The sequence below is a fragment of the Akebia trifoliata genome, chromosome 13 (assembly GCF_017979445.1).
Source record: "Akebia trifoliata isolate Shusen 1 chromosome 13, ASM1797944v1, whole genome shotgun sequence".
NCBI lineage: Eukaryota > Viridiplantae > Streptophyta > Magnoliopsida > Ranunculales > Lardizabalaceae > Akebia > Akebia trifoliata.
In genome coordinates, this window is record NC_141387.1 from 703,101 (window position 1) to 930,389 (window position 227,289).

The 227,289-nt window shown below is 35.4% G+C and overlaps 23 protein-coding genes, 1 long non-coding RNA gene, 2 other non-coding genes and 9 pseudogenes across 44 annotated transcripts; 16 read left to right on the forward strand and 19 right to left on the reverse strand.

The window, feature by feature from the left end:
• Positions 1-383: 383 nt before the first annotated feature.
• On the reverse strand, positions 384-14,396 carry LOC147387085 (microtubule-associated protein 70-5-like). 2 transcript variants are annotated; one of them, XM_086420459.1, is made up of 11 exons: positions 14,285-14,396; positions 3,391-3,476; positions 3,201-3,266; positions 2,942-3,112; positions 2,667-2,837; positions 2,426-2,581; positions 2,155-2,301; positions 1,664-1,735; positions 992-1,567; positions 773-916; positions 384-635 (listed from the first exon to the last, which is right to left on the reverse strand). In XM_086420459.1, exons 1-10 carry the CDS (start codon positions 14,379-14,381, stop codon positions 776-778), a joined length of 1,683 nt encoding a protein of 560 aa, XP_086276585.1. In that variant the 5' UTR covers positions 14,382-14,396; the 3' UTR covers positions 384-635; positions 773-775. The 2 variants fall into 2 exon arrangements, with proteins under 2 accessions (XP_086276585.1, XP_086276584.1); XM_086420458.1 differs by lacking the exon at positions 14,285-14,396 and adding an exon at positions 4,647-4,998.
• LOC147387086 (two-pore potassium channel 1-like) lies at positions 10,094-12,414 on the reverse strand (annotated as a pseudogene). Its single transcript, XR_015171204.1, has 3 exons — positions 12,238-12,414; positions 10,612-11,694; positions 10,094-10,476 (listed from the first exon to the last, which is right to left on the reverse strand). The product of XR_015171204.1 is annotated as a two-pore potassium channel 1-like (transcript).
• Positions 14,397-15,082: 686 nt separating the features above from the next.
• Positions 15,083-17,103, reverse strand: LOC147387087 (two-pore potassium channel 1-like; annotated as a pseudogene). The gene is made up of 3 exons (XR_015171205.1): positions 16,969-17,103; positions 15,586-16,667; positions 15,083-15,443 (listed from the first exon to the last, which is right to left on the reverse strand). The product of XR_015171205.1 is annotated as a two-pore potassium channel 1-like (transcript).
• A 2,257-nt stretch (positions 17,104-19,360) lies between these two features.
• LOC147387088 (putative protein FAR1-RELATED SEQUENCE 10) lies at positions 19,361-22,758 on the forward strand. The gene is made up of 4 exons (XM_086421242.1): positions 19,361-19,475; positions 20,194-21,192; positions 21,281-21,724; positions 21,813-22,758. The coding sequence occupies exons 2-4, from the start codon at positions 20,200-20,202 to the stop codon at positions 22,458-22,460; spliced, it is 2,085 nt and encodes a 694-aa protein (XP_086277368.1). The 5' UTR covers positions 19,361-19,475; positions 20,194-20,199; the 3' UTR covers positions 22,461-22,758.
• Positions 22,759-23,054: 296 nt separating this feature from the next.
• Positions 23,055-24,757, reverse strand: LOC147387089 (pectinesterase QRT1-like; annotated as a pseudogene). Its single transcript, XR_015171363.1, has 5 exons — positions 24,281-24,757; positions 23,938-24,125; positions 23,633-23,836; positions 23,301-23,536; positions 23,055-23,202 (listed from the first exon to the last, which is right to left on the reverse strand). The product of XR_015171363.1 is annotated as a pectinesterase QRT1-like (transcript).
• Positions 24,758-26,415: 1,658 nt separating this feature from the next.
• LOC147387090 (5-epiaristolochene 1,3-dihydroxylase pseudogene) lies at positions 26,416-26,811 on the forward strand (annotated as a pseudogene).
• A 1,228-nt stretch (positions 26,812-28,039) lies between these two features.
• On the reverse strand, positions 28,040-30,224 carry LOC147387091 (Tetratricopeptide repeat (TPR)-like superfamily protein). The gene has a single exon (XM_086421750.1). The coding sequence runs from the start codon at positions 29,756-29,758 to the stop codon at positions 28,172-28,174; it is 1,587 nt and encodes a 528-aa protein (XP_086277876.1). The 5' UTR covers positions 29,759-30,224; the 3' UTR covers positions 28,040-28,171.
• An 8,052-nt stretch (positions 30,225-38,276) lies between these two features.
• LOC147387092 (F-box protein SNE-like) lies at positions 38,277-38,762 on the forward strand. The gene has a single exon (XM_086421490.1). It carries the CDS (start codon positions 38,277-38,279, stop codon positions 38,760-38,762), a length of 486 nt encoding a protein of 161 aa, XP_086277616.1.
• Positions 38,763-40,460: 1,698 nt separating this feature from the next.
• Positions 40,461-50,192, reverse strand: LOC147387093 (histidine kinase 2-like). Its single transcript, XM_086420465.1, has 14 exons — positions 49,065-50,192; positions 47,879-48,154; positions 47,188-47,673; positions 46,694-46,969; positions 45,997-46,166; positions 45,662-45,874; positions 45,383-45,569; positions 45,058-45,109; positions 44,735-44,964; positions 44,504-44,602; positions 43,482-44,143; positions 42,627-43,133; positions 41,787-42,220; positions 40,461-40,790 (listed from the first exon to the last, which is right to left on the reverse strand). The coding sequence occupies exons 1-13, from the start codon at positions 49,449-49,451 to the stop codon at positions 41,968-41,970; spliced, it is 3,798 nt and encodes a 1,265-aa protein (XP_086276591.1). The 5' UTR covers positions 49,452-50,192; the 3' UTR covers positions 40,461-40,790; positions 41,787-41,967.
• A 9,642-nt stretch (positions 50,193-59,834) lies between these two features.
• On the reverse strand, positions 59,835-63,778 carry LOC147387094 (OBERON-like protein; annotated as a pseudogene). Its single transcript, XR_015171291.1, has 3 exons — positions 63,620-63,778; positions 61,131-62,315; positions 59,835-60,560 (listed from the first exon to the last, which is right to left on the reverse strand). The product of XR_015171291.1 is annotated as an OBERON-like protein (transcript).
• Positions 63,779-66,715: 2,937 nt separating this feature from the next.
• Positions 66,716-67,096, reverse strand: LOC147387095 (uncharacterized). Its single transcript, XM_086421492.1, has one exon. It carries the CDS (start codon positions 67,094-67,096, stop codon positions 66,716-66,718), a length of 381 nt encoding a protein of 126 aa, XP_086277618.1.
• Positions 67,097-71,021: 3,925 nt separating this feature from the next.
• LOC147387096 (uncharacterized) lies at positions 71,022-76,622 on the reverse strand. 6 transcript variants are annotated; one of them, XM_086421140.1, is made up of 4 exons: positions 73,524-76,622; positions 73,269-73,371; positions 71,812-72,032; positions 71,022-71,693 (listed from the first exon to the last, which is right to left on the reverse strand). In XM_086421140.1, the coding sequence occupies exon 1, from the start codon at positions 76,472-76,474 to the stop codon at positions 73,715-73,717; it is 2,760 nt and encodes a 919-aa protein (XP_086277266.1). In that variant the 5' UTR covers positions 76,475-76,622; the 3' UTR covers positions 71,022-71,693; positions 71,812-72,032; positions 73,269-73,371; positions 73,524-73,714. The 6 variants fall into 6 exon arrangements, with proteins under 6 accessions (XP_086277266.1, XP_086277265.1, XP_086277264.1 ...); XM_086421139.1 differs by lacking the exons at positions 71,022-71,693; positions 71,812-72,032 and adding exons at positions 72,482-72,822; positions 72,899-72,982; XM_086421138.1 differs by lacking the exons at positions 71,022-71,693; positions 71,812-72,032 and adding exons at positions 72,482-72,822; positions 72,899-73,116.
• A 1,591-nt stretch (positions 76,623-78,213) lies between these two features.
• Positions 78,214-80,474, forward strand: LOC147387097 (pentatricopeptide repeat-containing protein At5g66520 pseudogene; annotated as a pseudogene).
• A 136-nt stretch (positions 80,475-80,610) lies between these two features.
• Positions 80,611-81,469, reverse strand: LOC147387098 (chlorophyll a-b binding protein 4, chloroplastic). The gene has a single exon (XM_086420558.1). It carries the CDS (start codon positions 81,298-81,300, stop codon positions 80,818-80,820), a length of 483 nt encoding a protein of 160 aa, XP_086276684.1. The 5' UTR covers positions 81,301-81,469; the 3' UTR covers positions 80,611-80,817.
• A 2,383-nt stretch (positions 81,470-83,852) lies between these two features.
• LOC147387099 (calcium-transporting ATPase 12, plasma membrane-type-like) lies at positions 83,853-87,701 on the forward strand. The gene is made up of 2 exons (XM_086420557.1): positions 83,853-86,394; positions 86,671-87,701. The coding sequence occupies exons 1-2, from the start codon at positions 84,205-84,207 to the stop codon at positions 87,484-87,486; spliced, it is 3,006 nt and encodes a 1,001-aa protein (XP_086276683.1). The 5' UTR covers positions 83,853-84,204; the 3' UTR covers positions 87,487-87,701.
• Positions 87,702-89,593: 1,892 nt separating this feature from the next.
• On the forward strand, positions 89,594-91,654 carry LOC147387100 (putative calcium-transporting ATPase 13, plasma membrane-type). The gene is made up of 2 exons (XM_086421266.1): positions 89,594-90,342; positions 90,620-91,654. The coding sequence occupies exons 1-2, from the start codon at positions 90,112-90,114 to the stop codon at positions 91,040-91,042; spliced, it is 654 nt and encodes a 217-aa protein (XP_086277392.1). The 5' UTR covers positions 89,594-90,111; the 3' UTR covers positions 91,043-91,654.
• A 2,103-nt stretch (positions 91,655-93,757) lies between these two features.
• LOC147387101 (putative calcium-transporting ATPase 13, plasma membrane-type) lies at positions 93,758-94,978 on the forward strand. Its single transcript, XM_086421493.1, has one exon. The coding sequence runs from the start codon at positions 93,758-93,760 to the stop codon at positions 94,976-94,978; it is 1,221 nt and encodes a 406-aa protein (XP_086277619.1).
• A 62-nt stretch (positions 94,979-95,040) lies between these two features.
• Positions 95,041-97,450, forward strand: LOC147387102 (calcium-transporting ATPase 12, plasma membrane-type-like). Its single transcript, XM_086421815.1, has 2 exons — positions 95,041-96,033; positions 96,544-97,450. The coding sequence occupies exons 1-2, from the start codon at positions 95,047-95,049 to the stop codon at positions 97,351-97,353; spliced, it is 1,797 nt and encodes a 598-aa protein (XP_086277941.1). The 5' UTR covers positions 95,041-95,046; the 3' UTR covers positions 97,354-97,450.
• A 7,487-nt stretch (positions 97,451-104,937) lies between these two features.
• On the forward strand, positions 104,938-110,418 carry LOC147387103 (zinc finger CCCH domain-containing protein 18-like). 3 transcript variants are annotated; one of them, XM_086421254.1, is made up of 9 exons: positions 104,938-105,061; positions 105,169-105,324; positions 106,428-107,421; positions 107,519-107,686; positions 107,793-107,972; positions 108,305-108,381; positions 108,712-108,882; positions 108,988-109,114; positions 109,866-110,415. In XM_086421254.1, the coding sequence occupies exons 3-9, from the start codon at positions 106,442-106,444 to the stop codon at positions 109,936-109,938; spliced, it is 1,776 nt and encodes a 591-aa protein (XP_086277380.1). In that variant the 5' UTR covers positions 104,938-105,061; positions 105,169-105,324; positions 106,428-106,441; the 3' UTR covers positions 109,939-110,415. The 3 variants fall into 3 exon arrangements, with proteins under 3 accessions (XP_086277380.1, XP_086277382.1, XP_086277381.1); XM_086421256.1 differs by having other exon boundaries at positions 104,940-105,061; positions 108,997-109,114; positions 109,866-110,412; XM_086421255.1 differs by lacking the exons at positions 104,938-105,061; positions 105,169-105,324 and having other exon boundaries at positions 109,866-110,418.
• A 1,274-nt stretch (positions 110,419-111,692) lies between these two features.
• Positions 111,693-116,467, forward strand: LOC147387104 (uncharacterized). The gene is made up of 5 exons (XM_086421948.1): positions 111,693-112,187; positions 113,392-113,792; positions 113,945-113,994; positions 116,043-116,124; positions 116,290-116,467. Exons 2-5 carry the CDS (start codon positions 113,552-113,554, stop codon positions 116,334-116,336), a joined length of 420 nt encoding a protein of 139 aa, XP_086278074.1. The 5' UTR covers positions 111,693-112,187; positions 113,392-113,551; the 3' UTR covers positions 116,337-116,467.
• Positions 116,468-121,705: 5,238 nt separating this feature from the next.
• LOC147387105 (scarecrow-like protein 21 pseudogene) lies at positions 121,706-125,999 on the forward strand (annotated as a pseudogene). 3 transcript variants are annotated; one of them, XR_015171326.1, is made up of 2 exons: positions 121,706-121,950; positions 123,936-125,999. The product of XR_015171326.1 is annotated as a scarecrow-like protein 21 pseudogene, transcript variant X2 (transcript). The 3 variants fall into 3 exon arrangements; XR_015171325.1 differs by having other exon boundaries at positions 121,706-121,925; XR_015171327.1 differs by lacking the exon at positions 121,706-121,950 and adding an exon at positions 122,059-122,380.
• Positions 126,000-126,228: 229 nt separating this feature from the next.
• LOC147387106 (uncharacterized) lies at positions 126,229-132,623 on the reverse strand. Its single transcript, XM_086421072.1, has 3 exons — positions 132,366-132,623; positions 132,074-132,268; positions 126,229-126,824 (listed from the first exon to the last, which is right to left on the reverse strand). The coding sequence occupies exons 1-3, from the start codon at positions 132,562-132,564 to the stop codon at positions 126,229-126,231; spliced, it is 990 nt and encodes a 329-aa protein (XP_086277198.1). The 5' UTR covers positions 132,565-132,623.
• Positions 132,624-143,047: 10,424 nt separating this feature from the next.
• On the forward strand, positions 143,048-147,678 carry LOC147387107 (uncharacterized). 3 transcript variants are annotated; one of them, XR_015171413.1, is made up of 6 exons: positions 143,048-143,540; positions 143,646-143,746; positions 145,231-146,185; positions 147,081-147,201; positions 147,302-147,361; positions 147,480-147,678. It is a non-coding gene; the product is annotated as an uncharacterized LOC147387107 (long non-coding RNA). The 3 variants fall into 3 exon arrangements; XR_015171411.1 differs by having other exon boundaries at positions 143,049-143,540; positions 143,623-143,746; XR_015171412.1 differs by having other exon boundaries at positions 143,050-143,540; positions 143,623-143,746; positions 147,302-147,327; positions 147,480-147,677.
• A 5,471-nt stretch (positions 147,679-153,149) lies between these two features.
• On the forward strand, positions 153,150-154,241 carry LOC147387108 (scarecrow-like transcription factor PAT1; annotated as a pseudogene).
• Positions 154,242-154,684: 443 nt separating this feature from the next.
• LOC147387109 (uncharacterized) lies at positions 154,685-155,203 on the reverse strand (annotated as a pseudogene).
• A 3,196-nt stretch (positions 155,204-158,399) lies between these two features.
• Positions 158,400-161,125, reverse strand: LOC147387110 (uncharacterized). Its single transcript, XM_086421549.1, has 3 exons — positions 161,063-161,125; positions 160,664-160,937; positions 158,400-159,531 (listed from the first exon to the last, which is right to left on the reverse strand). The coding sequence occupies exons 2-3, from the start codon at positions 160,860-160,862 to the stop codon at positions 158,924-158,926; spliced, it is 807 nt and encodes a 268-aa protein (XP_086277675.1). The 5' UTR covers positions 160,863-160,937; positions 161,063-161,125; the 3' UTR covers positions 158,400-158,923.
• A 2,833-nt stretch (positions 161,126-163,958) lies between these two features.
• RABA5A (RAB GTPase homolog A5A) lies at positions 163,959-167,236 on the forward strand. Its single transcript, XM_086421662.1, has 4 exons — positions 163,959-164,117; positions 165,849-166,009; positions 166,158-166,604; positions 166,734-167,236. Exons 3-4 carry the CDS (start codon positions 166,265-166,267, stop codon positions 167,072-167,074), a joined length of 681 nt encoding a protein of 226 aa, XP_086277788.1. The 5' UTR covers positions 163,959-164,117; positions 165,849-166,009; positions 166,158-166,264; the 3' UTR covers positions 167,075-167,236.
• Positions 167,237-167,881: 645 nt separating this feature from the next.
• On the reverse strand, positions 167,882-176,097 carry LOC147387112 (uncharacterized). 2 transcript variants are annotated; one of them, XM_086421661.1, is made up of 7 exons: positions 175,801-176,097; positions 170,632-172,102; positions 170,137-170,520; positions 169,375-170,055; positions 169,083-169,242; positions 168,831-168,989; positions 167,882-168,467 (listed from the first exon to the last, which is right to left on the reverse strand). In XM_086421661.1, the coding sequence occupies exons 1-7, from the start codon at positions 175,804-175,806 to the stop codon at positions 168,020-168,022; spliced, it is 3,309 nt and encodes a 1,102-aa protein (XP_086277787.1). In that variant the 5' UTR covers positions 175,807-176,097; the 3' UTR covers positions 167,882-168,019. The 2 variants fall into 2 exon arrangements, with proteins under 2 accessions (XP_086277787.1, XP_086277786.1); XM_086421660.1 differs by having other exon boundaries at positions 169,083-169,251.
• Positions 176,098-177,557: 1,460 nt separating this feature from the next.
• On the reverse strand, positions 177,558-182,830 carry LOC147387113 (WRKY transcription factor SUSIBA2-like). The gene is made up of 6 exons (XM_086421393.1): positions 182,370-182,830; positions 181,064-181,255; positions 179,604-180,150; positions 179,367-179,505; positions 179,117-179,275; positions 177,558-178,351 (listed from the first exon to the last, which is right to left on the reverse strand). The coding sequence occupies exons 1-6, from the start codon at positions 182,706-182,708 to the stop codon at positions 177,841-177,843; spliced, it is 1,887 nt and encodes a 628-aa protein (XP_086277519.1). The 5' UTR covers positions 182,709-182,830; the 3' UTR covers positions 177,558-177,840.
• Positions 182,831-187,430: 4,600 nt separating this feature from the next.
• On the reverse strand, positions 187,431-192,497 carry LOC147387114 (truncated FRIGIDA-like protein 1). Its single transcript, XM_086420850.1, has 3 exons — positions 191,517-192,497; positions 188,868-189,043; positions 187,431-188,764 (listed from the first exon to the last, which is right to left on the reverse strand). Exons 1-3 carry the CDS (start codon positions 192,310-192,312, stop codon positions 188,159-188,161), a joined length of 1,578 nt encoding a protein of 525 aa, XP_086276976.1. The 5' UTR covers positions 192,313-192,497; the 3' UTR covers positions 187,431-188,158.
• LOC147387115 (small nucleolar RNA SNORD96 family) lies at positions 189,595-189,684 on the reverse strand. The gene has a single exon (XR_015171621.1). It is a non-coding gene; the product is annotated as a small nucleolar RNA SNORD96 family (small nucleolar RNA).
• On the reverse strand, positions 189,937-190,026 carry LOC147387116 (small nucleolar RNA SNORD96 family). The gene has a single exon (XR_015171620.1). It is a non-coding gene; the product is annotated as a small nucleolar RNA SNORD96 family (small nucleolar RNA).
• A 3,094-nt stretch (positions 192,498-195,591) lies between the features above and the next one.
• LOC147387117 (putative serine/threonine-protein kinase WNK11) lies at positions 195,592-198,183 on the forward strand. The gene is made up of 2 exons (XM_086421670.1): positions 195,592-196,580; positions 197,511-198,183. The coding sequence occupies exons 1-2, from the start codon at positions 196,077-196,079 to the stop codon at positions 197,892-197,894; spliced, it is 888 nt and encodes a 295-aa protein (XP_086277796.1). The 5' UTR covers positions 195,592-196,076; the 3' UTR covers positions 197,895-198,183.
• Positions 198,184-198,224: 41 nt separating this feature from the next.
• LOC147387118 (pentatricopeptide repeat-containing protein At4g16470-like) lies at positions 198,225-201,648 on the reverse strand. Its single transcript, XM_086421669.1, has one exon. It carries the CDS (start codon positions 201,386-201,388, stop codon positions 200,066-200,068), a length of 1,323 nt encoding a protein of 440 aa, XP_086277795.1. The 5' UTR covers positions 201,389-201,648; the 3' UTR covers positions 198,225-200,065.
• Positions 201,649-208,772: 7,124 nt separating this feature from the next.
• On the forward strand, positions 208,773-211,801 carry LOC147387119 (heterogeneous nuclear ribonucleoprotein 1-like). Its single transcript, XM_086421230.1, has 4 exons — positions 208,773-209,167; positions 209,648-209,873; positions 210,074-211,154; positions 211,388-211,801. The coding sequence occupies exons 2-4, from the start codon at positions 209,652-209,654 to the stop codon at positions 211,399-211,401; spliced, it is 1,317 nt and encodes a 438-aa protein (XP_086277356.1). The 5' UTR covers positions 208,773-209,167; positions 209,648-209,651; the 3' UTR covers positions 211,402-211,801.
• The last annotated feature ends 15,488 nt before the right edge of the window (positions 211,802-227,289 follow it).

Below are 227,289 nucleotides of genomic sequence, written 5' to 3' on the forward strand. Positions count from 1 at the left end.
GTTAAAACAAAAGATGGTTGCTTTCTTTTTTTGTGTCTAAGCAACCCAATCTTTTTTATAATGTTAGATTAATGTTTGTTAAGTCTTGAGAATACATGAGTTACTAGTCATGGAAAATGAATAGGTGTTTCTTTCTTTTTGTGACAAGAAATACCATTTTGTTGTAAAATTCTATAGTTCTTGTGGTGTTTCCACAAGAGGTTCTCTCAATTAAGACGAGTAATGTTTGATAATGGCATATTCCCGAGTTATTTCAAGCATGATGGGTCACCTCACCATTTGATTTGTAGGCCTAAACGGTGGTGGATGGCCAATTGACAAAACAGTACTTGAGTTTCAAGATATAATAGAGACCATGGATGAAAATTTGAAGCACAACTACATAGGATAGATCCAAGCAATGTTTTATTGCCATTAATTTGTCACAGGAAGAAGAAAAGTTGACACCCAATTTGTACAAAATTCTTATTCCCCCTTTTCTCTCCGAGACAAAACAAATTATTCACACAAGACCACAACTCAACCTTCCCCATAAGTACAGATGAAACACCCAAGAAAAGAATGATGAAGCAATTACTTCTGGAATAAACTTCAACTTCTCAGACTCATTTGAGTTTCAAGATGCTTACACAGTCCTACACATCGACAACCATGAAAAAGGTAAGGAATGACAACTTATGTAGTCACGCTCCTTTGAATCGTTAGAAAAGAGATTAACAGGACAACCAAATCTAAATGAAAGAAATAATGGGTTTAAAGAGCAAAACTTTACCTTTTAGATGAGTGTGTTTTTCATCTTTTGTTTGCTATCTTCCACCTTAGCTAATACAACTTCCTTTTCTTTAGCTGCTCTCTTAAGCTTCTTTGATTCTATTTTCACGGCCTTAGTAAGAGCATCCACCTTCCTCACAAGCATCTGCATAGGAATTGAAGCTCATTAACTGAAAAGAAAAACAGATATATAGAAATTACGGATTAGTGTTTCTTTTACCTTCCTTTCCTCATCTTTAGCATTCAAAGTTCCATCTTTCTCCTCAAGCAATTTTCTTAAACTGATGACCTCTCTCTGTAACCTATCGTACAGAAACCCCGAAACTAAGTCTTCACTGCCAACATCTGTACTACTTCCCTTATGTTGAGCATCCACAACGTGGTCGCCCCTGGGCTTTGTTTCTCCCGGAACCGCAGCCTCACTCTCAATATACTCGTAAACATTCACATTAGAGTTTGCCTTCACTTCCGCGTTCTCCTTTCCAGAACTATCAAGCACTTTACTTCTAGATGCCCATAAACTCTTTCTTAGCATATTTTCTCCACCAATATATTTCATTTTCAAGCTACTCACTCGTTTCAGTTGTCTGGCCCCATTGGCTGTTTCAGTCCCCACATTTGGCTGCTGTAGTGGAGAAATTTTATTCATACAAACTGAGCCCCTAGGCTGTGACGTTGATCTCTTTATGAGTCCAGAATTATTTAGGAATCCCAACACATGATTGGACTTGTCAGTTTGTTGGGACACATGCTTTAAGCCTTCTTCCAATGTATTCAGCCTCAATCTCAATTTATCCTGAAGAAATGGCGAGAATTTTACAATAACAAAGGTTGTCTAGTGGTTTGTGGTCAAAGAAGAATGTTATTGGATGATAAATTGTTATATTTATACCTTGAGCTGTGCTTCAGCCTTAGCTGTTCTTTCTGAGACCGCTAGCTTATCCTTCAATCGTTGTATCTCTGTCTACAAATACAAGAGGCATAATTCATATAATAAATGTAATGTGGGTTCATCTTATGATCTCTTATGTCTTTTGGGTTTCTTAAATGGGTTATGATGCAATTGTCGGGTTTACTTGGTTTGAACTTTGAACTATTATTGTAAATATATAATATCTGAAGAATTTCAATGTGTAGCAAATCTTTGGGATAAGACTCTGACGATGAATATGATGATTCTATTGATGTTTTTAAACTTGCATGAAGAGCTGCGTCTTTTGAGTCTTCTTGTTAGAGAAAAATAGTACTGAAAGGAGGTTGTGCCCATGAAATGGTGGGACAAATTAGGTGATATTTTGGCATTTTTTCACATTTTGACATAGAGTATGGACATAGAAAATGCACAACATATGGCTTTCGATATTTCCAAAGAGAGAGAAATACCTGCAAGAACCTCCTTTCTTCAAGCCATTGCTTAACAGGCATTACTTTATCGTTCTCATCTTTCCACTCATTAGCCACCACAGTTGCAACTCGATTTGCTGAAACTTTAGCCCGAGCTAGCTCTCTCTCCAGAATTCTCTTATCCTCCTAGAAAATTGTCGAAGTCTAGGATTAGTAGTGATCAAAAGATTGTGTTCCCGCTCTAGATATTATTAACCTTCTGAGCTAAAATAAACCAATTCAACTAATCAAATAATAACAGAATTCTTACATATAATTCAGAAATCTGACGGCGATAGTCACGTACAGCATTCGCAGCAGCCCCACCTGCTAGAATGGACTCCTCAAGTTCCTGAATGGTTTGGCTAAGTTTCTCAACTTCAATAACTTTTTGCCGGTTAGTTTTGTCAAGGATACGATTCTCTTCCTGCATCGTCATTGGCGGGCTTATTCAAATTGAGCGAACAACAAAAAACATTAACCACAAGAAAACAAGTTGGGAGGAACCATGCCTGGCAGATCTCGATCTGTCTCTTCAACTCTAAGTTCTGGTTTTGAACCTCCTCGACTATTAAAGCCCGTTCCAAAGCACTTCTTAAAATCCGTTCTGCTTCAAGAAGAGCCGACTCTTTTGACTTATTGAGACGTTCCAAAGCCTTCTTATCCTCTTGTAGTGATGCTATCTGAAAAAGGGTAAAAGTAAAAGAGAGCGATTGCTATATGAGCATTCAACCATGATTTTCATCTTATGCAAAGGGTTTTAATGATATTATTTGCTTGATCGCACCTCATGTTTATACATTTTGATGTCAGCCTCAAGAGGTGCAATAACAGCCTCAACAGGAACAAAATCCTCATCCTTTAGATTTGCATGCACCCTTCTAAGTGTTGATTCCGCGGCAAATTGTGCAGCAAATGCCTCTTTCTTCTCATTTGTTAGTTTCTTTACTTCAAGATTCTGTAATAAAATGTACATGGACTACCAAAATCAGTACCTTACTTAAAAAAATGGAGTTTGAAGAATTCTAACTAAGAAAGTAACGCACCTTTTGTTCAAGAAGATCTTCGTTGGTTCTAAGCTTCTTGTCCAACTTATTCAGTTCATTGCTAAGCTGGAAAACAGAAGTAAGATTACAATATTATGTTTGCTTGATTTATGCGTCTAGTAGGATATCAGATGATACAGAGATATGAGTGTGTGTGTGTGCGCGCGCGCTTGTGAATCTACTTCAGTACCTCTTCTACTGCCTTATCTTTCAGAACTTCAGTCACTCTCAAAGCCTTAATTTCACCATGGGCAACTCCAAGCTCACGATCCTTTTCTGGAATTGAAGTTCAAGACAAGATCAAAAAAATTTCATATGAGACACTGAAATGGAAGTTCCAAGCAAACGGACCTTATTATGTCTTGGGTAAACCAAATGAAATATATGAAAACCACAAAGATATGCTCAAATTTTCCTCCACTTCTAATGATTTCCTATTTGATATCTTATTTCCATTAACAAACAAAAATTATATAAATCGAAGTAAAACATAGTCAATTCTATTAAGAAGAAAAAAAAAATAAACCAATAATTCAGTTTAACTTAGAACAAAACTCAACAACTTAATAAACCAAATGAAAAGAAGCCTAGTTTAGTACAAAATAAAAATAAAATCATAATGCAAATAACTTTGAACAAAATTCAGCATCTTGGCAAAACAAAACAATAGAAAGAACCACAAGAAACCCAATATTCCAACAAAACTTAGAGCAATACCCCACATCTTACGTCAAAAGAACCACAAACACAATTAAAATAAAAGCCAGTATGGCACAAAACCATGCAACTAAGGGTCTGTTTGTTACAGATTTCAACTTCTGCTTCAGGATTCTATGTCTAGGAGAAGCAGAAGCTCAGAGTCTGGGAAGCTACTTCCAGGAGAATCTTATTTGTTACAGAAGCTGACGAAAAAGTAGTAGAAAGAAGTCGAATTGCTTCTGTTGTTTAATCGATGAGTTAAGAAGAATGTCGGGTGAAATCGTCATTTCACCCCCATACATTTTTCGGTGTTGGCTTCTATAAGTAGCTCTTTGGCGAAAGCAGCTCCAGAGCAAGGCTTCTCAAAAAAGCAGTTTTGGGTTCCCCGCAAAAGCTGTTGAAGCAGAAGCCGTTACCAACAAACATGCTTTTCTGGCTCAAATCCCAAAAAGCCGTAACAAACAGACCCTAAGTAATTCTACCAAACTTAGAACATTAAAAACCAAAATCAATAAACAGAACCACCAGAAATCCAGTAAACTTCAAAATGATTCCTACTAAATAATCTTACTAAACTTAGAACAAAACTCCAAATCTTAGCAAACTAAACTGGAAAACAAAAGAAACCCATTACGCCTTCTGAAGAAAGCTGAAAACTTTGTACAGAAGATTGCATAAAGAGCTAAGCTAACACTCCAAAAACAACAAAAGAAACAAACAAAAACCATAGAGAAAAAGCATATAAACCTTTAAGCTGGCTCTGCAAGCGATTGAGTTCTAACACAACAGGGTCTGAGGGAGCAAGAAACAGCTCTTCTCCATCTAATTCTTCCAAATCCATCATTGTTTTGTGCTTGAAAATGCAGAGAAAATAAACCCAAAAACCAAAAGATTGATTTTTGGAGGAATATAAGATATGGGTTTTGTGAGAGAGAGTCCATCCTTTAAAGGAATTGACCGCAAAGAGTGGGAGAGCTTTTCCTTGCTGTGAAGCGAAAACGAAAAGCACAGAAGCCGGCGAAGCCGGCTCTGTTTGAAAGTAACCGTTACTCAATTTTCCCTCTCTCTCTCTCTCTCTAAAATCTAAAACAAAATCTTGTAAAAACTAACAATATTATCTTAAAGGGTAGAAATCATTCTTTTTCAACGGCTCTGATCGATTGTGACTTACTTGATTATAAGTAAATTATGCTACTATGCAAGCATTTTATTACGAGTCGTAGTGATAATTTTACGCCCTCCTCTAACATATGCCCCAATCACAGAATTGTAGATCATTTACGTTGAGATACACAAGAAAAATATTCATGATTATGCGTATTTCGAGGGGAATGACCTACAGTTCTATTAGTGGGTATATGTTAGAGGGGGCATAGAAAATCATTTCTCTTTTATTATTGTAAAAAAAATGCTTCTCCATCAATCACGATCGTCCAACTCATTGACTCTTAAAATAACCCTCGGGCATGAATGACTCTTCCCCCACCCCTTCGTTTCAATGGCTTGATTCACAAGGTACGATACTGAGGCCTTGTTATAAGAAGAAATTTTCTTGAAAATGTTTGGAGAGATCAGAGTTAATTCTAGTGATCAAAGACATACGTCATTGAAGCCATGAATGATTACAAGAGCAATAACATGTGCCCATTAAATCATAATTGACCATTTGGAACTATTATAAATGATGTAACATATGATCATAAAAGGAGAACCACGATCGAAGGTAGTGGAGGCCCACCACATTTCTTAATCAACCCCATGATCAACGGGGACATGGATGAAGTCGTAAGAGACACAAATATAAAATTAATAAAAAAATATTAAATTTATTTAAATGTATATATCATCCTGTAAAAAATTCAATAATTTATAAAATTATGATTGACTTAATCGTTAGAGTGTATTTCATAAGGTCATAAGTCACTCACGTGAAGCATTTAGGAAGTAAGAATTGAATAAAAGAAAGAAAAAAAAAAAAAAAAACTTACACAGCCATTGATTGAAAATGATCCGTATGTCAAATTTCCAGACGATATATAGAACGCTACATTCATTTTTTAAAACGAGACGTCTCAAATGTATCGAAAAACTCATCCGAGATAACTCGATATCTGACATGGACGAAACACAAAACAAAGTTTTAAAATTGTGATTTAGATTGATCAACTTGAATTTGGTTATTGCAACTTTCAATAATTTTAAACAGATTTGAACATTCATATTCAATAGATCATATTAATTTGCATTTATCTTTTTATTGGGAAACCTGTTTTTAATTGATTAGTAACTCCATGATAGTGGGGATCGAACTTAGGTCTATGGTGTCATTATCCAAAGGCTTTTACCAAATTTAAGCTAGCTGGCACCATCTAATTTTCCTTCTGTAAATAATCATACTTTTGTATATCAGCCTAGAAAGCTCACCTAATATAAATAACTAACGTTTCTGCAAAAATCTTATTTGTATAAGGTTAACATTGGTATTAAGTATTAATATGAAAATAATAATTTTTTATGTCCCCTCTAGCATACGCCCTAATTACAAAACCGTAGATCATTTGCCTCGGGATAAGTAAAATCATAAATCTTTTTCTTCTGTATCCCGAGACAAATGATCTACGATTCTATGATCGGGGTGTATGTTAGAAGGGGAAGTCAAATTATCACAACTCTTAATAGTATCTGTCACTTTTTTTTTTTGATAACTAGTCATCCTTATAGATAACGGATCCGGCTCGTATTTAGACTTTTCCTAATCCATAGACCATGGTCTTGTCCAAGGATTAGTCTCGGGGTACGTGCAACACTTGCACATCACACGCACCAAGTAAGTGAGAGTATGTCCTCACAGGTAGCCCTCGAGGAATAATTGCTCATACTAGGTATCGAACTCACAGCCAACAAACATTAACGGCCTAATGATCCAAAATTGCCATTGCGCGAACCCCTCAAGATTTTTTAGTTACTATTACAATCTGATAATTTTTAAAAGAAAATTAATTATAGAAATCATGTAAAACTTGAAGAACTCGAGCTTAAAAGCAATTGTTCCAAGGAAATGTTGGGATATCTCTGACTCCCTTGAATGAATCAAAATTTTTTTTTTGACATACTTTTGTGATCAAAGTATCACACCAACCTACTTTGAGTAAAGTTTACGCGCTAAAAATTAATCAAATTGGTAACTTCTAACTGTTAGATTAAATAATTTTTTCCGTCAAATTCAAATATTTGGGATGATACGTTGACGATAATAGATTAAAATAAAATATTTTGTTAGGTGAAAATTAAGAAAAATAAAAGATAATTACAACTTTTGCTCCTGTCATGATCTCTCTGTTGATGAAAACTCTTGTTTAGAAATAATTCAATAGCTTAAACTTTAAACATGCCTTAAACCATGGTTTTATGAAAGTCACTCAAAGAGATCAAAACAAAGAAAGTGGCAGGTAAGGGATTGACAACTATAGAAAAAATAGAACAAAGCGACAAGTCTACATCTTTGCTTGGAAGTCTAGCATAAAAATATTGGAATGTAGACCTCTTCCATGTATATCTCTCTCTTTGAATTCTTGGCCAATTGGCAGAAACTAAGTTATATTGTATTTTGGTAAGGCGACAAAGGGAAGACTCCACCACCTCACCTACACCTCTACTTGAATTTAGACAAAGACCATTACAAAACCCTCAAAACATCAAAAGATTCAAAGGGTTTGTTGATTAAAGTTTGGGCATTGGTCCCTTAATGGGTTTCCCACTAACAAAATTTTGAAAGTGATATAGAACTAAAATCAAGCTTAGGTGTCTTAATTGAATGGTTCTTATTAGCTTGAGTAGGTAAGTTCTGAATTATGAGTTTCTGATTATTAAGTACTAAAATATTCAACCTTAACAATTGTCTAAAACTTGACTATATCATATATGTGTATGAGTCCCATTTAGGAAATATCTTAAGGTTCAATTTAACCTGAATAGACGATCACTGCCTCATCCATGATCAATCTTTTCGACCTTGGTTTCGTTGGAGGAGCAAGTTAGAAAAATTGAGAAATAGAACCATTTGATTTGATTTGATTTGATTTGTTCTCAGTAGTCATGAGATGATCATCTTGTTAAGTGTAGTATTATCCGCCTCTGTTTTTCGGGTGTCACATGCTCACGTACTATGTCCCAATTCAACTTGTAACCCTCTTATTATATTCATAGTTGCACCCTTCCCCATCAGATCAGTCTTTTGGGGTACATGATCGTCAATAGATATCAGAAACTACGTTCGTTTAGATCACGGGTTCAAGTCTCTTTGAAGGAATTTTCCACCTTTATAGGTGAGAGGGAGTGCTTAATATTCATAGTGGCACCTTTCCCCATCAGATCAGTCTTTTGGGGTAAATGGTTGTCAGCGCATCTTAGGGTGATCCCTTTGTCGATGGATGCTCCTATTACAATCATAGTTTTTGAAAGATGAGAATCAACTATGTAGCATCTACTATTGTATATGCTATTAGTCCGATCCTTTGTAGGAACTACCCGTAATAACAAACTTTCAAAATAGATCTATTTATCATAAAGAGAGTCGTTGTTCCTGACCCCGCTTCGCTTTATTGTTATTTGAACAAAAAGATCCCAATAAACTTTTGTAGTTTAAGTTACAGGGTTGCAAATGGATCAGGCAAGCTCAAGGACGGCCATGGGACCCAACAAGTTAGGTTTAACCTATCTTAGCCAATCGCAGGTCTGAAAAATCGTGGTCCATGACATGCCCAAGGACATGTTATAAAGTTACAATATTTTTACATAAATCCAGAAATTTTCTGGGTTTTCTGTGATTATTTGGGCTTGCATGGGACCCCTGTTTTGGAATATCTTGGGTGATCCCACTGGTTGTCAATCAGCAATAGAGAACATATATTTATTTGGGATTCAAAGCTTTATATTGAATGAATCTTTTTAAAGTTGCTATGGCCACACCAACTGTGAGCAAATCTTCGGTGATTTACATAGAAATTAGTGTGGCATTAACAAAAGTTGGTGTGGCAATAGTAGTGTTTTTTTTTTTTTTGTGTGGTCAAACTGATCTTATATGGTTTAATGATTCATTTTTTCTGGTTTTTGCCTGATGAAACTTCAGTCCCACATTGCCTAGCAGAGGAATTCAAGAGAATCTCATATATGGTTATTAAGAGAGAGATTAGTAAAAACTTCTTGAAAAACAAGTCAATGATGTCAGCTCGATTAACACAACCTAACCATTGAGGATCAATTTTTCGGAAAATAAATGAAACGGCCAGGATTACTTCGTTTTTCAGTCCTTAATGATTAAGGCACAGATTTCCAACCAATAGACACAAAAATGATCTACTTAATTTCGAAGTATCAGATTTTGATTCTTCATTCCTCAATTTGAACAGAAATTATTGAATTCCTGATCAACTTAGTTCTATTCTTATACGATAATAATAAAGTGGCCATGGTTTACGACATTGAAGTTTAATCTGCCACGAAATGCGTTCATAAGGTGAATGCAGCAAAAATGAGTACATGAAGATGGATGTGTACATTACAATGTAGACAATGACGATGATCTATCAATCCATCTCTACCCAAGTAAGTTGTAATAGGTACACTAGAGTTCATGTAACGATGATGGTGTGTCCGGTTGTGACTCCCTTAATGAGCACTATCGATATTTTGAGAGGGTGAGTATATGAGCTTATTAGTATGCCAGTATCAGATGGGATTCTGATTCTTGGCATTGTTGTCCAAACCAGATTTCCTACGATGAACACCTTGTTGTGGACCCAAGATATGTGCCTCTGACCTTTGTAGACATATAAGAAGAAAGCTGAGGCCATGTTACCGAGATGATCTCTTTATACTCAAAATGTGACAATGGGGGTTGGATTCTATGATCTCTTTGTAATATTTTTCTATTACTTGTGCTAATACCAGTTTCCCCTTTGTTCTGAATTCTTTGTATAGTATTCGAGGGAACCACTATAACAGTGCTCGCTTCCTCTCTTGCTACACGGCCGATGTCTTGTGCTGTCCAAATTTTTCTTCAACAATTGACTACTCTTTTCGTTTTGTAAATAAGGTAAAAGAAGGATGGAAAATTGTTCCATAAGTAATAAGGCTTAGGTGAAAAACTACAAACTTAATGTAAACATGAAAAGAAAAAGCTAAAGATTGGCAACTATAACAAGAAAGTAGAGCCTTGATAACTATGAGCAAACCAAGTATCCTTGTTTTGTACGGTTTACATGGAATTTATGTGCAAGAGTCCTTGATCCATAGAAGGCATATGGAAATTACTTCTTTTTTTTTTTTCAAGGAAAGTTAATTCTACCAAACGAGTTCGTGGATACATTCATTGTGCAAAGTTACCATTTACTGACCTCTCCAACATGGAGACAATCAGTTCTCCGGTTCAGAGGACTGAGCAAGCATTATATCAGATGCTGACAATGTTCCTGACTGATCAACATCCAGATCCTCAAACTCCTCCATCACAAGTGCAACATCTTCTTGGCTGATCTTCCCCATTTCTTTGAGCTTATATATCACGAATTCAGCAGCGCTGTAGAAATTAAGTCAAATACACGAGCATTAAAGGACTTAATTATGTATAAGAGATTTAAAGACAACACATTCAAACACTAAGGATGGTTTTAGTTTAAGCTTATTTGTTCAAAGCAAAGGAAACGCAACTTACCTCACAGTCCCATCGTCATCAAGATCTGCTGCTTCAAGATCTACGGACGTCATCCTTCGTTTGAGAACCCAATTGACCAGACCTTGTTGTCTCCTCTCAGTGGTCAGCTCAGCAAGGTAGAGAAAAAATTGAGCTAAACAGATTGTACTAGTCAGTATCCAGAAAATAGCAAAGATACGCCCCACTTTGGTCGAGAAGCTCTTATCCCCATAACCCAAAGTTGTGATGGTGGAACAAACACAATAAAAGGCATCAATAAGATCCAAATTCTCAACTCTAAATAAAAAGATTGTTCCGACAATTATAATCATCAAAAGAAGGCCCAACGTCACAATAAATTTGTATTCCACTTTCTTAGCTTTTACTTCCTTGAGAATCTCATTTTCACCAACTTGTTGATTCATGTGTAGGGCTTTAACAAGCAACAATTCTTGCTTTTCTACGAGATAGTCCGCCGACTTACTGAGAATTAACCCAATAAGAGCCATTCCCGTAAAGACAAAAGCACAAGCAAGCAGTTTGGTGGTGACGCTATTGGGAACAAGGTCTCCATATCCAACAGTGGTCATTGTAACTATACAGAAATAAACGGCATCGAGAATCCCATTTGTTTTCTCACCGCTGATTTGATCCGTAACATGGTAGAAACAAAGAGTACCAATGCCAAGGTAGACGACCAAAAACAAGGCTACCGTTTAAAACTAGGATTGAGTTTTGCAAAATGGACTCGGTAGGTGGAGGCAAGGCATCATCCTTCTTTTCTAGGGGAACTAAGTCTATAGGAGCACTTCTACAACGACGAAATCTTCTTTTCTTGAGAGTGTTCTTTTGATTGGATTGAGGGGAAGGAATCAATAACTCAGAAAGCAAGGGTTGTTTTGCATCACCATTATTATGGGCCATTTTATGATTAAAGCTGAGATTTCACTTAGAGGAGAATCCTTGGCTTTACAAGCTTGTAAGTAACAATATATAACATTCTTCAAACTTTAAACAGAAACCCATTTCTTGGAGGAGATTGTTGTCAACTGGGTTATGTTTGTAACCTGGGATCCATAGTTCTTTAATGAAATCTTCTTATATCTATCCAAAAAAAAAAAAACCAACAAGTCAATAACAAAGCCCATATTAAAGCTGAGATTTCACTTAGAGGAGAATCTTTGCCTTTACAATATTGTAAGTAACAATATAGAACATTCTCCAAACTTTAAACAGAAACCCATTTCTTGGAGAAGATTGTTCTTAAATGGGTTATCGTTGTCACCTTGAATCCATTAGTTCTTTAATGAAATCTTCTTAAAAACAATAACAACAAGTCAATAACAAAGCCCATATTTTTTTTATTTATTGTTTTTTGGAAGGTAATCGTGAAGTTGGGTTCTAAAGGGAGTCGAACCTAAGACGTAGGAACACTTTCCACACGACGAAAATAGATAGATTCTGAAAATCAATATTTCAATTGTTTAGTATGTTATAAGTTACCCATTTCAAGAACAATAAAAACCCATTATTTATTCCAAGGTTTTAAAAAAAATTAAAAATTAAAAAAAGATGGTTACAGAGGAGAAGTGGTTGAGGAAAGATTGTAACAGCGGAGAAAGGGCTGAGGAGAGAGTTTTGGATTACCTGAGAATTTTAATTCGTGATTCCACAACTGGTTGTGTTAGGTAATTATGAAGCTTTTTTTTTTAAGAGAATCCTCTCCACTAGAAAACCTGGAAAATCAGATCTGATAGGACCTATTTAGTTTCCCCCTATTGCCACACTGACTATTCCGTATTGCACACCAATCATAGAATCCATTAAAGTAAAATTCGTTAAGGAGAATCTTGTTTGTTATAAAAGTTCACGATTGTTTGTTATAAAAGAAGAAATAGTGGAAAGAGGTCAAATTGATTCTCGTGTTTAATTGACGAGTTAAGAAGAATGAGGGGGTGAAATCATCATTTCATCGTCATATGATCTTCTCAAACTTTTGTTTACCCTTAACTGGTGTAGTCTAATTAATTTTATTTATTTATCTATTATAATTAAAAATTGGTGTGGCTAGGAAAGTTCCCTTCTTCACGGGCATCCGTAGAATTACTAATCATGGGATCCACCATTTTCTCATCAATTATAAGATATCAACATCATTGCTACCAATTTTAATGAGAGTGGATCCTCTGTAGTACTTTTTCTTTGCAGTTTCTTATAACAGATTTCACCGATTGAGGGAGCGCCACAGCATAAAGATGCACACATCCAATTGTTAAACACATTGGAGTTGGGATCGTCGACTTTCAAACCATTGATTAGGTTTAGAAATTTTTATTTTTTATTCCAAATCTGATCTACACCGTGATCCTCACATGTTTGAGGTGTTTATTTTTCTTTTCAACCTTTAATTCTATGGTATTTAAAATTTACTATACGGAACTACTGGAAAGAGTACTACAGAGAATCCACTCCCGACTTTAATACAAATACATCTTGAATATGAGGATGCCGACATGAATTTATTTTATACAGTTACAAGTAGATTGTGACAAATGCCATATCCCTAGCTGAGTTAGTGTTGAGTGGAGGCAAATCAAGTTTCAAGTCATTTGTGTTTCCCAACTCAGTAATTGGGTGATAAAAGTCAACTCATCCATATTAGGATCTAACTCTAATCAAGTAATAAGCAGTCAACCCAATTCCAACTCATTCCAAGGTTGGGCTTCCTAGGTTCATGTTGAGCCCAACTTGACATAGTTACCATTAAACCCAAGTTTATTCATGTAATGTCTTAGATATCCATTATGTATTTTGAGAAATTTTAATTAATGATTAAATTTGATCATTTAAAAATAATTTAAAAAAAATGATTTTTGAAAAAAAAAAAAAAATCTAAGAACATCATTAAATTCGTTCAAAAAATTATGTAAAATATACAATAAATTTGTAAAAATCAGAAACCAGGACATAGACTTTTTAAACGAACTTAAAAAATAATATTTAAAACTTAAGATTATTATAAATACCACCCTTATTAGATATTTACAGACTTTACATTCTATTCTACAAGAACAAACTATAATCCTAACCTCCTTAGAATTAGAAGCATTGATTCGAAAATCATAAAGTGGGATTCAAGACTCGACGAAAGAGAAGAAAATATTCGTTTTGTTGAGGACTTCACGTCGATCCAAGTAGATAGCGTGTTCGTGGGAGAGGAAGACTGGAAAGTGAATAAAGAAGACCTTTGGGACTAGATCTTAGAATTATTGTATCGTAGAAGACGCATTTGAGATAGGAACTCCTCCAATCTATCCTTTACTTACTATTATTTTTGAAAAATTGTTTTACATCAAGAGCTAGATTTGAGTTTCAAATTAAGGCTAACATTCTTCAAAACCATGCATGATTAGATAGTTTAAATTCATTGAACTTGTTTTAGATTTGTAAATCTTCGGAGGATAAAAAATGAGTAGATCTACTAATTATAGTGATCATCAATGGTTTAGAAAACTATAGAAGGATTGTGGATATTTTGGGGCGAAAACAGAGAAGATAAACAACATTGCATAAAAAATAACACCTTATGAAGAATGCAGAAAACTTTGTACAAATGATTGCATAAAAAGCTAAGCCAACACTCCAAAAACAACAAAAGAAACATATAAAACCCATAGAAAAGAAGCAGATAAACCTTTAAGTTGGTTCTGCAACCGATTGAGTTCTAACACAACAGGGTCTGAGGAAGCAAGAAACAACTCTTCTTCATCTAATTCCTCCAAATCCACCATTGTCTCGTGCTTGAAAATACAGAGAACTTAAACCCACAAACCAAAAGATTGATTTTTGGAGGACTATAAGATATGGGTTCTGTGAGAGAGAGTCCATCCTTTAAAGGACTTAATCGCAAAGAGCGGGAGAGGTTTCCCTTGCTGTGAAGTGAAAACGAAAAGCACAACTTAGAAGCTGGCTCTCTATGAAAGTAACAGTTACTCAATTTTCCCTCCTCACTCTCTTTCTCTCTAAATCTATAACAAAATCTTGTAAAAACAAACAAGGTTATCTTAAATGATAGAAATCATTTTTTTCAATGACTGAAAGATGGTTACTTGCTTGATTATCAGTAACTTATGGTACAATGCAAGCATTTTATTACTGTAAAAAATGCTGCTCCATCTATCAGATCATCCAATTCATTGACTCTTAAGATAACCCTCGGGCGTGAAGCATATATAGCCTCTTTCGTCTCAATGGTTTGATGCGATATTGGAGGTTGGATTCTATGATCTCTTTGTAATATTTTTCTATTGATTGTGCTAATACAATTTCCCCTTTGTTCTGAATTCTTTGTATATTATTAGAGGGAACCACTATAACAGTGCTCACTTCCTCTCTTGCTACATGGCACTATGTATTGCAAATTTAATGTATACATGTAAAGAAAAAGCAGAAGATCGGCAACTATAACAAGAAAGTAGAGCATTGACAACTATGAGCAAACCAAATATCATTGTTATGTATGTTTTACGAGGAATTTACATGTAAGAGTCCTTGATCCATAGAAGGCATATAGAAATTACTTCTTTTTTTTTTTTTCTGTCAAGGAAAGTTAATTCTACTAAACGGCTTTGTGGATACATTCATTGTGCAAAGTTACCATTCACTACTAACCTCTCCGACATGGAGACAATCAGTTCTCTGGCTGAGAGGACTGAGCAAGCATTAGATCAGATGCTGACAATGTTCCAGACTGATCAACATCGAGATCCTCAAACTCCTCCATCACAAGTGCAACATCTTCTTGGCTGATCTTCCCCATTTCTTTGAGCTTATATATCACGAATTCAGCAGCACTGTAGAAATTAAGTCAAATACATGAGCATTAAAGGACTTAACTATGCATAAGAGATCTAAAGATGAGAAACAACACTGTCAGACACTAAGGATGGTTTCAGTTTATGTTTTGTTGCTCAAAGCAAAGGAAACACAACTTACCTTACAGTCCCATCATCATCCATATCCGCTGCCTCAAGATCTACGTGTGTAATCCTTCGGTTGAGAACCCATTTGACCAGCTCTTGTTGTCTCAATTCGGTGGTCAGCTCAGCAAGATAAGAAAAAACTGAGCTAAACATACTGTACTGGTCAATATCCAGAAAACAGCAAAGATACGCCCCACTTCAGTTGAGAAGCTCTTATCCCCATAACCCAAAGTTGTGATGGTGGAACAAACACAATAAAAGGCATCAACAAGATCCAAATTCTCAACTCTAGATAAAAAGATTGTTCCGACAATTATAAGCACCGAAAGAAGGCTCAAGGTCACAATAAATTTGTATTTCACTTTCTTCGCTTCTACTTCCTTGAGAATCTCATTTCACCAACTTGTTGATTCACGTGTAGGGCTTTAACAAGCAACAATTCTTGCTTTTCTACTAGATAGTCTGCCGACTTACTGAGAATGAGCCCAATAAGAGCCATTCCCGTAAAAACAAAAGCACAGGCAAGTAGTTTAGCGGCAACGCTATCAGGTACAAGGTCTCCATATCCAACAGTGGTCATTGTAACTATACAGAAATAAACGGCATCGAGAATCCCATTTGTTTTCTCACCCCTAATTTGATCCTTAACAAGGTAGAAACATAGAGTACCAACGCCAAGGTAGACGACCAAAAACAAGGCTACTCGTGTAAAACTAGGATTGAGTTTTGCGAAAATGGATTCAGTAGGTGGAGGTAAAACATCATCCTTCTTTTCTAGGGGAATAAATTCTATAGGGGCACTTCTACAACGACGAAATCTTCTTCTCTTGATAGTGTTCTTTTGGTTGGATTGAGGAGAAGGATCTAATAACCCAGAAAGCAAGGGTACTTTTGCATCACCATTATTATAGGCCATTTTATGATTAAAGCTGAGATTTCACTTACAGGAGAATCTTTGGCTTTACAAGCTAGTAAGTAACAATAGATAACATTCTCCAAACTTTAAACAGAAACCCATTTCTTGGAGGAGATTGTTCTTAAATGGGTCATGGTTGTAATCTTGGATCCATAGTCTCTAATGAAATCTTCTTATATCTATAAAAAATAAAACCAAGAACAGCAACAAAGCCCATATCAATTAGCTTGTATGTCATACATTGAAATAAATTTGTACAAATATAAACTTATAGTTCTGCAAATCTACATGATCATAGAGAGATTCTGAAAATCAATATTTCAATTGGTTTGTATGTTATAATAATTGGAATAAAGAAGAAAATACCCATTTCAAGAACAATAAAAAAACACAATTTGTTTCAAGTGAAAATATTAAAAAAAGAAAAGAAAAATGAAACTGTTGCAGCGGAGAAGGGTTGAAGAGAGAGATTTGGATCACCTGAGAATGCTAATTAGTGATTCCACAGTCGGTTGCGTTAGCAAATTTGGAAGCTTTAGAGAGAATCGCTTAAAGTTCTTTTTCAGACTTCCAGAGACTCCTCCAAGATCTCATCCCATATGACAAGCTCCATGTTATTTATTATTTAAGAGAGATTCTACTTGGCACACCAACTTTTACTTACGACACACCTATCCTTCCCAAACCAAAGATATTTTGGCTTTCCCAAAAGAGACCGACTAGTTGCACACCAACCCTAAAAAATAACATTTTTTATAACATCTATTTCTACCTACTAATTGCAATTCATTATCAATGACGTTAAGATTTAGGAATATTCACCTTCTCGTGACTTCGTCTTTTCTGCTCATGTAAATTGTAAACATACTTGTTATACAGCAAAATATTTCTTACAAAAATTATTGAACTAACAACAATTTATGGGAGCTTGGTTGAAGAAGAAGAAAAATAAACAAAAATCAAAAGAGTGCAATACTTTTATTTTTATTTTGAGTGCAATCATCCAAATAGAGTGCAAGGGGAAAATTTTAAGTACTGGAGTGAAAATACATGTTTTGAGAATTAAAATGAACAATGTACTAGACTTAAAATTTGTCATATTCAACGCACAAAAGTGAGGTTCACCCATTTAACTATCTAAATATAATTTGGTATGTTATAAGGGAAAATTCAAACACAAAGAAGTCTCCCTTCCCCTATTGCCGGATTTACTATTCAGTATTGCACACCAATCGTAGAATTAAGAATAATTATGAGTTGGGTTATGTTGACTCAAGAATGACTCAAAAAATAACAATAATTCGATCCGACGATGTAAGCATAATATCCAATTGTTGGGATTTTTTTATATATCTCATTAACAAATCCCGATAACAATTGTCTGATTTTGTGTTTGCATGGTCAAGATCATGTTTATTTGTTAAAAATAAAAATTGAGATTTGTCAACTCGTGATTTTTTGACTCAAAATTTTCACTCGGTCTACACGCGACTGACATGGCAAGGGCATAGAACATAGATCTTTTTGCTTCAGGACACACAAGGAAAAAAGATCAACAATTATATGCCCTTACCACATCAGCCGAGTAAAGACCGAGAGAAAAATTTCGGGTCAAAAATCATTAGTGCTAATTTGATTAACTGATATGTTATAATAAAGACTTGGTGTGGATATAGAGATTCTCTTCTTCAAGGGTGCATCCATAGAATTAGATCTTCATTCTTATTTGGTCAACCATAAGATATCAACATCATTGGTAGCAACTTTAATAAAAATATATTCCCAATATCATGGTGCCGACATGAATTTATTTGTCCATTTAGATTTAATTTCCTACATCATAGGTGAGTTAGCATTGAGTCAAGGTCTAATCAAACTAACCGAACTGAGTTTCAAGTCAGTTAACTCGATCATATTAGGATCTAAGTCAAACTAAGTTACAAAGCACTCAAACCAAGTCCAACCATCCCAGGGTTGTTCTTTATTGTCTGAACATTAGTTAAAACCCAACCCAAATTCAGGTCTGGGCCAAAATCCCAATCTAAGCCTAACTCAAGTCCAAAATTTACAAGGAAGCCCGAAAAATTGTATTTTGGGTTTGAGTTGGAATACGTCGAAAATCCATGAAGTTCAAAGTCCCAATGGCACGTCAACATATATAAGGACTCATAATCCCCTTCCCCTCTTCCCACTAGGGCTTAAACGGGTTGAGATCAAGTCGGATATGAGTATGTCCATATCCATATTTGAATTTTTTTTTTTTTAATCCAGATTCATATCTGGACCCAAATCTGAATCTTGATTCGGGTCCTACTAGCTTTCGAATTTTATTTTCATTAAATCCATATTCAGATCTGATTTGATCTGATCAAATAATTTATTCAGGTCGAATAATGTTTAATTGTTCAAGATTATTTCAAATAAAATAAAATAAATATGGTTAACTAGTGACTTCAACTCAAGATCTTTCCATTTTAAAGGGAGGTCTTGACCACTATACCTAACCGTTATTGGTCTATAAAAGATAGTTTAAAAAAATATAAAAATACAAATTGCAAAGTAATATGTTATTCTGATATTGACGGCTATAAGGATGGATCTGTATCTGATCCGAATCTAAATCGAGTCAAGAGACATTAACTCATATCCAAACATATTTTAATTCAGATATACTTGAAGGAACCAAACCTGCTAAATTTGGATTCGAATCACTTGGATTTCGGATAAAATCCGTCCCATTTTAAACCCTACTCCCGATCCACTCCTTTGTAGCTGGTTTAGGCCTCATTTTAACTGGGCTTGGGTTAAACCTATGGTCCAATGGACAAACAGTCACAGCCCACGGTCAGGGATTTGGGAAGTGATGTAGTCAGGCGCATTCAAGCAGAACAGAAGCGACTTGAAGTGATATTGCCAGGCCGAAATGTCTGCAAGTGCTGAAACGTGAGAGAAGCTGCGAGAACGAAGAAGAATGGAAAGCTAAAAGGGTGAGCTTCTCTTTTTTTCTCTTCTACCTCTGTAAGATTGGGTGTTTGAGTTTTCATTAATTACGTCATTGAGGTTTCTCTGTTAATTTTTCTCAATTACAAAGCGCAAATGTTAGGGTTCTTGTTTGATTCAATCATCATTTTGGGAAAAATTGAAACTTGGTGGCACAAGTGTTAGGGTTTTTGTTTGAATCAATCAAAATTTTGGGAAAAATTGAAACTTGGTGGCACATATGTTAGGGTTTTTGTTTGAATCAATCAAAATTTTGGGAAAAATTGAAACTTGGTGGCACAAATGTTAGGATTTTTGTTTGAAACTTTGAATCAATTAACATTTTGGGAAAAATTGAAAGTTGGTGGCATAAATGTCAGGGTTTTTGTTTGAATCAATCAACATTTTGGGGGAAAAAATTGAAACTTGGTCGCCTACACATGCTCAATCAAGCTTATTATTGTTCTTGCATCCAAAAAGATCAAACTTGTATAATTGGTGCATATGAAAACCTAGTTTTTTTGCTTGGATTCATCTGTCTGCCCTTTTGTTCAGACAAGTATCCACACTCCCTAAAATGTTTCTAAATCTTCTAGCCAAACACACTTTGAATTTTACTTATTTTTTATTTCCGAATTATTATTCTATCTGATATGAACTTCTATACATTTTTTGGATTTGGGTATTTTTATTTGAAAACTGTTTTTTGGATTTATATGGTTTAAGTTAAAAATGGCAACAACGAAATCGCCAAACGGCATCAACTGCTGGATCCGAAGGCAACAATGCCCGTGTGGAGAGCGCAAATGTTATATTAGATTTGAAGAAGGAAAGAGAGAAGAAGCATTGTTGACAGAATGCACGATTGTTACTTGTGTCGATGCCTCTCCTCCTTACGTAGGACAGACGTTCGAAACCGATGATGAAGCCTTTGAATACTACAGCAACTTTGCTAGGAAGAATGGGTTTGCTATAAGGAGGGAAAGCTCAAGGAGTAACGAGGATCGGGGAGTTTATTCAAGAGTTTTGGTTTGTCATCGTTATGGTCCTGAACGGATTAGAAGAAGACCAGGCAAACCAGAGCGCAAAAGAGATCGAAAAACATCAGTATGTGGATGTGAAGGTAGAATGTACATCCTAAAGAAGTTTGTCGGAGGTGCTATTCGATGGTATGTTAAGCAATTTCATAATGATCATAATCACGAGTTGTTGAAAGACGACCAAGTACGTCTTCTTCCTGCTTATCGTAAGATTCCAGACGCAGACCGAGAACGCATTTTATTACTCTATAAGGCTGGGTGTTCCGTGCGCCATATAATGAAGGTTTTGGAATTAGAGAAGGGAGGCGACCCAGAGCAATTGTCATTTATAGAGAGGGATGTGAGAAACTTTGTTCAGTCTTATAAGAAAGTTGATCGTGAAAATGATGTATCGGAGCTTCTCAACGTTTGCAAGACATTAAAAGAGAGAGACACCGACTTTGTTTATGATTTCACAATGAATGAGAATGCCAAGCTTGAAAACATTGCTTGGTCGTATGGGGACTCTATTCGTGCGTATAAGACTTTTGGTGATGTAGTTTCTTTTGATGCCACATATCGTGAGATCAGTTATGATAGGCTTCTTGGAGTTTGGTTTGGTATAGACAATAAAGGCAAAACCATCTTCTTTGGCTGCGTTCTCTTACGAGATGAAACGTCTCAATCCTTTGCATGGGCTTTACAGGTTGGCGTGCAGTGTCGCATATCTTCATTTTATATGTACACTATTTTTTTTTTTTTGGGGAGGGGCTTATAATATTCTCTTTATACAGGTTTTTCTTCGATTTATGCAAGGAAGAGGTCCGCAGACGATTCTAACTGATCTAGATTTGGGGCTTAGAGATGCTATGACAAGAGTGCTGCCGCATACCAAGCATGTTATTTGTATAGGGCACATTGTTTCGAAACTATCAAGTTGGTTCTCTTTTCCACTTGGATCACGATATGAAGAATTTAGGACCGAGTTCGATAGATTGTATAATTTGGAAACTAGAAAGGATTTCGAGTTTCAGTGGAATCAGATGGTTGCTAGGTTCGGACTTGGTTCAAATAAACACCTCACTTTACTCTTTTCCCACCGTGCATCATGGGCACTACCCTACATAAGAGGTTATTTTCTTGCTCAAATGACGTCAAAAGAATATTTGCAGTCCATAGATGCATTCTTGAAAGGAATCTTGAGTGTGCAAATGAGTTTGGAGAGCTTTTTTGAACAGGTATTTTTAGGTACTTTTTAGGACTTAGATTCTTTTCAGTAAGATTTCCCACATTGTGATTGTAGGATTTGTTTTGGATTCTGTGTAGGTGGGTATTGTTGCCAATTCTAGAAATCAAGCAGGAGATGAAGAAGTGATCAAAGACGTTCATATTAAAACATCCATGCCCATTGAAGAACATGCTTCCAACATTCTTACGCCTTATGCCTTCAATTTGTTACAAAATGAAATTGTGTTATCCGTGCAATGTGCGGCATTTGAAACTGCTGATGGATCATATATTGTGCGACACCACAAGAAGATAGATGGAGGGCATGTTGTGAGTTGGATTCCAAAAGATGAGAAAATATGTTGTTCTTGCAAAGAATTTGAAGTCTCAGGAATATTATGTAGACATTCACTTAGGGTACTTGCTTCGAAGAACTATTTCCACATTCCAGAAAAATATTTGCCTATTCGATGGCGAAGAGAGAGCTCAATGGTTCAAAACAATATTGATGGATGGTCTCAATCATTTCAATCCCTCACTTCAACTTTATTTGCAGAGTCATCAATTACAAAAGAGCGTGTTGATTATGTACATAGAGAACTCACAAGGATCCTTAACCATGTTAGAAACATGGTGGCTAGTGATGGAAATACTTTGAATTTAGAGTCCAGTCCACCAATGGATGCTAGAACGAATGATGTTGCAAATGGTACTGAATGCAACTCCGCATGGAACTCTATTCAATAAAGACTGATGGAAACCCAAAAGAGATGAAGTTTAAAGCTATAATGACGCAGCCCAAAATAAAAAGGTCTTTGGTATCTCTTAGTGACCATCATTTTCTCTTGTACCACATCAAAAGGTTTGTTTAGTGTAGGTGTATATTAATCACTCTTTGCACATTTTCTTTAAGAAGAAGATGGATTTTCTTGTATATTTGGGACTAGCATCTGCTTAAGAGATTGCACGTGGTTGTTGTTTGTCTGTAAATCAGTAAATGTACTCCAAAGATATGCACTGTCAACTAATTTTAGTATGGTCGACACCTAACATGTTAATACTTGATTCCATGAATGAAAGATTCATTACTGATGCTGTTATGCCAATTTTTTCTTAAAACACATATATTTTGGAAACTTGTGAAGACTTGTTTATATCAAATTTGATCGTTGTCAAGGTTTTATCGACACACACACACACACACACACAAAGTCGATCTAATTCTCTAAGACTTGTATTAGATTTTCTGACACATTGATCACTATTTTGAAGTTGGCTTGAATCACAAGACTTTGTCTTTGAATTCTGAAGTTTCAAAAAAAAAACACAAGAAGATAAGAATTAAAGTCGTAACCATTGATCTCCATCTATGAAATTCCTGTCCAGAAAAGGCCTTGCTTCCTCATAGGAGAATGATTTTGCCCATGGTACCCGTTTCGTCGAATCAGCTCCTCTACCCTTACATTGGTATTCCCCAAACCACACAGTCCTGTAGATTCTAAACTTTAAGCTTTATTCCCATTTAATATCCTTCTCAAGAACAACACATGAACAATCTCTTCGAGAACTATGAGAAGAGATTCTTACCTTCTCCTTGACGGGTCTCCCCAATCGCTCCAACCCATAGGATTTATAATACCATCCAAATCACAGTAAGAATAGACCGCTCTTGAATAGTTGCCCCAAGCTCTTCCCAAGTATACCGTCCCAGTCCCATTCACCGTACAGTTTACGAACGAAAACCCAGTATTCTCCCCTGCAGAATTCCTATGTGAAGCCGCAATTGCTCCAGATCTTTTAGCCTTTGAACGAAGAATGCACTCCTGGATCTCATGACACCTTTTAATATCAGAAAATCAAAAAGACTTTAACAAACCAAAGAAAATTTTCTATGTTTCTCTAGATTTATATCTCTTTACCTCATAGAGAGATCTTGCATTACCAAAAATGAAGTCGATAGATCCTTGGATGTAACATTGGTAGAAGTAATGTGTTCCGCTTAGGTCTAAAAGGGTGTCCTGTGAACCGAGAATCTTGACTCTAAAGAACATCGATTTGTCTCCTGCAACTCTCAATGCGACCGCTTGCATCCCTATCCCCCCGGGCACTGCTTCTACTGTGTTCTGCGACCATCACATGAACTTATATAAACAATCTTGACCCAATGACTAATATATTTTAATTTAGCTCTAAATACGAGGAACCCAAACCATCTACGTGTTACCTTAATAGTGATTCCTGCTGCACAGAAGTAATTGGATTCGATGTTGACTGTAGATGTATTGAAGGTCCCTGTCTCCTTCCCATTGGAATCTCTATCAGAAGCTTTGGTATGCCAAGAGATCACTGTTTTGGACTTTTCCTTCAATAAATGAAACATAAGGCTTGGTTATTGGAACAACTACCCTTTCTCTGTCATATAGAGGGACAAAAAAATTATCATTAAAAATGAGAAATATTAGACCAAAAATCATCGAAAACATGAAAGTGGGTGAGAAGTCTTTCTTAATAGTTAACATGAAAATCAGATCGATAGTAAATTAGTTGTCGAATTCAATAATACTGACTTGTAAACACCTGGAAGAATCAAAATCTTAGCCCTCCGTGTGTTATGAAGTGGAACCAAATCGACCCCTCCTTGAACAGTAGTGGAATCTCCCATCCCATCCTTATCTACGATGATAACTCGATTATTACTTTCTGTATCAAACAATATCAACTTCTCGTAGTAGTCCTCCATTCTGATTCCTATATCCTTCCAAGTAATAAAATTCGCCGTCGAAGGTTCTTCTCCTGCATATATGCTCAATTGGGTACTAAGAAAAACAATCAAAATCACCATAAAAAGATGAAACTTTGAAGAATTCATGGCTTTTTTGCTGAATTTCCTTTGTGGGTATTTTGGATTTTGGGGTGTAGATAATAAATGGGGAAGCTTGTTCATCTATTTCAGTTCTCTTGAGGTTTAAAGGGTAGATGAAAGTGTTTTAAAGAGAAGAAGAATTAAAACTGAGAGAGAGAGAGAGAGAGAGAGAGATTGTGTTTGGAGGGGAAAGACCAGTGATGACACGTGTACAAGTTTTATTTGATTTTAATGTGAAGATGGTGGTAGTTATTAAACCACTTAACGGTTATGTTTCAGCTGAAACTGAAGACCCGCCATTTAATTCAAAATGACAAAAAGACCCTTGCCCTTCTCCGAATTAGACAAAACCATACCCCTCTACAATTTGGCGATTATTGATTATTCCCCCCCCTGTATTTTCAAAATGATGATATGCCCCTTGTCCTTGGTCTTAGTTAATAGACTAAGAAAGATTAACGGAAATGCCCTCGCTTCAACTTATAACACTTAAAACCCTTATTTTTCCAATCAAAACAAATCATTTTCAACCTCTTAGGTAAATAAAATTCTTTGTCTGTCCTATTGTTTAACTTAAAGATTTTATCTACTTCACAACCTTCAAAAAAAAATAAAAATATTTACCATCAACATTAACCTTCAAACCTAAAGGGCAAGAAAGGAATTTTGAAGTAAAAGATGATGAAACTTTAGATTAAAAATCAAGGGCTTTTTATGAAGAGTTAGGCCAAGGTTGAAAATGATGTTCAATAGCTCATTCCAAGGATCCAAAATTTTCTTTTTGATGTTAGGACTTGGTTGAAAATTTTGTAAGATTGAAATTGACAAAAATAATGATTATTTTGGTCATTATTTTAAAATTATTTGACATTATTTTTGTAAGAAATATTGAGTTCAAGGGTCATCAATTTTCCATGCGCTAATATCACATATTATTTCATTTATAATGATGGACTTGGAGATCTCTAATTCCATGTTCAGATTGAGAGAAGTAAAAAGGAAAGAAACTCATTAAGAGAAGAGACAAGTAATTCAAATTCTCTCCCTCATGTTTCGATTAACCGGAGAGAAATTGGGATAGCTTGAGAATTTTATAATGTCTTAAAAGAGGTCTAACAGCATAGTTGAAATTATAAAATATTTTAAAAGTATTTCTCTACAATTCTCTCCAAATCTCTCAATTTTTTTTGAGAGAAACAAAACTCACCTCTCCCTCCTTCCCTCCCTCTTTAACAATCCAAAAAAGGGAAATGGAAAGAAACTCATTTATTTTCCTTTCTCTTCTCTCCATTTCTCTCAATCGAAAGGCAGCTTACAAGATCACGATCTAAACTAATCGAATTTTAAACAATTCAATGTCAACTTATGGATGCCTCTGTTATCGTTTATTTTAGAGAGTTGTTATTGCCACACCAACTTTTACTAATGCCGCACCAATTCCTATGTAAATCGCCAAAGAGTTGTACACAATTGGTGTGGTGTTAGTAAAAGTTGGTGTGGCAATAATAACTCTCTTATTTATTTTTATCATCTATTGATTCTGAACTTCTTGTTGTTTTTCATTTCTTTTATTATCCTCAATATCAAATACAATAATCCCATCCTTAATATATTAAAGCTTAGATCACCAAAAACCCAATAAAGAAAATATAAGTTACTTTAAGATTGAAGGAGGCCAATAAGATTCCAAAAACACAAAAAAAAAAAGAAAAAAATACAAATGATCCAAGCTACTGAACTACCATGTCACCATGAGAAATACTCCACATTCAACAGCCGTCCATCCGTCCGATCCTCATCAAAGTGCCCCGCACAGCAAAGAAGCTAAAACAATCTGCAATGGCTTCAACTCAACTCAAGGAGGATCATGGATCAACAACTACTCAAATCTCATGGGTTGCTCTATTTCTTTCCCTACTCTTCTTAATCAAGATTTCTAGATTGAGAAGCAAGAAACAAACATCAGAAAGGATCCCTCCCGGGCCCACTAAACTTCCAATCATTGGAGATATGATCCAGCTGATGGGTCCAGCACCCCATCGCTTGCTCGCTGGTTTAGCACAAAAGCATGGGCCAATCATTCATTTAAAGCTCAGCTCTGTATCAACCATAGTCATCTCCTCTGCTGAACGTGCCAAGGAAATCATGAAGACCCATGATGTCATCTTTGCTAGCCGGCCTAAGGTTGTTGCCGCTAAGCTCTTATGCTATAACTATAACCATTTCACAAGATGAAATTTCTGGCTCCCTTCCTAGTCATTCCAAAGAAAGTCTCTAATTGACTTCTCGAGCCTTGCTTCATGCTTAGAAGCATGAAAAATTGGAATAGGAAGCAAACTGGAATACTTGCTAGGGTACTTTAATCAATGCCAATTTTCCCCCTTTCGATAAACCCTTGGCTTTCCATGAGACCAGTCTCTTCCCGACACTTTCAATGACTGGATCTCATAATTTTACTTTTGTATGTAGCACCAAGAGGAAGGCCTAGGTAAGATGATGGGAATGATCCTACTGACAACAAAAAGACCTCGCAAGTATGTTAAGGTTGGAAACTAGCCTGAATCCAAAGGTTAGAACATGGTGTATCTTACAAACACAAGAACCATGAACTGTGAATCATGAATCATATTCATGCCTTTTGATAGCAAATAATCTTACAATTATAACAACATACGGATTTGAAGAACCATGATGTATGCTTGGTGAAAACACAGACCCCCCATATGTGTATTTTTAGTTCTTTCTAAACCTTAAAGGAAAGATTCTAAGTGCTTTTATCAAGTGTCTAACATCACCGAACAAAAATTACACTATGTCCACCCACTAAAAGACTGCAAAATTGAGAATTAGATTATTAACGAAATATGGGAACTTGATTAATTTCACAATGAAGTAATGCAGCCGAGGCAAGGATCATCCTAAGTTTGCTTCTTAATTGGGAAAAAAAATCCTTTGGTAAGAGAGGGAGGGAGAGACCCCAGTTGGGGAAGGGTGATGTACTCCATTAGTCAACCCATAGCAGAGAGACGGAAAAGAGTCAAACCTTGTGCCAAATTTTTTTTCAAAATATGGGTTAGAAGTTTCGGAATGGGATGATTTTTTGTGAGGATGATCTCTACGGTGAGGAGATCATCATCACAGAAAAGCAGCCCATTCTGAAACTTATATCCCCATCAAAAAATTGGATAACATAGATAAATTTCTTCATCTCAAGGTGTCTAGGTTTTATCCATGACTACTGGTTATACAAAAAATGTATCCATGTTAAATTTCTTGATTGGATAAATCTCTCTCGCTTGATTGGATAACATGGATAAATTTTTTCAGAAAAGAGTAACATAGATAATTTCCTTCATCCAAGGTGTCCAAGGTTTACCTTCTCCACAAGACAAATAATTCACTGAAAGCTAGCCCAGGAGCTAACACAGAGTTTGGAGTCTAATGCACAGGTAAGAACTGGTAATATAGAATGCAAGTGATAAAATTGCTAATAAATTGATGTTTGTAACACTTAACAAAAAAATAATGTGTGAAACAAGTAAACTTCGCAAGCATATGCAACCTTAAAATGCATCATCTCTTTACTTCTCGATTTCTAATTTATTTGTGATAAACTGGCCTTATTGAAACCTTCTGGCAAAAGGCTTCTAGTCTCCATATCCTTGCATAGCTCCGCAGCCAAATCAACTTTTCTGCACCTGCAAAGTCCCTCGAAAAGCTCAACTAAAAGACTTAATTCAGGAGCCATGGATCTCTCCAACATTTCAGTCAAGACTCGGACAGCTCCGTCGAAATCCCCATTCTTGCAAAAAGTAGATATCAACATCTTGAAAGTATCAGCATTTGGATGACACCCACTCTTTTTCATACTTTTGTAGAGCAGAAAGGCACGCTCCGAGTTCTGTCTAACACACTGCCCAGTGATAAGAGCATAATACGTTGAGGAATTTGGGACTAAGTTCTCCTTATCAAGTTCTTTAACCAGATAAGCAGCTTTCTTTGTCTTTCCCTCCTTGCAGAGTCCCAATATCAAGGCATTGTATGTCAAGATATTAGCCTTAACCCCATTAATTAGCATCTCCTCATAAAGCCTACCACCCATCTCACTATTACCAACTTGGCTGTACCCATTTATTAAAGTATTATAAGTTACGGTGTTAGGAGCCACATCTAAGGCTTTCATCTCACTAAAAATTCGATTTGCTTCGTGTAATTTCCCTTCCTTGCAGAGTCCATGTATAAGGGTGTTATAAGTAACAACATCCGGATCACACTGATTCTTCCCCATTGTGTTCTTGAGCTTCATCGCTGAGCTCAGTAGACCTTGATAGCAGTGTCCAGCAATCAATGTGTTGAAAGACGCAACAGTTGGTCTACAACCCACACTCTCCATCTCCCTAAACACTTCCATAGCTTTCTCTAGTTTCCCCGACTTACAAAGAGCACATATAACCATGTTGAGAGTATAAACATTTGGAGAAATCCGACACCGTCTCATTTCCCTATAGAACGCTAAGGCAATATCTGTTCGATGTAAATCAATCAACGAGCTCATATATGCATTGCAAGATTCAACATTGGGGAGGAATCCATAATCCTTCATTCGACAAAAAACATTTGTGGCATTTCTGAACTTCTTCATGTGGGCGTAAGTTTTGAAGAGGCAATCAAAAACACGGGGAGATGAGTTGCAAAGGTGGTACGAGTAAAGTATTGCCTCAAAGAGCATTGAAGAACAATCTAAAGTTTTTGGAATTAGAGAACTCTTTAAAAGAGATTCCGCGCTCTTGAATTTATTTGCCTTGGTGAGAATGTGAAGAATTATGGAATGGGTGTCGAGTGTGTGGGAATTGGGTCTTTGTTGTTCAACCCAATTGGAGAATTCGAGCGAAAGAACATGATCCTTTTGAATCTTCAACAGAATGTGTTTTATTCTAAATGGGGTCAAACCCATTGCCAACCCATTGAGCTTAGTCCAATCTGTGTGCACAAGATGACTATGAGCGATGTTCACGAAGTCGAGATCTTGCCCTTTTGGTTCTGGAATTGTTCGATGGGGTAACGGAAGTAGATTCCAATTCCTTCTTCCCAAAATACCAGAATTTGTGCATTGTGAGGAGTTAGGGTTTTTCTCTGCCAAATGTAGCAAAGTTGAAAATCGGCAAAGTTGCCAATGATTCATACTCCTCTATAGATAACCAATTAGCATTGAAATTTGGGATTTTTGTTCTGTTTTTATTAAAAATTGAAGATTTTTGGAATCATGATCTTCTGCTCCTAAGAACTCAAAGAGATGAATGGGTTTTAATTTATTTTCTCAGACCAATCTATATCATCAAAAGGAGCATCAGAAACATGGATTTGTGAAATGGGTATTAATCAAATCGATCAAATACAAGAATTAACAGATTGGGCATTGTTCATATGGAGATTTGGCAGTAGAAATAGTGAGATTTTGCACCTTTTTTCTACTGGAAGATAAGCAAACACGACACATAAAAGGAAATAAGCTTCACTGACCTTCTTGAAGTGGTTTTGTGATTAAAAAACTAATCTTTTGTTCGATTCTATCCATTTATGTCTTCAGAATTGGAAGATCGTCTCTGAGGAACTAATGGTTCTGTAAATTACGGAAGTGGAGGCAAACTGAAGTCAACTAGTCCTAAAACATCAAAACCAGTTGACTCGGCCGAGTCAATGTGACGGTGGAATCAAGTTCTATTGCCACACCAACGTTTACTTAGAAGACACATTCATTGCTGTGTTATAAGTAAAAGTTGGTGTGTTAATAGCACCTCTCTTTCTCTCTCTCCGGCAAAAATGATAAGTATCATTTAGAATAGAATTAAAAACCTGAATAAACAAAATGAATAGTGATAAACTGACAGTCTTTTTGAGCATTCAGAACCATAAATCTTTGTTCTTATGTATCTCGAAGTAAAAGATCTATAGTTCTGTAAAGAGAGCGTACAAAGAGTGTTAGAATATCACGACTTAAACAGAATATATACAAAAGATTTTTCTTCAAAAGAAAATTATTTCTCACTTATTAATTTTCACTAAAGAATATTTTAGATTTGCCCTTCTCATTCACAAATTTTCACATTCTAAAATGTTCCACACTTGATATCAATGTCGGTGACACTTGTCTCTTTAGACTTTTTCATTGTCGATGCTTTTAGTTTCTCACCACCAATAGAAAAAAAATGAGATCAATATTCTTTCTTAAATTAAAAGAATTGGCTATTCTCACTTTTTTATTTTTATTTTTTTATGATTTAGACCCCCCCCCCCCTTTTTGGTCAATATTAGAGATACGCGCCCGTGTATGCAAATTGATGACATGCCCTCGTTGATCTAGGTCTTCTTCTTTGAGACTAATATGAACGATCTAAATGCTCTCATCTTCAACCTCTACTTGAAATTCCTTTAATTTCTCCCAAAATCAATAATCTTCAACCTACTTCCATCTTTAACTTAAAATTTTTGAAGAAGTGGATTGAAGAAATCAAGAATTTGTACAAGACATTGAAAGACTAAGTTAAATAGGTTAAAAATAATTTACCCTGGAACATATAACAATGAAATTTTGGATAGAAAAATCAAAGGTTTTCTACAAGAAAACAAATATGTTAGTTTGAAGATGGGATCAAATAAGTTAAAATTATTTACATTAGAATTGAAGGGTTTGGTTAGATAGTATTTCTTGGAGAAAAACCTTGGGTTTTTTGGCTAGATATGGAAGACACGGCCGTTTAGATCATTCTATGTGAGTCTCTCAAACAAAATCTAGGTCCATGGGGGCATGCCATCAATTTATCTCTAATTAGGAACTAGGGTGGGTTGTCCTGGGCTCAACCTAGGCTTGATTGTATTGATGGGCGAGCCGAGGCCGAGTAATGTAAAACATGGGGTTAGCCAGAGTTAGAATAATATAACCTGACCTTAATTTGGGTTGAGGGCTTGGGCAGCTCCCATCCCAACCCGAACCAAAGGCTATATAACAATATATAAATATTTAGTGACTCCACTTATGTATAGGGAGTGTTGGTTTAGTGTTTACTTGCAATATAAATATTGTTGGGATCTATTTTTATTTTTTATTTTGTGGGTGTTGTAATCTATTATTAGGGGATGATGGTATTATGCTAGCGATGTTATGTTTCTTGTTTAAGAGTCCAACCTGCCCACAACTACCTAGCTCGGACTAACCCCACATTTTAAAGCACAAGTTCATGCTCAATGCTCTCATTGAGTTGAGCTTGATCTATGGATTCTGCCACTTAAGTTGAACATGGGTCTACCCTCCAACTCGCCGTGGTTGCAACCCTATCTCTAATATAATATTGATCAAAATGTAAAGGGGTATCTCTATTGGAATTAATAAAATATGAGAAACCTAGTGAAGGGGGGATTTTCATTAGTTTTAAAACACACGGGTATATTTGATATTGATCAAATGGTGGAGGGGTATCTGAAAAAAATTCAGGTAGGGCATAACACTAAGTGTAAACTGAAAATTTTGACAAGAAAATTTGACCGATCAAACCCCACAAATTTTAGAAATCAAATTTCGATGGGTCCTGGCTGTTGAAATTTTTTTTGTTCTCCAATTCAATGACTTAGAGTCATCAAATTTCTCCCATCCTCCATTAATTTGATGGTTTTGATCGGTTTAAAAATGAAATTTGACAATAAAAAATTTGATGACTTGCTCAGCCAAGTTTTATGAATTTCGACAGTCCAATGCCATCAAATATAAGTTTATTTCATGTTGCGTATGGCATAAATTGAGTTGTATTTTATCTGAAATTTGAGTGATCCGAATTCAAATTTAGAGGGTGTGGGTCCTTGGAGTAGATCCAAATAAAAAATGGGTTGAATATGATTTGATGTTCTATGATCCGAGCATATATTTCCCTAAATTCGAATTATATATTGCTTTGAAAATTATATTTTTAAGTTTTTCAAAATATCCTTTTCTACTATTTTAATATAACATAATTCTTATAAAATAAAAGATTACAATAGTAAAATAAAATAGTTTAGAAATTAAAAACAAGTATAGAAGAAAAAATGGTGAATGATTCAACGGCCGTTCCGAAATGAATCAAGCAATTCAGCCGTCGGATCCGGATTAAGTAAAATCAAAATGATTAGTATATGTTTTTCTAGTAGGATCCAAGACATATTTGGATCCAATAAAGAAATTCAAATATAAATATGGATATACTCAGATCGGACCCAAATCCGACCCATTTTAAGTCCTAGTGGGGGCACCCTCCCCTCCCTCGACCGAGAGCACTCCATATCTACAAAAGATTCAAACTTGCCTAACTGCCTTCAATTTGCTTTTGTCCTCTTCTGTTTCCAATCTTCTATATGAACTGTTATATTTAAACTTGTTCTTGGTGAGCTTATATATATACAATGGATGATTTGGGGAAGTTTCCACATTAAAACACCAAAGCCCAACAAAACTCTCTCCTTCTCTTACTTCCATACAAGTAAAACGAGACACTTGGCTTGGCTTGGGATGTAGAGACCACTTAAGGGCCAAAGACTCTCTCAAGCAAACACTACAGCCATTTCTAGCTAAATTTTCAAGGAGATTAGACGTATGGATTCCATATGGCCCATCACTCTAAGCTAAGAGAGCAGTTAGGGGGTTGAGGCCCTCCCTTGATGTTAAAAAAAAGTACATTTTATCTACTTGTTTGTTTCTTTGCTTGTTTTGTTGTGTAACTTTATATGATAAGAGAGTAGACTAACAGACCATTCTTCCCTCAGCCTTGGAACATTTTGTTTAATCTCCTTGACTTTTCCCATTGCTTTATTTAACTTTTTCTTTTCTTCTAAGGGGCTGGTTGGTAAGCTTTGAAACTGTTAGTTTTGATTTATAATTGAGAAATATTACACTGTGCTTCAAATGTCGATCGAGATGTATTGCTTGAGTCATCTTGGTATCAGGCATGGATAAGAGGGACGAGATTTAAAACCCCACGAGCATTTTTCTCATTTTTAAACGAGACGTCTCAAATATATCAGAAAACTTGTCCAAGACGACTTGGTTTCTGGCAGGGACAAGATAAGACGTGAAACCAAATTTTAAAACCATGGGTTCATTACACAACATTAATTCCAGACTCAACTTTTGATTGGTCAATCAATTTCTCCATCCTTAAATCCAAGGCAACAAGGCCGATCTTTGACCGTCAAAAATAATAAAATTAAATAATATGATTATTTCTTGGAACAATTTCTTGATAATAATGAAATAATAATGTAAAAGAGTCTGACACCATTGTTTATAACATTGTAAGATTTACAACTACACTCCATTACGGTGGATATATTATCAAGCTTAAGTATTACATCATTAATATTAATAACAAATGAAACATTAGTGAACTACTATTCTCTATTTCTCGTCTTGGAGTTCATTAATCGCGTTAGAGTGACGTGAATACCGAACTATCATTAATATATAAATCCCAAATCATCATTAATGTGTGAGGATTTTCGGAATTCACACCTTGAAATTTGCATCACAAACCATTGGCATCTGCATTTTCTTCCTCATTACTCCAAATCTATTAAAATCTCCTTCCATACCCAATTCTTATTTGTAGGTTTCTCCATCTTTATCTTTTAGCAAATTTTTCTTTCTTTTGGATTCTCGTCAATTAATCTCAATAATGGGTTCACATCGAACTCCATGTTTTTAATATCTTACTCGATTACTTGGTCTCCTTTTATATTAGATTTATTTATGTACTCTGCTAATTGATTTGTCACTTTGGTTCCGATGGGTAAGTGAGAGACCTTTTAGTTGTTATCTTGACCTCTATTAAATTAAAGATGTTTCTATTTTATGATTTTTGGCCATTATTAACTTTCCCTTATCTTGAGATGATACATGTACATTTATTCCCCCCTCCCCCATATATCAAATTTGATTTACTTTTACCGATCTCGATCAATAGGTGTTGGGCTACATCTTTCATCATAGTTCATAGTTTCTTTGGATTAATATCAAATTAGTATAATCGATCTTGATTTTTCAAAAAAATCCGTTTATGTTTCATGTATGTTCTTAAACATTGGGATTGCTCTTTTGAATTTTTAATTTTTTTAGATTTTAAAATCTTTCAAATTAGAAAAATTATAAGTTATTAAATGTTACAAATGATGAAGTACATACCTTACAACTAGAAACTACAAAATAATAGAAATAATAGTGGTGGAGAGAAGTGATTGTAACCTTCCTATTATCAAATTCCTCCATATTGTGGAATCAGGAGCAGTGCATCTTGCATGTGTCCAACACACAAAACAACCTCTCTCCCATAACCTCCTTAGTCCTTACTTCTTACACACACACCCCTCTCTCTCTCTTTTTGCCCAACAACTAACGTCAATTTCAAATCTCTAATATTTTATTGTCGAGGAGGGGTTTTCTTTTCCAAGCCTAAAAATCCAAATCTACAAGACAAAGCTAACTGATCCTACTCATCGTGATCTAGAAGGTCTCTTACTGTCTTGTTGTTTTCTGCATTTTCATAGAAATGTATTTTATTTTATTTCTTTTTAAGATACAAGTAATTTTTTTTTTTTTCAAAAAATTCTTTGATACTCTAATGTTTTGTTTAGTGTTCATCCTTACCCTTTAGGACCAATCACAAGCTTTTTTTTGGATGACTAAGATCATTTAAAGCTCTTCAAAAATAGTGTTTGTCTTGCTTATAGTAATGGGATATTTACGAAAAAGTGATCAACTTTTGACGAATTTACAATTCCGGCTCATTGTTTATTATTTTAATTACCAAAATGTTTACGATAACAAATATGGACGTTTTTAAAGTGACTATTTCCCAAGTTTAAAGGGAACCAATTGGAAATAGTCACTTTAAAACCATCGAATCCTTTATTGTTTTAGAAAAAAAAATTAATGAAAATGTAATCATTTATGTTGGTAATTAAAATGAACAGTTAGCCGGAATCGTAAATAACTCATTTTCAACTCACAAAATGGTAATTCACCCTATAGTAATTAAACATTTTTTAAATCAAACTCTTCTTTCAAGTATGATCGAGCCCTCCTCTAATGGTAGAACCCAATGAACTTAACATACTTCTTTTTTAATAACGGAAGTATCCCAAACCCCTTTTTGGATGAGATTAGTTTCTACAATCAGGTGCCTCAATTTTATATAAGTTTCTCAACCTCTACTAAGTAATTCAAGAGACCACCCAATTTCGAATACACGATTAGATGTAACAAATCATCATTCCTAGTATTACTATTGAAGAACCTCGAGGTAACTTGACATATTTATGAATGTTAATTCTGTTATGAATTTTATTAGTAGGAAACTTAAAAGAATCTTGATAATCTAATGCTTTTTTTTTATATGCTCTCTGATTTGATAATATACAAAATCATAATCTTTGTCTTTGTATATCTTGAAGTAAAGAATTTACGATTCTGTGAAGGGAGTATACAAAGAGTGTCTCAACTTGAAAGTTTTACAAGATTAAGAATTCATTAGAAGGGTTGGTCTCATTTATCCCTAAGGTTTGTTCCCTAACCCCACTATTTCCGACACATGGGATGCTCAAGATCATTTGAAAAATAAGTTGCACTTTGGCTTTATCGAAAATGGAAAATAGACTGAATTTCGGCCATAGGGGGGATCCACTAGGTGTGCGTTCCCATACAATTGCAAGCAAAGTATAAACAGTAGTCCATAGAAGTCTAGAACAACGCTGTCATGACTCATGACTCATGACCATCACACACTTCAAAAATGCCACCTGTCATCCAATCTCAAATGACGTTTGAGACTCTCCTACAAACAAATGGCTGAGATGAAAGATTATTTATAGAGATTTCCATTTTGGAATCCCCAGAAGAGTAGAAGGAAATTAGTGGTCTTTTATCGTGTGAGCCTAGAAAAATGGTTGTTTTATGAATCGTGATAATTTGACTACCTTACGTGACAAACTCAATCGCCTACCCTGCCGTGACAAGTTCGGAGCCATAGATTTGTGCTCCTCATAGTGCATGGCTACACTCCCCCATAGAAAAGTGTATCTCGAGGAATTGTGTATCCTGAGGAGTGCAAAGATATAGTTCCCGAGCTTATTATATCAAATAGTCAATTGAGTTTACCACGTGAGGTTGTGAGATTATCACGACTCTTGTTTTATACTTGATTGTGGTATTGTAGTTCCATATTACAATATTGTAACTACACACTATTATATCGTAGAAACTAATATGAAACGTAATTACACTATTGTGATGATCTATATTAATTTATTTTACACACATGTTCACCCACAATCCCATCATTATGTGAGATCCAATGGTTGAGATTTATCTTAGAGATCTGTAATGTATTATCGAAATACATCTTTTATCCCAACAATTGGGTCTCACATATACACAATCGGCATTGCGTGTGAACATATGAGTTTACTTTTCATGAGCCTATGGATCGATCTTGATATTAATTTAAAAGTTCAAATCTTATATATGTACACACATGACAGAGAGTGGAACCCTCCTCTAACAACTCAAAACATTTTAGAATTTGAGAAATTAATATTCTAAAAACTATCTTATTATTTTCTTATATTCTTAAGTGGCATGTTTTTCTTGTAGCTCCTTGTAACATTTTTTCTATAATCGAAAGAGTCATTTTTTTAAGATCGATAAATCTATTTTTAATAAATTTAGTAACTCAATGCTGAAGGGATTTGGACTGAGGTCTTTGATATCAACACCAAAAGACTTTACCCATTAAACCAGTTGACACCTATTAGAGAGTGTTGCATTTTTTACTTGATCGATAAATCTATTTTTAATAAATTTAATAACTCAATACTAACGAGATTCAGACTCTAATCTATAGTATCAACACTTAAAAGACTTTGCCAATTAAACTAGTTATCACACTGAGTAAATGTGGTCCACTCTCAACAATTAAAAGATACTATAGGACCTCCACACCCTATTTTTTTTTTATTTTAAAAAATTGCTATTGTCACACTAACTTTTGCTACTGCCACCCAAGATATGTGTGTTATTCTTAGGTGGTGTTAGTAAAAGTTGGTGTGGTAATAGAATCTCTCTAAAAAGAAAATTGCCACGTAGAATACAGTCAATCCACTCTCATGAAGATTTTAACTCTGTATATGCGATCTGTACCCATATTTTAAAAATATCACTATGGTACAATTATTTTTGTCTTTTGGCGTTCTTGTACTTCAATGGTCTCTTTATTATATGAATCATTCAAATTTAAATTATTTGATCGAACGGTTAGAGTCATCCTCCTTACATCTTAGATCACAATATCAAAGTGGGTCCCACGTCTCTGTACAATTCAATACCAACGTATCAAAGCCAAATATTTGCTGCTCAAAATATAATAATAACAAAAACATCAAACCATATATCTACTTAACCCAAGAAAACCAAAAATAAATAAATAAAAAATAAAAATAATTAAAAAAAAAAAAAAAAAGCAAAACATCGGTTCCAGTTCTTCTCTTGGACTCTTTTTCTTTGGCTTCTTCTCTCTCTCCATCGATTCCTCTCTCTCTCTCTCAAGTCAAAACCCTTCACTTCTCTCTACAAATATTTGCTTCTCTCCACCCCAAAAAAGAAAAAAAAGAAACTGAACTAAACTATGGTGCAAAATCAAAATGAGAAGAAGTCTAAGTTCTTCATCAATGATCATCAAGATATTCTCCTCGAGATACTTACACGTCTCGACGATCGTTCACTTGGTGTAGCAGCATGTGTGTGTCGTCTATGGTGTTCCATCACCCGACACGACTCACTCTGGGAGAATCTATGTTTTCGCCACGTGTCTCCTCCTCCATCAGATGTTAGACCAGTTGTGGTGGCGTTGGGTGGTTATAGACAACTTTATATGGTTTGTTTACGACCGGTATTGACTCGGCTTTCCAGACGGAATCACGAGTTTGAAGGTGGTGACTCGGAACGAGTCAGAAGAGTGGTTTGGACTCGGAATGAGGTGCAACTATCTCTTTCGTTGTTCTCGATTGATTATTACGAGAGGTTGGGTGGGTCTGGTTCCGGATCCGGGTCTGGGAGGCTCCGAGAAGCAGCGTCCCTCATGTTTCTATGCAGGCCCGTCAATGCAGGATAAGATCGTACTCCCATGCAGCTCATGTTAGACAAGAGTCTACTGGATTGAGTGAGGCGCACGATAGCATCGTTTTTAGTCTTTATTTCAGGAATAATTACACGTGAACTGCACGTGTTCCTTGAATAATGACCATACTTTGTTTTATTTTCATGAAATACGTTTTAATGGATTTTTTTTTTTTTTTTTAAATTAGAGTGTTTGTTTTTTTTTATAAAAGTGATAATAATATAATTTTTATTATAGAGTAAGTGGATATTTGTTCTACTTGTTAATAATCATAAAAGAGTCGTGATAATCTGATGCTCTTTTTTCAGACTCCCCATGTAGGCCCTATCATAGAACCATAGATTTTTTGCTTCGGGATACACAAGAAAAAGGTTTATGGTTTTGTAACTGTCAGGTTAGGGAGCATCTAAAAAAAGAACATCATAGGGTTGATGTGGCACATAGAAAGCTTATGAAATCTTTGATGAAAAAGTCTCTGAGCAAAAAATCTCTCTGTATAAATAAAAAACAAAGAGTCGTGATCCAGAGTGATGTTCTGTTCCTATAACAACATGCAGTGTTTATGTGATACGTTTTGGTCGGAGATTAAACACATCAGACTGCATGCAATGTAGAAAACGGCTTGATTAGGAACACAATACGTTTTAAACTCCTACCAAAACATGCCTTGTAGACACCTTATTATTTTATAGGATCGGGACACCTTACTTGATCCTGATTCATAAACAAAATGCATTTTCGAAACTTAGATTGCTTCATGTATTTGTCCCTTTGGATTAATGAAGGAACTCAAACTTGCATGAATCATGAACTGAGAGAAAAGATTCAAAAAAAGAGGCTATGATCTCTACAACTTCCTACATTGTACTTAGAAGAAAATAAATTATCTAATCATTAAAGGGTAACTTATGTAATAGCCGGGGTGGCTCAATGGCAATTTCAGATCCAATAAATGGTGAGAGTCCGTAGGTTGTGAGTTCGGTACCCAGTATGAGCAGTATTGCCTCGGGGCCTCCCCTTACTTACCAGGTGCGGGTGTTGCATGTGCCCGGGGGAGGGACCCCTATATGTTGGCTCTTCCGGTCCCCCTGTCGGACGTAAGTTCGGACACCCCGTCATAAATAATAATAATAAAGAAATAAATACATGCTGGCCCGGTCCGGTCAGGCTTGGACATTGGCATTTTTATTTAGCCCAGATCCAATCCAGTCATTATATGGGGTGGGTTTGGGTTAGAATTTTGAGGCACTTGACCTTCAACGGCCCAGCCCATTGGCGAACCGAGGAGGGGGTAGGGGTCTGGCGAACCGAGGAGGGGGGTAGGGGTCTTTCGATCAAGGTAAATACCCAATATCAATATCCAAGGTAAGTTTGACAACCGAGATGACTTGGATGATATTTTGAAAATCTTGATCGAAGTCAGTAAAATTCTACCGAGACAACTGAGATTTTATAAGGTTTTATCAAAATAATTAAATTCTTATAATTTAAATGTTTATTATATAAATAAAAATAATTTATCTCACCCGAGACGAGATGACTTGTCCAACTCATTCTATCCCATCAACAAGACCAGAGGTCGAACCGAGATTTAAAACCACTAATACTAATATTTTCATACACCATGAATGGAACATCAGTTCAAGTTTTGAGTATAAATCAGTATTCTATAAGAAGTTCAAGAAATCTGAATTGGGAAAGCTATTATCATATATCAAAAGTTATATATTACAATGTAAGTTTACAAATTGAGCTCAAAATGGTTGTCAAAACTAGACCTTATTAACCTATTACAGACTGATATTCGACAGAAATGCCTTCAAGCTTCCCACTTTACATTCACAGACAACTTGTGTAGATCGGGATGAGCGTCAACTCTTCTACGAAGAAAGATTTCAGAGCCATATATAAACTATACAACATTGAAAGGGTGATAAGAAACCAGTAACCAACTCTTGATTGAGATCCCCAAGCAGCTATGCATTTTTATTTTTTTTTCTTTATGATCATGGAACATGGTATCTGCAAATCAATAACCCAACCACCATAGAATTAAAATATATAAATAATGGGAATGCTAATGTCCAAGCCCTCATGGGGGCATTAGCATTGTCCGACACTTTATTATTATTTTTTTCAATAATACATTTCATCATTTTGTCTTTTAGTAAAAAAAATGAAGTTATGTTAGTCTTTTACACAATAAATACATTTATTATGTCATTAATAAATGTGTTTATCATGTTTTGCTAAAGCATTTACTACAAAAAATAAAAAGATATTTAATTCAAAATACTTAAATACTCGTAGTATTTATCATGTAAACAAGCATTTATTATATAAAAGACCAATACACCCTTGTCTTTTTCACTAAAAGACAAAACATGGAGGAATATTATTGAAAAAAAAAATGTTGGATAACACTAAAGTCCCCATGAAGTATTGGACGTTAACATTCCCATATAAATAAAAAGTAATATGTATATCTGATTCAAAAGGTGAAAGATCGTCTTTATCTTATTACATACTAGAGTTCGTCCGTGCTGAGTTAAAGGGGTAAAAGTGAAAAAAGATAAAGTTAGAGGAGTATTATTCAAAAAAATTGAGGTTAAGGCTATAAAAAATGAAAAATAATAAAATAGGTTAAAGGAGTAAAAAGAGGAAATGTAGTAAAATTAGAGGACGTGAAGAATAAAAACAATAAAGTGAACCCCGCAAAATTATAACTTAATGAGATGTTTGTTTCACACAAAACTATAGCGCCGACACAAGCATCCTCTTTGGGATTAAGAGGGTAAAAGTGGAAAAAAAAATAAAGTTGGGGTATTATTAAAAAAAATTGAGATTAAGGGGTTATATAAAAAAAATAAAAATTATGCAGACGTTTTTTCGCCAAAACGTGAAAAAAAAAAAACTGGAAGTTTAGTCAATGAATGGTGCTACGCCGACGACACATGCAGTTGCATGCACAATGCATGCCATATTCTGACCAACAACAACAGCAGTGGAGAAAATTACCATATCATGAAAGCTCACAAGAACATAACCCAGATTGGGCGATCATGCTGTCCAGTCGCAGATGATACATGCTTGGTTGTTAGACAGATCAGATACCCGACGGCATCAACAACATCCCGACCAATTCATCACTTGGCCCACAAACCCCAACAGAACAGCTTTTAACACTTTTCTTCCCCTCTTATTGGTTAGTCTTGAAGAAATGCATCACTGCTAAGTAAAGTTTCTCTTCTTCAAACGGCTTTGATACGTAACCATCCATCCCACATTTCAAGCATTTCTCATGTGTTGCCAGGATCACATCAGCTGTCATGGCTAGTATTGGAGTGTGCCAGTGTACCACATTCCCAAGCATCTCATTAGATACTTCCCCCAATTTAATCTTCTCATTGATCTCCCTCTCCATGCAGCGGATATGTCTCGTAGCTTCAAACCTGAAAATATATAAAGGAATAGTAAGAATTAAACTTATTCATTAAAGCCCAAAGAGCTGAATAGGGATTAAATAATAAGCAACCCATTGTGAACATGTGTTCGAAGCAATTGAGGAGAGGAAACTTTAGTGGAAAAACCCATCCATCATTATACTTTACAAATTTGAAAAATCATGAAACAGATTTTTACAATTCCTCAAAAATGGGTCACATTTTCAGACAAAAAAAAAAAAAAAAGAAATTCTCAAGCTGGTGGGGAGTTATATAAAACATGGTCACCATTGACAAGGATGGGACCGACCATTTTAAGTGATCACACGACATAGATTTCTTGGGCGAGTGCTTAGAATTTCCCTCAACATTGAAACATAAAAAAGAAATAGAAAGGAAAAATTGGTTAATTTACCCATCCATCTCTGGCATTTGGAGATCCATGAAACAAGCATCGAACTTGTGGGGTGGCCGGAGCAACTCTAAAGAAGCCTTACCACTCTCAACACATGTAACTTTTGCCCCATACTTATTTAATGCACCCGCTGCCACCCTACGGTTGACAACGTTGTCATCCACGACCAAGATTTGCTTTCCATCTAGTAAACTTTGAAGTGCTGAATGTTTTTTTTTGTCTGGGTGCTTCTTGGTCCCAGCACCGAGGGCTTGTTGGAAGAATGTAGTCAACAAACTCAACCGGAGAGGCTTCGTTATTACATCATCTACATAACCAGCTAATTTGAACTCATCGATCTTGCTGAAGCTTATGGAGGTAGCCAAGAGAAATATCTTTGGACAATTTTTGGAATGCTTTCTTCTCCCTATTTGCCGAAGCTCTTTGAGAAAAGAGGGGAGAGCAAGAGTTGTCTCCTCATACCAACCTTCTTTGTCAACAAGCACCATATCTAAACGTGTTGTTGCACTAAACGCATGATGATTAACTATATATTAGCTAAATTAAGCACAAAGTGAAGCATATTAAAATTGAGAAACAATTTTTTCTACCTAAGTTTTTACTTCCACCTTCCCCAAAACTCAGTCAGTAACAAATACTTAAGGCCCTATTTGGATACAAAGTAGAAAGCAATATCCTTTTCACTTTTTAGAAAATTAGATTTTTTTTTACTTTTTGAAGTTAACTCAAACAACCTTTTTAAATTTTAAAAGTAAAAAAAGTTAACCTTTTCAAGTGTACTGAAACGCGCCTTAAACTATCCCTCTTGAATTGAGTATTTTACAACAGATATACAAAGCAACAAGGAAATATTACCTTGTGTTGCAAGCACTTGACACGTAAGAATAAGCAGATTTCAGACTGATAGCGATATCCACTGAAATTCCAAGTCTGTGAAGATGATACCTTGTGACCTCAGCACGAATACTTCTCCCATCAACCACTAACGCTCTTAATCCCGGGAACTCAGAGACTACTGATTCTAACTGTTGCCACTTCATACCGAGAGAACTTGCCCGCCCTTTTGTAAAAGCCGCAGAAAATGTGAAGGTACTACCAATCCTAGGTTCACTCACAAATCCAATTTCCCCACCCATCATGTCCACCAAACACTTACTAATACTCAAACCTATGCCTGTACCACCATATGTTCGTGAAGTGGAACTGTCAGCCTGCATGAAAGGCATAAAGATACGGCCCTGTGCATCTCGAGGTATTCCCACACCAGTATCCTCAATTGTTACAAGCAATCTAATCATTTCAGTTGCTTCTGTCGAATTACAGATGCTTGACATCTTAAAATTCTCCCAACTCTTCCTCCTATCAACTACAGGATACCCACTCAACGTGTTATAAGATGTGTTTGCTCCTTTTGTAACTAATTCAAGCTGTTTCAACACTTCATCCTTAGTTTCCGATGGACTACTCACTTCCTCAGCTAGATGCACTGAGAGAAAAATGTGTCCTTCCTCAGTGAACTACAATAAGGACAAAAATAAAATTAGTGAGCTAAAATCAGAGGCAGGTGATTAAACGGTTGGCAACAAGGAAGAGCAATATGACGGATAAGAGGCATCAAATGATTATAAGATCATCCAAACACATCTTACTTTTCAAGACCATTTACCAAGTTTTTAACACCCAAAAAATGTGTATTGGGATTTCTAGTTCTTAATCAATTCTCCGAGGTGGACCCATATTTCTTTTTGTTTTTCTTTGGAGAGAGAGAGAGAGAGAGAGAGGGGGGGGGGGGGGAGGGTATCCTAAACCCCATACATGCGGCATACAAAGGGAAAACGATAAATAAACTGGTAAAGAAACAAGAAAAGCAAACCAACCTTGATTGAATTTCCCACAAGATTTGTAATTATTTGCCGAAACCGTCCAGGGTCCCCTACGACCACTTCAGGCACCCGATTGGATATATAAACACCAAGCTTCATTCAATGAATAAACAAGTGCAACCAAGTTCTTGTAAGAGAAGATAGCACATAAAAGCAACAACAACAAAAAAGACAAAACCATAAAAGCTATCAAAGAGGTGAAAAATGTGAAAACAAATCTTCTACCTCAATGCCTTTGCCATGCAAATTGCTAGAGAAAAGTGATAACACGTTATCAAGGACCGAGCGCAGATCAAATTGGACAGTCTCGAGTTCAAGCCTGCCTGATTCTATCTTAGCCTGATCAAGGACATCATTTATCAATGATATAAGATCTTTTCCACTAGTAGAAGCAGTCCGTGCATAATCTAGTTGATTTGCATTAAGATCTGTGTCCATCAGCATCTGTAGCATACCTGAAATATAAATATTTCTTTGTTAATTAAGGATTAGGCTTATATACAATAAAAATGCACAAAGTGCAATACATCTTCAAGCAACTCACATACCTAAAACACCGTTCATTGGGGTCCTGATCTCATGCGAAACTGTAGCAAGAAACTAAAAAAGAGAAGAAACAGCCCCATTTAGAGACACCATAACAGAAATGAATAGGAATATGAAGCAGAACCAAAAAAAAAAAACTTAGTGCTTAACTGGTCGATATAAAATATAGAGAACACATTTTTTATATCACAAAAAGATTGGGTGACTATAATTTTTTCACCACTAGATGATATCCAACAAATTAATTTGAACAATTAAATAGAAGCCATATCAATTTTACCATCGAAGTTAGCTAAAAATGTCCATTTGATTGAAAAGAACAAACACCTGGGATTTAGCCACATCGGCAGCTTCAGCTCGGATTTTTAGCTCCATCATCTCGCGATAGTCACCCTCCACTTTTGCAATTCGGTTTATAGCTGCGTGGAAGATATGGCTTACAAGCAACGTTATCACTAAGACCCCTGCTGATGCCATTATTGAGGTCCAAGGTGGGGGAGGTCTCTGCTTAAATCTGCAATGAAAACAAAACTTCAACTATAACAGAAGTTGTGGTCCAAAAATCTAAGTGTCAACGCATACACTCCATGAGTAACAAGAGCTAACCTGCAATGCATCTCATGCCTCCGAATTGGGTCCCCAAAATCGACACTGCTAATGTGCGGCAGACCTGTATCCGTTACATTAGAACCATACATGCTAATGGGTGCAGAACTATTAGTTGTGTCATACACATTCACCATAATAGTTTGTTTGCTGGAAAGTTGGTGCAGAAGCTTCTCCACTAATGATGGGACATCATAGGATGCACCCAGATACCTGTTTGAGAAATAAATCTTGGTAGAGAACTCAAACACTCGATCTTTCTAATGTGAAACATGAAATCAGGTACAAATCAAGAAAAATGAAAACTTTTTAATGCACCAACGTGAATAAATTACCCCTCAGTTGCTTCAATGCGTTGCTCAGGTGTTGCATCTGGGGGAAGGTTGGTGTTATAAACAGCGAATGTGAGTACGACACCCAGATGGTTGGATTTTAATAGCTTGAAAGGAGAGGTTAGGACTCCCTTTCCAGATGATCTTGCTCGCAAGATGTTCTCACGGTCTTCCTACAATGGCAAATGCTGTAAAGAACTTTGAACAGATTTAACCAAACACTCAAACAACAGAACTCAACTGAAAAAGCTATTTTGTCTAGCCTTGTGGCAGAGCACGAAGCGTAGAATTGGAACCTCAATGTAGTACATTGCATAATTTAAGTAGTAGTACCTAATAAGGAACTCCATGAAGCTATCTATGGCTTGGCACCTCTATTATGGATACTCACATACCCCTCACAATGGAAGGCATTTTATGAAAATTAAAAAATATTTAGCTATATGTTGTTAGATCTTTTGAAGACTCTCAATAGGTTGTGAGGCACTATGAAACGTTACACGGATATGTCACCCCTTCATTAATGACAACCCTTCATATATGGAAATGGAACGGATAGTACAACTATGCATACACACACACATGAACACATACTATGTTATTGCATATATGCTCCAGATTTAGATTTCCCCATATATTACCCCTCTTTTAAAATAAGAGTAAAAAAACTAAACAAAACTGCAATGAAAAGAAAGCACACCGTGCCAGACATCATATCAATGGAGACAATATGGGAGACAGTTTCTTGGGAGAATATAACAGGTGCATATTCATATTGGATGGGTGAAGGATCCAACTTCTCAAGAATGTAATCTTGAACTGGGGATTGGTCCCCTGTCTTCATTTTCTTTATCGTCCATCCGTGCTGCTTCTCAAATTGCTCTCTCTCAGAATGCAGAACTTTCAAAGCGTAAGCAACACCACTAGTTAGTGGCCTTTCAAAACCTGTTCTTTCTGTATACGCTGCAAAAGTTTTCTGTGGAAAAGAGAGAAAGTCAAGATCATAATTCCTACAATACAATATTGAAACCAAAGACATGCCAACCTCGATCCCCATCTACGTAACTACATGCAAAGGGCACTACTCGATGCTTCATGACTCTTATCAGTTAATTCTATTGGGTCTCCATGGTTCCTACCTAAAAGATCTGAAAAATGAATGAAACCAAAATTTGGGTTAAAAGATAGAATAACCTGATCCATTGTGGAAGGTTGCTTCCCATGGTGGAAGGTTGAGACGAGAATGGCCAAGGCATGGACATGGTTCATGCTTACATTGAACTGATCTTGCAACATCCGGGCCCTCTCTTCACACATGTTGGCAAGCATCTCTGTCCTCCACAAAATTGTACTCTTGTTCATGAACCAAAATAACCATATAGACCCAATCACCCCAGACAAAAGAAACAGAAATAGTAGTTTTTTCCTCCACTTCCCACTTCCTTTAGAAGAGCTTTGAGACTGTTGTTGCTGCTTCTGCAACGGCTGCAGCTGAGTTTGTGGTTGCTTCTGAACCTGCTTCCATTTTAGATCAATCCACGATCTTTCACGAAAACTAGAGACCTTCCAGCTCACCATCATACCGATTAGGACACACCAACATATCTTCAACAAACAGATTGGGAAACTCACACAATGTTGTTCTTTGCAGTTTCCAAGTGCTCTCATTTGCAAGACATTCTGATAAGAGGAAAAATAACCAAATAGACATTCAAAAAACTGGAATGTTCCACCAAATGTATGCGTGCAAAACACGAAATTATTATAAAAAATTCATAAATTTTAAAGTTTCCCGCGTTAAAGAAAACAAACATGACAGTACACAAAGCAAACCATCCAAAGACAAAGCATAAAAACAAAATACATGGAATAAACACACATTTACCTTTCCACATGTATGCACATCAATTACAGAAGATATGTTATCTTGAGACAAAACAATTGGAAGAAGTTCCTCCATCACGGCTGGTGGGTCAGGTTTCTCGATAATGTTCTCGTCTTGAACCGGACATTGGTCTGAGTCCTCTACGTTTTCTGTTTCCCACCCATGATGCTTTTGAAATTTCTCTCTCTCGGATGACCTTACTTCCAAAGCATAGGCAATTCTATCGTGGTGTGGTATATAGAGTCCTGATCTCTGCATACATTCCAAGGGCACTTTCTGTGAAAAAACGATATGAGATGGTCAGCAAGGATGACAAGAGTACAAAAATAACAACATGATCAATCCAAAACCCTCAAATAATTGATAACAGTGCATCGACACGAGGGATTCGTTAATAATTTGTTTATCTTCTTTCTTGTATGGTGAGTCGAAATTAAACCCATGACCTCAAGGTTCCATTGAAGAGTTTCATCAAGTTGTGTTACAGGTTTAACCCCCACATTTAATAGGTAAGTAAATTTAAACCCTCAACTGTTAACAGAATTTGAACATTTATAATTTTATACAGAAATCTCTTAAATACTACAATAATAGCAAATAACTACAAGAAGACAAATAAAAAATTTGAGCATATAATCTTTTTTTTATAGGTGCACATTTAAGCATGTATGCTACAGTTTCTCTAATCACCCATTTTATTTTAATCTTGGATCAGAGTCAAATTCGACACCATTTAAGTAATTTATTTGGAAAGTCTCTTCCTATGTTTATGCCCGAATGCTCGATGATGGATTGAAACAATCAATTAAAAAAGATCAGAACATTTTAACAAACTCTTAATCAGAACTTGAGATCTACAAGTTGAGGGGGGAAATTTTACTCCTCAAATCTTCAAAGGCCCAAAAGACTTATAGGAAAACAGCTTAAGTTCCTAATTCAAATTCAAGTTGAAAAACCACATTTTCACTCTAAGTTTTTTGTAATTTTCTGCATTTCCGGTTCAACATTGACTCTTATCCAATTTCTTGTCTTTGAAAGCTGATTAATTCACAGAAATAAAATAAAATAAAATCTCAATCACAAACTTGTATTATCATGGAAACCGGGATCAGGAAACTATAAAGAACTACAATCAAAGATCAATAAAGAACAAATGGTAAGAAAATGAACTAAAAAAGACAAGTACCTGATCTGATTTTTCCAAAATAGAGGCCATGGCATGACGTTGGCTCTTGCTGAAATTAAAATGTTCTTGCAAAATTCGAGCTTTCTCTTCCCACAAGTCTGATATCTCCTCCTTCCTCATCAAAACTCCATTATACTTTAAACCTGAGAATACCCACATAGACACAACAACACAACCCAAAACCCACAAAAGAAGAAGTCGTCTCCTCCACTTCCAACCACCACTTGAGCCCTTCAAATGGTCCTTTGGTTTTGAATTAGCTAGTAATCTGCCTTTAGAGCTAGAAAGCTTGCAACTTGAAGCCATCCTAACCAAAACCCACCGACATATCTTCAAAACCCACCTAGGAAGCTTGAGAAAAACCCCAGCAATGACTGAAAAACTCATCAAACCCAGTGTGCTCAAGAAGCCCACTAAAGAACTTTCACCTACAATTAACTTCTTAGCAAACTAGAACCATATTTACTCTTCAAAGAGAAGAAGAGACAAGTTTCTTCAGCCTTTCCTTTCTCTTCCACCTAACTCTGTCAACTCCTAAACCCCATCAAACCCATACCTTTTTGGAAGTTGGATGAAACTCAGACGCTACTTATGCTTTTTTCCCCCTTGTTTTGTAGTTGTTTTCATTTTTCAAATCCTGGGTACCTCAAAAACTCATCAAGATCACACCTTTTTTGTGAGAAAAAAACAACCCACTTGAGAAAACCTTCAAGAACATAAATTGGATGAAACCCAGTTGGTTTTTCTGCAAATCCAACTGGAATCAATGATCAAAGTAAGATAATAAAAGAAAGGAGTTTGTTTTTTTTTTCCTCTTTAGTAACTCTCTCTCTCTCTCTCTCTCTCTCTCTCTCTCTCTAACTAGAGTTTGGTGTCTCGAGCATTTGTCGATGAGGTTGGCTACATCATTATCTCATCATCTCTTTGGGTGAAGGTTAAGGAAAAGAAAACAAAAACGAAGATCAAGATTCAAGAGCACCCAAAAAAAAATCTCATTTTTTTATAAAGTTTCTTATTCTCTCTCTTCGTCTTTTGCTTTTGTGAAGGACGAATGAGACTGCATTCGAGTTTAAATATGGAGGGTTCTTTGGCCTGTCTGTCTCAAAGTGCAGAAATACGGAGAGAGAGAGAGAAGAGAGAGAGTTTTCGGTTCAGGGTTCAGTGAAGCGAAGTGGGTCCCGAACTGTAGAAAAGGATAGCCTAGAGCCTATAACATCGCCAATTAATCGTAAACGGCTTTATGCCAACATGCGCTTTGGGAGTTAAAGAGGCTTAACCGAAGAACTATACTGGTCTTGTTAACGTGCGCCCCTAGGGCACACGTTAAAGTGCAATAAATACACTCTGAGAATAACCAACCACAGGGGGGTATTTTGGTAAGAAAATAATATTTTGAGGGCATTTTTTATATAAAATTCAATTTCCCAAAGTGTGGTTAACGCACTTTAACCTATACCCTTAGGGCACATGTTAACAAAACCCTAGTTTAAAAAGTTTAAACAAAGGGTGATGATGAAGCTTGTTGCTTAACAACCAAATAAAATACTAGAATCAAAAGCATAAGCAATGTGGACTTGGTTTAAAAAAAAATACTAAATTATGTTTTTTTATTGATTAAGGGATTTAATTTTATGATTAGTTGAATATAAATGATGACGACATCATAATCTATAAAATTATTATCTAAATCATGGTTGCCCCAATTTATTATATTTTACATAATTGAAAACAAAAACATATGTTTTCACAATATTTTTATTTGTATTTTGTCAATAAATAAACCAATAATAAAAAGGAGAGAACTCTAGCCTAACTAATTTGTTAGGCTTCTACTCATTGAGTGCCACATGAATTCAATAGTTGGGGATGAACGTTCGGCTCGTATAGTCATTATCAATGTCATCCACGGATTGCTCGCCTAATAAATTTGGAAAAGATAAGAGCATTTTAGGAGGATATATATTATAGTTACTTCACATGATGCATAGAGAAGTATCAATCAAGTTTGGGAGCCTAACTCAATAAGGACGTATGAAAAGGATTGTCATGAATTAGACAGATTGGCTCCACAGCTCGACCAATATAAAAAAAACAAGGGTTAGGATCTTGATCTTGAACTTACAAAGTAAAGTCAAACTCAAAATTCTCCAACTTAGGGGTGGAGCTAATAAGGAGCCGGTAGGGACAATTGTCCCCACAGAATTTTGAGACACCCCTATATTTTCAACTAATTACATGCCCCATTTGTGCCCACTCCCTCACCTTTCTCCAATTTTTGCCCCCACACCCTCACCTCCCTCAAATTGTATTTTTCAGCACAAATAATTTTCCCATCATACAAGTTCTTCAGCTATACAACTAACCATAGATTGCCCCCGCTACAAGAAAATCTTGGCTCTGCCCTTGCTCCAACCTAAAACTTTTGGGTTGGATTGTTGCTAAGTAGGTTGTAGTCAACCTAAACATATATATACACATATGCCTCATTCTTTGCTTCTTCTTTTCCCTTATGAGTAAGTTGGATTTGAATATAAGACCTCAAAGTTGTATCTTGTTTATACGTTCATATCCTTAGTAACTAAAACGTGGAACAGGTGCGAGTGCACGAGCGAGAACAAAAACATGAATGTAGAAAATTCAAGTTCAAAATATGTTTTGGTGTGGAGGCAAAGCTTTATATAAATAAATACTCAAATATCAATCTTATTTTTGTATGCTTCCTTTGCTTACTTATTCCATCACCAATTACTCTCTGTTGCGAAAAAAAATAATTCTTTTACAATTTATGATTGAATTTTTTTAAGAAAAGAAGCAAATTTTTTTCAATAAATTTCATATTGAAAAGTACAATAATGGGTATACCATTGTCTATAGCTATTATTTTTTCACACGCGCCTTCATGTACTGGTTGTATTTTCTTGTACTATTAATAGAACTTGACTAGTATCACTAGTGTTATTATGCTATTTCCTGCCCTAGTTAATTACAATAATAGAATATTGATTTGAGTCATGATTTTATGATGCCCCCTCTAACATACGCGCCCATACACTCATCGATGTGTCATGGGCTAGAATCACAAATCTTTTTCCACACAATACACAACTGCACATCCCCATAAATATATGCAGTTGTGTATCTTGAGGAAAAAGATCCATGGTTCTAGAACATGCCACGTCATGGGGTGTATGAGAGCGTATGTCAGAGGGGGCATTAGAAAATCATTATCCTATTGATTTATGTAATTATTTATTAGTAATTCAATAGTCAATTTATACTTTAATGATTAAAGTTTCTTCTACTTTAAAGGTTTTAGATTAATTTTGTTATTACAGTAATATTTTTTCATAGTTACACTATTGTTATCTTTTAGTTCTAAAACTCATCAATATTTCAGTGCAATTTTTTTTTAGGACATATATGGCTAATAATTACTTAAGAAAAAAAATACTTAAACATAATGGATAGATGTGAATCTTCGTGAAGAGCAACTTTCCAACATTTTAGGAGCGGGTTTCCATATTTTACGAGCAAAGATTGAAGAAGGAATTTCTTCCAAAGCACTAGAGAGAGGATTGAGAGAGAGAATGACAACCCTAACAAAAAGATTAGATCACTAATTAAGTTCATATCTCTTTCATGTTAGATGATCAACCATGCACTAGATTATCCGTATCTTTGAGATTATCCTCATAAAAATTATTTTCATTTAGATGATCAACTATACACTAAAGGTGTATCTCATTTTTAGATAGTTCATATAAATGTTAGTTTTAGGTTTACTTCTATATCTAAATGATAATGTTAGAGACTATTTTTTTTTCTTCTTTTTTGCAATGATAGAAATTCTAAAAAAATGTCTCATTAATTGGATTTCTAATAAGGGGTACGCTACTTGCACCCACCTAATTTCTTGTCTCACCCACTTTACTACTTTCACCCACCATCCCCTACCGAATCTATTTCGATCTCCTCCTCCTCCTTTTTTTTTCTTCTTCTTCTCTCTCTTTCTCACCCATTCGCCTCACTATTCATCTTCTTTGAACCTACATAAGTTTCAACTAAGATATCAATTGTAAAAGAAGCAATACCCATAGAGATTGCAAAATAGGTTAGCATTGATCAAGGAAATTTCAACTCCTAATCTAGTAGTTGTTAGAAAATTTCGGTAGCAAAAAAAAAAAAAATCAAACAAAACTTCATTCGGTAAGTCAATACTGAATTCGCCAACATAGATTCGATAGGAACTTACTAAATCTACATAAACTGATTCCATAGGTTCCTATAATGTTCCAATCGATAAGTCCTTATCGATTCCTTTCAAGTGGATTCTGTAGGATCCAACTAATCAGGTGCTTCCTACTGAACAAAAATTAATATTTTTTTAAGTGGGTGTGACAAGTAATTTCACTATTTATTAGAAAATAACGTTTAAATAGGTGAGACAAACAAAAAAGTGGGTGTAAATAATCCAACCCTTCTTATAATCAGAATTACTTGTCTATCACGGGTTTAGATTTCTCAACATATTCATGTTTCATGTTTCGTAAAAGCTTTATTTAATTTTCTTTGGTAGGTAAAGTAAATACGAATCACAACCTCAAAGTTGCATTGCAATACGTCGACCAATTGACTTAAAAATCTAACCCCCACCAGCTAGGAACATTCCCAATATCCTTACACATGTTTTAAAACATAAGAATTAATTAAGAAGAAAATAAAATTAGTAATTCTTTTATTTGTATTTGTTCTATAATAATAGATAAATTAAATGATCGAATCCGAAAGCAACAACCCTACGTCGTGTGTTCAAGCACACACAATGTTTACTAATCAAAGGGGTCGCTTTTGATTTAAGGATGGTAGGTGGGTTATTGGTGTTGCATGTTGAATTAAAATGATTTTATTCTCAAAAAGTTACATCACATTGCATCAAATATATAACCAATAAGACTAATTTAACAAGTTGCTTAAGCTAGAAACAATGCAATCAGATCTACTAATTTTCCACCGTAGGACTTATGATGTCAAGCATCACACACCATCCATTTTGTGGGCCATCCCACGATGGTTCACATCGCACCATTCAATCGGTTTCAACATATATCCCTTACCATATTTGTCTCCACCTTCAACACCTTAGCTACGAAAAGGACGAGAGGAATCTGGCCAAGTCAAACCTATTAAAAAAGGACAAATATATAAACATTTATGTGCAATTTTTTTTTTTTTTTTTTTTTACCATAGGATCTTTTGGCTTTTTCGTAATTAGTTCAATCAATCAGATGATCATAATCATAAAATTCTCCAATTTTTTTTCCCAAAACATTATAAAATTCTCTGAATAAGAGACTAATCAATTGAATTAATCAATTAATCACAAAATATGATGGTATTTCTACCTTTTACCCTAAAATTTTTTTATTCTTCAACATTCACAAAATATCATTTGTACATTCTTCAAAAAAATTCCCATTTTTCATAAAACTTCTATGAATTTATTTGAGTTAACCGATTTGAAGTCTTATCGAATAATTATTGTAGAGACGATTCTAGGTTACCTCTCTCAACTCTGCTCTGCAGCTCTGGTGGATGCTTGCTCCATTGTCTGATGGCACATATGTAGTACCTGTCACGAATCTTCTGACACCCAAATTAGATTAGAAGAAAAAGATAAGTTAATTATCTAATTTTGCTGAAAGAAAAAAGATCTCATTTTTCGTTCAATCTCTCTCCCTCTTATAGGGTTTCCTCTAGAATGAGAATTTCATTCTACGTCCCTTCAAACTCAAAATCTCATTGTGGGAAGTCCTTTATCCAAAAGGAAATCTCATTGAATTAGAATTACTCCATTTAATGTTCCTGGATTCTTAGGATTTATCCTTTAAATTAGGAAGTCTAAAGATAGATCGAAGATCTGTGTATATTTACCAACTTTTTCTTGCTCTGCTATCAGAGCAAGTGTTTGTCGTTACCTTGACCTGCAACTGAGTAGGACTAGACTATTGATCTGGTACCACTTACTCTAGTCAAGTTCTTCTTACCTGTCCCACTTCATGTTTGGATCAGAACACATGTAGGATTTTGATCAATTATCACTTTTACTCTCTACAATTATCAAATCCGAACTTTGTTACCATGTGTACGATATCTCTTAGTTGGTCCCACAAAATGATTTATAGGATCATTATTGTGTTGTGTATCTCGATGCACAGTAACATTATCATATGCCTCTCCTCTGTGATAGACTGTCCTACCTTTCGTATTTACCCGAGTAGCACCAGATCATTTTAATCATAGAATCCAATTCCTCGTGAAAAACTCGCCTCATAAAAACATTCACTCTACATTCCCTCTATAACCATACAAGTTTATAAGAATGACCAAAATATCCCGAAAAAAGAAAAAGACTAAACTATCCCTCAATTAATATTTATTATTACATAAAGTATCCTTCATCCCTTCAAGACGTCAAATCACAATTCGTCTTTTTTGACTCTCTATAGATGTAAATTTTTGCAACATCGTGCACAAAAGAAATGGGGCCCATGACAGCTCACATCTGACATCTAACACTTGTCTCTTTTCTTCCAACAATTAAAAAAACGGCGAAATCACATAAAGTGCCACGTGTACATCTTCATAAAGGGCCCACATATCCAGTTAGTCATAAAACGATACGGTGCCGAAGCACAACAGACAAAACTCCATTCGGTGACCACAATTGTCAAACCATAACATTACGAGGGTATTTTTGGGAAAAATAAAAATACCAAAGGCATCTCTCTTTGCTTTTAACTGACACGTTTATACTACACTGTACCTAGCACTGGTCTAGCAAAATCCGTAAGTCAAATATAGTGGTAGCCTGTACTCTGATATTCCACCACGTGGCAATACCTAAGAGGTTGTCTATATTTCTCTCGAAAAAACAATATATTGCGAGATAAACTTGTCTATCTCGTACCATGAGAAAATGAGATTTTGCCCGGGAACTTTTTCATTGAGGCCCATGTGACTAAATGGTGAAAGAGAGATTCTTTGTACTCTATTGGATAATAAAAAAATTATTTATTTAATTTTTTAATAAAAAGTAGAATGCAACACCACACTCATAATCACTCTATTATATTAATTACTATTAAAAAAAAAAAGATAAAAAATATTATTTTTAGGGTAAGGGTTCTCTAATTTCAACCCAAGAATTGAGAATTTCTTTCAAAGATTCCAAAGCACATTTCTCCATGTTTGCTTGGAAGGAAGATGGCAACCCATACAAGAACATTCTTGATTTGTGTTCCTTGTAGAGGTAACCATTTGATCGAAGTCGTGCGACAATAAAATTTAGATATGTTGAAATCATGATCATTTGATTAAGTATTTTACCTAACTTTGACTTTTTAATGAAGAATTAGTAATATATAAGTTGGATTTCAACTAATGATTTAAATTTTCTCTTATTTGTTTTTTAGGCAGGCAAGTTAGACCATATACCACGGACCTAACACGCAACGTTGGTACCACATTCAAACTAATTTTCATGATCTAGTTTGATTGAGTCGTCTCGATATGTCATAGGGGTTCCTTCATACACTTATATGTCTAATTCTTGGAAACATAAAGTTTTTTAAGAATTAAATATTAAGTAAGTTGGGGTAACTTTTGGATATTTTGGAAGAAAATTGGTTTTATAAGTAAGATTCTTATGTATCCCAAGGCAAATGATCTACGGTTCTGTGATGGGGGTGTATGTCAGAGACGGGCATTAGATTATCACGACTCTATCGATACTCAGTCCACTAAGAAGTGAGACAAATATTAAAGAGATTAAGGGACTCAACTATTTATACGGATCAATTAACTAAAAAACAATCACTTGTGGAGATGATTTTCACAAAAACTAATAATCAAAAGTTAGATAAATCATCTCTTTTAATATATTACATAGTGATCCAATAGAAAATAATTTTGGATAATTAAAAAAAATATATCTATAAAATAATTATAGCAGGGATGGGATGTTGAAAATAATAATAAAAATAAAAATAATAAGTTGAAATGATAGTCCCTTGATGATAAAAAACTTTTGGACATAGTTCATAAATAATAATAGTAGATTATTGTGATTTATGAGCACAAATTTTTTAGAATGTTGGAAGGGTTGATACGTCTTTGAATAAGTCTATCTTATTTTTCTTCAATTTTTTATTTTTTATATTATTATATTATATTGGATAACTAATCTTACTCTCTATATTGGTCTACAAATAAGTATTTTAAATGTTGATTAGTTTTGCCGGCATAGATTGGACAATATTTTGTTTTCTAGTGCATGATGAGATGCATAAAGTAAACGTGTAGACACGAATTTACTCATTAATTTGTAGAAAAACTAATAAATAAACTCCAAATTTGTCTACCCAAATCAAAGAGGCCAAGTCTACACTCAAAATAAAGTTTTTGACATAGTTTATTTTATTTTATTTATTTATTTTAATGCAGCTTGGATGATATATGTATTGGAAACCCAAGGGGGATCTCCACCTTGGGTGATACTAATCTCCTTAAGGCCGCACTCATCTTCCCACCCAGTCACGTGTTACAATATTTAAGTAGCCATATTTATTATGGAGAGACGCATAAAGATTTGAAGTCACGACCTGGGGAATACATCAAGTTGCTTCTTACCATCTCAACTAACCCCTGGTGGGTCTCGAATGATATATTCCAATAATTGTACAAATGACATAGAGGAAAAATATAAGATTCTATAAATTGAAATTAATTTCCTTCGAATTAATATTGATTTTTGTAAAAAAATTATTATTATTATTTTAATAAATATCCTTTCATAGCTTCAAATGTTGTTAGAGGTCAGTAGTTTTTTTTTTTTGGCTTAACATTTCAAGATAACTAGAGAGAGTTTATTTCAATTTTGGCTAAGTAAGATAACTAGAGAGAGTTGATTTGGAATAGCCCCTCTTATGTTTTCTATTATTATTATTACTATATATATATATATATATATATATTTTTTTTTTTTTGTTGATAACGGGGGCATTTGAACTTACATTCGACTGGGGGGGACCTGACTGAGACTAAGGCATATGGGACCCTCCCCTAGGCACGTGCACCACTTGCACGTCACATGCACCAAGATAGTTAGTGAATGTCCTTATGGGTGGCCCTACAAAAATATTGCTCATACTGGGTATCGAACACACAATCTATGACTTATTGGATTCGAAATTGCCATTGAACCACTCTAGGGTTTATTATTATTATTATTTTAAACCCATTAATCATATTTAAGAATTAAAAATGTCCAAGTTTGAAGGAATTTGGGACACTATTGAATTTTAACATTCAATCACTTAAAAATCATCATCAACTAGTGGATTGAGAGAGGGAGAGATGGATGATTTGTTCATGATGTGACAAGCATAAGAGAGTGAGGGCTCCAAAACCTTTGCGTTGGGGACATGTGATGTACCAGATTCTATCTTTTTTAGGCCCAAATGCATCAAAGATTTATTAAAAAAAGGACTAAATCTTGCCATCACTTCAACAGCTGTGTGTAGGCCATCCAATGTGAGAATACAACTCATAATACATCACTCTCTAATCATTCAATGGACCTTAAAGTCTTAGACACTAATTTACGTTTTGAATCTGAAATTATATATGATATTAAAAATACAGATTTCTCTAATTGTCTGCCACTACAAATTTCATCTGGCCTTTTAGATCAGATCACAGTTATACAGTTCTCAGCCATCACAATTCAGTGGCTTAGATCACCTTGCTGCGTACATATATGCACTGGACGTGTTAGAAATTCAACCTTATAGAATTACCATTTCGTGCATAACTTACATTTTATGTAAGAAAGTAGATATGAGTACATGATTCTAAATAGAGTGGACTGGAGGAACATGATTCGTTTATTCAACCCCAAATCCTTGAGATAAGACTTTGAGGATGATGATGATGATCCTACATTTTGAAAGAATGGATTGGGTTTTAAAATAAATGACAAAATTTATACAACATAACCATCTTACCCATGGTTTTAAAATTCGGTTTCGTGTCGTCTCGTCCAAGCCCGATACCGAGTCATCTCGGATGAGTTTTCCGATACGTTTGAGATGTCTTGTTCAAAAAATCAAAAAATTCAACGTGAGGTAATAAATCTTGGTACAAAAAGTGACTTGTGAGTTGGTCTCGTTCAACTTTGATATCGAGTTAACTCGAGTGATACGTCTCCATCTCGAATGAGTTTTAAAACCATGATCTCACCTAGTATAAAGGTTATGCATTTAGTCTTGTCTCTTTCTCGGTCTAGGGAATCTACTTCTTGAACCGACATGTCGAGGAGAGGAATTTGGTGATGCCCTTATATGATTGGTTTATTAAAATGATGGTTATTTATGCAAGTATTCAACAAAATGGGTAAAGATTCAAACCAAGAATCAAGGTGTCCATTGTGAGCTATCAAGTACCTATGCCAATGTTGCCTATGCCAATGTTGCCTAATAGGATACCAGACAACTGATGCCAATCAGTCTTGTATGTCTCGGAATCAAGTGCTGTCTTGTAAATTATCTTCCAAACATTAGTATACATTGCCAACATTTGTTCACAATCATGGCATTTCAAGAATTCTCGTGAGGTTTTCTAGGCTTATTTTCAGGTCACACCGTAACGAGCAAAACCATGACACTAATAGTTTTTGATCAAAGCTTAGAGCGAATAAAGTAAGGCACAAGATGCAAACAAATTTTAGTTGGTCTATTTCAAGGGATGGGGGAGTAAAATTCACAATTAGGATAGAATAGTTCTAGCAACAGAAGTTCAAAGCCCACATAAAACAACAACAGCATTCTATTTCACACATAAATGAACAGTAAGGAACTGCAACCAGACAGTAAAGGTGGTTTGGAGGCAATCTTGCACACATTCTTGAGCAACATCAGGGAAGGGTCATCCCCACTCCACCATTCTTGGATGCCCTTGAACTCTCTTCAAGTTTTATCTTCTCAAACAGATACTGCTTCTCAAGCTCGGCCTCGTTCAACCGTTGTTTCAAGTACCTGCTAGCATAGTCCTCTTCCGTTGTCTTTTCTGACTTAGCAAGTAAAATCCTCTGGAGTCTCTCAGCCTCTCGCCTTGCCTCACTGGCCTTGAGTTGGAACATGTCAGCTTCAGCCTGCTTAAGCCTCACAATGCTCTCCAGCTCATCAATCTGTTGTTTCCTCCTCTGCCTCTCCATCTTTAGCTCCGCCACTTCCCTGGCTTTGTCCTCAAGCTCCCGATCACAAGCCTCAAGAGCTAAACGTGCTTTCTTGAACATCCACATTTTCTCGTCAGCCACCTTTTCCATTTTTCTTATGGTCTCTTGCACCACTTCTGCAATTCGGTTGCATGCCTCCTGTGGGGCTACCAGATGCCCACTGTCTTCAGTCTCAGGGTTCTTCAGGGGGTCATTCTCAAGCTCTGTGTGTGTAGATGAAAGACAGCTTAGTGAACATCGGAACAACCAAATGAAGGGAACATTGATTCAATACTAATGAGGAAGTTTAAGAAAAACTGTTGACCAATTTTGGATAACAAAATCAGAACATGACATCTAATTACACCCCAATTAAAAAAAAAAAAGGTCAAATGGCTCAAAATAAGTAAAATAAACTTACATTTAGATATCTATTTGTTAGATTTAAGATTTTACAATCCTACTTGTAAACTCCCTTTGAAGTTGTTTGAATGTGTTATAATGCTTTGTAATGTTGAGGTAATAACTTGAACCAAGCTTTTGTAGTATTTGAATGGTGTGATTTGATCTTTAATTAGAATGTAATAAATAATTTAAGAAATTTGGGTGTAGTAAGTTAAAGTTGGGGTGCCAATAACAGCTCTCATTAGCAAAGGCCAAGTAACTAACACAGGTCTTAAAATATGAAGGGGCCCTGGGAATTTGTGACAGCTATAAAGCAGGTTGTGTTACTCAAAATGGGCTTGTTAGCAATGGAAAATTAACTAAATTCCAGTGCATAAGAAACTACAGACCTTGGAAGAATAAAAGCATCACTTTGCAAGTTGTTGACTCTGCAACTCCATTGTTCATCTTTTCAATAAGTTCTTCGCACTTCCAAAACAGCTTCCTTCCTCTGTGATCCTCACTTCCACGGAAGATCCTACTAATAATATTGAGCTCCCTCATTAGAGCTTCTCGATCCCAGCCAGGCGCACAGTTCTGGAACACATCTTTAACCCACCCCAACAACTCAGAAGTCTTATTGCAAGCCCGGCATCTGAAAAGCATCTCACTGGGGCCTCCTGCACCATTCTTAACACACGGGCTCATAATAATTTGTCCCTCACGAGTTGCACAATCTGTATGTGTCCAATGAGAGCACGAATCACAACCAATCCAACGGCAAGTGTTCACCTCGAAGTCAAACGTCTTACAGATCACACACATGCAAAGATTGCAGAAACCATTTCTAGTGGTACATATTTCGCAGGAGCAGTCATCAGCTGGAAGCGGGTTCTGGCACGCAATATTTCTGCATCTCTTGTACAAGAAAACCTCAATAAGGGAAGACTGAGAGAGACAGATACTTGGATGCAAAAATGCCTGAATTCCTGTGTTTATTGATACAAGGATTTCCATCTGTACCCGGTGAGCTCTAATTAGAGTATTAGCTGTCAAATCATCTCTACTCTGAACAAGTTTCTGCAGAATCAAGAACTCTTCTCTATGCTGAGAGCCACCTGTTCCTTCAAGAATAACCCGAAGTTCAGTCTTGAGCTGATCAAGAAGTTCGTCTGGAAGAAGGTGCATCCTTTCAGAGATTATCTCCACTCTTTCTCTAGCTATGTCCCGAAGAGAAATCTTATCAGAGCAAGAAACACGTCGAATAACAGATTGTTCGGGGAAATCATTCTCTCCTCCTTTCTCATTCTCCAGTTTTTTGCCCATCATTGCGTCACTTGCAGGCCAGGTTTCTTGTGAGCTTGCACTCTCTGACGGGGACTCACGAACCTGCTCAGTATTTGAAGCAGGTCCTTGGGGATCAGGAGAACCACAACCGTCTGATGGAACTAAGGATAAGGATGTACGTAGTCCTGCAGGTCGTGGCTGCTGACGTGGAGGCAGCATTCTTTGTGGAGGTTGGTCTTGGAGGTTAGCAATGGACGATGCTCCCATCAGATATATGTCTCACAATTCCATAACTACAACAGAATTCCCTTAACCATTAACAAATACTGCTTAATAAGATCGTTCAAACAAATATAAGAATGGTCTAAAGATGGAAACAGTAACAAAAAAAATTCACCCAAGTCAAATTAAATAGCCCACCAGCAGAAGATGCAATTCAAGGAAAAAAAAAGCTAATATTATGCACACAAAAAAAAAAGAAGGATTTTTAAATATGTTGAGCAAAAAGAAATGTTTATTGGGTGCAAAAAAGAATTACCTAAACACAGCCTAACTTTCCAACATAGCCATCACCCTCCACACCTCATCCTACACATTGGGGTCTGCAACATAAATCATTTTTCGACATTCAAATCATCTAGACCTATACCTTCTTTCAATGCATATACTTTGAAAACAAAACATACAGTACAATTTACAGAAGAGAAGAGTCTGATTACAATATAGGACGGATCAGATTCATATAAGAAGATCAAAGTCCTTACTACATGCAGATTCCAAAGTGTTTCATGTGTAGTTGGGACTTGGTGTTAGTTTTGGCCCTAATCTTAGGTAGGTGGAGGTACGCAAGACTCAGGTTCATCGCAGAGTGTTGGGGGGTTCAGGGTATTTTTGGTAATAGAAAATATGTTGGAAGGCCTAGGAAGTTAGATATTCTGTTATCTAGAAAACCTAAAATTGTATTGTTTTCGTGACTTCATCAATATATTTTCATCACTGCCTGTGGACGTAGGCAATTTTTTCGAACCACGTAAATCCTTGTGTTTTGTGTGCTATTTTACTCTCTTTGATGCTTCGTCTAATTCAACACTTTGATCTCCTTGATGAATCTGAACCATCCAATTTCTTAATCAATCAATCTTCTTCTATACAATTTACATGAAAAATCCACAATACAATGCTTATTCTAGGGGTTTTAAAAAAAAAAAAAAAAAACACTTTTAGGATCAGTTTTGGGAGCTTTTGAGCACAAAAAAAAAAGGTGCAAACATGGGAACCAGACACAACATAAGATTGAAAAATAATAAGCAAAGATGATCTCCAGTCACAAACACATAAAAATTCAAATTTTTTCAACACAAACGCCAAATCGAACTTCATCAAAATCAAAAGTAACAGAAACAAATCAATATGAACATACCCAATACCAAAAACAGTAATTTTATAGTTCAAACTCACTTCCTAATATCCATCACAAGATCTAAAGTAACAATTTAGGGTTCAATCTCGAGATATCTAAAATAAGATAACAATCAGATTAGTAGCTGAGATACAAAAGATCGATAGAATCAAACCCTTTAGATTTCAAAAAAATCGAAGCAAAACTACTCACCATACGACACGAAATCCAGCAAAACTTCACAGAAGAACCATTGAAACTACAACTTTGGAAAGAGAACTAAAAATCAAATTCGATTTAAAGGGGAATTAGGAAATTTTCTTTTTCCCCTCTTTTGTTTGAAAAACCCTAGTCCACCAAAATATGATAACTGTACGTCAAGTCGTCAACTCCATATCTTATACTAGACTACTGGCACAACCGGTTTGTCATACGGTTGACCGGTCACCACCAACACTCGACTCTCATGTCTCTCATGCCGCGTGCTGACCTGGACAATTAAACGTGGAAATGATTTCACGCGTAAAAGACATCAAACGTTGAGACATTTACCCCCCAATGATCATTATTTTATGAAGTTTTGTTACCCACCAAACCTTGGAGTGGGGAATTGATGTTGTAACATATCTTGGAATAGATTCTAATCTCTTCGGGATAAAAAACATGATCTTATGCCATAGGGTTATAAAGGACATAATTCTAAGAACTTCCAAAAACAAAATTAATTATTACAGTTGAATTTTAATTTTAAATTTGGGAGTTCAGTAGCCATTCAATTTTAACATCTTTAATCAAGTTTAAAAAGGATTTTTTTGTTTGTTTTGAATATGAGTTTTTCCACATGGGCCCAATGATCTTAGTAAGATTTTAAATCTTACTAAATTAGTCATGTTAGCCTGATTCATAAAGTAAGGTTTATTCAGCAATAAACTTGATAAAGTAAAGGAGTTTTCATAATAGAATAGCAATAGATAGGTCTGTTCGATAAATCTCTCTTTTTTTCTTTCTTAATACCTTTGACCCCTTTCAATTGATGAGACCTATAATTCAAAATTGTCAAGATCGACAATTTAGATGTTAGATCTACTTGAATTGTCAATCTCGACAAATTGAGTTTGCCTTGGTGTGAGGGGGCATTAAGAAAAAAGATTTTACTAATTGGGTCGTTAAGATACCACTCCAAAGGTACATTTAGAATCATGTCCCTTTGACAGGGTCCATAAAGTAAGGAAAATGTTGGGAGTGACTATGTTTCACATTGTGCTGATGTGAAGGTGTGCTCGGAACCTTAGATATGTTTCCTTAAGATGCAAATGAAAAGCATATATGGTACCGTGCACTGGTGCACACCTCCACAACATCACAATGTGAAATGCATCCACTCTAGCACGATTCATAAAGTAATTTTCCAATTAAATTAGTCTCAAAGTAGGTTTGGGCTTTTCCAATGGTTGAGATGAGAAGATACAAAAGTTGTAAATGAAATAGATGAGTAAGCTGAGTAGCAAACGTTGTTTGAGATTAGAAAAAATTCCAAAAGAAAATGGAAAGCCAAAGATGAGAAGTTAATTCTAGCAATATTTAAGGAGTCGTGATTTCCTAACTCCCCCCTCTACTCTCCCGATGTGGCATGTGACAGAAACATAGATTTTCTTTCCTCGGGATGCACAACCACACATCCCCATAAACACGTGCATTTGTGTATCTCGAGGAATAAAATCTATGGTTCTGTCGCATGCCACGTCAAGAGAGTAAGGAGGAGTATGTCAAGGGGGAGTTAGAAAATCATTGTTCATGTTTAAGATTACACTTGGAAGAATTTCTAAGAGAAGGTACGGCTTACCAAGCTACTACGCTAACGTTATGGAATTTAATCTCAAGTACGGAACTAGATATCGAAAGCAACAAAGGCATAAGCACCGGTTGAAGTTGCTAGCCGATAGATATAGTTTCAAATCCAATACCTCATCAAGGAGAACGAATGATTAAAGGAGAGAATAATTAGTCCAGGAAGAGGGACATAGTGTGACCCCTATGCAATTGGAAGTTCTCATTGAGGTTCCATATCATCTTCAAACTATTATTGTTCCATTAGCATAGATCAATTAAAATAGGATGACTAAGGGTAACTCCAAGAGGTTGGCCTAGTGGCAAGCCGAACTTTGATAAGCTCCTGGTTCAACTCTCCACCGCAAGCCGAACTCTTGAGTGTGATAGAAAATAAGTAGTTGCTCGTGGTTCAACTCTCCACCGCACGCAGATATTGTAACCACATACGCGCGCGCGCACACACACACACAAAAACAACAACAACAACAACAATGCATCTCGACTCGTAAGATCATAAAACAGTCGATCTTATCTTTATTTAATGTAAATCTCATGAGGAATAATACCTCAACCATTCAAAACTTTAATAACTAGAATTCTGGAACTAAATCTTCCAATATATTCTGAAACCTGAAATGTATAACAATGTATAAATAAGTTTCAATAAGTTTGGCACTATTAATATTTATCAGAACTAAATAACAAATGTGCCAAAGCATCCTTACTGGCTAAAATTTTTGGCCACTAATTTTCTTCTCCCCTCACCATATCTTTTATAATATTTGAAGATTTTAGCCCTTAAAACTCTAGATTAATTACAGAGAAAATTACCACTTTCGATAGCTTCAGGCGATCGATATACCTGCAACCCAAATATATTTTCTGATTCAATTGCCCTGCGTGAGAAAATTCACAGATCCTTTGGATGATTAGCCTTTTATGGAATAAGAAAATAGCTTTATATATGTGGTTGTTCTCCATAGAATTAATAGCTTTATTTTTATTTTTTTTTATGTCTTAATGTACAACCTAGAAGATCTTATGTGATTTTATTGTCGGTGCGAAGATCATCGTCCTCGAAGACTTATCCCAAAGATTTGGGTTGGGCTATACAAATTATGTTCCCCATTCCACTATGTTCAAAGCTACATCTTCTGTTATTAAACGATTGTTTATATCTACTTTCACTATCTCCATCAATCCAATTTCTTTTTGAGATCCTCCACTCGCTCTTTTAGAATCTTGAACTTGAATCTCTCTTCTAATTGGGTTCATAAACGTGAGCGCTTATCAATTTGAAGAGATAAACCACAATGATACAAATCAGTAAACATGAAGAAGATAATATTTATAACAATAAAAAGTAGCTACTATGTTCCCCTCTATTCCTCTCTTACAACATCAAAAAAAGAAGTAAAACATAGAGAAAGCAAAATTTAAGGGGGGAGAAACTAAGATGTGAGGCTTATTTATATTGTTTTACAGATGAAGAGATGTATCGACCACATCTTCATCAAAAGTATTTGATGATGCTTGCACGATGTTTTTGTCTTTCGGCCATAGACTCATCAAGAGTGGGGTGTCAACAGGACAGTTATTAGCAAACTTCGTTTGCGATTTGGGTTGGAAGGAAAGTGAACCTTGAAGAGGTGGCCTAGGAGGAATGATCAAATCCGGTTGGACGAACAACCTTGATGGCTCGTAACGAATAGTTGGACCGATCCTTTCGGACTCCGAAAAGAGTCTTAGAAGCTCTCTTTCCTCTCTCATTTCTTTTACTCTTTGTAACTGTTTGAACCTCTCTTGGAGGAGAGCAATGGAGGAGTTGATGATAGTGGGATCACTATTTTGCCTACCCATTTGGAGGGAGAGAGGATTCTAATTGTAGGTGAAACTTATGCATGCGTGTGTGTATATATATAAGAGAGGGTGTTGTCTGTTTCCCTTAATTTATGTAATTAGAGCTCTCTTGATTGATTGTGGATGAAATCTAAAAGAGAGAAGAATCGGCAGAGAAGGTACAAAATCCAAGAAGGAAAAGTTGTGTGTGTAATGTGAAGAGGGTTGGGTTGGTGGATGTGAAGAGAGGCAAAGGACTTTTTAAGGGAGAAAATGGTGAGAGAGAAAGTCCAAAGATGTGTGGAGGGTAGCATTTGGGGTCTTCTTTAAGGGAATAAAAAGTTGGGTGATGCTTTATTGGCTTGTCAACAGCAACACTTTTGGATTTGGAGAAGATGGCACCTTTCTTATTGGGGTTTTGTGGGATTAGATGTTGTGGAAATTCTGTCGTTCATCCGTGGTACCTCGAGATCTTCACCACGATCTACCTAATTGTGGGTTGCTTTTCAGTCTCTGAACTCATTTTTGGTACCTATCAAAGGGTCTCCAATGCTATTATTGGATACAAAGAGTATTGTCGTATGAAATTTCATGAAAATATACAAAGTGAATCCCAATTTTTATTTGGGTTGGGATCTGTTGACTACTAAAAATGACTCGTGAAAAAAACACATGATCCCAACCCTTTAAACACAAAATCTAATGGTTGAGATTTATGAGTATCTTGATAACACAAATCTCGGAGATACTTATCCTGAAGATATATCTCAACCATTGGATTTTGCATTTAAAAGGTTGGGATCATGTGTTTTTTTCGTGAGTCATTCTTAAGAGTTAAGGGATCCTGAACCTTTTTATTTATAGATTCTATCTTAAGACCCACTATTATTTTTGGAGATTATGATTATCTTCTTTCGTGAATCTCACTATCAGTTATACGTCGGTGGAACACTCTTGACATCTTGGATATTGAGACAATTCCACTATGACTTTTCTGATAATAAGTTGAGATCACGTCTTGGGTGAGGGCTAGCCGTCTTGTCACTAATCCTTAAGATTTTGGGTATTAATAACCCAACTTGTTATTAAATGTATACTTGATGTGAATCTCCAGGTGACAAGCGTAAGTCTAAGATCATTTCATATTCGTACCATACATTTTTTTTATTTTTTTATTTTTTTATTTTACATTCCTATTAGTCTAGTCTTCCTCTAAACCAACCATTTGTGGAGTGAACACAAAAGACAAGAAGCTTGAAGAGAGGGAATAATTTTTGGATTTGATGGTTTTTTTGATTGAACCCCACATACAGTGGAGAGAAAGTGAACCCATCAACATGCCTCTCCTTCTCTCCATTTCACTATACATTCTGTTTTGTCTTGAAGTAGTTGGAATAGAATGGCTTGGAGGGTAGAAAGCTATAGATGCTTTTGCTGCTGTCGTTATTGTGGTAGTGCTTCTTTATGCTACACAACACAACATGCTCTCCATTATTTATTTTTGAATTTTGAAAAGGGAGGGGTAGGTTGTGGTGGTGGGGGAGCTCTGAGAGGGGTAGGCTTTGGCCCCGGCCTCGGGCCCCGCCATCGATAGGTCTTAAAGAGTTTCAAGGATTTGTTTGTTGCATTGTTATCCTAACAATCTCAAAATGTAATTGATTGGATGTTTATGATCATTTCAATATGGCGGATTATTGTTGTAGGGACAGGAGCGTCAATGGGAGCGTCTTGTCGGGTTTAATTCAAATTGAGTCCAATTCCATTTAGACCGGACCCTAATTGGGTATAGTAAGAAGGGATCTGAAGCCAAGATTTTCGGTTTCGGTTCCAATTAAATGGATACCCATCGACACCTCTACCTAAGAGGGTAATAAAAATTTTGGTATTAAGTTGTCGAGGATGGATTGAAGATAAGATCAAATAGATTCAAGAATTTACCCCTAGATAAAAAAGTATTAAAACAATGGGTTTTAAGAAGAAACATCAAGGGCATTTAAGTCATTTTTCATTTGTCTCTCATGGTAATCTGAGGTGAAGAGACATGTCATCAGTTTGAAAAACACAAGTATTCAAATATTCACCAAAACCCATATGGGTTTTTGTCTAAATCACCCTAAACACGAAGTTAGACCTCTCCACCTCTAATATGAAAAAATAAAAAATAATGATAATGGTGGTTGGTTAGTGTAAGCCTGAGAAAAGTCTAGACATGTCGGCTCAACGATCTGGATCAATCGGTAAGTGGACCATTTCCTTAATAGCAATATCACCCAATTTATTTTTGATAAGATGATCCTAACCCTCCGATGTATAGACTTAATCTTCCAATTAATTTTAATCCCCTCCCAAGATCCCAAATTCAATATGTGAATGTTTATCATGGCCACACTTATGGTTTATTTGGATTGAGAGAAATGAAAGAAAAAAAGTGAGTTTCTCTCCATTTCTCTTGTTTGAAATGTTAAGTGAAAGGAGAAAAGAAAAATAATTGAGAGATGAAAATTACAATTCTACCCTTTTTACTCTAGGCTTAAGTTTTATTATTATTAAACCAAATAAGATGGAAAGAAATTGAATTTCTTCTCTCTTTTTTATTTTTTATAATGAGTTTCTTTTCTCTTCATTTTTCCCAACCCAAACAAAACGAAAGAGTCAAAAGAGTGGTAATATGAGTGGTTGGAATAAGGTCCCAACATAAAATTGCACTTTCAAGGGTTGGGGTGTCTTAAAAAGCTGCCAAATGCTCTTAACTCATCAGGATTCCCATGCTACATTATTACAAGCTTTTGTTGGTTAGTCTACTGAGATATCAAGACTGATATTGTTTCCTTTTGATTTTTCAAGAAGAAATATGGGACCCATTGTTGATGGAGAGGTGCTTGCATGGATGGACACCATAGTGGTTTACTGTTCATGTGTGTGCCCTTGTGTTGGGTATCTTATCCTTGCATCAAGACACCCTTGAACTTACCACAACTAAAACTCATAACTTCTTCTCATCGTGGAAATCGTCATCATATCAACCAAACCATATATCTCAAGGATCTGAAGTCCACTAAACAGATCTTGTTCAGCCATTCCACTCTGTCTTGAGCCATATCTCAATCTACCATCTTTTGGGTCTACCTATATGACCTTCAACTTGGGTCTTCATTGAACATGTCAAAACCATTTGATACAACATTCTCTTTGTTTAGTACTTATTAGAACTATTACTATATTTTCTCTAATGCATTCATTCAAGATGGAGACAAGCATGATGCCGTGTATGGTGACGGAACTATTGAACATGTCCCACTAAAGTAATCTCTGGTGCACAATCAACATGATCAGATGACGATAATTAAACACGCAATCCAATCATGTTTGGTTTGAGGAGTGAGTACCTTGGATTGGCCGAAATAGGTCGAAAAATTCGAAAACCCATTTTATTATCAAATTTACCATCATGAAAAAGTAGTTCTTTTTTTAAAAAAATGATGGTCGAAAGCCTCTTCTTCACCTGCTGAGATTTTTTATTTTTAAATTTTTTTTCTAACTTTTTCGGTAAAAATAAGTTGAAAACAAAATTCCTATTTCTAAGTGATTTTCAAAAACCCATTTTGTATCTGTGTTACACTGGCTGGTAGCCAGGAAACCTAAATTACAATAAAACATATTAAAGAAAACATCATCACTAAAACACAAGGTAACCAAACTTGAAAGAGTTGTGATTTTCTGACTCCCCCTCTGACATACGCTCCCTGACATGGCATGGGCTAAAACCACAGATCTTTTTCCTCGGGATACACAACTTCACATCCCCATAAATATTTGCAGTTGTGTATCTCGAGGAAAAAGATCTATGGTTCTAGCACATGCCACGTCAGGGGCATCAGAAAATCATTATTCAACTTGAAATTCTTAAAACTTATTCATCTCATCAATAACTTCTAAAGAAGACAGATAATCATCAAAGCTGCTATTTCTATCATTATTATTAATTTGTTTTCTCAATAAAATTGTCTACACGATTGAGATTTTTGGGACTACTGATTTGTGAAAAAATGAAGTAGCAAAGAGAACAGAAACAATAGCAAAAACACAAGGATTTACGTGGTTCAGCAATGTGCCTACATCCACAGATCAGAACAAAATCCATTTACAATATATTCTTCTAAATTACAGCCCTAGAAATCTCTAGCAAAAAACCTGGAGTAGAGAAAACATCTCTCCCAAAAATAGAAAAACCCTCACTCCAGGTGTCGGCCCTTCAGGCCAAGCCCACTCCGTTTCGGAAAAGGTCCTCTTTGATACTGTTTTGCCTCTTGAAGTCCAAGCCCAAACAGAATACAAGACATTTACACAACAAGATGGACCTCTGACAAACTATCTTGGGCATTCAAGATGTCCTCGAAGTAAGCATCTCCATACCCAAAGCTTCTGCATTTGTAAAGAAAATCAGTTCCGGTTCCTTGACACATTCTGCCATCGTGGGTCTCTCACTGCTCTCTGCATGGACACCGCAAGGCGTGAGGTTGGCAAACATCGTAATCAACTCTGTGGTGTACGATCTCCGACTCATTTCAGGATCTACCACCTTCTACAACTTATTCCAATCATTCATTATACGTCTAACCTGGAAAAAAAAATTCACAAGTGACGTTTATTTTTATTTATTTTTATCATCTATTGCTCTATATCTTCCAATTAAAGAACTACTTAGAGTAGCTTAGATAGGAGGATCTGATTTGTACCTGTAGTACAAGGTTTTGCTCAGTGGTGCCCTGGTTCAAGTCCAATGCTCTGCGTCCAGTCAAGAGATCAAGAAGAACCACTCTAAATGCATAGTCACTTTATAGAGTGAACTTCCCTGTCCAAGGTCAATAAGGAAACTTCCCATGCCCAGATATCAGAGAAGGAAATCCACTTCATATAAAGGACATGGTGAACTTGAACAAAGTCAAGGGTAAAGGACCTAATGAAGAGATTACAGTTCCTAAAAATCAGATTCCAGAAACATAAAAACATTCTCAAATACTTCATTGATAAAAAAGTAATTTGTTCATGAAGAATTTTTACAAAATTAGTCTACAAATAGAAATTTCATACACCATATTTCAGGAGGCCCCTGTGGATTAAACATAGTCACTTCATTCATCATCATCTAATCCTGATCCAAAATATTATAGTATTTCTCCACTCAACTCTATCTCTGCACTAAACTATGTTCTATAAAGTTGACTGTTGACTGTTGACTCTATATATCAAGTATCCATCTAGAAAGTTGAAAATCCAACTCAAACATCCTAATGACACATTTGCAATTCTTGAAAGGCAATATAGATCACGTAATGAATTTATATTCTGAAATAGAAGTTAGTAGAGAATATGACAACCTTTCTGTTTTCATCATTTTGAAGCTCTTCGTGGGTAAGCAAGGATTGAGCCTGTTGGTTACAGACTTGAGAATTGGGATGGCATCGCTAGGGAAAATGTTGAATTCAGGTACTTGTTTTTTTTTTTTTTCTTTTCTTATCGTGGGTATCCCCACCCTTCGGGGGAGACTAATCCCACGGTCACATGCACTGCCCTCCTTGGAAAGTCCTATGTGCAACTGGTTGAATCAAGGGACAACCGGACCCTGAAGGGTGCCCCCAAGAAATTCATTGCTTCGTGGGGTTTCGAACACTTGACCTACAATTCCTGAGGAGCCTATCAAGGCTCAGCTTGCCACTAGCCAACCCCCGGGGTCAGGTACATTGGGTCTGTTAAAGCAGAAAATCATTACAATGCAACAAGAAGAATAAATAAACATGAAGAGGGAAAGTTGCTTATGTATACTTCGGATCAAAGTAACCAAAAGTGCCAAGGACTTTTGTCTTCACATACGTCTCTTGATCACCGCGTATAAGAACTAAAAAGCCCCTGGTTGTGTCACATTGAGCAGAGACAATCAACCGAGTGAGAAATCGGTCAGGTATAGAAGATTCCCTTCATGATAAGGAAACTATTGAAATGTATTCTCTACTGGATCCCCTTGCGTGGTGCAGAAAGAGATGCTTAACATAAACAAAGAAAGAAGAATTTTTTTTTACAAGTGTAAAAGATATTATTAATAAAGAGGAAAAAAGAAGAAAAATATATTTAAGTCATTACACTAAAGAATACATGTTATGAATATGTCTAGAGAAGCTAAGCCTTCAAATGCTACCTGAAAGTGTTCATGTTCAACAAATGTACCAAAGCTTGCTCTCCCTTCTACTTTTAAGCAATTTCACCATCAGACTTCAAAGTAATTCAATGCATCTTGTTTACTGAAATAGTGATCCAAACATAAGAAGATGAAGTTAGGCCATTTTAAGGGTTCTCTGATAGGACTTAGAAAGCTAGAACTAAAACATTATGCAGAAACAAACAAGAATGAAAGGAGAAACCAATATTCTGTGCATGAGGAATGCTTGCTCACCATTTATTTGATAACTAAGCTGCAAACTGATTACAGCTAAAAAATAATTTGAATCTCTCTTGCAGGAAGAATTCAGCCCACAACCACTTGGATACCTGGGACCTGAACAGCTGGGTATCCCTCAATCTCTTTGGAGAGATGCCACGTTTCCTAACCCTCGGCATTAAGAAATCACCATCACAAAATATCCCTCAGATGCTCAATTTATCAGCGACACAATCTGTTTCAATAGATTTCTCTTCCTTGGCCAATTCTCTGGCCAAGATTACATAAGTCTGGAAATTGGGAGTAGAATTCCTGGATTCCATAATGTGAAGAAACTTCATACAAGAATCCGATTCCCCCTCCTTCAGTAACCCATCAATCAGGACTGTCCAAACAATTTCATCAGGATTCCAATGATCCTGAAGCATCTTCTCAAACCAAGCTTGAGCTTCTTCTACCCTCCTTGCTTTGCAGAGAGCACAAACCAATGCTCTATATATAATTAATTGAGGCTCAAAACCTCTAACGACCATCGTGTTTAAGATTTCTAGAGCGGGTTCAACATTCAAATTCTTACAATAAGAAATTAATAAAGATGTATATATTACTTCATTCGGAAGCAAGTCTTTGTGGATCATGTTTCCAACCAACTGATCTGCCTCATATAACTTGCCTTCTCTACACAAACCACTCACAAGAGTGCCATAGGTATCAACGGTAGGCTCGCATCCATTCTCTGACAATCTCGCTAGGAGACCAAATATAATTTCAAAGTTGACATCCTTCTCTTCTGAGTTGAAACTATCAATTGCATCCACACACTTCTCTTTGAACAACAAGCATTCCTTTTGCAACCCTTTCATCAACACGCTATAAGTTCGGTAGTTCGGTTTGCAACCCACACTGACCATTCGCCGCAAAAGTGAGAATGCATGATCTAGCTTACCCAACATTACAAAGCCATCAATTATTGAGGTATATGTAACCAGATCAGGAACAACTCTTTTTTCCTCCATTTCTCTAAGTAATGTTTCCGTATCCTCGGCTTTCCCTTCTTGACATAGCCCATAGATGAGCGAACTATAGGTGTGAAGATTTGGTGGACAATCCTTCATCACCATCTCATCGATGATTTTACATGCGGAATGGATCTCACCATTCCTGCACAGGCCATCAATCAAAGTTGTGTAGGTAACCACATTTGGTGACAACCCTTGCTCTGCCATCTTATCGAGGAGTTTCGTTGCTTCGGGTAATCTATTCTCTTTGCACAGGCCATTGATGATGGCATTGAAGGTCTTCACATTTGGATCGCAACCATTCTCTCTCATCCTCTCCATTAAAGACAATGCAGCATCAACCTTCCCCTCCTTACAATGACCATCAATTAAAGCAGTAAAAGTGAACTCATTCGGACTTAAGCCCTTTTCCACCATTTCGTTAAAAACCCTTGAAGCCAAATCCAATTTGCTTCCCTTGCAAAAGCCAGAAATGAGTTCGGTATAAGTCCATACATCTGGTTCACATCCACTCTCTTTCATTAAATCCACCAGTCGTCTTGCATTGTTTAGATTACCCTTTTTACAATATCCATTAACAAGTGTGTTATACGTAATCACAGTTGGATAAGGACCCACCTTGAGCATTTTGTTGAAAAGAACCATTGCCCTCTCAATCTTACCCTCTAAACAAAACCCATTAATAATCTGATTGTAGGTTTCACTGTTTGGCAAGTTACCACGTCTCTCCATCCAATAAAAAATTTTGAGAGCAGACTCGAATCTTCCTTCCGCACACAACTCTTTTATCAAGGCATTGTATGTAACTGTATTCGGAACTAAACCGTCTCTCAACATATTGTGGTATAATCCGATTGCCACTTCGATTTTACCCGATCGAGGCAACCCACTGATTAGAGCTGTATAGGTTTGCACATTAGGGCGACATCCCCTTTGCTTCATATCCGCCACCAAGTCACAAGCCTCCCTAACACGACCAATCCCACAAAGTGCCATTACCGGGACAGTATAGGTATAAACCGTAGGTTCAATACCTTTCTCTATCATTTCTTCGAGCATATCCAATGCTTCATCTATCCTCCCCTCATTGCAAAGGCCATTGATTAGAGTAGAATACGTCACGGAGTTTGGGTTACAACCCTCGTTAACCATTCGATCAAAAACCATGAAAGCTGAATCTAAATCACGGTTCCTACAGTGCCCGAGAATAAATGATGTGTATGTGAAAACATCTGGGTTCATATCGTATTGGAAAATTCGACTTAGAATCAGCTTCGCCTCTTGAACATTTCCCTTCTTACAAAGTATGTTGATCAGGGTATTAAACGTCAAAAGACTTGGTTCAATCCCATTACTCAGCATCTCTTTATAGACATTTTGAGCTGTTGTAGCCATTTCAAACTTACCCAATTGAATCAAAAGAGTGTTATAACTATATAAACTAAAACCAAATCCTTTTGTGCTGATTTCATTTAAAAAACCAACAACCCTTGTGATCTCACCCTCGTTTCGACAAGCTTTGATCATCAGAATCCTTACGTGATCAGCAGGGGCAAATAATCGATCATGAACAAGGCGGTTTAACAACACAAAGAAACAATCCAAATTGTGTTTGTAAAAAGGTCTCTTAGAAACCCAATAAAAGAATTTCAACGCTGATTCCGATTCTTTGTGGATTTCTAGAATCTTTGCAACGTGATGTGGTGTTAGTTTTGGACTCAATTGATTTAGTTCAGGACTACGTTGCCATTGAAAATGGTGTAAGATGTCGCAGACCTTAGAAACTAAGTTTGGGAAATCAGTTTGATTCAATTCGGGAGAAAAGTTGGGTTGGGATAAAAATCTGAGGAAATGGTGAGAACCCAATAAAGAACATTGCTTTTGAAGATGAGTAAGAGATGGGGTTTTGAGAAGGTTTACCATTTGGGGTTGTTTATGAGAGTTCATGAGTTGTATATGGTGATGGAAGCCATTGGAGAGGAGGTCGAGCTTCTAGTGCAGATCAGGAGATGGTAGAGCTCTGGTTTTGGCGGCCTAATAAACGCGGTCATTTGGAGGCCACGGTAGTGAGAGAGAGAGAGAGAGATTTGGTGTGTTTTTAAAACAAACCAAAGAAAAAGAGGTAATGGTGCAATATGGCTTTAAAACTAGGTATTCGGTCTCGTCACCCTGGATACCTAGTTGACTCTCTCGAGTAATAAAATTAGGTGAATTACAAGATGATGAGTCACGAGAGATCACATTTTTACTCAGATAATAAAATTTAAATTATTAAAATTAATTATAAAAAAAAAAATTATATTTCAATTTTATTGACTCGGCCTATATTTTCGAAATATTGGACAAGTTATACCAACTTGACTTGTTTGAGTCATCTCGTCTCCTATGAGATAAATCATTTAATATTAGGTAGAGTAATGTATTTTCGAAATATTGGACAAGTTATACCAACTGGACTTGTTTGAGTCATCTCGTCTCCTATGAGATAAATCATTTAATATTAGGTAGAGTAATGTTGAAGACGTGGAAGTGTGTAGAATCATAGAAAGTGAGATACCAGGTACAATCTTGAAGCACGACTCTATTTATTATTAATATATTTTTATGAAATAGAATAAATTAAAACATATTCAATAACAAGATTGTAGAAGTCCATTGACCTAATTCATCCTCACAAAATCGACATGTAAGGTGAGGATTACCCTAGGTATATATTTAACACAAGATCTTGATACCTAGGCGATGTGGGACTATTGTTCACACTCCCCCTCACGTATAATGTGTCTCCTGCATCCCTATGGTTACTCGCTCTGATGCCATGTAGAAGTTTATGTGCTTAATTCATCCTCACAAAACCGACTTATAAAGTGAGGATTGCCCCATATTTATATATAGCACAAGGTCTTGATACGTATGCGATGTGAGACTATCGCTTACAAGGGTCATATTTTATTTATTTTTTTAATTTAAATAACATAAATATTTAACTCATAAAAAATTAATTAATTTATATAAAAAATACAAAATCCAATTAACTCAACTAAGATTTTATTAACTTGGTTGAGATTTTTAAAATATTGAGTAAGTCATATTGGATCTCAAATGAGTCAATGTGAACGATGAATCATAAAGGAAATTCTAGTCATTTGTGAACAATATCAAGGTGGCCTTATCATACTCATGGAAGACCTATGTTGTAGTAAATTTCAAAGTGTCATTTGCAAGAATGAAAAAAAGAGAAATATTTCATTTTAAGATTAGTCTATGACAACCAAAGAGTCTTGGGCGTAGTGGCCATGACTTTTCTCAACGATTTTGATTTTTTTTTTTTTTTCCCAAGATCAATGTTAGTGTGTGTTTAGTAACATTTCTGAAGTCTGAATGAAGATGGTCTATTTTTGAAATTCAAATTTCAAAATAAAAAAATTTCATTTGTTTCGTTTCATATTCCAAATTTTAGAATCGAAAACCAGAAGTCTTGAACCAGTGATGGGGGACGTTAGATGAATTCAGAAGTTTTGAATCAGAACTTTGTGTCAGATTTAAGAAGTGTTACCAAACACACCCTTAAACTAATCTTTTTAAATCAGATTTACAACTAAAGCTTTAAATTGTGAATATATCATATTTAATTATTTATTCTATATAAAAAAAGATTGACATTGATAGAAAAGTTACATCTAAATCTTCCAAACTATAAATATTTCATTCTCCATTTATAAGGGTTAGCAAGTTATATAAACCAGGCAGCAATGTGACAGTTCCTTTTGCCTTTATAACTCTCAATGCTGAAACTCTCAGCTTTTAATTCCCTTCAACCAAATCTCTCACACAAAACCCATCTTTCTCTTCTCCAAAGCTGCAAGACCCCTGAACAACTTAAACAAATACATGCTTCAACTATCAAAACAGGTTCCTTTAACCAAATCTCCATATCCTCTCGAATTTTAGCTCTATATTCTGACCCAAAATTTGGAAATCTTGAGTCTGCTAGATCTGTTTTCGACCAAATTGAAGAACCCAATTCTTTTTCTTGGAACACTATTATTAAATGCTATGTGGAGAACTATCGTTCTGAAGAAGCAATCATTCTTTTTTGTGAATTTCTTCATGAATCGACGCTTGTGCCAGATAATTTCACCCTGCCATCGGTTCTCAAGGGCTGTGCCCGTTTATGTGCAATTGAGGAAGGCAAGCAGATTCATGGGTTGATTTTGAAAATTGGGTTTGGGTCTGATATCTATGTGCAGAGCAGTTTGGTTAGTTTATATTCGAAATGCAGAGATATTGTTTCGGCTCGAATTGTGTTTGATAGAATGGTTGATAAAGATTTGGTTTCTTGGAATTCTTTAATTCATGGTTATGTGAAATTTGGATCGATTGAGCTTGCTCAGAGTTTGTTCGATGAAATGCCCGAGAGGGATTCTTTTTCTTGGACTGTTTTGATTGATGGGTACTCAAAATGTGGGAAGGTTAAGATTGCTCGCCAGCTTTTTGATCGGATTCCAAATCGGAGTTTAGTCTCTTGGAATGCCATGATCAATGGGTATATGAAATCGGGGGATTTCGAATCTGCCCATCAGTTGTTTAATACGATGCCGATGAGGAATATCATCACGTGGAATTCAATGATTGCAGGGTATGAATGTAATGGACGATTTATGAAAGCTTTGGAGGTCTTCGAGACGATGTTGAAAGTGGGTCCGACTCCTAATGATGCAACCTTAGTTAGCGCTCTTTCTGCGGTTTCGGGTTTAGCTCTTCTTGACAAGGGAAGATGGATTCATTCATACATGGATAAGAAAAGATTTAAATTTGACGGTGTACTTGGTACGTCGCTTATAGAAATGTACTCGAAGTGTGGGAGCATTGAGAGTGCTTTAACAGTTTTTCGAGCAATACCAAAATGGAAGTTGGGGCATTGGACGGCAATAATTGTAGGGCTAGGGTTGCACGGTATGGCTGTTAAGGCTCTTGAGTTATTCACTGAAATGCAAAGAATCGGACAGAAGCCTCATGCCATAACATTCATTGGGGTGTTGAATGCTTGTAGTCATGCGGGAATGATCGACGAGGGTCGTCGGTATTTTGAACTTATGAAAAATGAATATGGAATAGAACCCATGATTGAACACTATGGTTGCTTGGTGGACATTCTATGTCGAGCTGGGCATATAGGGGAGGCGAAGAATATTATAGAGAAGATGCCTATGAGACCAAATAATGTAATTTGGATGAGTGTACTTAGTGGTTGTAGGAAACATGGAGATATAGAGATTGGTGAATATGCAGCTAAGCGTGCGATCGAGTTAGCTCCGGATGCTATTGGATGTTATGTTCTTGTCTCCAACATGTATGCAGTGTCAGGCGAGTGGGACAAGGTCTCGATGGTAAGAGAAATGATGAAGAAGAGAGGAGTGAGGAAAGACCCGGGTTGCAGTATGATTGAACATAATGGGGTACTTAACAAGTTTATTGTCGGCGATAGGTTGCATCCTCAAACCAAAGAGATATATTCCAAGCTAAATGAAATGGGGGAAAGATTGAAACATGTAGGACACATTCCCGACACAACCCAGGTTTTGTTGTGCATTGAAGGGGAGAAGGAGAAAGAAGTTGAACTAGCTAACCATAGTGAGAGATTGGCGATTGCTTTTGGTCTCATTAATGTGAAACCAGGGAGACCCATCCGTATTGTGAAGAATCTTCGTGTCTGTAATGATTGTCACTCTGTTACTAAGCTACTCTCAGAAATTTATGATCGTGAAATTATTGTGAGGGATAATAGCCGATTTCATCATTTCAAAAATGGGTCTTGTTCATGCATGGATTATTGGTGATTGGCTTGTTTAAACGATGGTTGTTAAGAAATTTAAAATTATATAGAGCTTGAAATAAAAAATTGTACTATTTCATACAAAATTGAATAAATGTTGCAGTTTTGTTATATTTATGTTATTATAAATGGAACATTTTTTTTTTCTGGAAATTGCACGAATTGTTGATTAAACCATGGGGAGGGAAATGGTCTGACTATAAAAGACACAAATGCCAACAGTTTAAGAAACTTAAGGTTTCTGAACTTTAAGCAGCAAAGCAGATCCAAGTTGAAAAGTCTTTGATACTAAATTTACACCTCTATTTCATCAAACTTCAAGTTTTCTAACTGATTTGTAGTAAAACAGTTCGAAATTCAACGGGCTTTTTACTAGTAAATCCAGATAATCACCACAAAGTCTAGTAGCCTTCATAATGGTACAAACCAAAAAGGATGCAAATTCTTATCATGTTCATTTTCCAGGAACAAAGTTTGTGGCATAAGCCCATGCATTGTTGGCAACGGGATCAGCAAGGTGGTCGGAAAGGTTTTCGATCGGCCCCTTTCCTGTGACGATAGCCTGGACGAAGAAACCAAACATAGAGAACATCGCAAGCCGTCCATTCTTTATCTCCTTCACTTTCAACTCTGCAAAAGCCTCCGGGTCATCAGCCAATCCGAGGGGATCAAAGGCACCACCTGGGTAAATTTGATCCAATCCTTCGCCAAGTGGCCCTCCTCCAACTCGGTACCCTTCAACAAAACCCATGAGTACAACTTGGCAAGCCCAGATGGCAAGGATGCTTTGGGCGTGGATGAGGTTTGGGTTGCCAAGATAGTCAAGCCCACCCTCAGAGAAGATCTGGGATCCGGCCTTGAACCATACCGCCTCACCGAATTTGATACCATTCTTTGAAAGGATCTCAGGGAAGACACAACCAAGTGCACCAAGCATAGCCCATCGGCAGTGGATTACTTCAAGCTCGCGATTCTTGGCGAATGTCTCGGGGTCTGCCGACAACCCAGCAGTGTCCCAACCATAGTCTCCGGGGAATTCCCCAGTTAGGTAGGATGGAGTTTGCTCCGAGAATGGGCCCAAGTACTTGGGACGATCTGGACCGTACCTGTTTGTAAGATGCCGATCATGGGTCAGATTCGAAGTAAAATTTTTCTAACTGCCCATGTTCATGTCTTAGCTCTAGATTAGACTATATAATAGATCAATGGGTACCAATTAAACGGTTTCGGATTGTGCCATGTTGTGCGTGTGTGCAGTATGGGTGCATCAAATATATATAGTTTCTTTTAGTAATTCAAGAAGAAATAAATGGACTTAAGAGATTAATTTAGAGACAATTATATACAATTGCATATATTTAGCAATTAATTACCATATGCTTTGTGAAACACTCTTCACAGTCCGCCGCATGAAATGCGTCCCCCGAAGACACCGACCTTGCGGACTAGCTCGTTCTGCGGCTTCAAATGAGTCTGGCCGATGAATGCTGACTGTTGTACTGCAGAGGTTGCCATGGTTCCAAAGGCTTCTCTGTTGGTGTGTTGTTGTTGTTGTTCTCTTTGTTACTGTGAGGCCTAGAGGGAGAGGGAGAGATTTTAATAGAAGAGAAGTGGAGATGTTGTGGATGAGGAAATCTACAAGTCAGCAAAATTCTATTGGTTGTGATCTTGATTGTAGATATCCAAATCTGATTTGTTGTTTTAAGACAATAGGCTATGTTTCTGCCACGTGGTAATTGGAAAATAAAATAAATCTGAGGTCGACATTGCTAGTTAGCATGCGACACCATCTTTGTTAAAATTTAGGACCATTACCAATTGCACTCCATCACTTAAGAGTCCAACTAGCCTTACTAAGTTGGTAAGATTTCAACTCTTACCAATGGTCATCTAGCTCACCTTGTGGCATCCAAAACCATGATCCATTGCCACATGTTGTAGAGGAAAAAATTCTATGAACTCAAAAAATTGTTTTTCAATTTTTTTTTTTTTTTTTTTTTTACAGTTAAATTTTAATTTCAAGTTTGGGAATTCTATGAAAGTTTAGTAACCATCATTTTTCAAAATCTGAGATCCATTCTAAATAAACAGCTTTTTAATTATATATATATTCTAATTTTTCTATGAAATATAGAGAGTTGTCTTGTTGCATTGCCAGTGTGGTAATTCATTTGTTCTTAAGGACTCTTAATAAGAGGTAAAAATCTTACTAAGTTAGTAAGGAAAGTATTTTTCATTTTGAAATAGCATCCTCTCTTTAGTGATCCAATCCTTGTGTTAGGGGTGCTACTCACATTCTCAAACCTTGCTTTGGTGCTTTCGGAGTGAATTCTTCTCCAATCCCCGTTATCAAAATGTTGAAATCCGCTCACATAAAGAATCTCATTTAGTCTATCATATTAAGTTTTTTTTTTTTTTTATTTTTATTTCTTAAATAACTATTAGTTGTGTGCCCTAAAAATAAATATTATAATGAATTATTACCAAGTATTACAATTAGAAACAAAAATATTGTAATGACTAAAGAATTAAAATATTATTGTAATTATAGAATTGATTTGAATCCTTCAAAATAGAAGGAGCTTCAATCATTAAAAGGATTGACTAGTTGCACACCACCCATTACCAATTGCACTCTATCACTTAAAATTTTCCCTTTGCACTCTATTTGGATTACAATATATATATATATAGTTTTTTTTTTTATAACCGGGTATCTCTGTAGATAGCGGACTAGGCTCGTATCTGGGTTTTTGCCAATCCATAAATCATGGTTCAGAGACTACTCTTTTTTTTTTCTTTTCTTTTTCTTCAACCATGCCCACACAAATTATCGTTGGTTCAATAATTTTTATAAGAAATTCTTGGTTGCATAGTGAGCATGTTTACAATTTATAGATTTGAAATGATGAAGTCATGTGAAGGTGAAAAAACCCTAAACCCTAGGTCACATTAATGAAGTGCAACCAATCACTAGTGGTGTGCAACTAGTAGGTCCCATCATTAAAACATATATTAATTATTTAATTGGTAATAATTATATTGATCAAATATTGTTTTATCGTAACTGATTGAAGGTGGTGAGTAGTATAGTAATAATATAATAATATAATTGAACAACACAAATAATACAAAAAAAAAAAAAAATATATATATATATCTATAATATATATATATATATATATATATACAAAAAGCAATAATAAAATTGATATTTGAATATATTATATATAACTCAATACATAACGTTTTGGGGGAGCTCTGCACCTTAAGATATTTTCAATTAGGCGTTTTCGTGTTCCACGCTCTAGTCACTAAGATCATCTCACCTTGTTGCGGACCCCCACAAACTGATTTCATTCGTCCTTTCCATCTCGTGTAGGACGAATCAAACTCTTTAAATCAGTTAAAACTCAAAACTTTACAGTTGGCGGGAATTACAAAAGTGAAGAGATGTGGCCAGCAAGCTTAGAACAGTACCATTGTAAACTTTACTAAGAATCTCTCTCTATCTCTCTCTCTGATTTTCTGTGTTTGGGTTTGGCTTCAATCTTTTCTTGAGGTTTTGTTGCTTTGTGTTTTCCCTTTGTTGCTAAGTTAGCAATCCTGATTTGGGGTCTAAGTTCTTAATTTTATAATTTTCCTGATTTGGTTCAATTCAAGCCAGTGAAGATTTCTTTGAATTTTCTATTTGAATCCAAATATTACAACATTAATTTCACCAATTCAGCTTTCTTACAATGTGTTCCTCTCCCTCTCCCTCTCCGTCTCCCTCTCCCTACCCTCACCCACTCCCACTCCGACAACTCAGCCTGCTCGGCGATTACGTCCTGTTTTATTAATGCTTTATGCACATCAAGTGTTGGTCTCCGCTTACGCCTCTCTTACTCGCCGCAGAGCCATTACATCATCTCAATCTTTCACCGCCATACAAATTGACAATGACACCACCGAATCGTTCCCCACCTCGTCAAAAACCATCGCTGACGTTCATCAGGATGATCTTCGAGAAAGCCTCCCTAGAATTGTCAAGGAGAAGAACTCAATTTTGCTTTCGAATTTGGGAGGGGTAGAAGGGATTGCTTCAGCTCTGCTTACCGATACCAATGTTGGAATCCATGACGAAGCACAAGTCCTCCACCAACGCACCTTGTTCGGTACCAACACTTACTTTTACAATAACACCTCTCGTGCTAAAGGGTTCTTCGAATGTGCTCTTGAGCCACTGAAAGATCACTCAAATATCCTCCTCTTGTTATGTGCAACATTGTCCCTAGTGTTTCAGATCGAGGAACTGGGGCATGTACATCGGTGGTATGGCCGGGTCATTATATTTCTTGCTCTCGTTGTAGTTTTTGTCGTCATTAGTGCAATTGTAAACTGGTATAGAGCTAAGAAGGTACAGAAGTTATCAAACAACACTGCTGACATCACTGTCGAAGCTGTTAGAGGTGGAAGCCCAATGCAAATCTCCATTTCTGATGTTGTCGTGGGGGATATTGTGATTTTAAAGATGGGTGATAAGGTTCCAGCTGATGGGTTGTTGTTTACAGATGATTCCTTGCAAGTAGAGGGTGTGTCGGATTCGGAATCAAGAATTGATTGCAAACACAACCCGTTTATCTTCTCTTGGACAAATGTGATCGATGGGTCCGGCTGCATGCTTGTCACTTCTGTGGGTGTGAAGACAAGATATGGTGAGATGATGAGCTTGTTAACTCGTGACCCCAATGAGGAAACACCCATACAAGCTCAAATCGAAGATGTGAGTTACAGGGTAGAAATTTTATCACTAGTTCTCTCGGTGATTGCCATTGTAGTGTTGTTCCTCCGTTTTTTATTGAGACACAAAATAGATGACGAAAATGGACTCCCTGAGGTCCGACCTGACAGGAATACAATTGCTGAGCTGATGAAAGTGGAGATAACCATTTTCAAACAGGCCTGCAAGGTTTATATTGTTACCACTAGTCTAATACTAGTGGTGATACAAGCAAGTTTTCCTTGGTCTGTTACTCTTTCTCTCCTCTACCAGACCAAGAGGATGATGTTTCACAAGGCAGAGGTTCAGAATCTAACAGCTTGTGAGACGATCGGTTCGGCCACTGTGATCATCTTGACTAACATGTTTGAGAGATCAGCATTAAAGGTTGAAAAATTCTATGTCGGAGAAGAAGTCGTAGATGAAGAGGACTTGGTGACATTACCAAATATTCGTGAAGAACTGCTGGAAGGAGTCGGCCTAAACACAATGACACCAGCTTCAATTCAAAATCCTGGATTCCCTAACAACAATATAGAAAAAGCACTCATTTCATGGGCTGAGATGAAGTTAGGCTTGAATATGGAGGAATTAAAAGGAAGCCACACCATTCTGCGGTCCATCGAGTCAAATTATGAGAGGAAACGATGTGGAGCATTGATTAAGAAGAATTGGGTTGATAATAGTGTCTGTTCTCATTGGAAAGGTGCGGCAGCAACGATATTAGAGATGTGCTCCACGTACTTTGACGTTGATGGGATTGCAAAAGACATCACAGAAAATAAAAGGACAGTGCTTTGGAAAGTTATTGAAGACATGGAGAAAAATGGATTTCTATGCATTGCATTTGCTTGTAAACAACAAACCCACAAAGAAGAAATTCTTTATGAAGGAGATGGAAATCATGACGATGATCCCGAGAATGATGACAATGACAGTGATGGTGGAAATGGTGCTGATGATGATACCTTGAAACTTGAAGAAAAGGGCTTGATCTTGCTAGGACTAGTGGTTCTGAAGTGCGCATGTACCCCTGAAATGGAAGTTTTTGCTGATGTGGGAGTTAAAATTATATTTGTATCTGAGGACAACATTAATGGAACCAAAGCAAAAGCTCTTGAAACTGGAATTATAAACCTCCATGAAGTCTCAAACACAGAGGTGTTTGATGGTGGAGAATTCCAATATTACTCTGAGGAAGAGAGACTTAAAATTGTGGACGACATTCGCATGATGGCATCGTCTCGCCCTTTAGGCAAGCTTTACTTGGTAATTTATAATTTTCTCTTCATAATCAAATAACCATTAGAGACTCTCAAAGTGGGAATTTTTTAATCTCGAAACAATGTTTTAAAAACCAAACCGTTGATCAGACCAAATATTTGTCAAATTGGTCGTGTCATGGCCAGACCCTAGTTCAATTCAGTTGGACAGATATGTGTTTATTAAGAAAACTTAAAAAAGTATGTAAGTTTTTCCAAAAATACAGGTCTTCTTATGGTTCATGTTTTAGAACCCAATTTGATTAAGTTATTTTCTATTCAGATACATTGTTTGAAAAGAAAAGGTCATGTAGTTGCATACACAGGCGTCCACACAAGTGACGCACCAGCACTTAAAGAAGCTGACATAGGGCTTTCAATGGGGAGACGAAGCAGTGAAGCAGCGAAGGATAACTCTGACATTGTCATCTTGGAGGATAAGTTGGCTTACATTCTTGATATCTTCAAGTTGGGGAGGTGGGCATACAACAATATCCAAAAGAACTTCCAACTCCATCTCACAATGAACGTTGCTGCCATCACAATAAGCTTTGTGGCTACAATTGCTTCAGGAGACTCACCATTAAATCCATTTCAATTGTTGTGGACCAATTTGATTGTTGATGCTCTAACCATACTTGCACTAGAGGCTGAGCCATGGACCCAAATCTCACTACTTCCTCGAACCCAACCTCTTATAAATAGGCTTATGTGGTGGAACATAATGCTCCAAGCTTTCTATCAATTTGCCATTTTAATGATTCTACACTTGAAAGGAGATTTCATCTTTGACATACCTCATCAGAAGGTTATGAAGACCTTCATTTTCAACACTTTTGTTCTGTTCCAGATCTTCAACGAGTTAAACTTTACAATGGAGAGCAAGAAAAACACGTTCCATGTGATCAAACACAAGTGTATAGTTCTTCTGAAAGCGGCAATTGCTATTATTATGCAGGTTGTGGTGATAGAATTATTTAACAGATTTATTGATGGATATGAGAGGATGAATTGGGGGCAGTGGTGTACTTGCATTGGAATTGCGTTGTCCATGTGGCCAATCGGTTCGGTTACTCATTTTCTGGTAACTCGATGGTGAATATAGATTTGCTGTTAACGATGGAACTATTACTCTTTAATTCCTTGTTTAATTTAGTATTATATGTCCATGTTTTTCATTTTATATGAGAATTATCGCTTAAATGTTCAAAATGTAAGTACTTTTCTTGCAAATGATGATGTATTAAGTGTCGGAAATGTGCACATGTAAACATTATGATACATTAGACATGAATGCATGCACATTCATATTAACAGCACAAATCAATTTTCACATTGAGGTCTCAATTAATTGAGCATACCTACTTGGACTCAAATATGTTAGTTATCAATCCCTGAACACCGTTTCCCATATTTCTCACGATTGAATGCCCTAACTGTTTCGCATACTGTTTTCAGCAAAATTAGATTCTTGGCATCTCAATCGAGTTTTGGAGATTCTATTTCTGTCGGAAAGGATTTAAGAAGGAAGAAGAAGTCATTTTCATGGGTTTTTTTTTTTTTTATTTCACTTTTTTTTGTTTTGCTTCATTTTTAGATGAAAATCAATCAAGAATGGTTGTTTTGGTTTGAAATCATCTAAACAAGTCATTATCTTAAGTTTTGGGTTGACCTTTCAATGTATTTTAGTCGGAAAAAACTCGAAAAACGAAAATGAGTGAGTTTTACCAGTATCGAGTTCACCACTTTTATTGTAGGGTTCGACGATTTTTAAAAATTGTCAAATTCAACAATAAAAAAATGTATAACTTGACAATAAAAAGTGGTGAACTCGAAAAAAAAAGAAGAAGTGGTGAGTTTGACAATAAATAGAAGTGGTGAGATCGATAATAAACGTAGTGAGTTCAACAATGAATAAAAAGTGGTGAGCTCACAAATAATGAGAGGCTATTAAGGAATAAAAGGTTTACGAAGGTGCAATTTGTTAAACCGAAAAAAAATAAGTATTGAATAGCATTAAGTGCTGAAACTTATAAGTGCTGAATTTAAGTACTGAAAAAGTTGTTTGTTTAGATGCTGAATCATTTTTGTTACACATTACTAAAACTGGTAAATTGTCTTTTTTACTCTTACAATCATTCTTTTTTACCCTTACAATCATAATATACATTATTTGCATGTTTCAAATGCCTATTTCTTATCAAATATGATAAAATATATTATTTTTTATAAAATTAAAATACAATTCATTTTTAAATAATAAGTAATATTCAAAATTTTAATTTATAAATAATAATTTTTATTTCTAAAAGCTCACAAATTTCAAATTAAAAATAATAATGTCATACAAGTCACCAAAATTGGAAATCAACATTAAAAGAATTTAATCTTGGATTAATAATTTTCGATGGAAATGAAGGATGTGTAATTATAAAAGCACCCTATGAATTAATAAGGTTCCAGCTGATGGGTTGTTGTTAACGGACGATTCCTTGCAAGTGAAGGGTGTGTCGGATTTGGAATCAAGAATTGATTGCAAAGACAACTCGTTTATCTTCTCTTGGACAAATGTGATCGATGGGTCCGGTTGCATGCTTGTCACTTCTGTGGGTGTGAAGACAAGATATGGTGAGATGATGAGCTTGTTAACTGGTGACCCTGATGAGGAAACACCCATAAAAGCTCAAATCAAAGACGTGAGTTATTGGGTAGAAATTTTCGCCCTAGTTCTCTTGGTGATTGCCAATGTTGTGTTGTTCCTCCCTTTTTTATTGAGACACAAAATAGATGATGAAAAGGACTCCCCGAGGTCCGACCTGACAAGAATACAATTGCTGAGCTGAGGAAAGAGATCAAGAGAACCATTTTCAAACAGGCCTGCAAGGTTCATATGTTTACCACTAGTCTAATATTTTTACAAGCAAGTTTTCCTTGGTCTGTTACTCTCTCTCCTATACCGGACCAAGTGGATGATGTTTCACGAGGCAGAGGTTCAGAATCTATCGGCTTGTGAGACGATTGGTTCGGCCACTGTGATCATCTTGACTAGCATGTTTGAGAGACCAGCATTAAAGGTTGAAAAATTCTATGTTGGAGAAGAAGTCGTAGAGGAAGAGGGCTTGGCGACATTACCAAATATTTGTGAAGAACTGCTGGAAGGAGTAAGCCTAAACACAATGACACCAGCTTCAATTCAAAATCCTGGATTCCCCAATAGCATACAGAAAAAGCACTCATTTCATGGGCTGAGATGAAATTAGGCTTGAATATGGAGGAATTAAAAGGAAGCCACACCATTCTGCGGTCCATCGAGTCAAGTTATGAGAGGAAACGATGTGGAGCATTGATTAAGAAGAATTGGGTTGATAGTAGTGTCTGTTCTCATTGGAAAGGTGCGGCAGCAACAATATTGGAGATGTGCTCCATGTACTTTGACATTGATGGGATTGCAAAAGACATGACAAACAATAAAAGGATAGTGCTTCAGAAAGTTATTGAAGACATGGAGACCAATGGATTTCTATCCATTGCATTTGCTTGTAAACAACAAACCCACAAAGAATAAATTCTTTATGAAGGAGATGGAAATCATGACGATGATCCCGAGAATGATGACAATGACAGTGATGGTGGAAATGGTGCTGATGATGATACCTTGAAACTTGAAGAAAAGGGCTTGATCTTGCTAGGACTAGTGGGTCTGAAGTGCGCATGTACCCCTGAAATGGAAGTTTTTGCTGCTGTGGGAGTTAAAATTATATTTGTATCTGAAGACAACATAAATGCAACCAAAGCAAAAGCTCTTGAAACTGGAATTATAAGCCTCCATGAAGTCTCAAACACAGTGGTGTTTGATGGTGGAGAATTCCAATATTACTCTGAGGAAGAGAGACTTGAAATTGTGGACAACATACGCATGATGGCAGCGTCTCGCCCTTTAGATAAGCTTTACTTGGTAATTTATAATTTTCTCTTGATAATCAAATAACAATTAGAGACTCTCAAAGTGAGAATTTTTTAATCTCAAAACAATGTTTTAAAAACCAAACCATTGATCAGACCAAATATTTGTCAAATTGGTCAAGTCATGGCCAGACCCTAGCTAGTTCAATTCAGTTGGACTGATATGTGTTTATTAAGAAAACTTTAAAAATATAAGTTTTTCCTAAAATACTGGTCTTCTTATGGTTCATGTTTTAGAATCCAATTTGATTAAGTTATTTTCTATTCAGATACAATGTTTGAAAGAAAAAGGTCACGTAGTTGCATTCACAGGCATCCACACAAGTGACGCACCCGCACTTAAAGAAGCTGACATAGGCCTTTCAATGAGAACGCGAAGCAGTGAATCAGCCAAAGAGAACTCTGACGTTGTCATCTTGGAGGATAAGTTGTCTTACATTCATGACATCTTCAAGTTGGGGAGGTGGGCATACAACAATATCCAAAAGAACTTCCAACTTCATCTCACAATGAACATCGCAGCCATCACAATAAGCTTTGTGGCTACAATTGCTTCAGGAGACTCACCATTAAATCCATTTCAATTGCTGTGGACCAACTTGATTGTTGATGCTCTAACCATACTTGCACTAGAGGCTGAGCCATGGAGCCAAAATCACACTACTGCCTCGAACCCAACCTCTTATAACTAAGCTTATGTGGAGGAACATAATATTCCAAGCTTTCTATCAATTTGCCATTTTAATGTTTCTACATTTGAAAGGAGATGTCATCTTTGACATACCTCATCAGAAGGTCATGAAGACCTTCATTTTCAACACTTTTGTTTTGTTCCAGGTCTTCAATAACTTCAACTTTACGATGGAGAGTAAGAAAAACACGTTCCATGCGATCAAACACAAGTGTTTAGTTCTAGTGAAGGTGGTGATTACCATTATTATACAAGTAGTGGTGATAGAGTTCTTAAACAGATTTATTAGTGGATATGAGAGGATGAATTGGGGGCAGTGGTGTGCTTGCATTGGAATTGCATTATCCATGTGGCCAATTGGTTCGGTTACTCATTTTCTGGTAACTCGATGGTGAATAGAGATTTGCTGTTAATGACGAAACTATTACTCTTTAAATTCCTTGTTTAAATTAGTATTATATGTCCATGTTTTTCATTTTATATGAGAATTATTGCTTAAATGTTCAAAATGTAAGTACTTTTCTTGCAAATGATGATGTATTAAGTGTCGGAAATGTGCAAATGTAAACTTTATGATACATTAGACATGAGTTCATGCACATTCATATTAACAGCACGAATCAATTTTTGCATTGAGGTCTCAATTAATTGAGCATACATCCTTGGACTCAAATATGCTAGTTATCAATCCCACCGTATCCCATATTTCTCACGATTGAATGACCTAACTGTTTGGCATTCTGTTTTCAGCCAAATTGGATTTTTGGCATCTCAATTGAGTTTCGGAGACTCTATTTCCATTGGAAATGATTTAAGAAGGAAGAAGAAGTCATTTTGAAGTCCTTTTTTCACTTTTTTTCCCTTTATTTTTAGTTGAAAATCAATCAAGAACGGTTCTTTTGGTTTGAAATTATCTAAACAAGTTGTTATCTCAAGTTTTGGGTGAATCTTTCAATGTATTTTAGTAATAAAAATAAAACTTGAAAAACAAAAATGGGTGGGTTTTACCTGTATTGAGTTCACCACTTTTATTGTAGGGTTCGACATTTTTTAAAAATTGTCAAATTCAACAAATAAAAATGTAGAACTCGACAATAAAAAGTGGTGAACTTGAAAATAAATAAAAAGTGTTGAATTCAACAATAAATAAAATGTGGTGAACTCACAAATAATGAGAGGCCATTAAAGAATAAAAAGCTTACTAAATGGACTATTAAGTCAAGTTACCACTCAAAATTTAGGAACTATTTAGAAAGAAATCCCTCTTTCAGTGTCGTTTAAGCAATTTTACCTTTTTATTTTTATTTTTTATTATTGAACTCTCTTTTGACTGAATCAATAACTGTTGAAACAAAAGGGCACTCCAAGGTCCCTCTGATGAAATGGATAAAAAAAAAAAAAAAACTCCCTTGAAATTCTAATAACTCAAGAGAACTTTACTTTATGAAGTTTGTAACCCAACAAACTCAACTTTATCAAGTTTGATATTGAGCAAACTTTCGAGTGTGAATCCACATCATAAAATTCAAATTTATGCAGTTAATTTGTTACTTAAGGTGGAGTGGATTCTAACCGCATCAATTACTGGCATCTTAAAACATGATCACAAGATTATAAAGGATAAAATTCTAAGAACTTTAAAAAATATTTATAATATGAAAAAAAAAAAGTTAATTTTCATCATTAAATTTTAATTTTAAATATAAGAGTTTGGTAGCCATTCATTTTCAACATCAATGATCAAGCTTCTTTTTTTTTTAATCTTAGTTTTTCCATGAAACCTAATAGGTAATGTCGTTGAATAATAGAGCGATTGACATATATTCTCTCTATTGGTTTCTGATTTTCTATGTGTGGGGTTGCGACGTAGCTTCGGGCTTGTGGAATGGAAAGATCGCCACAGATAGGGAAATAGGCAGGAAGCTTACAACAGACCTTCCATGAAAATGATGATCTAAGGTTTAGTAAGAAATATTGACTATTTATCTGATTTTCTGTGGTTTGGTTTGTGGTGGACTGGGGTTGCTATGTTGACAATCCTGATTTGGTTTTAGGGTTTTTAATTTTATGTAATTTTATTTTTTATTTGTTTCCGAATCAGTGAAGATTTGAACCCCAAAGGCAGGGGCGGATTTACAGTGGGGGCAGTGGGGGGCAATTGCCCCCACAAGAATTTCTAAAATCCATAGGGAGGTATTAATAATTTTAAAATGTTTTTTAACATTCTACTGTTTTGCCCCCTCACAGAAGTTTTGAAAAATTTTTTATTTGTAATTTGCCCCCACAAATTTTTTTAACATTCTACTGCTTTGGCCCATAGAAAATCAGAAAAAAAATTTATTTGTAATTTGCCCCCACGAAAACAAAATCTTGACTCCGCCGCCAAAGGGATATTTTTCTGTGGTGTGTGGTGGACTGGGGTTGCTAAGTTGACAATCCTGATTTGATTTTAGGGTTTTTAATTTTATATAATTTTTTTTTATTTGATTCCGAATCAGTGAAGATTTGAACCCAAAGGATATTTCACCCTTTCTTCCTGACTAAGATATCATCAATTTCCCTATATTGATCAAGGATATTTCTGATTTGGGGTTCTAAGTTTTTAATTTTATAATTTTCCTGATTTGGTTCAATTCAAACCAGTGAAGATTTCTTCGAATTTTCGATTTGAATCCAAATATTACAACATTAATTTCCCCAATTCAGCTTTCTTACAATGTGTTCCTCTCCCCCTCCCTCTCCCTTACCCTCACCCACTCCCACAACTCGGCCTGCTCGGCGTTTACGTCCTGTTTTATTAATGCTTTATGCACATCAAGTGTTGGTCTCCACTAACGCCTCTCTTGCTCGCCGCAGAGCCATTACATCATCTCATTCTTTCACTGCCATACATATTGACGATGACACCACTGAATCATTCCCCACCTCGTCAGACACCATCGCTGTCGTTCATCAGGATGATCTTCAAGAAAGCCTCCCTAGAATTGTCAAGGAGAAGAACTCAATTTTGCTTTCGAATTTGGGAGAGGTAGAAGGGATTGCTTCAGCTCTGCTTACCGATACCAATGTCGGAATCCGTGACGAAGCACATGTCCTCCACCAACGCACCTTGTTCGGTACCAACACTTACAGTTACAATGACACCTCTCGTGCGAAAGGGTTCTTTGAATGTGCTCTTGAGCCACTGAAAGAATACTCAAATATCCTCCTATTGTTATGTGCAACGTTGTCCCTAGTGTTTCAGGTCGAGGAAGTGGGGCATGTACATCGGTGGCATGATGGGGTCATTATATTTCTTGCTCTGGTTGTAGTTGTTGTCGTTGTTAGTGCAATTGCAAACTGGTGTAGAGCTAAGAAGGTACAGAAGTTATCAAACAACACTGCTAACATCACTGTCGAAGTTGTTAGAGGTGGAAGCCTGACGCAAATCTCCATTTCTGATGTTGTCGTGGGTGATATTGTGATTTTAAAGAGGGGTGATAAGGTTCCAGCTGATGGGTTGTTGTTAACGGACGATTCCTTGCAAGTAGAGGGTGTGTCGGATTCGGAATCAATAATTGATTGCAGACAAAACCCGTTTATCTTCTCTTGGACAAATGTGATCGATGGGTCCGGCCGCATGCTTGTCACTTCTGTGGGTGTGAAGACAAGATATGGTGAGATGATGAGCTTGTTAACTCGTGACCCCAATAAGGAAACACCCATAAAAGCTCAAATCAAAGACGTGAGTAATAGGGTAGAAATTTCCGCACTAGTTCTCTCGGTGATTGCCATTGTAGTGTTGTTCCTCCGTTTTAAATTGAGACACAACATAGACAATGAAAATGGACTCCCCGAGGTCAGACCTGACAAGATTACAATTGCTGAGCTGATGAAAGCGATCGAGAGAACCATTGTCAAACAGGCCTGCAAGGGTCATGTTTTACCACTAGTCTAATATTAGCGTTGATACAAGCAAGTTTTAATTGGTCTGTTACTCTTTCTCTCCTCTACCGGACCAAGAGGATGATGTTTAACGAGGCAGAGGCTCAGAATCTAACAGCTTGTGAGATGATCGGTTCGGCCACTGTGATTATCTTGACTAGCATGTTTGAGAGATCAGCATTAAAGGTTGAAAAATTCTATGTTGGAGAAGAAGTCGTAGATGAAGAGGGCTTGGCGACATTACCAAATATTCGTGAAGAACTGTTGGAAGGAGTGGGCCTAAACACAATGACACCAGCTTCAATTCAAAATCTTGGATTCCCTAACAACAATATAGAAAAAGCACTCATTTCATGGGCTGAGATGAAGTTAGGCTTGAATATGGAGGAATTAAAAGGAAGCCACACCATTCTGCAGTCCATTGAGTCAAGTTATGAGAGGAAACGATGTGGGGCATTGATTAAGAAGAATTGGGTTCATAGTCGTGTCTGTTCTCATTGGAAAGGTGCAGCAGCAACGATATTGGAGATGTGCTCCACGTACTTTGACATTCATGGGATTGCAAAAGACATCTCAGACAATAAAAGGATAGTGCTTCGAAAAGTCATTGAAGACATGGAGACAAATGGATTTCTACCCATTGCATTTGCTTGTAAACAACAAACCCTCAAAGAAGAAATTCTTTATGAAGGAGATGGAAATCATGACGATGATCCTGAGAATCACGACCATGACGGTGATGGTGGAAATTGTGCTGCTGATGATACCTTGAAATTTGAAGAAAAGGGCTTGATCTTATTAGGACTAGTGGGTCTGAATTGCGCATGTACCCCTGAAATGGAAGTTTTCTCTGCTGCAGGAGTTAAAATTTTATTTGTATCTGAAGACAACATTAATGGAACCAAAGCAAAAGCTCTTGAAACTGGAATTATAAGCCTCCATGAAGTCTCAAACACAGTGGTGTTTGATGGTGGAGAATTCCAATGTTACTCTGAGGAAGCGAGACTTGAAATTGTGGACAGCATATGCATGATGGCATCGTCTTGCCCTTTAGACAAGCTTTACTTGGTAATTTATTATTTTCTCTTCATAATCAAATAATCATTAGAGACTCTCAAAGTGGGAATTTTTTAATCTCAAAACAATGTTTGTCAGTTGGATCGTTGATCAGACCAAATATTTTTCAAATTGGTCAAGTCATGGCCAGACCCTAGGTCAATTCAGTTGGACCGATATGTGTTTATTAAGAAAACTTAAAAGATTGTTAGATGGAACTCTTATTGTAATCACTGATGCTGTTATTTTTCTTTTTCTTTTCTTTTTGTTGATCCTTGTGAGGCTTTCTCGGCCTCCTTGTATTTTTACCCTCTCTTCGATATATTATACTCTTAAAAAAAAAAAATGTATAAGTTTTTCCTAAAATACTGGTCTTCTTCTGATTCATGTTTTAGAACCCAATTTGATTAACTTATTTTCTATTCTTTGTCGTGTTGTTTGGGGGCTATCTCAGCCTCCCCCTCAACTTTTCTTCATTTATAGAACTTTATACTTATAAAAAAAAAGTTATTTTCTATTCAGATACAATGTTTGAGAAGAAAAGGTCACGTAGTTGCATTCACAGGCGTCCACACAAGTGATGCACCAGCACTTAAAGAAGCTGACATAGGTCTTTCAATGGGGAGACGAAGCAGTGAAGCAGTGAAGGATAGCTCTGACATTGTCATCTTGGAGGATAAGTTGGCTTACATTCTTGATATCTTCAAGTTGGGGAGGTGGGCATACAACAATATCCAAAAGAACTTCCAACTCCATCTCACAATGAACATTGCCGCCATCACAATAAGCTTTGTGGCTACTATTGCTTCAGGAGACTCACCATTGAATCCATTTCAATTGTTGTGGACCAACTTGATTGTTAATGCTCTAACCATACTTGCACTAGAGGCTGAGCCATGGACCCCAATCACACTACTTCCTCGAACCCAACGTCTTATAAATAGGCTTATGTGGTGGAACATAATACTCCAAGCTTTCTATCAATTTGCCATTTTAATGATTCTACACTTGAAAGGAGATGTCATCTTCGACATACCTCACAAGGTCAAGAAGGCCTTCATCTTCAACACTTTTGTTTTGTTCCAGGTCTTCAACAAGTTCAACTTTACGACGGATAGTAAGAAAAACAAGTTCCATGCGATCAAACACAAGTGTTTAGTTCTAGTGAAGGTGGTGATTACTATTATTATACAAGTAGTGGTGATAGAGTTCTTAAACAGATTTATTAGTGGATATGAGAGGATGAATTGGGGGCAGTGGTGTGCTTGCATTGGAATTGCATTATTCGTGTGGCCAATCGGTTCAGTTACCTATTTCCTTGTAACTCGATGATGAATATAGATTTCCTGTTAAAAACAAAACTATACTCTTTAATTCCCTTGTTTAATTTAGTACTATAGACTTGTATATAAAGTATTATTGTATGTTATATGAGAATTATTGCAAATAATGATGTATTAAGTATCGAAAATGTGCACATGTAGACATTATATTACATTAGACATGAATGGATGCACATTCATTGTAACAGCATAAATCAATTTTTTCATTGAGATCTCAATTAACTGAGCGTGCCGATGTTCATTAGTTATCTATAATTTAGGACAGAAAATGTGACACATTATGTGGGATCAGTTTCGGATCCATATCACAGTCATGAATAATATTTGGCCTAAATCGACCACTTTATTTAATAGCAGTGAATATTGGTTGGAAGTACCATCTATTTATACGGATGCATGTCCACATGCACCCAAACACATGATTGGGTGTCACAGATGTGGAGCACAAAATTTTAAGAATTCTAAAAACATAAAAATTTCATAGTTGATCAACCCATTTTAGATTTGGGATTTCAGTGATTGTTCATTTTCGAAGACTTCGATCATGCAAAAAAAAAACATTTTTTTTATTGGCAGATTTACCAAAACATGCACAACATTTCGAATATTTACCAAAACGGTACACTGTAGCAATTAATTTCGAAAACGGTAAATTTACCATTTTCGGAATTAATATTTTTTACCAAAACGGTAAAAACAGTCAAATGTATTTTTTTTAATACCGAAAACGCCCTTTTTTATTTTTTGACTGAAATTACGAAAATAAAATTGATTTCGGTAAAAAAAAAAAATTATAAATACATATGATTGTTGGATTACCGAAAGAGAGTGAATCTTTTTAGTTGGATTTTCATTTTTTTAAGGTTAAAATTGTAAATATATATGTAAAACAAAAAAAAAGGGTATTTTCGGTATTAAAAAAAAATATTTTACTGTTTTTACTGTTTTGGTAAAAAATATTAATTCCGAAAACGGTAAATTTACCGTTTTCAAAATTAATTGCTACAGTGTACCGTTTTCGGAATTAATTTCGAAAACTCTACCGTTTTGATAAATTATTCTTTTTTATTTTTATTTTTAAATCTAATCTAAATCATGAACCTTAAATGATTGAAGTCATTTGAGTCACGAAGTGACAGTCCACGTGGTTCAAATGAGGATCTCGGTTCAGATACTAAATAGACCTTCGATCTATTAAAAGTTACAAGTGGGCAACATGATAAGCTGACGTGGCTGAGTCCTAAATGGTGCAACAATTTTTCATGCTTACAGGAGGCATCAATGGTGTGGACCTCATATGTTTGTATTTGCACCACATGTTGCCTGAAAAACTAGCAATGAATGGGCGAAAACATTTGCAACAACCAAACAAAAAGACATAGAAATAAGAAAGTCGTTATCATAAAATGTTAAAAAAAATCCTCTCAATCCAGACTCAACCTAAGTGGTAGAACCCTCAACCCAAGCTCAACTCAATTTGACTATCGGGCCTGAGCTCACTAATCCGAACTCAACTCAAGCTTGATCTTCTGAAATCGGTTGAGGTTGGATTTGCCTGAGTTAGGTAATTTTGGGTGGATTGATTAGGTTGACGCGTTGAATATCCCTAATTTCATTTTAATTAATAAATAAATTTTATATCTTAAAAAATATATATAACATAAAAAAACAAACCCACTGGTAAATAAAATCACATACAACCTCCAAATCCATCGTTGAGGGAATACTTAGACAAATCATACTTAATCAAAGCAGCATCGGGTTCAAGTTGAGTCGGATTGCTCGATCCTTGAACCCAAGCTCAACCCAAATTGAGGTTGAGTTGAGATATTCTAATCCAATCTCAACTCATTTTCTGCATAACTCAGCCCAGGCTTGCCTATCAATCAGGTTGAGCCAGGGTTGAATTTGGGCTAGTCCGCCTAGGTTGCAACCCTAACCCTTATATCTCGTCGTGGAACTCCCAATACAAGTTCATATAAATTATACACGAAACATGGTGAATGAAAGTGTTGAATATCGATACATGAGTTTTATCTTTGGTTTTTGTACAACTTGATTGATCATAACCATCCAATCACTGGACCTCCTACTTTGATCATTGACGATCAAATTACAAATCGAACGAATTGTGAGTACCAACAATTGATCATAGAGCACGTCGACTCAGCTATTTGACATGAAAAGATGACCATCAACCAACAAATTAATTAACAAAGAGAAATCATTGATTGGAAGCTCTTGCTGTGGACCCATCAAATCATGGTCATCAAGAGGCATGTCATCGAGCAGATCGTGCAGACATTTTACAAATAGTTTAATTATAAAGTTTAATGCATATTAATATGTATTAATTTTTTTTTAAAACAAGTAGTTATTTCTCTATAATGTATGTATAAATAAAAGTGCTCTACAATTGTATTATATCTTTGAAAGGGAGTTAATAATTTAACCTGTCCAGACATGGAGACCACAACAAATTTTAATTATTTAATTTGGCATTATTGGATGGGAACCAACAAATGTGGATGACATCAGCTTGACTAATATTTTTCTATAGTATTTATAAATTTTAATCCACTTGGGTTTGGGTGGATAATTTAGGAAATACAATATTCACATAAATAAATAAAAATTGAAGTTGGGGCACAATGCACATCGAAGGATGTTAAAGTACGTATTAATGTACAAGATGAGAAAAATAAAAATAAAATATCACGAGATATTACAAAGTAGTATTGTAAGAGCTTCTCCAACAATGGTCCAATGCCACAAGTTTCTAGAGAATGAAATTATAAGAACTTTGATATTTTTCACCGTTGATTTATAATTTTAAGTTTTGGGAGTTAAGTAGCCGCACCTGGGATCAAGCTCAAAAATTAATTTTTTGTTGTTGTTGTGAATATGAGTTTTTCTATAAAATTTAGAAGGATGTTGTAATTGATTGTCAATGTGATAATCCATATGGGCCCAACGACCCTTATTAAGATTTGAAATCTTACTAATTTAGTAAGGAAAGTAATTTTTTATATATATATTTTTATATTATAATTTTAATGATAACGAGCCAAAGCACCTCGCTAGTCTTAATTTTCGTGTTCATAACTTTAACATTTTATGGTAAAGAGTCTGTTGGACCCAATTTTTGTAGTTTGGATCTTTTATAATAAAGAGGATGTCGGGTTTAAAGAGTCCGTTGGAATTGCTCTAATAGCATGCTCTAGTTGATTATATGGCCACACATGTCGATGAAATTAAATATAATTCATCAAATAAAATTTAATAAACCCCAAATATCACTCTTAAATTCTTTTTAAGGTCTTGCTTAAATAGAAAAAATCTTAAGAAAAGACCATGGGTAGAAGAATCTTTATCTCTCTTTAGAGCCGCAATCTTGTTCTCTCCTTTCACATTTTGAAGTCCAACCAACCTGGACTCCAAAATCACTATTGAGTCTCTTTATAACATGTTCTATAAAAAGAAGAAAGTCAAAATTGATATTTATGAAAAATAGGGGATATAATAGATATTTAAAAAAGATAAACAGTGACAGAGACAAACATGTCAAAATTCTCTCCAGACTCTATATATACAGATGTTAATAGTTTTATAAGGCCAAAATCTTCAAAATGAAACTCGGTTGGAGTTTAGTTCAGAGGGCTTCATCTCTAAATATAGAGATTCGTAAATAGAAGTCCTCGTTTATTAGTGAATAATTTAGACAAGTTCTTATGACATTTGTGTATCTTTGAGATAGTCTTAGCGAAAACAAACCATTTGACCACGTTCTTTATGGAAGACTAACAAAAATATCCTAAATGATTCTATTTTCGAACTTTTACCAAAAGAAATCATCTTTAATCCCTAGGGAAAAAACACCTTCTACGTCAAGATTTATTATCTTAGTTCTTCAAACCTCATGAAGAAGATAAGATATTTTTTATTGAGAAAATTGAAGATGATTTAAGGTTTTTTTTTTTTTTCACTATAAAATACAAAATTAGTTCATCAAAAGTTGAAGACAAAATTGAAAATTTTGTATAAATTAAAAAGAAATTACACTATACATTGAATAGGCTAAAGATAATGTGTTTTTAAAAATAAAAATTAATAAGAACTTTTGACAAGAAACTGAAAATGAGGGTATTTCAATTATTTTTATTAGATTAATGTTGGAGTGATCTCAATGGAATACACATGGGGTGGTGTCTTGACGTGATGGTGTGTGCATGTCCATAGATGTATTTTCTCCGAGATACAAGTAAAATGCATTTACGAAAGGTGTCCCTTACTAAGGTCACTTTAGCACGACTCTATTTCCACACCAACTTTTACCAACACCACCATATGTGAATCACCAAAGAATTAGCACATATCTTGGGACGTCATTAGCAAAAGTTGGTGTGGCAATAGAAGCTCTCTTTGAAAAATGGCGGGGGAATCTCAAATATTCAACAAAAATTATCGTCGTCATAATCATCCTAGAAAGAACCCACTTATCGAATGGTTAGAATCTTCTAAACTTTATGATTAATTAGGACTATGGCCCACCAATAAGGAAGCTCATCATTTGGATATTGATAATGTAAATAGATGTACATTACACACTCTAATTAGCAATATTTTCGCACTCTAAAAATCCAATTTATAAACTGGTAATTTCTTTTGATTAATAAAATTACATATCATTCAACCTTAAATATAATTTGATTTACCCATACACATCTCCACATTTTGGTGAATATTTGAGAAACACACTTATGTTTTCAAATTGATGGCATAACCCCCTTCAACAAAATAGAGTTTAAAAAAATGACTTAAATGTCCCCTCTTCAACCTCTACCAAATTCCTCTGATTGTTTTCATTAAATTTAAAGAAAGTTTATCACACTCTTCAACCTTACGATTTTTTCGACGAAGTAGCTTCAAATCTTAAGAGCAATATAATATTTTTAGAGAAGTAGATGATGAAGACTTTTTAAACAAAATAGATGATATAGATAAAATTGAATAGACTAACTTAGAGGTTGAATAGCATGAAAATGGTGGATTTAGAGGTTGAAACTAAGGTCATTTATGTTATAATTAATTAGTCTTTCAGAGTAAACTGAGGTCAAGGGATATTTCAACAATTTCAAAATATAAGGAATTTTTTTGATATTATGGATATACCCACGCTTGACGTTGGACTAGTCCCATGGTCACATACACCACCCCCTCAGAAAGCCCTAAGTGCAACAAGTTGAGTCAAGAGTCAATCAGACTCTGAAGAGTGATCCCAAGACATTCATAATTTCATGAGGTTTTGAACACTTGACCTACTTTTTCTAAAGAGCTTATCATGATTTGAGTTTTCATTAGGCCAACCCTTATGGTTATAATATGCCAATTAACATCTTTGACAATTTCAAAGAGTTGATGTGCTATTAATAAAAGTTGGAGTGCCAATAAAATATCTCTAAATTTAATGTCGAAGCAATCATTGATGGAACAGGACAAGATAAGTTAAAAGAAGCTGAAAATAAATAATTTAATTTTTTAATAAAAAAAAAAAAAAAAAAATATTGTCTGTTTGGATGCATGGATTAAGTAGAGTCAACCCTAAGGAAGTTATCTTAACCGGAAGGCCCGGTTCTAATGGAGATCCAAAAGTCTCTCTCTCCCTCATCGGATCCAAAGTAGATATTCATCATTTAGTCATCAATCTCTCAAGAATCTTGCTGTCATCTATTGATGGCCAATCCCCTCATTTACTGCCGATTGAACTGGTCACCCAATATAAGGAATCTCCATATTTCCTGATTTGCCCTTGTATCCACCTCAATTACCAAACTATCCCCTCATTCCCTAACTTAATTTAGCTTAAAACACTGCCATCACCACCTTAAGAGGGTACCTTATATGTTGTAAACACATACTTGTCCCGGGTGTTTGATCACCACAATATTGCCACATGGCACATTATTTCTCTAGAAAATGTTGAGTTCGACTTTGAAGCAAGTAACCCACTTTAAAATTTCAATAGAGAGAGTGGATCCTTTGTAACCCATTTCTTCTGTAGTTATTATTGTTAGTTGAGTGTGTGCCACATCATTAAGGCGATTTCATCAAGATTGTCCATTTTCAATACTTGATTAAAGAAAAAGAGTTGTTTTTTTTCCTTCAAATTTGATCTAAAGCATGAGTACAAGAGGATTGTGTTGTAAATTTTCATCAATGAGATGTTACATGGACTATAGAACAAGAGACAATAGAAACGGGCTAACCGGATCTGCTTCCTTTGGTAAAACCCTCCTTGTAACATGACATGTGTATTTTTGTATTTATTTCACACCCCTTATGTTTTCGTTAATATTTGGGAGACTTCCTTAGAGATATTATGTGTTGTCTACTTCAAAGTTTTTTCCGAAAATGTTTAGCCCTCACGTAGATAAGTAAACCTACACATTAAATTAAGATCAGTAAGTGATTTTTAGCTATCCAAGTCCAATAAATCGAAAAGTTGCACGTGAATTTGTAAGTGTAGGTACCCTTGACGGAACTATACTATAAATAAGTAGACCAAAGGAGAGGTCGTGTGGCCCCCTCTCACGAAAGGGAAGAGAGCCAGCCGTCATAATGCAATATCTAGTCGAGTACAATGTTTTTCATTATGAGGTCACAAATAGATTCATTTCTTTGAAGGATTATTTAGATCAATTAAATAAAATTCTTAAAATTAAGTATAAGGATTGTCCCACCAAACTTAAGTTTGGGGGAAAGATACTTGTGACCAATATTTTTTTTATAACACCTGCAATCTAGATCAAGCTCTCTGTACATACATCATATAAGACAAAGCAGTACCATTTGAACTCAACATGGACCCCACCAACTACCATAATAAATAAAATTAGAAACATTTTCCTTACAAACTTAGTAAAGATTTTAAATCTTACTAAGGGTCATTTTGATCAAACGAATTACCACATCAACAATCATACACAAACTTGATCCAATATTTTTAAAATGGACGGCTACCAAACTTCCACATAACTTCCAAACTTAAAATTGAAATTCAACATTGAAAAAAAAAAAAACTTTTTTTCCTTCAAAGTTCATAGAATTTTGTCCTTTACAACCATGAAGCACCAGATCATATTTTTGGATGAGCCGAAGGACTCTTAGTAACGGTGAAATCCTTATTAATTTAGTAAGACTAGTTGGACTCATAAATAAAAAAATAAAACTAGTGATCTTGTGGGCCCATAAGGTGCAAGGGAGCCTTGTCATCTTGTAATGATTTACACAACCTAATTGATCCAATGGTGCCCATTTGTTTCCTACCAACAATTTCTGTCTGCAACAGTTGCACCAAATATTCCCTCTCTACTGTCCACCAAAACATAGTTGTCAACACGTGTAATTAAAGTTTTAATTTAAAAAAAAAAAATGAATCAAACTGAACCAAAAAAAAAACAAAAAACTTAAACTACCCACTAACATTGGTATTTCCGATTTGAAACTAAGTGATGGGTACTTTTGAAATTTTACAAGGGTATTATAGTCATTTTAGAGGATGAGTGTTCTTTTCAATTTCGAAAATTATGGAGAATTTTTAATTAGGTCCCGTAAATTTCTGTAACGACTCGTACAACCTGTAATTTCAAAACAAGAAAAATATTTCTGGAAATCTAAAGTTGAAACAGCGTGTAAAAGTGAGTTTTTTTTTTTAATTATAAATAAAAAAAATCGATTTTTTTATTTATAATTATTTATTATTAGTGTGTTTATTTATATATTTATCTCTTGATTTGAAATGAAGACAGAGGGCGCCCTTTATAGCTATTGAAGCTGTCCTTTTCCCAAAGAATTGACGGCTAATAGAGATAAAGAGAAGAGAGAAGAAACTAATCATGGAGTTGGAGGCTTTCGACTGAGTTTTCTGACTTTGTTTCGTCTAAGACGGCTGGAAAATTTGGTGGGTATTGTTTAGATCTATGTTTAAATGTTTAGATATCTGAGTTTAGTGTCTTTTTTTTAATGGTGAATCGATTTGGTCACAAATTTTCGAAAATGGTTACTTGTAGAAAGCATGAATGGGTGTTTAATATGATTTTTAACTATCTTTTATTGAGATTTTAGTGCAAATATGTGATTTTGAACTGGGGTATCTGTGATATATGCCTATATAACTAAAAGACTGATTTTTTTATTTTTTATTTTTTTTAAACTTGGTTTGTTCTAAAATCATTATTTGTAGATGGGTTTCTTCTGAAGTATGTCGTTTCTAATTTTTTTTGGGGTAAAAAAAAAGTTTTTTTTGGTCTCAAAACCATAAAGGTTTTCATTTTTTATTTTTTATGTGAGTTTATTTGAAATAAGTAGAAATCTGGTTCTGCTTCAGTTTTTATTCCATTTCTATAAAAATATTGGAGATGGGTTTCTTCTGAAACCCACCTGAAGTTGTTTTGGTGATATAAAAGAATTTAAATGGGTGTACTGAGGTTGAGACTATGGTTAAGTAAGGTTTCTCCCATTTAGGGTTGGTTTGAGAAAAAAAAAAGGTGTTTTTTTTCCCTATTTGATACATGTAATGGAAATAAAAAGTTTTGTTTAAAAAAAAAAAAATCTCTATTTTGTTTGAGGGAAACTGGCCAATTTGATGTGTCTTGTTTTTGTGTGCCTAAAATGGTTAATATTCCTATTGTGTTCCAACTATGGAAATACATGTCTGTTTTTGGTGCTGATGCTGTTCTGAAACTTGTGATTCTTCCAGCTTTTTCTAGTTTTTCTTGGATTTAGGTCTTTCTCTATGAAGTTTTTGAACTAAAAACAAGTACAAAATCTAGGATTTGGTTAGTAAATTTATTTTTTTCTTTGCTAGATTCAAACAATGTTAGTAAATCTATTTAAATTTTTGTGTTCAGAATCTCCTTATATCGTTCCTCCTTTCTTTTCTCTGGATTTCTGTTATTTCTTTACCAACTTTTTTTTTTTTTTGATTTTTTGATTTTCTCTTAAAAACCCATATCATGGTCTCCCTCTCATTTTCCTATAAATTTCCTTGTTTTGTATGTGTAGGGATTATATGTGAAATGGATTTTCCGGAATCCACGAGGACTGTTTTCAACAGAATTCAAAAATTAGAACCTGAGAATTTTTCTAAGATTATTGGGTATCTATTATTAAATGACATGGATGATGAAGAGATGATTCGATTGGCCTTTGCCCCGGACAATTTGATTCATTTGCTGATTAACAAAGCTAAGGCTGATCTCAGATTATCCCCCAAACCTGTCATCTCAGCCCCAAACCCACCCCCACCCCCTCCCCAACCTACCGCGACCATTTCAGCTCCCAATTCAGATGTCCTCCCACAGTTCATCCCCTTCTCCCCATTTAATGCCCTCCCATTCTCTTCTCCCACAACATTTCGTGTTACCGCTCCCTATTGGGACCCACAAGTCACAATGGGTCAGCAAGCTATTCATAATGCCGATTTCATTCCTCCGTCTTACTCGGATTCAATCTCTAATGATCACTCCCTCCACAACCAAGCTCAGTTCTTGAGCTTAGTGGATCATTCGGAATCCGTTAATTCCATGGGACCCGACTTCTCGAGCAACTACTACTACCCAGAAGCAGCATTTAACAGTCTGAATGCAAGAACCAATCAGAGGTCTCCGAGCTTGCCGGATGTCTCTGTGAAGGTTTGCCATTACTTCAACAAAGGCTTTTGTAAGCATGGAAGCAATTGTAGATACTTCCATGGCCAACCACAACCGGGTAGCTTCTCTCAGATCTTTAGCCCAAGCTCAAAAGAGCTGGCAAACGATGACTATTTCTTCTTGCCCGGATCGCTCGAGAAGCTAGAGTTGGAGCTCTCAGAGCTCTTGAAATCTAGAAGAGGATTCCCTATCTCAATTGCTTCTCTACCAATGTTGTATTATGAGAAGTATGGGAAGAATCTTCAGGCAGAAGGGTACCTCACGGAGAGCCAGAGACATGGGAAGGCTGGTTATAGTCTTACGAAGCTCCTTGCACGATTGAAAAACAGTATTCGTCTTATTGAGAGGTGCAATCATGATCTTTCACAGGGTTGGTTCTCATTACACTGTAGATATATGATCTTAATTTTTGGTTTTTTTTTTTTTTTTGTAATTGAGTTACAGACCTCATGGACAGCATTCAGTAGTTTTGACGGAAGATGCTCCAAAATATATGGAGTACAGGAGTGAGAGGAGTGACCCTGGTGGCATTGTTGCCGGGTCCAGACAGATTTATCTGACTTTTCCTGCCGAGAGCACTTTCACTGAGGACGATGTTTCCAACTATTTTACGTGAGGATATATTAATATTTGATGTTGTAGGAAATTGGTGGCTACTTTGAAAATGGTTTCTCAATGTTCAAGTTTTTTTGTTACAATCATTTTTTTTTGTTTGTAGAAACTTTGGGCCTGTTCAAGATGTTAGGATTCCCTGCCAACAGAAGAGGATGTTTGGGTTTGTAACTTTTGCTTATCCTGATACTGTGAAGATAGTTTTAACAAAGGGGAATCCCCATTTTGTCTGTGGAGCACGTGTGCTGGTGAAACCCTATAGGGAAAAGTCGAGGCTTGTTGACAGGTAAAAGTTTCTGGTTTGTGCAAAATGGTAGTAACTCTTAACTCTGTGCCGAATCCAATTAGTTTTCTCCTTTTTGGAGAGAATACCAATTTTCTTAGTCTTACTTTGTTAGAATATGTTGTGTTGGATGCTTATACTAGGATTAAAATGGCACTTATACCCTTATCTGGTAAATTGGTGGCCACTGTTTCGTTGCATTCTGGATTCATATATAAGCTTCTTATGCAATGTCAACTTCAGTTTTGTTATTGTTTTTTTTTTTTTTTAAATTTTTTTTTTTTCTGTATCAAATTGATGAAAATGTGATTCTGATAGTTCACTCTTCATCTCAGGAAGTATACTGAGAAACTTGAGCATCCAATGTACTACTCCTCTCCCTTTCTTGACATGGACCCTGAGCTTCAATCAAGTGAGTAGGATCACCAGATAAATACTGTAATTCTTTTATTAATTTTTTTTTCCAAGCTGCACAAAAAATGCATCTCTGTTAGATTATAAGAGCTCTACACATTGATATTGTGGCATTCCTTGTGACACACATGCAATATGTAGTACTTAATATCCTTCTGGCCCCACTATGATACGTGTTCTAGAAAAATTCCGATAGGGTGGACTCCTATGGGTGTCCATTTGGGTTGATTTTTTTGTAGGAGATATTGAGATCAATCGTTATTTGGATCCAATAAAGCATACAATCATTTTCAATTTCGTTTTGTTGCTTATGTCTATGTTTTTACAGTGCATAGACTCTGCGACCACTCAAGTTTACTCCGGAAACAGTTGGAAGATCAAGAATTGGCTCTTGAATTTGAGAGGAGACGTTTCTCGGGGTTGCAGTTAGGACCCAAGTCACCGGCCCACCAGCCTTGTATTGGTGGTTATTCCATGGATGACATGAAACTCTTGGAAGGTCTAACATCAAGCAGAATAAATTGATTTTCCAGCTACACTGTTTTCAAATTTTTTTATTTATTGTTCCCTCGTCTTATCTTTTCTTTCTTCCTTAACGTTGAAGCCCGTGCAGATCAGAATGAGTTCCCATCAGCCGACCGCTACAATTATCTACTCAATGTTCTAAACAATGGTTCCACTAGTGATGACAAAGGCAGACATACAAGTACGAATAACAGTGACCGAGAGAGGTAAATCCTTAAAACCACCCAAAAATGGAAATCGTAAAAATATTGTACAATAACTTCTAGTGATCTGATATTTAATAAAAATAGCTACCATTGCCAGACCAACTTTTGCTAACTGCACCCCAAGATTGTGCTAATTATTTTGATGATTTACATATAATTGGGGTGGCGTTAACAAAAGTTGGTGTGACAATAGAAGCGATCTTAATATAAAAAAAGTGTATATTTTGGAAGGTGGAGGTTAGATCCCAACTCCTTGCCTAAAGCAACGGGTAAGGACCGGGAGGAGTACCATTTTTTTTTCCTGAAATGAAGCAATGTATAGGCATTTCCATTGCAATTTTTGTGTGTGCTTATCATGGGTATCCCCATCCTTCGGGTGAGACTAACCCACTGTCACATGCACCACCCCCTCAAGGGTGGCCCCAAGGAATTCATTGCTTCGTGGGGTTTCAAACACTGGACCTACCTTTCCTGAGGAGCTTATCAAGGCTCGCCTTGCCACTAGGCCAATCTATAGGGGTTTCCATTGCAATTTATTATGTATTATGACTCTTATATGTGGTACAATTTTTTTTTTTTGAACCGAGGTATCCAAGCCTCTTAGAGCACTCGACTAATCCCCGGGGCACATATATAGCACAAATTTGGTTGCATCGCAGAGGCTAAAAGTACAAAATATCGTTGGATACGAGCTAACTTTCTGATTCAAACACACATCTCTAAACTTTCTCATTATTCTGATTTTTTGCAGTAGCCAGGGTTTTAATCTCCCGGAGAGCCCATTTGCGCCTCCAATAGCCAGCAACATTTCAACAGTCGTATAGATTCTGAATCAGAGAAGAATTATAGAGTAATGGATTCCAAATCTATTTCTTCCTTTTAATACAAAAAGCTCTTTCTAAAAAATATTTATAGCTTCCAACTAGTCATGCTCGACGCAAGTTTATACCAACTGAAGAAGAGAAAATCAGAAGCATCTTGTCCCTGGTACTTTGGTTGAAAGAAAAGAAATGATACATAAAGCTTACATGAAGCCAGTTTCTATACTTTGTTTTAATGTGATTTCAAGAAGCAGTCTTAGGGGGTTTATGGGCCTTAGAAGATTTGTAATATAGTTTGCCTTGGTAGAGTTCATAGAAAAAGAAAGAAAGTGCAGAATCTCTGTAATAGTTGAAAACAGATGGAAATAATTTTACTTCCAAAAAAAAAAAAGTGGCAGTATCTAATACTAAGTTTAAATGATCTTTGATCTTTCTTAGTAGAAAATATTTTCTGGAATCTCATATGCCTTAGTAGATGGACGGCCTGATTGTGATCATCTAATCTGATTTTGGCCCATGGTGTGACTTTAGAATCTATTGTTCTGTTTTTTTTTTTTTAAATTTCAAAAGCAACATTTTCTTTTTGTTAGTATTTATTTATACTTTCAGAGCTTTATTAAAAGCAACCAAATATTTTTGAATCTAATTCAAAATAGTTGTAAGATATTTCCTCATATTAAGAGGTAAATAACATTTAAAGAAAATTCGACTTCAATCGTCTAACATTAGTTTTCTTCAAATCTTTTCTCTATAGTCAACTTTCCCTCCATAAAATTTGCAAATGTAGCAAATAATAATTGGGTCGGGATCGGTAGACACATGGAAAGGGAACTGATATGTTCATACATGATTGTACTGCACATGTGAAATCCAAGCGTTATGATAAAGACATACCTTGAGAATAAATCACAAATCTCAAAGATAAATCCAAAGAGTTGGATTTAAAATTTATTGGGATTGTTTTTAATCATTTTTGTCACAAACTAAGTTTGTGACACATTACCTTGAAATCAAAAAAGGTGGAGCCTTAGCTCACATCTGAGCGATATCACATAAGAATTTGAAACCAAGTTTGTATCTAACCTGATCCCTATCACATATATAATCCATATCACATATCTAAATTCAAGCATATATTTTCACATTAAATAAGATATAGACAAGATTTTGTCAAATTGATGAGACATCAAATGTCAAAATTCTTCATTTCTCTACTTAGTATTAATGATTTGCAATACTTACCATGATTTTAAATCTCGTCCGAAGATTGATGAGATATCAAATGTCAGAATTTTTCATTTCTCTACTTTGTATTAATGATTTGCAATACTTACTATGGTTTTAAATCTCATCCGAAAGGGAGACGATTCAATCAATGCATCTCGATGTCGTCTACCAACAAGATGAATAGACAAGTCAAATGTATCGAACGAGATTTAAAATCATGGTTCATTTGTCTCATTGTTGAATGAGACAACTCAAACATATCGGAAAACTTGTCTGAGATGACTTGATCTTATTCATGGATGAGATGAGACATCAAAATGAATTTTAAAACCATGACACTTACACATTGGACTCAAATGATGCTTACAAGTGATGAATGCATCTTCAAACATACTTAAGTGCATCTCAACTACCCAGCTTATCACACATCTGGAGGAGTGATGTGATAACACCTATTTCTAAGACTTGCTTATAAGTATATCTTCTAGAAACTAAAAGGTGGGTTGACTTGGCTTGGTTGAGTTCTCACCTTCATATTTGAACACTACTCATCTTCTCCTTCATTCATCTTTTTCTATCTGAGTACTAACTTGACCATCAAAACATACTTAACAGACATCATATCATGGCCTCATCTTTCTCTCATTCTCTCTTTCTAGTCTTCTATTGATTAGGAAGTAGTGAAAGAATGGAGATCAACTAAATCAACACCAACAAACGAAGAAGATCGTTACATCAAGATCAAGCCAACTATCAGAAGAAATCAACAAAATTAGCATCAACAAAGAAGGAAGATTTTTAGATCATGATCAAGTTTACAGTCAAAAAGACAATTCTCATCTCAAATAGTGAAAATCCAAAAAAAACCCCACAATGGCCAAATAAGGTTTAAGAATGAATTCCTCTTAGCCCTAGGTTAATAGAATCAGTTAGGACGTGCAGATGAAATTCTCCATGGGACCTAGAAGAATTAATGAGGGATGTGAAGGCGGAAGTTTTGAAGACTTGTGCTGAGTGGTCTAGAGGTACGATAGCTCTTTCTCATGAGATTAAGGCTATTTTCAATTGGTAAAGTTGTCTCTTTCATTGATTTAGAAGACTAAATGATAGAGAAAGCCCAATAATTAATCAGAGGTTATCGAAAAAAAAAAAAAAAAAAAATTTTTACCCATAGATTGAAGAAAGTTTTCAGCCACCTTGTTTTAATCTCTCATAGACATGGTTTTAAAACTTGTTTAGTCGTCTCGTCGAGGAAAGAGACCGAGTCGCCTAGGATGAATTTTCCAATATATTTGAATCTCGTCGATAAGTTTGACTTGTCCATCCATCTTGTTGGTGGACTATATTGAGACGTATAGGACGAGTCGTTCCGGTTTAGACGAAATTTAAACTACGCTTGTAGAAGACCACCGTGATTATTGACGTGAGCATGTCTAATATTCACAAAAATCTAGAAGGTCATATCTGAATTATCCTAAAATATGTGTACCTTGGGCCCTTCAATCCATGGTTTTTAAACTCGTCCGAGATCGAGATGTATCGCCTAAGTTAATTCGGTATCGAAATTGAACGAGACCAACTCACAAAGTAATCTGAGATGATTGCGTATCGTGAGATAAGGTAGACGTCTCAGATGAGATTTTCCAATGTCTCGTCCGAGACAAACGAGGCTTCACAGAAAATGTATAAATCGTGAGTTAATCGATACGTATTAGATGAGATTTTCAAAATCTCGTCCGAGTTAAAGAGACAAACGAGTTAAAGTCCTCAACCTTATATTCTTTCACCCAAATTGATTTTTCTTCTCTTCGCAACTAAATGAACCTAAAAAAGTAAGATTTTGGGGAAAAAAATTCATATTTAATTTATTTAGTTTGATTGATAAATATTTAATTTATTTATTTTAAAAGGTATATTATGATTTTTTTTAATTTTATGTTTTTTTTTTACTTCATTTTTTTTAATAGGAATCAATTTTAAATTTTTTCAGATTTTTTAAATGGTTAAAAACTAATTTCTCAATGTCAAACGAGACAACTCGAATATGACGAGATGTATTATTCGAGTCAACTCGGTATTAATGTTGAACGAGGCGAGACGAGAAACCGAGTTAAAAAAACCATGCTTCAATCACAACTTTCACCACTTAATCTGGACCATGCAAGTGGGACCCACCTTATATATTGACTTTTTTCCTGACCGTATACCACTGATAAGGATTCGGCGCAGGTTAGTTAATCCCTCAAGCGTTTGCTAAATCGCACCTTAGAAGGGAGTCGAGTTTCGTTGGCGCGAAATCAAACAAAACAAGCTGACGTGGTCACATTGGCGCCAAACCTTAACGGCCTAATTTAGATTCAACAGCTTTACTTCTATCAAACAGTGTAACATGGAATCTTCAATCCCTTCAAATGTTCCCATCTTCAGAATCTCAAAGAATCTTTACAGACCAAGAATTACAGTAAACCCTAACCATAACCCTACTTGTAATCTCATTTTCACAAACAAAAACAAGCTTTTGATTGGATCTCGCCACATTCACCGAAGAATTTCGGCGATTGGCGAAATCGCTTCTACTACTGATCCCACTCAGGTTGAGGTCACCTGGGAAATCTTCATCGGTGCTCTAGGTTTGCTTTTGATTCTTTGAATTTGCTTATATATGTCCGAATTCGACTTAGATGGAAGACTTTGTTGTGTGAATTTTGCAATTATGTTCTGAAATGTTTCAATTTTGGGTTTTATTTTTATTTCTAATTCATTCTGTTTGGAGTTTGTTCAGCTGGAGTGACACCATTTGTGATTGCGGGGATTGAATTTAGCAAGCGAATCGTATGTTGCTGCATACATTTATTTTCATTAAATTTTGGTGCTTTATTTATTTTTTGAATTTTGTATATTTTGGTTATTTAATTGGCTTGTTTGATGTTACAAGAACACTATTAAATTTAGATTTTGATTCTATATGGAACATCTGAGAGAAATCAAAATAATTTGATACAGCAGTATGCTTTGATGAAGAACTAAAAAGAGTCTCAGAATTAGCATGCTTAGAGTAAAAACTGTTACATTTATGGTTACTTTCTTTAGAATAATACAAATGTTTTAGATTCAATTAAACAAAAAATCTTTGATTTTTCATGTTAAATGAGATTTTTGGTAAGTTATTGGGTATTTTTGTCGCAAGAATGCTAAGTGAGAAAACCAAGTCCTAAAAGATAGTCCCACATAGGAAAGGAACAAGAAATTCATTGAGTATATAGGGCTCACTTACTTATCTACTTTTGTTATTCAAATGAGAGAAACTATGCTACGCGGCGTAGCTGTGGTGCACAAACGTAGTTCATGCGGGCACTTTTGTGTTGAGTGTATATTTTCCTCCACTCTTGGGTGCGTCATACCCCACTTAAGCCCCATGACCTTCTTATATTCATAGTTCTCCCCTTTTCCATCAGATCGGTCTTTTGGAGTAGTTTGTTGGTTAACGTGGTATCAGAGCGCTAGATTCGTATAGGTCACAAGTTTGAATCTTTCCATCATTACGGGCGAAGGGGAGTGTTGAGTGTATATTTTCCTCCACTCTCGGGTGTGCCATGCAACAGTTAATCCCCATGACCCTCTTATATTCATAGTTCTCCCCCTCTCCATCAGTTTGGTCTTTTGGAGAAGTTGGTTGGTTAACATTTTGAGATGCACTTTGCACGGATCTGTACGCACAAGACTTAGAATTTTTTTCTGGCACACAGAGATTAAAAATTCCTCCATCTTAATATCGATTTCTGGTACTTGATCAGTTTCAGTTGTCTAAACAATTCTCCTTTTTTGCTAGACGACAAATTATTATCAAGAGATTGGGCTCATTGTATCCTTGAGACACTTCACTGGAGCCCTGTTGCAAACTTGAGTTCACACTCGAGTAGGCAGCGAATAACATTTTAAAGAGTGATTTCGTGCCTCGAGTTTGACGTCTTTGTTTTGTTAGATTTTCAGATTCTGAACCACTTTTTTCTCCCACAAATGCTGCATTCAAAATGTGTAACTAATAAAAACTGAAGTCCAAAGTCTCCTAGAGGGATTTCTCATTTAGGAATTAAAAGAGTCAACAAGTAATGCTCAGTCTGAGATAGAAATCTGATATGAGAGAACTTTCCGAATTACTTACAGGAGCACAGTTTGTTTTTACACTTTCATGACCTACATTTGATTCCCATGAATGCCCGTTACTTGTGATTTGGTAAACCTACATTTGGTTCAAAGTGTTGATCTGTTTCTCAAGAAATTACCTATTCATGCCGTGCCTAGATCAATCATTTCAAATTAAAACCTGAAGTTCACCGATCACTTTTGGAAAATTTCTAGAAAGATTGAGTAACTTGCACACTTTTGGTATCTACCGAGTCATTAAATGGATGATCTGGCCATTCCGTCTGATAGTCATCAAGGGTGTTGGGATATTTGAGGACTGGAATCCATACTACTATGAGTATCATTAAAACAATCCTGTTGTTGCAAACTATGTTGCTTGCAGTGCGCCATTCCCTTTGTACTCACACTTTGTATATAACGGGCATTTAGAAGAATTTGGTGTGGCATATATATTATTGGTCCCTAACAATGTGTATGCTAGAGCAAATGAAGGGACTAGCTTGTGAAGTTTGTAAAGTCTGTGAGTACTGGGTTCAAAACCCACCTTCACACCCACTAATTACTAACCACTGACTAGTTTTCTCATCAAAAGAAAGTTTATGCTAGGCAAACCATATATGCTACTTCAAGCAATTGCTTACTAACCTTGATTATTGTTTGTAATTCTACTTTGATACGAACCATTTAAAGTTTATCTGAAGAGACATACTTTACATCTTATTATTTTACCGTAGGTGGCACAAAGAAAATGCGGGGTTTGTAAAGGCTCAGGACTTGTTCTAAGGGAAAAATACTACTTCCGCTGCCCTCGCTGTGGTATGTTTCAAAAATTCTGCGCTCCTTATGAATTCTTAACAATATGAAGTTGGTTTTCTTATTGTTTTCTAAAGAAATATTTCTCTTAACCAAAATTTGCATTATCAACCAGCCGTGGATTTCTTTTTTATATATTTGTATTTTGTTATGATCTTTTGTACGCAGGTGGATTTCTGCCATGGCAGTCATGGAAAAGATTCTTTTCAGGTTAAATTCTTGTTATCGTTACTGCTAGTTTTCGCAAAAACTCAAATCAGTAACTTTGTAATATTTGCTGTTTGCAAAGTACAATTTGTATATTTTTGACATGCAAATAAATAAGCTCTATTAAAAGTTTACGCTAGCACAACTCTATTGAAGTATAGATCAATGGATATCTAATATCTTAGCTGAAATGGCCACTTCGAAAGTAATATTATGAATACCCATCACTATATGCATTCACCATTATTTTAAGACTAATAATAATTTGACGCTCTTTTACTCGATCATACGGGGTCCCGTACTTGTGGGTAGCCCCTTCTCCCTAATAAAACAAATCCATGACTTTAGGATGGTCAATAAAACTCGATAGAATTATATCTGGAGTAGCCCATTGATCAATCAGATAGGATCATTCAACTTGCATGGTTTATGAACTCAAAGAGACATCTATGGGCTATCCTTCCTTCAGCCATTGCTTGGGGTCTTTGGAGAGAGAGAAACAATAGGGTATTCTAGAGCAAGGAAAGTATGTCCCAATCGGTGATTATGGAGATTTGGGCCTTCTGTATTTTTGGTCTAAGTCGAGCAAGGACTTTGTGTGAGATGGGATTCTTTGTGTGATATATAGTATTTGTGGGTGGGTTGTTCTGCTTATTCTATTGTTTTTTTTTTTTTTCTTTCTTTCTTCTCTTTTCCTTGAATGGGGCCCTCCTCAGTCTCCCTTTATTTCTTTTAATAAAATCTTTTACACTAATAAAAAAAAAAAAAAACTTGCATGGTTGGTGGGTCATGAACAGTCCAAAATGCTGCCTTTGATTGAATGGTCTAGATTTGGTTGATATTTTCATCAATCCAATGATTATTAAAGGATCATTGATCGGACAATTAAGCAGATGATCTACCCCTTGGTATGGTTTATGGGAAGATCATATATTGTAACATAAACAATATTTGTAAAAAAAACATTAACTATCTAAAACACATTTTTCTAGCTTTATATTACATGACCAAATGCTTCTATTTTTCTTGTCTTGTTTTTCTTTTTTGTTCCAATTCTTTTTTATTTTTTCTTTTTTTGACTTTGACTGCTATTCTATTTCTTCAAGGGTTCATCAGGGAACACAAACTTGAAGGTAAGGACCCCAATTTAATTTTAGTTTAAGATTCAAACCTTGCACCAAATAGTTGTCTTGGTTTGGTAGTGAAGGTCATTATTACACATATGACCCTAAAAAATCAATGGTGGACCTATATTCCACTCATAAACAAACAAAAATGAGTCATGAGGGACCCCAAAATTCCAATGTTGGATCCATTTTGGAAAACCTTTTAACTTGAGAAAATCCAGTCCAGACAAAAGCTGAGAATGAAACCTTTGTTATAGTATTTTAATGAACCAGTGCCCCAAAAAGACATGTATGGTCGGTGGAAGCATGAAAGTCAAGCATCATTATGGCTTTTTTTGTCATTTGGTGCCTTTGAAACTTGTGAACTTAATCTTGAAGCTCTACTAATTAGCCTCTTTGATATTATATTGCCACGCTAGATTGATTTTGACTGTTAAGAAGGAGTTGATGGAACTACAATGTTTCATGGTTGGCCCATCAAAGAAGGAGAAAGAATGTTTTTAGGTACAACTTTCTGTTGAAAATCAAACACAAGAATCCTTAATTATGCAAGTTCTTTATTTGGGTCTCATTTTGTTCCTCCTCTGCCATCTTGTGAAAAATACGAAATAATAAAAAACAATACACTCGCACAAAACACAAGGATTTATGTGACTCGGTAACGTGCCTACGTCCACGGAACAGAACAAGAACAATCACTATTTTCTCATAAATTTTACAGTCTTAGAAATTTTTATTTATATAACCAAGAGTTACTAAAATATATAAACTTCCTTCAAAACAGAAATCCCCAAAAATAGAAAATCTCTTAAAAAAATATTATATGATTGCCCTTTTCATACTCTTTAAAATGTGGGTCAACAACATGAATTTTATTTCACCATTCAGTCACTTTAACATCTACTAAGTAAGTCCGCACTATTACCATGCCACCTTCTACTATGACAAATTGTACATTGTTTCGATGCACAAAGTCTTAATTTCAAGCTATTCAAGTAAGAGTCGTGATTTTCTGACTCCCCTCCACCCTGACCTACTCCCTCATACTCTCTTGACGTGGCATGTGTTAAAATCATAGATTTCCTCGGGATACACAACTGCACATCCCCATAAATATGTGCATTTGTGTATCCCGAGAAATTTTTTTATGGTTCTAGCACATGCCACGTCAGGAGAATATGGGGGAGCATGTCAAAGGAGGGGGAATTAGAAAATCATTTTTCTACGAGTAATAGTGGCCTTAGTTGAAGTTTGTAATTCCACTCCCCAATAGAATAAGAGTGCTGCTTTTCTAACTCAATCTAACAAAATAACTCACTTACATGGCATGTACAAGAATCGTAGATTTTTTTCCCTCGGGATACACAACTGCAGCATGTGCAAGAATCGTAGATTTTTTCCCTCAAGAAACACAATTGCACATGTTTATCTGACATAATAACTTAAAAACTCCTTGACGTGGCATGTGGAAGAATCGTAGATTTTTCCCTTGAGATACACAACTGCACATGTTTATGGGGATGTGCAGTTGTGTATCCCGATGGAAAAATCTACGATTCTTCCACATGCCACGTCAATGAGTTTTTGAGTTATTATGTCAGATAAACATGTGCAGTTGTGTATCTCGAGGGAAAAAAATCTACGATTCTTGCACATGCCACATCAATGAGTTTTTGAGTTATTATGTCAGAGTTGAGTTAGAAAATCATTACACGGAGAATAAATACATTAATCTAAAAGTATAATATCAACCACTTGATATCCATCCGGCATGATTTCAAGATGTTTGATTTAATTGGTGGTGTATAAGAACATGAGCTTTGATGCCTTTTTTTTTGTTTCCAATATTTGGGGATCTTATGAGAAGGAAACGTTGTTTAAAGACAAGGAAGGTGGGCCATAAGTTGTTCTTTCTTTATTGTAGACAAAGAAGCAAGAATATATAACCTTTGTCTTCCATTCTTATTTGATTCCAAAACATATTTATTGAGACTCGCCACGAGGCAAAAGAACGATATTGATAGGGAGTCGCAATCCAGATCGGTGTCCCTTTCTTATAGTAACATTCGGTATCTACGTGTGGTAAGTTTTAATTGGAGATTAAATACATTGGAGTCCAATGTGTTTTAAACACCAGTCCTGCATGTAAACACCATTCTCGATCTTGATTCATTGGAAAATTAGTTTGGAACTTAGCAAGGATGCATAATTTTAAAACTCATTTTAACATCTCGTCTCGTCCATGAATTAGACCGAGTCATCTCGGATGAGATATCCAATTTATTTGATGATCTCAGTTGAGATTTAAAAAAAAAAAATACGTTAGAATTAGAACAATCCATGTCTTTGAAATGACTTGCCAACTCATCTCATTGGTGGACAATACTGAGGCAACTCAAATGAAATTTAAACCCATGAGAGTGCTTACCCCTCTCAATGACAAGTAACTATATATATATATATATATAAAAGAAATATTTAAGCAAACTACTAGCCTCAAACGAGTTGCTATGATATGATGCTAATCCTAGAGATTCCCAGATGAAATGGTTCCTTGAGATACATGGCATGGATCCTGTGTTCTTTCTCCCTTATTAGCCGTACATTCGTGTGATGGAGCAAGAGTCACAAACAAAATAACCAAATTACCCTTGTCCCCCACCAAAAAAAGGGTGATCTAAAAATACCCCTCCACATTTTTATAAATATTTGAGATATCCTTTATTTTCAATCCAATGACATGCCCCCTCCTCTTACCTCTTTCTCCAGTAATGAGTAATGGACTAATTGAAAATTACTTAAAGACACTCTTCTTCAATACTTAGTAAAAAAAAAAACCCTTGATTTTTAATCCCAAAACTAATCATCTTTATGTCCTAAATAATTTTTTTTTTTCTTTCATCTTCAACATCAAGATTTTATCTATTCAACCATCAATCCTCAAGAGCAAAATAAAAATTTTAGAGAACAGAAGACGATGGAATTTTTTACACAAAAATCAAGAATTTTCTATAAAGGGTTAAGGTGAGGTTGAAAACAATGGATTAAAAATTAGGTTGAATAGATACAAAGTAATTCACCGTAGAGATTGATGATTCTATCTAAAGACCAGCATTGCAAGCAAAAAAAGAAAGCCCCGCCTATTTGATCTCTTTAATTTTAGGTGGTTGATTGGGTTTTTAATGTAAATGGTGAGAAAAGATTGCCACATCAGTTTTTTTAACACCAACCCCAATTCGTATGTAAATCATCAAAGAATTAACACACATCTTGGAGTTGTGTTAACAAAAGTTGGTGTGACAATAGAAGCTCTCAAAAATCTTTACTTACTTTCCCTTTACTAGCTAATCAAAGATATAATTAAACAAAGAACAATGATTTTCTAATTGCCCTATCATGCATGTGCAAAAACCATAGTTTTATTTCCTTGGTATACACAACTACACATCCATGTCAAGAGAGCTAGTGGGGGAGTTTGTCGGAAGGGAGTTAGAAAATCACGACTCTTAAAAAAAAGAATAGAAATAAGAAAATAAAGGAACAAAAGACCAACGTGCTATGACTTTTACATGAAAAACATTTCAATATTAAAAACATCAATCACGAGACCTATACCTAAACTTCAAGTGTATAGACATAACTCTTAGATTACAAAAAGAATAATGATTTTCTAACGCTTCCCTTTTTGACACAGGCCCTTATACCCCCAACATGACATGTGCTATAACCATAGATCATTTTCTTGGGATACACAATTGCACATATTTATGAGGATGTACATTGTGTATCTCAAGGGAAAAAAACTATGATTCTAACTCACGTCACATTAGGGGGTTTGTGTCAGAAAATCACGGCTCCTACAAATACCATTTGTGTATAAAATGAAATGTGCATCCCTTGAGAGGGAATTGGAGGTGTCCCGAAGATTAGTTAGGTATGCTAAAAGTCTTGTGTGAAAAAAAATAAAAAATGAAGTAAACATTCCTTGAGATTGAGATTGTTGACTCATATTTTTACTTAAATAAATCATAGTTAATTTTAAATATTTTTAAAGATAAAATGTTTTGTTGTTTTTAAGGAATATTTATTTCAATGGTTTGGGAATCTTTTTCTCATATCTAGGATGAAAAGAAGATGAAATTTTACCATTGGTGCAGACTCTAATAGGGTGTACTATACCTATAATAAAGAGAAACTTTATTAGTTAAAATATGAAAGAGAAACATTATAAAGAGATGGGATCTATCAAAACTAAATTTACAGTTGGTAAGGTTGATGAAGGGGTTTCTTGTCATTAACCCAAACATAGATGCCTTGCCCAACTCCCAAGAAGCAGCGATGGGTATTAAATACAGATGTTTCTATTATCAAGGGAGGGAGGGACTCTTCAGTCGCTCTCTCCTAAACAAGTCCTTTGTTTTAGGTCAAGTACTGCAGTAAATCTTGGAGTCCACACAGACAAAGTTCAAGGTTCGTCATCTACTGATTTGATATGGTAATCTATATATATATATATATATTCTTCATTGGATTTTTTATTCTTATGGTTATAGTTATGCATTCTGGGTTTTTTATTTTTTGGTGAGATCTCTGTGTGTTCTTTTCTTTTTATTATTTTTTTACTGCTAAAGCCTAGAGTGGCCAAGTGGGTCTGTTTAATATGAACTTGACAAGGTTTTGGGTTACAGTTCAGTTGTGATTTTTGTATATTTTGGTTGAGTTTCAGTTCGGGGGTTGGTTTGTTTGTTAAGGAATTCATGTATTCTGAGAATGGGTTGGTGAGTAATATTTGAGAAGTGGAGTCTTTGAGCTGAAAAGAAAAGATTTTGAGCTATAGTTTTGATGTGGGGTTACAATGGCCTTGATTGAAATTTGAAGGCTTCTCTGTTTTTTTCTGAGGATTCATGATTTGCAAAACTGTGCTGGTAAGATATTTGTGAAAGGTGGAGTCTTTTTTTATTTATGTCTCTTGTGAAGTATTTTTACTGGTAATCTGAGAAGCTGTTGTTGATGTTTTGGTCTTCTTGTTTTTGGACTTTTTAATGTTCTTAGTTGTTTTATTATGATTATGTGTTTGTATTGGTGATTTAGTTCTTGATTTCAGATGCTTCAGGTTCAAATCAAGGATCTAGATGACTTATTTTCTGTAATATCTTATTGTTTAGTGAACTGGGTTGGTGGTTGTTTGTTGAGCATCTTATTGATTTAAATTTTGAAAATTTTTCTTCTGGAAATGCACATTTTTTCCCCTCTTCAAATGATGGTGCTCATTGGGTAATGGGTTCACTTGTTCCAGTAGAAATTTTGGGTTTAAGGTGGAATTTTTTTAAGAATTTTGAGTTCTTATGAACTTGGTTACTGAAAGGCATTGTTTGTGGCATCTGGGATAGAATTTTCTTCACCAAACACTTTTATTGTCATTTGTAAGACATGTTGTTTGTGGATATACTCAAAGCCAACTCCAAACATTTATCCCAAAACAAAAAAAAGCTTCAAATGCAATGAGCATAACAACAAAATTCAAGAATTAATTTCTATATTTTCTTAGTTATAAGTACATTTATTTTTTTTCCATATTGTTTATATGTATGTTAAATGAATTTCATGAATCTGTTGCTCCCACACCCAAATCCATTCCTACTTAAAGTAATTAATGGTCATAGAACATCATCTATTGATTCAACCTCAGAATTTGCTTGTTATATCCTCTTAAGGTATTTGAATCTGTTTTGCATCTTGGAGATGTATTTCTCTTATATTTCTACAAGATCCATTGCAAAAGCGAGAACAAACATGTGTGCCGCATATTAGACCTAACTAGGGGCCTTGGAGATGAGTTTATAGATCAAATAGTGACACTACCTTGTTGAGTGTTGTGTTATCCGCCCCTGCTCCTAGGGTCATGTGCTCATGTATCTATGCCCCAGTTCAGCCCATGATCCTCTTATATTCAAAGTTGCACCTTTCCCATTAGATCGGTCTTTGGGATTAAATGGTTTGTCAACATGGTATCAAAGTACTAGGTTCGTATTGGTCACGGGTTTGAGTCTCCTCGAGGGAATTTTCCACCCTTATGAGTGAGGGGGAGTGTTGAGTGTTCTGATATCCGCCTCTGCTCCTGGGTCTCCGTATCGTGCCCCAGTTCGACCCGTGACCACCCTCTTATATTCATAGTTGCGCCTTCCCCATTAGATCGGTCTTTTGGGGTAAACATATCTAACTTATGGCTATTAGTAGATCAAAGAGGTGGCTCGAACCAAATGTTTTATCCCTTTTCCCTGTCTAGAATGCACCAAATGTAGGTGACAAATGAGTGAGAAAACCTGAAATTTCATACAATTTTCCTCCATATTTCCTTTTGTTTTCTCTGTGTTTCTGTTCATTCTCTTTGACCAATTTCACTGTCCTAGATATATTGATTCTATTTAATGTTCTTTACGGATTCCATCACCTAATTGAACTATCCTTCCTCCAAAGCAGATGTCGCCTGGAAAAAATAAAGACGGTGATGGATTTGCTGAAGAATTCAGTAAAATGGAGGCCTGTAGCAGTGAACAAACAATTCATTTGGCTGTTATGGATACCTATGTATCAGCCATGAATACCAAAAACCATCCATGAATTGTTAGCTTTCAGAAGATGAGTTCTCAATCAAGGTCTGAGGGTGGTTCTGGCATAGAGGGCTGTCCGTATACCTCTGGAGTTCAAGTGACCTCCCTAAGTCAGCTAGTCGGTAATACTTCAATGAACGCTTCTTGGGACCACGACAATCTGGGTGGGTATCACAGGTTGTACCATCACCCTATGCAAGGGTCTGGGTCCTATTTCTTTCCCCAGATTTTTCAAACTCTAGACCACCTATACTCCGATGACCGCAGCCAAGGAACCCATCAGCCCGTTCAGACTTTTCGTGAACAATACTGCACCTTGGAGTCATCCTCTGCAGCCGGTGGTTATAGTGTTCACCGTTCCCCAGCTACAATCAGTTTTTCACTTAATGGAAGCCCTGTATCATGCCAATCAGATCCGCATCGGTCCACAGATAACACCTATGGGTCTCCAATAAGTGCACCCATTAATACCGACAGTGTCACTGACTTGAGGCACAAACTGAAAGAATTAGAAACTGCAATGCTGGGACCTGACTCAGACATTGTGGACAGCTTCGATAACACTTTTCAAGCCTCATTGGAGCCAGAGAAACAGATACCAGTGACAGGTTTGATCCCTAGAGGGGACTTAAAACAGGTACTTGTTGCGTGTGCCAAAGCTGTGTCAGATAATGATCCGTTGACAGCTGATTGGTTGATGTCTGAGTTAAGGCTGATGGTTTCTGTGTCTGGGACGCCAATCCAGCGTCTTGGTGCCTACATGTTGGAAGGACTTGTTGCGAGGTTGGCCTCATCAGGGAGCTCCATCTACAATGCACTGAGGTGCAAAGAACCCGCGAGCTCTGAACTCCTCTCTTACATGCACATACTCTATGAGGTCTGCCCATACTTCAAGTTTGGATACATGTCCGCAAACGGTGCCATTGCGGATGCCGTGAAGAATGAAAACCGAATTCACATAATTGACTTCCAGATTGCACAAGGAAGCCAATGGATGACCCTGATCCAAGCACTTGCAGCTCGCCCTGGTGGGGCCCCACATGTCCGTATCACAGGTATCGATGATTCCACATCAGCATATGCCCGGGGTGGAGGACTTCATATTGTGGGCCAGAGGCTATCTAGACATGCTAAATCATATAGGGTGCCGTTTGAGTTCCATGTTGGGGCCACATCTGGTTGTGAAGTTGGGCTTGAAAATCTTGGGGTTCAACCCGGGGAGGCTCTGGCTGTGAATTTCACATTCATGTTGCACCGTATGCCTGACGAGAGTGTGAGCACTCAGAATCACCGGGATCGTCTGTTAAGATTGGTCAAGAGCTTGTCACCCAAGGTGGTGACCCTTGTAGAAAAAGAATCTAACACCAATACAGCCCCGTTCTTTCCACGATTCCTCCAGACCCTGAATTATTATACGGCTATTTTTGAGTCGATTGACATGACCCTCCCAAGGGAGCATAATCAAAGAATCAATGTTGAGCAGCATTGCCTGGCACGAGACATGGTCAATATCATAGCATGTGAGGGGGCGGAGAGGGTGGAGCGACATGAGCTTCTTGGGAAGTGGAGATCTCGGTTTAGTATGGCTGGATTTACTCCTTACCCATTGAACTCAATGGTCAATGCCACCATCAAGACTCTGTTGAAGAATTATTGCGAGAAATATAGACTTGAAGAAAGAGATGGAGCTCTTTATCTTGGCTGGATGAACACAGATTTGGTAGCTTCTTGTGCTTGGAGATAACAACATGGCAATTACTAGTGCTTGGTAGCCTCTTGTGCATGGGTGTCATTCATCATTATCAGGATGCAATGTTAAAGAAGAAACATGCTTTGCTTTTCGGTAATTCAGCTGATCATACACAAATGATACAATAGATGTTCGGATTATCCTATTAAGCCATAGGTTATTTATATTAGTAATTTACGTTTTCTTTGTTGTGTAGACTGGGACATACGACCTTATGGTTGTGGTGCAGAACATCAACTAGTTGAGCTATAGACTTGTTTCTAATTGTTGTTGCAAAGAACCTTGGTTTGAACCCAAGATCTTGGGCCAATTTTTTTTGTCTATTGGTGTGGAAAAGAATGATTATCAGTTACGTTGAATATTACATTACATAACATATGAAACAAATTACAATTATTCAAACTTCTACACCTCAGGCACAAACTATGACAAAGCAAGGAAGGACAGCATCTGGATTCCTCACAAACAATTGTTCTACTTTGGAATGTAACCCTTCGATACCAACTGAATCAAACCCTTCTCCAACCATATTCACGACTGCTCCAGCAATTACTCTACATACTACTACCGCCCTTTTCACATTCTCTCCCTTGGCAGTGATGCCAATCCTGTCATCACTCAATGTCTCACTTCTTGAACTCAGCCGAATTCCATTCTTCTTCGTGTCTTCGGTGTTGAAACCGGATTGAATAATCCTACAAACTCCGCATCTGGGGTTTTGACAAAGCTCGGACACCTTGTCCAACTTTTGCAAGCAGCAACTGATGGTTGTCTTGTAGAATTGTAAGAGCTCATTCCCATCTACAATGCTTCGCTGGTGCTTCGTGTATTGGCTATGGGCTTTCTTCTTCACCATCTCTCTGTACACTTCAAACCTTCCAAGAGTCTCTATAGAGTTTTTCACCTTTAAGACCTTTGCAATATTTTCCATGTGCTTTGAAGGGCTCATTGATGCATTTCTAAAGATCATCTCGATGACATCCCTTGATGGGTGGCCAATGTTAAGCTCTGCAAAAATAAGTGTAATTAGAATGAAATTGGTCATGCTTTAGACATACCTTGGTGGACCTTCACATACAAATATAGGCTCATTAGATGTGAGCTAATTAATCCGATCGAGTGTTGAAGCCAATAAAGACTATTGAGAGAAAGTAAAACAACCTCCCCCTAAGCAATTCAGTCTGAGAAATTGAACCAGAATAATAACATCTAAGAAACTATAGTCTAAATGAGTTGTCGTGTGAACTGAGGAGCGATTCTTAGAGAAGACAATTTGAACCACCTCCCCAGTGAGACCAATCTCACCACTGCAACCATTGAGCAGAATTCTCAATTGAGTTCTCTTAACATTATAGCCAAAATCGTTATAAACTACTCATATGTACCAAAATAGAAAGAAAAAGCAATCACCTAATACTTCACTCAACAATACTCAGTAAAGCTAAAAGACTGATTACTATAGATTTAAATAGGAAATCTCATATATTAGCAAGAGATTTACCGGGAAGACTTATCTTTTCATTTTTATTAAAAAAAATCTCTTTATCGCTTTACAATTATTTATTTAAATATATTTATATGAAAATAATTTTAATTTTAAAAAATATAAGTTAAATTAGAAGAAGTTTGGTCATAAAATCATATTTTATTTAGATAATATGAATTTATACTTAGAAAATAATTGTTTTATGTAAAATATACAAAATCCTGATTGACTCGGACAAAATCTTGTCCGAGTCATCCCATTTATCTCACAAGATATGGCACAATTGAGATGCCATGTCTATTCGTCTAGCTCATAGATGATATCGAGATGACTAGGGCAAGTCATCTTGGTTTCGAACGATATTTGAAACCATGTTTCAAATCTTACTTGGCCCCACATGGATTATCACATGAGTGTTTCAATGACTGTGGCATAAAGCGAGGAAGACTTTGCGGAACTTGAGAAGTTCCATAAGCTCCTGTTAGGAAAGAGCTTTAGCAACTGATGTTCATTCCACGGGTACTGCCGCATAGTCCATTGAAGGAAAAAAAAAAAAAAAAAAAAGGGAAAAAGTAGGAGATGACGACTGAGACAAGAAGGATGAGAGGAGGTGTGAAAAAATAAAATGAAATGAAATAACAAGAAGAACAGACAATCTTACAAACACAAGAATTTACGTGGTTCGACAATGTACTCATGTCCACAGATTAGATCGAGAACAATCACTATCCCCCTCCCCTTTTTTTTTACAAACCTAGAGGTCTCCATTTATAAAGTCGGGAGTTATTAACATGTGTCTATCTCCCCAAAAAATAGAAACTCCAAAAATAGGAAGAAAAAAAAACAAGACAAAAGAAAATATTATGAAATTTCATTTTTTGGCTTGAATTATATCACACTAAAGACCTGGGATAGTAACCTATCACACGTGCTCTCCGTTTCGCTTTGACTTAAATACCACATGTTTCACCCAAGGAACTTTGCATCACTTATGCCCAGGATGCAACTCCACCTCAAACCTGAATCAAACTGACTCAGTTACTTCTCTGCTAATACCACAAACAAACATTGGTCGTTAAGAACCACCAGCTACACAGCATTAAATCATCCTGGTCCAGCCCGACTTGATCACATGGCCAATGCACATGTGTAGCTATCCTGAGCCGATTGCCTAGTCAATTCCAAAGAGAGACTTGGACTTGGCTTCTCGAATTGTAGGAACTTCCTCATAGTCATCTATAACTTGAAAATACAAATCAATCTTTGCACGGCCCATCTATGAAAAAGACTCTATGTAGACGTCTACTACTATGTATAACACATTTTCAACCTTCCGTCAAGGTCTTGGAAATATCATGCACCATGACATTTCCAACCAAACGATACAACTTACCACACTTTTCTCCCCTCATTAGAATAATGAACCACATGTGATTTTTATATTTCCACCTCCCGTTGAATACTTACAATCGATGAAGTCCAACTTACCAAGTGATATTAGATTTTTTCGCATTTTTGGGACAAAAGTCACACCATCCAAAGTGTGTATCACTCCATCAAACATTTTGATATATACCGTACCAACTCTCGTGGTATGACAAATTGATCCGTTACCCAAGGAGACACCATCTATCTTCCTCTCTTAGAATGTATCAAAATATTATCTTTGGAGTATGTATGGATAAATCAACTTAAATCTAACATTCCCTTATCATGAGAAAAAATGTGTATACCTTTAGAGATTGTGAGAATATATCTGTAGTGATCATCACTTTCTACTGCAACAATCATGCTATTAGAACTATTCTTATGAGCCGGACAATTCCTTTTGATGTGACCACATTTTTTTTTTGTAGTAGTTCGATTTGGATAGATTAATATTGTTTTCAAATCCCTTATCCGTTGTTCTTCTCACTGATATATGAACAATCAACCCTTAAGCATTACCTTCAAGATTAGGCCTTCTCATGATATTGTTTGATAGAAGTGCTGTTTTAACCTCTTTTCAAGATTAGGCCAACACATTACAAAACTTGAGATAAACCCTCATGGGGGAGATAGTCACAAAGTCGGAGTACGAGTACAGGTTTAAATTGGCAAGAGAAAACTTCGGGAAAAAAAAACCCATTAAAAATGGGGGGAAAAAAAATGAAGAATATAAAAGATAAAAAAGTATATTAAAAGTTATAAAAAAAAATATGGAATGAAAATTCATAAAATCAAGTTATCATCATCAAATCCCCTATTTTTACATTTATGAATTACCAAATTCTATTATGCATCAAATCCCACATTTAAAAAAAAAAAAAAAAAAGAGAGAAAATATTTAAAATTTTGTGCCTGTGAAAAAAAAAAAATGGGAAAAAATTGTGAAAAAGTCAGACTATTTTTGTTACACATGAAAAATACGTGTTTTGTTTTTTACCATTTCAAATGTTGGGATGTTAGTTGCATTTTAAATGCAACTTTTAAAAAAAAAATCACCGATTTTTATTACTATGGATGGGAGCCTATGAACACAGGTAATGCTCGGGTGACATTGGATTTACTGCGTTTTTTACATTTCTAACGTGGAGGTGTGCACATAACCGTAAATGCTTTGAACTTGTGTCTCAAGGAAACATATCTACGGTTATGTGCATACCCCATGTTAGAAATGTAAAATTCGCAGTAAATCCCAATGTCACCCCAGCACGGCTCATTGATGAATGGTTGGATCATCAAAAAATTATGAGTCGTGATAATCTGACTACCCCACGTGGCAAACTCAATTGACTACCTGACGTGATAAGTTTGGGAACCGTAGATCTGCTCTACTCGGGATAAATGATTCCCTCAAGAGCGCAGATCTACGGTTCCCTAACTAGTCACGTCAGGGTAGTTGATTAAGTTTGCCACATGGAGTAGTCAGTTATCACGATTCAAAAATTATTCATATATATTTGTCCTGTAAGTGAGCTAGAGAAAAAAAAAATTATAGTCAACTTTATTAGGCAGTTCGGGTCGAAATTGGTATGGCTAGTGCTGGGCTAGGTAGCTCGGGCTGGGACTAGGAGTTAGCTTGGGTCAGCCCAAATCCACCAATTAACCATCATTGTTGGTCCAAAACATGCCGCAAAGATATGTTGGGGTCGTTATCTAAGTAGTACATGGAAGAAAGATTTTTTGCTCACAGAAAAAGTCAATGTAACACGAACCCATGTGTAGTGAGCATCCCTAGATTACAAAATTACCCTCGTTAGTCATGGTGTGATTGGTCATCTGGAATTATGTGAAATTTTGCTTGTTTACACCGTAGACAAATGCAAATAGAAATGTTTACGTTTATTTGCAGGATGTGGGTGCTTGGATGCTAAAATTCTAGTGGGTCCTACCGTAAAGCAATACAAAATTTAATTAAAATTACAACGAAATCATCGTAAAGTATTGTGGAGAAAATACTTCCACAAAAATTTACGTTATGTTAAGTTTCCTCTCTCTAACTTCTTAAACCTCTCTCTCTCTCTCTAGCTTTCCCCAATTTCTTAAACATTATCTAAAGTTAATATAATTATTATTTAGACAAAAAATCGTGAGATAGAATCTTACTTGGAACTAGTTTCTATTTATATTTTAAAATTAAAAAACAAAAAAATTAAATATTGACATTTTTTTAAATATAAGAAAAACGAGGGGTAGAATTCTTACCTCGTTAATTTATATTTATTTTTTATAAATTAAAAAATATATATATTTCATTAGATGTAGGGTATTAAAATGAGTTTAGGGCGAGTTACATTAGGCACTATCAGTGCTAATATTGACTTGTTTGGGGCAATGGGATTTCTTTCCAAAATGAAAAATTAACAAGTGGAAGTTGGTATAATGTAGTAGATGTTTAAGGTAAATTATAGGTGATTAAAGAAATTTTGGATTTCTATTGTAATCCTAGTTTAAAGAGAATATCATTGTATGACTTATATGAAAATGCTTTGTCTGTAATTTTTTTATTTGTTTTAAAGTAATATGTAACTATTTATCCTTTTTTTTATTTAAATTTAAGCAAGGTTTTAAAAAGAAAAATAATAATTTTTTTCAATTATTTTTTTTACGTTTACGTGATAATCAAGCAAACGTAAAATTTTCCATTGGACACAACCAAGCACCCTAATCACAAAATTATGTAAATTTCAATAAATACAAAATTCTGCAAATACAAAATTCTGTATTTGTGATAGTTTACGTTGCAAACAAGCAAGGCTAAAATTGACTTTTCTGTGAGAAAAAAAGGGATTGACTAGTTGCACACCAACCTTAAAAAATCCTTTATTTGTATAATCTCTGTTTTTACCTACTATTTGCACTTCAATATATAATATTTATTTTAACTTGTAATTTTGTATTATTTGCTCATGTATTTCTTTTCTCATGTTCTCTTTGGCTCAAATTTAATTTAAGGCACTAATTTTCTAATCTTTGTTTAGAAATTAATATGAACCTGTGTATTTTAAGAGAAGGTAACTTCGTAAACATGATTTCGAATTGACAAAATATTTCTTGCAAAAATTTCTTAACCAACAATAATTTTATTGGTCATAATTAATTAAGGAAAAATAAAAACAATAAAAAAAGAAAAGGAAAATTTTCTTTTAAATTATTTTCTGAGTGAAATCCTCCAAATGGAAATTATAAGTGATGGACTGCAATCAATAATTAGGTGGTGTGCAACTCGGTCCCAGAAAAATCTCTCGTGCGTGGAGAATGCAGAACTACAAAACAAAGAAGAATTTACCGTGAAATCTCTCTCGGGTAGAATTTTTCCAAGAAAGGAGATTTTCGATTGGACTTTCGCTTGGAAGGTAGAGCTCTATCACAGAATTCTCCCTCTCAACTATGTTGCTTCTATCCTGGAAAATTTTCTTTGATTGGTGAACATCAGTCATCGATTTTCCAGTACTACAGCACTTGGATGTGTCTTTGAAAGATACTGCACATATATGGTGTGGTTAGCTTAGCATGAGAGAAGTATATATGTGTGTAGAACTCTATACATGGAGAATGCAGCACTACAAAGAAGAATTTACCATGAAATCTCTTCTCTGGGGTGCGATTTTCTGAGGAAATGAGATTATCTATTGAAAGAAAGAGCTTTCTCATTGAATCCTTCCTCTCAACTATATGGTTCCAATCTTTAAAAAATTTCTTTGGTTGATGAACATTAGTCATTGATTTGCTACTCTTGCAATTAATTGTCTCTTTGAAAGATAACCAAACGTTATACATCTCTCTCTTTGACTTTTGTAAATTAAAAGCTTTCTTCCTCTCTTTATGTCTCCTATCTTCTTCAACCTGCCCAAAAATAACCAAAAACAATATAAAACTATATAATATATTTCAGTATGATTCTAGAAATTAATTAAAATATAAACCATTAAAGCAGCACAAGTACTTACCTTTAAGGGCAAAGTAAAGCAGTGTTGCTTGCTCACACCTCTTTCTATTGCTAGAAAGATTGTGAAATGGAAAATTCCAACAATGCTACGTGGCCACTTTTCTTTGCCTTCCCGAAAGATTGGTGTGAGACGAAACCTTATCATTTTACTGATATGGGTAAGTTTCTGCAGGTAGTTCGTTTGTTTCTCCAGACTGCATTTAAAGACCCAATTGGAGATGTCAGCTAAATAAAAACAGTACAAAACGACAGGTGGCAGCAGCCAGCAGAGACCAAATTAATTGCTAATGTGACTTCTCATGCCACACTGCGCTGACGTGGAGGTGTGTTCAGAACCATTTTCGTCGAGACAACTCTACCTCAGCTCAGTCAGCTGCGCAGTCTCTCTAGGATTGTTCTTCGAAGAACTTATAAACGTTGGAGAGGACTTAGGAGTCATTGTTTGCTCACGAAACAAATAGCAGTTTGACATGTGGCGCAAATGATGAAGGTAATAAGGATTGATTTTTGCCTCAGCCCAACAGCCTTTTGACATGTGGCCCTAATGACATTAATAATAAAGAGAAAATTCCTCTCTCTTGCCCTTCTTCTGTCCAGATTTATTTTTTAAGATTTTAAATCTTAAAAACGATCGTTCAGCCCATATTGATTACATTAACAATTCAACAACACAATCTTCTTGATTTCATAAAAATATTCATATTAAAAATAATAATAAAAATATCTTTCGAGTTTGATCTAAAGTGTTGAAAATGGACGAGTATCGTGCACCCAAATTTAAAAAATAAAATTCAATGATAAAAAATAACTATTTAAAATTTTCTTCTAAAGTTTATTCGATTTTGTCCTTTACAATCCCATTGCAATGGATCATGTTTTTGAATTCACAAGGTGATCAGAAAGTTTTCTTTTTTCCGTTATGAGTGGGAGAGAGAAACTTTATCTCTCATTATTGATGTCATTCCCACCACATGTCAAATAGTTGTTGGGCTATGAGCAAAAAATCACTCTCTAATAAAAAAGAATTTGAAGGAATTTTTTGCTCACAGCCCAACAGTCGTTTGACATGTGGCAACAATGACATTAGAAATAGAGATAAAGTTTATCTTTCTTACTCGCACATTCTTTGCCCATAGATTTATTTTTTAAGATTGCAAATCTAAAAAATGGCAGTTGAGTCCACATTGATTATCACATTGACAATTCAACAACCTAGTCTTTTCTAGATTTCATGAAAATATTCATATTAAAAAATAATTACTTTTTTAGGTTTGATTCAAGGTGATGAAAATTTATAACTACCGACCACTCAAATTTAAAAATAAAATTCAACACTGAAAAATAATTCTTTTTTAAAGTTCATATAATTTTGTCCTCTACAACTATATTGCATTGGATCATGTTTTTGAATGTCACATAGTGATTAAATCAGAAAATTCTTTTTTTTTTTTCACCATGGGCAAGAGAGAGAAACTCTTTCTCATTGATAATGACATGTCAAATAGCTATTAAACTATGAGCAAAAAATCACTCAGAGAATTTCTCTTTGTCCAAAGTGGAAAAAAGGAAAATTCATGATATAATCACTTTGTGGCATTCAAAAGCATGATCCGATGTCATGGGATTGTAGAGGACGGAATTATATGAATTAAAAAAGAAGGTTATCGTTCACAATTGAATTTTAATTTTAAATTGAGTGTTCAGTAACCGTCCTTTCTCAAGATCTCGGATCACATTTGAATATATTTGAAAATTAGAATTTAAGGGTATTTTGATAAAAAAAATAATTTTTCAAGGTCAATTTGAAAATAAAGAATTCATTTTTCTAAGTGTATTTAGTTCACTTTAACGTGGGCCTATCACCTGACAAGAGCCAATTAAAATTTGTGGGCCCGGGGGGTGGGGGTGGTTTGGAATAGGAAAGATAAATTTTCTCTCTCGTGCCATTTGTCCCCACAAACGGATCATTCCAAATTTTAAACGTTGGACAGACCGACACAGAGTGTCGAATGCAAAATGGTCCTACAAAATACGTACGGGACACCGTACTGAACCTTAAACAAAATCTTGTTTGAGAGGTCAATGGCCGTTCATTTTAAAGGTATTTGATAAGTATACTCTATAGACTCGTTATTAAATGACTCGCCAATTGGCATATTCAATCGACTCATTGATGTGACAAGTTCAAGTATCTTTACATTTCGATATACAAAATTGCACTTCTCCATAATAAAGTGTATCCCGAGGGAGCCGTGTATCCCAAGACGGAAAGATCTACGATTTTCAAACTTATCACATCAATGAGTCAATTGAGTATGTCGCCTAGCGAGTCATTTTATCACGACTTTATTTTTTAGGAAAGTAAAACACTTTCCTTAGAATACTGATAATCTGACTTAGCGACGTGACAATTCAATCGACTTACTTGATATGATAGGCTCAAGAATCATAGATGTGCTCTCCTCGGGATGCAAAACTACGATTCCCCATACAAAGATAAAATTTTGTATCCTGAGGAGAGTACATTACGGTTTCCAAGCCTATCATGTCAGATAAGTTGATTGAGTATGACACGTGCCTAAGCCAAATTATCACAACTCCTTTCCTTGATAAATAAGGATATTTCCTTTTAGCAAAACTTTGTGGTACCTAAAATTATAAGAACTTTGAAAAAACTTTAAAAAATAAATAAATTATTTTTTACCAATAAAATTTAATATTAAATTTGGGAGTTTGTGGCTATCATGTAGGATTTTCAATTGAGTAATGATTTTCGACTCCCCCACATGGCATACACAAAATATTCTCTTAATGTAGGATGTGCTAAAATTATAGATATTTTTTGTCTCGGGGTACACAATTGTTACAATGTGAAAAAAGTTCATATTCAACGGCTCAAACCCATCGAATTTCATAAAATTGGACATATCATGATGTCAATTTTTTCATTGTTAAATTTTTTTTCTTTTAACAGGTTGAAACCGTCAAATTAATGGAGGATGGAAGAAATTCAACGACTCCAGGCCGTCAAATCTAGGGAACATCACAAATTACCACAATCATAAGTGGTCGAATTTTCTTATAGAATTTTTTTTTTTTTTTTGAAGATTAAAAAGAGATTAGGCAGACCCCTAACCAAAAAAAGAAGAACTACATTCTGTCATATCTATGCCCGGAGGCGTCCTTACATACAATGTCCCTAAGATGACTTGGGAGATCCCTATACTCAGAGAATTGTGCCTTATAGTCAGAGAATTCTGCTCGTAGTGGAAAGGAAAGAAGTTAAAAAAATCCACTGCTTAGTTGCATTCTCTAAAGCAGAACCTAAAATTAATTTGTTGGAAAAGCGAAGCTCTAGCTGTTATGGTTTTGACCAACTTCTTTTCTCTCCATGGAGTAGCGTACTTTCCCTTAATGCACTCAATAGCCACCTTATAATCTGATCTAACCTACAGGTGTTGGATATTATCTTCTATTGCTATATCCATTCCTTTTAGGACTACTTGAAGCTCATGGAAAAGGACAAACTTTCCTTGTATATACTCAGATAGGACCCTGACTATAATGCCATTGATATCTCTGATAATGGTTCATTCTCCTCCAACATCCACTCTTAGAGAACCATCTGTATTTAGGACATGGAATTCCTCTAGGTTTTGTCCCATTTGCACCTCACAAGGGTTCTAACCTCAAATTTAGGCTAGAGGCTCCACAAGTTTATGAAGTTCCTTGAGTGGGCATTTCTTCGGCGCTAGCTGCCAAGCTTTGGAATCTCATCTAGACATTTCTAATAATGAAGGTATCTAGTAGCTTTAAATGGTTGTAGTTGTTCTGGAATAGTCTTCTACATCTTTTCGCCTACAAATGGTGTATGAATCCGTTGAAAGCAAGATTTTTCATGATGTTATCACAGATTTATCTTTGAAGTTGTTGTTTGCTCATTTTACTTCTTCTCTCTAGTCTCTATTCGAGTGGATTTTCCTATAGGATTTTCCAGTTTCACATAGTGTGCACATTTTTATGAGGATGTGCAGATGTGTATCGCGTGGCGAAAAATTTGTGGTTCTAGCACGTGCTACGTTAGATGAGTATTTTGAGTATACCATGTGGGGGAGTCAAATTATCGCGACTCTTCCCAATTTGGTAATCCATGTTGAGCCAATTTAAAAATAAAATTCAATGATGAGTTCATATAATTTTGTCATCTACAACTACATTGCATTGGATCATGTTTTGAATGTCAAATAGTGATCAAATCAGAAAGTTTTCTTTTTTCCACCATGGCAAGAAAGAGAAACTCTCTCATTAATGATGTCCTTTGCACCACATGCCAAATGGTTGTTAGGCCGTGAGCAAAAAAAGTCATTCAGAGAATTTCTCTATCTTGCCCAAAGTGCAAAAAAGGGAAATTCATTATATGATCACCTTGTAGCATTCAAAAACATGTTCAGATGCCATGGGGTTGTAGAGGAGGAAAATATGAATTAAAAAAAAAAAGTTATATTTTACCATGAAATTTTAATTTTAAATTGATTGTTTAGTAAATGTCCCTTTTCAACATCTTGGATCAAACTTGATTTTTTTATTATTTAGAATATGAGCTTTTTTCATGAAATTTAAAAAGTCTGTGGTGTTAGATTGCCAAAGTTGTAATTCATATGGACCTAAAGACCCTATTTATGATTCAAAATCTAAAATAAATAATATTTTTGGGCATAGGACATGTGGGTTGGTGTGATAATTTTTCTCTCAATACTTACGTCATTTGCGCCACTTACCAAATGATTATTGTGTTGTTAGTAAATTTGCTCACATCATTGTGAGTGAAAAAATCACTTGTTGGAGAGTAGGTACTTTAAGAGTGCTTTTTTGCTCAAAATTCCATAATTGTTGGACATGTGGTGCAAATGACATTAGCAATAAAAAAGTAAAGAGATTTTTTGTCGACAATGAAAATAAAAATTTCCTAATCGTATCACTTTGTGGCAATCAAAAACATCATCCGTTGTCACATGATTGTTGAAGACGAAATTCTACGAACTTAAAATAAAAAATAAAAAAAATAATTCACCGTTGAATTTTAACTTAAAGTTTGGGTACTCGATAATCGGCCATTTTCAATTCCTTGAATCAAGTTCGAATTTTTTTTATTTTTTATTTTTATAATATGAGATTATTCATAAAATTTAGAAGGCGTGGTGTTGGATTGACATTGTGAAAATCCATGAGGACTCCATTACCCTATTTTGATATTTTAGATCTTAAAATTAAAGCGCAATAAATACACTTCGAAAATTAGAATCTAACGGTATTTTTGTAAAAAATAAGTTTTTAAGGTCATTATGGTATAAAAAAAATTCAATTTTCCAAAAGGGTATTTATTTCACTTTAACGCGTTCCTTTTACCCTGATAAGACCCAACTAATATTAGTGGGCCGAGGGGATTCGGAGAGAGATTTTCTGTTGATGCCATTTTAAATCGGTGTACGTGTCGCATGCAAAATGGTCCCATAAAATAGGTACGGAACATCGTACTGATACTGACTCTTAAATAAAATCTTGTTCTCGAAATTTTCAGAGCTCAGAGGCCGTTCATTTTTAAGGTCTTTTGACGAGGATAGTCTTTAGAGTCCTGATAACATGACTCATGAGGTGACACGCTCATTACACCTCGATATACAAGGTTGTACTTCTCCATATTAAAATGTATCCCGAGGGAGCCATGTATTCCAAGGCGGAAAGGTCTATGATTTTCAAATTTGTCACATCAGTGAGTTGATTGAGTATGTCACCTAACGAGTCATTTTATTACAACTCTACTTTTTAGGAAGAGTCGTGTTGGATTGATACAAACAAAAACACAAAGGTGACAAAATGATGGGGTGTCGTGCATATAATCATAAATGCTTTCTCACAAGATACAAGTAAAAAGTATCTACGATTATTTGCGCACCACCACATCATTTTTTCACTTTTGTGTCTTTATTTGTGTCATTCCAGCATTTTCTTTTTAAGAAAGTAAAACACTTTTTTTCGAGTACTGATAATCTGACTTAGTCACATGGCAACTCAATCAATTTATCTGATGTGCTCTCCTCAGGATGTAAAATTGAGGTTTCCCATACAAATATACATTTTTGTATCTTGAGGAGAGTACATTTACGATTTACAAGCCTATCACGTCATATACGTCGATTCAGTATGCCATGGCCTAAGTCAAATGATCATAGCTCCTTTTCTTGATAAGGAAGGATATTTCCTTTCCGCATCACTTTGTGGTATCCAAAATTATAAGTAAGAGCTTTGACAAAAATTTAAAAAATAAATAAGAATAATGTCGAAGTGACCTCAAGATTGTACCTCACATCGCATATCTTGACATGAAAGTGTATGGAAACCATAGATGTTTTTCATCGAGATACGAGTGAAAAGGAATCTATGGTTCCTATTCACTTCCCTGTCAAGATGTGTGATATGAGGTACAATCCTAAGGTCACTCTAGCATGACTCTATAAATAAATAAATAACATAATAAGGAAAATGTTTTTTTTTTCCAAACTAAACGCTTAACCATTAATTATTTGAAAAAATATCTTAAAACATCCATCCTATATATTTTTATAGAATTTGAAAAAAAAAATGTATTATGAAAAGTTCTAACAAAAAAGATGGGTAATTTAAAAAAAAATAAAAATCTTAAATTATTGTTGATATATTTAAAACTTCACTTTAATGAGAAAATAACTAAACAGGTTAAGCTAGTTGAGGTTAGGGGTGTAACTTAATTCAATTCAAACCGAGACCCGAACCAATTCGTGACTTTTGGATTGGATTGGTTCGGTTTTAACAAAATAACAGTTCGGTTTCAGGTTAAAAAATTAAAAATTGATAGGATCGGTTCGATTTTCGGTTCAGGATCTGTAAATAATCAAACCAAACCGAGAACCGAACTAAAATTCTATAAATATTTTAAATTCTAACCCTCTCTACTCTCTCTCCTCTCTAGTTCTCTCCGGTCGCAGCTGCGACCTTCGACGGTGTGATCGGTCAGTCCCTCCCCCCCCCTCTCTCTCTCTCTCTCTCTCTCTCTCTCCTGCTGCAACCCTTCGACGACACGATCAGTCGGTCCCTCCCCCTATCTCTCTCTCTCTCTCTCTTTGGTTCTCTCCGGTTGTGACTGCGGTTGCAACCTTGACCTTCGACAATGCGAGTTCCGACTGTGCAACTGGTCGGTCCCTCCCCCCCCCCCCGCTCTCTCTCTCTCTCTAACATACAGCTGCAGACTGTGCTTCTCTTTCTCTCATTCATTTTTTCGACCTACGACTGCCGACCGGTGTGTGTGTGTGTGTCTTTCTCTTCTTTATCGTCTTTGCGACCTACGATTGTCGATCGTGCCTCTCTTTCTCTCTCTCTCTCTCTGTTAAGCTGCAAAACAAATTCAAAGAGGTGAGGGTTCTCTTCGATCAAAAAAACGAGTGAATCTCTTGACAACCCGTGGAATCGAACCGAATCAAACCGAGTTAAGATCAGTTTGGGCTGGTTTGGTTCTAGATCAATTTGGTTCGGTTTTGGTTATTATATAATAGAATCGATGTTGGTCGGTTCGGTTCTAATTTTGCTTTAAACCGAACCAACCCGAATCAAGTTGCACTCCTAGTTGACGCCCCTAATCCAAGCCTAGCCCATTTAATAATCGTGTTAGATGGGCACTATTATGACCCAAACCCATTAATTTCGTGTCATTTTGGAGTCTTGTTTGTGGGTGGTCATTCATTTTCAAAACATTGGATCAATCTCGAAAAAGAAGTCGTTTTTGGAAAAAAAAAATTATTTGATATGAGTTTTTAGAGTGCGATTTTGGCGATCCCACTTTAGAGACCCCCCCGCATACCCATTGGGCCACGTGGCATAGAGAATTTAACAAATTTTCTCTCACACGGTGTGATTTTGTTCTTCCAAAAATTACTTCAATCATTAATACTAATTTAAGTATAACAAATAAGATTGCAAAATATTTAACAGAATTACAAACTTCACATTCATTACTTTAAAAAATGTGCATATGAATAAAAAAATGTATACTAAAAATACATTTGGAAATGATTTAGAGTTCCAACTCATGTAAGAAAAAAAGACTATCAAGAAGATTGTGAATAACGAAGAGAGATGTGAGAATAACGATCCAATTATTTCTTTTTAGTTTTAAATTGGGTCGTGAAGAACTAAGAAAACCCAAAATTTTATTAGTATTAATCAATTGAAAACGTGGGAACTTGGACTCTTTTTTAAGATGCAAGAAAGTAAAATTTTCTTTAGTATTAATTTGTTTAAAGAAAGAAATTATTATTTTTAATAGTAATTATTTTACACTTTGAGGTTAGTGTTTTACAATTTTTCTAATCAAATTTATTGATCTAAATTAGTATTAATAATTGAGGTTATTTTTGAAAAAACATAAAAGCAATGTTTGCTTATTACACCTCAATTTCTTAATAATTTATCACACTTCAATTAAATATTAAAACACATTCTTTAAACATTACAAAAGTTTAGCTAAAATTATAATCTCAACATTACAAAATATATAACACTCATTCAAACAATTTCAGTAGATGTCTATAATTAGGATTAATTTCATATATGATCATTTAATAAAAAAAAAATAGAAAGAGAGAGAATATTTACACCCCAACTTTTACTTATTCTTAACCAATAGCTTTTTTTTAATTGGAGTGTAATAAGTAAAGTTGGAGTGCCAATAGCAGCTCTCTTTACAAGGATGCAAGAGATTTTTTTTTTTTTTTTTAATTTATAAATTAATTATTTAAAGAAAGAAATGATTTTTTCTATGATAATAACTGATTTAACACGTTTGGAGTCCTAAAGATTTTGTTTATTCTCATCCGAGATTTGCGAAATCTTGGACGAGATATAGACAATATGATTATTGAGTCGCACGAGACAATGAATTATTAGGTTTCTGTCTATTTTATTTATTACTAAGTTATTGTATTTTGAGAAATCTTTGTCTGTTTTTTTTATAGATCTACTACAAGAAGAAGAAGTAGAGATGAATGGTGATGATGATGGGATCAGCAAACTTCCTGATCATCTCTCTCATCCCTACTACACAAATACTTTCATCGTCTCCAAAAGATGGAGAATCTCTACAAGTCTCTCTGTATTTTGAAATTCAATACCAATTGTTTTAGAAGAGGTGCACGAAAGCAGTAGCCAAGACATTCATTCATGTGCTCTTTGATGTTACACAATTATCATACAAGCATAAAAAAATTCTGGATTCGTCTTAAAACTATGATTATGATTAGATGAAGGTGATGGGTGGATAAATTGGGCAATAATGCATGTGTCCGAGAACTTAATCTCCTTATAAGAATGAATTTCACATGGTGGTGATGTAAAAATGGTATCTCTCGAGAAGTTAATTATAATTATGCATCATGTCATGTGCATGTTACAAGTCAACGACGTGCAAAGAATTGGCAACTCTTGAGGGTCAGTAGTATCCACATCTCAAAGCAGTTGAGATTATGTGTTGTTGGAACTACAACATTTTTGACCTACAGCGGCGTTTTATAACGGCGGATCATTTTATCCGCCTCTATATATCTATATTTTGCAGCGGATAATTGTATCCGCCGCGATAGGTACCCCCGCAAACGCCAATCGTATATATTCAATTCCTATAGCAGCGGATAATTATATCCGCCACTATAAAATCCAATTTTCTTTTGTATAAAAAATTCGGTTTAGTGAGTTTTGCTTATAAAATTTTTTTATTATAGAATATAGCAGCGGATTGGAAAATCCGCCAGTAAAAAATAAAAAAAAATTTAATATAAAAAAGTTTAGTTAATGTATTGCTCTTTATCAATTTATTTTAAATTGAATATAGCGGCGGATTACCATATCCGCCACAATAAAATGAATTTTTTAAATATTTTGTGAAAATTGAATATAACAGCGGATTAGTTTATCCGCCACTAAAAAAATCAATTTTTATTTTTTATTTTTTTTAGTATAAAAAGTTATGTTAATGAGTTGTTCTTCGTCAATTTATTTTAAATTAAAGATTGAATATAGCAGCGGATTAATTTATCCGCCGCTATAGAATGCAATCTAACAATTGTTTGCAGCAGATCTTTTTATCAGCCCCTATAGGACTTAGGAATTGGGGAAATTTATCCAATTTATTTGCAGCGGATTGTTTTTTCCGCCCCCATAGGACGTGAGCATTGGAAAAAAAAAATTCGATCCAATTTAGTTGCAGCGGATCCTTTTATCCGCCCGCATAGGATGCATGTATTGGGAAAAAAAACTTTCTATCAAATTTATATGCAGCGGATAAAAACATGCCGCCAGTAAAAAAATAGTTAAAATAAAAATTGACGAAGAAAAAGCCCGCGATTTTTCTTCCCTCTCATTTTCCCCCTCATCCTTCGTTTATTTCACACACACACTCTCTCTCTCTCTCACTGCAAAAATCTAGGGCTTGTAGAGGTATTTATTTGGGCGATTTTCATGGGGCGGTGTTCTATCTGACCAGTTCATTCTATGAGATCGAGAGTTCTTGAACGTGAGTTCTCTTAGTTTATTACTCAACCATTCAATGTCTCCTGCAATCGATCGTCCTTGTTTGTTTAACCTAAAGAAAGGAAGATCTTTTGTTCGAATTAATGGTGTTGGGAGAATTTCTGCGTGCCTTAATTTGGAGGAGCAAGCACCGGTTTCTACGAATTCGGGGAAATTACCGTTTGAGGACAGTAAAGAGGTTATAGCGATGGAGGTTAGTGTTATAGTTGGAACTTATGCTAGAAATCCAATTGTTCTTTCGAGTGGCAAATGATGTATATTGTATGATATTGAAGGGCGAGAGTATTTCGTATAGCAGTTAATGTTCTCGGCCATGGTGATCTAGACTGGGTGAAGGCTGTCACAGAGCAGGGGAACACTCTCATTCATCTCATAAATCTCTTCTACTCGATCCCTCAGGTGAAGTTTTTTTCAAAGTTCCATTGTTTTGTTTTTGTTTTAATTTGTTGGTTTTTTTTAGTGTTTCATTGGGTTTTATTTTTGTTTTTGTTTGTTTCTTTGTATTTGTTGGTAATTTGTTACAAGACAAGACAGGAAGTCCAACTTTTGCTTATCCATTGTTCAAAGCTTTGCTCAACTTCGGAATGTTTTGGTGGAACATTCCGAAATGTTGACATACCAATATATTATGAAAATATGTGTAGTATGATTATACTTTCAATTGATATGTTGGATTAAAACAATTAGAATCGGATTCTTCAAGGTTGTGCCTCTCTGCCTCAGCCTTGGATTGACCATGATCCAATGTTTTTTATGATTATATATGAATTATGGACTCGCTTGGTGCTCTCTCTGATTTTTTGAAACCATGTGCTGGAGTCTTACTTGTGAGTTTATTTGTCGTTTGATAGCATTTCTCCTATTTGTAGTTATCTTTAAAGCCCACTTTTCCATTTGTTTTTTTCTTATTAGAAGCACCTTGCTGGAGAAAAGGGGTATATTAGGCTTTAAGGCTTCTATGGTCCAAAGAAACTATCATATGCAAACCTTACTTATTTCAGGATTCAGTTTGATTTCTCTGTTTTACTGTTACTCTCTATATCAATAACATTGTCTATTAACTTCAAATTAAAGGAAGCTTGTGTTATGGAGGTGGAGACGTACAGTACAGGATGGAAATGGACTGTGATAAACACTAGTGTGGACCAATGTTATTTTCAAATAATTTGAAAATAGATCCAGCTAATGTTGGCAATAGTGGTCCTACCCATTTCCCTTTCTAGTACGTAGATGATCGAGTGACTCCACTGTAATTGGGATAAGATGAAAACAATGATGTGTGCATAGATGGTTTGGTGGTCTGTAGTTGAGTCTCTCAGCAACTGTTTCTGTCCTAAGTAGGCTGCTATTTGTTTGATTATTCTTGTGTTGAAGTAAGGGAGAAGGCAATGGGTAGTTTACCTTGTGTGCTTGTGATGGAGGTTGTTGTGGAGACTTTAGAGGCCTCAATTGGCTCTCATAGAGTTGCCATGTGCAGTATGCACAATGCCTTGTGTGCTTGTAATGAATCCTATTTCTCCAATTAATTGTTTAAAAATTTTATTTTATTTCAGCTGATGTGGTCTAATGCATTAGCACATTGGTAAGTGCTAAAAAGGTCTGAGTGTGTTGTTTAGTATCTTAATCCATCTGAAATATTAGTAATTTATAATAGTCTGTTTCTTTTATAATTCTTTCTCTATAGGCATTAGAGAAAAGTATAGTTCTGGGCAATAGCAATTGCTGATATCATGGCCTGGTTGGCTTTTTTTCATGAATGCCTTCAGTTCTCCCTTGGCCTACACATGAATATTAAATTGGTATCTAATATGGCTGTTAGGAGTAATAAGTTATTGGTAGTAACAATGGAAAGAGATTGATCAGCCGTCTCTTGGTTTTTCAAGTAAAAGGTGTGACAGTGAGGAGAAATGAAGCCTCTCTTTATTGGTCGATCCATTGTGGTTAACCTCCCCAATGTAGCCTGCCACGCGAAAACAGAGACTTTGGAGGGGACCTTGGCACCCCAAATGACTGATGCTAGAAAAACAGAGGTACTATTGGTAGGCAAACCAGATACATAGACCGCATTAACATTGAAGAAGCTTTTCAATGCATAGCAAAGAATGCCCTGAAGAGTGGGGAGGATGAAGAAATGTGAGTAAAATATTTACATATATGTTTATATCATCATCAAATCCTTGCTATAACTAATTCTATACTAATAGGTATTTGATTAAGTTGTCAATTTCTGCTGTTATAATCCAACCATTGAAATAAGGCCACCAATATAAGACTCTGATTATGCTTGGATCTAACCAGATAACTTATATATATGGGTTTTGTTAACGTGTGCTCTTAAGGGCACACCATGGCTCAAGTTTATGAATGTTCTTTCCATCATTAGACATTAAGAAAAATTTTCAAGATAGGAGATCTTAACATACTGTAGCTCTAGAATGAGCTGAATAGTGGAATGGAATCTTGCAAACCAGAGTATTTCTTACTTAACATAAATGAATTGCTGCGAGCATTGGACTTGAGACTCACGGCATTGGAAGAAGAGTTTGTTGCTGCTTTCAAGTAATCTTGACACAATGTGGCAGCACTTCATCGTGCAGCATGCCAACTTCGAGATAACAGTCCACAATGTGGTAGCACTTGGGTGTGCAGCAGAGTATCTAGAAATGACGGATATGTATTGTGAAGTAACCCTGGCTGGACGAACCAAAGAATTCCTAACACGTGGGCTCCACAAGCTTTTCAGGTGTCTTGGTTGTGTTGAAACCTTGTGAAGATCTACTCCCAATGGCTGAAGATCTCTAGATTGTGCAAAGATGTGTGGATGTTCTCAGCTCTAAGGTATATGCATATACCACCCATGACAGCCACATGTGCATCTTTAAATTTATTTCTCTACAGAAAACTCAGGTTGAAAATTTTGGTATCCATTTTTTCACATTATATGTACACTGCTCAACTCTTGCATAAGTTTGCCATTGTTTTGAAACAAATGAAGTCTCTAAGACCCCATTCTTATTTCAAGAAGTAATTAAGTGTTAGGCATAGTTAATATTGCATTCTTATTTCAAGTAGTGATTAAGTGTTAGGCATAGTTTCTTATCAAAAAGTAGTTAAAAATAAATAAAATTAATTGTGTGCTTGTGATCTATGTCGGAGTAGGACCTATATCAAATCATGGGTTGATAGCTACCCACATTTTATATGTATAATATACCACTAATTAAGTTGGATATAGAGACTTAGACAGAGAGACAAACTCATCTCTGAAATTCTATCATTTTTTAATTTTTTTTTAATTTTTTGTTCTTTTGTTTGTAGAAACAAAAACATGTCGAAAATAGCTGGAAGTATGTTTTCGGTGGGAAAATCTTGATATTAACAAGTATGTGTTGAAGAACAGCGTTACAACACATAGCAGAGACCAACTTTAGGTCTCTGCTGGCTCTCATGTTTAATTTTTTTTTCCAATGGGTTGAAAAATCCAGGCCTGTCTAGCCGCTCTCATGTTCCAACTTTTGGCTGTAATGGCAGAGAGCAACATTGGGGATGGTACATGGTATCATTGTTGTCTCTAGTTCTTCATCAATTATATGCATTAAACTTCAAATATGGTTTGTTTGTAGTTCATTCACACACTAATGAGAGGGAGTTAAATCTTGTCTTGAAATTTGAACACATTTGACACAAAGAAAAACTCACTAATTCGATGAAAGTCCTTGTTATTATGATGTAGGTGCTGCTCTAATGTCCTTCAAGAATCTATGGCAGAACGTTCCACCAAATTGGCAGGGATCAGATCCTTGTGGTGATGGTTGGGAGGGAATCCGTTGCACCAATTCACATGTCATCTTCATGTAGGTCTTTGTTATAATTTCTTTTCTATCACTTAAGTTGGTTCTTCAATCTTTTTGTTTTGGAATACTTGAGATACTTACCCAACTGATTTCATCTCAGACAATGATCGAGTATGGGATTGAAAGGTCAGCTGTCCGGAGATATTCAGACTTTGTCCAAGTTACAAGTCCTTTATGTCTTCTCTTTGTAGTTCACTTTCTTCCCTTGTAATAGAAGACTAATTCTATTTTAATTTTTCCGAATAAATTCATATCTGATTACCGATTGATCTATGTAGGGATCTATCTTACAACAAGGATCTGACCTATTCCACAAACAATTGGGAACCATTCTAGTCTTCGATGGGAACAATACTGGTCTGGATTTGCTAATTCATACCAAGCACTTGTAAGTCCCAAGTCTTCTTAGTTTGCAATTAATTATTTATGTTATTAATGTTTCTTACTTGCATTGCCAAGGATAAAGAGGTTGGGTAATGTCAGGTTAGGAGGCGGTGTACATATTTGAAGGGCATTGGTTTACATGTGAAAGGATATTAAACATATATAGTTTGGACTTTGATGTGGCACCACCAGTGATCTTGGGTCCTCAATTTAACACTAACAAACTAGTGCTACATGGTTATCAGTTACAAACTCAATTCTTCTATCTATATTGTTTTCTTGTGCCTTGAATATATCAGTTAGGATCTAACTTGACTAGTACTGCAGGTCGCAAAATTTGGGTCTGTGAAGGTGGAGAAACTCACGGCGATAGAACGATACTCCCATGTCATGCACATCAACTCCATGGTGAGAGTAATGTCTGCTTCCAATTTTTAATGTTGGTTCAATTTGTAACTATTAACTAATTTGAACTCTGTGAATCTTAGCTACTTAACAAGAGATATTATAAAATTTTGTATAAATGTGAACGTGAATCGAGTCTCTAACCACTCATTTACATAAATAGTGATGATAAGGAGAAGAGAAGTTTGAATAATAGTTTCAAATGGATGCACTTGTACCGTTTTTGTACCCATGAAAATCATTGCCCATGAGGCAATATTTTAGAATATCACAAGCACATAATTCTATTCTATCCATGCTTTCTTTCTGTGTTTATTTCAAATTGTAGTAGTATAATAGTGGTTTATGTCCGTTGACATTGCTTTCTCTTTTGCATTACCATATTTATTTTGCATTTCTCAATCTTCAGAGGTGTTTATGGTATGCAAAAGGTGTTTCTATGTAGATAGGCTCAAAGTCCTTAAGGGAAAATTCTATGCCTTTTGTAGGTTACAAGAGGCATTTAAGTAAGCTTATTGAATATTTTGAGGTAAGCCCACATTTTTTTACATGAAAAATCTATAGCTATCATATCATACATAATATTAAACAAGTAAACTTTTAATGATATTGACACAACCAATGCTCTCTATGTTTATCAATTCTTCCATTCATCCAATCAACCACATTAGAAGAGGTCCAGTCCAGTGGAAACCTCATCAATATAAGAATCAAGTGAATACCCCAAAGAACTTCCCACAGTTTCACCAAGGAGGGTATACCCGTAGTGTAGAATATGAACTGTCAGAAAAATTCATGAACTTTCTATTAGACAAAGTTCACAAAAAATCTCATGAACTTTCAGAAAATTCATGCAGAATATTGCTTTTTAGTTTTAGCATTCTGTGCAGAATTAATTAACTTGTTACTATGGAAACTACCATTCCTTTTTGTCAATATAGTCTTGATTCTTGAATAAAGATGTTAGTTTAAACTATAAACATGTGCCGTTTTTTGGTGATTTACTTATGTATTAGTACGGGATTAATAAAAGTTAGTGTGGCAATAGCAGCTTTCTTATATTATTTATTTTAAAGTTTTCAATCTGTACAGGTTGGAGAACACAGGTTAAATGTGTGTATATATATATATATATATATATATATGAAAAAAAATTATAGCAGTGGATACAAATTCCGTTTTTATATATTGTTTTTGAAGGATATATAATAATTTAAAAAAAAAAAAAAAAAAGCGTATAGCAGCGGATTTTCATATCCGCCGCTATATGTGTTATATTTTTTTTTAAAAAAAATTTACCTATTGCAGCGGATATTAATATCCGCCTCTATATGTGTTATATTTTTTTTAAAAAAAATTGACCTATTGCAGCGGATTTTAATATTTGCCGCTATATGTATTATATTCTGTTTATAAAAAAATTGACCTATTGCAGCGGATATTAATATCCGCTGCTATATGTATTATATTGTATTTGTTAAAAATTCGACCTATTGCAGCGGATATTAATATCCGCCGCTAAAGGTACTACCTGCAACAGCGGAATACATTATCCGCTGCTATAGTTAGCGACGGAGGAAACTACGACGGATCTTTGGTTCCGCTGCTCATCGCCGCAATAGCTTTTACCGGCGGAAAAATTACCTTTTAGCGGCGGAAAAATCCGCCGCTGTGATTTGAGATGGATGCTCCAAATCTGAAATGGTTCCGTTGTTCTAGGAACAGTACAAGAATCAAAATCATGCAATCTGGTGCCACCGAGCTTGAGCTTTGTCAAAAATATGTTAATATGTTTTTGGAAGATGTTAGAAGTCGCCGGGCTAGAAAGAATTTCATTTCACTTGGATGTTCACCTCTTCTAGTGTGATTGTTTTCAGAAGGCTCAAGACTCAATCACTAGATAACCTCTATATTAATTACAGAAGATTTATTTCAGTCCCTGATGTCAAAATGTTACCTCCTTGAGAATTTGGCAATAAGCGGTAGCCAAAATTTGAAACATCTTAAGATTTATAGTCATAAACTCAAGAACTTGAGGGTCTTTGATTGTTGGAAGCTTGAGAAGGTTGAAGTAGATGTTCCAAACCTTCATTTCTTGAGTTATAGCGGGTGGACGACAGAATTACTTCTAACGAAATCAACTTGTAGACTTGAAGCCTGTATTAACTTCACTATTAGAAGACTATTCAGGCTTCTCAATCTCTCCAGTAATTGAATAATCTTGAGAGATTCAATCGTGCAAAAACTCTAACATTGGTTGGTAATTGGGTTGAGGTATGTTTATCTATATATATATTATGATAGAGAACTAAGGAATGGTGTTTCACTTACATCCCTTATTATTATAGCATGCTAGATTCAAATTGAAAATAAAAAGGGTCCCCTTCATTCTTTTTTATTTATTTATCAATAAGTCTGTTTTTAATTAATTCAGTAAATTAGGGCTGGCAAGATTTGAACCCGAGCCTTTGGTATCATCACCCAAAGACTTTAACAAATAAGCTAGCTGCACAACGTGAAAAAAAGCCCATATTTGACAGGTCAAGGATGTTGAATTTTTCAATGTAGAAAAAAAAATTCGATGGGCCGAAAGCATCAAATTGATGGAGGACGGAAGAAATTTGATGACTCTAAGCCGTTGAATTTGGGGAATATAAACAATTTCAATCGTCCTAGACCGTTGAAATTTGATTTCTGAATTTCATCGGTCTTAGCCTATCAAATTTTCTTGTTAAAATTTCCAATTTTCATGTAGTTCTGACACTTGCAAAAATTATTCCTTTATCTTCGGACTTAGAAAAATTGTGACCGATATTGAAGAAATTGATCTCATGTTCTTTGTTTCCTCATTTATGGCAAAATAAGTTCCTACATTTTTTTTGTTTTAGGAGTCTCAATCTCATCATATGTGCTTAGAGAGATGTGGTAGGATTCTCATAAGCATAGGTCGACATCTATGCTCTTATGCCCCTTTAAAAGCTTTAAAATAAAAATCTACAAAGTAAAATCATTTTATGGAGACGATTTTTCTTTATATAATTAACATTTAGTGATTGCTTGTGATGTGAGAAGAGAATTCTTATGCCGGAGGAATTACAGCAAAACAAGCTTCCTCCATTGTATCATCTCAAGCATTTGAAGTTTGAAGGAAAACCTATACCAATGAGTAATATAGTACTTTTGGTTGGATTGCTCAATCTTTCAGCTCCCTTGGAGTCTCTTACTATAGTTTTGGGTGATCTCAATATCAATCTCAAGGTACTAATGATCTTGCAAAGTTTCCACATTGTGCACCATTGTATGGGTACGTAATTTATCATTTATAGTATTATACTTATTTTCTATCATATCTTGTTCTAGTTTCAACTTCAGGGCCTTAAAAAGCCAGAAGACTTTCTGAGGTTGAAATGGACTCATCTTCCTAATGATTATTTGCGACTTCGTCTCAAGGAAGTTGTGATAAGAAACCTTAAAAGTACCAATGAGAAGGAAATGCAGCTAGTAAAGTTTATCGGTGGAGATGCAATGCTCTTGGATGCTATGTCGATCTCTCCACCAAGATGCTTGATCTCGAGAGCTTAATTATGGTAAGAACAATGAGGCACATTAGAGTGATAGAACAGAAAAATGGTTGCGGGAAACTTTACAAAATTTTAGGTGCTAAAGTTAAAAATTAAAGTCGTTGTAATTATAATTAGCTTGACAGAAATGAGGATGTTGAAATGAGTGAGTTGTAAAGACAAAATCAAAATCAGGAATGAAAACATACATACAATAGAGGGATCTTGGAATATTCTCAATAGAGAGAAAATAAAAGAAAGTTGATTGGATTTGGTACTTAAGACGTAAACCAATAACTCATGGTATTCAGGATGTTGCACTAAGTGTTTCTACATTAGTGTGATGGACCTTACCCTATCAGGAAGGGTTGCTACAGTTACCATCCAAGTTGAAATTTATCCATTAACGCCTCCCAATCCCACAGAAACAAAGGTGGCTAGATGCTAGGAATATTGGAAATGGCATTGATGATGATGCATGTCTCCTTCAACATAGAAGCCAATTTTTTTTTTTTTTTGTTGCTTATTGTGGGTATCCTCACCCTTCGGGTGTGACTAGTCCCATGGTCACACGCACCGCCCCCTTGGAAAGTCCTACGTGCAACTGATTGAGTCAAGCGTCAACCTCATCCAGGAGGGTGGCCCCAAGGAATTCACTGCTTCGTGGTGTGGGGTTTCGAACTCTTAACCTACTCTTCCTGAGGACTCTAACAAGGCTCGGCTTGCCACTAGGCCAACCCCTTGGGGTTGCATAGAAGCCAAATATGTATTGGCCGATTGGACGATAAGTAGACATCGCATCCCATACCACACAAAGGTGTGGTGACATGGAAAGAATTGCCAAAAAGTGCTGCAAGGTGGAAATGAGCTGAAATGCTGTTATAATTTGAAGAAAAAAATGATTTAATGCACTGCGGGAACTTAACTCTTAAAGGCAGGTTGTATTGTCAAACTAACAAAACTCCTAACCTATACAAAAGAAGTGGAAGATTTTCAATAAGAATAATGATTTTCTGACACCCCGCTCTGACATACGCCCCCATAGATCATTTGCCTCGGGATACACATAATCATAAATCTTTTCCTTGTGTATCCAGGGGCAAATGATCTACGGTTCTGTGATGGGGGCGTACGTCAGTGGGGGGAGTCATTATCACGATTCTTTCAATAAATTTATAGAGGGTAGTAAATTATCTCTGTGACTCTGTCATAAAAATGTACAGATACAAGGGCATGAACCTTGTATCTATCTAGATAAAAGTCATGAGTGTTGGCGAGATCTCCTTAGAATCTGAGAAGTTACCACATCTACAAGGGGGCTAGTGTTTATAAATTGGGGATGGAGCCTTATATATACGAGCACCATCCTGAAAGTGTAATACACTAATACTTGCTATTTGTACTTGTTATGTTGTTAATTAGTAGGGTGTGTATGCAGTGGAGGTCTTAACAACATTAGTGTGCACCCTCCCTTAATCCGATTGGGACCATTAAAAGGTTGATTGGTTTGGCTGTTCTTAGCTGCACAATAAGTGATAATTTGTGACCCTAGTCCATGAGAATAAGGATTAGCTATCCTGCTTACTTCACTTACGGCTGATGGTTTCTGTGTCTGGGACGCCAATCCAGCATCTTAGTGCCTACATGTTGGAAGGACTTGTTGCAAGGTTAGCCTCATCAGGGAGCTCCATCTACAATGCACTGAGGTGCAAAGAACCCGTGAGCTCCGAACTCCTCTCTTACATGCAGATACTCTATGAGGTCTGCCCGTACTTCAAGTTTGGATACACGTCCGCAAACGTGCCATTGCGGATGCTGTGAAGAATGAAAACCGAATTCACATAATTGACTTCCAGATTGCACAAGGAAGCCAATGGATGACCCTGATCCAAGCACTTGGGGCTCACCCTGGTGGGGCCCCACATGTCCGTATCACGGGTATCAATGATTCCACATCAGAGGCTATCTAGACATGCTAAATCATATAGGGTGCCGTTTGAGTTCCATGTTGGGGCCATGTCAGGTTGTGAGGTTGGGCTTGAAAATCTTGGGGTTCGACCCGGGGAGGCTCTGGCTGTGAATTTCACATTCATGTTGCACCGTATGCCTGACAAGAGTGTGAGCACTCAGAATCACCAGGATCGTCTGTTAAGATTGGTCAAGAGCTTGTCACCCAAGGTGGTGACCCTTGTAGAAAAAGAATCTAACACCAATACAGCCCCGTTCTTTCCACGATTCCTTGAGACCCTGAATTATTATATGGCTATTTTTGAGTCGATTGACGTGACCCTCCCAAGGGAGCATAATCAAAGAATCAATGTTGAGCAGCATTGCCTGGCACGAGACATGGTCAATATCATAGCATGCGAGGGGGCGGAGAGGGTGGAGTGACATGAGCTTCTTGGGAAGTGGAGATCTCGGTTTAGTATGGCTGGATTTACTCCTTACCCATTGAACTCAATGGTCAATGCCACCATCAAGACTCTGTTGAAGAATTATTGCGAGAAATATAGACTTGAAGAAAGAGATGGAGCTCTTTATCTTGGCTGGATGAACACAGATTTGGTAGCCTCTTGTGCTTGGAGATAACAACACGGCAATTACTAGTGCTTGGTAGCCTCTTGTGCATGGGTGTCATTCATCGTTATCAAGATGCAATGTTAAAGGAGAAACATGCTTTGCTTTCCGGTAATTGGGTCGCCCGCTTTCAGCTGATCATACACAAATGATACAATAGATATTAGGATTATCCTATTAAGCCATAGGTTATTTATATTAGTAATTTATGTTTTTCTTTGTTGTGTAGACTGGGACATATGACCTCTATGGATGTGGTGCAGAACATCAACTACTTGAGCTATAGACTTGTTTCTAATTGTTGTTGCTAAGAACCTTGGCTTGAACCCAAGATCTTGGGCCAATTTTTTAAACTATGAGTGGAAAAGAATGATTATCGGTTATGTTGAATATTACATTACATAACATATGGAACAAAGTACAATTATTCAAACTTTTACACCTCAAGCACAAACTATGACAAAGCAAGGAAGGACAGCATCTGGATTCCTCACAAACAATTGTTCTACTTCGAAATGTAACCCTTCGATACCAACTGAATCAAACCCTGCTCCAACCTAATTCACGACTGCTCCAGCAATTACTCTACATACTAGTACTGCCCTTTGCGCATTCTTTCCCTTGGCAGTGATGCCAATCCTGTCATCACTCAATGTCTCACTTCTTGCACTCAGCCGAATTCCATTCTTCTTCATGTCTTCGGTGTTGAAACCGGATTGAATAATCCTACAAACTCCGCATCTGGGGTTTTGACAAAGCTCGGACACCTTGTCCAACTTTTGCGAGCATCAACTGATGGTTGTCTTATAGAATTGTAAGAGCTCGTTCCCATCTACAATGCTTCGCGGGTGCTTCGTGTATTGGCTATGGGCTCTCTTCTTCACCATCTCTCTGTACACTTCAAACCTTCCAAGAGTCTCTATAGAGTTTTTCACCCTTAAGACCTTTGCAATATTTTCCATGTGCTTCGAAGGGCTCATTGATGCATTTCTAAAGATCATCTCGATGACATCCCTTGATGGGTGGCCAATGTTAAGCTCTGCAAAAATAAGTGTAATTAGAGTGAAATTGGTCATGCTTTAGCCATTCCTTGGTGGACCTTCACATACAAAAACAGGCTCATTAGATGTGAGCTAATTAATCTGATCGAGTGTTGAAGCCATTATAGCCAAAATCGTTATAAACTACTCATATTTATCTAAATAGAAAGAAAAAAAAAACGATCACCTAATACTTCACTCAACAATACTCAATCAAGCTAAAAGACTGATTAATATAGATTTAAATAGGAAATCTCATATATTAGCGAGAGATTTACCTGGAAGACTTATCTTTTCATTTTTATTGAAAAACAAATCTCTTTTTCGGTTTATAATTTTTTATTTAAATATATTTATATGAAAATAATTTTAATTTTTAAAAATATAAGTTAAATTAGAAGAAGTTTGGTCATAAAATCATATTTTACTTAGATAATATGAATTTATACTTAGAAAATGATTATTTTAAGTAAAATATACAAAATCCTGATTGACTTGGACAAAATCTTGTCCGACTCATCCCATTTATCTCACGAGATATGGCACAATTGAGATGCCATGTCTATCCATCTCGTTCATAGATGATACTGAGATAACTCGGGCAAGTCATCTTGGTTTCGAACGAGTTTTGAAACCATATTTTTGTTACTATGGATGGGAACAATGTACACTTCAACTTATCTTCCCCCCTCATGCATGCCACAAGTTGCTCTCTAAAGTGTATGAGAGGTGTTCGACGGTCTTGAGTCCTATTAAATGAAGTGAACTTTGGCAGAGAACTTTTGCAGCGCGGCTCCATCCTAAAGATATCCTTTGAGAATGGAGTGCTTCTAACAACTCGAATCGCCATCATAGCTAACGGTCTAAACCTTTTACTCCTCCTGAGTCTCCCATATGCTCAATCTCCTATTGTAGCGAGGCACAAATTTCTTTTGAGGTTCAAGGTGTCCCCTCTTTGGGAATTTTAGTTTTGGGATTCCTTGCATACGATATATTGGCGTGTGTATACACAGAATTTTATATCTTGTCCTTAAAATTATATTATTAATATTATTTTTATGGATCACCTTGGTGAGAGTGACTTGATGAACACCGCTAATGCTTGGGTGAATTGGATTTACAGCGATTTTTACATTTCTAACGTGGAGGTGCGCACATAACCATAACCGTAGATTCTTTTTACTTGTGTCTCGAGGAAACATATCTACAGTTATGTGCGTACCACATGTTAGAAATGTAAAATTCGCAGTAAATCCTAATGTCACCTCAGCACGACTCATTGATGAATGGTTGGATCATCAAAAAATTATGAATCATGATAATCTAACTACCCCACGTGGCAAACTCAATCGACTACCTGATGTGACATGTTCGGGAACCGTAGATCTGCACTCCTCGGGGTACATGATTCCCTCGAGATACACTTTTTTTATGGGGAAGTGCAGCCGTGTATCCTAGGAAGCTCAGATCTATGGTTCCCTAACTTGTCACATTAGCGTAGTCGAATGAGTTTGCCACGTGGGGTAGTCAGATTATCACTATTCAAAAATTATTCATATATATTGTCCTGTTAGTGAGTTAGAGCAAAAAAAAAATTATAGTCAACTTTATGAGGTAGTTCGGGTCGAAATTGGTATGGGCTAATGCTGGGCTATGTAATTCGGGCCGGGACTAGGAGTAAGCTGGGGCCCAAATCCACCCATTAACCACCATTGTTGGTCCAAAACAAGTTCGTGTCGTTATCACATGGGACAGAAAAAGTCAATGTAACATGAAACCATGTGTAGTGAGCATCTCAAGAGTACAAAACTATCCTTGTTAGGCATGGTGTGATGGGTCATCTGGAATTCTGTGAAATTCAAATTAACTTTTCTATGAGAAAAAAGGGTTTAACTAGTTGACACCAACCTTAAAAAATGTTTTATTTGTATAATCTCTATTTTAACTTATTACTTGCGCTTCAATACATAACATTTATTTTAACTTGTAGTTCTGTATTATTTGCTCTTTTTTTGTTTTTCTCGTGTTCTCTTTGGCTCAAATTTAATTTAAGGCACTAATTTTCTAATCTTTGTTTTGAAATTAATATGAACCTGTGTATTTTAAGAGTAACTTTGTAAACATGGTTCCGAATCGACAAAATATTTCTTGCAAAAATTATTTAACCAACAATAATTTTTGTGGACAAAAATTTTCATGAGCATAATTAATTTTTGGTAGGTAGAGCTCTCTCACAGAATTCTCCCTCTCAACTATGTTTTTTCTATCCTCGAAAATTTTCTTTGATCGGTGAACATCAGTCATCGATTTTCCAGTATTATGGCGCTTGGACGTGTCTTTGAAAGATGCTGCACATATATGGTGTGGTTAGCTTAACATGAGAGGAGTATATATATGTGTAGTACTCACTCTATACATGGAGAATGCAGCACTACAAAGAAGAATTTACCATGAAATCTCTTCTCTGGGGTGCGATTTTCCAAGGAAATGAGATTATCTATTGAAAGAAAGAGCTTTCTCATTGAATCCTTCCTCTCAACTATGTGGTTCCAATCTTTAAAAAATTTCTTTGGTTGATGAACATTAGGCATTGATTTGCTACTCTTGCAATTAATTGTCTCTTTGAAAGATAACCAAATGTGATGATTCTCTCTCTCTCTCTCTTTGAATTTTGTAAATTAAAAGCTTTCTTCCTCTCTTTATGTCTCCTATCTTCTTCAAGCTGCCCAAAAATAACCCAAAACAAAATAAAACTATATATATATATAACAGTGGACAGTGGTACTAAGTAATCTCGGATTACATATTTCGGTATGATTCTACAAATTAATTAAAATATAAACCATTAAAGTAGCACAAGTACTTACCTTTATGAGACAAAGTAAAGCAGTGTTACTAGCCCTTCAAGTGTTCCAAGGAACAATGGAAGTTTGGCTTTCCTTTAGATTAGATTTAAGGATTTCAAGATAGGTCTAGACTCGAAGGTGTACGCGAGTCTTGGTAATGTTATAGGGAAGTGAACAAACTAAAGAAATTCCAACAACTTTCCCGTTCTTTCCACGTTTCCTCGAGACCCTGAACTATTATTCTTGCTATTTTTGAGTCGATCAATGTGACCCTCCCAAGGGAGCATTATCAAAGAATCAATGTCGAGCAGCATTGTCTAGCATGAGACATGGTTAATATCATAGCATGTGAGGGGACCAAGAAGGTGGAGCGACACGAGCTTCTTGGGAAGTGGATATCACAATTTAGTATGGCTGGATTTACTCCTTCTCGATTGAAATTCGATGGTCAATCAATGCCACCTTCAAGACTCTGTTGAAGAATTATTGCGAGAACTATAGACTTGAAGAAAGAGATGGAGCTCTTTATCTTGGCTGGATGAACACGGATTTGGTAGCCTCTTCTGCATCAGTGTCGTTCATTAGTACCAAGATGCAACGTAAGTAGTCGTAAGTTGTATTCTTTGCTAAATAGAGTACTAAAGAAGAAGAAAAACCTGCTTTTCTTTCAATAATTGGGTTGCCCGCCATAGATTAATAATGTTAGTAAGTTACGATTTTGTTTAGTGCAAAACATTAACTAAGTTGAGCTATGGACTTGATTCATAATGTGTTGCAAAGAACCTTGGCTTGAACCCAAGTTCTTGGGCAAATTTTTTTATCTTTTGGTGTGGAAAAGAATGATTGTCAGTTATGATGAATATAACAAAAAAAATGAAAGAAATTATAATTATTCAAACTTATAAACATCTTAAGCACAAACTATGACAAAGCAAGGAAGGACAGCATCTGGATTCTTCACAAACAATTGATCTACTTCGATATGTGACCCTTCGATACCAATCGAATCAAACCCTTGTTCGTGCCCTTCTCCTACTGTATTAACGACTACTCCAGCAATTACTCTGCATACTACTACTGCCCTTTTCACATTCTTTCCCTTGGCAGTGATGGCAACCTTGTCATCACTCAGAGTCTCACTTCTTGCACTCAACTGAATTCCATTCTTCTTCGTGTCTTCAGTGTCAAAACCAAATTGAATAATTCTACAGACTCCACATTTGGGGTTTAGACAAAGCTCCGATACTTTAATTAACTTTTGGGAGCAACAACTGACGGTTGTCATGTAGAATTGTAACAGCTCATTTCCATCCACCATGCTTCGCGGGTGCTTCATGTATTGGTTGTGGGCTCTCTTCTTCACCATCTCTCTATATTCTTCAAACCTTACAAGTGTCTCTATAGAGTTTTTCACCCTTAAGACTCTTGTAATCTTCTTCATGTGCTTCAAAGGTTTCATGGATGCTGTTCTGAATATCATCTCAATGATATTCCTTGATGGGTCACCTTTGTTGAGCTCTGCAAAAATAAGTGTAATTAGAGTGAAATAGGTCATGCGTTGCCCATAGACATTCACGTAAAAAAAAATCAGCCTTAAATCAAGGGTTGAAGACACAATGTTTTTCCCTATAGTTCCAGTTCATGATGAAACACCACAAAGGGATGGATCATGGGTTGATGGACTGAAAGAGTGCCGTCTTAGCACAATGTGTGTGTGCATATGAACTGGTATATAGTTATTGCATATATGCCCTACTAATGAGAGTAAAAAAATTATAATCAACTTTATCATGTGTGAGACATGATCGAAATCGGTGATGGTCCATCTTCAGGCTAGGACTTGGCTAGTTCAGGTTGGATGTAGGGGCTTAGTACTGGGCTAGAACTTAGCTTGGCTCACCCCAAAACCATCCATTTACCATTGGGTTGTACATATTACTCAAAACTCAAAAATCGACACGAATTTAACCTTAAAAAACAAAGTTGAAGCCCAAAAATACTCAAACCAGACCGAACCCATATGGGTTCGGTTCTATCCTCCTCCCCCCCTCACACCCCCAAAATTAATATATTTATAATTTTAAAATCAACTTCCTTAGTTTTTGGTTCTATCCAAAAATTTGAGGCCATTGGAACAAGGTAAAGGGGCATGTCAACAATTTGAAAACAGTATCTAAAACATACAAGAGTGTTTAATCACCCAAAAATTTGATGAGGAGGGGAGGGGGGGTTAAAAGTGAGAAGGGGAGGGGGCAACACTTTCAAAGGTTCTCATTAATTTGAAAACATAGGGTCTTCTCAAATATTTATCAAAATGTAGATGGATGTCTAAAATCCAAAATGTTGAACACTGTCACATGAGGGTATCTAAAATATTCACCAAAACATATAAGGGTGCCTAAAATCAATCAAAAGAATTTTTGGGGGAGGGGCAAAAAGTGGAAAAGCGGGGAGTGAGAGGGGGCAATCCATTGAAAACAGAGGGCATCTCAAATATTAACCAAAATGTAGAGCCCACATGCTGCAAATAGTACTTTTTTTTAAAAGATAAAAATATATATGGTGTGATTAGAATAAGAGAAGTATTTATGACTGATAATTAAGTACATGGAGGATACAGCACTACAAAGAAGATGAGTTGTGAATTTACCATGAAATCTCTGTTGGATGAAATTTTTCCGGAAAATATTTTCACTTGGAAAGCGGTAGAGCTTTCTCACTGAATTCTCCCCCTCAAGTACTATGTGGTTTCTACTATCCTTCAAAAGTTTCTTTGGTTGGTGAACATCTATCCATTTTCCACTACACTTAGCTGTTTCTTTCAAAGATAATAACCAATTGTAATACATCTCTTTCTCTTTAAATTCTCTAAACAAAAGCTTCCTTCTTCTCTTTAACCCTCCAATCTTCTTCTCCAAACCTGCCTAAAAAAAACCCCAAAAAAAAAAAAAAAAAATTTAAAACTTATCAGTGATGAGTCTTGGGTTACAGATTGTAGTCTGATTCTTCAAAATTAAAATGAACCCATTAAAGCTACACAATTCCTTACCTTAGAGAACAAAGTAAATCAATTTTTCTTAATCAAATTGTCTCTATTCTTAGATTTTTTTTTTTTTTTTTTGAGAAATATATAGAGATACAAAGGGTGGGATATATAGAGAATGAGGTTTGCAATCTTTAGTCCCTGTGGAGCATTCTATACCTTTAGTGAAAGAAGATTGTGGAAAGAAAAAATATTATTATAATAAAAAGGGCAAATTAAGGTAGTTTGTATGTTTCTTCACAGTGCATTTAAAGACCATATTGGAGATGTCAGTCCACAGCAGTGGAAAGGGAAATGTGGTAGAAGCAACCAAAATAAAATCAATTTTCAAGAATAAAATCAATTTTCAAGAATCCCATTTTTGTACTTTTTAGAATTGGAACTACCAAATTTATTGGGTCCCACTTGAGTGATTTTTTTAACTGATTGAATTACCTTACCATTGGTCCTTTAGACATTTCTTTACTTTTACTGTTTTCTTGAAGGGATATGATGAACTGGCTTCATTGGGCACTGTGTTCAATATTGGGCTGATGTGATAGTGCACAAACAATCATAAATTCGTTTACTTGTATTTCAAGAAAAAAAAATTGTAATTTGTACACTGTCATGTCAGTATAGAGTGACTCTCACTCACTAGGAGTTATCCCGACTTACATAATATGTGTGGATCCGTTCAATGACTAACTTTTTGACAAGATATTTTTCAAAACATGAGTTAAAATTTTTGGAATGGACTGATTTTTGATGAGAATGATCTCTACGGTGAGGAGATCATCATCACCAAAAATCAGCCCATTCCCAAACTTCTAACCCCATCAAAAATAATTTATAAAAAATGGACAGTCCACAATTTTTCAACTTGTAAACATGGGTTAGAAGTTTTGGAATGGGCTGATTTTTGGTGATGATGATCTCCTCATCGTAGAGATCATCCTCACCAAAAATCAGCCTATTCCAAAACTTCTAACTCATGTTTTGAAAAATGTTTTGCCAAAAGTTAGCCATTGAACGCTACCCATATGTGTGATTTGTTGGATATTACAGAATTTGGATGAGATATTGCACCGTAAGAAATAGAGGATTGTCGACACTCTTTTTAAGGGGGATGTTAAAGTGATTATGCAAGACATTGTGTTCGACACTAAAAGGCATCTACAAGTTTGTGGACATCTTCTTGTCAGCTCAATGTCGATGGCAATATCTTGTAGAATCACTCAAGTATTATTCTTTTTTTTTTTTTCTAAACAAAAAAAATGCCTTCACACTACACATAAACTTATTATTTATTATTAGATTATTTGTGGTCAAAATGGATAAAATGGCATGACTTTCATAATCATATTAGTTAATTTGTCAAAATTACAAAATGTTCTTTTTAATCTTTAATCTTACAATAAGGTAAGGATTTGATGCACATTAATTTATTGAAATATAAACATACTTATGTTACGGCACAGGCATCCTCTCTTGTGTTAAAGGGGTAAAATAGAAAAAAAAAAATTGATAAATTAGAGGGATATAATTTAAAAAAAAAAAAACTTTGGGGTTGAACGGGTAAATACCAATTTTTTCTTTTAAAATTGCCTTCACAATACAATTAATTTATTAATTATTGGGGTCTTTTAATCAAATGAATAAAATCACTTGACTCTCGTAACCATGTTGGTTAATTTGTTGAAATTACAAAAATTCTCTTTTACCCTTGAATATCATAATGAGATAAGGGTTCGATTCAAAATCTAAAATCACCTAGTCAATATTTTAAATAAAAAAATACCTATGTAATGTATTAAATAATTAATTATATATAAAATTAGATTATTTATTTAAAATAACTTCAATCGTGCATGCATTCTAATTTCACTTTTGTAAGAGTCATGATAAACTGATGTGGGCTATATACACGGTTGAGTGCATAGAACTATAGATCTTTTTCTTCGGGATACACATGGAAAAAGATGTATGATTTTGTGTATGCTTGCCAAGTTAATCGCATATAGACCACATCATTTTATCACTAGTCTTTCTATAATACATGTAATGTTTTCACATGCCACACCTACTAGTTAAAAGACATATCAAACAATAAGGTAAATTCATTTGAAAAACACTTCAAAGTTCCACACCTCAATGTGATATCCTAAAACATGATGGGACGTCACGGCAATGCAAATAACAAAATCTCCAGACCTTTCAAAACAATATAAATTTAAGAAAAGCAAAAAAAAAAAAAAAAAGATAATTTTTCATAATTGAATTTTAATTTTGAGAGTTTCATCGCAATCTATTTTCGCCAGCTTTTATTTTTTTGGTGACAGCGTGTCTGGACCCATTGGCCCAATTAGCAGGTGTGAGGCAAGTGACCTCTTAAAACATCATATCTCGCCCAAATCCTCTTTGCACATGCAATATCCCACAAACTACACATATTAAGTAAGTTGGGATAAGTCTTTATGAGTGGCCAACAAGGGGCTCGAACTCAAATTCACACAATTAGAATCACGTTGTATGAATCATCCAATTGTTGAGTACAAACTATCCTTCACTCACACATTAATCCATGCGCACACTCACCAAGCCTTCAGATTCACACACTAATTGGTTCATTCTCAAATCTTTGATCATACCAATAAAAAAAAATAAAAATAAAAAATTATCATTATTAAAAAACTTTTTTAGTTTTGGGATTTAAAAAAAAAAAAAAAAGAGAAAATTGATCCACCCAACGTACCCATGAAGTCAAGGAGGCAGTGGTCATGTGGGCCCAACGCCCTTAGTCAGGACTGCCATACGAGGACATCAAATCAGATCATGTATTAAAGAGAACTTCTATTGGCACCCCAACAGTTATTTACTGCATCCACAAAGAAAGGAAAAAAAAACATAAACGAGTGTGAACGGGTGAGAATTGAGATTCAATTTCAATAACCATTTTTTCACATTTGGACAGAGAAAACGTTTTGTCTCAAATTTTTCCTCTTTCGGTGGAAGAGAAATCGAATACGAATAGCCCAACATCCACATCGAAGAGGTTCAAGGAGACGAGCGTCGATATCAGGTTCACCATATTTCTCTAAACCCTAATTTTAAATCAAAGACTATCGAATTTTTGTTAGATTTCTGGTTTTCTAGGTTTAGAGTTCTTAAGGTTTGATCTTTATAGGGTTTTCATCAACATTTGATTAAAATACAGCTAGGGCTTTTAGATCATTTGGTTGATTCATGGTTGTTCTTGTTTCTTGGAAATTTTGATATTTTTCTAATCTCAGAATCGTTGAGCTTGTGAAACAGATTATTTTGAGAAAAAATGGTTGTCCTTCAACTTCCCAATATTCAAAATTGGGATATAAGTAGCTGGTTTGATCCCATTTGGGGCCAATCAGTTTATATTTGCATTTGATGTGTTTCTCCACATTGACCATTTGATTAACAATGGCTTGACATGTCAATTAAATACCCACTCCATTTAGAAATTGTGGATTGTACCACGCCATCTTCTTTATAGTCTAATTCGGTATAATTCTGTTTCTTTTTTATATATGTCAACACACCTAAACACATCATTAACAAGAAGTATTACCTAAAGTATCCAACTATTCCGAAGTCCCCACTTTGCCAACTCTCGGGAATAATCAAACACGGAATAGTCGAAATGGTTATGTTTTAGTTATATCTTGTTACTATATATTATTCCACACAAGACTTTGATTTCTCAAATTCACCATTTGGGGTTCGAAAGTTCCACCCAAGGTGGCTTTTATGGTTTGGACAGTTTCTCTGCACAAATTGCTGACAATGTATCATCTTCATAGCACTTGATCGCATCATAATTGACTTTTTCTCTTTGCATAAAGCTAGTGGAGAATCTGATATGTACTTTTTCATTTATTGTTATTTTGCCAATGCAAGTCGGACCCGCCTTTTTTAGTCTTTTTGGCATTAATTGGATAATTCTTTTTTCCATCCTATCCCCTTTACAAAGTTAGCATGTTTCATGTTTAGTTTACAATTCTAGAGAGAGGAAGGGGGTATTTGGGTTCCCTTAGTAATTTGTTGGGGCCTTTGGAAGAAATAGATTGGTAAGATCTTTTAGGAAATAAACTATCAGTCTTTTAAGTCATTCTCAGCACAAAAGCCCTGTTGTATTTATGAAATTCAGTTGTTTTTTTCCTTTGAAGATTTTGTCTGTATGTAGGAGCTAGCATTTCTTGGATTAGTGGATTTCACTAGTATCTTAAATGCCTTTGCACAATTTAAATCTCTATTTATTATAAATTACATGCTGCTTAGCTTCTGCTGTGCTGGTGGGTTTTTGATAGTCAACCGACAATCACACGCACTTTCACGTCCAACAGGTTTCTCTTTCTTTGCTCACCTAAATTACAATGAGCATTCACTATTAGATGATTATAGGCCACTCCATTACAGTTGTCCCTTTTTTTTTATCTTCTATTGATGCTTTTTCTTGCATTATTTTCCTTTCCTGGAGAGAGAGTTTCTGTGAACAATTTTAATCTGGTACTGTAAAAAAAATTTCCCTGTGATATGTATCTTTCTTTCTGAACCTTCTCAGTTATATAATTATATTTAATACTCTCCACATTTTGAAACTCTCTCAATTCTGCTTTATAAACTAATAGTTCATATGGACTTACTAATTTATTCTTTTAGATTAAATAAAAGTCTAAACTCTAAAGGACATAATTTTACACCTAGAAAGAATGTTAGTGTAAGAAATACAAGATAAATCTAAATTATAAACTTATTAAATGCTACTCTCTTTTTACAGTTGTGCAACGCCCTTGTGCTTCGAGTATCACTTTTTGAAATCTGGAATAGAGTTTGACATGAAATTCGAGAGAGATTTTCATGAGTAGGCTGGAATTGGTGGAGTCGTGGAAAGTTCTGGCTTGAGTTACACCCAACCTTTGTAAACTCCAACCTAAATAGGTATTCTCTAAAATTCCTTTCTGCTACATGTAGCTAATTACTTAAATGAAGCTTATGTACCTTTAATATTCCTCTTTTTACTACCATCTTGGCTTTCATGTCTTCTTTTTTATTTCTACGAGTTATCTTCCTGACTTTTTGGCTTTAGTGTTTACTGTCTATATTCTAAACTCTGAAGAGGCCACAAACAAGGAGTCTATTGGCAGTGACAGCTATGCTTCTATAGAGATTGGCATTACAAAGAGAAGGTCGAAGATGGCATTTTTCACAGAAGAGGAACAGACTGAGGATTACCTCTTCAAGATTGTTTTGATTGGTGATTCAGCTGTTGGGAAGTCAAACTTGCTTGCTAGATTTGCCAGAGATGAGTTCTACCCAAACTCCAAATCAACCATTGGGGTAGAGTTCCAAACCCAGAAGATGGATATAGACGGGAAAGAAATTAAAGCACAGATCTGGGACACAGCAGGTCAGGAACGGTTCAGGGCCGTGACATCTGCGTATTACAGAGGTGCTGTTGGAGCTCTTCTAGTTTACGACATCAGTAGACACCAAACATTTGATAGTATTGGTCGTTGGCTTAACGAACTCCACAGTAAGCACCATTCTTTTTTCCTTTTTTCCAATGCAACTATCTAAAGTTTACTAATTTATGGATATTTTTTCAATGCAATTATCAAGTGTTGAATCATTCTTTAAAAAAAAAAATACCCTTTATTTACAGCTCACTCTGATATGAATGTGGTTACGATACTTGTTGGTAATAAATCCGATCTCAAGGATGCGAGGGAGGTAGCTACTGACGAAGGCAAGGCTCTAGCAGAAACTCAGGGTTTATTTTTCATGGAAACATCAGCTCTTGATTCATCCAATGTGACTGCTGCATTCCAAACAGTTGTTAAAGAGATATATAACATTTTAAGCAGGAAAGTTATCCTCTCTCAAGAACACAAGAAACAGGACACGACATGGATGGAGAATGGGAAGACTGTTGTTTTACAGGGAGATGTGAATCATGAGGCAGATTCACAGACTCGGAAAGGTAGGTGTTGTTCGTCATCCTAGAGCTATGAAACACATGTTATCTTTAATCATCATCTATGTACATCTAGTTGGTTCCCTGTAACATGTGAAATTGTTGTTTCTCGGATAATTTTCAGTGCTGTTTCTCCATGTGAAGGAACATGTGCAATTTTGTGTTAATGGTGAAGAATTGGTTTAAGATTACATTGGGTGTTTTTTTTTAATTATTGGGTTAGTAGTGGTTCAAGAGGAACTCTGAGTGGATAATGTAAATGAGCCGAGGCCGATCAGAAAATGCTAGTATCTCAAATTGGTATTTTTCGCTGGCTCAATGTATATGATGCCATGGGCTTTAATCCTTCAATCCCTCTCTTGTTTATTCCAAAGTAGTGGCAAATAATTTTCAAGGTAAAAGGTCTTGTTTCAACTTCTGATTCACTGTTAGAATTTGTGCTGACTTTTTTTAATTTTTATTTAAACAGAAATTATCACCACCTAACTTCAACACAATTGTGTTCCCTGTTCATGTTGGGTACTACAATAAAGACAATGTTAAACAAGAACATTCCATCTTATCTGCAGACATATCTTTAGATATCATATTTTAGGTAGATTTTTAATTTAATGGGGAAAAAATATAACCAATATACTTTTAATTTCAAGACTGATCACCCATTAAAATAAAAGATCACATTACCAAACCCATTAAGATGTGTCACCAAGTCGTTTCCAAATATTAGCAAGTGAACAAAATAAAAGTGCTTAAGAGATTCACATCTTTGTGTGCATAGAAGAAAATTATTTGCAAAAAGAGTGCCCACTTGATCTAATCTCAGGTACATAATTGACTTTGGAGAACACAATACCATCTATATATTATTTTTGAGCAATATTCTACATAAGTATCCACCATTCATCAACAGTAGGAAATTGCTTTTGTGAAGATCGAGAGTTCCATTGGAACAATTTTAAGGACCCATTAACTTTCTATGTTTGAGTCACAGATGATTGGTCCAAAGGTGGAGTGTTGAAGTAAAAGCTCGCACCCTGATCCCTTGATCTGTCTCCATCTGCGCTTCCGTTTAAATCATCATTATGTGCTGAAACTGGGGCTGCTTCAATCAACTCGACACGATCAGGATCGGCAATGTGAGATTGACTTTGGATGGGTTCGGTGTCTAGTATATTTTCAGGACTCGAGCACAGCCCAGCCCCAACTTCAAGGATAATTGTATCAAGTTCTGATCTAGTTTCTAAGGTGCCATCTGAAGCTGTAATTATGGGCCCAGCTGTGTCCTGGTTAGGAATCCTTGGAGGAGGTTGATCGTGGTTATGATTTCCCTCATATGTGGTTATTAGTGCTTTCGGATTATGTAATGCCCTCCCCACGTGCTTCTTAACTGAGCATCCCGTATTTGAGCATCTGAAGTAGTTCCTACATACATAACACAGGTGCACTGTAAGTATCATAATATCAGAGATCTCAAATACAATCATAAAGTATAGAAACCATAAAATTTTAGCATTCAATACATATTCCTGAATAATTTCATTATTCATCGATTCAACTCTTTTATTTTACAAAGTCTTAATGAAATTATAACCATGTATACCTAAACCACTATATTTGGGTCAATAATACGAATCTTAGTTCACCATTCAGATCGAGAACCATATATTCTGCCAAGGCATGCTTACTACCTCAACCACGCCTTTTTCAATCTTCTGCCTTTCTAGATGACATGGCCAAAATAAGTAAAGATAATCTCTCTATAACTATATGCCTCGTAAAAAATACCTCGGATAAGGATTCCCTTTAACCATTTTCCGCCCATATTTGCACCAGCGGTATCCATCATCCACTACATCAGATTCACTTATAGTTTCAACAACAACACGTGTTTCCTTGATTGCCCTACCAAATTGAGCAAAATCTACATCACCCGTGTCTTTCCTCCTGTTTCCAAAATTTTCAACATTTCAACTGAAGTTAGCACATGGATGGCACCCGGAAAATTCTATTAGTATCAGAATTGAAAAGGCACCACACCTGCGCTTAGACTCTGGACCATTATCATCTTCAACCTCGTTGCCAATCCTGTTCAATTCCCCACCTGCACCTTCGCCATCATCATCACTGACTGTGACGAGAGAAAGATCAGGGGTACCATTTCGCTTCTCATGGAGAGATGTTTGGCCACGTCCATTTGCTGATTTATCTGCAAACATGAATGTCAAAACAAAAGAAAGAGAAGGGGGGGGGGGGTTGTGGATAAAAATAAAAATCAATTTTATCCATAGAAAATTTCAACAAATTATTAAGTGGCGCGCTAGTTTACTACCTTCAGTGTTGCTTAGAGAAGAAATTTCATTAAATGTTTCTTCATGGATAGACAAGATAGCACCAATTGCCAATCGACTACAAGGTTGAGGTTTAGGATGATTGTGCCTTCCCCGACAAATAATCTCTATAACCCGCCCATCATGGGATCGTACAAATTGCATTTTCATTTGGCAGTTAGGATGTGTGCATCTGTAATAGCTTCGCGGAAATTCACTTCCTTTAATATTCTTCTGTCCATATTTTCGCCAGTAATACGCATTTTCCAACAATCTCTCAAGTGATATTGATGGACTAGTTTCCTTATGATTTAAGGGCACTGGTTGAACCACACCGTCTGAGCCCTCTCCTTGCCCCAACTCATCGGAGTCAACTTCAATAGGTACAATACCACTTGTGGTAACCATGTAAACTGGTGGGTTTGGAACCATTAGAGTCATCTCATGGGAGGATATGGGCATAGTCTCATTAACTGAAGGTAAGGATAGAAATATCTGAGACTCGCTTTGATCTTCGACTTGCACAGATGACTTGCATTGTTGCTGGTTCAACCCTGCGTCAGCATTGCTGGTGGTCTCCTCATTGAACTTAAGGGAGCTGCGGTTAGACTCCGGATTATCATCCGCAGCCTCATCATCAATCCTGTTTGATTGCGAAGCATCATGTCCATTTGATGACTTATCTGCAAATATTGACCAGTCACAAAAAATAATTCATAAACAGCACCAAAAATAATTTATATGATTGTGTTGTTTTAATTTACCGTCTGTGCCGTTTAAAGAAGACAACACGTCAGATCTTTCTTCTTGGAATAGAATTCTACCAACTGCCATAGGCTGAGGTTTTGGATGATCATGCTTTCCCTTATAGATAATCTCTGTAATCTGCCCATCATGAGATTGTTCCAGTTTCTTTTTCACCGGACAGTCAGGATGTGTGCATCTGAAATAGCTCCGAAGAAATTCACTTCCTTTGATATGTTTCTGCCCGTATTTTCGCCAGTTGTACCCATCTCCACAAAATCTCTCAGTTACTAATGAAAGACTACCTTTATGATTGTATCGAGTTGCTTTAACCCGACTGTCTGAGTCCTGTCTTTGCTGCAACTCATCACAGTCAACTTCAACAGACCCTGTAACCTTGTAAACTGGTGGGGTTTGGAACAGTTACAGATTGAGTCAATTCATGTAAGTAGTCTAAAGCATTATCAATTTTTTTTAAAGATTTGCAGATACAAATGTTTGAGTTACAGACTGACCTTGTTCTTTCGTAGAAGCATTGCTGGGGGTCTCGGTATTCAACTGAAGTAATCTACGTTTAGAATCTGGATCATCGTGATACGCAACCTCATCGCGAATCCTTTTCAACTGTGAACTTGCACCTTCGACATCATCTCCACTTGCTGCAACAGGAGAAAGTTCAGGGGTACCATTTGGCTTGGTATGATTAGATGTATCAATTGCCATTTGACTGCTAAGCTGAGGTCTAGCATGATCATGCTTTCCCTTGTAGATAATCTCTGTGACATGCCCATCGTGAGATCTTTCTACTTGCATTTTAACTTGGCAGTTCGGAAATGAGCATTTATAATAACTCTTTGGACACTCAATTCCTTTAATATCTTTCTTCCCATATTTTAGCCAGTTATATCCATCTTCCAAAGATCTCTGAGCTGCTATAGAAGGAATAGTTTCCTTATGGTCGGATGGTGTTGCTTGAATGCCACTGTCCAAGGACTTTCTCTGCTGCAACTCATCAGAAGCAGTATCAACATGTACACTAGATACTGAATTAATGTCGTCAATAGGTTTATTTGGATCAGTCACAGATGGAGTTACTTCATGTGAAGCGGCTTCAATATTCTCATTTTCAACTGTAGGTGAGGGTACGAATGTCTGAGACTGGCATTGACCTTGGGCTTGCACAGATGGCTCACATTGCTGGTGGTTAGACCCAGCAGAAGCAGCTTTGACATGTACACTAGAAATTGAGGTAAAAACGTCAACAGGTGTGATTGGATCAGACACAGATGGAGTTAATTTATGTGAAGTAGCTTCAAAATTATCATTTTCAACTGTAGGTGAGGGCACACAAGTCTGAGACTGGCATTGACCTTGGTCTTGCCCAGAAGCAACTTCAACAGGTACACTAGGTGTTGAGTTAATAACATCAACGGGAGTGCTTGGATCAGTTACAGATGGAGTTAATTCATGTGAAGCGTCTTCGACATTCTCATTTTCAACAGTAGGTGAGGGTACAATTTCCAGAGACTGGCATTCACCTTGGGCTTGCACCAATGGCTCACATTGCTGGGGGTTAGATCCTCCAGAAGCAGCTTCAACAGGTACACTAGATATTGAATTAATAATTTGAACGCTTGTGTTTGGATCAGTTGCTGATGGAGTTAATTCTTGTGAAACTGCATCGATATTCTCATTTTCAACTTTAGGTGAGGGTACAATTTCCTGAGACTGGCATTGACCTTGGGCTTGCTCAGATGGCTCACACTGCTTGTGGTTGGACCCTGGAGAAGCAACTTCAACAGCTACAGTGGATACTGAATTAATAATGTCAAATGGTGTGTTTGGATCAGATGGAGTTAATTCATGTGAAGTGGTATTGATATTCTCATTTTCAACTGTAGGCGAGGATGCAAATGTCTGAGATTGGCATTGACCTTGCGTTAGCCTGGATGGCTCACATTGCTGGTGGTTAGACCCTGCAGCAGCCTGAAACAATAAAAGAATGTCATGCATAAAATACGTAAAACACATTCCACGCATCTTCATCTTTTTTTTATAAATATAAATTTTATTAAAGAAAGAAAAAGGATAAGAGGAGGCTGAGATAGCCCCCAAACAACAGAACCATAAAAACAAGAAAGAAAAAATACAAAACATACAACACGCCCGACAGGAGGCTATGGTTCACAAACCATATCCCAATTAAAAATAAAATCTTGGAAGCTCAATCCCTCAAAATCTTTACTCATCTTTGACCAGAAGAAAAGAAATCCCAGAATCTCTAAAATCACCGTATGAGGCAAGCTCTCCTTGCTATGGAACACCCTGTTGTTACACTCTTTCCAAAGACCCCAAGCAATGGCGAATGGAAGGATAGTCCAAAGATGCCTCTTTCTAGCAGAGAAGATATTGAAACTCCAACCCTCTAAAAGCCCAAAGATAGAAAAAGGAAGAACCCAATCCACCTGGAAACGAGTTAAGAAGAACATCCAAATAATACGGGCGAAAGAACAATGAATAAGAATGTGGTTGGTTGACTCCCCATCCCTCAAACAAAGATGGCAGAAGTTTGGGGTAATCCACCCCCGATAGATCAAATTATCCAAAGTTAAAATTCTACCCAAAGAGGCAAGCCATAAAAAGAAAGACACCTTAGAAGGAACAAGAGTTGACCAAATGATAGATGGAGAAAAAGATACCTCATGCAACGGAAGCAAACAATCATAGAAAGACTTAATAGAAAATTTTTTATCCTTAGCCTTGAACCATTCTCTTCTGTCCTGCTCGTTCTCTCTGAATTGAATCGAATTAAGGAGATCTAGAAGTGATGTGACCACCGTCAATTCTCAATCATTGAAATTCCTCCTAAATCCCAGATCCCAAGAATTCGTGTTCCCGTCTCGAATCAGACACTGCTGTACTGAGTTATTTTTTTTCAAAGAGCAAGCGTACAAGGATGGAAATTGGGTAGACAGAGATGAAGTTCCACACCAAAGATCCTCCCAAAATCTAACCTTGTCTCCCAACCTAACTTTGAATCTAATCTCCCTATCAAACTTATCAACACCCTTCATAATACCTCTCCACATACTACACCCATAAGTTCCTCTAGCCTCCTTACTATACCAACCAAACATCTTCTCTCCATATTTAGCCCAAACCACCTTCCTCCACAAGTTGTCTCTTTCTTCCCCGAACCGCCAAAGCCACTTGCCCAAAAGAGCTTTATTTGTTAGTCTTAGTCCTCTAATCCCCAAGCCTCAATTCTTCTTTGGGGTGCAAATCATTTTCCAATTCACCAAATGATACTTTCTACTACTGTTATTATCATTCCATAGAAAATTCTTCATGAGTCTTTCAATCTTAACTTCCACGCATCTTCATGCACTAAGTATTTTACATAGACACGGATTTGACATTAAAAGGCTGAGAGAATACAGAATTAGATATGTGTGTGTGCGCGCGTATGAACTGCATGTTCCAGAGTTAAATGGATTAGTATTAGTTTTTTCTTTTTCAATTTCTGGTTATGCTGTTATATGTTGTTTGCATGCTTTGAAGGTGTGACTCATTTGATTGATTGTGGCAACATAGGTAAACCCAAAAATCAAGATTTCAGGTGACTCCATAAATCTCATCTCCCAACCAAACTCGTCCCAAACTTCAATTACTCTTCACCATACATTGTTATGGTTTGATCCAAACCTCTTGTCCAATAGTGCCAAGCTCATCAAACACAACCTCCGATTCCTTCAGGAATTAAGGGAACTCATTTGATGATTACTATTCGGAGGAGTGGAATACGTATGGGATGATGCTTGTCAATAGCATTTGATGGAATCAAGTTTTCTATCCTAAACCCAACAACACTCTCATCCCCTATCAAGGGACGACTCCTCCATATATAGATTTCTACCAAATAGTGCAATGGGCACACAACATGATGGAGGAAAGAAAGAGAAAACCCTTTACTGCAAGAGAAAATCCCTCTTGGAATACAAAAAATTAGCATACTGCTATGGAGAAAACATGTGTGGACCACTTAGAAGCTAAAAAAATGTGCATCTGCTCAATTCCATCCTTCTGGAGATTGAAATTAATGAGAGAAAATAAACAGAGATGTTGGCTAGAATTCTCTAAATAATAGTCAAATTTACTACCGTTAAATAAATACCTCAATTTTCAAGAGGTGAACCTCCTACACACTCTTTCTATCAAAGGATCCCAAATCGCCTCACTGTTATAAGCCATGCCAAACAGTAATCAGAGGTAGGGCGTTGAGAAAATGCCAACCTAACAACCCAATGATCAAGTGATAAGATGTCAAGAAAACACCCACCTGACTACGCAATCATGTAACTAGAAGTTCTACATTTGGAACGCTCCAACCACATAAACTTCGCTCTTCTGGACTCACTAGGAACCCCAACACAAACTCAAAACTATACAGGATCTACTAAGAAACCTCAACTACCTATAGATGCATCAACAAAAATGAGTGTATCATCTGCAATCTGAATGGTGTGAAACCAATGAGCCACCCGTGCCTATTGAGAATGCAGAAATACCATCATTTGTTACCATTTTCACAAAAGCTTCCACAATAATGATGAAAAAAATTGAGACAAAGGATTCCTTGCCTCAAACCCCAAGAGCTCCTAAAGAACTAAGGCAGGAACTCATTCACCAAGATTGATAAGGGAGCAATACACACTTCATAGTCCACCGATTTCAACATTTTTCCAAAGCTCATATGTTCCATCAAATACCTCAAAAAATTTCAACCAGCATGATCATAAGCTTTCTCCAAATCTATCTTAATTTTTTGGCTCCAAGGACCTCATTCTACAACACACGAGAATTTAGAAGAAAATACAAGCATAAGTCGATCTAAAGGTGTTCGAGGTGAAACCTTGTAGGCCCTAACGTTTGATAGAATCTTTATATATATTCATGTATGTGTGTGTGAAAACATGCACACCGCCAGTTGCATAATTCCTCAGCTATTTCATCTCCCTATATCTCCTCCCAAGAAAAATGAAAAACTAGTCAACAAGGGTACCTAGCAAACCTTTCATCAGCCTTCCAACCGACAAGGCCAACGTAAATCAAACTAAACTACCAATCTAAAAAAATACCCTCCAAGACCTGAAATATTTTTTTATAATTATAAATTAAAAACCGCAATATAACGAGACTAAACCAAAGACCCATATAACGCTAGCTAAAGTAATACCAATACACTCGTGCCCTTCTCCAATTCACAATCTAACTTTCCGACTCAGCCAAAATACAAATACAGCAACAGTTTTCAATTCACACTAAGCAAATCACAGCTTATTCTTATATGGTGATTACAATTGAGAGAAGGGTGATCCTGATCCAAACGAGAGATCTCAAACTTTCGTAAAGTAATAATCGAAAAATAAATTTTGAGTCCCAAAATATTCAACTACAACAACTACATAATTAAAGAAAATTAGAGAAAAACAATAAGAAAATTAGAGACATAGATTGACGGCAATTTTTTTTTTTTTTTTTGATAAATACGGCAAATTGAACTCTATGTTTAAAGAATTAATCCAAAATAAATAAATAATGCGTTGGTTTGGATTCGAACTGAGTTCAGATACAAGAACTACAAAATTAGGCAAAATTTTAATAGATCTAAACCAAGAACTAACCTCCATGATCGAGACAGGAATTAAGAGGATCAAACAAATTCGTTGTGCCTACTAAATAAGCAACCTTGAATCCTCAAACACTGGACATCGATCTCAGATGTCTCTCTGGAACCACCGATTTGTAATTCGAAGCGTTCGATCTAACACCAAACAAAACCCTAGAATCCGAATTGTAAGATAAAACTGCTATTTCTCTGGCTTTCCATCGATTAAAGTGTCCCCAGAACTAGCTCTGGTTTTGAGCTTTCGAACCGATTAGCTGCTTCAGAAACCCTAGAGAGAGAGAGAGAGACAGAGACAGAGACAGAGATTAAAGAAAGTATCTTAAATGGCTATAGGGGTATCTTCGGTATTTCGCATTTGATGTCGTGTATTTGTAGGGCATCGTTGGCGTCGCCTCAGTAGAAATCGTTGACTTGTTCATCCTCAGGACCATTGATTAAGATTGTTACTTGACGAAAATACCCTTCACTTTGAAAGTTGACTACAATTACCCTAACTTGCTTTCTTCTTTATAGGTAAAATTAGTCGGATGGGTTATGTATTTCTAGGGGTAATTCCGTCTAACTGATAATCCAGTCTAACTCTAATTAGAATATTAGATGGAGTTTTTTATTGAAATAAATTCTCGGATAATTCACGAATAATTTCTATATGTATAAACTAATAGGTGAGAAAATGTCCCATGTGACCATTTAATTCATGGTAAAATTACTTAAAAGGCCTTGATAGATAGAGGGATTTTTTTCTAAATAATCATTTAAATTTTAGGGCTTCTCTAAATAATCCATTTAGTAAAACTTTCTTTTTTAATCAGTTTTTGAACCTCATTCACCACATTTTTCACTATTGAAAGTCCTAACCGTTCGATCTCACCTTTTTCATTTTTTTTTTTTTTTAAATTGATTTTCGACTTTTCAATTGAGTTTCGAGGACTCCATTCCGTCGGAAAGGATTTAAGAAGGAAGAATAATGATTTTTTTCTAGTTTTTGAAAATATATATAACAAATTAGGATTTTTTTTCTTCGTTTTTGGATGAAAATCAATCAAGGATGGTTCTTGTGATTTGAAATCATCTAGGGAAGTCATTATCTCAAGTTTTTAGTCAATATTTTTCATGTATTTTAATTGAAAAAACTCGAAAAACAAATATGGGTGGATTTTAATATGAGCCATCGTATTCTCTAACAAATTGTGTTAGTCGTTGTCCATCAATCATAATCCTTCATCTTCCCTATGTCCACTAACACTAGAATTGGCAATGGTGAATCACACTACAATTTGCCTATCAATCCTTTAGAAGCATGTACCAATCAATTTATGTCTCTTTATGTCAATGGCCTTCAAATTATACACGTCGGATCATAAGCCATCTAATGGGATGAAAGAGTGTTTTAAAAATAGGACGGAGCAAGTGATTCAGCCAGCTTGAAGACATACATTCGATCGCTTGCCTACCAAAAACACAAAAACAAGAAACTATGCTTTACTGACTAGAATGTAAGGCCCATCAAGGACATATAGAGTAGCACATAACGATGTGGAGATGGATGAATAATAAGACTATGAAATACAAAATCATAACGAGTATATCAAAGACTCAAGATACTGATGCATTCTACTTTACATCCAACCATCATGTATAAGTTCACGGATCATTCGGCTTTCTTATTCAAAAACCATGATTTTTTTTCTTTTTTCATGCGTTATATGTAAACAGCCCTAATGCATGAGTTCCTTCTTGCAATTTAGGATCTGCAACAAAGAACAAGAATAGATAAAATGTTTAATTTCCTTAGAGATAATCTGGAGAGGCACATATTTGTCTTTGGTGATCGGCAAAGGTTCTCTCTATATTAATTTGATATCTATACACAAGCCTTTGGGTTACAAGGTAAATGAAACATACAGCAAGGAACGGGTTTTTCAGTTTGGCAAGACAAAAACAGTTCTGATGGCATTATATTTTCAACAAGTAATTTGCGCCTTCGTGTTGAAACCCACATGCTTTATCTTTTGCCGAAACCATTGGAACAATCTTATGGACCTGTTATTAATCTTCCCACGCTCTGCAGGTATGGGTTATAGTTATGATTTAATGGTAGAGTCTCAAATCTAAAACTTTCAACCCGGCCCTCCCTTTTCGCATACTGATCTGTGCCATCTTTCAAACTACCACAATATGCCAAAACTGGGGCTCGTTGGTTCATATTACTACAATTAGAATCAGCGATGTGGGATTGGCTATGAGCAGGTTCCACCACCAGTGTTTGCTGCTTCTCATTTGATCTATTTTCAGGAATCGAGCTAATCCCGACCCCAAGATCAAGGCTAATGGTGTCAATTTCTTCAGATCTAATCATTAACATGTCATTTGAAGCTGTATTATTAACTTTTGACACTGATGCATCATGGGCGCTAGTCCTTGCAGCTGGTACATCATGGTTATGTTTTCCCTCATATGTGGTTATAACTGCTTTTGGATCATGTGATGCCCTCTCCACATGTTTTCTAACTGGGCATCCAACATTTGTGCATTTGTAGTAACTCCTGCATAACAAGAGGAGGATAAATATCATCATATATCAATCTTACCCAAAAGATTGTAGGCAAATATCTTGCAACAATAAACCTGTGGTCTAGATATTCATGAGGTGATTGTTGTCTATATGAAATATTGCGAGTTTTTCCCAAGTATTGGGAGGACTTGAATATAACTCCTTCAGCTGAGAAATCCCCTTATGTATTATTTGGTATCAAAAGTATAGGTTCTACAACCATGTGCAAGAAATAATTGAATGTCTATCATAGATCTTTCTACAACATGAACAAATTTCTTTAAACCTACTGGCATAAGGAAACACCTGAAGCACATGCTAACACATAAGGCAATACCATCTTTAACTTAATGATTTTCTTTATAACAAAAAAAAAAAAAACAGGCTTCTGAAATAGTGTGGACATGATCGATCCCCCATGCACTAAGTAAGTTATTAAACACAATTACACAACCATGGTTTGATATTAGAAATTCTATTACATTATGATGTATACAATTTTATTTTATTTTTTACATTCATATTTTCTTCCTTGCTTTTATTTAAATTTGTTTAAGTTAAATATAGCTAAATATAAAATAACAACATATGTGCAGCTGCATGTCGGTGTTTCAAGCTTCTCAAAGGTGTCGTGCCTAACACCCACCCGTATTAGATACCCATACAAAGGTCTGTTCCCTTGTTACACAGAGAAACTAAAGGTGGGATTTTATGTTATTTTTCTACCATCATATCTTCTATCGACAACATTACATACCTTGGATTAGGATTCCCTCTCACCACTTTCTGCCCATATTTGCGCCAGCGGTACCCATCATCCAGTATATCAATTTCACTTAGAGTTTGAACAACAAGGCGTGATTCCCCGGTTATTTTACCCACTGTTGTAACATCTACGCCGCCAATGTCTTTCTTCCTGTTCAAAATCATTTTAGCAATTCAATCATGGTTAGCACATGGATGCAAATGCAAATTTTGTGCACTTTTTATTATTAAACTTACGGTACCTGCGCTTAGACTCTGGATCATAATCATCATCCTGAACACCTTCTACATTATCACCACTGGCCATAACAGGAGAAAGATCAGGGGTAACATTTTGCTCAATTTGATGATTTGTCTGGGTATTCGCATTTGATGACTTGTCTGCAAATATGAGTAAGTATATAAAAGGTGAAATAATTAAACAATTTATTCAAATAAGTGCTAAATTATACAATTAATAGGAATGCTTCTTTGCTTGCCTCTAGCAGATCCTTCTTCTTGGGTTGACACAATTGTTCCAACTGTCATCCGACGGCTAGGCTGAGGTTTAGGATGATCGTGATTTCCTTTGTAGATTATATCTGTAATCTGCCCATCGTGAGACCGTTCCAACTGCTTTTTCACTTGGCAGTAAGGATGAGTACATTTATAATAGCTCCGTGGAAACTCACATCCTTTAACATGTTTCTGCCCATATTTTCGCCAACTATATCCATCTTCCGATGATTTCTCAGTCGTTATCAAAGAATTAGTTCCTCTATGATCAGATTGCATTGCTTGGATCCCATTTTGAGAACCCTGTCTCTGGGACAACTCATCAGAAGCAACTTCACTGGGTGCACTAGCTTTTGAAGTCACCATGTGAACTGATGGGTTTGGAGCAGTTACAGATAAAGTTAATTCATGTGAGGAAGCTAACATCTTCTCATTTCTAATAGAAGGTGAGGATGCAAATGTATGAGTCTCGTGTTGAGCTTCGACTCGAACAAATGACTCACAGTGCTGGTGGTTCAACCCTGTAGAAGCCTTGAAACAATAAAAGAATGTTAGGCAACCATTGCCCTGTAACAACAAAAATCAGGGTATAATTTTATGACGGTAGTAGCTTCAGCAATCTCCATGAATGAATATATGATTAACAAAATCTTTTATACACTGAAAACATCTTTACAAGAAGAGATCTACCAATGAAAGTAGAGTCAGTTTCATAAGTCATTGTGAAACTATATGAAGAAATGATAACGTTGGACCTATTGGTCCGTTGGGTGGCCCATTAAGCCTATGACCCACGTTTTCAAAGTTTCTAAATTATTGGGTTTCCTTGTTCATGAAGTCAATAACAGAAGGATAATTGACAGTTTCAATTGATTTGGGAAACCTCTACTCCTATCTATAAAAGTTATGGATCAGCACTCTTATTATGAGTAGATTTCAAACAAGAAAATCAAGAGCAACTTCAAGAACTTTTTAACGGTTTTGCACTCAAAATCAGCAAGGTTAGGGAGGTCTTTGAGGATCCAAATTCCATCAAGAAAGTAATCAATCCATAGAAGGTAGATCAAGGAGGAGAAGGTGAGTCTAGAGATTAAAGTTATATCACCAAAGGGGAATCATTGATTTCAGGTTTTTGGATTAATGGCGATGGCTTCAATTCCAGGTATGTAACGACACACCCTAATACCTTATGGATATATGTTTGTTAATGGTAATCAATCGTAAAATTGATCCTGTATTCATTCTTTAATAGTTAGACGATTTTAATTCAGTGAATGGTTGTATAAATCATTATTTAGATATATGAGCAAAGAATGAATAACTGAAATAATGCTAACAGATAAAACGCTCATCCATAATTTTCACATTATTAAGTCATCCTGATTAAGAGAAATACACTAGCAATAGAAAAAAAATTAAAGGTCGGCATTAACAAGAAAGTTACCAAAGGTCCCAATGATAGGCTTGAACCTGGGCTCAATCTAGTGTGAGATTTAAACTTAAAGTCGTTATAGTTTCTTTCATCATAAGTACAGCTATTGGATGTGTCCCTCGGAGAAGAGAACTCATCAGAAACGAGTGTGTCATGCATGATTTGGGGTTTGCTGAAGGCACCAGTGGTCGGTGAAGGTTCTGCCTGCAAAACCAAATGGAAAGCTTATTGAAATTAGTGATTAAGAAGGGTTTTTTTTCTCAGCAAGTGATGCCTATTGCCTTCTACAATAGAAGGAAATAATAGATATTTTGCAAAACAACAAAGAAAATCAGCAAAATTGTTCTTGCAGTCTTAACAGCTATGCAATATAAATAGTAAAAAATGACAATCATCGGCATTACTCAGTTATTTATGAAAAATTGTTTGCTTACGGGATCTGAGATAAACCAATCACATGAGCCCGCAAGTATTGAATGGCATCCCCAATTTACAAAACTACCCTCATTAAGCTCGACGTGGCAATAGGGATCATCTGACAATCCTCTCAATGACCCTTCCAAGTGTTAGAAATTGAAGAAATAGAGCTAGACCAACATTCGAAAGACAAATCACCCTCCAAGACAAGCAATTAAAAACAACAATATAAAAGGTATAAGCAACACCAACAAAAGATAAGCCGGGAACAGTAGGCGTTCACTCACTTCTTTCTCAATCAATGCAAACACCTCTCTTCCTAAAATATGTTTCCTATATAACTCAACATTTTAATAAATAAAAACCCAACTCCCCATCTATATATAAAGAAGAAAAAAAATGGTTTCCTAGGGATCAGTACATGTTACAGGGATCCATTCATTTGAGCATTCCTATGGAATATCCACTCATCTCAGCCGTACATTCGTTCGATGCTAGTATTTTCCTAAGAAAAATTGATACATATAAAGAGAAAGAAAGATTCTTAAAACAAGTCAATTTCAAAGATAGATACTTAAACAAGCATAAAGGAACCAAGATAATATAAAGTGGGCATCAGAACCAAATTAACGGCCTCAGCTTCAATTTCACCAACTTTTTCAATCCACACTGACCTAAAGAAACCAAATTTGTGACCAAATGAATCAACCCAAACTTTATTCTTTCTTACATGATGATTCGGATTGAAAGAAACAGATGATTTCGAGAACTCAAAGATTCATACATTAATAATCAGAATTTCAACCAAAACTACTATAAAATTAGGCATATTTAAAAAAATAAAATTAAATAAAAACAATTAAATAAGACCTTTAATTAGATTTGAACCAAAATCCCTAACCTTCATGTTCGAGAGAAGAACAGGAGTATCAAGCAACGTAGTAGGGCTCAGACCTGAAGAGATCGTCAAACATGGAGACCTTGAGATTGGAAGTCTAGCTGGAGTCATCAATTTATACCTAGCAGCATTCGATCTGGAACTAGAGAAATCGCTAGAATCCGATTTTACAGAAAAATCGTTCCTTTTTGGATTTTCTCCCATTAAAGCATTATTATTAGAACTCGAATTCAGAACGTTTCCACCATTAAAGCTCTCAAATTGAAGCTCGTAAGCTCTGGTTTCAGCTTCAAGAGATCTTCTTTCATGATTTGTAAGGCTCGATTTCACATTTACTTCCATTACCGATATGCAGAGAGAAAGTAACAGTAAGAGTGAAGAAGAGGTGAGAAGAAAGGTAGAATTATGCCCGAATTTTAGGGGTATTTTCGGTATTTAAGTGCCTGATTGAGTGTTTTTTTAGGTTGTCAGATACTCATCAGCCTGAAGAAGTTGACTTTTTTAGTTTTAAAATCATGATTCAGTTTTGTTAGTTTTGGTAGGCATATGTGGTCCGGAGTCTGGACTCTGGAAACCCGATTAACCAATTACCCGTATCCGCTTCCATGTTTTGGTCCTTGTTAGCCATCCCCCGTTTAATTCTTGAAAAATTCGCGAATTTTTCGTTTTTTTTTTTAATGAAATTATTATTCTTTTGATTATTGAAGTATTTTAAATATTTCATGAATTTTATTTTTTTAAAAAGAATAAAACACGTTTTTTACGGATTTTTAAAAACTAGATCGAAAAAAATGTGTTATTGTAACTTGTTGTATGTTGCAAAGTGTAAACTTGCAACACAAGTCGACTTTGAAATGACCATTTGAGAGGAATTCACCTATTTAGGTTACTAATTTCTCTTTTATCTTTAAAAAAAATAATAATAACAATGGCCCTCTAAATTTATTTGAGATTACATCTTATTTTTTCAAATTGATAATTTGTCTCTTGATTTTGGTCTTTTTATATAAACCAATGAAAGAATAACCTTAATGCCCTCATTATCACCATCATCATTATTATTATCACCATTATATCATCACCAATTTTGTCATTACCATCAACTATCATATTATCGCATTTTTGGTTTCTGAATTTTTTAACTGAGATGGATAATACATGTATAAAGCATATGTTGCATATTTTTCGTTTATCAAATTTCAAATCGAATTTTTACAATCTGAAATCTAATAGAACTCGAATTTTGTCCCATTCAAAATTGCTAACAAAGGTTTTGGTATGGAATTTTGTTAGCAATCTCTCGTTTAATTCGCGAAAAATTCATGAATTTTTCGATATATTTTCTGTCAAAGTATTATAGTCGGGATTATTTGATTATTCTAAATAATTCACATATTTTAAATTATAAAAAGAATAAAACATGTTTTTTTAACAAATTTTTTGACTTTTACAAAATTTTCTATATCTTGATTGGGAAAAAATGCTATTGTAATTTCTTGTATGTTGTAACGTGTAACACAAATTCGACTTTGAAGTGGTCATGTTCCGTAATTTTGGAGGAATTCACATTTTTGACATGATAAATATTATTTTCATCATTTAAAAAATTATGAAATGCCTCTCTATATTTATTTGACATGTCACGTTAATTTTCTAAACTAATGATTTATATTTTGATTTTTTTCTTCTTATATAAATCAATAGAACAACAACTTCAATGCCCCCATTATCATCACATTCACCGTCACTAATTTCATCATCACTGTAATATTATCGAATTTTTTATTTTCAATCTTTTGAAATTAGATGGAAATCAGAGTTGATCGATCTTGACCCATTCAGAGTGTCATTGGATCGGATTTGAATCCTAATGTTATGATCCAATATAAAAATCCAATCCAATCCTTATTGGATTGGTCTCGGATCTTCATCCTGACCTGATCTGATCCGATCCGATCCAGACCTACAACTGATCAAACAATGGGGTCTCAAAATAAATAAATAAATAATTTAATTTTATAAAAATGATTGCATGTGCTTTGTATGCAAATCAATAAATCTGAATAAAGTTCATTTGGTGGAGAAGAAACACACTTTTTAACGGTCATATTGCAATGATTATTTATGAGATTTTACAATATTATATTAAAATTAATCTATAAAAACAATTAAAAAAATCTTACTTTGTAAATAATTATTTAGCCAAAGTTGGTGGGCATGGCATCTTGGATATAAGTCAAGGACATCATAATCATATGGGTATCTACACCTTATCCTAATTATTGAGGTTCACAATAATAATATTTTATTTTTAAAAAAATTACTTAAAAAGGACCTTGATGGATGGATTTATTTATAAATAATCCTAAAATTTTGTGCAGTAATTTGATAGGACATTTAGTAAAAAAAAATTATTTTTTAATAATTCTTCATTATTGAAGAAGTCATCATTTTTTTATTTACCGTCGAGTTCACCACTTTTTACTTATTGCGAGCTCGACACTTTTATTTGGTATTGAATTTGCAATTTTTACAAATAAACTCACCAATTTTAAAAAGTGGTGAACTTGACATTGGTAAAAAAAAGTCTACCCATTTTCAATTTTCAAGTTTTTTCGACTAAAATACATAGAAAGATCAACTAACAACTTGAGATAATGACATGTTTAAATCATTTTTACCGAAAAGAACCATTCTTGATTGATTTTCACATAAAAGAAAAAAAAAAGTATTAAAAAAAATCTTTAAAATGATTATTTCTTCTTTCTTAAATCCTCTATGATGGAATGGAGTCTCCGAAATTCAATTGAGATGTCAAAAAATCAATATTTTAATGAAAACAATAAATTCAAACGGTTAGGATATTCAATCGTGAAAATTGTGGGAGATGAGGTATAGGGACCACTAAGAAAGACAGTTTATTAAATGGATTATTAAGAGACTGTCCAAAATTTAGAGACTATTTAGAAATAAATCCCTTTGTCAGGGTTCTTTAAGTAATTTTCTCTTTTATTTAACTCTACCTTCAATGTATGACCTAAAAGTTTCAAATTAAATTGATTTTTTGTGAGGATACAAAGAATCAATAAAATCGAAAACTTCAAATTCCATCAAAAGTGATTTACAAATTAACAGTAAAAAATCCCAGAAAAGTGGTTAGTTGCAGTGTTCGTATTCCCCTTATCCTGGGGAGGGTAGTCGGCCTTTCCGCTGTTTTTTCATGTTTTTCCGAGTGTTTTTGTTCAAAAGAGCATCTGATTCGACGCAAAATGTCTCATCTTTTATTAGGCGAACATCGTTTTTTCCGGGCCAAAACAGCGTCTTTGGCGCTAGTCGCTCCATCCTAAGCTTGTTCCGTAGGCTGCAGTTTCCAAGCTCCTCTTGCTGCATCCTCTCTCTCTTCCCTATGAGTTACCGAAAAGTTTCACCTACGTAGCCCCTGTAGACCTCCCTTAAAAGGTACTTTTTGGCGATGGTTTCTTAACAATTCTTTATGTAATTAGCAAGGAAGTGACAGTCACCATATTCTTTTTCTACTAGCAATGATTTTCCTTATTGAGTCCACCTAACCTTACTAAGTTAATAAGGATTTCACCCTCACTAAGGGTCCTTGGATGCACCTTGTGGCATTCAAAAACTCAATCCAATGTTTCATGATTGTAGAGGATGAAATTCTATGAACTTTAAAAAAAATTTCAACATTGAATTTCATTTTTAAGCTTGGGGGTTATGTGCAAGTTCCACAACCGTCCATTTTCAAATCTGAGTTTTTTCGAAGAAATTTATAGGGATGTGGTGTTGGATAACTAATGTGAAAATCCATTCGAACAAAACAATCCTTAGTAAGGTTGAAAATCTTACTAAACAAATAACAAAAAGGTTTCTCTTTCTTTAATTTAATGACTCTTTACCATATAAAACACATAGATATCTATAGTAACAAAATTCTTTTTTTTTTTTTTTTTGTTGAAAAAGTCTCAATGATGATTAATTTATAATTCTTTCAATCACCATTTAATCCAAACTTACTTACAATATATTGAAAAATACATTTTTATATTACGTTCAATATGAACAATACACATCCATAATGTCCAACTTGGTTCGATTAAAGGTCAAATCAAAATCAAAATCAAACTGACGTAAGCCGGTTCCATTAAATAAGAATCAGAACCAAACCAAACTGAGCTTACTAGGATTCCAATATCCTACAACGTGAAATTTCATATGCCAAGTCATTAATCTACCCATTAAAAAAATATCATTAATCCAGAATCATTAAGAGTTCGGGTTCTCGCGATTCGGATTGACACCTTGAACCAGACCAGTTGATTGGTTCTCCATTGTTTTAACCCAAAATCAAATAACGTGTTGCAAACGGGCCCAAACTATCAATTTGGTTCAGTTCTGAACCAAGTTTATTGCTTATTCTTCTCCAGTAAGCTTCTGTATCAGGTGGAGACATTTTAATTAGATTTGCTTATGGTGCAACCTTTAGATACTTTTATTTTTATTAGTTAAGAGCGAATCCTATACTACTGCTAGACCTAATAGACGTTGCCTTAGTAGAATAATGCACAATTTAGGGGCTCAGGACAAATTTATGTTGTGCATATGCAAGAAACATTAGCTTCTCTTACAGATGATTTTGCATTCTAATCAGTTACATTGGATGAGTTTTCAAGTGTGACCAAATAACTCAGTTCACCCAAACCCATGGTTATATAATAAAATATTTTATTAATATTTAATTTTTATTTTAAATATAAAAATTTATTATATTAATTGTACTTTGTTGTTAATGACAATTCTTTGTTAAATTAACACAAAATTGGGCTTGTTCAACGTCCAACAGTACTTACAACTCGGACCAGTCCGAACTCATCCCTGATTTAAAAGCTCAAGTTCAAGTTGAATTGTGCTTGGGTTGAGAATTGAGCCAAGGTTTCACTCCAACCAACCAAATTTGGTTGGAGCCCAAGTGCTCATCCATTTGCTTCCACTTCACCAAACAATTCTTAGGTTTAGATTCTGTTGAGATTCTAGATTATGTTCAAAAATATATGAATCAACAACCATTGGATTGTTTCTGAAATGTTGCTCAGGAGAAAGCAATGGTATAGCTATCATAAGACCCACGATTACAAGCCTAACTTAAGCCTCCGTAAGCAAAGCAACCATTTATGTCTTGCCGACCACAAACTGACTACCAATGCATCCAAGAGGATCAAAGCCTCTTCTCTACTATAGTCTGTCTATAGTTTGAATGGAACTCCAAAAACTCCCAAGACTCTAGAAATATTGAAACACTGAGAGAAAGATCTAAACCAACCCCAGCAAATGCCCAAAAAAAAAAAAAAAACTCGTTGCTCAGCCACAATGAATGTGGCTTTCATGGTGAACCTGAGAGTATGAATGGGTTCTGAAGGAGATGATCAGAGTGATAATTGCATCACCAGAAGATTTAAAATAAAAATGAGAGATGTGCCATAGGGCAGCCAGCGGCCAGGGCCCAGGGCCATCAACTTTAGATGCCTGCAACGAGGGAGGAGTAATATGAGTTGAAGATTGAGACAAACAGATAATTGTAGTATTTTCATCCAAGAAAGAAAAGTGGCATGGCCACTAGGGGGTCTGAGACAGAAAGACAATCTAAAGACGAAATTTCTTTAGAGGAAAATGGTCAGATAAACAAACCTAGAAAACATTAAAAAAAAAAACATATATACATAATTTCTGTTCATGAACTCCATGCTATCATACCAAGTAAGACAGAGCTAACTAGGAAGAGTCTAGGGATAGAAAGATGATCGGTGTGAAGTTGGCAAACCATGAGTGGTACCATAACCCATTGACCTGTCATACAGACCAGAAGTCATGAGAGACTCTGAAGAGTACAGGTGTGACCTAGATGGGCTTGGATCCACACCGTAACTCAAACGATTACTAGTAGCACCAAGGCCATACGACCCAGCTGCTGAATTCAAGTAGTGAGAACCAGCAGGAGCAGGAGCAGGAGCACTGCCAACCAGTTGATACTGGGACGATGATGATGAGCTCATCATGTATGGAGGCATGACTACACCATCCTGTAAGAAGCCCTCAGGCTGCAAATGACCATAAGAAAATGGAGCAACAGAAGAAGTAGTAGTAGTAGTAGCAGCAGCTACGGGCATGGACACAGATGCCCTGTGACGCTTGTTTCCAGAATGCTGCTGCTGCTTCTTGGGAACGGGTCCTGGGCCAGAAGCAGGACGTTTTCTATCCGCCTTCTGCTTCTCCAACTGTCCAACACGTTTCTCGAGGCCATCTCGTGGGTATTGTGATTCAAGATCATGCTCTTCGATGCATTTGATTATGGCTCTTAATGAAGCAAGCTCCTTAGCTGTAGCCTCATTCTGTTTGGCAAGTGTATAGCACAATGTATGCAATGAATGCCGACTGTGAATTAATATGAATTCAAAATGATGCATCTAACACAAGGAATGTATCTGAACGTACCTGTGACTGTACTGAATGATTTCCCTTACTGCGGATTTCAACAGCAACCTTCTTGGATTGCTTCAAGTGGGCTTTTAAAAGGGGTACTGGGGGGAACTTGTCAACAAGATCAAATGCATAGGCAAACTTAACAGCCTCTAGTTGCTTCCCTTTATTACTGAGTTTTTCAATAAGATCTGCAACATAACAGAGTGACAAGCACTCATCAGACTGCCCTGCCTCTAAAGGCTGGACGGGTTGAGAAGACAAAACTAATATGTAGCATTTGACAACTCAGTCTAAAAACTAATTAGATAGAACATCAACAAAAGATTTGACAAATCACTACAATATTGTATAATGAAATTTAATTCCCTAAATACACCCCAAAAAACAAGTCAGACAACAATGTGCTCCAACCCATTTGGGACAGATAATCTGGGGCTGTAATACCAACTTGGATTACAAAGGACACCAAAAAAGATTAATGCCCAATGGGCATCTTAGTAGCTATATTTTCATAAGAGTATGCTGCTGTAGGACTTTTAACCCAAGCCTATGGTTATTGCCACCCAACGGTCTTACCTCCTGGACAGTCAAAAGAAGATAAGGGTGCAATACTGTTCAAGATATTTAGGAGAACCACCGGGGAAAACAAAAAGGAGCATTCAATGTCTGATAAAAAAGAGGAATTTTTCTAAATGAAATAATACACTTTTTGTTTAGTGGAAAATTTAGAGTGCAACTATAGCCTCAGAATTGCAGAATTGACAACAAGGCATAATAACCATTCAGTCCCGAAAGATGGTATGAAAATTATTGATATCATCATAGGCCCTCCATGCAAAAAAACATGATAAGTGGAGCAATGACATTGGTATACTAAAAAAGTGGAGCAATCACTTGCTTCGTAAGGAAGCAATCAGACAAACATTTCAAAACTACAAGCAGCACATTACCACAAAAAATTAAAGGGAAGCAAAGAATGGGTCATTTTAGAAAAAGACATTCAATGCCTGATAAAAAAGAGGAATTTTTCTAAATGAAATAATACACTTTTTGTTTAGTGGAAAATTTAGAATGCAACTATAGGCCTCAGAATTGCAGAATTGACAACAAGGCATAATAGCCATTCAGTCCCGAAAGATGGTATGAAAATTATTGATATCATCATAGGCCCTCCATGCAAAAAAAACATGATAAGTGGAAAAAATGCTGCAGATAATAACTACACAGCACAGGTTTAAAACAAGTAGTTTATCAAACAGGTCCAAGCTGTACGGAAATTCATGCAAGAAAGACACTAGGAAGGGAAAAAAAAGATTCCCTCAAGCAGGGGCGGATTTACAGTGGGGGCAATTGCCCCCACAAGAATTTCTAAAATCAATAGGGAGGTACTAATAATTTTAAAAAAAAAAAATTTAAATTCTACTGCTTTGCCCCCACAGGAGTTTTGAAAATTTTTCTATTTGTAATTTGCCCCCACAAAAATTTTTAACATTCTACTGCTTTGCCCCCATAGAAAATCAGAAAATTTTTCTATTTGTAATTTGCCCCCACGACAACAAAAACCTGGCTCCGCCCCTACCCTCAAGAGGCATATATAATTATAATTATAAATAAAAAGGCCATTGGTACAACTGAACATGTAAAAAACAAAGCAACTCAACTAAAATGAAAACGAAAAAAAAAATGTAAACAAATACAAGGTTTACCGATAGGTTTTTTACAGGATTGCAGGTAATGGGTTTTGACAAGAAACCCAAAAACATCAGTACTATATTTACTCAAATGTTCCCAAATTTTCCAAATTTTTACAACATTTTCCCAAAATTATCCAAATTAACTGAACTGAATCCTGGAAGAATAATTGTCAAAAAGGTCAAGGGCATCAGAAGTGAGATGACATAGAAACCTTCTTGGATTTTCCTCACAATATAACATTCATTTACATGAGAAGCTGAGATGACAACCAAAACAGTATTTTGATAAGAAATTAAACCTCAAGTGAGCAGGGGACAGGAAATAGGAAACATATTAGAATTGGAAGAAATTGTTCACAAAAAGAACAGGAACAGTGTAGAATGGATAGCAAGATAGATGGAACGAGAAATATACATTTCAAGGCCAAGGGCAGAAATATTGCAGAATATCTGCTGTGCACTAAGAACCCACAACCAACCAATTTTTGTGAGACCTGTGCTAGAATACTGGAATCTACTAATAAGAAATTATATCTTCAGGAACTTGAAAGACATGCTTTATGTAATTAATTCATAAAGAGAGAATGATGCACAAATTATGGAATGAGTTTCAAACAAATGTGTGTCTCATGGCCAATCCCAGGAGGTAATGGCAGCAACGCTGCTTCACAAGGCAATGGAATATGAGACCGTACATACGGTAGTCTAGCTCCAACAAGGGAGGACCATCAACGCAAATGAACTTTATCTGTGACGTTTACTATGAGGAATTTACGAACATAAACGGTTCGCTCCATCAAGTTGGGAACTTTTCAATAAGAAAAACTTCCCCGTCAACATGAAATCAATTGAATTCAAGAACCAAACAAATAAAATTAAAATATGTATAATAATAATTAAAAGGGAACAAAAGAACTACAAAACATGAATTCTAATACAGAACAGACCACAAATATCAGAAATTTACCAGGAATTTTATCGGTGAAACCAAGAGCTCGACAAAGATCTATCGCCTGTTTCCGCCTAGCAATAAAGACAGCAAGATCAAGAATCTCATCTGCATCAAATGCAGATGCCAAGTTATATGTAACTAAGAGCTGCAAAAAAGCTAAGGGTTCCAAAGGATTTTCATCTCCAATGGTAACCTTCCCTTTCCACTCAACCGCAAGTTTGGTTGCCTTTTCCTTAATCTGAGGCTTAATCTGTGGGGAGATATCCATCAATTGTTCTAAAAGAAGAATACAAGTTCTTCTAATAGCAGCCAATTCCCCATCCTTATCTCCCTTAGAATTATTAGGGTAAAACCCTATCATTGCATCTAAAACAAGCTTCGCTGGATCCGAAGCGAATCGAAGTGCAATCGCAACCTCGTTTCGGATCGTTTGAAGTTCTTTACGATGTTTCATGATGTAAGATCTTAAACCCATCCCATCCATCTTGATACAGATGGATTTCATCTCAGGATGAGAGATCAATTCTGACTCAACTGGTTTCTTCGCTGGTTCTTCAACCAACGGAGTTTTTTTCTCTAGAGATTCAGATCCTTTGATGGATTGTTGTTTCTCTTTCGATTCAAGTTCCTTGAATCGTTCTTCGATCGATTTCTTGATAGAATCGAAGTGATCCTCCAGATCCTTCCATCGAAGGGTGAAAGATGAAAGAAAAGACGAGTGCGATTGGAGATCTTCGAATGTCTTTCGAAGATCCTCCTTCTTCGCATCTGTAGACTCAATTGCAATAGAAATCGTCTTCAGTAAAGCCATCTCTGCAAATAAAAACCCTAGAAACTAATAGATCTAGAACATTAAAGTCCAGATATCTAACCCTAAAGAGTAAATAAGATCTAAAACTTAATCTACAGCGAATACAACGAGAAGAAAACTTCTTCTGCAACGAAACCCTAATTCTTAAACGCCGAGCAACTAAAAAGGCGGGGAAATGAGTTACATTTATGGAAGGATATGTGCATCATTTCGATCGTAATTAGGGTTTTGCACTTTCACTCGTTGAGTTAATACATGGAAACGAGGCGAGTAGACAATGTGAATCGTCCGTCACAATAATTCATCCTAGTTGACTAATTTAGGGTGATGCAGCCTACGGGTGCAACTTGGTCTGTTTCGAACCAAACAAATAGCTTTGGGAGGGTTTGGTTCGGTTTGGAACAAATTGCAGTTCGATTCCGAGTAACGAAAATAGAGAATCGATCAATTTAATTTGGTTATTGGATCAAGTTTGTAAAGAATCAAATCAGACTAAGAATCGAACCCCTATGCAATAAATATATATAATAATAATTATTATAAATTATTTTAGGAATTAAAACATAGATTATTGATCTTTTATGAATAGATTTGTGATTTATCGTATGAAATTTTATATTTGTTTTTTTATTAAAAAAAATAATTTATAATTTATAGAATATTGAAATTCCGTAGAACCGAACTGAACCAAACCAACTTTAATTCGATTATGATTCTTATTTAGTGGAACCAACCTATGTCGATTTGATTCCAATTTGACCTCAAATCGAAACAAGTTGCACCTTTAATTTAGACTATACGCTCTATGTTTTGGTGAATATTAGAGATATCTTGTGTTTTTAAACTAATAACATGTCCATAGATTAATGTAAATGCCCTCATCTTCAACCTCTTACCAGAAACCCTAGTTTTTTCTTTTGAAAACTAGTTTAATGTCAATGAGACAAATTTCTAATCTTCAATCTTAATTTTATCTACTCCAACCTTAAGCAAGATAGGAATGATGAAATTTTGAGTAGAAAATCTAGGTAAAATAACTTTCATCTACTATGTTGAATGATGAAAATCATGAACAATTCCCACTCCTTGAGTAAAACATCATCAACAAGATAAACTTATAAACATATAACTACCCGGTCTATCAAACATGTCAATTGCCAAGCAATCGTTAACAAAATATAAACAATGGATTTAAGATTAGGTCAAAAAGAAGAAAGAAAATTTACCATAAAGGTTGAAAATGACTGGTTTGGAGAAGTTGTTGAACAATCCAATGTTTTAATAACTCGTTAAACTGTCCAACATTTTAAATGGAAACTAAATTATTGGGGGTGTTAAAGCAAGTTATTAAAATGTTGGACAATCCAATGTTTTAATCATTTGAAGAGCATTTTTGGTAAAGTAATGTATTTTAACACATTAAAATGTTGCACAGTCCAATGAGTTATTAAAACGTTACACAATCCAACAAGTTACTAATATGTTGGATTATTTAGTTACTTAATTAATTTTTGAAAAAATAAGTTCTTTTTATAAAGATTAAAACATTTAACCCTCTTTTAGTAATTTTCCCTATTAAAAGAAAACAAAATAAACCAATTCCAGCTTCTAGTAGAACCTAACGATTCTAATTCCTATCGATTCGATTTCATTTTAGACCCGAGTCTAATCAAAATTAATAAAAAGGAACTAGAACAGGGGTTTTCGATTATGGTTAAATAGGTACCCATTGACTCCCCTAGTCCGGACCTCAATCATTTTAATTTATACAACTCTAATTTGAAAGTGAAAGGAGAGTCTCAAGCACCTTACAAGCCAAAATGTATCATTCCACTCTTTGCCCAATAAGAATCAAACAGGTCAATTCCAATGGACTACTGAGGTCGCACGTCATATCATACCACATTCTAGTAAATCGCAATTGCAACATAATGAATAAATGGTCACACGTGTCGAAAATAAACGTACTACTCATTGATGTGCCGCAATGAGCTCCTATAACAAAATACCCTTCCCCTAAAATAACCAATTATCCATTTACATGACAAAAATAACCCTCATGAATCCTTAAAACATAAGAAATTTTTGATAATTTACTCGTATAAATATTTGACAAGTGTAAGCATACAAGAAAATCAATTAAATTAGGAAAATTTTCATAATGAACCATCACAACGAGACTCCTTTTTAGATACCCCTTAGTTTTTTTTTTTGTTGCTATAACTTGATAGGGTAATTAGTAGAAAAAAATTATTTCTTAATGCCCTCTCACTCCCTTTTCAATCTTCGAGGTTGATGATAGATATTTGATATTCAAATTAGTAAATAAATTAAAACTCATAAATGATTTATCTAAATCTTGAAGAGTGCGGGGCAAAGGGATTGATCGAGGAAGATCTCTTGTCCTTATTGTAACTTATAAGATTCAGATCATGATTGGATCCACATATATTTGGTAAAAAGGAAGAATTTTTTTATCTGAGAATAATAAAAATTGAAGTTACTCAATTGGGGCATGAAAACGTGGTTGAGTTGATCTTAATTGCTTTTTGGGATAGAATTAAAGAAGGAGAAGATTTTGGAATGAGGAAATTATTCGCTAATGAGGTGAAAATCTCATGTATTATTCTCTAGTGTGACAATATTATTTGTCAACTTTTCAAATATCAATCTCAAAAAATCAAACTTTGTTATATGAAAATTACCAAAATATGATTAACCTATAGATTTGAAATCATTGCTTAATACTTATATACATGGTATTGCAGACGCCATTTTAAATGGTGACTTCCCAATGGTCCGACTCACATAATTTTTACAAGTAAACTCTGAAGTTTGAAACATTGAGACCAACAACAATATTATAAATTATCAAGATAAAAGATTTGAATGATTGACTTCTACGATTTGAGTTTGACGTTTTATAAGATTCTTGATTGTTAAAAGAGTCCAACTAGCCTTATTAAGCCTCATCTATCGTAAAAAAAAACTTGAGATTTATAAAATAAGTCCAAAAGATACTTTATAAATCTCAAGATATTGTTTTACACATCTCGAGGTCTTTTTGACGATGGATGAGTCTTAGTAAGGAAAGGGTTTCTCTTGATAAAGCAAAATATGGTCCCAAAAGTTGGGATGGATTAGGAAGAAGTCCCAACCTCGGACCTATAAAGTAATTTTACCATTGAATTGATGTTTAACTTGATTACACTTTCCTATTCCTAATCGAAATGCAAAGAGTTGTACTAAACTAACCCTAGTTAACTCCGCGCCTATAAATAGTCCTCTCCATGAACCTCGTCTATTTCGTGCTTCGTTTCTTCCATATTTTTCTCTGCGAGAGCCAAGGAGGAGTGCTTTTGTTCTCTCTTCTACACTACTTTTCTCTGCGTTTTCTTCTCAAATAGAGAGAGAGAGAGAGAGAGAGAGAGAGAGAGAGAGAGAGAGAGAGACGTAAAGATGTTTCAGATTAGTTCCTATTCGTATCTTAGAGAAGCTCGAACATCGTTTTTCATGGTAATCTGTTCAGCCTCTGTCTTCGTTTTATCTACTGCGTTTTCTCTGGTTTGTTCGATTGAGTCATGGAACTCCTAGGGTTTTCTGATTTGAAATCTGTGATCGGTGCTTCGATTTGAGGTTTTTTCGAGTTTTTCTTCCCCGATCTGAACTTGTTGGAGTTTTTTCTACGTTTTCGGAACGTTCGTTGATGTTTTAGGGTTTTTAGGATCTAGATATCATCGATTGTGTAGTTTTGAAACTCGAAGATGCCGTTTGTGAAACCTGATCCATCTGATAAAGATGCGGAGCCGTTCGTTGAGGTTGATCCGACGGAACGGTACGGCCGTTACAAAGATCTGCTTGGTGCCGGGGCAGTGAAGAAGGTTTATCGCGCTTTTGATCAAGAAGAAGGGAGAGAAGTGGCTTGGAATCAGGTTCGGTTGGGGAGTTACATGGATGATGAGGAGATGATGGAGAGGATTTATTCGGAGGTTCGCTTACTTCGATCATTGAAGAACGATAACATAATCGTTCTGTACAATGTATGGACCGACGAAGAGCAGAACACGTTGAATTTTATTACTGAGGTCTGTACGTCTGGAAATCTGAGGGAGTACCGTAAGAAGCATCGCCATGTTTCCATCAAAGCCTTGAAGAAGTGGTCGAGGCAGATTCTGAAGGGTTTAGAATATCTCCATACACATGAACCGTGCATCATTCACAGAGATCTCAATTGCAGTAACGTCTTCGTCAATGGGAATATTGGACAGGTAAATCCATCTTTTTTGCCCCCCTTTTTAACGTCAATTAGGGATTTTTTTTCTTCAGATTCTTATTGTAAATGTGTTCTTATTTCTGCTTCGTTTTGGCAACGTGTTGATTAAGTTCTGCCAGATGTTACTTATATCAGATTTATATTTTTTTAAAGGACAAAAAAATGTTTTATTTTCGTTTCAAAGTTTTCAAATTTTAAGCAAAGTGATTCTTACAAAGGGGTAAAAGAGAAAAAAAATTAGAGGGGTAGAGATTATTATCTAATTCACAAGCATTCCGTATGGATCTGGAATTAGCAACCACTTAATAAGAAAAATTCTTAAATTAGTAACAAAGGTCATGAATTACCAAAGTAGCCCTAGTGATTTGACCTTGTTTTAGTATATTTCGGCGTTGACCGGATTTTTAGGATCCATTTTGAATTAGGAAACCTCATTGGAATATTCTTGTAGATCACTCTTATCCGGGAATCCCAAGAGAATCTTACCAGAAAATTTATTTCCCAAAATAACCCTTCAAAAAAGGAAAATCTTATCAACAACGAACATCTCTTAAGAGTCAAATTTAGAAGGTACCCTCTTCGTTACAAGACACGTGGTATTTATTTTAGGCACTACATTTTGATAATATTTAGAACACCTCCTTACGTTTTGACAATATGTAGAATAGCTCTTTGGAAATGCCATGTGTAATCTAAAGAAGGGGGTTTCTTCGAAATTTTGAAGCTGGATGGCCACGTCAAAGTTTTTTCTAAGTCTCTTAGTAACTAAGAAGACGATCTGGGGAATTGTGGATCCAAGGATGAGGAAAATAATTGTCTTTACTGGTCTTTTTTTATTTGTTGTTCTCTACATTTAGAAGTGCTCCCATTGTATTGTTTTTGTGGGCTATAATTAATCTTCTCCTTTGTGTTGATATATATGTAGGTTAAGATTGGTGATTTGGGTTTGGCGGCAGTAGTGGGGAAGAGTCATTCTGCCCATTCGATGCTTGGAACCCCCGAGTTCATGGCACCAGAGCTATACGACGAGGATTACACAGAGATGGTGGACATATACTCATTCGGGTTGTGCGTGCTAGAGATGGTGACGCTGGAGTTACCTTACAGTGAGTGCAACAGCCCAGTCAAGATATACATGAAGGTGGTAGCTGGTGTTAGGCCTCAGGCCATGAACAAGGTTAAGGACCCTGAGGTCAAGGCCTTTATCGAGAAGTGCCTTGCACAGCCGAGGGCAAGACCTTCTGCATCTGACTTACTCAATGATCCATTCTTTCATGGAATTGACGATGATGATGACGACGAAAATTAACATCATTCTTTCATGTAGGAAAGGAAGATACGTACATACAGTCTGTTTTTTTTTCTTTCTTTTATTCTTTTTTTTTTTCTTTATATTGATCTGGAGAGTTATATGGGTGAGGTCTATAGATGTAGTGCTTTTGTTTTGTTTTGCTTAGGGGGTTGTAGAAGTGGGGAAAGCGTTATGTGGGTCTTGAAGTGGCTGGTTTCAAGAGTTTTAGATGAGAGTTTGATTGGGGAAGTTGATATATGTTCATAGAGTTTTAATAATACAAGTGGTTTGATTGTTTTTTTAAGCATATTTAAGACTTACGACTTGTGAGTTTAACATGAATGTTGTCCTATTCTCACCTTATAATTCGAATTGACCCAACCATATAAAATTGAACAACCATGTGTTCATCACGTCATGGACCACTCGATCCTCTTCATCTCTCTATTGTTTATGTGTTTTTTTTATAGATAAGTGTAATATATTAAATGAAAGAAAATTAAGTACAAAGAGGCTAAGGAAGCCTCTAAGAGAGCAACAAACCAAAAAGAGAATAAAGCATCAAAGAGTACATAAAAAATTCCATCTAAAAACGAAATCATCAAAAGTGATCCCTTGAAGTCGATGTTCTGCTTCGCTCAAAGATATAATAAGCCCAAGATCTTCAAGAATATGTTGTGAGAACTTTTCATTCTATTATTAAACACCCTATTATTTCTCTCATTCCACACCCTCCAAGCAATAGTCGAGAGAAGAATAGCCCACAAAAATATTTTCCTGAAAGAGAAGACATTACTGGCCCACTCTTCTAATAACAGGGAATACTTATAAGGAAGGACCCAATGAATACGGAAAAGACCAAGGAATATTGACCAAATTTGGTTAGAGAATGTGCAATGAATTAAAAAATGCAAAGAGAACAACAATTTGGAGTGATCCACCCTCGAACAATTAAATTGTCCAATGTAAGAATCTTCCTAAGGGAAGCCAACCAAGCAAAAAAAGATATTTTAGTTGGGATGGAATTTGATCAAATGATAGATCTCAAGGGGGATTGCTCGGCATAAGGATTGAGGCACTTAAAAAATGAGCTGACAGAAAACCTCAAGTCTTTAGCCCTCATCCATTCCCATTTGTCCTGTTCACTGTCGTTGAGAGGACACAAGTGCAAAAGATTAAGGAAAGATATCACATCTGTTAGCTCCCAATCATTAAAGTTTCTCCTGAACCCTAAATCCCAAGTGGAATTGCAATCGTTGCGAATCACACTGTTGAATCGAGCAATTCTTTTTTATAAAACAGGCGTACAAGGACGGAAATTGAACTGCTAGAGGTGATGTGCCACACCAACTGTCCTTCCAAAATCTGATCTTATTACCTGTACCCGCTTTGAACCTAATCCCTTTCTCGAACTCCTCACTCATTTTCAAAATACTCTTCCAAACACTACACTCATATGAACCTTTAGCCTCACCGCTATACCAACCCAGCCTCTTTTCCCCGTACTTCGATACAATGACCCTCCTCCACAATCTACCCCTTTCCTCCTCAAACCTCCAGAGCCATTTCCCTAAAAGCGCTCTGTTGTTTATGTGGTTGTCACTATCAAGAAAATAAAGAAAATAGAACATCAAGATCAATCTTGTTAACTAACATTGAAAATAAATAAGATATTGGAATATAATTGAATTTTAACAAACATCATCAAAAACCTAATCCAAAGTATCTGTGGTCAGCTGAATGAATATGCTTCTTCCGTTCAATTCTCTAATTTGCGTGTCATCGTATCCTCATTCATTACTTTTGGTCTTTCGCTTACTCTTTCATGACCAACAACCCACACATTCCTTCTCATTGATCTTTGTTGTATTAATCCCAATTGACTTTCCTTTAGCTTATCACCAACTGGGGCTAGATCTACATTTTCATGAATACGCCCATTTTTTGTTGTTCACAAATTTCCCTCGCATCCATCTAGACATCTTCATCTCTGCAATAGTCTTTTAAAATGTTTCTTGGGGCCAAACTTATTTCTGTAGTAAAAAATGAATTATTTCAGGATAAGATTGCCATCTTCAGCTTTTAACTAGATATATGGCTTCCACAAATTGAGACTTGTAAACCAAGTTCTGAAATATGTTCTCTCTCTATTGATCAACAACTATTTCCTTCATGGTCACCTCTTTTGATCAACAACTACTTAAATCAGGAACATAACCCGAATCCTTTAAGATGCAAGTAAGTTCTTTGACTATCTCATATATTTTTTCATTGTGTTTGTGAGATTTATCTCCAACAAGGAAGGTATGGACCTCGTTTTGTATCTCAATCCAACTGCAACCAGGCTCCTTTTTCACCCCAGATTCTCTCATTACCTCCCTAATCTCATCAACATTTTTCCACAACCCAAAAGAGGCATATGTGTTGGCCAAAGAAACATATTTTCTAGCATTTTCGGGTTCCAATTCAAAGAACCTCTTTGCTACAAGCTTCATCAAATCCAGGTCTCCATGAATCCTACAAGCCGCAAGCAATCCACCCCAAACAATACTATATTCCTCACAAGGCGAGTTTAGAACAAACTCATAAGCCTCACGTAACCTCCCTGCACGCCCTAAGAGATCAACCATGACAGCATAGTGTTTCCCTCTTGGCTTTATTCTGTAATCTCTCGTCATCAATGTGAAATACGTCCAACCTTCACTAACCAAACCTCCATGGCTACAAGCAGAAAGAACGGCAAGAAAAGTAACTTGGTCTGGTCTAAACCCTTCATCTATCATTCTCGGAAAAAGCTCCAAAACCTCTCGTACTCGTCCGTTCTGGCCATACCCATAAATCAAAGCGGTCCACATAACAACATTCCTCCCTAAAGCCTTATCAAACACTCGATGACCATCAATGGGACTACTACATTTAAAGTACATATCCATGAGAGCGCTATTAACTACAACATTATCCCTAATTTGGTTCTTGATCATGACACAATGGGCTCGCTTCCCCTGCTCTAACGTAGCCAGAGTAGCACAAGCATGGAAGACCGACGCAAATGTGAATTGGTCCGGCATTAAACTGTTCCATCTCATCTTGTAATAAAGATTCAAACCCAATTCTTCAAGACCCTTTTGAACATAACCCGAGATCATCGCGTTCCATGAAACTAAACTTCGGTCAGGAATTTTGTCGAAGATGATATGGGCAGTTTCTAAATCTCCAGTTTTTGCATATAAAATCACTAATTTGGTATTCAAATATTCATTAGGGTTGAATCCCACAGTTACCATTTGTGCATGAATTCTTCTTCCTTTCTTAAATTCTTTCCTGAAAATGCATTCTTGCAATAGAAGAGAGTAGGTCTGTGGATCCAATTGTGATCCAGAACTGCACAATATGTCTACAGCTTCGATTATTTTTCCAGAAAAACATAAACTTTTCAATTTTTCATCCAATTCGAACATATTCTTGTGGAAACCACGCGAAGAATGGAAATATCTGAACGTTGCAAAGCGCATGTTGTGCGATTGAATGGGTGATGAAGTTCATGTGAAACGGATTTTTGAATTTGAGGGACCAAACAGGTTTTGCTTAATCCTGTACTCTCACCAGTCTTGACTTTGGAATGCAACCCCTCCTCTTTGTATAACACGTGGCACATCATTTGTTGCTATATGAACAAGACACCATTCTAAATCATGACTCTTAATCTTGTTTATCACTAATTTATATCGTAGAAGAAAATGTTAAAGTGATTTCAAGGATTCTGCATTAGACATTGAGCTGATGTGGACCTTTGCTCAGAAACTTAGATGCTTCGACTAGAAAGCATCTATGATTATGAACACATATCCACGTCAACTCAATGTTCAAAACAATGTGTATGAAGTCATTTTAATTATTAAGTGGAAGGTGGCACGTGCAAGCGCAAATATATCAGAAAAGTAGATTTGTGATTTAAAATATTAATTACAAGTGATTTTGAAGATTACATAGTTAATGGGCTTTTTTTTCTTTTTTGTAATTTTGAAAACTAACCAACATTATTTTAGAGACATGGGATGACAGATTTCTTGGGTTTTTTTTATTTTTATTACCAAAATTATTTTAATTATATTAAATTTAAATTAAAAACAATGGGAGCAACTTTGGAATCCAAATTTTGGTGTTGAACCACTTTCACTCCTCCTTCTCTCATTATAATAGTAAACATTATTAAAATAAAGATATTATCTTCTAATAAATTATAACTTTACATTATGTTTGAAGGATTGAGAGAAAATAAACTCATTAAGAGAGGAGAAGAGAAACTTAGGGTCTGTTCTTTACAGAAGCTAGCTCCAGCTCCAGAAGCTGGCTTCTGGAAGAAGTAGAAGCCCAGAGCCTAAAAAGCCATATCTAACAGAACCTTGTTTGTTAAAGAAGCACAGAAGCCAGAAATTGATGTTCGTTTGACAGCTTTTTATTACTGGATTATGGTAAAATGACCAGAATACCCTTAATGTTGATAATGCTCCCAGAATACACAAAAAATGACTACAATACCTTTATATATATATATATATATATATATATATATAATTATTTTCAATTTAAATAAATTTATAAATTTTATAATTATATTAAAATTTTAATAGTATCTTCTCTTAAAAATGGACATATGAAAAATGACATTAACGCACTGCCATCATTATTATTGTCTCATCATCATTTGTATTATTTTATCTAAGAGATTAAAAATGACTAATTTTCGAAAGAAAATTCAAATTTTTCTAAAGAAAATCTAAGATTTCATTTGGTGATTTTTCATTAATCTATGGTAGAAAACAAAGACCAAATCCATGTCATAAATTTGAAAAGATAAGGTATCTCAAATATTTATCAAAACTTGGAGGGCCTCATGTCAAAGACATAGACGCACATTCATTTATATTCAACCATTACGAGAAGAATCAAAATCTTTTGATTTCCATTAAGAATGTCAGATTGGGATCAGTGATACAAGATATTATAATAGTATAAGATAAACTATTTCGAATGCATTTCAAGTTTAAAACTATATTCTAATCGAATGCATTTTACTTTTACGAGCGAAATGCATTTCACATGTTAGTTTTTTTGTGATCGGGTAATTATAAAAGCACCTCACGAATTAAAAGCACGCCACGAAATAAAAGCACCCACGAATTATAAAAGCAATCCATACCATAGCCAATTTCTTTTTTGTCTTATATGAGTTAAAAATTTCATAATGAGCTGATTTTTGGTGATGATGATCTTTATGACGAGGAGATTATCCTCACCAAAAATCAGCCCATTTCGAAGCTTCTAATCCAGCTATTGTCCGAGCAAATAATGCTAATATCTTTTCATAAAATAATGATGTTTAGCTATGCTTTTTTGTTGTTCATAACAGCTATTGTCCGGGCAAATAATGGTCATTATAGCCTTAAGTAAACAATTATCTAAATACATCTCATTTTAGTCAATTTTTCAGATTCCATTATCAAAAAATCCGATCTCAAGCTATAAAATTAAAAAAAAAAAAAAAAAAAAAAAAAAAAATCCCCAAAAAAATTAGATCAAATCAGAAGTACCTTGAAGGAGAAGCAAACGAAGAAGGGTAGAGAGGGTTCCAACCCATCAGAGAAGAGATTCTCTAACTTATAAAGAACAAAACTAAGAGAAACATAGAGAAAGAAGTAGTTTGATCTTCGAAATCTTGAGAATTTGTCTGATTCTACGAAGCAGAAGTGAAGATCAGTTACTGTACACTCTAACTCTCGCAGCTTTCTCCTTAGCCGGAGAACAAAGACTGTTACTAACGCCACTGATGGTTACCATGGCCCACTTCCATCAATTGGACAGTCAAGATCTGATCACAGGTGATCGTGTAATTTAGCTTGTATACAGAGGTGATTCGTTGGAATAGTTCCTTGTTTTCCTATGTTTGGTCTTGGATTCGTTGGTGGTGGACGATATGGTTGTTGGCTGATTTGTTAAAGGAAAATAGAATGACTGCAAATGCTCATTGGTGGAATATCATTTAAAGAAGAAGGGTATTTTAGTCATTTTAGGTGGAACCGTTTTCGGTCTTTGCTTCACGCAAAAGCAAATTTGCGGAGCACCTTTAAGGCGGCTTCGATTTCGGGCTTCCATTCGAAGCCCCATCAGCTCCAAAAGCCCAAACGAACGTAATCCAACTAGCTTTTTTAGCTTAAAAGCAATAAGAGCAAAAAGAGCCCGGCTCAAAAGCCCAAACGAACAGGGCCTTAGTTTCTCTCCATCATGTTTGGATTGATAGGAGAGAAATTATGATAATTTTTGAATTTTAAAATATCTTAAAAGAGATTTAGGGGCAGATTTGAAATTATAAAATATTTTAAAAGGGTTTTTCTCCGCTTCCATCCAAATCTCTCCACTTTTATATTGTGTTTGGATTGAGAGAAATGGAGAGAAGTGAAGAGAAGAGAGGAGGAAATAAATGAGTTTCTCTCAATTTCGTTTGTTTGGATTGTTAAGTGAGGAGAGAAGGGAAAATAATTTTAGAGAAGAGGAGAGAAAAAAAATGTGAGTTTTCTTTCTCCTTAAAAGTGGAGAGAAATCCTTTTAAAGTATTTTATAATTTCAATTTTGCCCATAGATCTCTTTTAAGATATTTTAAAATTTCAAAATTGTCCCAAGTTCTCTCTTGTCAATCCAAACATAATGGAGAGAAATTGAGTTTCTCTTCTCTTAGGTTGTGTTTGAATTAGGAGAAGTGGAGAGAAGAGAAAATAAATGAGTTTATTTCCATTTCTCCTGTTTGGATTGTTTAGTAAGAGAGAGAGAAGAGAAAAGAATTGGAGAAAAAAGAGAGGAAAGCACTACATTTTTCCTTTCTCTTCTCCCCTTCCCCCTTCCCCCCAACTAAACAATCCAAAAAAGAGAAATGGAAAGAAACTCACTTATTTTCTCTTCTCTTCTCTCCATTTCTCTCAATCCAAATACAACGCTAGTGTTCCTTAGATTTTTGCAAATGTTGAAAATCATCGACGGAGAACTTCTAGAAATAAAAAAATAAAAAAAATCAAATGTGTAGAAGTTTGTGACAACCTCTTATGTGCTTTTTAAATAAGTTTATAATTCCATAAGAAATTGAAAGCCTGTAACCAAATGCTTCGAAGATAGCTACTAACTTCTTATTGAAATTTGGAGCTCTCTTCAGAACAATCCGAACTAAGGGTTCTACCACATTTAGTGGAATCGCTTCTAAAGTTGGTTAACAACAAAAAAAATTCAAACCTTGAAAAACAATTTTGAAAATTGAAAGCAGTTTTCAAATGTGTCCCCAAACGCTTCTCAAGTTGTGTGCATCACTCTCAGTGGGCCTACAATGCATCATACAGCTTCTCAAGATAAGATTATGGGGTCCACAGATTTTCAACTAGCACTTTATTTAAAATAAAGTTCCAGACCAGAGTCCCTTCCAAATAGCTGGCCTTGAGCTTGACAACAAAAGCAAATTGCACCAAAAATAAAATAATAAGCATAACAACTTGGTGTTTATACTTCACCATCAGAATTGTTGTTGCTAAATCAAAATCATGACCGTCCAATCGCAATGATGATGATCATATATTGATAAGTACCAACCGTTCGATCAAGATCGGACATTGTTAATCAAAACTTCACCTATTTGAATTGCTCCTATATGGCTACATGGGATCATTTCTCAGAAATATCACTATATTTTGTTAAAGGGTCCTACCATTACCTTCCTAGCATATCTTCTTATGCCTTCTATGACTTTATTATATCTTTACATGTATAGGCCCCACTCTTATAAAACCATTGACTAAGACCTTGGAAAGCTATCCTATCCTTTAAGGAATGAAGTTAGTAGAAACCATATTTTGGCTTTTCTAATGCATTTTATAAGTAAGAAATTTAGGTTTTTCTTCAACCCAATATAAAAAGCAAGACATTGCTATCAACTAAATTCTTACCGACCTCAAGATTTTACAAATTTTGACCAAATTTAATTGGAATCGTCGTCTTATTTTTAGATTTTAATTTCCCTTGTCTAGTATTTTTATTTTTAATCACCTTGAGTGTCGAACTTACGTCCAACTAGGGGGACTGAAAGAGTAAGGACCAGAGCCAAGGCATATGGGTCCCTCCCTCGGGCACATGCAACGTCTGCACATCACATGCATCGGGTAAGTGGAGGTGTACCCTTGTGAGTGGTCATGAGAAAATACTACTCATACTAGGTATCGAACTCACAACTTATAGACTCTCATTGAGCCACCCCCTCAGGGTTCCTTGTCTAGTATTTTATTTACATTACATTACCGATCCCAAACCCATATAAAAGAAGAGGATTACATTAATATAGTTCATGATAGAGCATTGACTTGATTTTGTACAAAATTGAACGAAAGAGCAAGATTCATTGATAATAATCTTATTTCTTGATTTTACGACATAGTATTTGTCTTTGGAGAAAGGGTTGAAGGATTTGAAGTTGAACTCTTTAGAATTGATACTAGAAGTTAAAATTAATCCAACTTTTAGAACCTAACACGAAATATCACTATCGATAGCTACATGATGGCCTAGAAGTTGAGTCACAAGATTTATAACAACTCCAACTTCCAAACAGGCTTTTAGCATATTTTGTTGACATTCATGAGTTTTAGTATTTTAGTTTTGGTAGGTAAGATCAGTTAGTTGTTTGGGTAGGATTGAAATTTTATTTCCATATATTCTTGCTCTTGTCATTGACAGGTGACCAGAATTTTGGATAATTTTGAAGCTTTCAACCAAACCAATAAAACAATTTATCAAACAAGGGATTAACAAATCCAACATCTAAATCTCACAACAAGTGCACCATGTTGTAGGACCCCTGTGTAGTCTTGATCCACTACTATCACAATAATTATTAATGACCTTTAATATTCCTCGCACATAATGTTCTACTTGGCATACCCAACAAGTTACTATGTGTTATTCGATTGATTCAATTGTTCCAAACTAGGTCTTGAGTTGTCGAAGTCCTTGTTTATACCATGGCTTTGATTTCCTTGTTAAAAGATTGAGTCGTGATTTTCTGAATCCCCCTCTACTCTCCAGACGTGGCATGTGCATAGAATCATATATTTTTTCCTTAAGATACAGAATTACACATATTTGTGGGGATGTGTAATTGTGTGTCTTGAGAAAATCTATGATTATATGCAATGCCATGTCATAAAAGTAGAGGGGGAGTTAGTTTATTATTATTCTAAAAGATTTTCTTATTGATTTCATTCTGACGTTCAAGTCAGAAATATTTTTTTTCTGAAAATCTAAAAAATAGATTCTTAATCAATCAAACTTTTCTATTTCTCTGGTCTTAACCTTTAAGGTTCTTTAATATTTATTTTTAATTGATTTCTCTCGTGAATCAGCTCTTAATCTCTAGGATTACATCTTAATTCAAATCATTGGAAATTATATTCATAATTTTAGTATTTGATGTATTCCAATTCATTAAAATTCACATATACCTCTTGTTCATTAGTATTAGATCTCGGGCTCATGGTTCGTCTAAGTGGTTGGAAATGGGGACATGAGAATCTCGAATTGACATGTTTAGTTCAAGAGATCATATTTAGATAATTCTTTTCCTTATAATTATCGTAAGAAGTAGGTGTCGGGATAATCAAAATCACTTATTTTAGTTTTGCTAATCATGTTCCATCGAAAACAAAGAAAGAATTAGCAAAGCTACGACTAAGGACATGTTTGGTTGCACAAATTGAATTATTTTCGACACATAAAAATAGATTTTATTTCTAGGGATTGGCTCTTTGGAATGGACGTGTATTATAAGTTTTGATTATTGAAGATGAATCACTGCTGACGGGCATTTTAATTTACTACTATTCAAAATGTTATTGCAATTTATTTAACTGTTTATATCCTAAATTAATTAATAAAAATGCAGCTTTATTTTCTTATAACCTCCAGTCCAGTGGCCGACCATATACCCTTAGCCAGTTCATACAAAATTAAATTACAAAAATACCCACCCTTCCTAAAAAACTAAATGGAGTCCCCCCTAAGTTGGCAGGCTTTAAACTAAGTTATTTTCAATGCAAAATTATTCCCTGATATAATAGTAGTGTGAGAATATCCCATGATACAAGCCACATCATACTACCATGTGAGATTTCTCATGAGCCGTTCGATTTTTTTCAAATAGTTTTAGGATCATTATAGCTTTGTAATATAAATTTTTTTAAATTATCACTATAGATGTGAGAATAGCCTTAATATTTTTTGCAAAACAACTAATTTTTAAGGTAATAATTTAGTGGTAATATATTCGTTTTTTATTATTTTATTATGACAAGGGTGTTTAAACTCTGAACTTACGTTCGACTAAGGGGACCGAAAGAACCAGAGCTGGAGCCAAGGCATATGGGTCCTTCCCCCAAGCACGTGCAACACCTGCACATCACACGCATTGGGTAAGTGAAGGTATGCCCTCACGGGTGGCCCCAAGGAAATACTACTCATACTAGGTATCGAACTCACAACCTATTGACTCTCACCACTTATTGGATTCGAAATTGCCATTGAGCCACACCCTCGGGGTTTCCTCTAGTTCATCTTATTCCCTAAAATACTTCCTAAACACTCGCAGGACCAATTTTGCAATAGTGATTCATATAGAAGTCATTAAAAGATAAGTGCTTCCATAGAAATACTTCCACTAAATAGACTGCGTCACCAAACGAGGCCTTGGGATAGATCAGGTGGGCCACAGCCATGTGACACGTGTACAGTACATAGCTCTCATATGGTATGTAGGAATATATATGTACATGATGAGTATGTTAAATATCTCCAACACTCAACTATAATAATAAGAGGATTTACATTTGAAAATGAGACTAATTTATCTCTCTCTCTCTCCATTACTTCTCTATTATCTTTTTTTTTTCTTCTTGTTTTTTGTTTGAAAATCCAACCAAAATAATCATCACTCCTTTTTGATCTCCATCCTTTTTTCTCTCTTTCTTTATGTTGTTGTTCTACAGTTCTGGCAATCTCAGATTCAAAAACCCATTTCTATAATCTCTCTCTCTCACCATTTTATATGAGTTTCTAATATATTCTAATTGAATCAAAGTGATTGAAGGATCAAAGAAATAAAGGAAAGTGGGAGGAGGATGAACACACCTTTTGCTCTTCTTAGGCCTCTTCTCAATCTCAGATCTTAGAGATTGTCTCAATTACTCCTCTGGGTATCTCTCAAATATGTAAGTTCCATGTATGTTTTGGATAGAATCTATGTTTGCTTGTCCACTTCTACCAAACTGTTCTAATTTCTCATCTGACATAGATTTTATTCATAATTTGATTCATTGGGTTCCAGGAATCTTGGATTGTGGGATGATTTATCCATGACAGATTCAGTGTTATTGGATTGACTCATTTAGTATCTGTTTAGAAATCTGCCAGTTTCTTGGATAAGATATGATCTGTTAGTTTCATTGGCTCTGTATCAGCATTTGATCTGTTGAATTGGATTTCTTTGGTTGATAAGTAATTTAAAATTTTATGGTTAGTTGTTTTCTCTTCCAGTTTATATATTGTTTGTTAAATCTGGTATAGAAAGTCTTATGGGGACCCTTTTTTGCATTTTTATTTTGGAGTGGGTATTGGTAAATTTATTATATAGTTGAGTTTTGAGATGTAAAATTTTGGTTGATGAGATGGTTGAACATGGGGAGTTGCAGAAAAATGGAATCGGATTATTGTAAGCTCTTCATTGGCGGAATTTCATGGGACACTAATGAAGATCATTTGAAGGAATACTTCAAAAGTTATGGAGAAGTGGTAGAAGCTGTGATTATGAAGGATCGAATGACGGGTCGTACCCGTGGATTCGGATTCGTCGTCTTTGCAGACCCTTCTGTTGCAGAGATAGTAGTTATGGGCAAACACATGATAGATGGCAGAATGGTAAGCAGATTGCTCGTGAATTGATTCTTCTTTGAAATAAATCATTTCGAGGTTGTCGTGAGTAAATTTTTTGTATTGTTGTGCTTTGTGAACCATAAATTCTTTTTTGAAGCTTCAGTTTTAAAAATCTGAAAAGTTACTTAAAGAGAATTGGAAACTAAACCTGTGCTAGAGTTGGGTTTTCATTATTGAATTTTCAGGTCGAAGCAAAGAAGGCCGTTCCGAGGGAGAATCAACACATTTTGAATAGAAGCAAAAGCAGCATTCATGGGTCATCCGGTCCTGCTCACACTAGAAAGATATTTGTAGGAGGTTTAGCGTCAACTGTAACAGAAAGTGACTTTAAGAATTACTTCCATCAGTTTGGGATGATCGTCGATGTGGTGGTGATGTATGACCACAATACTCAAAGACCAAGAGGTTTCGGATTCATCACTTATGATTCGGAGGATGCAGTGGAGAAAGTTTTGCTCAAAACCTTTCATGAGTTGAATGGTAAATTGGTTGAGGTCAAGCGAGCTGTCCCCAAAGTGTTATCCCCCAGACCCATCCAAAGCCTACTCGGTGGATATAACTATGATCTGAATAGGCTCAATAGCTTCCTTAATGGCTACACTCAGAATTATAATCCAAACTCGGTTGGAGGCCACATAGTTAGGATGGATGATAGATTCAGTCCCATTGTTGGTAGCCGAAGCAGGTCTCCTTCATTTGGTCTTCATGGTTGTGAAATGGGCATGAATTTTGAGGTGGGGTTGAACCCTTATTACAATGTGAATTCAAATAGATATGATAATGGAGGAAGTGTTTCTGTCTTAAGCTCACCTACTCGGAATGTTTGGGGCGATGGTGGTTACTTTGGCCTCGAAAGTGGACTTATCGGAGGAAAGGCGTTTGGTAATAGTAGAACAAATTTGGGTTCCCCTCCTATTTCAGTTCAAGGTGGAGGGGGTGGTTCTGGGTCTGTCGGTAGGAATCTTGGGTATGAAAGTGGGGATAACATATATGGGTTGGGAATGGGAGGTTATGTTAGAAACAATGGATTTGAAGTGACCTCAACACCATCGTACGCAGCATCAAATGATGGTTATAATGGAGTCTATGGCAACTTTTATGGTGGTGGTTCAGTTTATGGGGCACCCACTCGGCTGTCTAGAACATCTGTTCTTGATGGGTCTGATTCATTTGGCTATGGGCTTCGTGATTCAATTTCAGATATTACGGATGAAAGTTATTCTGGTTATGTTGGCTACAATCTCACTGATAGACAATCAAATAGAGGTGAGAGCTTCCTTTTGCTTCATAGAAGTTTTGTTACAATATGCATCTGTTTTATAACACTAAAAACTACATCTAAATAGATGATATTTTTATAGTTCCAGATCATTATTACATAAATAACGACTCTCAATTCCTTAAATGACATTGGTTGCTTTGATCTTAGGAGTTAGTATTTCTCATTAACTACAAGCTTCTCATGGTATTTCCATGCTTTTGGTCATGACTTGCTTCAGGGATTGCTGCCTAGGAGGATAATTATTTGGATCTCAGAAGGTCGTAGATGAAGAAATTCTTGTGAATCAGGTGAAAAACAGTGAATTTCAAACATCTCCCTCGTTAATATATCGAAAATTGATCATCTAGAGCTAACTTGGAGTGCCTTGTTTTGAAGAATTCAAATACATAGAAGGCAGTTTCAAGGAATTTTGTGTAAGGTTTGAGATTTGAGTTTGTAATTTAGGTTTTCTTTCTCAGGGTTTGATAGATATGTAAAAATCATATTGCAGAGTATATTCAGATAGAGTGATTATGATTAATGTGCCCCTTTAGCAAGGCAGTGATAGCCCCCACCAAAAAAAAACATGTTTTGTTCTTTTTCCTTTTTCTGCTATAATGCCTTATCAAGTATGTTTGCTGCTGCTGCTTTATTTGTGGGTTTTGTTTTTCTCAGATTGTAACAAAGGTTCTAGTTGATTTGCTAGTGTGAAACTTTTGAAGGATGCCCAGCTGTGATATGTGATGTGTTTAATAATTGCAGCCATTTTAATGTTTTCCTTCATAACTCACCTTTTTTTTTATCTCCTAAATTCAATCCAATTCTCGAAGAACGAGCAAGATAGGCGGGAATGGTTCCAGGCTAAGGATAAGAGATTTTCAGTTTGTTCTTTTTATAAATGCTTGTTCCCATTGTTTGAACTCTCTTTCTCGACTTCCATCATTTGGTCCACCCTTGTTCCTTCCAAGGTGTCATTTTTTGTGTGGCTTGCTTTCTTAAGGAGGATCCTCACCTTAGATAACTTGATAACCCGGGAGTGGATTACCCCAAATTTTTTGCTTCTTGTGTTTGAGGAATGGGGAATCTGCTAACCACATTTTAATTCATTGCTCTTTTGCTCGGGAAATTTGGATGTTGTTTTTTACCCATTTTCAGGTAGAGTGGGACTTCCCTCATTCTTTCTTTTCGCTCTTGGAAGGTGGAGTTTTAATATATTTTCTCTTAAAAAAAGACATCTATGGGCTATCCTCCCTTCAATTATTGCTTGGGATCTTTGGACCAGAGCAAGGAAAATACGTCCCAATTGGTGATTATGGAGATTTTGGGCCTTCTGTATTTTTTATCAAAGTTGAGCAAGGACTTTGTGGAAGTTTCATTCTAAGACTTTGTTTTCAGTTGAGATTCCCTGGGTGATACTAAGTATTTGTGGGGTGGTGTTCTGCTTTCTATTATTTATTTTTTCTTTCTTTTCCTTTGTTTGGGGCCTCCTTTTTCCTTGTTATTAATAATATCTTTTACACTTATCAAAAAAAAAAAAAAAAGAAGATAAAAGAGAATGTGACTAAAGAATCGTTGGGTTTGATCTCTCAAAGACTTCTGCAAACAATGATAATGAAAAGATCCCAAAAAACATTCATAAATAGTGTGCCAGCATAATAGATGGTGTTACCATGTTAGTGAATAAGTGTGAATCTTGTCTAATTTAACATAGATGTATAAAACCAATTTAAATCCTACAAGTATCCAATAATAATACTTATAATTGGAAGGAAGGATTCGACCATAATTTTTTGATACAAGGCTTTGATGACGATGAAGTATTCCAACTATGATAAAGTAAGAACTCGTCCATATGAGAAGTAGAAGTGACGGGCCAAACAAAGGTAACCAACACACACTGAAACAAAAGATGAAGAAGATAGCATAAGCACATACATACTAACTGCATTTGTAATAGAAAAAAAAAGGCTTGAAACACATACAAGTCATGTTTCTTAGACATCTAGTGTATCCCAACATACATAAGGAAACACCTGACTACTTATTATATATAGCTCACAACTACTATATGAGTGTTGATGCTATAAGATCCAAAGTCACCTGTTTATCCTCCAAAACCATTCAAAGAGAAGTTCAGAAGAAAGCTCTACTGCCATAAAACACCTTCGAACTAGTTGCCTTCGGTGCCCGTAATTTCTCATCAGTACCTGAATCAACATTTCCCAAATCGGTAGTTTCGTTTTCCATATCCATTGGAAGCTTCATTTTGGCCAATGATTCTGTAAATTGTTGCATACTTTTCATGTACATGTCCACTATCTCTTGTTGTAGAATCGTTTGCTCTGGCTCGATTTCTACACTTAAAACAGATTGGGCACACAAGTTACTCGGTTTTCCATTTGAGGAATCGCTCGTAACTTCTTCAACTACTTCATTTTTATCTTTCCTAGGTGAAGCCAAGGGAGACCCATTTGTTGAAACACTACTCGCTGAAGTATCGTTCTTCGGGACTTCGATGGTGTCCCCAACATGAACACCTATATCTGAATTAAGTCGATTATTGGTGTCTGAAGTACCCAAATGCTCAGAACTTTGAGAATCCAAATCGGCACATGGGATGGTCGCAAACATAAAAAAGAAGCAACAAAACACATAAAACTTTATCACAGACTGAACAGAAATACATAATCTGATCAAAGTTACTGCTTTTCTTTACAGAAACATCTCCAGAGTACAGAGTTCAATCCAGGAAAGTGAAACATGAAAAAAGAGAGAAATCAAAGTAACCAGGTTTGTCTCACTAAATTAAATTTTCGGAAAAACCCATGAATTTAAAAACAGCAAAATGAAGGGGTATTTAATAGAGAGATGAGGTGATGGGTTTGATTGCTATTTTCTTTTTCTTGCCTCAATTGGCACAAAAGTCAAAAACTAATTTCTAATTTTCTATAGAACCCGTGGCAGCTTAACAAGAAATTTCGACGACCCAATCCGTGAATTGATGTCTTTAAGCGAGAATGTGAAGTTCTTCTCGAATTACATCAGCCTCGTTGAACCCTGTCTAACTGATTTTGTCTCATATATTTTTTGTCCAAAATTCTAGAAAGTACGGATGATTTTCTAAAATGCATGAGTTTATACATGAGTGGCTAAGATTAGTCTGATTCTTATGATGGTTGGAGAGCTGAACTCTTTTTATTTTATTTTATTGGTACATAAGAGCTAAGGTTCATCAATCCAAATTTCTATTGGTAATTCTCACTTAAGGGATTTAATTAAGGGTGTTGGGGGCATATTCGTATCATGTGTAGAGAAATGGATCCAAGAACAATAAATAAAGAATAATGCTGAGTGACCTCAAGATTGTATCTTATATTGTATATCATGACATGAAATTGTGTAGGAATCATAGAAGTTTTTCATCAAGATTCAAGTCAAAAAGTATTTATGGTTCCTACACACTCTTTCACACCAAGATGTGCGATATGAGGTATAATCTTGAGGTTACTTCAACACGATTTATAAATAAATAAAGATACAAACACACACAAATATAGATATTTTATGTGATTCCCTCAAGATTAAAGTACATTAAGAGATCACATCGATCCCATTATGAAGAGAAAACTTGCAGTTAAAGATTATGAGTAGCTTACCTTGTTAACTAGTACCATCAGACACCAAAAACAAATAAAATCATGTTGAGGTAGGAGTATTATGAAAATTTATCTAACTTGAACTAGTTAATAATTGTGTCAAAACCTTTTATCCAAACTTGACATGTTTATTAAATAAATAACACGACATGACTTGTTTAACCCGTTTGAAAAACAAGTTGGGTTGTTTCAAGTTTAGGTTGACACGCATAACTAGGATTACGACACGAATAAAGTTAAAAAAACCCTTAAAGGGGGTAATTTAAAAAATGATCAAATGCCATTGACTTCAGAAATATGGCTAAAGAAATAACACATGATTCCAACCCGTGTTATTGATTTGTGGGTTTGCTTAGTTTGAATTCGGGTTCACAGTTTGTGGTTTGCCACTCGAGAATGAACCCGATTCATAGGGGTGGATAAAGCTGAAAGCATTTGATGGTTGAAAGAATGAGCAAGATTAAAAACAAATTGAAAATGACAAATATTGATCTTTTTTTTATCAATCTATTGGTAAAGACCAATGTCAAAGGGGCATGTCATCAATTTGAAATTGAAGGGGGTTAAAAGAAACTAAATTAGAATGGAATTTGCTAGATTTGTTATATCAGGAATCCACTGTGAATCGTACAACAAACTAGTTCGGTTCGAATCGATTCGTGGTTTGGCACTTTTCTAACGAATTGGGTAACCCTGATTCCAGCTATATAAGCACACCATCCATTGATTGGAATTTTATAACTGAAGGATAACTCCCAATTGATGGATTTTATGTTTTATACACATTGTGTTATTTTTAATCATATTTCAAAATCATAGTTATTGATATTTGAGATACCTCCTATATTTCATTATTTTAATGGCATTAATGACATGATACTTTTTTTTTATACTGGGTATCCCTGCAGAGCAGACCTAGCTTGTATTTGGGTTTTGCCTAGTCAATAGACCATGGCCTTGTCCAAGGACTAATCTCGAGGCACGTGCAACGCTCGCATATCACACACACACACAAGCACACACACGGTAAGTGAGAGTGCATCCTCATGGGCGGCCCTTGAGAAATTAATGCTCATATTAGGTATTGAACTCATGACCTATAGGCATTGACCGCTTATCAGTCAGAAATTGCCATTGAGTCAATCCCTTGGGGTTTACTGACACAATAATTGAATGGGTTAAACATGTTGATGTCCCTAATCCAAGCGCAACTCGTTCAATAATCAGGTTAGACGAATCAACACGACTATAAACCTACTAATTTTATATCGTTTTTGAGTTTGTAAGTCGATCATGTTGAAATTCGACACTTAGGCATCGACACTTAGGCTAGAAAAAAGAACTACCCTAAAATATTTTTCTTTAAACAGTAATTTATAAAACTTGAAAGAAGTTTCTTTTTCTAGGTATATTTTGGTAAAAGTAACATAACATGGGGTACCACCAACAAGACGTTGATCTCCTTAACCATCATATAGAGATGGAATGAACTTTGTACAGTCCTAATGACGATTAAAATGACCGTCACAGATTACGCTTAACTCCAACTACAACTATTACTAACAAAATGAATCTTTTATGATCATTCAATTCTATCTAACACTTCATTTTCCAACCGTTTATAAAGTCACATTGACTCCTTTTCTAATAGGTTTGGTTCCATTTAAAGTTGTAAAATGTTTGGCACATGTTTGATGTTATTGCCACTATAGAAATTGCACCACCATTTCTTCAATTCTAATTTTCCAAATATGACCTTTATAACATCATAAACAACTATCTATTATTCTATTATTAAATTATGAGTTTTTTTTTTCCATTGTAAATATTAAAAAATATTAATAAAAATGCAATAAATAATTGGATTCGCGAAAGATCTTTACTATAGACAACCCCCTCCCCGAGAACGGATTCTCAGTAGCTCCTTTTTCTTATAGTCTTCTATAACTCTTCTTCTACAATCCACAAAAAATCACACTTAAAAAAAATAATAATTTAGATCTCTTGTACCCATGGTTGACATCAGATTTGAAAAAAAATTAAAAATAAAAATTAACAAGATCCAAGACTTTTAAAATGAACTGTCACTAAATCTTTAATTTTCAAACAATTGCAATCGTGTAATTTGAGTGTATGGTTGCTGTGACATTGTCTTAACCATCTAAAAGTAGAAAAAAGTGCTATAGAGGATTTTTTATTTATTTTTATTTTTTATTAGAAGGGTATTTGGGCCAGTTTGCGCGCACCAACCATCCCCTCCTTCCCAAACAAGGTTTGCGAAACATGATTTTAATTCTGCAATCCGTGGCCACTGATGTTAGTAGTCGATGGGAATCGAACTGGAGACCACAGGGAGAGCACACCCCTTGATCCCGAAGTGCTACCACTTGGCCACCCATCTGGAGATTTGTTATAATGGTTGATGGGAGCTTAAAAATTTGATCCCCCTTTCCCCCTTGGTGGAGCCAAGATTTTGTCTATGTGGCGGCAGCTTAAAAATTTTTAATTTTTTTTTGTAGGGGTAATAGCCGTGAATTTTATTTTCTACAATCCATCTCTATAGCATATAAATGCTTTAATTTCTAAAACTATACACACATAGGCTCCATAGATACATTTGCCACCCTCAAGGAGCATGTTTTACCGGCTAGTGGCACGCTTCATATATGAACATAAAATAATGGTTTTTAGTGGAAGCCACGTGTGATGCACATATGATAAAATAATGGTTTAAACTTAGAATAATGATTTTTCTAATGCTCTCCTCCGCCACACACTCCTATCACAAAATCGTAAATCATTCTCGGGATATGTATAATCATAAATCTTTATATATATATATAGATATCCCGAGACAAATGACCTACGATTCTGTGATGGGGGTGCAGGGGACGTCATATTATCACGACTCTTATACTTATTGACAAAAAAACCTTTGTAGTTTGGCATAGGCCACATTAAGAGAAAAATAGAGTAAATTTGAATTTTAATTAAAAATGCATTTAAATGTGTATAAAAATAACACCATCGATAAGATATTTTTCCAAAACATTAGGTTTGGTTGAACCAATCGTGTGCTCACAATCACATTCAATTCTACGAGAAGTGATGTTATTTATTTATTTAAACTAAAAATAAATTTCATTTGAAGATATTTGCTTAACTGATACATTTTTATTATATATAATAGATAAAGGATATCTAAGAATATCAAAATATTTGGGTGTGCAATATATTCATCCAAAGTAGACTTTTATGAAAATAGCCTTTTTGGACCACCAAGTGTCCTATTCAATATTCTTAAGGTCACAATTGACCACAACTGGTTCTCCTTGATAGAGATGGCTATGACATATTTAGAGAAAATTCATTAATTTTTATTTATTTATTTATTTGAATCATTAGGGCTTGGTAGGACTTCTAGTAAGTAGAAACCACACACATGTATTATGAGAAAGTTACTTACCTGTTTACTGTAGGATGGTCAATGGGCTGGCTTCGATTCCGCTTCGATTCCTAAGGAACTTAAGAATCATAATCACTTTATTTTTTCTGATTTTGATTATAATATAAATAGAACCGGAATTAGAATCACCAAGAAACATGGGTATCCATCGGTTCAGGTTCCAAGGAATAGAATGAGAAAATATTATTTCAAATCATTATTAAAAAAAAAAATTCTTTTAAAAAATAATGTATTATCTATCAAATTATCAATTTAATTGTAATTTGTTCTTCTAAAGACATAAATTAATGATTTTTAAAACAAAATTTAATAGAAGAAATTGCCCATATTATGAAAAATTGAAGAGTTTTATATAACATATATTATTAATTTTAAAATGCAAGAAAACCTTAAATCATCTATAATATTAAAAAAACGATAAAATAAATTGATTATAGATACCCCGTAGGCACCGATCGTATATAACCTAACAGTTTTAGTTCCTATCAATTTGATTCCATTTTAGACCCGACTCAAATTGATTCTAATAAAAAGGGAATCAGAATCGGTATTTTCAATTTTGGTTAAATTGGTGCCAATTGACACCCCTAATTTATGGGCATATAGGTATGTAGTTAATACCTTAGGACTATTTTATTACCAATCCAATAATCTATAATTATTCACCACTTAGGCTAAAAAGGAGGGTGATTAAAGGATATTTTTCAGAGAGGGCATTTCGATCATTTTATTTCTCTTAAGGAAGACCAAAGTTAAGGGTAACCCTCTAGCAAAAATTTAGCAGTTTTCTTGTACCATCTTTTTTTCATTTATCACAAAGATTAATCTTTCCATGATGATCTTAGTTATTTTGTCTAAGATGGGATTGTCTAGAATGGGGCACACACATGCACTACCGATGGCCTATTGTCTTGTCCTACAATTCTCCACGGTTTTCTCTAATATGAGATCAGGTAAATTTGATGTCAAGGTCTGTCGAATTTAGTCAAGTTTAACTAAATTCGACAGACTTTGGTGTCGAATTTACCCCTTTTTCACGTTGTAACTCTTTTTCTATGTAATTTCATACGGATAAACGTATGGTCTAGATCCTTACCATATTATTTTACCCTATACAATATACATAGCTAATTACTTCATATTGATAAATTGAAAAAGTAATCATTTGCCACTTCTTGAAGGTGTGTTTTTTTTTGTTGGTCAAAGCAATAGTGGAAATTGTGTCATCAATAGGAAATGAATGAATCAAAAAAAACTAAAATAACATTATTTCAATGCTTAATTTTGAAGAGTAGTCATCAAATCTTGACTTCTTTGAACTCAAATTGGAGATAAATCTAACCCATAAAGTAATTTAACTTTGTATCTTAGAAGAAAAGGAAGAAAATATGGGAGTGGTGCTCCCACATGGTGAGCTCTTTGAAAGAAATAAGATTTATTATTGGAAAAATAAAGTGGTGTGGTGGTTAGCAAGTTAGACCTTTTAATTTCACATACATCAGGTAAAAAACCTAGAAGCTTGATAGCCACTTGACTCAACAAATTAAATAGACCGTTTGACAATAATCTTTATATTTTCAAACTTATGAATGCCTCTCTAAATATTTCGTTGAATATTAAGATGTTTTCGAATTGATTATACACCCCTTGACCTTGATCTTCTCTTATAGATTAATGAAAATGATTTCAATGCTTACGACTTCACCTTATGATAAAAAAGTGTCTTTGTTACTTTATAAAAAAACCTCACCTTAATAATCCCTTGTAATTTTTTTGTTTTGATTTTTCTTTCTAAAATTTTGTCATCGTTTTCTTTAAAAAATTCTTTCATTATAGTGATATAGTTACAAATCATCAAAAATCATTTCTAATTGCAAAAATATTAGGAAATTTGCTCGCCGTAGCTCTGTAATGCGGGTCTGCATGTAAAATCAATATAAAGTATTGTTAAAAGCTAGAAAAAAAGCCACAATTTTTAAAGGGAAAAATTTCCATAAAAATTTCTTGTTAAAAATCGAATTCTCTTATTCATTCCCTCATAGATTTAACTCAATGCACTTTCTACGTGTGTACAAAGTTGTAACTCTTTTTCTATGTAATTTCATACGGATAAACGTATGGTCTAGATCCTTACCATATTATTTTACCCTATACAATATACATAGCTAATTACTTCATATTGATAAATTGAAAAAGTAATCATTTGCCACTTACTTGAAAGTGTGTGTTTTTTTTTGTTGGTCAAAGCAATAGTGGAAATTGTGTCATCAATAGGAAATGAATGAATCAAATAAAACTAAAATAACATTATTTCAATGCTTAATTTTGAAGAGTAGTCATCAAATCTTGACTTCTTTGAACTCAAATTGGAGATAAATAATCAACCCATAAAGTAATTTAACTTTGTATCTTAGAAGAAAAGGAAAGAAAATATGGGAGTGGTGCTCACACATGGTGAGCTCTTTGAAAGAAATAAGATTTATTATTGGAAAAATAAAGTGGTGTGGTGGTTAAAACCTAGAAGCTTTGATAGCCACTTGACTCAACAAATTAAATAGACCGTTTGACAATAATCTTTATATTTTCAAACTTATGACATGCCTCTCTAAATATTTCGTTGAATATTTAAGATGTTTTCGAATTGATTATACACCCCTTGACCTTGATCTTCTCTTATAGATTAATGAAAAGTGATTTCAATGCTTACGACTTCACCTTATGATAAAAAAGTGTCTTTGTTACTTTATAAAATCAACCTCACCTTAATAATCCCTTGTAATTTTTTGTTTTGATTTTTCTTTCTAAAATTTTGTCATCGTTTTCTTTAAAAATTCTTTCATTATAGTGATATAGTTACAAATCATCAAAAATCATTTCTAATTGCAAAAATATTAGGAAATTTGCTCGCCGTAGCTCTGTAATGCGGGTCTGCATGTAAATCAATATAAAGTATTGTAAAAAAGATAAGGAAAAAAGCCACAATTTTTAAAGGGAAAAATTCCCATAAAAATTTCTTGTAAAAATCAAATTCTCTTATTCATTCCCTCATAGATTTAACTCAATGCACTTTCTACGTGTGTACAAAAGATTTTAGCGTTGATGAATTGCACATAAGACTTATTTTTCAACATGGGTTCTCCTCTGAGGTGAAATTGGGCAAGGATTTTAGGGTTAGGACAAAGGAAAGACATAACATGTTGTACGTTGGAGAGAAAATAAAGTTGAACGTTGGTGGGAAGGATTTAGAGAAAAGGGTCGTTGGGACTGCTCCCAACCACTCACAAGTACTTGAATTTGACAACAGATCACATATTTAACACCCGAAGGGTTGGAGAGATGGCCAAGACCAAGCCTCAAGAAGTCGAGGTTTTGATTTTGAATCTCTCCTTCAAGGATTTATCCTATAAATTACTTAGTGGATGTGGGCGAAGGGGATTGCACATACCTGAGAATTAGTTGGGTGATCTAAGAGGCCCGGACACCTCAATTATTATAAAAAAAAGACAGTGGAGGATAGATTTTTCTATAAGGATCCAGGGTGTTTGAGTGATATGAAGTTGACATTCTCATTAACTAACACTAATTTTAAAAAGACATTAGACATCGATATTCAATTATGTCTAGAACTATAGACATCAGTTAAAAAACAATGTCTATGCTAGTGATCTCTAAAATCTAAGGATTTTTGATATCAGATTTTTAGTGATGTTTAAAGTAAAAAATTCAATGTCCAAAAAGAGATTTTGGAAATCGATGTCTTGTTACTTTAGACATCAATTAAAACCGATGTCTAAAGTTGACTTCTTCTTTGTATATATATATATATATATATATATATATGGGTCCCGTTCGGCACCCTAAGTTTTACCACACACTTTAACAAACGCGTTTTGTCTTACATGGGTTAGAAGTTTCGGAATGAGCTGATTTTTGGTGAGGATGATCTCTATGGTGAGGAGATCATCCTCACCAAAAATCAGCTCATTCCAAAACTTCTAACCCCATCAAAATTGATTTACAAAAAATGGACGGTCCACGATTTTTCAACGTGTAAACATGGGGCTAAACATTTCGGAATGGGCTGATTTTTGGGGAGGATGATCTTCTAATCATAGAGATCATCCTCACCAAAAATCAGCTCATTCCAAAACTTCTAACCACTGTAGGACAAAAAACGTTTGTTAAAGTGTGTGGTAAAACTTAGGGTGCTGAACATTTCCCTATATATATATATATATATATATATATATATATATATATATATATATATATATATATATATATATGGGTCGGGTTCCTGCGACACACATTGCGACACACATATAGACAACGTGTTTGTCTTATATGGGCAAAAATGTTTGGAATGGGCTGATTTTTTGTGAGGATGATCTCTGTGATGAGGGGATCATCCTGACAAAAAATCATCCCATTCCAAAACTTGTAACCCCATCAAAATTGATTTACAAAAATTGGACGATCTATAATTTTTCAACAAAAATTGGACGGTCTAGAAGTTTCATAATGAGCTGATTTTTGGCAATGATGATCTCCTCACCACAGAGATCATCCTCACAAAAAATCAGCCCATTCCAAACATTTTTGCCCATATAAGACAAAACACGTTGTCTATATGTGTGTTGAAATGGTTGTCGTTTGAACCTGACCCTATATATATATATATATATAGGGGAAATGTTCAGCACCCTAAGTTTTACCACACACTTTAACAAACGTTTTTTGTCCTACATGGGTTAGAAGTTTTGGAATGGGCTGATTTTTGGTGAGAATGATCTCTATGATTAGAAGATCATCCTCCCCAAAAATCTGCCCATTCCGAAATGTTTAGCCCTATGTTTACACGTTGAAAAATTGTGGACCGTCCATTTTTTGTAAACCATTTTTGATGGGGTTAGAAGTTTTGGAATGAGCTGATTTTTGGTGAGGATGATCTCCTCACCATAGAGATCATCCTCACCAAAAATCAGCTCATTCCGAAACTTCTAACCCATGTAAGACAAAACGCGTTTGTTAAAGTGTGTGGTAAAACTTAGGGTGCCGAACGGGACCCTATATATATATATATATATAATTTTGCATTTTTAGCCTCCCTTCCCATACTACATATTTCTTTTTGCTACAATCAATGTTGAACAAGTAATTTTTTTTTGCTAAACAATTAGATGTTGCATATGTCACACAATATAGGAGCAGGCTGCAATTAGTAGCATAACAAAATATAGGAATGCATTATATGTAATAGGCACATCTTTAGATTAAAGCTTAAACTATGTCTAAGATTGAGATTAGGTTTTCAACTTTTAGGGTTTGAGAAAGTAGACAATTATCAAGACGAATGATGTATTTTTTCATCTTGCGTTTAAGGGTATCTAGTTCGGTGATTATATGCTTCAAGATCTTGATCTTGTGCAAAATGATTCGAGCTTCTATGATTTTGGATCAAGCTTCTCCAAAGGATTTGACAAGATCTAAAAACTCTTTGGATAATCTCCAGCCTCTTCTTGGGGAAGCCCATTGTGAGTTCCCTTCCAATTATTTTCAATTGTTCCATATTGAAGACCAATTAAGGTTTTGGTGTCAAAAAAATAAAATAAAAATCAAAGGTTCGAGAAGACGAAATTCCTTCAAGAAGATCGAGTGATTAAAGAGGCGGACCTAACAATGAAGATGAAAAATCAATCAATCAAGATAGAGAGAATGAGGAGATTGGTTTCTATTTCAATATATTATGATCGTGAATGGGATGTGTGCCTGTTTTTAATATGGGGGAAATAGTTTAGACATCAATTTATTAATAATTGATGTCTAAAGTTTACTAACGAGATGCTGATTTTTTTTATAAACTGTTGTCTAAAGTACTTTTAATTAGATGTTATACAAGGATTTTTAAAAGACTTGATGTCTAAAGTCCCACACTAATTTTTTTTGCACTTGTGAACAATTACTTTAGACATCACTCTTTTAATAATTGTTGTCTAAAATCATTTTTTTTTAGTAGTGTTAGTAAACAAGTCCCCCCTAGCCTTACTAAGGGCTCTTGGCACCTAAAAACATGATTCGATGTTTCAAGTTTGTAGAGGACAAAATTCTACGAATTTTGAAAAAAACAATAACAATTAAAAAAAAAAAAAGATGTTTTTCACCGATGAATTTCATTTTTAAGTTTGGGAGTTATGCGGAAGTTCTGTAGCCGTCCATTTTCAAAACCTTGGATCTTGTTCAAAAGATGAAATTTAAAAGGATGTGGTGTTGGATTTATGATGTAGCAATCCATTTGAGCAAAATGACCCTTACTAAGGCTCAAAATTGGACTATGTTAGTAAGAAAAGGGTTTCACTAAGTAATTTTAGAAAAACGAAAAAAGTATTTTGAAAAAAAGATATATTACATAAATATTTTTTCCAAGAAAATTGAGAAATATTTTATAATGTCTTTTTAAATAAAAAAATAAAAATTTAACATAAAATAGTAATTTATTTATTTTAAGTAAAATGAACACTTGAATTAAACATTTTAAAATTTGTATATAATAATTCATCATTTAAAAATATAAATAGCACTATAGTTGTCAATTTGGTGGCAATCCCTTTGATTGTGTTGAATTGTCACCCCTCACCCTCCCCTTCTCCTTATTTTTTTTTGGCCCGCCTTCTCCTCAATAATTTTTGCCCTCTTAAAGCTTTTGCGTGGTATAGGCACCCGTCCAAGTTTTATGAAAAGTTGAGATTATCCCATGTTAGTTTTGTGGGTGATTTAGATACCCCTCTCATTTTTCTTAAATATTTGAGAGATTTTTTGTTTTAATTTTTTTAAATGGACAACAAATACCTTTAACTTTATTCTTCCTTTCTAGAATAACAAAAGTAACCTAAATACCACCATTTCAGCACTTAATAAAAAATCCTCATCTAATAAAAAATCCTTAATTTTTCTTCGTAGAATCATTGATCTTCCACCATTTCAGCACCTAATAAAAAATCCTCATTTAAGCAAAAATCCTTAATTTTTCTTCGTATAATCATTGATTTTCTTCGTATAATCATTGATTTTCAAGCCATTCAACCTTTACAATAAATTAATTTTAATCTATTTAACCCTATCTTCAATCCATTTTTTTGAACCTTTTGTTAATCCCTACAAGAAAAAATCTTAGATTTATTTTTAATCAAAAAATCATATTATCTTCTGCTTCAACATACTTATCTTGTTGTATAGGTTTTGTAGAGAGTAAAATCGGTATTAGACACATGGAGTAAATAAGGCAAATATTGATTGCACGACAATTAATACATTATCTTGAGGCATTAATTGATATATCTTGAATTAGATTTTATTTGGTTAATATTGTAATCTTATCTAAAAATAGAAAGTCTCCTAATTAAATACTGAATATCTATTTCTAGATAAAGATAAATTTTGTAAAGAATTCTAAATGATTTTATTTTTTCTTTTAGGATTTGACTTTCTATCTATATAATGAAAGCTATTATGTAGAAGAGAGAAAGCTTCAGGTAGGAATAAAATAAAATAAAAAGGAGATTAGATTTTGTAAATCTTGTATTTTCTTAAAAAATAGTGGAATGGCGAGCTTGGAAACGTAGTTTAGATTTGAGACGAACGCCATGAAATTTTTTTGCTCCTTGTCTTCTCACTTGTTTTTTTTTATTTTCTTTTATGATTTTGTGTGATATCGTTCGTGTGCATCAATAACAGTGAAAATCAATTGTTAGGAGTAAATCTCAAGAAATTAACAACATTCACGATTTTTCCTCTACAGATTTTTTTAAGGTTAAAAGTAAATTAATTTTATCATTGAAAACTAGGGTAAGGAGTTATACCCAAGATTTTGAAGATGACTAAATTTGAGAAAGAGAAATGAAAGGCTTCAAGTAGAAGATGGGGTTTTGAGGTCATTAGGCACCAATTTATTAGAGAAGATATAGGTCAAAGGGCATGTAAGCATTTTAGTGAATATTTGAAAGAGTCGTGATTTTATGACTCCCCCTCTATTCACCCGACGTGGCATGTGCATAGAATCATATATATTTTTCTTTGGATACACAACTACACATATTTTTGGGGAGTAGAGGGAGGAGTCAATTTATTATTATTCTATTTGAAATAATGAGAAATGATCTGAGGCTAATGCTAAATCGACTTGTGAAAATAATACATGGCTTATACGGATGATGTTGCAAGGGCACAAAATCGTGAATCTTTTTCCTCGTGTATCCCAAAGAAAAATACACGACCTATCATTCTTTGTCCTTGCCATGCCATCAAACCACATATCTTTAGCGCATTGATTTATCATGATACATGATCTAAATGCCTTTTCTCCAACTTCTAACAAAAAACCTTTCAATTTTCTCTCCACAACCAGTCATCTTCAAGTTTTTTAACTTTATCAATTTTCAACTAAGCTAAAGCTGTTACATGGGGATGTAACATTGTTCGACACTATTTTTCAATAATATCCCTCATTGTTTTGTCTTTTAGTGAAAAAAATAAATGTGTATTAAATTAAAAATATATATATTTATAATAAATACTTTGACATAAATGCATTTATTAATAACATAATAAATATATTTATTGTGTAAAAGACTAACATGCCCTTATTTTTTTTACTAAAAGACAAAAGTAGGAGATATATTATTGAAAAAAAAAAAGTTAGAAAATGCTAACATCCCCATGAGGCCTTCAAAGTAATCATTCCCCTATATATTTTCACATCTCTTGAATTATTTTCAAAAAAAAACAATTAATGTAAATTATCCTTTTGAAGGATTTTATTTAGAAACATATTAGTTTTTGAGATGAGAAGATATCCAGATTTTTTTGCATTTAATTTATTTAAAATATAATCCAAAAATCAAATCGTTAGAATGAGGGCAGTGAATTCGAAGTGGGCCTAATCAACTAACAATACTGATTTTGCGCCAAAAGATCTAGTGGATATCTAACCCTCGATCTGCAATTTAATTTGGTAGCTCTCAT

What these genes read in the sequence shown, in the direction of transcription:
- LOC147387085 (XM_086420459.1), bottom strand. Translation starts at nt 14,381, where the DNA reads ATGGTGGATTTGGAGGAATTAGATGAAGAAGAGTTGTTTCTTGCTTCC. An exon ending in AGGCTGAAGCACAGCTCAAG is followed by an intron (nt 1,568 to 1,663) that starts GTATAAATATAA and finishes CCATTTCTTCAG; the next exon opens with GATAAATTGAGATTGAGGCT. An exon ending in CTAAAGATGAGGAAAGGAAG is followed by an intron (nt 917 to 991) that starts GTAAAAGAAACA and finishes ATTCCTATGCAG; the next exon opens with ATGCTTGTGAGGAAGGTGGA.
- LOC147387088 (XM_086421242.1), top strand. Translation starts at nt 20,200, where the DNA reads ATGGCAACAACGAAATCGCCAAACGGCATCAACTGCTGGATCCGAAGG. An exon ending in CCTTTGCATGGGCTTTACAG is followed by an intron (nt 21,193 to 21,280) that starts GTTGGCGTGCAG and finishes CTCTTTATACAG; the next exon opens with GTTTTTCTTCGATTTATGCA. An exon ending in TGGAGAGCTTTTTTGAACAG is followed by an intron (nt 21,725 to 21,812) that starts GTATTTTTAGGT and finishes GATTCTGTGTAG; the next exon opens with GTGGGTATTGTTGCCAATTC.
- LOC147387091 (XM_086421750.1), bottom strand. Translation starts at nt 29,758, where the DNA reads ATGAATCATTGGCAACTTTGCCGATTTTCAACTTTGCTACATTTGGCA.
- LOC147387092 (XM_086421490.1), top strand. Translation starts at nt 38,277, where the DNA reads ATGGTGCAAAATCAAAATGAGAAGAAGTCTAAGTTCTTCATCAATGAT.
- LOC147387093 (XM_086420465.1), bottom strand. Translation starts at nt 49,451, where the DNA reads ATGAGTTTTTCAGTCATTGCTGGGGTTTTTCTCAAGCTTCCTAGGTGG. An exon ending in CCCAATGAACGGTGTTTTAG is followed by an intron (nt 44,965 to 45,057) that starts GTATGTGAGTTG and finishes TTTATATTTCAG; the next exon opens with GTATGCTACAGATGCTGATG. An exon ending in TGCATGGCAAAGGCATTGAG is followed by an intron (nt 44,603 to 44,734) that starts GTAGAAGATTTG and finishes CATTGAATGAAG; the next exon opens with CTTGGTGTTTATATATCCAA.
- LOC147387095 (XM_086421492.1), bottom strand. Translation starts at nt 67,096, where the DNA reads ATGGGTAGGCAAAATAGTGATCCCACTATCATCAACTCCTCCATTGCT.
- LOC147387096 (XM_086421140.1), bottom strand. Translation starts at nt 76,474, where the DNA reads ATGAACTCTCATAAACAACCCCAAATGGTAAACCTTCTCAAAACCCCA.
- LOC147387098 (XM_086420558.1), bottom strand. Translation starts at nt 81,300, where the DNA reads ATGCTTGGTGCACTTGGTTGTGTCTTCCCTGAGATCCTTTCAAAGAAT.
- LOC147387099 (XM_086420557.1), top strand. Translation starts at nt 84,205, where the DNA reads ATGCTTTATGCACATCAAGTGTTGGTCTCCGCTTACGCCTCTCTTACT. An exon ending in CTTTAGGCAAGCTTTACTTG is followed by an intron (nt 86,395 to 86,670) that starts GTAATTTATAAT and finishes TTTTCTATTCAG; the next exon opens with ATACATTGTTTGAAAAGAAA.
- LOC147387100 (XM_086421266.1), top strand. Translation starts at nt 90,112, where the DNA reads ATGGAAGTTTTTGCTGCTGTGGGAGTTAAAATTATATTTGTATCTGAA. An exon ending in CTTTAGATAAGCTTTACTTG is followed by an intron (nt 90,343 to 90,619) that starts GTAATTTATAAT and finishes TTTTCTATTCAG; the next exon opens with ATACAATGTTTGAAAGAAAA.
- LOC147387101 (XM_086421493.1), top strand. Translation starts at nt 93,758, where the DNA reads ATGTGTTCCTCTCCCCCTCCCTCTCCCTTACCCTCACCCACTCCCACA.
- LOC147387102 (XM_086421815.1), top strand. Translation starts at nt 95,047, where the DNA reads ATGATGTTTAACGAGGCAGAGGCTCAGAATCTAACAGCTTGTGAGATG. An exon ending in CTTTAGACAAGCTTTACTTG is followed by an intron (nt 96,034 to 96,543) that starts GTAATTTATTAT and finishes TTTTCTATTCAG; the next exon opens with ATACAATGTTTGAGAAGAAA.
- LOC147387103 (XM_086421254.1), top strand. Translation starts at nt 106,442, where the DNA reads ATGGATTTTCCGGAATCCACGAGGACTGTTTTCAACAGAATTCAAAAA. An exon ending in GATGTTTCCAACTATTTTAC is followed by an intron (nt 107,687 to 107,792) that starts GTGAGGATATAT and finishes TTTTGTTTGTAG; the next exon opens with AAACTTTGGGCCTGTTCAAG. An exon ending in AAGTCGAGGCTTGTTGACAG is followed by an intron (nt 107,973 to 108,304) that starts GTAAAAGTTTCT and finishes TCTTCATCTCAG; the next exon opens with GAAGTATACTGAGAAACTTG.
- LOC147387104 (XM_086421948.1), top strand. Translation starts at nt 113,552, where the DNA reads ATGGAATCTTCAATCCCTTCAAATGTTCCCATCTTCAGAATCTCAAAG. An exon ending in TTGAATTTAGCAAGCGAATC is followed by an intron (nt 113,995 to 116,042) that starts GTATGTTGCTGC and finishes ATTTTACCGTAG; the next exon opens with GTGGCACAAAGAAAATGCGG. An exon ending in CTTCCGCTGCCCTCGCTGTG is followed by an intron (nt 116,125 to 116,289) that starts GTATGTTTCAAA and finishes TTTTGTACGCAG; the next exon opens with GTGGATTTCTGCCATGGCAG.
- LOC147387106 (XM_086421072.1), bottom strand. Translation starts at nt 132,564, where the DNA reads ATGTATAACGTTTGGTTATCTTTCAAAGAGACAATTAATTGCAAGAGT. An exon ending in CCCAGAGAAGAGATTTCATG is followed by an intron (nt 132,269 to 132,365) that starts GTAAATTCTTCT and finishes ATATATGTGCAG; the next exon opens with TATCTTTCAAAGACACATCC. An exon ending in TACCCGAGAGAGATTTCACG is followed by an intron (nt 126,825 to 132,073) that starts GTAAATTCTTCT and finishes TTATTTTTGCAG; the next exon opens with AGCTTAACATTGGCCACCCA.
- LOC147387110 (XM_086421549.1), bottom strand. Translation starts at nt 160,862, where the DNA reads ATGTATTACAATTGGTTATTATCTTTGAAAGAAACAGCTAAGTGTAGT. An exon ending in CATCCAACAGAGATTTCATG is followed by an intron (nt 159,532 to 160,663) that starts GTAAATTCACAA and finishes TTATTTTTGCAG; the next exon opens with AGCTCAACAAAGGTGACCCA.
- RABA5A (XM_086421662.1), top strand. Translation starts at nt 166,265, where the DNA reads ATGGCATTTTTCACAGAAGAGGAACAGACTGAGGATTACCTCTTCAAG. An exon ending in TTGGCTTAACGAACTCCACA is followed by an intron (nt 166,605 to 166,733) that starts GTAAGCACCATT and finishes CTTTATTTACAG; the next exon opens with CTCACTCTGATATGAATGTG.
- LOC147387112 (XM_086421660.1), bottom strand. An exon ending in TGCTTCTACGAAAGAACAAG is followed by an intron (nt 170,521 to 170,631) that starts GTCAGTCTGTAA and finishes AAACCCCACCAG; the next exon opens with TTTACAAGGTTACAGGGTCT. An exon ending in AAAGGGAATCCTTATCCGAG is followed by an intron (nt 168,468 to 168,830) that starts GTATTTTTTACG and finishes TTATGTATGTAG; the next exon opens with GAACTACTTCAGATGCTCAA.
- LOC147387113 (XM_086421393.1), bottom strand. Translation starts at nt 182,708, where the DNA reads ATGGAAGTAAATGTGAAATCGAGCCTTACAAATCATGAAAGAAGATCT. An exon ending in AGAAGAAGGATCTGCTAGAG is followed by an intron (nt 179,506 to 179,603) that starts GCAAGCAAAGAA and finishes TCATATTTGCAG; the next exon opens with ACAAGTCATCAAATGCGAAT. An exon ending in GATCCAGAGTCTAAGCGCAG is followed by an intron (nt 179,276 to 179,366) that starts GTACCGTAAGTT and finishes GATTTTGAACAG; the next exon opens with GAAGAAAGACATTGGCGGCG.
- LOC147387114 (XM_086420850.1), bottom strand. Translation starts at nt 192,312, where the DNA reads ATGGCTTTACTGAAGACGATTTCTATTGCAATTGAGTCTACAGATGCG. An exon ending in TTTCACCGATAAAATTCCTG is followed by an intron (nt 189,044 to 191,516) that starts GTAAATTTCTGA and finishes GTTATGTTGCAG; the next exon opens with ATCTTATTGAAAAACTCAGT. An exon ending in ATCATTCAGTACAGTCACAG is followed by an intron (nt 188,765 to 188,867) that starts GTACGTTCAGAT and finishes CTTGCCAAACAG; the next exon opens with AATGAGGCTACAGCTAAGGA.
- LOC147387117 (XM_086421670.1), top strand. Translation starts at nt 196,077, where the DNA reads ATGCCGTTTGTGAAACCTGATCCATCTGATAAAGATGCGGAGCCGTTC. An exon ending in TCAATGGGAATATTGGACAG is followed by an intron (nt 196,581 to 197,510) that starts GTAAATCCATCT and finishes ATATATATGTAG; the next exon opens with GTTAAGATTGGTGATTTGGG.
- LOC147387118 (XM_086421669.1), bottom strand. Translation starts at nt 201,388, where the DNA reads ATGCGCTTTGCAACGTTCAGATATTTCCATTCTTCGCGTGGTTTCCAC.
- LOC147387119 (XM_086421230.1), top strand. Translation starts at nt 209,652, where the DNA reads ATGGAATCGGATTATTGTAAGCTCTTCATTGGCGGAATTTCATGGGAC. An exon ending in ACATGATAGATGGCAGAATG is followed by an intron (nt 209,874 to 210,073) that starts GTAAGCAGATTG and finishes TTGAATTTTCAG; the next exon opens with GTCGAAGCAAAGAAGGCCGT.